Source organism: Rhinopithecus roxellana, chromosome 13 (genome assembly GCF_007565055.1).
Source record: "Rhinopithecus roxellana isolate Shanxi Qingling chromosome 13, ASM756505v1, whole genome shotgun sequence".
Taxonomy (NCBI): domain Eukaryota; kingdom Metazoa; phylum Chordata; class Mammalia; order Primates; family Cercopithecidae; genus Rhinopithecus; species Rhinopithecus roxellana.
In genome coordinates, this window is record NC_044561.1 from 84660434 (window position 1) to 84937503 (window position 277070).

Sequence of the window (277070 nt, forward strand, 5' to 3'; positions counted from 1 at the left end):
AGATCCATTATAAGATGGCAAAGGAAACAGCAAAGAAAAATGTATGCGAAGCAGAACTAGAGTGATCAGTCCAGATTGTAGCAAGATGACAAAGAGCTCCAAGATTTAAAAAGAGAAAAGAGAAACTGGAAAGGTTTGTGTGGAAAATTATATTGTGAGGTTAGAGGATGTGGAAAGAATGAGAGAGAAACATCAAGTAAACAAAGCAAATGAAAAAAAGAATGCAGTTAACTCCAGAAAGAAAAGTTATATGAGAAACAATTATAGCTTACTTACTTGGCTTATCAACAAACTATGTTTGCATGGTTTAAACAGGGTAACTATCAATTATTGATTCATCAAAAATATGCAATAGTTTTATTGGTTAGTCAGTTGGAAAGGAGGATCAAATCCTGATTAATAAATCCCATATATGATTGATAAATTAAAGATATTAGTAAAAGCTTATTATTTAGAAATGTGGACGTAAATACCAAAAATATATATATATACCTAATAGTTGAAAGCGAGGAGGGATAAGCAAGAACTGTTTTTTCGGTTACAAACTTTTGATCACTATTTAACTTTTTAATGCATTTGCTGCTTTGTTAAAAATATAAAAATTAATTTCAAAAAAGTCATGCTGGCTAATACTATAGAAACCAATTGGAGGGGACTCCAAGTAGAGACAGAGACAACAGGAAGTTGAGGCTACATAAGCAACGAGGACGGAGGATTTAAGTAAGGTAGGGTTAAAGGAAATGGGGAGGTGGGAATGGAGTGGAATATCTGCAGTAGAAATGATGGGACCTGGTGGCTGGAGGAAGAAGGAACAAGAAGAGGGAGAAGTCTAGAATGATATGTTCCTAATTTGAGGAACTGAGCACTCTCTGAGAAAGAGAACGGAAGGAAGAGCAGGATTGTGGGTGATGGCAGCAATTTAAGTTATGAACGAAGCTGAGGTAGCTAAACACCCAAGCAGCAATGCTAGATGGACATGGATCTTAAGTTCAGGAGAATGCTAGGCTGAAATAAGAGAATAAATTAGAGCTAGCAAAGAAACCCAGCCAGGTCCCAAGGAAAGCTAGCCCAAATGTCCCCTTAAGCCCCACAAGTGTACGGATCCTGGGTACAGACTGCCAGGTGAGAGTAGAAGTTCAGCTGTTTATCCTAGGTGTGCTCTATTAACAACCCTCACCTGCCAAGTGCCACAGCCCCTCAGCCCTTGCCCTTCGTTTCTCTGGAAGTCCCTCATGTTAGGAAATGTCTTCCAAAAGTTTCATGCTACAGTTCCCATCTCTCCCATATTTCTGATTCACTTGCTTCTCACCTTCCCCGTCTTACTGTCGCACACTGCTTCTCATTCATCAGTTTGATGCCAACCAAGATGGTCCACTGGAATACACAGCCAATTGGCACGAATCCATGCTTGACCTGATATCCCTTCGGAAGTTGAGTCTGCTGCCAGCATCTGGAGCTGTTGTGATTTTGGAATCCTTGTCACTAAGGCTGACTGCACCACAGCACTCCTCAGGCCACCCATATGGTGGAACTGACACCAGTGAGAAATCAAGATAAGGATCTGAAGGTCATAGCACTGTAGAGGAACCCTGAAATGTCCAATTCCTGTCCCACCACACATCTCTACTCACAGTGTCCTGATAGCTATGAACAGGAAAACATTACCTAAATGAGAAACAAATGCCACTTTATTCTTAACTGAGGCAGTCTCTATAATCCATAGGCAGGGGTCTGATAAAAACTGAACCGAGTCTCTTGCAAGGGTGGAAGCCAAACACTGGGTTGAGGAGAGGCTGGTCAGACTTTGGCACTGCACATGGGAGGTAGTATCTTCTTGGGATACTTGTATTACGCCAGAAAGGTGGGAAAAGCAGCTGGTGTGCAATAAGAAAAGCAAGGCCGAGAGCCCAGGCAGGCTCAGTGAGTGGCTGCCTGCATTTCGGTCCCAGTGTCAGGTCTTCTGAAGACCTCAACATACTCTCTGCATTTTTTTTTTAAGATGGACTCTTGCTGTCACCAGGCTGGAGTGCAGTGATGTGATCTCGGCTCACTGCAACCTCCACTTCCTAGGTTCAACCGATTCTCCTGCCTCAGCCGCCCAAGTAGCTGGGACTATAGGCACATGGTGCCATGCCCAGCTAATTTTTGTATTTTTAATAGAGACAGGGTTTCACCATGCTGGTCAAGATGGCCTTATCTCTTGACCTCGTGATGCGCCCACCTCGGCCTTGCAAAGTGTGGGGATTACAGATGTGAGCCACCGCTCCTGGCCCATACTCTCTGCTTTAATTTTGAGCTACCAATACACATTTTTTGTAAACACCCCCTTTTGATTTAAGTTTGCTTATGTTTGTTGCCTGCAACCAAGAGATCACTGAGGAAACTGGTTCAGCATCAACCATGTCGTTCTGACTGCATTCTCAGCATTAGAATAGCACTGGCCACAGCTGGTGAGTAATCCACACCTGCCGAAGGAATGACGGATATGTGCACCAGTCCTAAATAATAGGTCCAGTCTATTTAATTCAGAAGTTACAATCTAATTTATATCATACTTAGCTAGTATGCAGTGGTACCCAAAGGGCTACTGTGAATCCCAAACTGAATGTGGGGATTGCTGAAACTAACCTCAAAGTGGCCAGTAAAGCTGTGCCTAATAGCAACATGAAATACAAATCTACCTTAACTAGTTTCGAGAAATCAAGCTTATGGAAGCTTTATGTGAAATTTCACATCAGTCTTTCACTCATGCAAATACAGAGGAACACCTCTTGAAAATGCAGATAGTAGGCCAGGTATGGTGGCTCACGCCTGTAATCCCAGCACTTCGGGAGGCCGAGGCGGGTGGATCACGAGGTCAGGAGATTAAGACCATCCTGGCTAACTCGGTGAAACCCTGTCTCTACTAAAAATACAAAAAATTAGCTGGGCGTGGTGGCGGATGCCTGTAGTCCCAGCTACTCAGGAGACTGGGGCAAAAGAATAGCGTGAACCCGGGAGGCAGAGCTTGCAGTGAGCCGAGATGGCACCACTGCACTCCAGCCTGGTTGACAGAGGGAGACTCCCTCTCAAAAAGAAAAAGAAAATGCAGATAGATTCCTTCAAGAAAATATTTATTGCATATTACTAGTGATTATGTTTTACAGCAGTTTTAAATACATACACTCTTCACAAACACAAAAGGGGAATCGAGGCAACTATCAAATTTAAATGTTGAACCAAGTCCTGGTTTTCAGAATTCAGCAGCCAGTCATGGTTCTGCACCAGGGCCACCAGTCCACGATTTCCAATAGTTGAGGATCTTTTCTCTAATTGGAACAAAATCTTCTTTATATGTGACAACTGTTTCCACATAAAATCCTTTTGGGCGTTCAGATAGTTCACTGGGTGTTTCAGTTGTTAAGCCATCCTTTTGGTTTACTTTATCACCATTAAGAGAAAAAAAAAAAGAACACCTGAATTATTGACTTAGAAAGCAGTCACTAAAGTCTTAGAAATTAAGATAAGAATTATGTCCACTCCCTCCAACCCCAATAATGAAGAAAGGAATGAAAAGGAAGGGAAAGAAGGGAGGGAAGGGAAGGAAGGGAAGGGAGGAAGGAGGGAAGGAAGGAGGGAAGGAGGGAGGGAGGGAGGGAGGAAGGAAGGAAGGAAAAAGGAAAGGGAAGAGAAGGCAAAGGGAAAGGGGAAGGGGAGGGGAGGGGACAAGAGGGGAGGGGACAAGAGGGGAGGGAAGGGAAGGCCAGGTGCGGTGGCTCACGCCTGTAATCCCAACCCTTTGTGGTGGCCGAGGCGGGTGGACCACCTGAGGTCAGGAGTTTGAGACCAGCCTCGCCAACCTGGTGAAACCCCCTTCTCTACTAAAAATACGAAAATTAGCCAGGCGTGGTGGCATGTGCCTGTAATCCCAGCTACTGGGGAGGATGAGGCAGGAGGACTACTTGAGCTGGGAGGTGGAGGTTGCAGTGAGCGGAGATAGCACCACTGCACTCTAGCCTGGGCGACAGAGCTAGACTCCGTCTCAAAAAAAAAAAAAAAAATTCGCCGGGCAGTAGTGGCCTGCGCCTGTAACCCCAGCTACTCGGGAGGATGAAGCAGGAGAATCGCTTGAGCCTGGAGACGCAGGTTTTGGTGAGCTGAGATCATGTCACTGCACTCCAGCCTAGGCGACAGGGTGAGACCCTGTCAAAAAAAAAAAAAAAAAAACGAACGAAAGAAAACATAAACATGGACATTAAAATATTTTTACTTTATATATATATAAATATAAAATATTTTACCATGTATTATATATAAAGGAAATATAAAATATTATATATAAAATTTTTTGGGGGGTAGAGATGGGGGTCTCCCTATGTTGCCCAGACTGGTCCCCAACCCCTGGGCTCAAGCAATCTGCCACTTTGGCCTTCCAAAGTTATGGGATTACAGGTGAGAGCCACTGCACCTGGCCAAAATGTTTTTAAATGCCTAATGCTGGACACATGTACTTTCAGGCCACTGATAGCTTCATCACCAAATGTAATCTTCAGCATAGTTTTTACACAAGAACTTTACTGAGATATAATTAACATATCATACGATTAACCCACTTAAAAGATACAATTTAATGTTTTTTAGTACATTCGGATTTGTGCAACCAGCACCACAATCAATTTAAAAATATTTTCATCCACAAAAGGAATCCATACCTTTGGCAGTCATTCCCCATCTCCCCAACCCTTCAGCCCCTAGCAACCACACTGATCAACTTAATGTCTCTATACATTTCCAGCATATTTTTCAAAGCTGAGAAACTTTCCTCCCTTTGCCTAGTAACTGGAAGATTTTAATACGCCTTGACTGCCAAAAGTCCTGAAATTGCTCGCCATATATCATGAGGGACAGTAGTACTGAAGCATCATTCTTTAAAAATCACCGGACAGAGTCTGTGAAAATCCACCTTGCACTTTACACAGATTGCTCCAATTCTGAGTATAGTGACGGCCCTATCCAGTAAATGACTAAGATTTAGGTAACAATATTTACAAGGTATTAATAATTCCTGGCGTCTAGTTCTTTGCAGATTCTATTGTAACAAACGGCTGTTAGCACCCGTTTCAATTAGTTTTGGAGAATAAACCTGGGGTTTACAGAACAGGGAGGTTGTTTCCACGACCCCCGGGGAACTCTCCACTGAAGGCCGTGTGTCCCGGGACAGGCCCCGCCGAAGAGACCTACCTGACGACTTCGCCATTGTCCGGCTGTAGTAAAGCAGTGAGCCCAACACAGACCAGACGCCGATCCCGTAGACCACCGACATCCGCCGGTACCAGGCCGTGAACTCACTTCCATACATTCCTACGCCGGCGAGTGCCTCGACTCTCGCAGGCCCACGGCGGAGGCGGGACTTCCGGCGAGGGAATCGCTGCCGTCCCTGCCGCCGGAACCATCAAGGAGCCGCCAGTTTTCCGCGTCCGCTTCCGGCTCTGCCCCGATGCATCTTGGGGCCTGTGGTCCGGAGAGTTGCTCCGGTGTCCGGACTTTCGGGTGCAGAGCTGTGGGCGTGCGATACTTCTTACCACGTGACGAGGTCTAAGTGACAACTTCTTAGAGGAGAAGCTTCTCACTTGCAAAATTGTAATGCCTTCGTGGGCTCCAGACGATATCTGAAAAGGTTACTTCCAATTCCTCTTCCAGTTTTCAGATTTGCAGGGATACCGCTTGTCTCTCTCTCCCCGCAACTCTTCTTTTCCCCCATTTTCCTTTCCGGAACTCTGGGTGAACTTTAAATACCTCCAGGCCAAAGCTAACCCCTGCGCTAGGCTCTGGGTCTTATTTTTTCCTGCCTTAGGGGCCTTTCGCCTCATTGACACCCTAAGCCCTCCCCCATCTTCATTACTGACGTTTGTCATTCATACAAACGTGCCCATGTCTCAAAAAATCTCCTTCGACTCCGTCCAGCTCCAGCTTTTGTCTTATTCATACATTTTTTAAAGGCAAGATGCCCTCAATAGACTGAACAACTTTTTTTTTTTTTTTTTGAGACAGTCTCGCTCTGTCGCCCAGGCTGGAGTGCAGTGACCGGATCTCAGCTCACTGCAAGCTCCGCCTTCTGGGTTTACGCCATTCTCCTGCCTCAGCCTCCCGAGTAGCTGGGACTATAGGCGCCCGCTACCACGCCGGCTAGCTTTTTTTTTTGTATTTTTTAGTAGAGACGGGGTTTCACCATGATAGCCAGGATGGTCTCGATCTCCTGACCTCGTGATCCGCCCATCTCGGCCTCCCAAAGTGCTGGGATTACAGGCTTGAGCCACCGCGCCTGGCCCTGAACAACTTAAGAGCAAGTGTGATGTGCTTGGCACAAGGCAGGCTCGGTAAATTGACATTAAGTACTTTTCAGCCATACTCAAACTTGGTTTCGGAAGCATTTGCCACCACTGACCCCACCTGCACCTTTCATGGCTTCAAAAACATCCTTTTCCTGGTATCCTTCAGGGTTCTTTTCATCTTGCCCACCCTTTAAAAACTGATGTTCTGCCCTACAGTAATATATATCCACAAAACTTAACTCTGAATGGATCGCTCACTTAAATGTAAAAGCTAAAATAATTTAATATAAGCCTAGAAGAAAAAAAAAGAATATGTTTGCCATCTTGGAATAAGCACAGATTTCTTAGAATAAAAAAGGCATCCCAGGCCGGGTGGCTCATACCTGTAACCCCAGCACTTTGGGAGGTAGAGCAGGGAGGATTGCTTGAACCCAGGAGTTCCAGACCAGCAAGGCCATCATAGTGAGACCCCATCTCAGTTTATATATATATACATAAAGCAAAAATGGATAAATAGGACTTTTTTAAAAAATGACATTTTTGTTCTTTGAAGGTCACAGATGAGAAAATGAAAAGCCAAGCCACAGAATAAAATATTCACAATAACATATCTAACGAAGGACTTGGATCCAGAATATATGAGGACCCTTTACAATTCAGTTATAAAAATACAACCCATCTAAAAACCAGGCAATAAATTTGAATAGAACAAAAGAAGATATACAAATGACCAATAAGCACAGGAGCATCATTAGTCATCAGAGAAATGGACATTAAAACAATACAATAAGAGACTATTACACACCTACTAGAGTGGCTAAAATCAGACTGAGAATGCCAAGAGCTGTAAGGATTTGGAACAATTGGAACTCTTATTGATGGGAACATAAAATGTTACAATCTCTTTGCAAAACTTAGTTTTTAAAAAGTTGAACATATGCCTACCATATAACGGAGGCATTCCATTTCTAGTTATCCATGAGAAATGAAAACCTTTGTCTACACACAGCCATGTACATGAATGTTCATAGTTTTATTCTTAACAGGAAAAAATGGAAACCACCCCAATATCCATCGACTTAATGGCTAAACAAAACGTGGGATACCACTTGGCGATAAAAAGGAACTACCGGCTGGGTGCAGTGGCTCACGCCTGTAATCCCAGCACTTTGGGAGGCCGAGGTGGGTGGATCACCTGAAGTCAGGAGTTCGAGACTAACCTGGCCAACATGGTGAAACCTCGTCTCCACTAAAAATACCAAAATTAGCCCGGTGTGGTGGCGGGCGCCAGTAATCCCAGCTATTCGGGAGCAAACTATAGTGGGAGAAAGCTGATCAGTAGTTGTCTGAAGTAAGGGTGTGGAGAAAGAGAAGGACTAAAAGGGGTCTGAGGAGACTTGGAGAGGTGATGGCAATGTTCTGTATGTTGATTAGTGTGGTGGTTTGTCAAGATTTATCCAATTGTATGGTTTAAATGGGTGCAGTTTATTATATGTGAACTATAGCTCAGTAATTGTAGACAAAACAGAAAAATTGGTATTGTTTCAAGCTTGCATCTCTTCTCATCCTTCTCATCAGCCTTACTCATGATACCTGTTTTATTTGTTAATAACTCTCAAATCTACTCCAGATTCTCTGAAAGCAAATTCATGTTACTGCCAACCTGCTATGCATCCTTGGCTGCATATTCCACAAGCTCCTGAAGCTAAAAAAAATGTTCAGAATTGAATTTATCAGTGCCACTCCCAACAGGAAACAAACCTTCCCTTTCTCTTCCCTAATTCAGAGAGTGATTGAGAAATTTCCCAAGCCAGAAACTTGGAATCATCTCACCTGACATCCTATCTGTCACCTCTGTCTAAATACCGTCTCTGTTTAGGCCTCATTTCTCGCCTGGATTAGTCTCCTCTCATCCTTCCCCCTCTGGAGTGTGTTTCAAACCTTAAATTATCATTTCACCCTCTGCCTAAGATAAGTCAGAGGCTTGCCTTACCTTCAAGATGGAGTTCAATACCCACAAAAAGTAACAATTAATAAAAAGATGGAGTTCAGAGTCCTCACTGGGCATACTGGGCTCAGTGACCCCTTCTCACGATGGGTGTTTTCCACACAGCACTATCACCCCACCACTCCCTACATTCTGTGGAAAAAGTCACTGGTACCCCAAGGTGGGACCTGCATGGCCATGTCATATCATGCTGTTCCCTCAGTTCCTTACCTCACTGACACTTGAGAGAACCCCAGAGTTAGCTGGGTCCATCATACACTCTTTTTTGTGTTCATTTGAAACAGAAAAGCTGAAGAAGGATGTTTTGGCCTCAATCTGTACAGACAGCTTTATGTATTCTTCTATATGATGTGTTAAAAATTACATCTAAAACTAAAAATATTCTTGGAAAAAGCACAGAAAATAAAAGCTCTAGGAATTTAAAATGTAAATGTTCAACTTTTTTTTTCTTTTTTTTTTTAAATGGAGTCTCCCTCTGTCACCCAGGCTGGAGTACAGTGGTGTGCTCACTGCAACCTCCACCTCCCTGGTTCAAGCGATTCTCCTGCCTCAGCCTCCCAAGTAGCTGGGATTACAGGCGCCCATCACCACTCATGGCTAATTTTTCTGTATTTTCAGTAGAGATGGGGTTTCACCATGTTGGCCAGGCTGGTTTTGAACTCCTGACCTCAAGTGATCCGCCTGCCTTGGCCTCCCAAAGTGCTGGGATTACAGGCGTGAGCCACCATGCCTGGCCAATGTTCAACATTTTAAGATAGGAAACTCTGCTAGAATTCTGCTAGAATATAGGGCAGAGACAAAAAGAAATACAATAACTTGTATTCGAATACAAATTCAAAAGATAGAATATTGGAATAAATCCAGCTGGTCCAACATCCAATTAATAGGAACTTCCAGCTTCATTTTCTACATAGCACTCATTACCTTCTAATGTATCATTTACTTCATTTTTTTTGTTTGGTTTTTTTGGTTTTTTGAGACGTGAAGGGGTGGCCTGCCCCTCCACACCTGTGGGCGTTTCTCATTAGGTGGAACAAGAGACTTGAGAAAAGAAATGAGATGCAGAGACAAAGTATAGAGAAAGAAAAAGTGGGCCCAGGGGACCTGCGCTCAGCATACAGAGGACCCACGCCAGCACCAGTCTCTGAGTTCCCTCAGTATTTATTGATCATTATCTTTACCATCTTAGAAAAAGGGAAGTGGCAGGATAATTGGATCATCATAGGGAGAAGGTCAGCAGAAAGACATATGAATAAAGATCTCTGTGACATAAGTTTAAGGAAAAGTGCTGTGCCTTGATATGCATATGCAAACATCTCCATAAACCTTTTTAGTGCATAAAGAGCAGCATTGCGCTAGCAAGTCCTACCTTTCGCCCTAAGGCGGGTTTCTCCTTTCTCAGTAAACAGAACACACAATTGGGTTTTACACCGAGATGTTCCATTGCCCAGGGACGGGCAGGAGACAGATGCTTTTCTCTATCTCAACTGCCAAGAGGCCTTCTTTCCTTTTACACTAGTCCTCCTCAGCACAGACCCTTCACGGGTGTCAGGCTGGGGGATGATCAGGTCTTTCCCTTCCCACGAGGCCATATTTCAGACTATCACATGGGGAGAAACCTTGGACAATACCTAGCTTTCCTAGGCAGAGGTCCCTGCGACCTTTGGCAGTGTACGTGTCCCTAGGTACTTGAGATTAAGAGAATGGTGATGACTTTTAACCAGCAAGCTGCCTTCAGGCACTTGTTTAACAAAGCACACCCTGCACAGCCCAAAATCCGTTAAACCTTGAGTCACCACAGCACGTCTCTTGCAAGGACAAGGTTGGGGGTAGGGTCACAGATTAACAGCATCTCAAATACAGAACAAAATGGAGTCTCTTATGTCTACTTTCTATATAGACACAGTAACAGTCTGATCTTTCTTTTCCTTCCCCACAGAGACGGAGTCTCATTCTGTTGCCCAGGCTGGAGTGCAGTGGCGCAATCTCACTGCAACCTCTGCCTCCTAGGTTCAAACAACTGTCCCTGCCTCAACCTCCCAAGTAGCTGGGATTACAGGTGTGCACCACCACGCCCAGCTAATTTTTGTATTTTTAATAAAGGGTTTCACCATGTTGGCCAGGCTGGTCTGCACGCCGTTGCGCCCAGCCATATCATTTACTTCTCATATTGTTACTGTTGGTCTTCCCTAACTAATGCATAAGCCCTATGAAAACAGGAATTTTTGTTTTATTGGCAATATTCCCAATGCCTAGAAGACTACTCCATGGACAACAAGTACTGGATAGTTATTTGTTGAATTAATGAAAGAATGGCTCCAAAGATCTGAGATTATCTTGGGCCTATACTTTTAGAGCCAGTGGGTTAGTCTGTTTTTGCATCTCTGTAACAGAACACCCGAGACTGGGTAATTTATTTTAAAAAGAGGTTTACGGTTTATGTTTATGGCTCATGGTTCTGTAGGCTGTACAGGAAGCATGGTGCCAGCATCTGCTTCTGGTGAAGCCCTCAGGAAGCTTACAATCAGGGCAAAAGGTGAAGAGGTAGCCCAATGTATCACATGGCAAGAACGAGAGGAAGAGGTGGGGGAGGTAACAGGTTTTAAATTTTTGAGAAAGTCTTTGTCCCCCAGGGAGTGCGGTGGCATGATCTCGGCTCATTGCAACCTCTGCTTCCTGGGTTCAAGCCATTCTCATGAGTCGGCCTCCTGAGTAGCTGGGATTATAGGCACCCGCCACCACGCCCGGCTGATTTTTGTATTTTTTAGTAGAGACAGGGTTTCACCATGTTGGCCAGGCTGGTCTCGATCTCCTGACCTCAGGTAATCCACCCGCCTTGGCCTCCCTAAGTGCTGGGATTACAGGCATGAGCCACCATGCCCAGCCAAGACACTTTTAAACAATCGTACCTCGTTTGAACTCAGGACAAGAACTCTCTCATTTCTGTGAGGATGGCACCAAGCCATTCATGAAGGATCCACTGGTATGACCCAAACTCCTCCCACCAGGCCCCACCTCCAATCCTGAGGATTACATTTCAATGACAGACTTGGAGGGGACAAATATCCAAACCATATTACCTGGCAAAGCTGTAAAGTATGAAGACAGAATAGATTTGCAGATATGCTGAGAGCCAGTGAATTCTCCCCAAGTACTCCTTTTAGTAAAAGTCATCTGAAATTGCAAAATGCCTTATGGAATAAAGGGAAGAGTGGAACTAACCCAAGATTCCAAACAGAAGAAATTCCTGGATGACAGTTGAGCAGCAGGTCAAAGTGATTGGCCCCCGTTAAAAGGGGACATCAGTGGCCTCCAAAGAAGAAAAAAATGGACTTCATTCAGTAGAATAAGCTAGAGTTTCTTAGTAAATAGACAATATTTCTTCTCTCAAAAAGCAAACAAAATTTAGAAATTCTGAGGAAAACCACAGCTAATCTAAGAAATCATAATCCAAATAGGGAGCAAGCCAACATATGGCACGATGGAATGTAAGAAAGTAACTCTGATTCTGTCCTTCGGAATGTTTTCCTCCAAGTGGCATAGGGACTGACTGGGACACTAGCACCCTAGAGAAAAATGGCATCCTACCTGGCTTGGACTTGAACAATATTTACATCATCATGACTGTGTAAATGCTTCTTAGGAGCTTTCAGCTTTCACAATCAACTTAGTGACAAAAGATATGATAATAGGCCAGAATATAATTTCTTTTTTTTCTGAAACAGGGTCTTGCTCTCCCACCCAGGCTGGAGTGCAGTGGCATAATCAGAGCTCCCTGCAACCTTGAACTCCTGGGCTCAAGCGATCTTCCTGCCTTAGCCTCCCAAGTAGCTAGGACTACAGTTACACACCACCATGGCCCAGTAACTTTTAAAATTTTTTGTAGAGACAGTCTTGCTATGTTGCCCAGGCTGGTCTCAAACTCTTGGCCTCAAGTAAGTCTCCTGCGTTGGCCTCCTAAAGCATTGGGATTACAGGTGTGATAGCTGGAGGGTAGAGAGAAAGGTCTTAATATCTTGATTCTTTGAAAATGGGAATTGAGATATGGGCTAAAATTAAATACATCAACAACAAAAATCTTGTAAGGAGAGGTTAAAAGCAGTTATCTTCAAAAAGTAGGTCTGAGTTTATAGAGTGGAGGTAACTTATTTGTTATGAGCTCTTTAGGATAAGGTATTTGTTTCATTTTGATCCTGCATATGTATTCCTTTAATTATAAGGATTAAGTTCAGGAAACACCTCTTAAGGAAGTCACTTAAAACACATACACACTCACACAGAGACCTCAGGAAATCACATTTGTATTAGCAATATTTTAGCCAGTACTTTCTGCATCTAGATTTATTTCCTTTATGATCATTAAGATTCTCACCTAAACAAGTTGCCAAAATACATTACCTCTGATTTTATTTAGATTCTAAAAGTTAGGATACAAAAAGCACATAAACATCTACAAGTACCAAAACATTTATGACCTTATAGTTTTATAGTGCAAGAAAAAGGACAAAGACAGGAATACAAATAAATTATAATCTAAAGAGTTACATACAAAATTTCCTTGATTATTTGTTAAAATCTGCTAGAAAAGTAACAGGAATGTTATTAAGCCCTTCTAGACATTTTGAACACGATCTGACACCGTTCTCTTCAATTTCCTGGTTGCATCCTCAGCTTAACAGGCACTGGAGACAGCCAGCTTCTTCAAATGGTCCATGAACACCTGCAGGCTAACATCATCAGTTAGGATGGGTGCTCCAGTTTCCTGAAATGTAATGATAAAGATTAGGTTGGCAGATATCTTAGAAGCTGGTTAGAATTCATGAGCTGTCAAGCACCTGCCCTCAGAGCATTCACAGGTGTTGTCCCCTCTGCTACGAGTACTCCCATCACCCCATCCTCCGCCTCACTAATGACTTCTTTTGACTAAAGCACAGTTTCCTCACAAAATCCTTTCCTGGTATGCCGAGATCAGGCCGCCACCACCTGCTAGTTTTGAGCATCAGGACTTCTACTTTACCCTCTTCTCCACAGTCCTGATAAAGTACCCAGGGTCTAGCTCCCCACCAATGTGAGCTCACGGAGGCCCACATGCCTGCCCTTCCTCTTAAATGCTCTGCTTATCCACAGAAGCTGGATAATGGTGTACCCATGAACAAGTGAACCGGCATCTCCACTGAACAGATGGATACTTCGAATATCAGAAAAAGCTTATAATTTTATTAATGTTATGGGAAAAAATTGAATAGAAACCTCAATTTGTAGTAAGATTCCAATTTTGTAAAGACATTAGAAAATATATATATATATACACACACACACACACAATAATACACTTTATATTATGTAGAAAAAAGCTGGAAATAATAACTCTTTAGAAAATGATTCTAGGTAATTTAAATTTTCTTATTTTTTAAAACGTAATTGATTTTTTAAAATGAAACCGTACTGTTCTAATTAGAAAAGTGTAAGCATAATCAAAATGTTTTCAGAGGATTTCGAGGAAGAAGGAGTAGAAGATATACTTTTCTCTATTCCTCCCACTAAGTACAACTGAAAACCTTGGGCATCTTATATAAACCAAGCCTAAGAAGATGTTTAAAGGTGGAGAGAAGACAGAAGACACACTGAAGACCTCGGGACACAAGCAACAACACGGCAGCGAGTCCCGGGCTTTCTTATGCCTCATACACTCCGAGTTTGGAGTTGAGGAAGCTGGCAAATTGTCACTGAGCGCAGACTCAAACAAAACAAAACAAAACAAAAAGCACCCAATTTCTCTAGCCAAAGGACTAAAGCAGCCTAGCAAGACAGAACAATCTTAGATAATAACCCCTGTACTCTGGGCAAAACTGAGAGGAAAAACCGTGGCCCTGACCCACCTGAACCAGCAAAGGCTGGGTGGGCAGCTAAAATTTCTACCCTCACAAGGCAGTAACAAGGCGCCCCAACACTCCCACCAAGATGGTGGCAGAGAAGGCTAAGTATGGAACCAGGAAGTTCATCCCCAATGGCCAACTAAGAAATTATCCTACCCCTGTGGTGTCAGTAGAGGTCATGTGGGGAGCCTGGACTTCCACCCCAACCTGGCAAAAATACATGTCCCTCCCCCTGCCTACTGGGGTGGCATCAGAGGCCTGGTGGAGGGTCAGGACTTTTACCATCACCCAAGTGTAACAAGGCCATCTCCACAGCGGTGTCATTGGAGGCTATGGTGGAGCTGGAACTCCCATTCCCACTAAGCAGTAACAAGATATCACTAGGCGCCCCCAGGTGTCAACAGAGGCCAATGGAAAACCTGGACTTCTCCACCTCCACCTGGCAGTAATGGAGCCCACCAGCACCCCCCACACCCCCACCACCACCTTCCCTGTCAGAGTAGTGTAAGAAAAAATCAGTGAAAAGTAGCAGGTTTAAATAAGATCCAGGGTCTCATACAAACACTCAAGTGTCCAAGTTTCAATTAAAAAAATCACTTACACAAAGTGATTACCAAGACCTCCAAATGTAATAAAAAGACAATTGACAGGTGTTAACACTAAGTTGACAACAATGTTAAAATCACCTGACAAAGATTTTAAAATAGCCATGATAAAAATGCTTCATAAGCAATTACAAACACACTTGAAACAAATGAAAAAATTGGAAGCCTTAGCAAGGAAACAACAAGGTCCCAGGAAAGAAGTGGAAGACATGGAGAACCAAAAGAAAATTTTCTAAGTGAAAAATACAGTGACAAACAAAGAGCTCAGCACATAGGTTCAATGCAGAAAAGGAACAGAAAAAAGAATCAACAAACTGGAAGACAAAATAATAGAAGTTACCCAAATGAACAAAAGAAAGAAAATACATGGAATGTAGTACCTGGGGTACTGCAACAGATCTAACATTCATGTCACCGGATGTCAAAAAAAGAAAGAAAAGAGAGCAGGTGAAAAGACATTCAAAGAAATAATGACCGGCCGGGCGCGGTGGCTCAAGCCTGTAATCCCAGCACTTTGGGAGGCCCAGATGGGCGGATCATGAGGTCAGGAGATCAAGACCATCCTGGCTAACACGGTGAAACCCCGTCTCTACTAAAAAAAACGAAAAACTAGCCGGGCGACATGGCGGGCGCCTGTAGTCCCAGCTACTCCGGAGGCTGAGGCAGGAGAATGGCGTAAACCTGGGAGGCGGAGCTTGCAGTGAGCTGAGATCGGCCACTGCACTCCAGCCCTGGCAACAGAGCGAGACTCCGTCTCAAAAAAAAAAAAAAGAAATAATGACCGAAAAGTTTCCTATTTGGCAAGAGATACAAACCTACAGAAGCAAAAAGCTGAGTAAACCAAAACAGGATAAACCCACAGAAATCCATGCCAAGACATGTAATTACACTTTCTTCTCTGCCCCTGCCCATCCACCCTGAAAACTAACAACAGAAAAAGACTACTGGAAGCAGCCAGAGGAAAATGACACCTTCTCTACCGGGGAAAACACTGAGACTGACAGTGAACTTTTCATAAGAAACCATAAAGGCCAGAGGAAGCGGCATAATATTTTTCAGCTGCTTAAAGAGCTGTTAGAATCCTATACGCAGAGAAAATATTCTTCAGAAATGAAAGGGGTATCAAGATATTCTAAAATAAAAGAAAACTAAAAATCTATCACCAGCAGACCTATGCTAAAAAGAATGGCTAAAGGTAGGCTGGGCGTGGTGGCTCACGCCTGTAATCCCAGCACTTTGGGAGGCTGAGGCAGGCGGATCACCTGAGGTCAGGAGTTCGAGACCAGCCTGACCAACAAGGAGAAACCCTGTCTCTACTAAAAATACAAAATTAGCCAGGCGTGGTGGTGCACGCCTGTAATCCCAGCTACTCGGGAGGCTGAGGCAGGAGAATTGCTTGAACCCGGAGGCGGAGGTTGCGGTGAGCTGAGATCCCATCACTCCAGCCTGGGCAACAAGTACAAAACTCCGTCTCAAAAAAACAAACAAAAAAAAAAAGAAAAAAGAAAAAATAATGGCTAAAAGATCTTTAAAAATAAAGAAAACAATAAAAGCAACCATAGAGAGAAATATAATAGGTTTTCCTTTTTAAGACTTATCAATTACGTTTGATGCTTGAAACAAAAATTATAACATTGTCTGATGTGATACTAAATGTATGCAGAGGAAATATTTAACATAATTATATTACTGATGGGGGAGAGGAAAGTGATGGAAGAGGGAGGTAAGGTCTCTAGACTTCACTTGAACTGATAAAAAACACCAATAGACTGTGATAAGTTATGCATATATGATGTAATACCTAGGGTCTGACCAGGTGTGGTGGCTCATGCCTATAATCCCAGCACTTTGGGAGGCTGAGGTGGGAGGATCGCTTGACCTCAGGAGTTTAGGACCAGCCTAGGCAACATAGCAAGACCTCATCTTAATTAAAATAAAAAAAACCTAGGGCACTCAGGAGCAACCACTTAAAAAAGCTAAATAATGAGATACACTCAAAAACATTACAAACAAGTCAGAAGGGAATCCTAAAACATGTTCAAGTAACTCATGGGAAGACAGGAAAAAAGTACACACAAGGAAGGCAGGAAAAAAGTATACAAAACGGAATGAAAAAAGAAAAGCAGAAAACAAAAAATAAAATGGCACACTTAAGCCCTATCATTAATTACATTTTATATATAAATGGTCTAAATATACCAAGTAAGAGAGCTCAGCAGACTGCATTAAAAACCATGACCCAACTATACACTGTCTATAATAAATTCACTTCTTTTGTTTTTCAAGATAGAGTCTTGCTCTGTCGCCCAGGCTGGAGTGCAGTGGCACGATCTCGGCTTACTGCAACCTCCGCCTCCTGGGTTCAGGCAATTCTCCTGCCTCAGCCACCCGAGTAGCTGGGACTACAGGCACGTGCCAGCATGCCAGCTAATTTTTGTATTTTCAGTAGAGACAGGGTTTCACTGTGTTGGCTAGGCTGGTCTCGAACTCCTGACCTTGTGATCTGCCTACCTTCGCCTCCCAAAGTGCTGGGATTATAGGTGTGAGCCACCACACCCAGCCGGAAGAGTTTTTAAAAACCTATTGCAAACAGGAGAGAGGAAATAATAATGACTAGAGCAGTAACCAATGAAATTGAAAATAAAAAAATAATAAAGTCAATGAAATGAAGAGCTGATTCCTTGAGAAGATCAATAAAATTACCAAACTCTAGCAAGACTGACAAAGAAAAGAAAAAACAGAGATGACATAAATTTATCAATATCAGGTATAAAACGGGTATCACTGCAGACTCTACGGACATCTAAAGGATAATCAGGGAATCCTACAAGCAACTTTATACGTGTAAGTTTGATAGTGTAAACAAAATGGAAAAATTCCTCAAAAAACACAACTGCCATAACTCATCCAATATGAAATCAATAATTTGAAGAGCCCTATAACTATTAAGGAAGTTGAATTAGTAATCTAAAAACTCTCAGAAAAGAAATCTCTAGGCCCAGATGGCTTCATAGAGAAATCAACCAAATGTTCGAAGAATCCCCAATTCGACACAATATTCCCCAGAAATTGGAGAGAAGGAAATACTTCCCAATTCATTTTATAAAGCTAGTATTATCCTGATACCAAACCAAACAAAAACAGGAGAAAAAAATGAAAACTACAGACCAATATTCCTCATAAATATAGATGCAAAAATTCTCGAAAAAATATTAACCAATAGAATTCAGCCATATATACAAATAATTATACACTAGGAGTGAGGTTTATTCCAGGAATGGAAGTCTGGTTTAATATTCAAAGAATCAACGCAATTCACCATATTAAAAGGCTTACGAAAAAAATCCCATGATTGGCCGGGTGCAGTGGCTCACGCCTGTAATCCCAGCACTTTGGGAGGCTGAGGCGGGTGAATCACAACATCAGGAGATCGAGACCATCCTGGCTAACATGGTGAAACCCCATCTCTACTAAAAATACAAAAGAATTAGCCAGGTGTGGTGGCAAGTGCCTGTAGTCCCAGCTACTTGGGAGGCTAAGGCAGGAGAATTGCTTGAACCCGGGAGACAGAGGTTGCAGTAAGCCGAGATCCCACCACTTCACTCCAGCCTGGGCAATGGAGCGAGACACGCCTTCTCAAAAAAAAAACAAAAACAAAACAAACAAACAAACAAAAAAAACACATGATTATACCAATGGGTACATAAAAAACATGACAACATTAAAAACTTACTCATGATTTTAAAACTCTCAGAAAAATAGCAGTAGTGGGGATCTTCCTCAACTTGATAAAAGAGCTACAAAAAGCCCACAACTCCTATTGTCCTTAATGGTGGAAGACTGAATGCTTTTCCCCAAAGCAGGGAACTAGGCAAGGGTGTCCAGTCTCGCCATTCTTATGCAATGTAGTGCTAGAAGTAACCATCAGTGCAGTAGGCCAAGAAAATAAAGTAAAAGTAATTCAGATTGAAAAGGAGAAATAAAACTGTCCCTGGCTTGCAGATGACATGATTGTCTAAGTACAAATTTCCGGATGGGCGCGGTGGCTCAAGCCTGTAATCCCAGCACTTTGGGAGGCCGAGACAGGCAGATCACGAGGTCAGGAGATCGAGACCATCCTGGCTAACACGGTGAAACCCCGTCTCTACTAAAAAATGCAAAAAACTAGCCGGGCGAGGTGGCGGGTGCCTGTAGTCCCAGCTACTCGGGAGGCTGAGGCAGGAGAATGGCGTAAACCCGGGAGGCGGAGCTTGCAGTGAGCTGAGATCCAGCCACTGCACTCCAGCCTGGGCAACAGAGCCAGACTCCATCTCAAAAAAAAAAAGAAATTTCCGAGAAATTTACAAAAAAACTCCTAAGAGTTCTAAGTGACTCAGGAAGGTCACGGAATACAAGCTAAACATACCAAAGTCAATTGTATTTCTATATACAGCCATCCCTCAGTCTGTGGGGGGTATGGTTCTGTGACCTCCTGTGGATCCCCAAATCCACAAATGCTCAAGTCCCTAATATAAAATGGTGTAGCATTTGCATATAACCTATGCATACCCTCCCATATACTTTAAATCGGGGTCCCCAACTGCAGGCCACGGACAGTACTGGTCCATGGCCTTTTAGGAACCAGACCACACACCAGGTAAGCAGCAGGTGAGTGAAGCTTCATTTGTATGTACAGCTGCTCCCCATCACTCGCATTACCACCTAAGTTCCACCTCCCATCAGATCAGTAGCAGTATAGATTCTAATATGAGTGCAAACCCTATTGTGAACAACGCATGTGAGGGATCTAGGTTGCGTGCTCCTTATGAGAATCTAATGCCTGATGATCTGTCATTGTCTCTCGTCACCCCCAGCTGGGACCATCTAGCTGCAGGAAAACAAGCTCAGGGCTCCCACTGATTCTACATTATGGTGAGTTGTATAATTATTTCATTATATGTTACAATGTAACATTCATAGAAATAAAGTGCATAATAAATGTGGTGATGGAAATGCCTCACATCTTGACCTTATCAATCTCAGTATCCTGGTTGTGATACTGTATTACAGTTTTTGCAAGATGTTAACACTAAGGGAAAATGGGTAAAAGATACAGGTGATCTCTCTGTATTATTTCTTGTAACTATATGTAAATTTACAATGATCACAAAAAAGTTTAATTTTAAAAATGTTATAAGAAAACAGAATGAAAGGAAAGACTCATCTGAGAGAGACATAAATGCTGGGAACAGTTAGAGAAAGTAGTAATTGGTGGGGGGCGGGGGGAGTAGGAGAAAAGGGAAGGAATTAGGCTGGAAAGTGAGGAGGCGGCAAAATCGATGGTGACAAGTTGCCCTGTGTTCTTGGCAGAGAGAGGACTAGGGGCCACGCTGCTGTGTGACGAAGGAGACCCCCATGGAGGCCACAGTACAGTGCTCTGTCCCTTGGCCTGAACCTGGTATGTTATGCTGTATATTGTGGAAGGGGACCCGCCCAGGGAGCCCCCTCAAGCTCCGGCCCAGCCATGTTATTCAAGTTGATTCGCTGCCTGCTACTCCCCAGCAAAATACCCACGTTATGCAGTTATTCTGTCTCTAGGCCAAAAGAGATCCAATTTGTAGAATTTTAAAACAAGTTTTAAAAAAAACTAGCTTGGCATCCTCCCCAAATACCTGAAAATTTCTTACCTGGCCCCAGGCATAGAGGTTATTGTGTGTCTGAGATGGGTTCACTTTGGACAAAAGGAATCGAGCCTTTAACAACAACAAAAAGGTTTAAAGATTAAAAAGTGACATTAATATTAATGTAACAGAAAAAAGATAATTTTTTACAATATTTCTTTGGTTAAATTAGAATTGTTGTTTTTTTTTTTTTTTTTTTTTTTGAGACGGAGTCTCACTCTGTCGCCGGGGCTGGAGCGCAGTGGCCGGATCTCAGCTCACTGCAAGCTCCGCCTCCCGGGTTCACGCCATTCTCCTGCCTCAGCCTCCCGATTAGCTGGGACTACAGGCGCCCGCCACCTCGCCTGGCTAGTTTTTTGTATTTTTTAGTAGAGACGGGGTTTCACAGTGTTAGCCAGGATGGTCTCGATCTCCTGACCTCATGATCCGCCCGTCTCGGCCTCCCAAAGTGCTGGGATTACAGGCTTGAGCCACCGCGCCCGGCCGTTAGAATTGTTTTACTGCACAGTAATCTATTTCTTTAGCTTAAGCCCACTGGCTCTCCATTTAAGGATCCTAAAACATAAAATGTGTATTTTATCTTGGCAATCCCTTTACATAAGTGTATTTTGACCATTTATTTAAAAAGAAGTCATATTTGGAAGATTACCTGTGTGTCAACTTATGTCATCGCATAAAATATTAACCATCCTGTTTGGATGTATAGCAATAACAATCTATCATAAAACGAACAAACCACTGGAGCTAGAACTCAGCTCGCTCACCTGACTGCCTCCATGCTCCGTGTTAATGTAACGTGGCATCGGGAAGCGCGCTTGCAGAATTTCTTGAGCATCATCCAGTGGTGCCTGCAGAAGGTGCTTGAAGTTTTCGTACTCGGGCATGTCCTGGTAGCCAGCTTTACACCACTGGGCTATGGTCTACACAGAAACAAACCAACCAAAACTATTGTGGAAACTGTAACAACAGCCTTCACTGACACTGACATTCTACCATCGCCACCCAGAGCTTGTTTCCAGTGAAGAAGTCTAATGTCAAAAATGACAAGTTTCATAGGGAGAGCAAAGCAGAGGTACCTGCAGGAGGAGAAGCAGGAGTAAGCAAAATGGGTGCATCCAGGATACCCCCGCCTGCACATTCCCCCAGGAATGTCAGGCACCACTCATGCCTCCTCTCTTCTATATCAACTGCTTAACAAAGCCCGTGGATTACTCATCCCAAGGAGCGGCGGCCTCCCTTCTTTTCCACTTCCACTGTTATCACTCAGTCTAGCCTCTCATCTCCACACATCTGGTAAGGAAAGGGCTTTGTTGGCTGCCCACACAGACTCCACTCCCCCATCTCCTTTCCTAATGGCACACATATTACACTCCTCCTCCAGTAAGCAGTAGTCATACAGACTTGGGTGCAATTGACTCATCCCTATCCCCTGCTCCCCCTGGGCCCTGAATTGGGGTACCCTTGGCAAAGGAGACAAGAGCTGTAAGAATCAAAGTATGAGTGTTGATCAGGCAGTGAAGAGAAGCCATATGCTAAACTGTGGAAAGCAGACGATCTGTCTCCCCGACTAAGCTACACATTTTATCACCCTTCCTTCTTTTATACTCATCAGCAACTGGTCTAGAAAATATCTTGTATACACAGGAAATCAAGAAACATTCATTAACTGATTCATATACCTTTATAAACAAAGTGAAGTGCTTTTGCATGTTATTTAGGGGAACAAGAAGACAATGGACAGGAAAAATGGAGAAAGAGACTACAGCAAGTGTGCAATGTGTCTTAACAGAGCCATTAACATGGCTCCAGGCAGAGGATTCTCATCAGATGCCTCCTTCTGTAGCCTGCTCGCTTCCTCTCAGAGTGGCAGTTACCTTTTTCCAGGTCTAAATGCTGTGATTGACAGTTGGCCTATGGGAAATGCCCACAAGCTCACCAGGGGCCAGGAGTTCCTAAGAACACTTGCATTCAGCACACTCGGGGCTTTGGGAAGGTGACAGCAGTGTCACTGTCTTTATCCTTAGAACCCCTCACTTGCACAAGAAGGTGCTCAATAAACAAGTGAATGAACAGCATCAGGGGTTACAAAAGAAATGTCAATAAGGGGTGAGCTTAGAGCAAAGAATGCTTTATCGTCAGTACAGTCGGCCCTCAGTATCCACAAGATTGGTTCCAGGACCACTCCTCCCAATACCAAATTCCATAGATCCTCAAGTCCCTCATACAAAATGGCACAGTATTTGCATATAACCGACGTACATCTTCCCATATACTTTAAATCATCTTTAGATTACTTATAATACCTACAATGTAAAGAGTATATAAATAGTTCTTGTGTGTTTCTTTTTTCTTTTCTTTTTTTTTTTTTGAGACAGAGCCTCACTCTATTGTCCAGGCTGGAGTGCAGTGGTGCAGTCTCGGCTCACTGAAACTTCACTTCCCGAGTTCAAGCGATTCTCCTGCCTCAGCCTCCCAAGCAGCTGGGATTACAGGCGTCTGCCACCACGCTTGGCTAATTTTTGTATTTTTAGTAGAGACAGGGTTTCGCTATGTTAGCCAGGCTAGTCTTGAACTCCTGACCTCAGATGATCCGTCTGCCTCGGCCTCCCAAAGTGCTGGGATTACAGGCGTGAGCTACCACACCCGGCCTGTGCTATACATTTTATTTGTATTATTTTTTATCATTATTTCAAAATTATTTTTAACCTGGCATTGGCTGAATCTGCAGAGGTGGAACCTGTGGATACGGAGGGCCAACTGTACTGATACCAAAGGACCCAGTGGGAAGAGCAGCTGGTCATCTGGCTCTCAGTCTAGGACTATTACTGACAGCCTAGCACTTGTGTGCAAGTGGCTAGCAGACTAGGTGTTAATATGCTGAAAAAAGTTTAAAGTTATAAAATACTTAGGAGTATTAGAAAACAAATACTTCCTAAGTTACTAAAGGAATCCCGAAACACAATTTATATCTTTTCACAATCTCAGAAATCATTTCTAATGGTTGGCCACTAGGAAACCAAATCAATAGACAATATAATGAAGGTAGAGAACATACAATAGAAGAAAAAGCATCACTGAATATAAATATCACCATCATCTCCATTAAAGGATTTTTCCATGAAGATGCAAATAATTCAGAGAAGCTATTCCCTTTCTCAGGGCATAAGCCCCACTGAGAAACCCCAGAGTCTCAGAATTTCTTTCTGAGAAAGAAATGGACTGAAAGCTATCCACAGCCATCCTAGGGATCCACAGACATAGTGTGAAGTTCCCTGGGCCATGTTATTTCATCAAAGCACAACTTTAGCTTTAAACGCTAACTCTGAAAGAACAGTAGTATGTATAAAATATTTATTGAGGAGAATAAACTAGTTTTGCCTAACTTTGAAGGTAATGATTTACAGTGATTTAAAAGAACCAGCCATGCGCAGTGGCTCACGCCTGTGATCCCAGCACTTTGGGAGGCTGAGGCAGGTGGATCACGAGGTCAAGAGATTGAGACCATCCTGGCTAACATGGTGAAACCCCGTCTCTACAAAAAATACAAAAAAATTAGCTGGGCGTGGTGGCGGGCACCTGTGGTCCCAGCTACTCAGGAGGCTGAGGCAGGAGAATGGTGTGAACCTGGGAGGTGGAGCTTGCAGTGAGCCGAGATCCATATCCATGCCACTGCACTCCAGCCTGGGCGACAGAGCAAGACTCCGTCTCAAAATAAATAAATAAATAAAAATAAAAGAAGAACCACCTGAGATTTTTTTACAGCATATATTATTTATTATTTTTTGAGACGGAGTTTCACTCTGTTGACCAGGCTGGAGTGCAGTGGCATGATCTCAGCTAACTACAACCTCCACCTCCCGGGTTTAAGTGATTCTCCCACCTCAGCCCCCCAAGTAGCTGGGACTATAAGTGTGTGCCACCATGCCCGGCTAACTTTTGTATTTTTAGTAGAGATGGGGTTTTGCCTGTGGTCAGGCTGGTTTTGAACTCCTGACCTACGGTGATCTGTCCACCTCAGTTTCCCAAAGTGCTGGGATCACAGGCATGAGCCACTGTGCCCGGCCCATATTTAAGGCAAATATGATTAAAATTAATAAATATACAAATACTCCAGGGACATAAGAAAAGTTTCTATCCACTAGAATAAAAGCCACTGCACTTTCTAAGCTCAAATTGTTGTTACAAATGTCATTAAAAACCTAAATTAATAAATAAGCAGAAAACAGGGCCGGGTGCGGTGGCTCAAGCCTGTAATTCCAGCACTTTGGGAGGCCAAGACAGGCGGATCACAAGGTCAGGAGATCGAGACCATCCTGGCTAACACGGTGAAACCCCGTCTCTACTAAAAAATACAAAAAACTAGCCGGGCAAGGTGGCGGGCGTCTGTAGTCCCAGCTACTCGGGAGGCTGAGGCAGGAGAATGGCGTAAACCCAGGAGGCGGAGCTTGCAGTGAGCTGAGATCCGGCCATTGCACTCCAGCCTGGGTGACAGAGCGAGACTCCGTCTCAAAATAAATAAATAAATAAATACATAAATACATAAATAAGCAGAAAACAAAAACCACAGTTAAGGACAATAATTCTCCTTGTGTGCACAATTAAATAAATGTGTATGCCTTTTCCCCAATTTAAAAACGAAAATTAATTAATAATATCATCTTACCTCACCAAGATAAATGACAATTTGAAAGAAAGTATCCATCAGCAAAATTCTGTCAGCTAGAATGCTGCTGCTATCCAAGAGTACTGGCTGAAGAAAAAGAGAGAGAAAGATGGCATTGGTTTTCCCTCCTCCCCACACAGCAACCACTTCCACCCAACCCTGACCCCCTGCCTGGTATCCACAGCAAAGGCTATTTACAAATGGTGCCCAGCACAGTGGCTCCCCCCTTTTCTTCCTGACATACTTGCACTCTCTGCTCCTGACTCATTCTCAGCTTTGTAGGAAAAAGAGGCTCCAAATAATTCCTCATCAATTGAGAAGGGAAATTAATGATACCTTTTTGTTTTAAATTAAGAGTCAGGGTGTTGCTCTGTTGCCCAGGCTAGAGTCAAGTGATGTGACCCTGGCTCACTGCAGCTTCGACCTCCTGGGCTCAAGTGACCCTCCCACCTCAGCCTCCAGAGTAGCTGAGGCATGCCACCATGCCCAACTAATTTTTTATTTTTTATAAAGACAGGTTCTGACACTATGTTGACCAGGCTTAGTAATATCTTTTGATCTTAGAACGAAAAATAATTCTGAATATTCTCAGTTTTGTATGTATTTTAGCAATCAGAGACACTCTCTGTAGATGAGACAGAATACAGATGCCTATATGAAAAATAGCATTTAACCCAAATTTTGAAGTTTACTACAAAATATATATTATGGCTGGGTGCGGTGGCTCACGCCTGTAAACCTAGCACTTTGGGAGGCCAAGGCAGGCAGATCACTTGAGCCCAGGAGTTCAAGACCAGCCTGGGCAACATGGCAAAACCCTGTCTCTACCAAAAACACAAGAAATTGGCTGGGCTGTGGTGGCACGTGCCTGTGGTCCCAGCTATTCAGGAGGCTGAAGTGGGACGATCACCTGAACCTGGGAGGTGGAGGTTGCCGTGAGCAAAGATCGCACCACTGTACTCCAGCCTGGGTGACAGAGTGAGACTCCATCTCAAAATATATGTATCTTTATTATTTATTTATAAGTAATATTTTATATATTATATAAATAACTATATAATTTTTATATCAGTAATTATTATCATTATTTTTTTTTTTGAGAGGGAGTCTTGCTCTGTTCCCAGGCTGGAATGCAGTGGTGCAATCTCAACTCATTGCAACCTCTGCCTCCTGAGTTCAGGCGATTCTCCAGCCTCAGCCTCCTGAGTAGCTGGGATTACTGGTGCCATGCCCAGCTAATTTTTGTATTTTTAGTAGAGACAGGGTTTCACCATGCTGACCAGGCTGGTCTCAAACTCCTGATGTCAGGTGATCCGCCTGCTATTTTAGTAATTATTTTTTTCTTTTTTTTTGAGACGGAGTCTTGCTCTGTCGCCCAGGCTGGAGTGCAGTGGCTGGATCTCGGCTCACTGCAAGCTCCGCCTCCCGGGTGCACGTCATTCTCCTGCCTCAGCCTCCTGAGTAGCTGGGACTACAGGCGCCCACCACCTCGCCCGGCTAGTTTTTTTTGTATTTTTTTTAGTAGACACGGGGTTTCACCGTGTTAGCCAGGATGGTCTCGATCTCCTGACCTCGTGATCCGCCCGTCTCAGCCTCCCAAAGTGCTGGGATTACAGGCTTGAGCCACCGCGCCCAGCCAGTAATTATTTCAATAATGAAAGTAAATTGTACTCAACAAAGAAAATTTTAAAATATGTACCCAAGTATAACAAATATTGATATTTTGGTTTTTTTCCATATAGTTCTTTATTTTTGCAGGGAATATTTAGAAAAGTTTCTGTTTTGACTTTTTTCATGTAACATTTTTACATAAGGACTTTCTATTTTATTATGTTACATACATTTTGTGAATACTGTTGGCCCTCCATATCGGTCGGTTCAACATCTGAAAATTCAACCACCCTTGGATTGAAAATATTTGAAAAAAATATGCATCTGTACTGCACATGTACAGACTTGTTTTCTTGTCATTATTCCCTAAACCATACAGTATGACAATTATTTACATAGCACTTACATAATAGGTATTATAACTAATCTAGAGATGACTTAAAGTATATAGGAGAATGTGTCCAGGTTACATGCAAATATTACACAATTTTATATTAGTAACTTGAGTATCTAAGAATTCCAGTATCTGAGAGAGGTCCTGGAACCAATCCTCCATGAATACTGAGGGTCAACTGCATTTCTCAGGTTACTTATTTATTTTCCTATATTAAACATTCGGACTGTTATTTGATTCTCTATTATAGTAGTTCCTTTACTATTTTTTTTTTTTTTTTTTTTTTGCACAAAGTCTATTCTATATCTAGGAGTCTTTCCTACAGATACAAAACACGGAATTGCTGGATGTAAGTATATGAGCACAAGGAAAAAGAAAGCAACCATGTTATTTCTTAGAGTTTTTTACCTTTATTCCTGCCTTCCACAAATAATAGCTTTATATGTCTTTGGAATTTTCCTAAAGGTATTTTTTAATAGAAATTTAAATTAAATTTAATTTAATAATTTAAATTACTATAAAAACTCAAAGTTTTATTTTTTTACAGTTCTGCTCTCTAAGTAAATTTGCTTAAAAAAGAATATATAAGTTAGGTGATTCCAATTCTCAGGAAAGCACTCAGGTAGAGCCTTACCTCTGGTGGCCCATGAAAGGAGTAAGAGTAGAGAATGGGCTGGATCATGATGAGGGACTGGGTCAGGTCCTGCCGGGCAAAATGATGTCTGTAATATGACGACTCATCAGGACTATTGTTAAACACTTGAAGAAATGGAGATCTTCTCAGATGGAACATGAACTGCATTCACAAAGAATGAGAGAGAAATGCATATAGTTGTAACTTTCTTAGACACCCACAGAGTAGATCTACCTCAGGGGTCTGAAATAGGAGAACCCAGAAAAGGGCTCTCTGGGTTCACAGAAGAGAAAGCATAAGGTGGTAGCAGGGGCTGGGGAAAGAGGAAAACTGGGAGCTGTTGCTTAATGAGCACAGAGTTTCAGCTCTGCAAAGTGAAAAACTCTAGACATCAGTTGCTCAATAATGTGAATACACCTAACACTACTCAACTGTATGCTTAAAAATGGTTAAGATGGTAAATTCTGTTATGTGTGTTTTACCACAATTAAAAATTAAATTATTGGCCGGGCGCGGTGGCTCAAGCCTGTAATCCCAGCACTTTGGGAGGCCGAGACGGGCGGATCACGAGGTCAGGAGATCGAGACCATCCTGGCTAACACGGTGAAACCCCATCTCTACTAAAAAATACAAAAAACTAGCCGGGCGAGGTGGCGGGCGCCTGTAGTCCCAGCTACTCGGGAGGCTGAGGCAGGAGAATGGTGTGAACCTGGGAGGCGGAGCTTGCAGTGAGCGGAGATCCGGCCACTGCACTCCAGCCTGGGCGACAGAGCGAGACTCCGTCTCAAAAAATAAATAAATAAATAAATAAATAAATAAATAAATAAATAAATTTATTTATTTATTTATTTTTAAAAGGGGCCTCTGGCTGGGCGTGGTGGCTCATGCCTATAATCCCAGCACTTTGGGAAGCCAAGGCAGGCAGACCACCTGAGGTCGGGAGTTCGAGACCAGCCTGACCAACATGGAGAAACCCCATGTCTACTAAAAATACAAAATTAGCCGGGCGTGGTGGCAGGCACCTGTAGTCCCAGCTACTCAGGAGGCTGAGGCAGGAGAATCGCTTGAACCCAGGAGGCGGAGGTTATGGTGAGTCGAGATCGTGCCATTGCACTCCAGCCTGGGCAACAAGAGCAAAACTCTGTCTCAAAAAAAAAAAAATTAAAAATTAAAAAAATAAAAATCATTTTTTTTGTTTGTTTTTAAAAAGGGCCTCTGGGTATGTCAGAGCTTCCACAGTTAAGAGAAACGCCAAAGAAACATTTCCAGAGTCACTGTGCCAGGCAGTGGAGACAGAATATCTGCTCTCAGAGAAGTCAGACCCAGTGAGAAAGGCACGCTTGGGGCTACGAGTTATGAGCCAGAGTATAGGATAGCACTGGGGAGGTGGGGGTGGAGGGCCAGGAGGAGACTTCCTAGAGCTCTGGGGACTGACGGTGCACCCTGAGAGACGTGGCTGAGGAGGCCACAGCGCCAGGGGGAAGGGGATTCCAGGCACAGGAACAGCAGATGACAGCTCAGGACACAAGCTGGGATGGTGCAGGGGAGAAAGGGACAAGGATGACACTGCAGCCATAGGTTCTCACCCTCGAGGATGAGAAGAAGGGGTGGGGACAGACTTTCAGCTCACGTTAAAGAGTTGCCAGAACATGAAAATGAGCTGCCTTGTGAAGTATAAAGCTTCCTGAGACTCCAAATATTGAATCATAGGTTCCTAAATAATAATCAAGGCTGACATTCAATACATCCTACGTGCAAGGCACAAAGCACTTGACAAGAACTACTTAATCCTTCCAATAAGCCCATGAGGTAAGTTCTCTTACCATCCCTAGTTTACAGGTGAGGAAACTAAGGCACAGAGGGGCAAGCAACTTGTCCAAGGTCACCCCACTACCGAGTGTCACAGCTGGATTCTCTCTACACCAGGCCGCCTGGCTCTAGAGACAGGGCTCTTGGCCTCTCTCCTAGAATGCCTTGACAGAAGGATCTGAGAAAGCATTCCCACTGGTTTTCAAGCTGTGCTCTTAGAGTCATCAAGTCCTCAGGGGCCCAGGGATGAGGGCTCTGGTGGGACCTACTATGGGGGTGGTACATGGGCACAACCAGAGAAGCACCAACTTGATCTGCTTTATGTGCTGGCTTTTCAGGGCAGCTCCTCTCAAATAAAGGATTCCATGACTTAAAAAAGAAAACCCTGCAAACCACTTCACCAGAGCAACTCCCCACTGCTAGAGGTGGGAAACCAAACTCTACAGGGCTCCGGAACTTCCTCTAAGGTCAGCCCAGCGCGGCCAGCACTGAAACCTCACCCTGACTCTGGCCAGTCCAGGGCTCTTCCCACAACACAACACAACTTTTAATCTCTCACACATGGGCACCTCAGAGTCCCAGGCACCTGCTGTGGAGCTAGGTCACATTGAGTGCTGAACAGGTGACTGGCATTGTGCTAAATATTTAATACTCGATTGGCCTCAGCTCCTGTAATCCTTATAGACACCCATGAGTTACACTCTATTTGCTAAATTACAATGGAGATAGAAATTCATCTACTTTTCCCGCTCCTCTCTCTTGTCCAGTGGCTTCCAAAGGCTTTGTTCATGCAGAGTGCAGTTACTTTCAGGAGCTGCTTATTGCTCACTCCTGGTTTTCATGCACATAATAACCACAGACATGTTATTAAATATTTGTTGCACTAACTGTGGTTTTGTTTTGTTGTATTCATCTCCATGTGTGCTCATTTTCTTGGTTTGTTGCTGAGGTAGCTGACTGTTTCCCCAGAACTTCTACACATCAGAGATACTTTTTATGGCCGTATATCAATGATCCTATTTTGCCTGTTTGTGAAAATGTATGCATGAGTTTCCTCCCCTCTGCATGTCATCTTTATCTTCTATAGGGCTTAGGGTGCTGTCTTGCCTCGACACACATTCGACTCGGGTTGAACAATCTCTGTCACCTATAGACTGAGTCTCAAGACATTAAAAAACCTTCACTTTACCCTGAGAATAAAGTTAATTTCTATCAAAATTTACTGTTCTGTAGTTATTTTAGAAACATATATTACTTACCTGAGGATACAGAGAAAAGGAATCTGATAACCTAAAAGAAGTGGGGTCTTCTTTGTTATATTGTCCAAACTTTTGACACTATGGAAAGAAAATACCAAAAAACAAACACACACAAAGAGAGAGAGAAAAATCTAAGTTAGCATTAGCTGGAAATATTCTTGGACTAAGCTACATCCAGTCTCAACTCTGCCACTTACTCTAAGTCCTAGACTAGCACTTCTCAAGCAGGCAAATGTCCAGGGTGGGTCTTGTTAAAATGCAGGCTCTGGCCGGGCATGGTGGCTCACACCTGTAATCCCAGCACTTTGGGAGGCTGAGGCGGGTGGATCACGAGATCAGGAGATCGAGACCATCGTGGCTAACACGGTGACACCCCGTCTCTACTAAAAATACAAAAAAAATTAGCCGGGCATGGTGGCGGGCACCTGTAGTCCCAGCTACTCAGGAAGCTAAGGCAGGAGAATGGCGTGAACCTGGAAGGCAGAGCTTGCAGTAAGCCGAGACTGCACCACTGCACTACAGCCTGGGCAACAGAGCGAGCCTCCTTCTCAAAAATCATAATAATAAATTTTTTTTAAAATGCAGGCTCTCGGAGGAGCTGAAGATTCTGCATCTCTAATCAGCTCCCAGGCAGTGCTGGCCTGAGGACCGCCCTGACCAGAGAAGCTAGGTGAGCTCTTCCAGGCACCTGTTCCACATGAAAACCCTCTAACACCATGAAAACTAACAATTATAGTTATGCTTTGATGTTCTCTCACACTAAAACTCAAATTTATTTCTCCCAATGGCAGATTTCTGAACCACAATGTTTTCTCTTCCTGCCTTTATTTCTGCTCACACATTTCTGGTCACTAAAGAATTGGGCTATTCACCATTTAAAGAAACCCCATTTCTAACAATAACTTTCTTCCCACAAAATCTGGTGCCCTTCCACAGTTCTCATCTTCCTGAACTTCCTAGCAGCGTGAGCCAGGTGACTGCCCAAACGTCTTGAAACTTTCTCCTTCAGCTGCTAATACATCACTTTCCTACTTCTCATCATCTCTCCAGCCAACCCTTTTCTGCCTTCTTCAATGGTTTTGTTTTCCTCCTCCCCCTAACTGTGCACTCCTTGGGGGTTAGTTCTTGGCCCCCTCCTCCTATCCTCACTGCTTTGGGTACAAATAAACACTAGAGCCAGATGGGTGTCATCCAAATCCACCCTCCAGTGTCCAGTGCTGACCTCTAGCCTGAGCCCCAGTCAGGACATCCACCCAAATATGGGAGTTTTCGTGAGACATACTTTTGCAAGTTCACATTCAATTATCAAAAATAAACTATTACATTAAAAAAAAAGATTCATCTTCTCTCACCCTAAAATTGCACTCCTTTCCCATCTTCTACCTCACCATCACTCATGCAGTTACCCACGTGTGAAATGTCACTCAATGCTGACTTTTTGGTTTTTGACTTTACAAAGAATCATTTCATCAAGTTTTATCCATTCTTTCAGTTTACATCCTGATTTCAAACCTGCTTCCTCCATCTCTACTGCCACTACGCTGGTCTCAGCACCATTGAGCCTGAAAAATCCTCCATTCACAACAATAGCCTTTTCTCCTTGCAATGTGCCTCACATGGTGATATTAAAAGTAAACACAAGCATCATGCTGACGTCACACCCCCGCTTAACAATCACACCCAAGTCTCCCTTGCTCCCTAAAGTTAAGGAGCTCCCCAATCAAGGTGTACCTTCCCTGACTCTGTGTCCCACTGCACAACCTGGCCTCATGTGACACTGGTTTCTTCAAAGTCCTCAGCATAAGCTAAAAGACCCAGCTAGCTCCCACGGGCTCGTTCCTGCTAGCCCTCCACTCAGCAAGCCTTGCCTTCTCCTATCCAATTAAGCTATTCTTTAATAACCTGACTCAAGGCTCATTTCCACAGGAAGTCTTTGTTAACCACCTGGGCCCTCTGCCCTTTGAAATTTTAAAGCAGCACTTTTCAAATTATGTTTGAAATGTTGACACTTCCTGAAAAATGGTTCCATGAGACCTGAAAAATGGATCCATGAGATACCAAGGGCAAATAGAGGGCTGAACAAAATGAAACAGTTTCCTTACTGGGTCTTTCCATGGTGCCTTTGATCACAAACACATGCTGTTACTCTCCAGGAAGGTAAGATTATTGTGTGCCAATTATTGATTTATTGCCTTGTGCCTGGCTCCACACTCACCCCCTTTGCCTGCTGTGAAATGGACATGGGCCCTTTCACTACCTCTCGTTTGCCAGCTGGCACAACATCAAGCTTTGTCAGTAGAATGCGCTGGAGGTGTCAGCTTCGGGCGCCTGAGTGCTCACTCAGCAGCTTCCTGGGTGCCGGGTTCTGCTGCACCGTGGCTTCCCCAGTGCCGAGTTCCTGAAGAACATGGCAGCCAGAAGCTAAAGCAGCATCCCTGCATGCCTCCAATGGGACATTTTCCAGTACACAGCTTTCCCTGGCACCCTGGAGGGTGGATTTTCTTCAAATTCTAGAGAGTGAATTTCTAGCAAGTTCCCCTGGCACAGCACCATGGCAACCTCTCTGCAAAAGACTCACCAAGCCATGGCCATGCCGTCCCAACTAGATCTGGAACAGCCCTGGGGAGAGGGAGCACTTCCTTGGGTGCTCTATCTCAGCCCCAGAAGTAGTGGCTGCCCAATTCTCTATACTTCCTTCTAGTCAGTCTCTCTTCTACTCCCTTATTGTATTCTTTATAAAAGACTTTCCCTGTTTAAATTACAGTGTTACTTCCCTCACTTATTAAACCCAGATTGATACAAGATATCTCCCTAAACTCACCAGGCCTGGATCCCTATTTCTAAAACTACTTTCCAGATTTAGAAGAAAAATACAAGACCAGAGCATTCGCAAAATGACTCATCTAAGTCAACTCAACCCACACAGATTTGTATCACTCCCCAAATGCTCCGTGCGTGTTGTTTCTTCCCCAACTATAATGTAAATCTCTGAGGGGAAAATGCACATTTAACACATCTTTACCAGAATGTCCAGTGTGTGGCATAAGGTAGGCAACTGATAAATTCTTGCTGATTCACCTTAAAGTAATAATTAAGTGACAATTTTCTTCTCTTGAAAGTAAAGCAGAAACCAAGACTGAATGAACCTAATGCCACTGTCCCCAATTTACCAGTCGGATGAGTTGTCGGTCCAGCCACCGGAGCACATCAGGTCCCTCCTCTGACTCCGCTCGGAACACCCCAAGCCGTGCCATCAAGACTGCTGCAGCCTCCTGGTCAAATGCTGCTTCTATGTGCCTGAGCTGACTCTGTACATCTGCCCAACTGACAGTTCCAGAGTTAGTGCCATGCTTATGTTTAGGAGAGAACAGAAAGCCAGACATCCGTTCAGATAAAGAAACACAGGCTAGGTGCAGTGGCTCATTCCTGAAATCCCAACACTTTGGGAGGGCGAGGTGGCAGGAATGCTTGAGCCTAGAAGTTCAAGACCAGCCTGGGCAACACTGTGAGATCCCCATCTCGCTACAAAAAGTAAAAAAATTAGCCAGTTTTGGTGGCAGGTGCCTGGGGTCCCAGCTACTTGGGAGGCTGAAGTGGGAGGATCACTTGAGCACGGGAGGTTGAGGCTGCAGTGAGTTGATTGTGCCACTGTACTCCAGCTTAGGCAACAGAGCGAGACTGTCTCCAAATGATAATAATAATAAAGTTTTAATGAACTCTATTTCCTACAGAAAGATGATTCTTCTAGGCAAGTATTCATAGGCCCAACTGGGTTAGCCAAAAATGTCTCCTCTTCTCATCAAATAAGCCAATGAGGTCTGGTGAGAACCATTCAATGGAATCAAAAAGACAGACTAACAAATGTTAAAGTATCTCTTCAAGGGAAAAATGTCAGGCAGTTCCTCAACAGAAAGGAAACCGGGGCTGCTTACTTTCGGGCGATGGTGGTCACGCGGATGCGTCTCTGGGTGCTGGAGTGCTGATAATGCGTGACAAACTGGATGGCTCCTCTGCCTCCTTGGGGGATAGGGGCATTGTGCTGCAGGATGAGAGGCCATAACCTTGTCTGTTATAGGCACGACGCAAACACAGTGACAGAGTCCACTGTACTCTTCTAAAATGACTGACACAGCAATGATGGGAAGGTTCTTGACACATTTTGAAGGGCACACTTAGGATTTGCACATTTCACTGCATATAACCTTTATCTCCAAAAAAGATGAAGACCTACATTCAATACTGAACTTAAGTTAATGATATACCTGCTGAAGGGTTTAGGCACGAAATACGTGGATGACTGTGGCTTGTTTTGAAATGCATCAAAAGGAAGATGGATTAATGGATCACAAACTGGACAAGTTATTGCTGATGAATTGTCCAGTTTGTGATGGACTGTTAATCATTAAACAAACACAGGCATCCCTCACTTATTTGCAGATTTTTTAACAAATTGAAGATTCGTGGCAATCATGCATCAAGCAAGTCTATCAGTGCCAGTTTTCCAACATGTGCTCACTTCATGTCTCTGTGTCGCAGTTCAGTAATTCTCACAATATTTCAAACTTTTTCATTATTATTATATATCTGCTATGGTGATCTATGATCAGTGATCTTTGATGTTACCATTTTAATTGTTTTGGGGTGCTACAAACTGCACCCATATAAGATGGCAAACTTAACTGATAAATGTCATATGTATTCTGGTTGCTCCACTGACTGACCTTTCCCTCATCTCTCTCCTCCTCCTTGGGCCTCCCCTATTTCCTGAGATACAACAATATTGAAATGTGGCCAACTAATAACCCTACAATGCCCTCTTAAGTGTTCAAGTGAAAGGAAGAGTCACACGTCTCTCACTTTAAATCAAAAGCTAAAAATCATTAATCTTAGTAGGAAAGGTACGTTGAAAGCCAAGATAGCTGAAAGCTAGGCCTCTTGCCCCAAACTGCCAAGCTGTGAATGCAAAGAAAAAGTTGGAAATTAAAAGTGAACACGTGAATGATGAGAAAGTGAAACAGCCTTACTGCTGATATGGAGAACGTTTTAGAAGTCTGAATAGAAAATTAAACCAGGCACTACATTCCCTTAAGCCAGGGCTTAATCCAGAGCAAGGTGCTAACTCTCTTCAATTTATGAAGGCGGAGAGAGGTAAGGAAGCTGCAGGAGAAAAGTTGGAAGCTGGCAGAGGTTGGTTCCTGAGGTTTAGGGAAAGAAGCCATCTTCATAGCATAATGGCACAAGGTGAAGCAGCATGTGCTGATGTAGAAACTGCTGCAAGTTATTCAGATTAGCTAAGATCACTGATGAAGGTGGCTACACTAAACAACAGATTTTCAATGTAAAGGAAATAACTCTTCTGTTGGAAGAAGATGTCATCTAGGATTTTCACAGCTAGAGAGAAGTCAATGCCTGGCTTTAAAGCTTCAAAGGGCAGGTTGACTCTCTTGTTAGGAATTAATGCAACTGGTGACTTTATTTTGTTTTTCTAAGATGGGGTCTTGCTCTGTCACCTAGGCTGGAGTGGAGTGGCATGATCTCAGCTCACAGCAACCTCGGCCTCACAGGTTTAAGAGATTCTCCCACCTCAGCCTCCCAAGTAGTTGGGACTACAGGCTTACACCACCACGTCTGGCTATTTTTTGTATTTCTGATAGAAGTGAGGCCTCACCACATTGCCCAGTCTGGTCTTGAACTCCTGAGCTCAAGCAATCCACCCACCTGGCCTCCCAAAGTGCTGGGATTACAGGTGTGAGTCACCACACCCAGCCAGCTGGTGACTTTAAGTTGAAGCCAATGTTCATTTACCATTCCAAGTATCCTAGGACTCTTAAGAATCGTGCTCAATCTGCGCTTCCTGTGCTCTACAAAAGGAACAACAAAGCCTGGATGACAGCACATCTGTTTACAGCATGGCTTACTAAATATTTAAAGCCCACTCTTGAGACCTGCTGCTTAGAAAAAAAAGACTCCTTTCAAAATATTACTGCTCATTGACAATGCACCTGGTCACTCAAGAGCTCTGAGGGAGATATAAAGGAGATCAACGTTTTCATGCCTGCTAACACAACATCCATCCTGCATCCCATGAATCAAGGAGAAATGTCAACTTTCAAGTCTTATTACTCAAGGAACACATTTTATAAGACTATAGCTGCCATACATAGTGATTCCTGGGATGGATCCGGGCAAAGAAAATGAAGAATCTTCTGAAAAGGATTCACCATTCTAGATGTCATTGAAACACTCATCATTCATGGGAAGAGGTCAAAATATCAACTTTCACGGGAGTTTGGAATTTTACTCCAATTCTCATAGACAATTTTGAGGGGTTTGAGACTTCAGTGGAGGAAGTCACTGAAGATGTGGTGGAGGCAGCAAGATAACTAGAATTAGAAGTGGATCCTCAGCTGGGCACGGTGGCTTACACCTGTAATCCCAGCACCTTGGAGGCCGAGGCAGGTGGATCACCGAGGCCAGGAGTTCGAGACCAGCTGGGACAATATTGTGAAACCCCGTCTCTAATAAAAATACAAAAATTAGGTGGCTTTGGTAGCAGGCACCTGTAATCCCAGCTACTCGGGAGGCTGAGGCAGCAGAATTGCTTGACCCTGGGATGCAGAGGTTGCAGTGAGCTGAGATGGCGCCACTGCACTCCAGTCGGAGCAACACAGCAAGACTCTGTCTCAAAAAAAAAAAAAAAAAAAAAAAAAAGTGGATCCTGGCCAGGTGTGGTGGCTCACACCTGTAATCCCAGCACTTTGAGAGACTGAGGTGGGAGGATCACTTGAGCCCAGGAGTTCGAGACCAGTCTGGGCAACAGAGAGAGACCCCATCTCTTTTTTTTTTTTTTTTTTTTGAGACGGAGTCTCACTCTGTTGCCCAGGCTGGAGTACAGTGGCACAATCTTGGCTCACAGCAAGCTCCGCCTCCTGGGTTCACACCATTCTCCTGCCTCAGCCTCCCAAGTGGCTGGGACTACAGGCACCCGCCACCATGCCTGGCTAATTTTGCTTTGTATTTTTAGTAGAGATGGGGTTTCACTGTGTTAGCCAGGATGGTCTCGATCTTCTGACCTCATGATCTGCCCGCCTTCGCCTCCCAACGTGTTGAGATTACAGGCATGAGCCACCGCACCCAGCCTTTTTTTTTTAGACAGAATCTCCCTCTGTCTCCCAGGCTGGAGTGCAGTGGCACAATCTTGGCTCACTGCAACCTCCACCTCTCGAGTTAAGCAATTCTCCTGTCTCAGCCTCCTGAGTAGCTGGGATTACAGGTGCGCGCCACCATGCCCAGCTAATTTTTCTCGTATTTTTAGTAGAGACAGGGTTTCACCATTGTTGTTTAGGCTGGTCTAGAATTCCTGACTTCATGATCCGCCCGCCTCAGCCTCCCAAAGTGCTGGGATTACAGGCCTGAGCCACCACGCCTGGCCTATTTTTTTTTATTAAAAAGATAAAGAAGTGGATCCTGAAGATGGGCCTGAATTGCTACAATTTCATGATAAAATTTTAACAGATTCAGAGTTGTTTCTTATGGATAAGCAAAGAAAGTGGTTTGTTGAGATGTAATCTACTCCTCATGAAGATGCTGTGACATTGTTGAGATGACAAGAAAAGACTTACAATATTAGATACATTTAGTTGATAAAGCAGCAGCAAGGTTTAAGAGCATTGATTACATTTTTGAAAGAAGTTCTACTGTGGGTAAAAACTATCAAACAACACTGCATGCTACAAAGAAATCTTTCCTGGAAGAGTCTACCAAAAATTTCATAGTTGCCTTATTTTAAGAAATTCCCAGGCCGGGCACAGTGGCTCACACCTGTAATTCCAACACTTTGGGAGGCTGAGGCAAGTGGATCACTTGAGGTCAGGAGTTCAAGACCAGCCTGGCCAATGTGGCAAAACCCTGTCTCTACTAAAAATACAAAAACTAGCCAGGCATGGTGGCAGACACCTGTAATCCTAGCTACTCGGGAGGCCGGGGTGGGAGAATGGCTTGAACCTGGGAGGTGGAGGTTGCAGTGAGCCAGGATCACACCACTGCACTCCAGCCTGGGATGATAGAACAAGACTTCGTCTTAATTAAAAAAAAAAAAAAAAAAGAAGAAAAGAAACTGCCACAGCCACTCACCCTACAGAACTACCAACGTGATCAGTCAGCAACCAACAACATCAATGTAAAACCTTCCACCAGCAAAAGATTATGACTCGCTGAAGGATCAGATGATCATTAACGTTTTTCAGCGATACAGTTGACCCTTGAGCAACACAGGTCTGAACTGTATGGGTCCACTTGCATGTGGATTTTCTTCTGCCTCTGCCACCTGAGACTACAAGACCAAGCCCTCCTCTTCCTCCTCCTCTTCAGCCTACTGAACATGAAGACGAGTATGAAGACTTCGCGACGTCCATGTCCACTTAACAAACAGTAAATGCATTTTCCCTCCCTTATGATTTTTTGAATAACATTCTCTTTTCTCTAGCTTACTTTATCGTAAGAATATAGGATATAATATATATTACTTACAAAATATGTGTTAATCAATGGTTATCGGTCAGGTTTCCAGTCAACAGTGGACTACCAGTAGTTAAGTTTTGGGGGAGTTACGTTTGTATGTGGATTTTTAACTGTGCAGTGTCGGCACCCCAACACTACTCAAGGGTCAACTGTAAAGTAGTTTTTTAATTAAAGAACGAACAGGCCGGGCGTGATGGCTCACGCCTGTAATCCCAGCACTTTGGGAGGCCGAGGCGGGCGGATCACGAGGTCAGGAGATTGAGACCATCCTGGCTAACATTGTGAAACCCCGTCTCTACTAAAAATACAAAAAAAATTAGCCAGGCGTGGTGGCGGGCACCTGTAGTCCCAGCTACTCGGGAGGCTGAGGCAGGAGAATGGAGTGAACCTGGCAGGCGGAGCTTGCAGTGAGCTGAGATGCACCACTGCACTCCAGCCTGGGAAACAGAGCGAGACTCCGTCTCAAAAAAAAAGAAAAGCAGAATGAAAAATGTTTTCAAAGACATAACACTATTTAACACTTAACACACTATAGTGTAAACATTACTTTTATATGCAGTAGGAAACAAAAATATTCACGTGACTTGCTTTATTGCAATATTCACTTTATTGTGGTAGTGTGGAATTGAACCCACAATATTTCCAAGGTATGCCAGTACAGTAAAATGTTAATTACAGAATCAAGTTGATGGGTGCACCTAGGTACTACGTGTTCACTATACATTTCTTTCAATTTTTCTGTATGTTTGGCATTTTTCATAATAAAATATTAGAGAAAGAATCAATGTACTCAAAAATTCACTGACATGATGATGACTAGTAAAATCCATTACACTTCTAATGACCTTATCAGTTCAAAATAAAGGGACAAAAGTAATTTGCTGCCTGACTCCGACTAAACCCTTGAAGGAAGAAATAAGAGGAGGTCATGCCAGACTATCATCAGGCCTAATACAATACCCAAGGAATATTGGTTTGTAAAGAAAGTAACCAGAGACCACTGGTTTGAGATAAATCACAGAACAGGACACTAAGACATGAAGACATGTGAAGAAATCCAACTCACCTGATTGACAACTTCAAAATAGATGCCAAATGTAGATGTAGGATCTAGGCCACAGATTTTCCACTGACTCGTGCCACCAACACCAAGTTCCTAGGGGTGGGAAGAGGAATTTAAAAAACAAAACCAGAAAACCATCCCTATGGTTAATCGCTAATGAAAAGTACTGACTGAGTAGGGCAGGCTACTTAGAGTATCTTCTTTTAGGACAACATTTAAGTTGAAATGAAATCTTCTACTGAAAAGAGAACAACTGCAGACCAGATGAAGGCTGAATATTTACATTTATACTTTAAAATTAAGCTTTTTATATTGACATTCTGACTAATTTTTATTATATCACATATACTACACATATATGTTGTTTATATTTATTTATTTTGAGATGGTCTCTCCCTCTGTTGCCCAGACTGGAGTGCCGTAATACAATCACAGCTCACTGTAGCCTCGACCTCCTGGGTTCAAGCAATCCTCCTGCCTCAGCCTCCCAAAGTGTTGGGATTACAGGTGTGACCCATCGTTCCGGGTTTACACATACATTGTGTGTGTGTGTGTGTGTGTGTGTGTGTGTGTGTTGGGGGGGGTGTCTCCGCATGATACATAACACTGAAATCCACAAATAATCAAGTCAGACTCTTAAGAAAGACTCTTAAAGTGAAATCACACAGCAGCTCTAAGGTGGAGAGCGGAGAGGGTGCGCTCTGTTCTGTCAGTACTTCCTAAGCTAGATAATGAGCTAGATGGATTCACGGGAGTTCACCTTCCTTGTAGTGGCCTTTTCTAAAGGAAGCAGGTGTTTATTATCTGCCGGAAAGTAAAGAGCTGTGCTCAGGAAAAAGGCAAAGAAGTCAAAGGAGCATTCAGGCCTCCCCTTCTTGCCTTGCTAACCCCATTCTAAGCACCAGACCGATGACGGCCCCTCCAGAGCTCCAAAATATCCTTTTCTTACTGATACACAAATTCCTTACTTAAACGTTTGCTCTTTAGATGCCTTTATTGGAGAAACAATAAAGACAATTAGGAAACGACCATTTTATAACCCTCAAAGAAATAAACTGATTTGTGTGAAGATCAATGGATGCTAAAAACCATTAGGCTGTTGGCAAACAAGATTTTCATATTGTGCTACACACTCTCATTCAAAAGACTGCCCGCTCATGGCAAAGGGGGAAAGTCTTCCCTTCCGGTAGAAAGGCAGTGGGGCAGTCACTACCATCACCATGCGATCTAACTCAGCACATCTAACATGGGACAGCAGACACAGTGCCTCTGGAGGTGACACAGCATGAAGTATACACTGCTCAGGAAGAATGTTTGGCAAAAAGGCTTCACCTGAATCTAAACACACCTTTAACCATAGCTCTCACTTTACAAAGGCTATCGTATCAAATGCAATGCTGGTTGGGGGAAAAACAGCTACAAAGGGCATTTGGGGGGAAATTAGGGAAAAAATATGAATTAGATATTAGGAAATTATTATTTTCTTTTTTTTTTTTTTTTTTGAGACGGAGTCTCGCTCTGTCGCCCAGGCTGGAGTGCAGTGGCCGGCTCTCAGCTCACTGCAAGCTCCGCCTCCCGGGTTTAGGCCATTCTCCTGCCTCAGCCTCCCGAGTAGCTGGGACTACAGGCGCCCGCCACCTCGCCCGGCTAGTTTTTTTTGTATTTTTTAGTAGAGATGGGGTTTCACCGTGTTAGCCAGGATGGTCTCGATCTCCTGACCTCGTGATCCGCCCGTCTCGGCCTCCCAAAGTGCTGGGATTACAGGCTTGAGCCACCGCGCCCGGCCGGAAATTATTATTTTCTTAAGTTTGATAATGACATCGTGGTAGGAGAACATCCTTGTTTTTAGAAGATGCATACTGAAGTGCTTAAGGACTGTCATGATATCTGCAAATTATTTTCAAAGGTCAGCAAAAAAAAAGTTGATAAGTCAAATGTGGCAAATAAATGATAATCAGATAAAGCAAATGTGGCAAACAAGACAATAGAGCAATTATGGCAAAATGTTAACCATCAATGACTAAATGGTAGGTATAAAGAAATTCATCATACTCTTCTTCAAACTTCTCAGTATGTCTGAAAATTGTATTTTCCTATTCTCTGCATCCTCATTCCCCAAACAAAACTTTCATGGCTGAATTCTACTAGAAAAATTAATTAGCTTATACTAATTCATAAAAATGCCTTCTGAAACTATTTCAGGAAGCCTTCAGCAGGCAGATTTTAAGTCCATGAAAAATATTTTATAACAAGGCAGTCTTCCAAAGCCTTGCCAGGAAATAGGGGTACAAGCCCCTTAGTACTCTGGGAGTAACGAATGACTCATCAGATGGGCTTTAGGGCAGCAATCTGCCTCACTCAGAAGACTACAGGAATATGCTCTCAAATCGCCTTGCCTCTGCCAAGCTCAACAAAAGTTGAATCTCTGTGGTCACTCAGGAATGTTTGTTGCTGACAACATGAAAGAAGACCCACACTTCCAGTGTGCCAGGCACGAACTGCTTCATCTGAACCAACTCATTTAAACTTCCTAACAATGATGTAGAGTAGGCACTGTTATTATCCCCATTTGCCACATATGGATACTGAATCACACAGCAAATAAGTCCTTTGCTTGGGCCAGGTGTGGGGTGTAAACCTGCACCCTGGATCCACATCTGGTTCTATGGTCTACCCTCCCACCGACGATGACAGTGAGGGAAGACCATGACTGTGTAACCCCAGCCCAGGACCACCCTAGAGAGGCCTTGCCAAACCAAATGGTTTGCTTCCTAGAAGTAAAGTATAATCAGAGGAAGTGGACAATAAGCAAAGTCGCTCATCCCAAAAGATAACTGAACTGTTCTCAAAATCTATTACAAGAGAAAACAGATGTCTGCACACACAGCAGTGTCACCCACTTCCACACCAACTCATGGTGGTCTCTGTTATAAAAGGCTTGTTATTAGCTGAGTGAGACAAAGGTATCACCTCTAAGGGCAATGAGTAATAGGCTTACTCTGGAAGGACTGTGCTCAATGTTTGCCTTGTGCTGAACAGCATGGCAAGGCATGGCTTTGGCACAATGACCATGGGCAGTGGAGTCACGGACACTTGGGCTCTAGCTCCTGCATGTCAGTTCTGACCCTGAGCAAGATACTGAACGTTTCTGAGCCTCAGTTTCCTTCTCTCTAACCCTTTAGATGAACAGATGGAATAACACCACCTCTCCGAGTAAAGTCATCAATGAGGGTTAGCCCTTCTGTCACTGCAGACACATCCGACAGGTGACACATGTGAGATCACCATGCTCTGACACTTCTGACGGGTTAAATCCAGGGCAGGAGGTGAGGGTGATGGAGCTGTTTTCCTTACATTTTCTGACACACACGGTCCTTTCACATTCAGAGATACGCATGGACCAATGGCTCCTGCAATCTTCAGTTCCCGAGAGGTCTATAACAAATACATGATAGTGTAAAGTTAAAGATCACTTCAATCCACCCTGCTCTCATCATGGCCACAATGAAAGCTTAGGAAAAATATAACACTACTATTCTGCCAAGAGAAAACCCCACATGGATCATAACTGCTTAGACCTACAAATTTCTCCTCAGCCACTGAGATTAGAACTTGAATAAAATCCGCCCTTAGAAACACGTGAAACATGAGCATTTTCAACTCTCACAACTTACTTTTTAAACTTTGAAATTACTGTACATGTAGATAACAATTCTAACAATACTACATTCTTTTCCAATCCCTTGTATGAATATATTCACATTCATGTATATCCATAATTATTTGCGTATTCCTAATCAAAGAACATACTATTTTGTGTTGCTTTAAAAATACTTAATTCATGAACTCCAATATAAGGACAAGGCCAACATACTTAGATTTTTAAAATGTGAATTCATTTCAAAAGTCCATCTTTAGGCCGGGCGCGGTGGCTCAAGCCTGTAATCCCAACACTTTGGGAGGCCGAGACGGGCGGATCACGAGGTCAGGAGATCGAGACCATCCTGGCTAACATGGTGAAACCCTGTCTCTACTAAAAATACAAAAGCTAGCCGGGCGAGGTGGCGGGCGCCTGTAGTCCCAGCTACTCGGGAGGCTGAGGCAGGAGAATGGCGTAAACCCGGGAGGCGGAGCTTGCAGTGAGCTGAGATCCGGCCACTGCACTCCAGTCCGGGCGACAGAGCGAGACTCCGCCTCAAAAAAAAAAAAAAAAAAAAAGTCCATCTTTAAAACAAAACCCTCAAACATTTAAGATTATGGTTTAAAGTTTAACCTAGATGATTTAATAATTATCTCTAATTCTCCAAGTAATAATTCCAATTATATCTTCTAATGACGGCCCCCTAGCTGCCCACCAACCTGCGACTCTGCTGCCCAGGCTCAGTGCAGTGGCATGATCATAGCTCACTGCAGCCTCAAACTCCTGGGCACATGTGATTTTCCCACCTCAGCCTCCTGAGTAGCTGGAACCACAGGTGTGCACCACCGCATGTGGTTAATTTTTTTTTTTTTTTTTCAATCATTTGTAGAGACAGGGTCTTTCTATGTTGCCCAGGCTGGTCTGTAATTCCAGAGCTCATGCAGTCACCCCACCTTGGCCTCCCAAAGTGCTGGAATTACAGACATGAGCCACCGACATGAGGCCTAACACCCTCTTTTAATGTTTTCTCAATGACTTAGAATCAGCTGTATCAGGGCCAGGAGTCCCTACGTGGGGAAAAAAAAAAATCTCGCTATGTTGTCTTTTTTTTTTTTTCTGAGACAAAGTTTCACTCTTGTTGTCCAGGTTGGAGTGCAATGGCATGATCTTGGCTCACCGTAATCTCTGCCTCCTGCATAAGAGCAATTCTCCTGCCTCAGCCTCCCAAGTAGCTGGGACTACAGGCACGCACCACCACGCCGACTAGTTTTGTATTTTTAGTAGAGATGGGGTTTCTCCCTGTTGGTCAGACTGGTCTCGAACTCCCAACCTCAGGTGATCCGCCCGCCTCAGCCTCCCAAAGTGCTGTGATTACAGGCATGAGCCACTGTGCCCAGCCCAATGCTGTCTATTTTAGGGCACTCTGGCTATTCTTCAGGAAGGCATTAAACATAACCACGGCTCTGTGCAACGCAGTGAGCCATGCTGATGGCTGGGTGGATGCAGACCACTGTGTGGCTGCCCTGTCCTCAGGCCACAGTGCTGCTCATAACACCCACCCTACTTCCTCTTCTATCTCCTACTGCCTTGAAGCAGGGTGGAGCAGAGCCTGCAGGGGAACCAGGCAGCTCGTTACTTAGAACATAAATAAATATATAGGTCATACTCAAGAAGAAAAGTGATAAAGTGAATGACATGCTTTGTAACAGCCATTTGGTTGAGATCCTCTTAATTGGCTTTTACACACCTGTGTCCAGCAGGTGGGGGTTGCCAGAAGTCTGGATATTGATTGAAAATGTAAGAACACTATAATTCCATTGAAGTTTTAAAAGGATGGCCAGGTACAGTGGCTCATGCCTGTAATCCCAGCACTTTGGGACACTGAGGCAGGAAAATTGCCTGAAGCCAGGAGTTTGAGACCAGCCTGGGCAGTACAGTGAGTCTACATCAAAAAAAAAAAAAAAAAAAAAAAGTCTACTGTACCTTTACGTCCAAAGTAGCACCAAATGCCATTCGGAAATCTCCATTAAAATCTTTAGTAAAGATTCTTTGGAATGTCTGCTTGAAGAGAGAAGTGTTGAAAGAATCTCCCATTACCATGTAGCCTCTAGGTAAAAAGAAAAAAATCAAGTGAACATTAGGAAGATTGAAAGCCATTCAGATGCTCCCTCAGTATTTACAAAAATAATTTAAAGAAAAAAAGAAACCAGGTCCCCAAAGGTGCTACTGATTCATTTAAATATAAAAAACAGGCCAGGCACAGTGGCTCACGCCTGTAATCCCAGCACTTTGGAAGGCCGAGGAGGGCGGATCACTTGCGGTCAGGAATTCAAGACCAGCCTAGCCAACATGTGAAACCCCATCTCTACTAAAAACACAAAAATCAGTAGCCATAATCCCAGCTACGCAGGAGGCTGAGGCAGGAGAATCACTTGAACCCAGGAGGCAGCGGTTGCAGTGAGCCAAGATCGCACCACTGCACTCCAGCCTGGGTGACAGAGCAAGACTGCTTCTTAAAAAAATAATAATAATAAGTAAGTAAATAAATAATAAAATAAAATAAATTAAAAAAATAAAAACAGCATGTTCAATACATACTTAGGAAAGAAACTACTTCTAAACATTAAACAGAATAAGAACAAGTCTAATTCCTCTCACAGTTCTTTGGTATGGGAAAATGCCCAGGCCTGTGGGAAATCCTTTTCAGGTTAATTTACTGCCTAAAAACACTGAATTCTTGACTTGCAAGAATTATTTTTTCCAACTCATGAGTATTAACACTAATCCCTTACTGAAGTTAGAGGAAAACATTGTGCAAAATGTCAGCATTTCATGCATTTGGACAGAGAAGCACAGCTTGATGCAAGTTATGCCTCCAAACGTCATTCATAAAACAAGATCTCAGAATCTGGAAGAACACAAGAAAGATCATCTGGCCCGGCCATCTCAGAGTGTCTGAACCTCTAGTGAGGAGTCAGCTATTTGGCACCAAATATCTACCTCTTCCTTAGTTTCCTGGAACAATGACATTTTCCAGCCTGCCTTGCCTGTGGTCATGTGCCTCTGTTGGCATGTGAGTTCTGCCTGTTACTGTGTCCTTTACGTGTGGAGTGTGTTCCTCCAGGAAGAGCAATCCTTCTCTGACCTTTCCTCCTTCCTGCTGCTGTAAATGGCTAGAGCTCCAGCAACTGTCTTGAGCCACTGATGGCATATGAATGCGGCAAAGCAGCTGAGTAGGAGCCTCAGTCCCTAATGACGATGAAAGCAACATACTAGCCCTGGGCTGCCCACCTCCAGAGAAATAAACTTATTTTGGGTTTTCTGTGACATTCACACAATTCTAATACTAACTCTCAACCAACCCCTCTACAAAATACCTGCCAAGTTACATCCAGACTAGGCTTGAACTCCTCCAGCATCGGGAGCTTCCTCCCTGAGCTGTCCATTCTGTGTTTGAACAGCTCTGTTAAGAAAGGCCCTTCTTGATATTGAGTGAAATTTCATTTGCCAGCAGCTTCCACCCACTGGTTTGGTTCTAGTTCCACCCTTTGGTCACATACAGAACAAATCAGATTCCTTCACAGGAAAGTCCCTCAACTGTTGAATACAGTTCTCACACCCCACGTGTCTTCAGCTTAATCTTTTCCAGCTCCTTCAATCATTCCTCACATGACAGTTTCCAGGACTCTCCACCACTGCTCTTCTTTGAACATCTCCAGTTCATCTCCTATCGCCCCTTGAAATTGCAATGCTCAGAAAAGAAAACAATATATTTGGATAAGGTGTGACTAGCACCAAAGAAACCAAGAATATGGTCTTCCCTGAAGATAATCTCCTCCTATAGGGCAGCCTAGGATCACCTTGCCTTTGCTGGAAGTCATCCCACACTGTTGGCTCACCTTGAGCTGTACTAACACATGTGTGCACCAGATAGTAATTCTTCACAGAAAAAGTTCACACAAACTCTAGTACACAATCTAAGGATGTTCACAAATACACTAAAGCTTTTCTTTTTTTTTTTTTTTTTTTTTTTGAGACGGAGTCTCGCTCTGTCGCCCAGGCTGGAGTGCAGTGGCCGGATCTCAGCTCACTGCAAGCTCCGCCTCCCAGGTTTACGCCATTCTCCTGCCTCAGCCTCCCGAGTAGCTGGGACTACAGGCGTCCGCCACCTCGCCCGGCTAGTTTTTTGTATTTTTTAGTAGAGACGGGGTTTCACCGTGTTAGCCAGGATGGTCTCGATCTCCTGACCTCGTGATCCGCCCGTCTCGGCCTCCCAAAGTGCTGGGATTACAGGCTTGAGCCACCGCGCCCGGCCTACACTAAAGCTTTTCTATGGACATTCTGAGTCAGAACTCCTGGAAGGCCCTGGTTCCAGGAGTTCATACTATTAAATGTGGATTACTGAGATAGCTATATCACTATCATTTGGGACCCTAACACCTAACTCATCTGCTGCGCTCCAGGACAACTCCAGTTGATTCTGGTTCTACCTTCTATTCCCTTTACTCACTGGGGACCAGCAGCATCACCTGGGAGCTTGTTAGAAATGCAGAATCTCAGGCCCTTTCCACAGCTCTATGATGCTTCTCAAACTTCTGTGCATGCAAATCACCTGGGATATTGTTCAAATGCAGGTTCTGATTCAGGTCTAGAGTAAGGCTCAAGATGCTGCATGGTTCTCAAACTCGGCTCTATGTTAGAATCATGGGAGAAACTTTCAAAATGCTGATGCCCAGGCTATACCTCATGCTAACTAAATCAGAATCTCTGAAGACAAGACCTAAAGAAAGAGTAGTTTTTAAAGCTTCCCTGAAGATAACAATAAGTAGCCAGCTTCAGACCAGTGCTCATCAGTGGTTCCTACACTTTCATGTGCCCCAGAATCTCCTAGAGAGCTGTATTCCTGGGGTTTCCGGTTCAGGAGGTCCGGGTATGGCCTAGAAATATACAATTCCAATCAGTTCCCAGGAGCCCCTAAGGCTGCAGGTCTGGACACCACCACATGTTGAGAACTACTGCTCCACACTCTGGCCTGTGAATTTAATACTAAATTAGGCTCTGCGTCAGTACAGCCTCTAGGTTGAGTGCACTTGGAATTAGCTACAAAGTATGGCCACTTAGCCAGGTCAAGTTTCTCCTAATTGCTTCAGCATTCAGATCCTGTTTTCCTCACTTCTCAAAAGGAAGTGCCCTGCTGAGGGCCAGATAGTCCATACTGCTTGCTTTCCTGGCCTGGTCTCTGTAAAAGTGTTAACAACTCTAAGGAAGAAATGAAGTTACTCTGAAATGACTTGTTTGTAGTGAATCCTTAAGCCCTCCTACTAATCACTGCTTCCTTCTCCAAGGAGCCCTCCCCAGTCACTGAAACCACAGCCCAGAGCTACCTGAAAGCTTCTCTAAGTTGGCCATGCCCATTCCTATGGCTCCATCACTGATTTCTCTTTCCTTAAAATAACACTCTTACTCTGCCCAGGTTTTTGCTGTCAACATACCCAGTAAGATTTGCACAACATTTCATCTCCAAAAGTCCAGTTTGATCAAGGGCACAAGCATAAATATCAATGCAGTGACCATTTGCAGCTGTTCGATTAGCAAGCATCTCATAGTGCTGTGAAGAGAGGAAAGCTATCATTAGGAAACAGTGACATTATTCCCAAGGTATACCTGAATACACCAAAGGAGGTAATCAAATATAAAAATACGTAAATCAGGCCGGGCGCGGTGGCTCAAGCCTGTAATCCCAGCACTTTGGGAGGCCGAGACGGGCGGATCACGAGGTCAGGGGATCGAGACCATCCTGGCTAACACAGTGAAACCCCGTCTCTACTAAAAATACAAAAACTAGCCGGGCGAGGTGGCGGGCGCTTGTAGTCCCAGCTACTCGGGAGGCTGAGGCAGGAGAATGGCATAAACCCGGGAGGTGGAGCTTGCAGTGAGCTGAGATCCGGCCACTGCACTCCAGCCTGGGCGACAGAGCGAGACTCCGTCTCAAAAAAAAAAAAAAAAAAAAAAAAAATACGTAAATCATTTTCTTTTCTCTTTTTGTGACAGAGTCTCTCTCTGTTGCCCAGGCTGGAGTGCAGTGGTGAGATCTCCACCTCATGGGTTCAAGTGATCCTCCTGCCTCAGCCTCCCAAGTAGCTGGGATTAAGAGCATGCGCCACCATCCCCAGCAAATTTTCATAATTTTATTTTTATTAGTGTATTTTTTGAGACAGAGTCTCACTCCATCACCCAGGCTGGAGTACAGTGGCGCGATCTCAGCTCTTTGCAACCTCTGCCTCCCAGGTTCAATGGATTCTCGTGCCTCAGCCTCCTGAGTAGCTGAAATTACAGGCACATGCCACCACACCCAGCTAATTTTTGTATTTTTAGTACAGACGGGGGTTTCGCCATGTTGGCAAGACTGGTCTCAAACTCCTGACCTCAAGTGATCCGCCCGCCTTGGCATCCCAAAGTGCTGGGACTACAGGCATGAGCCACCACGCCTGGTTTAATTTTTGTATTTTTAGTAGAGACATGGTTTCACCATGTTGGTTAGGCTGGTCTTGAACTCCTGACCTGAAGTGATCCACTCCCCTTCCAAAGTGCTGGGATTACAGCTGTGAGCCACCAGGCCCAGCCTGGAAATCATTTTCAAAAATATCTGAATAAAATAAAAATATAGTTTTCAATCTCAAAACTCTTTGAGTAGTTTTAAGACTACTCACTTTAATTAAGGTCTGAAAGTAGGAGCCGTAATTTAATAGCAGCTAGGATCAGAAAACTGTCTCTGAAATAGCGTCTTGCTGACCATGACACATGACAGCAAAGTAGTTGTCACTCCAGAGCAGCCCAAACCTGACAATGGGCTTTCAGAACCCGTACCCAAGAGCACCTACCTTGGTTGCCTTTTTCATGAATCGTGCATTATCTTTCTCAATATCATGCCAAGAACGAATAGGAATCTTTAATTCATCTCCAACCACCATGCCAGGCCCTTGGGTAGGGGGACCTCCAGTAAACAGCATGATCCTCGCTCCCGTGTTTGGAAAAGTGCCCTAAAATCGCGAATGGCAGCATGTTAGAAGTATACAGCCCCACCTCTGAGTATGGTTTCAATTTCCCAATAGAAATACTCCGAAGATGCATTCTCTCCAGCTCTTCTAAAAAGTGTTGATACTGCAGAATGATACAGATGATACTGCAGAAAAGCAGCACTTACCTTCTTCCAACCTGATGGGTTTGCACAACTTTTATTAATTCCCTGAGTGCTCCCCATTGCTCTAATTCTCAGTTTTTCATGAAAACTTTTGGCATTTTCAAAATGTTAAGGGGCTCCCTCAACGTGAATGATAATGATGCCTGAAATGCTTTCTGATACATTAACACACATGGTTGACTTAGATCACAAGTGATTTTCAAACAAAGCCAACAAATATATTTTCTGAGAGCAAGTTTGTATGATCTGAGAGGTCCTGGTAAATTCCAAATTACCTCCAGCAAGCCAACAGCAATGGACAAAGCAACACCAGTGGATCGCAAAGGTCTCTTCCCCTGAGTTACTGGCCATGGGTCCCTCTGTAGCTCCCCAAGAAGATCAGTGAGGTTCATATCAATCTTGTGAACAGGCTGCAGAAATCTGCAAGATTTTGAACAGACACATCAACCCAGATTAAATAAAGTACTATGGTCTTCAACACTAGATGCCACACAATTATTGCTCTCCAAGATAATTATTCGGAGTAGTAAATGACTGGTAATTTTTTTCTTCAGAGCTATCTCTCTACTAACACAAAACAATTTAAAGGAGTTTTATTGAGGGATATAAAGCCCCATACTTAGCAATTTAATTATGTTGCATGGAAAAAAAAATTGTCTTGAAAAGGAGCAATTCAGTTTAATTAATTTTTAGGCAGCAAAGAAATCCTAAGGAAGTGCCTAACACAAGTTCAGTCTATGTGAGGTCCATTTCCATGGACCATCGTCATCATTCCTCATCGTTCTAATCTGTGCTTCTCTTAAGCCTTGAGAGTAAGAGGTTGTCTTCAGCATGTCGGGCAATGCATTTTATCGAGCTTGTTAGCCCAGTCTAGGGCAGCCCCAGGCACCCAATGGGCTGAGTGAAGTGAATACCCGGTCTTAAGTATGTTTGAGGACACATGAAAGAAGGCTTTTCAGTTTTTCCAGTTTTACTTAAGCATCAAAAAGGACATCAGATGTGGAATGTCTAAGCACAGCAATTGAGCACAGTGGTCTCAAAACCTTTTTGACAAAACACTGAATACGGATTAGGCTTCATCATTTATCTTTTTCTCTCATAATAAGAAAATAAAAGTTCTAATATTTTTCTTTCCTTACTTGCATGGATCATCTGCCTGTCCATCACAGTACATGTGACACTTCACGTTGGGATCTCACCTGGTTGAAGCAAAAGGGTGCTCCTGCGGTTGCACAGGTCGTGCTTGCTGCATGGGCATGGCTGGCTTGGTCAGGCCCAACATATCCTTAAAAAAAAAAAGGCCAAAAAGATTCATTTCCAATGACACTAAAAGTGAATGACTAATTTTTAAGAAACGTCCTCAACTGAGTGTGGTGGCACGTGCCTCTAGTCCCACCTACTCAGGAGGCTGAGGTGGGCCAATGGCTTGAGCCCAGGAATTCAAGGCTACAGTGAGCCATGATCACACCACTGAACTCCAGCCTGAGCTACAGGCTCTTTTAAAGAGACCCTAGTCTCTTTAAAAGAAAAGGAAAGAAAAAAGTCCTTGTTCCCGCTCCTGTAAAAGTAAGGTACAAACCTGTATTTGCTTTGCAGTTAAATCCTTGGTCCCTCGGAAGACATAACTTTTGGAGATTCCTTCACAGCTTAGTTCATGAACCTGCACCATCCTTCCAAATGTGATCAGACCCACCAGAGCATCTGGAGGAAGAAGACTCAGGGACATCTGCAGGGACTCTTTGAGTGCTTGAAGGTCATCTTCCTCCAGGCATGTGTCAACCACATAGAGAAAGATCAGAGGGGACTGAGCACCTCGCTTTGGGCAAAGAAAAACAGCATAATGATCAATATACAAATAGACTTAACCAGCACTTTTTAAGGCAAATTAGGTATGAAAATCGTAAATCTTCATCTATATTTAGTTTTAGGAGATAAGGACATCTACACAAAGCTCTAACTAACTCATTAAATGACTTAGATTCTATTAAATCAAATTAAACAGAAAAACTATTTGTATCCAACAACTTACTCAACATTTTTTCATACTTCCTACATGCCAGACATTGTTCCAGGTCCTGGGACACACAGTGAACAGAAAGAACAAAGATTTCTACTTGCCTCAAGGAGCAAGCTTTCTGGAATGGAGAGGTTAAGGGAGACTGCAAACACCAGGAGGACAGGCAGAGGGCAGAGTCAACTGTTAAACACAGAAGTCAGGGCAGACTCATTTAGAAAGTAGCATGTGAGCCGGGTTCATGCCTGTAATCCCAGCACTTTGGGAGGCTAAGATGGGAGGATTGCTTAAGCCCAGGAGTTCAAGACCAGCCTGGCGACATGGCAAGACCCTGTCTCTAACAACAAAAAAAAGCATAAAAATTTAAAAGTTAGTTGGGCATGATGGCACATGCCTGTGGTCCCAGCTACTTGGGAGGCGGAGGCAGGAGGATCCCTTGAGCCCAGGAATTTGAGGCTGCAGTAAACTATGGTTGCACCACTACATACCAGCCTGGGCAACAGAGCAAGACCCCATTATAAAAAAAAGAAAAAGAGTGCCAGGTGCAGTGGCTCATGCCTGTAATCCCAGCACTTTGGGAGGCCAAGGTGGGTAGATCACGAGGTCAGGAGTTCAAGACTAGCCTGGCCAACATGGTGAAACCTCGCCTCTACTAAAAATACAAAAATTAGCCAGGCATAGTGGGGCTCACCTTGTAATCCCAGCAATTTGGGAGGCTGAGGCAGGAGAACTGTTTGAACCCAGGAGGCAAAGGTTGCAGTGAGCTGAGATCATGCCACTGCACTCCAGCCTGGGCTACCGCACGAGACTGTCTTAAAAAAAAAAAAAAAAAAGAAAAAAGAAAAAAACGTTTGAGCAAAGCCTGAGGGAGGAGAGGGAAGGAGCACTACAGATACAGGGGAGAGCTCCAGCCTCAGGGAAAAGCGAGAGCAGAGGTCCTCAAGCAGGAGTGTTAGCACATTTGAGGAGAGTCAAGGAGGCCCACTGGGCTGAACAAGGACACTAGCAGATACTGGGGTTGGAGTGGTAACACGCAGGGCTTTGAAAACTGTCTTTTACCCTGGGTAAAGGAAAGCCATTTTCACCACTGAGGTTTTCTGAACAGAGAAGTAACATGATTTGTTTTTAAAGAGTTACTCTGGCTGCTGGGTGAAGAATAATGTGTAAATAGGCAATGGTAACATTAGGGAGAACAATTAGGAGATTCAAGTAAGAAGCAGTGGCTGGCCCAGGGCAGTTGGTAGTAGGGAGGGGGGAGTGGGTGGATTCTGGATAAATTCTAAGACAGAACCAATGGGATTTTCCAGTGAATTAGATATGGAACATGAAAGAGAGAGGTCAAGGATAAGTCTAAGGTTTTGAAGCTAAACAACTAGATGATGGGGTACCCATCAACTGAGATGGAGAAGGCTACAGAGGACGGGTTTGGAATTTAGTCAGTTCTAACTTTTTAGTAGCCTTCTATAATATTAGGACTTGAAAACAATGCCAGTAAATGCACACACATCAAACCTAAGGGTTAGGATCCTGCTGTCCTCACAGCTTTAAGTCCTTGGCCAGGTAAGAGACATGGTAGACAAAGGATTTCAAGAGAAATTCAATATTTAACATTGCTCATTAAACGCACAACAAAGAAATTACCTGTATCATGTACTCAATTGTAGAAAATTGGGGCATCAATTCAGCAGGCTGATTCACCTCAGATATGCCTCCATAAGCTGGAGGAAACTGAAAAGAAGGAAACAATTTTATTAGGGCTGGCATATCTATATTACACTTTTTATTTTCCACGTGTAAAAATGATGATGCCAAGACAAGGGGAACACTTGAGCCCAGGAGCTTGAGACTAGCTTGGGCAACATTGTGAGACCCTGTCTCTATACAAGAAATAAAATAATTAGTTAGGCATGGTGGCTCGTGCCTGTAGTCCAAGCTACTTGGAAGGCTGAGGTGGGAAAATCACTTGGGCCCAGGAGGTTTAGGCTGCAGTGAGTCATGATTGCACTATTGCACTCCAGCCTAGGAAAGAGAGCGAGACCCTGTCTCAAAAAAGAAGAAAAAAACGGTAATGACCACATATTTATTCTGAAAGCACAAAATACAGGACATGTTACAAAAATATAAAAATCAGCATTTAAAACTTCTAACTCTGCCTTATATTTATGTCACTTTCTATCTTCTTTTAAAAATATTTTTTAGAGCAGTTTTAAGTCATTGTTATAACTTCCAAATGTTTAAAAACACACTTTATGTTGCCCAAGCTGGTCTTGAACTCATGGCTTCAAGTGATTTTCTCGTCTCAGCCTCCCAAAGGGCTGGGATCACAGGCATGAGCCACCATGCCTAGTCAAAAACACACAACTGAAAACCATTTCTTAAGTTTTGCCCTGCAAATTAAAGATTGAGATTTCACCTATTTCATCAATAGTCAATAGTCTAAATAAAGCCAAAGACTTTATTTAGGTTTACTATTTTGGCTATTATCAATAAAGTAATACATATGCAATGTAGAAAAATTGGCAAGTCCAGGAAAATAGAAGCAAACAAGGGAGGAAACCTCCCAAAATCCTATCGCCTAGAGGCAGCTACTGTCAATCTCTTGGCATACTTCCTTCCAGACTTAAGCACAGTTGAGAACATCCCATATATACAATGTGGAACTTGTTTTATCCAGTCAACATAATGCCACAGGCATTTTCTTTTGTTTTTAAAACTCTCTGCAAATGTTTTCAATTCACAGCTTGTGGGTTGGTTTATAATCCAAATAGTCTTTAGCTTTACATTAAAAACACAAGTTTAGGTCCATCTCCCCAAGTTGAGCAGATGATCACGCCAGGCCAGTGACCTCAGAGTGACCAAATGTAAGTGCTGCTGAGGAGCTGACAGGCAGCTTTAAGGGGCCTCTGGTTGGGAGAGAGGGGTACAACTGGGCATGCAAGCCCCAGCAGGAATCTCAGTCAGAGCCCCAGAAGACTCTAGCCCCATCCTGGCCATGACTGCCCACTGGCTGCAGCTCCCAGCAGGGTAAAGCTCGATCGATGACTACAGACACACCAGCCACCTTCCAGCAACCTGGAGAGGCCCTATTCACCCACCCAGTCAGCCAGCTGCACAAAAGGGAGCAAAGGAGACCAAGATCACCCTGATCCCTCCATCTCCCAGCTCTATATTCATTTAGAGCTAGAAAACCCCCACACTGTCCAGCTAGGAAGGTTACAAAAGATTATTTCCACTTAGGACACATAGATCTGCAGATCATACTTGTAAACTGGCAGGGGATGATCTCAGGTAAGCATAATAATATCAAATACTTATATGGCACTTAACCATGTGTCAAGCACTGTTCTAAGTCCTTTATACTCACTAACTCAGTTTAATTCTCACAATAATCTCATGAAGTGACTATAGGTATACTATACTACCATCCTAATTTTAAAGACAAGGAAGTGAAGGCACAGGCAGTTAAGTGACCTGCCTAAAGTTACACAGGAAATAAGTGGGAGATCTGAGAGTCAAACCCAGGCAGTCTAGCTATAAATCTCTGGCTCTTTAGCCACTATGCTACCCTGCCTTAGAATTTTTATGATAAATTATATTAAACAGAGACATTAATCCCGAATGTAATAGGGAGCAGATATGCTTTTCAGATTTGTATAACTTCTTTTTTTTTACTTTTTTTGAGACGGAGTCTAGCTCTGTCAGCAGGCCAGAGTGCAGTGGCGCGATGTCGGCTCACTGCAAGTTCTGCCTCTTGGGTTCACGCCATTCTCCTGCCTCAGCCTCCCAAGTAGCTGGGACTACAGGTGCCCGCCAGCATGCCCGGCTAATTTTTTGTATTTTTAGTAGAGACGGGGTTTCACCGTGTTAGCCAGGATGGTCTCGATCTCCTGACCTCGTGATCCGCCCGCCTCGGCCTCCCAAAGTGCTAAGATTACAGGCATGAGCCACCACACCCGGCCAAGATTTGTATATACTTCTGAATCTCTCATTAAGATACATTTTGAATGACATTTGCTTATAGTTTCTGAACCTATAGTCAGTCATCAATTGCACACTGTTCTCTTCATCACTAGACTTATGTGCTGTATCTGAGAATGAGTAATTGTAATGATGATCAAATATATGAACAAATGCATGTGAGGAGCTTAAGATCTGTTAGAACAGTGTACACTACACTAGACACAATTTTTTTCTAACAACTTTATTAAGGTATAGTTTACATAAAATTTAACTCGTTTTAAGTGCACAAGTCAAGGATTTTTAGGAAATGTACAGTTGTGCAATAATTACCACAATCCAGTCTTAGAACACTTCCACTACAGGCGGTTACTTTTTTTTTTCTTTTTTTGAGACAGAGTCTCACCCCGTCGCCAGGCTGGAGTGCAGTGGCGCAATCTTGGCTGACTGCAACCTCCACCTCCCAGGTTCAAGCAATTCTCCTGCCTCAGCCTCCCAAGCAGCTGGGATTACAGGGATGTGCCACCATGCCCAGCTAATTTTCTTTTCTTTTTTTTTTTTTGAGACGGAGTCTTGCTCTGTCACCAGGCTGGAGTGCAGCGGATCTCGGCTCACTGCAACCTCTGCCTCCCAGGTTCAAGTGATTCTCCTGCCTCGGCCTCCCGAGTAGCTTGGACTATAGGTGCCCACCAGGCCAGGCTAATTTTTGTATTTTTAGTAGAGAGGGGGTTTCACCATGTTGGCCGGGATGGTCTCGATCTCTTGACCTCGTGATCCACCTGCCTCAGCCTCCCAAAATGCTGGGATTACAGGCACGAGACACCGCGCCTGGCTGCACAGTTATTTTTATAGAGAAGTCTCGGCCGGGCGCGGTGGCTCAAGCCTGTAATCCCAGCACTTTGGGAGGCCGAGACGGGCGGATCACAAGGTCAGGAGATCGAGACCATCATGGCTAACGTGGTGAAACCCCGTCTCTACTAAAAAATACAAAAAACTAGCTGGGCGTGGTGGCGGCGCCTGTGGTCCCAGCTACTCGGGAGGCTGAGGCAGGAGAATGGTGGGAACCCGGGGGGCGGAGCTTGCAGTGAGCTGAGATCGGGCCACTGCACTCCAGCCTGGGCGACAGAGCGAGACTCCGTCTCAAAAAAAAAAAAAAAAAAAAAGAGAAGTCTCTCTTGTGACTTGTGAGCTCCTTCTAGTTTGGTACTTTAAAATTTTTTAAATCAAAAGAAGCTCAGCACTGATACCTGAACCCTAAAAGTTAGAAAGATCAGAAAATGAAAATTTAGTAATGTACACTATCCAATTAGAATATCCTGAAGTCAAGAGAAATATCAACAACAGGTGCTTTCTTAGGGTCACAGATTCACTGCCTACAGAAAATGTGTAAAGGGGAATTCAGTGAACACCCTGCCCCCAGTCCCAAGCAAATGACAAGGACTCAAGAAAACCATTCAACAGAATAAACCACAAATGTTCAAATTCAGTATTGTGCTTACCAAAAGCTATCACCCTGAGTTCAGCAGAAACTGCTCACTGCCAGTGTAAACACAAATTCAACCTAACAACTTTTTTCATAATACAACTAAAATAAAACATGCAACACATTTTGTTAAATAATTCACATACCTGATTTCTTTGAAAACAGAAATTACAGGCCCAAAGTTTTGCTCGATAATCAACCTGACTGTGAGAAAGATAAATATTATAAGTAGGTACCACTTTTATTTTTAAGGTAGAAAGCGTTTATTTATAAATTTCAAGTTCAGTAAATCACACAAATAAGTGTTTCTATGTGTATGCATAAGTAAGCACAAGTACGCAAAATGTTCACTGCAGTTAGAATTCTGGCTAAGTACACCAAAATTTCCATCAAACAGCCACAGTGAAGAAATACTAAATCTCGTTTTCTGTTTCTCAATTTCTTAATTTTTTAAATGGCACGATTTATATAAATTATAGGTTATTTCCCTTTTGCCTTTTATCTTAACATACTCTTCATGATTTTTTTCTAACATCTTTATTGTCCAGCTATGTGAAACTACTAAATCCCAACATTAAGAGCACATTTCACACACAGGAAAATGTTTCTAGATTTTAACCTGACTTAGACCACTTGAAGAAAAGTTGGGCAAGCACATTTCACTTCCTCAAACTGGTTCAAGATAACGCTTCAGTTACTTTTCCCCTACTTGCTACATGGAGAAAATTAATAACCAGTGGCTACGATTTTACATCAGAGCAGGAACACTCATATATGGGCACATTAAATAAAAGCAATGGGAATGAAGTAAAAAATCTTCCCTCATATAAAAATGTTACGACACTCTCCACCTGTTTAAAAATCATTTCAAATAATGTCCACATTTAAAAGAAATAGGTCACTATCTCAGGCACACACACACACAAAAATTACACTTAACAAATTGTTAAAAGCTAAAATTTCTTCTGCCTGCTACTTGTCCCTGCCCTACGGCATCACTGTACCAGGGAAGCATGACCAGACAGTCTAAGCTTTCGAATTCTTTTGGGAAATTAAGAGGAATCAATAGTCTATAGTTAAGCCAAAAGCAAACTGATTATCAGCGAAAAAAAAAAAAAAAAAAGTGAATTACAAATCCTCTCCCTCTACCTCTACCTCATTCCTGTAAGATTCCAATTTTATCTGGAATTATCAGGCCAGGGAGATTTCTAATTACTACTTACTACTCACCACAAGAATCATTAAGAGTTTCACAGGCCGGGCGCGGTGGCTCGAGCCTGTAATCCCAGCACTTTGGGAGGCCAAGACGGGCGGATCACGAGGTCAGGAGATGGAGACCATCCTGGCTAATACGGTGAAACCCCGTCTTTACTAAAAAAATACAAAAAACTAGCCAGGCGAGGTGGCGGGCGCCTGTAGTCCCAGCTACTTGGGAGGCTGAGGCAGGAGAATGGTGTAAACCCGGGGGGCAGAGCTTGCAGTGAGCTATCTGGCCACTGCAGTCCAGCCTGGGTGACAGAGAGAGACTCCGTCTCAAAGAGTTTCACTACTGCTCATCACAAATTTGATGACTTGCCCAAATTTAATGACTTTTATGAGCATCACATAAAAGTCATAATATATTGTATTTATCATTTTTACCAGTTTCAAAAGAATCCATACCAAAGTGGGTTGAGAACAGCTTTACAAGTTGGCCTGCTGCAAAGCACAGGTTCATATTGTACAGGAGGTAGGTCTGGACGTTCTTTCAAAGGAGTAAGGAGACAAGCCAGGGGTACAACCATTCTTGTAGCCTCCAGCCGGCTGGAAGGCCACACATTCCAACTAAAACGCACACCGTCCCGTTCTTCATTCTGCTGGATGAACTCCAGGTATGTCGCCATAGTCTAAAAGGGAACTGAAGATAAAACGTTAATAACCTTAATGGTATGTGGAATTCTGAACTAAACGTCAAAACAAGAAGATGGGCCACGTAACACAGTGTTACAGTGCTTCTTTTTTTTTAATCCCAGCTCGGCTCACTGCAGCCTCCACCTCCCGGGTTCAACCAATTCTCCTGCCTCAGCCTCCCAATTAGCTGGCATGTGTCAGGGATTACAAGCATGTGTCACCATGGCCGGCTAATTTTTTGTATTTTTAATAGAGGCGGGGTTTCACCATGTTGGCCAGACTGGTCTCAAACTCCTGACCTCAGGTGATCCACCCGCCTCAGTCTTCCAAAGTGCTGGGATTACAGGCATGAGCCACTGTGCCTGGCCCATGTAACACAGTGTTTCTTAAATACTCTGGAAGAAACTGTTGCTGTAGAGTGACAGTATTTTTTTTCCTTCTGATACCCAAAAGTTGGTTAACCACACAGTCATCACTGACCACTGCTCCTTTCTCAACTCTCAAGCACTTAAAAATAAATCAGTGGGAGGTTTACAATCACCTGATCATCTCCAAACTACATGTAGTTAAATACTAGGACTTCAAACCTCCTCACAAATCACACGTCCTATCAGTGAAGCCAATTTTAGCCCCTCGCTCAAGGTAACTCTTGAACCCTGTTCAGCATCCAACTATCTTCCTTTCTAATCTCCTTCCTTTCCTTCTCTATTAAATTTTACATTCCATGGCCGGGCGCGGTGGCTCAAGCCTGTAATCCCAGCACTTTGGGAGGCCGAGACGGGCGGATCACGAGGTCAGGAGTTCGAGACCATCCTGGCTAACACGGTGAAACCCCGTCTCTACTAAAAAATACAAAAAACTAGCTGGGCGAGGTGGCTGGCGCCTGTAGTCCCAGCTACTCGGGAGGCTGAGGCAGGAGAATGGCGTAAACCTGGGAGGCGGAGCTTGCAGTGAGCTGAGATCCGGCCACTGCACTCCAGTCCGGGTGACAGAGCGAGACTCCGTCTCAAAAATAAATAAATAAATAAATAAATAAATAAATAAATAAATAAATTTTACATTCCAAGGGATTTTTTTTTCGGTAGCGGGGCAGAGTGCTCGTTGCCTTCCGTACTTGGATAACTTTGGAGAAAAGAGCTGGATACTGATCTTCAAGTTTGGTTCATAAAGGGAACCAGTTTTGAGCTAAATTATTTCTACTTGGTATTACCAAAATTACTATTATGCTGAGTCTCACCAGAACCTCTTTCCTCGCCACGGTTGCTTATGTTCATGCCTCGAAAGGCTGTGGTCAAGGCCAGGCGCCGTAGCTCATGCCTATAATCACAGCACTTTGGGAGGCCAAGACAGGTGGATCACGAGGTCAGGTGTTCAAGACCAGCCTGGCCAACACAGTGAAACCCCATCTCTACTAAAAATACAAAAATTAGCCAGGTGTGGTAGCACGTGCCTGCAGTCCCAGCTACTCGGGAGGCTGAGGCAGGAGAATTGTCTGAACTCCGGAGGCGGAGGTAGCAGTGAGGCGAGACGGTGCCATTGCACAGCCTGGGCGACAGAGCCAGACTCTGTTTCAAAAAAATAAAAATAAAAAAGACTGTGGTCAATAAAACTGTCTTACAGGCTGAACTCTCAAACCCAGATGATCCCAACTTCATTGAGTGCTTATACATCCTGTTCATATCCTAAAATCTAGGGTAACACACAACTCAGCTATTGGGGTTCAAGGGAACAAGCCCCTCAAGAAAAGCAGTAAAAAGGCAAAATAAAGAGTTTATCATATTAAAGTGGCCTCTCGCACCCACTTCCTTCAATATGGATAACAACCATCTGTTATTTTGGGAAGTGCCAAACTGTAAATAATTTTGATCAAGGCAATAATATTGCATGGCTAGAAAAGCAAATGAATTAGTCTACTACATGGAGCCCAGAACACAAGAATTCCAGTGTTTGCTCCAACTGAAACTCTAAGAAATCTATTTGCTATTTCTAGCAACGGCAAGAACCTGAAGAACTGTGTGCATAGGAAGCACTCTGGAGCTTCATGGGAGGCAAAGGGATAACTAAAGTCGGAATGAAAGCAAGTTCTCATATCACAACTCTCAGCAAGTATGTCAGCAGATCTCATTAAATAACCGTCTCTCTCTCAAAACGTTCTTTATTAAAAGGTACTAGGCGGCCAGGCGCAGTGGCTCATGTCTGTAATCCCAGCACTTTGGGAGACCGAGGCCTGTGGATCACCTGAGGTCAGGAATTCAAGACCAGCCTGGCCAACACGGCAAAACCCCGTCTCTATTAAAAATACAAAACTTAGTTGGGCGTGGTGGCAGGCGCCTGTAATCCCAGCTACTCGGGAGGCTGCGGCAGGGAAGATTGTTGACCTCGGGAGGCAGAGAGGTTGCAGTGAGCCAAGATCGCGCCACTGCACTCCAGCCTCGGCGAATAAAAGAAACTACTGGCTCCATCTAATGGTTTCCAAGTATGTACAGCCTAAGACCTGCTGGTCCCTCCTTTTCCCACTGCCTGGTTCCCTCAACCTTCCAGGGTCTGGATTCTTAGCACTGGACACACAATCCAAGGGGACTACAGAAGGTCCACGAATCCTCCCTCTGAAGTAATGCGCATGACGGAATGTGCCTTTCTTCTAGGGAGATGGGTCCACAGCTTTTAACAAAGTATCAACGGGGAAGGTATCTGAAGAGGTAAATAACTTTAAGTATGAATTAGTGAATGAATGAAAGGCCTGGAAAGATAACAGGAGAATACGCCAAAAAATCTGAATCACCCTTATCTCGCCAACTGGTATCTTCTCAGGACACAGTGACCATGTGTACACAAGAATAAGTGAGGTTTAATCCTTGCAGGGAGTCCAAGGACCTGGGTTCCAGTTCCAGCTGTCATGAAGCAAAAGTCGTTTCACTTGTCTAAGTCTTGAGTTTCTCAACTATAAAACGGGGGTTGGGTCCTTCCAGCTGTGCGCACCCCGCAATTCCGGGGAACCTGGAGCCAGAAATCGGTGCCAGCCTGGGGCGGGATGACACCCTCAGGGGACTCCTGGATCATCGATTCCCCCCGCTACCCCAAACTGTCAAGAAAAGGCCTCATCCCAGAAGCCGCCCACCTTCGCCCCCGGCAGAAACTCATACCCGTGCCCTCGGACCTCAGTCACCTATGCCCCGCGCTCACCTATGCCCCGCGCTCACCTGGCCGGAACCGCTCACCTAGCTAGAGCCGTCCTCACCCACAGCTGCAACAGCCAGGCCCCGGCTCCCACCGCCAAGTCCAGCTCAGCTCTCAACCGATTGGCCAGGGCCCCAGCGCGTCATGCCACGACGCTGTCCACTGGCCAATCAAAGAGCGCTTCTCCGACGGACTGGCGGAAGACAGAGACTCAGAGAAGCCCTGTCACCATCTTGGAACAGGGCAAGACAGGTGTGTATCGCACTTCAAAACCACAGTTCCTCGGAACACGTTTCCACACCCCTAAACGTTTCTGTTTCAGAAAACCCCGGCGCCTGCCGCACCGCCGCATGAGCGCAGCCAGAGCTCCTCAGAGGTTCGCCCTGATACAATATAACATCCGCCCGTCTCAGTGGGAAGTCCCGCTGATCGCCTTAGCTACCGGAAAGCGAGAACGATGACGTATGCTCGCGGAACAGAGAGCTGCACGGGTTGGAAGAAACTAAGGCTGCCGGAAGAAGGCGTCAGCGGGCGGAAGAGGCGGGCGGAGGGGGCGTGGCGGGTGGTGAGTGTGGCGGCACTTAGGCACTTGCTGGTTTTGGGTGTCGGTCTCTGTGGCCAGTTGAATTTGAAGTACAGCAGTGTGGTGGTGCTTCACGTTACAAACTGTCCTCCCCTCGCTGGCTGCAATGTCTTGGCGCTCTCAGCGGAGGGTGGCAGTAGCGCACAGTCCATGTCATTCTTCTACATGGAGATGAAAAATTGAGATATGTAATATTCAAGCATTTTAAGAGAGTAAGCTTATAACTACATAGAACATAACTTTCTTTTTTAAAATAATTCCAACTGGCCGGGCGCGGTGGCTCAAGCCTGTAATCCCAGCACTTTGGGAGGCCGAGACGGGTGGATCACGAGGTCAGGAGATCGAGACCATCCTGACGAAGGTGAAACCCTGTCTCTACTAAAAATACAAAAATTAGCCGGGCGCGGTGGCGGGTGCCTATAGTCCCAGCTACACGGGAGGCTGAGGCAGGAGAATGGCGTGAACCCAGGAGGCGGAGCTTGCAGTGAGTGGAAATCGCGCCACCGCACTCCAGCCTGGGCGACTGGAGCAAGACTCCGTCTCAAAAAAAAAAAAAAAAAAAAATTCCAACTTTTAGATTCAGGGGGTACACTGCATATTTGTTACCTGGCTATGAGGTTTCGGATTCGAATGGTCACCCAGATACTGAGCATAGCCCCTCTCTGCCTCCCTCCCCACTCTAGTAGTCCCCAGCGTCTATTAATGTCACCTTTGTGTCCATGTGTGCCCAATACTTAGCTCCCACTTGCAATTGAGAACATGTATTTGGTTTTTGGCATGCGCATCCGTGTGAAGAGACCACCAAACAGGCTTTGTGTGACCAACATGGCTGTTTATTTCACCTGGGTGCAGGCAGGCTGAGTCCGAAAAGAGAGTCAGCGAAGGGAGATAAGGGTGAGGCCGTTTTATAGGATTTGGGTAGGTAAGGGAAAATTACAGTCAAAGGGGGGTTGTTCTCTGGCTGGCAGGCATGGGGGTCACAAGGTGCTCAGTGGGGGAGCTTCTTGAGCGAGGGTGAGCCAGGAAAAGGAATTTCACAAGATAATGTCATCACTTAAGGCAAGGACCGGCCATTTTCACTTCTTTTGTGGCGGAATGTCATCAGTTAAGGTGGGGCAGGGCATTTGCACTTCTTTTGTGATTCTTCAGTTACTTCAGGCCATCTGGGCTTATACGTGCAAGTCACAGGGGATACGATGGCTTGGCTTGGGCTCAGAGGCCTGACAGTTTTCTGTTTCTGCATTCTTTTAGGATTATGGCCTCCAGGTATCCATGTTGCATCCAAGTTGCTGCAGGCATCCATGTTGCATCCATGTTGCTGCAAACGGCAGGACAGAACACAACTTTATACAGCCACCACAACCGTTTTTACACACTGCCAAGTAGCAAACATGAAGACATTCATTACTGTGACTCAAAGTTGTAGTCTCTGGAGCATATAAAAATAAGCAAAACGATGTAGACATAAAATTATGCAAGAACATATCTAGGCATCCAAGAAGTATCCATTAATTAGCTCAATTTAATACTAAGTTTTAAGTTATCTACAGATCATAGAAATTATTAATAGTTTAAGGCACACAGAAACAATTACTGTTAAATGGAGAATGATTCAGTTTTGTTGAACATATTTACATTTTTCAGGATCTTAAACATGTAATGTTAATATTAGCTTATCAATAGGAAACTTTTATACACTTAGGAAGTTCAGATTAATTATTCTTTCTGTAAGGAAACAAACTCAAGTAAAATGTACACATGTATAATGCTAAACACTGAGAAAAGACGTAGCTGGGATTTTTTTTTTTTTTTTTTTGAGACGGAGTCTTGCTCTGTCGCCCGGGCTGGAGTGCAGTGGCCGGATCTCAGCTCACTGCAAGCTCCGCCTCCCGGGTTCACACCATTCTCCTGCCTCAGCCTCCCAAGTAGCTGGGACTACAGGCGCCCGCCACCTCGCCCGGCTAGTTTTTTGTATTTTTAGTAGAAACGGGGTTTCACCGTGTTAGCCAGGATGGTCTCGATCTCCTGACCTCGTGATCCGCCCGTCTCGGCCTCCCAAAGTGCTGGGATTACAGGCTTGAGCCACCGCGCCCGTAGCTGGGATTTTTTTAACCAAAAATTAAAATAATATTATTTGCTAAAGATTTGCCTTGATTATTTGAACCTGGATTCTTTCTGTACTAGCAATTTCTGTAAGGATTGTTATAGGACCATCAGGTTCGATTGTCCATTGTGCGGTAACAGAAAGAATAGGAGTTGCAGCAGATAAAGAGTTCCGTAATCAAGTGGCAGCCAAATGAGGAGACAAGAGGAATCCTCATATCTACCTCCCCAAGAGATTAGAGATGGCATTTTTAAGAATTCTGGAGGGTCAATGGGCTAAAGTGTGGGGATTTCTGATTGTTCAGGAAGTGAGAGGTGAAGTCATGGGACAGGGAGATGAAGAAACTTCATTCCAGTATTGTTCGTTGGTGGAGGCCTTTATTTATTTAAAAAAATTGTTTTTGTAATGCCGGGTCTCACTTTGTTGCCCAGGCTAGTCTCAAACTTCTGGCTTCAGGCGATCCTCCCGCCTTGGCCTCCCAAAGTGCTGAGATTACAGGTGTGAGCCACTGTGCCCTTCCTGGTGGGGATCCCTAAACAGTTTGGCATCAGCTGTTCTGTGGGAATTCAGGATCTGAAAAACACCTTAAGCAATTCCTGGGTACAAAGATCTAGTGTCAGAGATTCTGTAGATAGGAGCAATCAAGGAGCAGGTGATCAGTGTGCTGCAAGGCTTTTGGTTAGTTAGCAGCTGCAGGGAAGTGAATTGAAGTGCACCAATGCACCCTGGTCAGTGCCTAACTAACCTGCCTAAAGCCTGACTTGTAATCTTGTTAACCCTGTGAGGATGGTTATTTTGCATGCATAAAGTATTAGAAGTTTAATTTACTTATTTTCTGGAATTTTAGGAATAGTTGATTTACATGTGTTTATTTCCATAAGCGAATTATAACAGAGCTCCTTTAAGACGAAATAATCTAACTTACTAAAACTTTACAAAGGTAGCAAGATATTTTTTACTCCCATAAGAGGGGAAGGCCCTTGTTGATTACAGCCGTGAAAACACATAGACACATAGCATATAGCTTTGGTTCTACAACTTTGGCCACAGGTCAAAATAAATTCAGAAACATAAAAATTCAGTGGGCTAGATAACAAAAAGCTGTTCTCCTTCCCAGTGGGCATGGAAGTCTTAACTGATTTGAACTCATAAATAGACAAAAAGGCAAACAAACGAAGAGACTAACAAACCAGATTTTTCGTCATCTCTTATCCAAAAGAGAATAGATCTCTAAAAACTATTAATTCACTTGAAGAGATCACCAGATGTTCAGAATGTAAAACCTAGTTTCTATTTTTTTTTTTTTCCCGAATGAGGCAATATATTAACCCAGCATGAATTGTTCTAATGCTTCTTGTTGGCAGCTGCCACCTGTCCGGCAATTCTGTCCAGATCTCTCTGTCCCTGAGGTGTCAGTTTGCGGTCCCCATCTTGGTCCTTTTCCACCATTTTCAGCCCCTCCAGGGCTTGGAGGACCTGGGGGAGGACGCTGTTGAAGCCTCGGCTGAAGTGGCTGGGCATGATGCGGTTTCTCTGACGTCCCGCATAGATCTTGGTCATGGAGCCAACCCCAGCACCACCACGGAGGTACAGGTGCCACGCTGTGGAACCAGCTCCTGTGTAGAACCAGTTCTCAACGTAGGGAGCAAGCTCTTTGTGCTTGGCCAACTTGACAGTGTCCACACATTCAGGGACTTTCAGCTTCCCGGACTTTTTGAGAAAGGTTGCCAGAGCTCTGACAAGTCCCGCTGGTTCACGTCTTTTAGAGGAACTCCAGGCATCATGCGGCTTCCGCTCTGCCAGCCAGAGGAAAGGGGGCGACAGGGTTTCCCACAAGTTCCTAACTGTTGTTGCCATTCATGGGGAAAAATCCACCAGCTGTGGGCGAATCGCAAACAAAACCCAAAATCAGTAAGGAGGAGAAAGAAACCTAGGGAGAAAGTCAGTGATGCTGTAGTACTATTGCTACTTGGTGTTCACTCTGGGAGCCAGGAACAAGTGTGCCCCATGGGGTGTTCTTCAGTAATGTAGTTTACCTGGTTCTGTCAGGTGAATCCATTGGGATGTTGGTGAAAGCTTCAAAACTGTTAAAGTGTTTCAAAAGGTAAAATTATGGTCTTCATGCAAATATAAAATGAACATGTTCCAAAGATCTTACTTAACTCATTCATTGACTTTAATTAATCCCTACAACCGGGAGGGATGTTCAAACTGGTTCCAAGACGAATTTGGTTTATAGTGACATATTTTCTATCACACAAAATAATGATTCGTATTGCTGTGGACAGGAATAGTTTACATTGTTGGGCAGGGAACATTTGCATTACTACCTTCTGTAAGTTAATTTCTATCTCTACAGAGTTGTAAACTAGTATACTCAAAGGCAGAGGTACATGGCCCCTACAGCAAATGACCCAGGGTTGTTTTGTTTTTTTGTTTTTGAGACGGAGTCTCGCTCTGTCGCCAGGCTGGAGTGCAGTGGTGCGATCTCAGTTCACTGCAACCTCCACATCCCGGCTTCAAGCAATTCTCCTGCCTCAGCCTCCCGAGTAGCTGGGACTATAGGCGTGCCACCATGCCCAGCTAATTTTTGTAATTTTAGTAGAGACAGGGTTTCATCATGTTGGCCAGGATAGTCTTGATCTCTTGACCTCGTGATCCGCCTGCCTCAGTCTCCCAAAGTGCTGGGATTACAGGCAAGAGCCACCATGCCCGGCCCCCAGAGAGTCTTTTAAAAATGCACAGCATTCCATGGAAAGTTCACCCAGTAACCTCTTTTGACTATTTCAAAATCTTTCATAATTTTTCTGACATATTATCATCATCTATAGCCTGACTCTAAATTCTTTATTTATTGTTATTATTATTATTATTTTTAGATGGAGTCTCACTCTGTCGCCCAGGCTGGAGTGCACTGGTGCGATCTTGGCTCACTGCAACCTTCGCCTCCTGGGTTCAAGCGATTCTCCCACCTCAGTCTCCTGAGTGGCTGGGATTACAGGTGCCCGCCACCACACCCGGCTAATTTTTGTGTTTTTAGTAGGGGTTTCGCCATGTTGGCCAGGCTGGTGTCGAACTCCTGACCTCAAGTGATCCGCCCACCTTGGCCTCCCAAAGTGCTGGCATTACAGGTGTTAGCCACCATGCTCGGCCTAAATTTTGTATTTCTGGGTCAGATTTTTCTACCTAACATTCAGATTCATACATTCAGCAACCTGCTGGGTTCTGCAAAGCGTGTTTAGTGTGTACTGGCTACCAATTAAGTTCACTGCATCTTGGACTGTACTTTTACTCCCTGCCCGAGCCTGGTGAGCCAGAACACTCACATACACAAGTTACATGAAGTGGATTTATTACTCACAGAGAAGCAGCAAGGGACAGCAGAAGCCTAGGATTTATGATGAGCTGGTCTCTCAAGACTTAGGAAAACCGCACAGTGCAGATCGAGCCTTGTCTGTGCATGTCCACTTGTACTCCAGCTGGGAAAAACCGTAAAAGCATTGAAGGACATCTTGTTTTTGGGGAGGCTAGAACAGAGCCTGGGCTGTTCTGGCTATTTCCTCCTTATCTCAGAATATTATATTCCCAGTACGTCGGAATTATTCTTCAGAACTACAAGCAAGAAAGTGGGGAGAACTGGGCCAGTCCAAGAGCGTCTGGAGAAATATCCTGCAGGCATCACTGGGTATTCTTGCACATCTCGATCTTAGTATGTCCTAAACTGAATCCATCATTTCCCTGGCTCCCAGTGAATCTTCTGCCTCTTGTACTTTGTTTCACTTGAAGATGCCATTCTTTTCCCAGTTACTGAGTCTAGAAAGTAGGAAGTTATCCTTGGCTCTTCCTTATTTCTAACCCCTCCACCTCGAAGGTGACACTGAATCACTTGGTCTTATTAATCTGTTACTCTAAATATTTCTCAATTTCATCTACTTGCTTAGTTCAGGGACTCATCCTCTGGATTACTGCAACAGTCTCTCAAATGATTGCTTTGCCCAAATTTGCCAGATCCAAAAATCACATTGGTTGCTGGATAGATTTCTCTAAATCACACATCTGACCCTACTATTCTCTTGCTTAAAACCCTACATAGTTTTTCCATCACTCACAGTAATGAACCACTGTCCTTCCCAGCCCACACGTACTGTTCGTTGTTTCGGTGCCCATTTGCATGCCTTCCTCTCTGCCAAGAACAGCCACTTCACCCCCGCTTTCTTTCCCAGGAGCTCCCATCTGTTCTTCAAGACTTTGAAGAAGGCTTCCATTGACCTCCTTTCTCCTCAAGGTGGCAAAACCAAAAATCAAACAAACAAGTAAACAAAAGCAGTGGCAGAAAGGAAAAGTAACCACAGAAGAAAGGAGAATAGGTTTAGACCGTGAGTTTGAAGACTTAGAGACAAACTTCCCGCAGAGAAGATCCTGACCTGAAAAGAAAAATCCAGGCAGAGGAAGATTATTCAGCAGGAGTGCCTTAGTGGAGGATGAATGATCCCTTTAGAAAGAGTGAAACTGTCGGCCGGGCGTGGTGGCTCAATCCTGTAATCCCAGCACTTTGGGAGGCCGAGGCGGGTGGATCACGAGGTCAGGAGATCGAGACCATCCTGGCTAACATGGTGAAACCTACTAAAAAAAAAAAACAAAAAAAACAAAAAACTAGCCGGGCGTGGTGGCGGGCGCCTGTAGTCCCAGCTACTCGGAGGCTGAGGCAGGAGAATGGCGTGAACCCGGGAGGCGGAGCTTGCAGGGAGCCGAGATCCCGCCACTGCACTCCAGCCTGGGCGACACAGTGAGACTCTGTCTCAAAAAAAAAAAAAAGGAAAGAAAGAGTGAAACTGTCTCAGCAAGTTCTTGAGAATAACTTCTTCAATATTAGCAAGTGAGGTACCAAATATAAAGGTGCATTTTCAGATTTTTAAAAATTCACAAAAATATTGGCTTTCAGCTTTGAAACCAAAGCTATTTCTTCTGTGATAATGATAAGCTCAGAAATTGTTTGTACAAGAGATAAAAAGTAGAAAACAAAACGGATGTATGTAATTATAATCTTCTCAATTATTATTGGCATAAACAACCTAAGATGAGAGTTAATGTCACTGCCTTTTTTCTCCTTCTAGAAGAAAGAGGTAATAAATCTTCAGGAAAGCTAGATTGCTAGATCCTTTTTCAGCCCCCAGTTCCTGATTAGGGAGTATCATTGCTTCTCAAACTAAAAACTACTAAGCAAACAATTAGTTGGTTACAGGAATGTCTCTGCTTGTTTTATGTTGAAATTGTATTCCTTTTTTTTTCTTTTTGAGGCATAGTCTCACTGTGTCACCCATGCTAGAGTGCAGTGGCATGATCATAGCTCACTGCAGCCTCCCATGCTCAAGCGATCATTCTACCTTAGCCTGCCGAGTAGCTGGGACTATGGGTGCACACCACCATGCCTGGCTAATTTTTAAAATTTCTGAAGACATGAGTTTTGCCATGTTGCCCAGGCTAGTCTCAAACTCCTGGGCTCAAGGAGTCCTCCTGCTTTAGCCCTCCAGAGTTCTGGGATTACTATTTTTAATTTGAAAGAGCTATATTAAGGTATAATTGATGTACCTTAAGCTGCACATATTTAAAATGTACAATTTGTTAAGTTTTGACACCCATCACCACAATCGAGATAATTAACATATATATCACCCCCAAAAATTTCCTCATGACCCTTTGTTAATGGTGGAGGGTGTCCAGTTTCTTGGCGTCTTGAACAAACAATTGGACAAAATGCACAAAGAAAGGAAGGAATGAAGGGTTTCATTGAAAATGAAAGTACAGTCTACATTATGGGAGCAGGCCTGAGCATAAGGGCTCAAAGTCCCCATTATAGAATTTTTGGGCCTTTAAATACCCTCTACTTGGGGTACACCCTATGTAAATGAAGAGGATGAAGTAAAGTTAAGTCATTTACTTGGCCTATGCCATGTGGAGAGGATATTTCCTGTCATAACTGAAGTGTGAATTGGCCTTCTGTTCCCTGCCTCCAGACCCTATTGTCCTGCCTCATCTCCCCCTTGAGAGATGTGATCCCCATAAATCTCCACAGGAGGCAGAGGGACTGATGGTCTTTTTTCTGTAACTGCTTCATGCTGGCTTGCGGTGTAGCCCCTACCTATTGGTGATCACGGAACTCGCCCTGCTCTATCTAGTGGAGGCAGGGTAGTTTCTTGACGGCTAGGGGTGGTGTCTTCACCTGGAACTGGATGGAACCTTTGTTGCATGATCATCTGAAGCTTGATGGTTTCTAGACAAGAGGAAATGAATTTGGTTAAAAGATTTAATGGGGACTTTACGGGGTGGATACTTACGCTGTCGGAGATGTTTTGTTATAGAGACTTGCAGAAGAAAAAACAAAACCTAGTCTGTTCTAGAATCTATGTTTCCTTGAAGTCTTAGCACAAGCAACTCCATTTTGGTTTGGTTTGGTTTGTTGGGGCCTAGTGCATGAGCTTAGTCCAAAACAATGGCCTCCCAAAATTTTGTGGAAAAAATTCCCCCTTTTTGGTCAGGTTCTCACTTAGGTGAGAGTGTGACCAAAACTTAGGACCTTAGCACCACTCTCAGTTACCATCATTTTGGGTTTCTGGTCTCAGCACATCATTTATAGGTTTTGGTGTTCTCATGGTTGCACATTTCTTTCAGCTTTTGTCATTCCAGTTGAAGAAAGAACATCTGATGTTCTAGAGATGGCTGCATGCACACATTTAAAACCTTTGAGAGAATACAGCGCACCAGGGAGACTATTATTACAACTGTTGGGAGGATAACACCAAGAGTTCGGCGTATGCTCCTAAACCCAAGGCCCCCATAAACCAAACCTCCTAAAATCAAATGAGCTAAAGAGTTTACTCACTTGACTACGCAATTTCTTCATTAATCCCCTACCACTGAATTTTTTTTTTCTTTTTTCCTTTTTTTTTTTTTTTTGAGATGGAATCTCGCTCTGTCGCCCAGGTTGGAGTGCAATGGGACGGTCTCGGTTCACTGCAACCTCTGCCTCCTGGTTCAAGTGATTCTCCTGCCTCAGCTTCCTGAGTAGCTGGGATTACAGGCACCTGCCACCATGCCCAGCTAGTTTTTGTATTTTTAGTAGAGACGGGGTTTCGCCATGTTGGCCAGGCTGGTGTCAAACTCCTGACCTCAGGTGATCTGCCTGCCTCGGACTCCTAAAGTGCTGGGATTACAAGCGTGAGCCACGGCGCCCAGCCAATGTGGGATACATTTCTAATCATTGCTTCTTTTACTTCAAACCATGGTAAAAGGACCTAACAAATGATGCCTTTCTAGAAGAGTGAAGGCCTCCTGGCAATGTTTTCTTTAACCCATGATGTGGGTTAGAGGAGTGAACCAATGTTTTGTTTTTGACTGATTATGAAGCAATGCATGTACCATTAAAGTTTCTTACCTACATTGGGCCTTCATATTTTATCTATCAAAGCATAAGGTTATCCATTGCAAACTCCTTCACAAATAAAACTATATCCCATAAGTGCACATAACAGACCCCTTTTCCACTTCTATTGTTTGTAGAGGCATAAGAAAAAAAAAATCAAAGATGAGAGTTTTATGATAGTAGAAGTCTTTTTTTTTTTTGAGACGGAGTCTTGCTCTGCCACCCAGGCTGGAGTGCAGTGGCCGGATCTCAGCTCACTGGAAGCTCCGCCTCCTGGGTTTACGCCATTCTCCTGCCTCAGCCTCCCGAGTAGCTGGGACTACAGGCGCCCGCCTCAGTCGCCCGGCTAGTTTTTTGTATTTTTAAGTAGAGACAGGGTTTCACCGTATTAGCCAGGATGGTCTCGATCTGCCTGACCTCGTGATCCGCCCATCTCGGCCTCCCAAAGTGCTGGGATTACAGGCTTGAGCCACCGCACCCGGCCCATAGTAGAAGTCTTAAGCTGTGAACTTGCGAAAAGCTGTTCACATCAAGCATGCCATTTTCTTCTTGGGAGAAATTTCCCAGGGTAGCTTTACCTCAAAAGTTCCAATGCATGCACAGTTCCAAAAGTGTGGAGGGACCCTTCTCAGTTGTGAGACCATGAACCCAAAGCCCAAGGTCCTGAAGTTTTGTTGTAGTGTGGATGACAAGGACAGTCTTCTCCATGTTTCCAGAAAATTCAAATCATACAAAGCTTTCTTTACCTGGTTAAAATACACTGTACATAATGATCTACTGTTGTAACATCAGCCCCTTGCATGGGAAAGCTTTTATACAACCAGAATGACAAATTGGAATTCAAATAACAATTAAATAAAATCCTTTACAAAATGTTTAAATGGCCCACCAGGTTACCAAATGTACATGAAGCTTTAATTGTCTTCCCAGGAATATGGGACTAAACATTGGTTATAAACTATTTTAAACAATTTTAGTATCAGCTGGTTTAATATGAAAATCTGACGAAGTATTTTCTTGGTATTTAATTAAAATTTTTTTTTGTTTTACTTGGGTTAGTAGCTTTACACAAGGGAACTTCATTCAAAGCAATGAAAAACAACAACCAGGGCTGATACTGACTACTAAAAATTGTTTTAAAATCAGAAGGAAAAATAATATGGATTTCAGGTGTTCCCAAGTTATAAATGGGTTTTCTGCATGTTTGAAACCAAAAACAAACTTTCCTATAGAAATATCAGTAAATCTAGCAAAGAAATAACACAACTCAAGCATGTCATAGCCTGTCTTAAATAAGGGGAAAACATGAGAGCACTAGTAAGAGGCAAGTAAAGGGTGCTTTGCTTTACAATTGAGGGAAGCTCGCAGGCTCTGTTCTTGGCTGCCCCACGCAGGCAGGGCCCCTTTTGTCGGGGGGGGGGGGGCCAACAGACCTCTCCCTACCCACCTTCTTCCCTTGAAGCTAGGTGACCAAAATAAACTTGCAGTTTTGCTCCTACCCTTGCCTAGTCGCTGGTTCTTTTGTACCCGCTCTGGTGGTCTTAGAAAAACAAAACAGTTGGTGCCGAAGACCCGGGAGGAGACCCCTCCTCAGGCCTCTAAGGGTTGAGGAACCTCCTCCTGCTCCCACGCAGCAGACGGACCAGGACCTGAGACCCGCTTCCCTCACTCCCACGGCCTCTCCGGGGTAAGTGCCCTTGTCTCCTCTTTACCTCCCTCGGCCAGAAATCCTGCGCAGGTCCGGGGTCCATTTGGAGCCACCACGTGGCTCGGGAGACCCGTTCAGGACGGAGACGTCCGCCTGAAGGTAATCTCCACTTAGGCTTCAAGAGCCTCTCGTCTGTCTCTCCTGGTTCCAAAGGACGCTTTGAAGCCAGGCAGGGATCCATTCCCATGTCCATTGGGTCCATTGTGTTGGTAAAGAGGAAACAAATGGGAAACCCCCAGTCCAAATTTCCAAAGAGCACCCCCTTAGGGTACCTCCTAGCCAATTTAAAAACCTTACAGCTTGAACAAGACCTTAGGAGGAAGCGGTTAATTTTCCTTTCCACTGTGGCGTGATCGACCTCAGCAATTTCTGCCAGCGGCTAGGCAAGTGGTCTGAAATTACGTACATACAAGGCTTTTGGGCCTTACGCTCTCGTCCCGACCTGTGTAGCCGATGCTCTTTGGCCCAAGTTATGCTAGCCAAGGACGCCGGCTCACAGGAACCCGAAAAAGAGGAGTCCTCATTCCTTTCTGTTCAGCCGGAGGATCTAGGGTTTCCCTCACTTCCGCCCTATACTTCTCCTCCCTCCGCTTGGACTCCTCCTTCCTTTTCCTTACCTACTAGTAATCCACTCAGTCCCGTGCTTCCTTCGGGGCCCCCAACTGGCTGTCTTGAGTCTCCTGTCTATGCACACACCCGCTCTAAGTGCCCTGCTGATGCCTCCACTCCTGCCCCACACCCTCCTACAGTGTTAGCACCTTTGCGAGAGGTGGCTGGGGCGGAGGGGGTAGTCAGAGTACATGTCCCTTTTTCATTGGCCGATCTTTCCAAAATTGAAAAGCGTTTAGGGGATTTCTCAGCTAATCCCACCGTCTACATAAAGGAATTTAGATACCTTTGTCAGGCCTATGACTTAACTTGGCATGACCTCCAGGTTATCCTAACCTCCACCCTAAACCCTGAGGAGCAAGAGCGCATCCTAGCGGCCGCCAGGCAGCACGCCAACCAACTACATTTAACTGACGCCACCATCCCACTAGGGGAGCAAGCAGTCCCCTCGGCAGACCCGGACTGGAACTATCAAGCAAAGCAGCCTGGGCGCCGTAGGCGAGACATAATGGTTCAGTGTTTGTTGGCTGGTATGCAAACAGCCTCAAACAAAACTGTAAATTTTAACAAATTAAAAGAAATTATTCAAAATCCAGAAGAAAATCCAGCCGCATTCTTAAATAGGCTGACTGAGGTTCTAACCCAATATACCCGGTTAGATCCAGCCTCCCCTACAGGGGCCACCATTTTGGCGTCTTATTTCATTTCTCAATCAGCTCCTGACATTCGCAGAAAACTTCAAAAGGTAAGGATGGTCCTCAGGCACCAATACAAGACCTGGTTAAATTAGCCTTTAAGGTCTATAACTCCAGAGAGGAGACGGCTGAGGCAGTGCGACAGGCACGCCTCAAACAGAAGGCCCAGCTCCTAGCAGCGGCTTTACGGCCCAGTTGTAACCCCAGACCAGAGAGCACATACTCCGCAGACTCCAAGGCTACGAAAGGAGCCTGCTATAAGTGCGGCAAGGCGGGACACTATGCCAACAGGTGTCCGCAAGGTCCCCGAGTCCCAACGCAGCCTTGCCATAAGTGCAAGGCGTCAGGACATTGGGCCAATGAATGTCCTAAGCCTCGTCCACCAGCAACCCCCTGCCCTGCTTGCCAGCAGGGAGGACACTGGAAGTCTGATTGCCCCACCCTGAGAACAGGTGCTGCGTCTCCACGTGACCCCCTTTCCCAGGATCCTAGGAGCTCCTTCCAGCTCCTACATCTGGACGACGACGACAACTGAAGGTGCCGAGACTCGGGGACCCCCATCACCCTCGCCGAGCCGCGGGTAACTCTCCTGGTAGCGGGTAAGACAATTAATTTTTTAATAGATAGCGGGGCTACCTATTCTGTTTTGCCGTCCTTCTCTGGACCTAGCCTTCCATCCGATATCTCTGTAGTAGGAGTAGACAGAAAGCCATCCACCCCACGAAAAACTCCACTCCTTAATTGCTGCCTGGCCAACAACTACTTTGCGCACTCGTTCCTCATTATACCCTCATGCCCTACCCCCTTACTAGGCCGAGACATCCTGAGCACCTTAAAGGCCTCCATATACATTCCCACCAACTCATCCACTCCCCTTCAACCCCCTCATGACCTGTTGCTCATGCTTTGTGCAAGTGCACAGCCTCCTCCTATGTCGCCCCCACCCCCCATCTTCCCTATTTCTGTACACCCTCAAGTGTGGAACACTTCCACCCCGGTCATAGCTGCTCACCACCCACCAGTTCTCGTCAAGCTCAAAGATCCCACTCGTTTCCCAAACCGCCCCCAATTCTCTCTCTCTCCGACACATCTACAAGGTTTAAAGCCAATTATCACGCGACTACTTAGCCAACATATTCTTGTCCGCACACATTCCCCCTGTAACACTCCAATACTTCCAGTTAAAAAGGCAGATGGAACGTATAGGTTAGTACAGGATCTTCGGCTAGTCAATGAAGCCACCCGTCCCACGCACCCTGTAGTTCCCAACCCTTACACCCTTCTGTCCCATATCCCCACCAATTCTACTTATTTTACTGTGCTAGACCTTAAGGATGCTTTCTTTACCATACCCCTACACACAGACTGCCAGTTCCTTTTTGCTTTCACATGGGAGGACCCAGACACATCTCCAGTGGCAAGGGACACTCCGTGACTACACTGAAAATGAAGTCTCATTTTATACTTATATTGCTGTTTCACTCATACACTCAGACCTTTGCTAGTCCGCCTACTGTATGGCAATTTTTTTCTCATCACTGAAACTTGGCCATAAGACAGCCGAACACACTCAGTAGTACATAGTTCTGCCAGTTGTCTTCCTTAAGGCTATTTCTCCTGCTACTGCCCAATCCTTCCTTTCCGTTATTCAGCTCCAAATTCATCCTGAGGTAATCATACTCAGGCACCCAATGGAGGCCAAAACGGCCCCCATTGAAGGCTGTTTCTCGTGCAACTGCCCAATCCTTCCTTTCCGTTATTCAACTCCAAATTCATCCTGAGGTAATCATACTCAGGCACCCAATGGAGGCCAAAACGGCCCCCATTGAAGGCTATTTCTCGTGCAACTGATCTCTCTCTCTAAAACTCTTAACCATACAGCCACTAACTGATCCCTCTATGTCCCCGTGTCCTTGGTCCCCAGTCTAACTCTATACAGCCAGGCAGAAGTAGCAGAGCTTTTCCAGCAACTTTCCATGCCACTACGCCACTCCCGTCAAAACGGGCTGTTTTTCCTCCCTCTAGTTATTGGAATCAGCTGAAAGCCTGGCCTCCCTGCAGCGCCGAACTACCTCAATAGCCTAAGTAGCTGCCCAAAACAGGCAAGCCCTAGGCTTGTTTACAGCTGAAAAAGGAGGCACTTGTCTCTTCCTTAGAGAAGAGTGCTGCTATTATGTTAGCAAGTCAGGCCTAGCAGACGCTAACATTCAAACCCTCAAATGCTTCCATACCTCGTTCCTATACTAATACTGTGCTTTATTTTATTCTTCATCCGTACGTCCAAATGCCAACCATGGGCCCCGACCTTAACAGCGCCCCTTAACAGCAGGAAGTAGCCAGACAGACCACGGCGCCCCTTTATCACTATTATCAATAAAAGGTTGGACTGTTTGGATGAACGGAGGCAAGATGGCGCACTTCCGGGTTCTTCATCCCCCAACTTTTCCCGCGCGCGCGAAAATCCAGCCGGCGACCCGGGAAGGTGCAGACCAACTAGGCATGCGCCAGGTGATGTCAATCTGAAGAGACCAAGATTTACCTGGTCGCACCTGTGGAACGCCCCCTGACACGCCCGTGCCCCGCCTGTTGCCCTCCCACTCCTAGAAAAGCCGCTCCGGAGGCACGCCACGCGCGGCCTTCTTCAGTCCTCCACTCCTGTCGGGATGTCAGGACTGTGGGAACTCCGTCCGAGAGCTGTACGGGTGACTCTGGGGGCCCCTTTTGTCGGGGGGGGGGGGCCAACAGACCTCTCCCTACCCACCTTCTTCCCTTGAAGCTAGGTGACCAAAATAAACTTACAGTTTTGCTCCTACCCTTGCCTAGTCGCTGGTTCTTTTGTACCCGCTCTGGTGGTCTTAGAAAAACAAAACATAAACATTGGTTATAAACTATTTTAAACAATTTTAGTATCAGCTGGTTTAATATGAAAATCTGACGAAGTATTTTCTTGGTATTTAATTAAATTTTTTTTTTGTTTTACTTGGGTTAGTAGCTTTACACAAGGGAACTTCATTCAAAGCAATGAAAAACAACAACCAGGGCTGATACTGACTACTAAAAATTGTTTTAAAATCAGAAGGAAAAATAATATGGATTTCAGGTGTTCCCAAGTTATAAATGGGTTTTCTGCATGTTTGAAACCAAAAACAAACTTTCCTATAGAAATATCAGTAAATCTAGCAAAGAAATAACACAACTCAAGCATGTCATAGCCTGTCTTAAATAAGGGGAAAACATGAGAGCTCTAGTAAGAGGCAAGTAAACGGTGCTTTGCTTTACAATTGAGGGAAGCTCGCAGGCTCTGTTCTTGGCTGCCCCACGCAGGCAGCGGAAGGCAGGCCAAGGAGGAAAGAGCCCGGCCTCCCGGGACCCCGCAACTACAACTCCCAGGATGCCGCGGCGCAGGCTCCCGGCCGGTGCAGGCTGGGCTCAGCGCTGGTGGACCCGCGCTGAGGGGACTCTGGCCTCGCTGCACTCATGGCTTCTCCTAGCAAGGCAGTGATTGTTCCCGGGAACGGAGGCGGGGATGTGACCACCCACGGCTGGTATGGCTGGGTGAAAAAGGAGCTGGAGAAGGTAAGCGCCCAATGCCTCCCTGCTCGGTGAAGTCAGCCTGCAGGGAGGGACGGCGGGAGGGGACTGAGAGCTGACGTTTCAACATGCGTCTAATCCCCTCCAGGAAAGCCCTGTGTGTTTTCCTTCCTCTCCACCGCTGCCTTCTCTTAAACTCTAGAGCTAGTGGTCGAATTTTGGTTGGTAAAACTGCCTGGAAGACTTCTCTGAGGGCTCAGCCGTTAGAGTTGAAGGAACCCCCCTTCTTTGAACTACCCAGGCTGAGCCCCCGAGCCCCGCCCCCCGTATCTGCTGCTGGTTCAGATTTGGGACTTCCCAGATAATTTTACATCTTCACTGCTCCTCGCTTCAGCTTAAAAAAAATTAAATATGCTATACTTAATATATACAAAGGATATACGTAACATGCGTCTACATTATGAGGCATAATGTAATGAATTACTAAACTAAAATCTGGGACATTGCCTATACATCGTCTTCCAAACGACCCATACGCCTACCCATCTCAGTCCCGTGCCATCCTGAAGTTTTTTCATCTGCTTCTCTTTTTAAAATTGAAGTACTTTTCAACCTATGAATATACCCTTTAAACAATAGAGCGTTCAATTTGGCTTCTTGGTGAGCTTTAAAAAATGGCATCTTACGCCTGTAATCCCAGCATTTTGGGAGGCCGAGACGGGTGGATCACGAGGTCAGGAGATCGAGACCATCCTGGCTAACACGGTGAAACCCCGTCTCTACTAAAAAATACAAAAAACTAGCCGGGCGAGGTGGCAGGCGCCTGTAGTCCCAGCTACTCAGGAGGCTGAGGCAGGAGAATGGTGTAAACCCGGGAGGCGGAGCTTGCAGTGAGCTGAGATCCGGCCACTGCACTCCAGCCTGGGCGACAGAGCAAGACTCCGTCTCAAAAAAAAAAAAAAAAAAAAAGACATCTTACTGTAGGCTGCCCTGTGCCGTTTGATTTTTATGTTTTAACTGTCTTCTGTAACCAGGGGGTAGGTCGGCTCCCTGGGTTGCCATCCTCTAGAGCTGGTCTCCAGAATAGATTGCAGGGCTGTGGCTGAAAACCCTGGTCAGAGCTACAACCCCAAAGTTCAGGGCTGGAGCTTCTGAGGGGATGCTATCTCCAACTTTCTGTATCACGTTCCTGTGCCACGTTTTACCTACTCCCTGGCCCACGGTCTATTTGGCTCCAGGTCAGTCTGTCTAGAACATATTTGTTAATGCCTCTCTATAGATGGAGGGCTGTAGAGGCAAATATGGGTGTACAAATGCAGATATAGGTCTCTCTATAGAGGTCAGCAGAGCTGCCTAGATACAGAACTACAGATGGAGTTCATGCGAAAGGATGGTCACTTAACCTACTTCATTTCATAACACAAGTTAATACTGAATTGCTAACGATCATATCAGGTGCCTCATTTCTTATTAGCAAAGTATTAGTTGTAATTAAGCTCTTTATTATAGCTTTTTCTCCCCCCTCATATCATAGATACCTGGTTTCCAGTGTTTGGCTAAAAACATGCCCGACCCAAGTAAGTTTTAAACTTGTTTTTAAACAGCCTCATCTTGTTGGGTTTTGATATTACCATGTTTGTAGTAGAGAACAAGAATATCGTAGTGGAGAAACCAAAGATGCCTATATAGTTAAGAAAGAATAAGGCAAGCAGCTTGGGGAGGAGGGTGTGAACCAAAAGCCATAGAAAATTCTAGTAAGGATCAGGAAAGCACCTGGGCATGGTAAAATTTAATTTTCAACTTTGCACCAACTTGATCTTTCCCTTCTGTAAGTCTACAAATATTTTCAGGCAGAATTTGTGGGGATTACATTTGAGGCATAGGTATAAAACTTTACAGCATGTATTTGAGATCCTAATGTTTAAAAATGTCATATTGCTACTTTTGTTCTGGGTATGCCTATGACTTGTCTCAGGAATCCCCTTTTTGGAAAGAATGAATAAATGTGTGTGAATTTTAGAATGTTGCAAGAGTTTTTTTGCTTTTTTTTTTTTTTTCCTGAGATGGAGTCTCGCTCTGTTGCCCAGGCTGGAATGCTGTGGTGTGATCTCAACTCACTGCAACCTCTGCTTCCTGGGTTCAAGTGACTCTTCCTGCGTCAGCCTACCGAGTAGCTGGGATTACAGGCACACGCCACCATGCTTGGCTAATTTTTTTTTTTGTATTTTTAGCAGAAATGGGGTTTCATCATTTGGTCAGGCTGGTCTTGAACTACTGACCTCAACTGATCTGTCCACCTCGGTCTCCCAAAGTGTTGGGATTACAGGTGTGAGCCATTACACCTGACCAATCAATAGCTTTTTTTTTTTAAGTTTGAAAGTTTACATTAAAATTTCAGAGTTATATTTTATTATTTCCTTAGTATTTTCTTACAAGAACATGGTAAACAAAAAGAAAAAAAAAAAAGAAAACTGTTTATCAGAACTGTGGACTTGGGTCTTTCAAGTAGTAATACATAAGCCTTTGGCTCTGTTAACACAGTCCTGTCTCCTGCTGTGGTCCTGCAGTTTTAAAAGTTGTGAATTGCTGAATAGTCGTCTGTTAGAAAGGTGGGGCAGCATTGGATTCAGACTGCCACTATCAAATGACAGACTTTTTCTTTACCCTGAACCTTAAGTTACAGCACGAGAGAGCATCTGGCTGCCCTTCATGGAGAAAGAGCTGCACTGTGATGAGAAGACCATCATTATCGGCCACAGTTCTGGGGCCATCGCAGCCATGAGGTGCGATCTTTGTTAAACTGTATCCCCTTTGTGGGCTCCAGCCATGCTTGCTTTTGATATACCTTGTGTATATCTTAAGTTTCTGTTGCAGAGGAAACAGTGCTGACCTCTAAAGTGGTAACGTAATCTGTCCTAATTCCTTCCTGGTTTTGCTACTGGATTGAAAAAAAAAAATCTGCTCTTATTGGGATGCAGTGATCCTTTTAAAGCATAAGTGGCTGCAAACCCCAGTGGCTTCCCATCAGTCAGCTCTGATTCTGTCCCTACAGACTCTCCTTCTCTCCTCCCAGCCAGGTTTACTGACCTCATTGCAGTTCCTGGAACATGCTAAGTACACACACATCTTAGCCTGCTCTCATCCTTCTACCTGGGACACTCTGTCCCTAGACATCTGCATGGCTTTCTTTTTTTTTTTTTTTTTTTTTTTTTTGAGACGGAGTCTTGCTCTGTCGCCCGGGCTGGAGTGCAGTGGCCGGATCTCAGCTCACTGCAGGCTCCGCCTCCCAGGTTCACACCATTCTCCTGCCTCAGCCTCCTGAGTAGCTGGGACTACAGGCACCCGCCACCTCGCCCGGCTAGTTTTTTGTATTTTTTAGTAGAGACAGGGTTTCACCGTGTTAGCCAGGATGGTCTCGATCTCCTGACCTCGTGATCCGCCCATCTCGGCCTCCCAAAGTGCTGGGATTACAGGCTTGAGCCACCGTGCCTGGCCTGCATGGCTTTCTATTTCCCTTGAAGTCTCTGCTCAAATGTCCCCTTTAGGTAAGGCCTTCTCTAATCACTCCATGTGAAACGGCTTCCTCAATCTACTGGCTCCCATCCCTTTTATATCTTATTATCTGCAGCACTTTTTTTTTTTTTTTTTTTTTTTTTGAGACGGAGTTTCGCTCTTGTAGCCCAGGCTGGCAATCTTGACTCACCGCAACCTCCGCCTCCCAGGTTCAAGCAATTCTCCTGCCTCAGCCTCCCAAGTAGCTGGGATTACAGGCATTCACCACTATGCCTGGCTAATTTTGCATTTTTAGTAGAGACGGGGTTTCTCCATGTTGAGGCTGGTCTCGAACTCCTGACCTCAGATGATCCACCTGCCTTGGCCTCCCAAAGTGCTGGGATTATAGGCGTGAGCCACTGCGCCTGGTCTATCTGCAGCACTTTTTACCATCTGACATCCTGTTTGTTTCTTGTCTGCCTCCTGCCAATAGAATGTAGACTCCAGGAAGGCAGGGCTTTGTTCAGTCTGGCACTGAAACCCCATTGCCTAGAAGAGAGCCTGGCATATGGTAGATTGTGTCTGCAGTGTCACTCACCTGTGAATCCCCAGTCCTTAGGTTCATGGGCATATCCCTACTGCTCATTAAGAATATTATATCTCCCCTTTTAGCCTTATAAGGCCTAGTGGGTAGGGACTTAGCTGGCTGACTAAGCTAAGTTTAGCCTATAAGGGTTGAGTTTCTTTCATATTTGCTAGGCAAAATGACAAAGGATAATAGTTTTTATTTGTCCCAAGCAGTCACTTAGGATGTCACATGAATTGCATGTCAGAGAATCTTGCCAAATTTCATAAACTTTCAGCCACACTGATTAAAGTTACAAGAGTATTTCAGGATGGAGCTACAAAATTATGGTACACTCCTAGTGTAAGGATGTTTATATGCTGCCAGGGGTTGTCTGGAAAACGAAGAGCTCCTTGTATTATTGAATTCTGTCCCAACTCAAGGCCAACTGCATTTTTCTCAAGCCATTGATTAGTAAAGATGTGTCTGCTTTTAAAGATCCTTGAACTCACTGCGGGATTATTAGCAACCTTCTAAGAATTGACTTCTAAAGTTAAGGGAGACAAGGAGAAAAATGGATGCCAAAATGATTGGGTTAAGGTTGTAGAATTTCCTATTGACATAATCATAGAGGACTACCCTACAGATGACTCTAGTCATGAAAGGGAAGTTGTACCTTTACAATGGAGAGATCACATGGTGTCACCTTAAGCAAATGATCAAACTTAATCTCACCAATAATAGACTGGCATCATTTGTGCCCTGTTGTGATGGTGTGGGAAAGACATAGCATCACCTATGTAGTATCCTTGCCAGAAATGTTTACCTCAGTCTAGTTAGGAGGAAGCAGACAATCCCATTTAGAGGATAATGTACAAGACAACTGGCCTAAACTTTTAAACAATGTTAATGTCATTTAAAAGAAAAAATTTAAAAGTGACTGAAGAGCCATGAAAATAAAATGCAATGCATAATCCTTGACTAGATCTAGGATTGTAGAATGTTTTAAAGGACGTTTTTGGTTCAGTTGGGGAAAAATGAATACAGATAATATTGCTGTATCAATGTGAAATGTATTGGGTGTAATAGTGGTACCATGGTTAAGGGAGTGACCTTCTCAAGAGATGCATGCTAAACTAAGGGTGAAATGTGACAAAATTAATGAATCTAGGTGGTGCTTGTTCTTTTTTTTTTTTCTTTTTTTTGGAGACAGAGCCTCGCTCTGTTGTCCAGGCTGGAGTACAGTGGCACAATGTCGGCTCACTGCAACCTCCGCCTCCCAGGTTCAAGCAATTCTCCTGTCTCAGCCTCCCGAGTAGCTGAGACTACAAGTGCCTGCCACCATACCTGGCTAATTTTTGTATTTTTAGTAGAGAGGGGCTTCACCATATTGGTCGGGGTGGTCTTGAACTCCTGACCTCGGGTGATCTGCCTGCCTTGGCTTCCCAAAGTGCTGGGACTACAGGCGTGAGCCACCACGCCCAGCGTAGGTGCTTGTTCTTTAAATGTTTCTGTAGGTCTGATATTTTTCAAAGTAAATGGGGAAAAAAGTTTAGGCCCAAGAACAAAATACCAATGCTAACTCTTTCTTGGCACAAAGGCCTCTCGAAATTATTACTATGTGTCTTTCCTTATCCCAGCCTTTGCTGAGGGATACTGCTGTCTGCAAATATTATAATTCTGGTTTTTACCAATAAAGGAGCCTCACTCTACTTGCTCCTATCCTCTTTATATCTTATTATCTGTAGTACTTTTCACCTAGACCTAATCAATCCTAGATCTAGTCAAGGATTATGCATGGCATCTGACATCCTGTTTATTTCTTGTCTGTCTCCTGCTTACTTTTAATGGCAAAAACTGCAATGACTTTTGTACCAACCTAATAGTTAGCTGGGTGTCTACTTGCCAGGCACTGTAATGGGCATCAGGAATGCAAAGATCAATAGGACTCATACCTGCCCTTAAGGAGCTGACAGTTTATTGAGAGAAATTTACCTAAGACGACACAAATGAATAATACAAGGCAATGTGGAATGTGTGGTACCAAAGGTACATTTCTGGTATTGTACAGTGTTTCTAAAAATACAGTTCACAGACCACTTGCATTAGAGTCATCTGGGTTGAAGGAGGGATCATGCCTTAAAATGCAGATTCTAGGCCTTAATCCCAACTTTCTGAATCAGAGGCTCTGGGTCTGAGCCTGAGAATCTGCATGTTCACCGACCAAGTGACACTGAAGCATACTAAACATGGGTGGATTACACTTTTTGTTTATTGGGAAAGGTTTGCACAAGTTTGAACTACCTTGAAAAATGAGTAGGGGCTGGGCGCGGTGGCTCACACCTGTAATCCCAGCACTTTAGGAGGCCGGGGTGGGCAGATTATTTGAGGTCAGGAGTTCAAGACCAGCCTGGCCAACATGGTGAAACCCTGTCTCTACTAAAAATACAAATTTAGCTGGGCACGGTGGTGCATGCCTGTAATCCCAGCTACTCAGGAGGCTAAAACAGGAGAATCGTTTGAACCCAGGAGGTGGAGGTTGCAGTGAGTCAAGATTGTGCCACTGCACTCCAGCCTGGGTGACAGAGTGAGACTCTCTCTCAGAAAAAAAAAAAAAAAGGAAAGAAAAATGAGTAGAAGCTCATCTAGTAGCCAGGGTTGGGCTTGTAGTTCTGCAGTTTCCTTGCTATTTTTCACATCAACCTCAACAGCAGATAGCACATGCTTTCTGTAGGCTACCACAAATGAGTTTTTAAGTAGTTTATTTACTTTTTTTTTTTTTTTGAGACAGTCTCGCTCTGTCGCCCAGGCTGGAGTGCAGTGGCCGGATCTCAGCTCACTGCAAGCTCCGCCTCCCGGGTTTACGCCATTCTCCTGCCACAGCCTCCCAAGTAGCTGGGACTACAGGCGCCCACCACCTCGCCCAGCTAGTTTTTTTTGTATTTTTTAGTAGAGACGGGGTTTCACCGTGTTAGCCAGGATGGTCTCGATCTCCTGACCTCATGATCCGCCTGTCTTGGCCTCCCAAAGTGCTGGGATTACAGGCTTGAGCCACCGCGCCCAGCCAGTTTATTGACTTTTTGGTGATCAGAGGTAACATTTATATTAGCTGACATCATTTTTCTTTCTCCAGGTATGCAGAAACACATCGAGTATATGCTATTGTATTAGTGTCTGCGTACACATCAGACTTGGGGGATGAAAATGAGCGTGCAAGTGGTAAGTCCAAAGGTGGAAATCTGAGCAAAGCCCTCTCTAGACATGGGGCTGTCTGTTCAGGTTGTAAAAACAGTGCTGTCTTTCAGATATGCTAAAACATTCTAATAGCATATGAGAAAGATTTACCACCTATATTTGGATATAAGTTCACACTTTGATTTCTTCCCAAGCCGTAAGTCTAGAATTGAACCGCAGAGGCCTGGTTTTAGTTGAACCATGTACCACCTCTTCATGAGTAACTGTGGTATCAAGCCCTACAGATTTGAAAACAAAAGAATTGCTTCTAACTCACACGTAGGCTCTGCTCCTTTGTGTCTCTATGTGGGTCGCCAGTAGCTATTTTAGAATATCTAGAGGGAGATTATCCATGGGCACTGAAAGATTGTTTTTTTTTCCCCATAGGATACTTCACCCGCCCCTGGCAGTGGGAGAAAATCAAGGCCAACTGCCCTTACATTGTGCAGTTTGGCTCCACTGACGATCCATTCCTTCCCTGGAAGGAACAACAAGAAGTGGCCGATAGATTGGAAACCAAATTGCACAAATTCACTGACCGTGGCCACTTTCAGAACACAGAGTTTCATGAACTGATTACTGTGGTAAAGTCTTTGCTGAAAGTACCCGCATAGACTGTATGATTTCTGCTATTTCGCATACCAATATAGAGGTAGAATAATATCTACTATCAGCTGATTACTAGACACATAAAACATCCAGTTAAGTTCCAAAAGTGCCTGAAAAACAAATACAAGTTTCAACGTTCAATCTAAGTTACCAATAGCGTTTCCATTTTCCATAGACTCTAAAACTCCCCAAATTGCTATGAGCTACCGCAGTATTTTCCCCATTTCATAAGAAACGTAAGGACAGCTTAACTGCCCTTCTCTAACCAAAGTAAGTCAGAAACAGCACCCAGGTTTCCTGATTCCCACTCCTGAGTAAAACTAAACAGGTTTTATGTATGTTGTAGGTGTCACTTTGCCTCTTTGAAATCAAACTTTTCTGTTTCACTGGGGAAAGAAAACATGACTGAAAGTCCAGAGTGTTAGCTTAGAGCTCACTCTAGCTAGCTACTAGCTGCTGTTTCAAGCTGGCCCCGAACATTAAACCCAGACTAGGGCCTACACCTCTGACATTTGCCCCTGAGTCCTTCAGACATGTTGAGAGAGATTGAGATGGGAGTCTTCCAGAGTCAGGAAAGAAGGAGAAGCACAGCAATATACATACATAATATACGTACAACTGACTAGATTTGTTTGAGACTAGAGTGGTGGGATCAGGGCCATGTGGAGAGCTCATGGCCTGTCTAAATTGTTGCCATGTGGAAATGGGGCAGAGTGTTACCCATTTTCTGATTTTTTGTGTGGAAAAAAATGTCCAAATTATGGTTTTTAAATTTGGGGACTATATATATATACACACACACACATACACATACAATCCATATACATATGAGTATGTAAGTTGGCAATAAGAGTATACATCAAAAAATTTACAAACACTGCAAGACAAATAAAATCCAAGCCATCCATTTGTGACCACAGTCATAAGCATTAACTTAGCCAGGGGCTTTTACTTAATTATCTGTGAAGTCTGAGAAAAGACTAAGATAACCAAAATGAACATAATGTCAAAGGACGAAATCATGGGGACAATTTGGGTTTTGTTCCAAAGTCAAGTGCTTTTAAAAATAACCTGTCCATACTTCTGTGGCCCTTTAGAGCTCTTTCAAGCACATTCCATTTCCTTCTGATCATACTTCCTCAAAAAGCCTTTCTTTGGCTGGGTGTGGTGGCTCATGCCTGTAATCCCAGCACTATGGGAGGCTGAGGTGGGTGTATTGCTTGAGGCCAGATGTTTGAGGCCAGCCAGGGCACATAGCAAGACCCCATCTCTACAAAATATTAAAAAATTAGCTGGTCATGGTGGTGCACACCTATAGTCCTAGCTACTTGGGAGGCTGAGGCAGGATTGCTTGAGCCCAGGAGTTTGAGCCTTCAGTGAGCTACGATCCCGTCACTGTACTCCATCCTGGGTGATGGAGCAAAGAACCTGTCTCTAAAAAAAAAAAAAAAAAAAAAAAAAAAAATTTAAATAAACCTACCCTTTTTCATTTCCCAACATTTTTTGGCTATTATGATCTCTAAGTGTTACTTCAAATAATTTCCAGTGAATCCACACTTGATGTTGCAGAGCTTAAGTTTGCTGCAGAAATATAATTGCCTATACTTCATGCCTAAAGAAGATTCAGAGCTATCACTTAAAACCAAAAGTCTTGGTTTTTAAATGTGCTTAGACAAAAAAAAAAAAATTCAGGAAAGGTACCCTAATCATTTAACGGCAGTCGTCTTTGGGGAATGGACATTTTGGTAGGTACAGTGTGGTGGACGTCCTCCTTCTTCTTTGTTTTTTTTGAGACAGTGTCTTGCTCTGTCGCCCAGGCTGGAGTTCAGTGGCACAAATCTCAGCTCACTCTAACCTCCACCTCCTGGGTTCAAGTGATTCTCATGTCTCAGCCTCCCAAGTAGCATGAACTAAAGGCATGCGCCACCACGCCTGGCTAATTTTTATATTTTTAGTAGAGATGGGGTTCACCATGTTGGCTAGGCTGGTCTCGAACTCCTGGCCTCAGGTTATCCACCCACCTTGGCCGCCCAAAGTGCTGGGATCACAGGCATGAGCCACCATGCCTGGGCCCTTATTTTACTTTATCCTCCTAAGAGATTATTTGAATTTGTTACACTAAACATGTATTTTATAATAAAAAATAATTAAGATTTAAAACAATGTATTAGACTACTAAAAAGCAAATTATACAAGTCAGTGGAATAATAATGTTGTTAAAGAGGCTGTTTAGCACGAATTTGACCAAATCTGTAGTCAAAGTTTGATTCTACTTGAATTTTTTAGAAATTTGCTGTTGTGTTTCTTACTCTTTGCCTTGTTCTCTGTGAAGTCCTTTCGTAAAAAAACAAACTTACACGATTTAGTTCACAAAACTTTGTTGACCTCTCTGTAGAAATGAAAACTAAATATATGTAATTGAGAAATAATTCTGATACTCTTCATTCCTATAAAAGTAATCTTAAGATAGACCTATAGGATTGTTGATCTTTGCTGCCAAATATAACCAGTAACCACAGCTAGCTGTAAAATTGAACATTCAGTTCAGTCAGAATAGCCATATTTCAAGTACTCAGCAGCTACTGGGGGCTATTGGTTACCTTACTGACCAGCTGATATAGGCTATTTCTGTCATTATAGAAAGCTCTATTGGACAGCATTGGTCTAGGACACATATTTTGTATTTTCCCCTCATCTGCCATCCAGTACTGAGTAATAGTTCAAAGTACAAGTGACTTAATTTGAAATGACTTCTGTTTGGCTATTTCTGTTTTGCTTAGCTGATCACCACCAACATCATAGGTCTATACAATTTACTAAATCGCCCAACTAAGATCGAGGGTGTTTCATGGGAAAATCCACACAAACTATTCATTAAAAACCATAGAGTCATGGACTGGCATGATTTCTGTTTGATTCTTTGTGGTCACCATTGAATATACAGGGGCCTCTGTACACTCTGGGGAGTATCTATTCTCAGGTGAGCAAAATACCGAATACTGAATGGAAATCAACTGTAAGTATTAGGACTTCATATGCAACTTGAGTTTTTGGTGCTGTCAGGAGTCTAGAGCCCCACAATTAGTTTCGGTTACAGTTTATCCCTGTAGGATAAATTATCCATTTAACTATTCATCAGAGGTGCTGTATTTTTAAATAGTCTCTTATCTCCTAATTTTCAGAATTAAAAACATGCCGTGGGAAAAGTTTGAAGGTTCTCTTTATTGGTGAGGTAAGGAATACTTGTTTTACCCATTGAATGTTAAGCTCTAAAAACCAATCTTTAGCTATAGAGACATAAGACAAAGCCTATAGTTAAAACATAAGCTGGGGCCGGGCGCGGTGACTCAAGCCTGTAATCCCAGCACTTTGGGAGGCCGAGACGGGCGGATCACGAGGTCAAGAGATCGAGACCATCCTGGCTAACACGGTGAAACCCCGTCTCTACTAAAAAATACAAAAAAACTAGCCAGGCGAGGTGGCGGGCGCCTGTAGTCCCAGCTACTCGGGAGGCTGAGGCAGGAGAATGGCGTAAACCCGGGAGGCGGAGCTTGCAGTGAGCTGAGATCCGGCCACTGCACTCCTGCCTGGGCGACAGAGCGAGACTCCGTCTCAAAAAAAAATAAATAAATAAAACTTAAGCTGGTGTCGGCCGGGCGCGGTGGCTCAAGCCTGTAATCCCAGCACTTTGGGAGGCCGAGACGGGCGGATCACGAGGTCAGGAGATCGAGACCATCCTGGCTAACACGGTGAAACCCCGTCTCTACTAAAAAATACAAAAAAATTAGCCGGGCGAGGTGGTGGGCGCCTGTAGTCCCAGCTACTCGGGAGGCTGAGGCAGGAGAATGGCGTGAACCCGGGAGGCGGAGCTTGCAGTGAGCTGAGATCCGGCCACAGCACTCCAGCCTGGGCGGCAGAGCGAGACTCCGTCTCAAAACAAAACAAAACAAAAAAAAAGTGTGCTTCTCTGGGTGGAGCAGGCTGGCGCTTCAGTTGAACCCAGGTAACTTTCTATTTTTTTCTGGAGACGGAGTCTAGCTCTGTCACCAGGCTGGAGTGCAGGGGTGTGATCTCAGCTTACTGCAACCTCTGCCTCTCAGGTTCAAGCGATTCTCCTGCCTCAGCCTCCTGAGTAGTTGGGATTACAGGCGCGTGCCACCATGCCCAGATAATTTTTGTATTTTTAGTAGAGACAGGTTTTCACCATGTTGGCCAGGATGGTCTCCATCTCCTGACCTCATGATCTGCCTGCCTCAGCCTCCCAAAGTGCTGGGACTACAGGCGTGAGCCACCATGCCCGGCGAACCCAGGTATCTTTCTCTTGGGCTTCTTTCTTTTTCTGATCATTTTCCTTCACACACTATCTCGGTTCTTAGAGTGCTTAATGTGCTCAATATGCACATTAATTCTCTTGGCAAGAATCTTGCCCTTGTTTGTTTACAATAGTGCAAACAGCATCCTGGCGAACCTTGTAGACTCTTCCAGTTTTGCCATGGTAACACCTGTGGGGCATTCCTTTTTGAACAGTACCCATTCCTTTGATGTCTTCAATATCACCTTTCTTATAGATTCGCATATACATGGCCAAAGGAGCAACTGCATGTTTTCTAAAAGTCCTAGAGAACATACATCGGGTGCCACTCCTCTTTCCCTTTGTGTTCGTCATTTTGGCGAATTACTGGAAGATGGGAGTTCTGGCCAAAAGGCTATATATCTTATATAGGTATATATATCCAATACTTGAAATAATTTTTGTTACAAAGAGCTAGTGTCATCAAATGCTAATTTGTACAGCTGGCCAAAGAATGTATTGGACAAAAATTGGTTAGTGAGCTCAATTTTATTTTACTGATACCATTTATCTTAAAATAACTCTTCTGATGTCCACTTAGAGCATCTCCAAACTGGTGTTAGAACCCAATCGTCAGTACTAGCAGAGCTTGAATTCCTTTCCATTGGGTACCATGTTTTTGGCTTGGATACAGAAACTTCTAACTGGAGCTACAAAGTGAAAATATGAAGCTAAAATTCTAAAAAGCCCTACAGTCAACTTCTGTGCAACAATACATCAAATAACCTAGTGTTTTCTATGTGGCTGATGATAAGAACTGAAAGTGCTATTAGAACTGAGGACAGGCCGGGCGCGGTGGCTCAAGCCTGTAATCCCAGCACTTTGGGAGGCCGAGGCGGGCGGATCACGAGGTCAGGAGATCGAGACCATCCTGGCTAACATGGTGAAACCCCGTCTCTACTAAAAAATACAAAAAAAAAAAAAAAAACTAGCCGGGCGAGGTGGCGGGCGCCTGTAGTCCCAGCTACTCGGGAGGCTGAGGCAGGAGAATGGCGTGAACCCGGGAGGCGGAGCTTGCAGTGAGCTGATATCCGGCCACTGCACTCCAGCCCGGGCCACAGAGCGAGACTCCGTCTCAAAAAAAAAAAAGAACTGAGGACAATTATGGCTTTCTGCTTCGACATATCTCACCATGATTTTTAGAACAGAGTAAGGAAGGGAAATAAATCTAAAACAGAATAAGAAAAGAATGTTATCCCCTCCCTCAAAATAAAGTGTGAATGGAGGGCATGGAGTATTTTTAGTTTTAGTTAATGCTAGAACAGAATACCATAGACTGGTTTATCAACAATAGAAATTTATTTCTCACAATTCTGGAGGCTGGGAAGTCCAAGATCAAGGTGCTTACAGATTTGTTTTCTGGTGAGGACCCACTTCCTCATTTGTAGATGGCTGTCTTCTCCCTTTCACATGGCAGAAGGGGTGATGGAGCTCTCTGGGACTCTTTTTATAAGGGCACTAATCCCATTCATGAGGGCTCTTACTCTCCTGACCTATCACTTCCCAAAGGCCTCACCTCCAAATACTATCACATTGGAAATGAGATTTCAACATTAGAATTTTGGGGGCACACACAACATTCATTCTACTGCAGACATTAAATAAGAATCTAGGGTAAATTCTAAGAAAGAATACATTTGAGTTACAGAGTGAAACACAAGACTTTAAGAAAGAAGGAACAGTGAAAATATTCTCTTTTGGATGAAAATGATAATATTTATGTACTGAAAATATATCCTTGACAGTAGTCATTGGGTTTGAAGTAAGTATGGTAGCATAGTCTCCTAAAAGATCATTTCTAATATAAAAGGAATAGTGTGTGGAACAGGCATGTTCCACTCTCCCCCAGTCATACCCCAAGTTTACATACACTCCTTTGCTCTTCCTGCCTTTAACCACTTCTAATTTCTTTTCAATGAAACCACTGAGAAAGCAGAAAACAGAAATGGTGGTAGTGAACCAGATATGAAAAAAACTTCCAATGAAGAATTAATAAATAACTTTAAAAAGAACATTTTTATACTCTAGCCCTTATCATAGTACTTGGTAAATATGTTAGCATCTTTTTCCTTGGCCCATCAGGAGTCTTGAAAGATGTGGTCCTCTGGAGTTTCAAAGTGTTTTATTTCTTGAAGAATGAATTTCACTACTAACCTTATTTCTTTCATATTCTACTGGCTATTTTACTAATATAAATTTAGTCTTCATAAATAAAAAAATATGTTTTCATAGCAGCAAGTCTATATCCATTATTATGAAGTTTGCTTTCAAGGAGATTTGATGTTCCATCATGAATTAAATCTGCTCCCAAAGTAACTTCATTTGCAAAATGTCCATTAAGTTCATAGCTCTCTATTAAAATTCGAGCCACTCTGTCATGTAAATACAGTTAGATGGTGAAATCTCACCACCTTCATGGCAGTCATCAAAAACCTTTAAAAAAGAAAAAAATTATATTCAAATTAAAGTTTTAAAATATCTAAGACCCAACCACTTATTTAAACCAAGATTAAAAACAAAACTTTCTTTCTTTTTTTGGAGACGAAGTCTCGCTCTGTCGCCCAGGCTGGAGTGCAGTGGCCGGATCTCAGCTCACTGCAAGCTCCGCCTCCTGGGTTTATGGCATTCTCCTGTCTCAGCCTCCCGAGTAGCTGGGACTACAGGCCGCCTAGGTTTTTTTTGTATTTTTTAGTAGAGATGAGGTTTCACTGTGTTAGTCAGGATGGTCTCAGTCTCCTGACCTCGTGATCCGCCCGTCTCAGCCTCCCAAAGTGCTAGGATTATAGGCTTGAGCCACCGCGCCCGGCAAAAACAAAACTTTCAAACTAAAAGGGATTAGGACTGTATTTAAGAACATACTATGGCCGGGCATGGGGCCTCACGCCTGTAATCCCAGTACATTGGGAGGCCAAGGTGGGCAGATCACAAGGTCAAGAGATCGAGACCATCCTGGCCAACATGGTGAAACCCCATCAGTATCTACTAAGAATACAAAAATTAGCCAAGTGTGGTGGCAGGCGCCTGTAATCCCAGCTAGTCGGGAGGGTGAGGCAGGAGAACTGCTTGAACCCGGGAGGTGGAGGTTGTAGTGAGCCAAGATCACGCCACTGCACTCCAGCTTGGGTGACAGAGCAAGACTCCATCTCTGCAAAAAAAAAAAACAAAAACAACAACAACAAAAAAGAACATACTATAATAGGGCCCGCTTTGTGATCATCAAGTTAGGAGTAGTAGAGAGGCCTTTTACTGTGGCATTAAGATGACCATGCTCACCTGTCTGCTGGGCAAAAGGCCATCGCCAGGTAACACAGGAAAACAGGCAGGGAGACCTATACATATGAATGACTTGATTTTGATTAACCGAATGTTTCATGTTTAGCTAACTTTTTGTGAAGGGTGCAAAATAGAATTCCTTATATGTTAGCCTTTTGTCTACAGATTGAAACCAGGGCATAGAGAGCTTAGGCATATAGACAAAGGCTGATATAATGAAATAAAACACACACAGGCTCATGACTATAAATGTCATTAGGACTGGGACAGTGTCTCGTACTTTCTCTTGTATCCTTAGTGACTAGAGCATAGAGTTGGCACTTATAAAATTTGGGAACGAATGAAGGAGGAGTGCTGGGGCATGCTGCAGGGGAAAGACATGATCTCTGGGTTTGAATCCCGGTTACTTCTAAGCTATAGGCCCCTAAGTCTTCCTAAGCCTAAGCTCCCTCACTTTTAAGGGGAAATAACACCACGAGCTTCAAGAATGTAAGGAGGATTAAATGAGACCACCTATGGAAATCATCAAGGACACACCTGGCCCAAGGAAGGTTCTCCACAAATCTCATTTTCCGCCCTATTTAGGTGAAATGATTAGCCCTCATCAAAAAGTGTCCATTTCAAGGCCAAGAGCAGAAAACGCAAATATCCTTAATGTGTTTATTCCAAGAAAGAATGTAAAGCAGGAGGCCGGATGTGGTAGCACATGCCTGTAATCTCAGCACTTTGGGAGGCCGAGGGGATCACCTGAGGTCAGGAGTTCAAGACCAGTCTGGCCAATATGGGGAAACCCCATCTTCGCTAAAAATACAAAAAATTAGTTGGGCATGGTGGCGGGCGCCTGTAATCCCAGGTGCTCGGGAGGCTGAGGCAAGAGAGTTGCTTGAACCTGGGAGGTGGAGGTTGCAGTGAGTCAAGATCGTGTCACTGCACTCCAGCCTAGGCGATAGAGTGAGACTCCATCCCAAAAAAAAAAAAAAAAAAAAAAAAAGAATGTAAAGCAATGATTTGTTCATTAAAGGTCTGTTCATGGAGGTTTGAATAGCTCTTGGTCAACCCTAAGAGTCTGAGAAAACTGGGGTGTGCTTGCTCTGTTTCTTAATGTGGCACTTGCACCCAGGGGCAGTCAAGTGTAAAGTGAAGCCACTGTAACTCACCGGGCAGAGTCCACAGGGTGCCCGGACCAAACCTGTGGGAGGGATGATTGGACTGACTGCCCTGTACAGTTTCATGTGTCCGTCTACACTGCCAACTGTGCCTTCTTTTGCAGCGATGATCGTCATCTCCACTTTTCCATCATAAATGAGTGTATTCAGGATGGTTTCAATGTCCTCCATGGATAACTCTACCTAAAAAAGGGATACATCAGAAAGGACACAAACAGGACAGGGAGATATCCACTTGGAGGGTGTTAAAACAGTAAACGGTTGCTGGGCGCGGTGGCTCACGCCTGTAATCCCAGCACTTTGGGAGGCTGAGGCAGGTGGATCACCTGAGGTCAGGAGTTCGAGACCAGCCTACCCAACATGGCAAAACCCCATCTTTACTAAAAATACAAAAATTAGCTAGGTTTGGTGGTGGGCATTTGTAATCCCACCTACTCGGGAGGCTGAGGCAAGAGAATGGCTTGAACATGGGAGGCAGAGGTTGCAATCTGATATTTTTACTTCCTAAGTAAAATCTAGAAATCTTATAAAAAAGTAGCATTTCTTTAGCAGGAATTTACTGGAGATTTATAAAATGCTTGAGCAGAAAGGCACTTTAAACATCAAATAGTCCAAGCTCCTAGTTTTTATAAATGAGAAATCTGAGGCCAAGGAAATTAAAATGAAATGTCCAAATGGCCACTTTGATTTCTTCACTGTGAAAAGCATCTGTGTCCTTAAAAAAAGAATTTCAAAAGGCTAGGGTACAGTGGCACTTTGGGAGTCCAACGGAGGAGGATCACTTGAATCCAGTAATTCAAAACCAGCCTGGGCAACAAAATGAGACCCTATTTCCAAAAAAAATTAAAAAAGCATCAGTGTCCCAGGTTTAGTGTCAGTTCAGACAATGCCCAATGGCAGTGACTGCCTTTGCTTAAGATACAGGACAGTATTTTCCCAAAGTGGATTCTGCAGAATGTTCGTAGCTATCATCACCCAAAAACCAGTCTGGGTCAAATACATGTTTGGAATACATTGTATGTGATGAAGAATAAGTTTTAAAAAATGAGATGAAATTCAGTTCTGACCTTACTGATTCCCAATTCACAGATATATTTCCACACTTCATGTGATGAGGCAAATGAACTATTTCTTTGTATCATTGGGTTCTGTTTGCTTTCTCGTGCAGTTTCTGCCTATAAGGATTGAAACATAAGAAATCTAAGCAAGAATATTGGTGTGTTTTCTGAATACACTTTATACTGAGTCAAACCAACAGCAGAACATATTTAGTTTAGTAAAAATTACCAATTTCAGGTTTTTAATTCCTATAAAGTATGATAGATTAAAATCCTCTACGAAAAACTTTTTACAAGAGGGTTTGTGGTGATGTTTCCTCAATCATACCTCACCTTGGATTGTAGGAATTTAAAACACTGTTGGTTCAGCACCTCGACAAACTCAGATTCAAAATCCTGGTCACTATACCAGGCTCCGCCAGTCACAGACCGGTCCGGCTGCAGGTTATACAGCATGTACACCTTCTTTTTTGAGGCCTAGGAAAGAACACGCACAGTTCATGTGTTTATAACAATTTCCAAAAACGAAAAGAAAAACACCTATATTTTGGAACAGTTTAAGACGTACAGAATTATTGCACAGAGCTCCTATATGCTCCACGCTGTCTCCCCTATTTTTTTTTTTTTTTTTTTTTTTTTTTTTTTTTTTTTTTTTTTTTTTGAGACGGAGTCTCGCTCTGTCGCCCGGGCTGGAGTGCAGTGGCCGGATCTCAGCTCACTGCAAGCTCCGCCTCCCGGGTTTACGCCATTCTCCTGCCTCAGCCTCCCGAGTAGCTGGGACTACAGGCGCCCGCCACCTCACCCGGCTAGTTTTTTGTATTTTTTAGTAGAGACGGGGTTTCACCATGTTAGCCAGGATGGTCTCGATCTTCTGACCTCGTGATCCGCCCGTCTCGGCCTCCCAAAGCGCTGGGATTACAGGCTTGAGCCACCGCGCCCGGCCGTCTCCCCTATTTTTAATGTCTTGGATTAGTGTGGTACACTTGTGACAATTAATGAACTAATATTGATAAATCATTACTAACTAAATGCCGTACTTTATTCAGATTTCATTAGTCCTAATGTTCCTTTTCTGCTCCAGGATTCCATCCAGGACATCATACTACATTTAGTCATCTCTCCCAGGCTTCTTTTAGTTGTGACAATTTCTCAAACACCATATTTCTATCACTATGGACTCATGAGTATTTATCTTATACTTTGAGTTACATTCAAATACTTCATTGTTATTCCCATATTGGAAGCTTTGGAATGCTTTGGGCATTGGAAGCTTTTCACTTGGTTCCTGTATCCCTTTGATATGCTCCCATCATTGTGTGTGTATGTGTGTGTGTGTGTGTGTATTTTAGCACTTTCTTTCTTTTTTTTTTTTTTGAGACAGGGTCTTGCTCTGTCGCCCAGGCTGGAGTGCAGTAGTGCAATCTCCATTCACTGCAACCTCTGCTTCCTGGGTTCGAGTGATTCTCCTGCCTTAGCCTCCCAAGTAGCTGGGATTACATGCATGCGCCACCACGCCCAGCTGATTTTTGTATTTTTAGTAGAGACGGGGTTTTACCATGTTGGCCAGGATGGTCTCGATCTCTTGACCTCGTGATCCTCCTGCCTCGGCCTCCCAAAGTGCTGGGATTACAGGCGTGAGCCACCGTGTCCAGCTATTTTAGCACTTTCTTACTTTCTAGCACTACAAGATGTCAAGAGCATTTCCTTTTTTTTTTTTTTTTTTTTGAGACAGAGCTTTGCTCTCATTGCCCAGGCTGCAGCCAGGTTCAAGCGATTCTCCTGTCTCAGCCTCCCGAGTAGCTGGGATTACAGGTGCTCGTCACCATGCCCAGCCAATTTTTTGTATTTTTAGTAGAAATGGGGTTTCACCATGTTAGCCAAGCTGGTCTCATTCCTGACTTCAGGTGATCCACCTGCGTTGGCCTCCCAAAGTGCTGGCATTACAGGCATGAACCACTGTGCCCAGCGTCAGGAGCATTTTCAGTATGTTCATTTTATTGCATGATAGTATTAGAAACCAAGACTTGGGCACTAGATGTGTTCATTGCCATTGGGATGTCATCACTTCTAGGCCTTCTCAGTTGGCAGCACAAGATTTATGTGTGCATATTAACCCTTGTATATATACATATAGCTATACTCAATATTTCTAAATTAACCATCTATATTATTTATATTAAATTACACAAGAGTCCATACTGATGTTTTCAAGTCTAATCCATTGCTACATGGATCATTCTAACTTCCCTTGTTTGTCTGTAACTGCTCACTCCAACACTGAGTAACCCAAATTTCACTGGGTTGTAAACATGAAGAATTTGGGCCAGGCATGGTGGCTTATGCCTGTAATCCCAGCGCTTTGGGAGTCTGAGGTGAGTAGATATTTAAGTCTAGGAGTTCAAGATAGGCCTGGACAACATAGTAAAACGCTGTCTCTACAAAAATACAAAAATTAGCTGAGCATGGTGGCATGTGCCTACAGTCCCAGCTACTTGGAAGGCTGTGGTGGGAGGATGGCTTAAGCCCAGAAAGTTGATGCTGCAGTGACCTATGATCGTGCTGCTGCACTCCAGTCTGGGTGACAGAGCCAGACCATGTCTAATAAAAAAAAAAAAAAAAAAAAAAAAAAAAAAATTTGGCTAGACGATGTCTTTTTTTCTAGGAAGTAACTTCTACATCTTTGGAATTTCCCAATAGGCCTTGTTATTCATGGTGAATCCCTTAGATCACACCTGGGTTTATGCTAACAAAGTGACTCCTGATAGGACCCTAAATCGTTTCAGGATAGGAGGTGTCCATGCTGGAAAGACCAACCACATGATTAGAGGGTTGGGGCTTTGGGCCATGTGACATCAGTCCAATCTCTTGGGAGGGGAGAGGAGCTGGAGATTGAATTCACTCACATGACCAAGGATTCAATCAATCATGCCTGTTTAATGAAACCCTAATAAAAACTTTGGACAGCAAAGCTTGGGTTAATTTGGTTAATGCTTCTGTCATACAAAATAATTTCACCACCCTAAAAATATTTCTCATGCTTCACCTATTCAGCTTTCCCTACCATCCCTGCCCTCACCCCTGATCTTTTTAGTCTGTATAGTTTTGCTTTTCCAGTATGTCATATAGTTGTAATCATACGGTATGTAGCCTTTTTGGACTGGCTTCTTTTACTTAGCAATATGCATTTAAGATTTACTCATCTCTTTTCATGATAGCTTATTTCTTTTTATAACTAAATAATATTCTGGTTTGTTTATCCATTCACCTATTGAACAATACCTTGGTTGCTTTTGATTATGAATAAAGCTGCTGACTGCAAATAAAGCTGCTATAAATATTCATGTAGTTTGTGGACATAAGTTTTCAAATCAGTTGGGTAAATACTTAAGAGCTTGACCTTTGGACGATGTGGTAAAACTGTGTTTAGTTTTGTAAAAAACTGCCCAGCTTTTTTACAAAGGGGCTGTACCATTTTGCATTCTTAGCAATGTATGAGTGTTCATCTTGGTTTGTATCTTGTCAGCATATGGTATTACCAATTTTTAGGTTTTAGCTATTCTAATAGGTGTGTAGGGGCATCTTACTACACTAAATTTTATTTTAATTTGGAGTTCTCTAATGAAAAATAATGTAGAGCATCTTTTCATATGCTTATCTGCCATCTATGTATCTTCTTTGGTGAGGTTCAGATCTTTTGCTCATTTTTAGTTAGATTATTTGTTTTCTTTGTTTTTTGTGTGTTTGTTTGTTTTGAGAAGGAGTTTCGCTTTTGTTGCCCAGGCTGGAGTGCAGTGGTGCAATCTCGGCTCACTGCAACCTCTGCCTCCCAGGTTCAAGCAATTCTCCTGCCTCAGCCTCCCAAGTAGCTGGGATTACAGACATGTGCCACCACGCCTGGATAATTTTGTATTTTTAGTAGAGACAGGGTTTCACCATGTTGGTCAGGCTGGTCTTGAACTCCTGACCTCAGCTGATCCACCTGCCTTGGGCTCCCAAAGTGTTGTTTTCTTATTGTTGAATTTTGGGAGTTCTTTGTATATTTTGGAGACAAGTGCTTTATCAAATATGTGATTTGCAAATATCTTTTAGTATGTAACTTGTCTTTTCATTCTCTTAGCAATGTCTTGCAAAGCCGAGGTTTTCAAAAAATTTTGATAAACTCCAACTTATCAACATTTTCTTTCATAGACTACTATTGGAGTTGTAGTCCAACAATTCATTAATAAAGCCAAGGTCATGTAGATTTTCTGTGTTTTCTTCTAAAAGTTTTATAGTTTTGCACTTTACACTTAGATCTAAGATTATTTTAACTCTTAAAAGGACACGGAAGTTAAGCAAGGGATGAATGAACAAAAGGTGATATACATCTGTACAATGGAATTTTAATTGGCAATAAGAAGGAATGAAGTACAATATGGATAAACCTTGAAAACATCATGCTAAGTCAAAGTAGTCATACATAAAAGACTACATATTCTATTATTCCATTTATAGGAACTGTCCAGAATAGGCAAATCTATAATAAAGACAGAAAATAAACTATTCGTTGTTAGGGACTGTGGAAAGAGAGGCCGGGAAATAAATACTAGTGGTCACATTTGGGGATGACGAAAATGTTCTAAAATTAGGACAGCGGTGATAGTTGCACAACTCTAAGATTATAGTAAAAACCAGTGACTGTAAATCCAAAGATTTTACACTTTAAAAGGATGAATGGACTCTGTGGTATGAATGATGAATTATATTTCAGCAAAGCTGTTATTGAACATAAAGATGTAGAAGGAAGACTGGCAAAATGAGGCTAGGTGATGGATACACAGGGATTTATTATATGATTTTTTCTACCTTTATATATATTTGAAATTATCCATTAAACAACGTGGAAGGGAAATTTTTTTTTTTTTTTTTTGAGACGGAGTCTCGCTCTGTCACCCAGGCTGGAGTGCAGTGGCTGGATCTCGGCTCACTGCAAGCTCCGCCTCCCGGGTTCACGCCATTCTCCTGTCTCAGCCTCCCGGGTAGCTGGGACTACAGGCGCCGCCATGTCGCCCGGCTAGTTTTTTTTGTAGTTTTTAGTAGAGACGGGGTTTCACCGTGTTAGCCAGGATGGTCCCGATCTCCTGACCTCGTGATCCGCCCGTCTCGGCCTCCCAAAGTGCTGGGATTACAGGCTTGAGCCACCGCGCCCTGGCCGGGAAATGTTATTCTAAATGAGAGAAGTGGTACAGCATAAATATTTGATAAATAAAATCACTAATAAGCATCAAATTCTTATAACTGATGTTACAGTTCTTATAATTCTTGTTTTATTCAAAAATAAAAACTTGAAGCAACATATGTAAGTGGATATTTGAGGAAAGGTCTACTCACTGCCACAGACTTAACAGCTTGGAAATTACAAAATTTGAATTATAGCTTTAATTCTTATGAAATGTGTATTGAAGCAAACTTTATTCTAGGGGAATCTCAGCTCCTCTGATGTCTAAATCAGTGAGATTAGGGGCAGATGTCCCTGAGGGAGCCAGCTCTGGAGCAGGGGTGGGACAGGATGAGGAGCAGGAAAAACACACGTGTTACCAGAAGAGAAGCTCCCCCAAGGCAGGGATCTTTCTACGACTTGTTCATTAACGTATCCCAAGCACTCAGAACAGTATCTGGCACACAGAAAATACTCTTTGTTGAATGAGAAAGTTAATATGTTGGGATAAAGTAAATTATCTTTTTTTTTTTTTTTTTTGGGACGGAGTCTGGCTCTGTCGCCCGGGCTGGAGTACAGTGGCCAGATCTCAGCTCACTGCAAGCTCTGCCTCCCGGGTTCACGCCATTCTCCTGCCTCAGCCTCCCGAGTAGCTGGGACTACAGGCGCCCGCCACCTCGCCTGGCTAGTTTTTTGTATTTTTAGTAGAGACGAGGTTTCACTGTGTTAGCCAGGATGGTCTCGATCTCCTGAACTCGTGATCCGCCCGTCTCGGCCTCCCAAAGGGCTGGGATTACAGGCTTGAGCCACCGCGCCCGGCCAAAGTAAATTATCTTACACACCACAAAATCTAGGAAAAATGTTCACAGTTCCAAAGATTTTTCACTGAAGACAGTAAAGTAGTTTTAGATCTTTGAGTGGGTGAGACACCAAGAACTAACTCTGTAGGGACAAGTGTAAGCAGTATCTCCAAACCAATCCAACATGAGCTAAATTTTTAAGTCTTTTTGTACCAGCTGTTCTAAATCATGACATAACTTCAAGAATTAAAGCTTGAAGCAACATATATAAGTGGATATTTGAGGAAATGACTACTCACTGCCACAGACTTAACAGCTTTGATAAGCTTTTTACTTTCCAAATTCTTCAGGATTTTGTTGATTTCTGTTAATGGCAAATTACTTTTATAGCGGATATCTCTGCTCCATATTCCTATGAGAAAGTAAAGTAAAATAAGTTGAGCTATGTTTTCATGGATTTTTAATTTTATTCCTCTAACTCGTGTCTCATTCCAAAGCTAGCAGTATAAAGCTAACAGTAAAAATGAAATGACTTAGAGGTAAGAACCTTGGCTAAAGTAGCAAAAGTATGCCAAACAATAAATAAGTCTAATGCTTTATAAGATTTATTATAATGATTTATAATTTCTAACCAGAAATTTCTTGGAATCCCAGTGTGGCACACTTTTAAAAATTTTATGGAAAGGGCCGGGCACGCTGGCTCATGCCTGTAATCCCAGCAATTAGGGAGGCCGAGGCAGGTGTATCACTTGAGCTCAGGAGTTTGAGACCAGCCTGGCCAACATGGTGAAACTCTGTCCCTATTAAAAATACAAAAATAGCCGGGCGTGGTGGCTCAAGCCTGTAATCCCAGCACTTTGGGAGGCCGAGACGGGTGGATCACGAGGTCAGGAGATCGAGACCATCCTGGCTAACACGGTGAAACCCCGTCTCTACTAAAAAAATACAAAAAAACTAGCCGGGCGACGTGGCGGCGCCTGTAGTCCCAGTTACTCGGGAGGCTAAGGCAGGAGAATGGTGTAAACCCGGGGGGCGGAGCTTGCAGTGAGCCGAGATCCGGCCACTGCACTCCAGCCTGGGCGACAGAGCCAGACTCTGTCTCAAAAAAAAAAAAATAAAATAAAATAATAATAATAATAATAATAATAATTAGTCGGGCCTGGTGGTGTGCACCTGTACTCCTAGCTACTTGGGAGGCTGAGGCACGAGAATTGTTTGAACCCGGGAGGCGGAGGTTGCAGTGAGCCAAGGTCATGCCGTTGCACTCCAGTCTGGGCAACAGAGCGAGACTCCGTCTCAAAAAACAAACAAACAAAAATTATGAAAAGGACATTTTTATAATGGAAGGAAAAATCATGGATGCAACAGAACTAACTTATATCATCCATACCCTTAATTCTGTTTTCTGATATTTTCATTTTAGATTGTAAATGTGAAATACAAACTTAAATTTGGGTCAAGGTCAACTGCCATCCTCAAGTGGGCCAAAAACACTCTTTTTTTTTTTTTTTTTTTTGAGACGGAGTCTCGCTCTGTCACCCAGGCTGCAGTGCAGTGGCCGGATCTCAGCTCACTGCAAGCTCCGCCTCCTGGGTTCACGCCATTCTCCTGCCTCAGCCTCCCGAGTAGCTGGGACTACAGGCGCCGCCACCTCGCCCGGCTGGTTTTTTGTATTTTTAGTAGAGACGGGGTTTCACTGTGTTAGCCAGGATGGTTTCGATCTCCTGACCTCGTGATCCGCCCGTCTCGGCCTCCCAAAGTGCTGGGATTACAGGCTTGAGCCACCGCGCCCGGCCTAAAAACACTCTTTAGATGAGTGTCTGCATGCATGTAATCCATTATTTATACAACATTGTATTTGTGAGATGGAAAAAGGAAGCCTAGGGTTCTTATGGCTGCTAAAAGCCCTGTGTGAGAAGCAATGATTTCTTTTTCAAAGAAGGAAATAAGTGTTATATATGGAAAGGGAATGTATGTAACCATTTTGCTTTATTTTCTTCCCAATGTAGTGGCATAATGAGACAGGAAGATTAAAAAAATATGCAGAATGGCCTTCTCATAGGACTATTTTAAAAAATGTTAATTTTAATAAATATAAGAATTAGTTATATAATTTCAGATTACATCTCAATTTTTCAAGCTACTATCAATGACTCAAATAGATCCTAAATTATTGTAATTGAGGATTGCAATCTAGATACAGTTCTTCAAGGGGGGTAGAAGAGGAACTATAGCGCAGAGGGACATCCATTAAGACACTGCTACATGACACCGGCTTTCCTTTTGGTCCTTGCAAAAACGAGAGGTGTCAGCATCCACAATTTATAGGTAAGATGAAGAAACTGAAGCTTACAAAGTTTAAGTAAGTTGTCCATGGTCATAGAGCTAGAAGGTACAGATTTAAAAAAAAAAAAAAACTTAAATTTGATTTATTTTGAATAGATAATACATTCATGTGACTCAGAATTCAGAAGTCTTTATCCATCCCTGGCCACAGCCCTCTAGTTCTTATCTCTTTCAAGGCAGCAATGGCCTTACTCTTGGGTGTCCTTCAAGCACATGCATGTTATATTTGTATGTTCTGTTCCCTTCCTCAACATACTCTGTTCACCGAGCTTTACCCTGGGAAGCCGAGATCTGGGTCCCTATATTTAGCTCCAAAGACAATGTTTTTTTCTGCTTCATCCTTCACATGCTTACCTTTATTTCCTGCATCCTCTATGATTTGATATACTAGTTTTTCTTGGTTATCTGACCCCTTCATTTTACTGCAGGGGAATAAAGTAAAATTAATAAGGTAAAGACTATAGGATAATCTAATAATCTACATCGCTACTTAAAATTAACAGACAAGGTCACCATAGTGACATATTTACCAAAAGAAAGGCTTACCTTAAAAAGAATGAGACAGAGCTGTGTGTACCAACATGAAAAGATGTCCAAGATACAGTAAGTGAAAAAAACAAGTTGCAAAACAGAATGGATAGCATGATTCCATTTTTGTTAAAAAAAAAAAAAAAAAGAGGCCGGGCGCGGTGGCTCAAGCCTGTAATCCCAGCACTTTGGGAGGCTGAGACGGGCGGATCACAAGGTCAGGAGATCGAGACCATCCTGGCTAACATGGTGAAACCCCGTCTCTACTAAAAAATACAAAAAAACTGGCTGGGCGCGGTGGCAGGCACCTGTGGTCCCGGCTACTTGGGAGGCTGAGGCGGGAGAATGGTGTGAACCCGGGAGGCGGAGCTTGCAGTGAGCTGAGATCCGGCCACTGCACTCCAGCCTGGGCGGCAGAGCGAGACTCCGTCTCAAACAAAAAAAAAAAAAAAGATTATATATAAATATATAATCATCTATGTGTATTTATATATAGCTAGAAGAAAGGATATATACTAAATTATTAAGAGTAGTTACCTCTGGGAAATGGAATATATCATAGGAGGTGGGGATGATACACAGGACAGGTTTATGTAATTTTGTATTAGTTTTATTCCCAACACATACATTACTTTTGCAATAATAAAAATTTTCTTAAAATTAAAAAAACTAGTACTTACCCAGCATTCTGAGAGTCCTTTATTCTATATAAAAGGCCTGTATTGCTTCTTAAGAGATCCAACTGACCCTAGTTTTTAAGACAGTAGTAAACAGGAATCAATTATTTTGGAGATATGTCAAATGACAAATGTTGATACACTATTTAGCATTCTTAATTTTTCTTTTTTTTTTTTTTTGAGACGGAGTCTGGCTCTGTCACCCAGGCTGGGGTGCAGTGGCCAGATCTCAGCTCACTGCAAGCTCCGCCTCCTGGGTTTACGCCATTCTCCTGCCTCAGCCTCCCGAGTAGCTGGAACTACAAGCGCCCACCACCTCACCCGGCTAGTTTTTTGTATTTTTTAGTAGAGACGGGGTTTCACCGTGTTAGCCAGGATGGTCTCGATCTCCTGACCTCAAGATCCGCCCGTCTTGGCCTCCCAAAGTGCTGGGATTACAGGCTTGGGCCACCGCACCCGGCAACATTCTTAATTTTTCAAAACCTGCTCTTTAATCTCAAAATCTTTCAAAATATCAATACTAACAATTTCCTGTATGCTAGATCTTGGCTTGGTTATATGACCAATGCATAAAGAATTTTTAAAAAGCAGCTTGAGAATAAAAATCTATATTTAAAATCAAATAAATCCAAATTACATATATAAAATACAGTAAAAATATAATTTATATAAATAAAAAGTTTAAATAAAGACTAAGTAGGCATATTCTGTTGCACAGTGAAAAATAAAACTTATAAAGTTAATGGCTGGGCATGGTGGCTCACACCTGTAATCCCAGCACTTTGGGAGACTGAGGCGGGTGGATCATTTGAGGTCAGGAGTTTGAGATCAGCCTGGCTAACATGGTGAAACCCTGTCTCTACTAAAAATACAAAAATTAGCCCGGTGCAGCCGCAAGTGCCTGTAATCCCAGCTACTTGGGATTACAGTGGTGCTGAGACCGCACCACTACACTCCAGCCTGGGTGACACAGCAAGACTCCACACTGAAAAAAAAAAAAATCCAAAAAAGCTAATAGTGACATTTACTGATGTCAGCCAATGAATAAAAGGACTAAAGTAGTATTGTTTTTATATAGCAAATCAGAAGTAAAATAAAGTATGTCTGTCATGCTCCTGAATTTCCTTGGGTCCGAACTTAAGAGAACCCAGATAGTTATAGCACTAGGCTCTGGAAGCACTGGAAAGCCATAGTTGAGAGAAAGGCCATTCCCTTGTTTTATTTATTTATTTATTTAGAGACAGAGTCTTACTCTGTCACCCAGGCTGGTGTGCCGTGGCACGATCTTGGCTCACTGCAACCTCCACCTCCTGGGTTCATGCGATTCTCGTGCCTCAGCCTCCCAAGTAGCTAGGATTACAGGTGTATGCCACCAGGCCAGGCTGATTTTTGTCTTTTAGTAGATAAAGGATTATGCCATGTTGGCCAGGCTGGTCTCGAACTCCTGGCCTCAAGTGATCTGCCTGCCTCAGCCTCCCACAGTGCTGTGATTACTGGTATGAGCCACTGTGCCCGGCCCATTCCCTTGTTTTAAAACAGACACTCGTGACTTGGAAATGGATTTATATACTGAATGAACGGTGACACACTCCCTCTGTTCCCTGACCCCATGAAGTGGCAAAGTAGGACTACAAGGCCCAATCCAGAGGCTCTATTTGGTCATTTATCCAGCTTATGAAAATTTACTGAACACTTGTACTGTGCCAGGTGTTATGATAGGTGTTTGGGGGAACAACATGAATTCTAAAAGAGAAACACACAGCTGACTTCAGTACCCATCTGGTTGGCATTAAGATAGAGGTAAGTAAAGCCACCCTGAACTCTCAGGTTGGGTGCTTGGAGAACAGGCTGTGGTCCATCCTGGGGGTAGGGGGGAGTTCAGTGACTTCCTGGAGACAATGGCAGAGCTGAGTCTTAAAGAATTAAGAGTACATCCTGGCTAACACGGTGAAACCCCGTCTCTACTAAAAAATACAAAAAAATTAGCCGGGCGAGGTGGCGGGCGCCTGTAGTCGCAGCTACTCGGGAGGCTGAGGCAGGAGAATGGCGTGAACCCGGGAGGCGGAGCTTGCAGTGAGCTGAGATCCGGCCACAGCACTCCAGCCTGGGCGGCAGAGCGAGACTCTGTCTCAAAAAAAAAAAAAAAAAAGAATTAAGAGTAGGCATCTGTAAAGAGTAAGAAGAACCATCTAAGCAGGGGGAACAACATGAGTCCCGAGGCGTGAAACAGCATGATGTGGCAGGAAACCAAAAACAGTCTGCTCCTCCTGAAACCTAACTTGTGAGGTACAGTGGTGGAGATGAGGCTGGTGAGCAATGCAGGGACTCAGTGTGGTAAACCCAGGAGTCTGAATCTCCAGTATAAACAAATTGTAGGCGGTAGAGTGCCTTGGTCAGACCTGCATTTAAGACGGATCAGGGGCAAGGGGCAGTGGCTCACAACTGTTATCCCAAATCAGGCTGGCTTCTCTGAGACTGATGGAGTCATGGAAGCCAGTTAAGATGCTACTGCAACTGTTGAGGTAAAAGCCATGAGCCTGAACATAGGGCGGTACCAGGGACAGAAATGGAGGGAGTGTGAAGAGCAAATTTAAGAACTGTTTTTAAGAGCTAAAATCAGAAACACTACATGATTTATTAATTATCACTTCCTTTCTTAATATCCTTTGATAGCTCTACTACTGCCTACATACAACCTATAGCCAATAGGACTCGCAGTGGGTGGGTGGTGGCAGAGGTGGTAAAACAGAGGTGCTGAAGATGATTTTCAGTCAGAAGGAAAGAGCTGAAATGAAAGGGCGATCAGAGGAAAAAAAGGAATTTTTCCACTGCTACAACCTCCCAGAATCCCTTCCTCTATGCTTCCTAAAGCTGAAGACCTTCACCACAGTGAAATAACTAGAAATCAGCAACATTCCTTTGTCCTTGGGCTAGAACAGGGGTCAGCAATCTGCCCCACAGCTTGTTTTCATAACTAAAGTTTTGCTGGAACATGGCTGTAGCCATTTGTTTACATATCATCATCCACGGCTGCTTCTTGCTAAAATGACATAGTTGTGAAAGAAAATATATGGCTCACAAAGCCTACAACATATACTCTCTGGCACTTTATAGAAAAAGTTTGCAAACTCCTGAGCTAGAAAATTGATGGGAAAGGTTTAAGAAAAGATTCATCTGACCCCAAATCTCCACATCCAGAGCCCTTGGAAATCCAACAAGGCTAGGGGACTTAAAAAACAAATCAGTCAGGCCGGGCGCGGTGGCTCATGCCTGTAATCCCAGCACTTTAGGAGGCCGAGACGGGCGGATCACAAGGTCAGGAGATCGAGACCATCCTGGCTAACACGGTGAAACCCCGTCTCTACTAAAAAATACAAAAAACTAGCCGGGCGAGATGGCGGGCGCCTATAGTCCCAGCTACTTGGGAGGCTGAGGCAGGAGAATGGCGTAAACCCGGGAGGCGGAGCTTGCAGTGAGCTGAGATCCGGCCACTGCACTCCAGCCTGGGCGACAGAGTGAGACTCCGTCTCAAAAAAAAAAAAAAAAAAAAAAATCAGTCATTCAGATGATGCCTTGGCGTAGAACTCTTTAACCTAACTGCTACTAAAGCCAAACTGAAATGCTCTCAGGAAAAGTATGTTTTAATGATGAGGGAAAGTAAGGAGAGATTTAGAGCATCGGGCACCACTAGGGGGTTTTTAGACAGTCTTGCTTGTTGTTTGTTTCTGGACAGTTAGAGAATGGCTTCAACGATATAGTCCATTGCGATGTCACCGGGGGCTAAGGCTGCACTTCCTCCCCAAGGCCCAGCATTCTTCATTCAACTGGACTCATTCTTGCTTCCTGAAATGCTCAGTGACAATGTGGAGAATGAAACCCTGATGACTGGGCTCTGTGACAACTCATAGAAAAATCGGGGATTGGAAGGGGGTGGTATATTTTATAAGAAATGGCCCAACACCAGTAGTAGGAAGTGAACAGAAGGTGAGAACAGACTAGACCTATGTGCGGCAGTGGCAATTAATAATACAACAGTTATAACATAATACATTTATTTCATTTGTCTTATAACGCATAATTATTTCTTTTTTCAATTCAGGCAGTTTGAGCTATTTCCTTGTTTAGAGTCTTATCAGTCAAACCTAACATACTTTCTCGTTTTATGACTGCTGTATTAGGGTTCTCCAGAGAAACAGAACTAATAGGATACATCTCTCTCTTGAAAGATTCCTCAGAAGGTATTTGCTCTGTGATTATGGAGGCTGAGGAGTCCCATAATCTGCCCTCTGCTAGCTGGAGACCCAGGAAAGTTAGTGTTGGAGATCAAAGGGCTTAGAGCAGGGAGCTCAGGGTGTAGATGCCAGTCCAAGTCTGAAGGTCTGAGAACCAGGAGTGCTGAGGGCACAAGATCCATAGCCCAGATCAAGATTGAATTCAAAGAGTGAATTCAGTCTTCTTCTGCCACTTTGTTCTATTTAGGCCCTGAATGGATTGGATGATGCTCAACCACACTGGACCCACATCTACTTTACTGGGTTCACCAATTCAAAATGCTAACCTCTTCCAGAAACACCCTCACAGACACCAATAAAATGTTTAACTAGATATCTAGGAATCCTGTATCTTAGTCAAGTTGACACGAAATTAACCATCACAACTACATAATAAAAACCAATGATAATCAGCATATCAGTAATTATGCAAAATAGTTAAATTCACCTTACCATAGACAACAACCTATTGATGGCTACTGCCCGCTGCTGGGCCTCTATATGAGGCATTTCATTCTGAATTACTTGGTCTGTGATTCCATGAGGGAACTGGTGACATAATTCTATAATCCTAGAAACAAGGGTATTAATGTTATCCTTCATGGTTACCTGTTTCAAGAGACAGTAGGGGTAAAAACACAAGTAGAAGAGTTTGAAATTGTGCCTTTTTCACATTTGGAAGACAAACTGGGTTTCTGCGATGGTTTTGGATCAAAGCATTTTAGACACTGAAGAAGATGATTTCTAAATACATGATTACAGTATTATTGTTATTTAAGAAGAATATTTCTTTTCCTCACTAATAACTTTAAATTAGAGCAAAAGTCTAATGAAATCACAGAAATAATATTAAAGCTGAGACTTCAATTTTCTCAGGTGTAATAAGTATGACAAAGTTAAGCCATAAATCTGCAAGCAGGAGGCAAATGCAGACGTTTCTGGTGGGAAGCCAAAATTTATGACAATTCACCAAAATGGGGCCTGTTTTGGGAATTATATCTACCAAACAAAGTAGGTCAAAATCTTCACCTAGTCAACATCAACAAATGTATTATTCCTAACAGTTTGAGAAGGTTAGGTCTTTTAAAAGTACATGATAATCTAAGAGTGGCAGTGCCTCGGTAAAAAATAAAAAAGGTGGTGGCTCACGTCTGTAAGCCCAGCACTTTGGGAGGCCGAGGCGGGCGGATCACGAGGTAAGGAGATCGAGACCATCCTGGACAACATGGTGAAACCCCGTCTCTACTAAACTACAAACAATTAGCTGGGCGTGGTGGCGCGCGCCTGTAGTCCCAGCTACTCGGGAGGCTGAGGCAGGGGAATCGCTTGAACCCAGGAGGCGGAGGTTGCAGGGAGGCGGAGCTTACAGTGAGCCGAGATCCTGCCACTGCACTCCAGCCTGGCGACAGAGCGAGACTCCGTCTCAAAAACAAACAAACAAATAAACAAATAAAAATAAAACTGGCAGAGGCTTTGGGTATCCTAAAAGTCTTGAGTTCAATACTGTACTGAAACTACCTGACTTAATGTTGCTTCGTAATCACCAACTGCGCCCTAACTCCGCCTAAACGTTTTGACATAGACGTTCCCTTCGTGACAAGAGCGATCCTAGATCTGAACATGCATTCACAAGTGTTCTAAAGGGAAGGAAAGCCGAGGGTCTCCTCTCAAAGCACTGATCACGTCAAGGTAGGAAGGCAGCGCATCATCACAACTTCCCCAAAAGTATCAGGGCAAAGCCAGTCAGCGACACAAAGTTGCAAGCTGTCAAGCCCATTTTGAACTTCTTGAGTTCTGCCCTCCCAGGATGGGAGGGAATAAGTGGATCCAGAACCTCGCAGTCGTTTTCCCACGTGCCTACCCAACCTGCTCCGGCCACTCCCGAGGGATCCGGGAGAACGGGTCCGACTGCCCAAATGCTGGCCGCCTGATGGAGTCCCAAGCCGGAGCCTCACTGGTTTACCTGTTTTCTATTTCGACCGGATCCGCGTCCGGCGGCTGCACCTTCACCTTCACCTCCGCCATGAGGAAGCAGTTCCTGACGCCTAGGGAGAAAGATGCACGGAGCGGCCGGGTAGCAAGCGGGAGAACCCTGGGAACCAGTGGAGGATAGCGCTTAGCGGAGGACGAGGGACTTTCTTCCTCGTGTCGCAGCGGTCCTTCCTTGCCTTTCGGCGGGAGGTGGCCAAGTCGCGCCTGCTCCGGCCCACTTACAGGCGCCACTACAGCTTCTTATCCTTGTTTTTCAGAATGTCAATGCCCATCGGACGCACAAGCTTGGTTCCTTCATTCTGAATTGGGAAGCCAACTTTTAGCACTTTGCAACTCTGTAAAGGGATATTCTTAGATGCCCATGGGAAAGCCCTGGGAAAGGAGCTCAAGGCCCGTACCAGGCTCCCTGCGGCGCGGCGGGGGCGGGGCTAGTTACTAAGAAGCTGCGTTTCCGCCAATCATCTGTCCAGCTCCCAGTGGGCGGGGCGCGGCTCGCAGCGTCTGTGGTAACCCGGGCGGCTGCGAAGGAGGAGGCAAGAGGCGGTGAGAGGCCGGCGATTGGGTTGGGAGCGGCAGAGATGCATTAGGGGTCCCGATCCCGGGTCCCCCGGTTAGAGGAAGAGGAGGGCGGCTAGAGGAGGGGAATAGCTTTCCTTACTCCAGCCGAAAGATGCAGGTGTCCTTGGCAGCACCTGATGGGCGGGGACAACCAAACGGGGTTCCGGATCCGGGTTGCGAGGGTATGGTCCACTTTGGGAGAGTTGAGGGTTCTGGGGATCCTGTTGACTGCACGTTGCCATTTGGGCCTGGCGGATCCGCCTTTTTCTTGATTCCCTTTGCGTGGGGCCCACTGGCCACCCCAGCTTCGTAAGGGCAGCTGCTAGTTGATGCTCGCGAATTACCTCCTCTCTTACATATTTTTTATTTAGAATTAATTTTTCAACTATTTTTATTTTATCTGCTTTTCACTTGAATGGAAATGCGACTATAGGCAAGTCTCAAGTCCAGCTACACTCCTGTAGGAGCTATTGCTGTGTTGTCAGTATCTGCAGTTTATATTCTTGGCCCTCGATCCGGAACTATCCAACGAGGCATTAAGTTCACCCCTTAAATTTAGTTACCCCAGTTTTGAGAATACAGTCTGTGACAAAGCTCAAACTGCAGAGATGTTCAGATCAGCATTATTAGAACTGCAACAGGCGGCCAGGCACGGTGGCTCACGCCTGTAATCCCAACACTTCGGGAAGCCGAGGCGGGTGGATCACGAGGTCAGGAGATCGAGACCATCCTGGCTAGCACGGTGAAACCTCGCCTATACTAAAAATACACACACACACAAAAATTAACCGGGCGTGGTGGCGGGCGCCTGTAGTCCCAGCTACTCGTGAGGCGGAGGCAGGAGAATGGCGTGAACCCGGGAGGCGGAGCTTGCAGTGAGTCGAGATCGCGCCCCTGCACTCCAGCCTGGACGACAGAGAGAGACTCCGTCTCAAAAAAAAACAAAAAAAGAACAGCAACAGGCAAAACTAAAAAGAAACTAGAAATAGCCTAAGGCCAGCCCCAAATGGATAAATAAGTACATGGAAAACTAATACAGTGAGAATGCAAGAATGCAAGAAGTAGACTCTAAAAATGGAATGAATATGTAGATTATAATTGAGCAAAATCTGTGGATTCTTAATGAAATTTGAAAAGGCAATACAGAGATGTAAATGGTTGCTGTGTTAAGGTGAGCTTTTTTCCCCCCTGAAACCTTCCGTGCATTAAAAATTATGACAACCTTCTTCCCCACCCTCACCTCCAAAAAGACCAGTAAGGCTTTCATACTGGTAGTTAATTATTAATACCAGGATTTATAAATGCAGTAGATGGAATGGGAGGCTTGTGTTTATTAGTCACTGTTTATATTCTTGCAAACTTCCTTTTCACTAACAACTAATACTCTGCAGTCCTTCTAAAGTGTCTTTGCAGCTTTCAAATACTAGAACTGCTCTGGTGACGGTGGCAAGGCTGTGAACCTGGAGCTTTCCCAAAAAAGTTAGCTCTAACTAACATTTTGTGGTACACACACAGTTACTTCGGTTCCTCTTGTATGACGACTTGCCCTGAAGCCAAGAGAGGTGACACACACCAAAGGCAGGAAAAGGCGAGAATGATTTGGAGGGAACTCAAGTAAGAGCATTAGTGATAGTCTCTGTTTTCCTTACTCATTTAATTTACCCTTTTAAAGTAACTTCTTTCCCCCGTCTCATTCATTCATGCTCCTTTCTCGGAAGTGAGGTAATATTTAGATAATCAAAACCCCACACGAGACTTCAACAGCAAATACAGCCGAAATGTAATTATTATTTCAATTAAAAAGGGAATAATATTTGTAGTGCCTTTTTAACAGTATTCTCTTTCGTTTTAACTAGTTTTGCTGCATTTAAAATAAGTGCTTTTCTTCAACTTTTGTGTACAGCTCTAAGTGCACAGTGGAATTTATTTTTTTCTGTATGTAAGGAGAGAAAATGACGGCTGGTTCAGTGTGTGTCCCTCAGATCATACCACTACGAGTGCCTCAGCCTGGAAAAGCTAACCATGAAATTGATAACAATACACTTTTGGAAATGAAATCAGGTAAGAATCACATATGTTTGAAATTGTTTAAAATAACATTGTCATATTTCTTGTGTTTATCTGGTTGCTGGTTTATCTCGTTGCATGCTTTCTCACTCTTTGCTCAACTCTTTGGGAAATTTGTAAAACTTCTAAAATTTGAAACAGTGCTGTACATTGATGGTTTATAGAGTGGTATACATTTAGATTAAAATGGTTAGCTTTGACCAACTTTTCATTTGTATGGTTTCAGCAATGTCTTGACTTACCTTAGCCAAAGTAAGATGTCCTGGTAGTGGCCAGGCACAGTGGTTCACGCCTATAATCCCAGCACTTTGGCAGGCCGAGGCAGGCGGGTCACCTAAGGTCGGGAGTTCAAGACCAGCCTGGCCAACATGGCAAAACTCTGTCTTACTAAAAATACAAAAATTAGCTGGATATGGTGGTAGGCACCTGTAATCCCAGCAACTCAGGAGGCTGAGGCAGGAGAATCACTTGAATCCAGGAGGCAGAGGTTGCAGTGAGCCGAGATTGTGCCACTATACTCCAGCCTGGGTGACAGAGCAAGACTCCGTCTGAAAGAAGAAAGAAAGAGAGAAAGAGAAAAGAGAGAAAGAAAGAAGTGAATGTATATCCTGCCAATATTTATTCTTCAAATTCTTAAATATGTGTGTATATGTACACCTATACATATATACACATACACATATATAATTATCATAAGGAAGGAAAGTTTTATAGGTAAAACATATGAACAAATATTTGTGTAAAAAAGACTTTGAAATTACAATTTTTGCCTTTTAACCAATTATGTATTTTAATAACTGAAATATATAGACACTATCTGCATTTATGGTATGGCCCCTATGCTGCTTAGACCAAGAGTTCTGACTAAGAATATGTATTATTTTCTGTGTTCTCCTTTAGCTTAAAAGCTGATACAATTTTTTAAACTGTCAAACCAAATGAAACATTTTAATATATGTGCCCATAATTATTAGGAGAAGTTGGGTGATTATTGACAAAAGATGATATGAATGACAGGGTATCAAAATCCCCTGATACGTAAATATCAAATAAATAATTTTCACAATTCAGTAACAAAAAGAACAATAACCCAAAAGAAAAATGGGCAAAGGACATGAAAAGACCTTGTTTTGTTTTTTCTTTTACAACTTTTATTTTAGTACCGGGGGGACATGTGCAGGTTTCCTACCTGGGTATATTGTGTGGTGCTGAGGTTTGGGGTATGACTGAGCCCATGACCCAGGCAGCGAGCATTGTTGTAGGTTTTCACCCCTCCCCACCCTCTAGTAGTCCCCAATGTCTATTGTTACCATCTTTATGTCCATTTGTACCTAATGTTTAGCTCTCATTTATAAGTGAGAACACATGGTATTTGATTTTCTGTTCCTATGTTAATTCACTTAAGATCATGACCTCCAACTGCATCCATGTTGCTGCAAACGACATGATTTCATTCTTTTTTTTTTTTTTTTTTTTTGAGACGGAGTCTTGCTCTGTCACCCAGGCTGGAGTGCAGTGGCCGGATCTCAGCTCACTGCAAGCTCCGCCTCCCAGGTTTACGCCATTCTCCTGCCTCAGCCTCCCGAGTAGCTGGGACTACAGGCGCCCGCCACCTCGCCCGGCTAGTTTTTTGTATTTTTTAGTAGAGACGGGGTTTCACGGTGTTAGCCAGGATGGTCTCGATCTCCTGACCTCGTGATCCGCCCGTCTCGGCCTCCCAAAGTGCTGGGATTACAGGCTTGAGCCACCGCGCCCGGCCCGATTTCATTCTTTTTTATCACTACATAGCATTCTATGGTGTGTATGTACCACATTTTCTTTCTCCATTTCACCATTCGTGGACACCTAAGTTGGTTTCATGTCTTTGCTATTGTGAATAGTGCTGTGATGAACATATGGGTGCATGTGTCCTTTTGGTAGAACAATTTATTTTCCTTTGGGTACATACCCAGTAATGGGATTGCTAGGTTGAATGGTATTTCAACTCTTCTTTTTTTATTTTTATTTTTATTTTTGAGACCGAGTCTTACTCTGCCACCCAGGCTGGAGTACAGTGATGCAATCTTGGGTCACTGAAACCTCTGCCTCCCGGGTTCAAGTGATTTTCATACCTCATCTTCAGAGTAGCTGGGATTACAGTCGTGTGCTACTACGCCCAGCTAATTTGTGTATTTTTAATCTGCCTGCCTGGGCCTCCCAAAGTGCTGAGATTACAGGTGTGAGCCACAGCACCCAGCCTCAACTCTTATTTCTTTGAGAAATTTCCAAGCTGCTTTCCACAGTTGCTGAATTAATTTACATTCCCACAAACAGTATATAAGTGTCTGTTTTCTCTGCAGCCTCACCAACATCTGTTAGTTTTTGACTTTTTAACAAAAGTCATTGTGACCGGTGTGAGATAGTGTCTCATGGTGGTTTTGATTTGCATCTCTTTGAGGATTAGTGATGATGAGCATTTTTTCATGAGTGTGTTGGCCACTTGTGTATCTTCTTTTGAGTAATGATGAAAAGACGTTTTGTAGGAAAGGAAATATAAAGATCTCTTAAACATAGGAAAATGTTTCTTCTCCTCACCCTTCTCCCTACCCCTTCAGCTGCTTGCTGAGCAGACCTTATCCCTGCTTCACCTATTCCAAGCTCTTGATCACCACCAGACAAACTGTATTTCCTTGTTTGTTTACTGTTCCAGTGTCCTTCCTGAAATGTAATCTCCATGAGAGCAGGGACCATTCTAGGTACAGGGGATATGCAAGGAGACCCTCGGATATACTTTTGCATATCCCCTATACCTAGCATGATGTCTGGTACATAATAGGTACTCAGCAAACATTTGTTGCAATGAATTAGTGAGTTTTACTCAAAATGCAAGAAAGATGAGTTACAGGATAGTATTTTTTTAACCTAGGAAATTAGGAAAACTAAAAGAAAACTGGGTAACACACTCTATGAGGAAGATTGTGGTCAAATAAGTACTTTCATGCATTGCTGGTGGCAGTGTAATTGCTTAACCATCCACGGAGGGCAGTTTGGAAATATTAATCAAGATTACAAATGCGACCAGGCATGATGGCTCATGCCTGTAATCCCAGCACTTTAGGAGGCTGAGACAGGCGGATCATGAGGTCAGGAGATTGAGACCATCCTGGCTAACATGGTGAAACCCCGTCTCTACTAAAAATACAAAAAATTAGCTGGGCGTGTTGGCGGGCACCTGTAGTCCCAGCTACTTGGGAGACTGAGGCAGGAGAATGGGGTGAAACTGGGAGGCAGAGCTTGCAGTGAGCCGAGATCACACCACTGCACTCCAGCCTGGGCGACAGAGCGAGACTCCATCTCAAAAAAAAAAAAAAAAAAAAAAGATTACAAATGCTGGCAGAGCACAGTGGCTGATGCCTGTAATCCCAGCACTTTGGGAGGCTGAGGCAGACAGATCACCTGAAGTCAAGAGTTCGAGACCACCCTGGCTAACATGGCGAAACCCTGTCTCTACTAAAAATACAAAAATTAGCTGGGCATGGTGGTGGGCACCTGTAATCCCAGCTACTCAGAAGGCTCAGGCAGGACAATCGCTTGAACTCAGGAGGCAGAGGTTGCAGTGAGCTGAGATCGCACCACTGCACTCCAGCCTGGGCAACAAGAGTGAAACTCTGTCAAAAAAAAAAAAAAAAAAGATTACAAATGCATGTATTTTTGACTCAACAGTATTAGTTCTACATATTTGTCTTACCCATATATTTACAGAAATAATTCTTTACAAAATTATTCTTACAGTGGTTATAACTGCAAAAGAAACAAAGAAAAAAAAAGAAGACAGCATAAAGATCCATCTGTAGGGAATTGGTTAAATTATTGTTCATCTATATAAGAGAATGTGGTGCAGCCATAACAAAGAATGCAGAAGCTCTTTTTTCAAAAAAATTGCAGGGCTGGGCGCGGTGGCTCAAGCCTGTAATCCCAGCACTTTGGGAGGCCGAGACGGGCGGATCACGAGGTCAGGAGATCGAGACCATCCTGACTAATACGGTGAAACCATGTCTCTACTAAAAAATACAAAAGACTAGCCGGGCGAGTTGGCGGGCGCCTGTAGTCCCAGCTACTCGGGAGGCTGAGGCAGGAGAATGGCGTAAACCCGGGAGGTGGAGCTTGCAGTGAGCTGAGATCCGGCCACTGCACTCCAGCCTGGGCGACGGAGCAGGACTCCGTCTCAAAAAAAAAAAAAAATTGCTATTTATTTCCTAGGAAGCTCTTTATGTACCAATATAAGACATATTGATAAATGAAAAAAGAACTATGTAGAACGGGGTATAGTATGCCATCATTTATGGCAAAAGAGGGGAAAATAAGAATATGTACATAAATGCTTGTATGAATATAAAATATTTTTGAAGGTTACTCAAGATACCATTGATAGTCTCTGGGAAGCTGGTGTCACGGGTCAGGCGAGACTTTTCACTGTATACCCTTTTTGACCTGTTGAATCTTGAATCATTGTTTGTATTAGTGCCCTGTTGGAGAGGCAAAAGAGCACAGTGGTTCAAAAGCATGGGCTGTGTATCTAACCTAGCAGAAGTCAAATCACAACTCCTCTATTATTTAGCAACTTTATTAATCTTTCTGGGACTCAGTTACCTCATCTATAAAATGGGTGTAAAATAGGATCTACCTCATAGGGTTGTACAGATGAAATGAGCTAATTCATGTAAAGCACAGTGCTGGTACAGAGAAAGAACTGCATTATTGCTATTACTATTCATTTCCATTATGTGTATATAATAACCTATAGGTCAGTTATTTAAGTTGATTAACACAATCTTAAATCACAACTTTAAATCTGAACTTAAATCACAACTTTAAATCTTAAATCACACACTTAAATTTTTTTTTTTTTTTTTTTTTTTTTTTTTGAGACGGAGTCTCACTCTGTCCCCCGGGCTGGAGTGCAGTAGCAGGTTCTTGGCTCACTACAAGCTCCAACCCCCGGGTTCACCCCATTCTCCTGCCTCAGTCTCCCCAGTAGCTGGGACTACAGACGCCCGCCAGCATGCCTGGCTAAGTTTTTGTATTTTTAGTAGAGATGGGGTTTCACCATGTTAGCCAGGATGGTTTTGATCTCCTGACCTCGTGATCTGCTCGCCTCGGCCTCCCAAAGTGCTGGGGTTATGGGTGTGAGCCACCACACCCGGCAAATTTCAAATCTTAAACTGACCTATAGGCATTATTCAGGGACTTGCTACTTTGATGTTAATTATAGTTATCCTGGTTTGGATTTTTCAGACACTCCAGATGTCAACATATATTATACTCTGGATGGCAGCAAACCTGAATTTCTAAAGAGAACTGGCTATGGGGAAAATAACACATTGAAGTATACAAAACCTATTACTCTGCCTGATGGAAAAATACAAATTAAAGCTATTGCTGTCTCTAAGTAAGTTAAGAGCATGGTGACTACATTAATTTATGATATGATAACGTTATGTTCTAATTTTATTCATTTTTTCCTATCAGAATCAGTGCTCCATTAGAAGGACACTACTGAAATGTTATTTTAATTTCGGCTTACATACGTAACATTTGTGTTTTACTTGCCTTTCCTTGAGGCATACTGTAGATGCAGAAATCTTAAGTAGACAGCTCAGTGAAGTGTTATGTATATTAATACTGTTTTTATTTTAAATTCCACATTGGGGTTTCAGGAAGGAAGATCCTTTCCAGGACTGGGGGCCTCTGAAGAGCTCCATGTAGCTCTGAAGAAAATACTGTGTTCACGGAGTGGCTCTTTCATTCCCCAGGATGCAGCCTACAACCACCGCCATCATTCTCAATTTCATTTTGTATCGACTTAATTGGCCTTCAAAGCTACTGTCATTTCAACTTGTTGGATATTAGCTACTATACTTTTTTCTTTATCCTTTTTTTTCTTAATGACTTTTTCCCGTTTTCAAATATAGAAACACTATTTAATTTGGAAACCTTCACCATGTGTTGTAGGAAAAAAAAAAAAAAAAACTCAAATGCTTGGCAATTCTGTGTGGCTGTGATATAGGAATTATTTTTCTAGCAAAGCAGGTTTGGCCATATTTTGGGAACATTTAAAAGCCCCAAACCGGCCGGGCACAGTGGCTCACGCCTATAATCCCAGCACTTTGGGAGGCCGAGGCGGGCAGATCACGAGGTCAGGAGATCGAGACCATCCTGGCTAACACGTTGAAACCCTGTCTCTACTAAAAATACAAAAAAATTAGCTGGGCGTGGTGGCGGGCGCCTGTAGTCCCAGCTACTTGGGAGGCTGAGGCAGGAGAATGGCGTGAACCCAGGAGGCAGAGGTTGCAGTGAGCTGAGATCACACCACTGCACTCCAGCCTGGGTGACAGAGCGACACTCTGTCTCAAAAAAAGGCCCCAAACCAAATACAGTACCAGGCTGGCCCAGGTACTTTGAAAGGACCCTAGCCCCAGCCCCCACTGACTGAATTACTGCATGACTTTTTGAGGAGAGCTACACATTCCACAGCAAACATGATTGCTTTGGCATCTGAAAATTAAAACAAATACAATGAAACAAAACAACCCCTTTATGCACATTATTATTGTTTTTAAGTGGGTTCTGCAAATGGAGTATATGCACGTTATTATTCTTTATAAAATGTTGGAACATGTAGCCTTTTCTCACTTGCCAAGCCACTTCTATCAAGGTAAGTCATCTCAATTATTAAAAATTAAGAAGCTTTTTAATGATTGCCATTCTAAGTAGTGTGAGATGGTATCTCATTGTGGTTTTGATTTGCATTTCTCTGATGATGAGCGTGAAACAACAGGTGCTGGAGTGGATGTGGAGAAATAGGAACACTTTTACACTGTTGGTGGGAATGTAAACTAGTTCAACCATTGTGGAAAACAGTGTGGCGATTCCTCAAGGATCTAGAACTAGAAATACCATTTGACCCAGCCATCCCATTACTGGGGATATACTCAAAGGATTATAAATCATGCTGCTATAAAGACACATGCACACGTATGTTTATTGCAGCACTATTCACAATAGCAAAGACTTGGAATCAACCCAAATGTCCATCAGTGCAGACTGGATTAAGAAAATGTGGCACATATACACCATGGAGTACTATGCAGCCATAAAAAAGGATGAGTTCGTGTCCTTTGTAGGGACATGGATGCAGCTGGAAACCATCATTCTCAGCAAACTATCACGAGAACAGAAAACCAAACACTGCATGTTCTCACTCGTAGGTGGAAACTGAACAATGAGATCACTTGGACGCGGGAAGGGGAGCATCACACACCGGGGCCTATTGTGGGGAGGGGGGAGGGGGCAGAGATAGCATTAGAAGGTATACCTAATGTAAATGACGAGTTAATGGGTGCAGCACACCAACATGGCACATATATACGTATGTAACAAACCTGCACGTTGTGCACATATACCCTAGAACTTAAAGTATAATAATAATAAAAAAAAAATTAAGAAGCTAAATACTCTAGTGGCCAAATGCTGTAAAGCAGGCCTCCTTAGAAGCTGCAAGTAGTAGTAAAATGAAGAAGCAATTTAATGCCTGACTATGCAGTTTGAAGGAGTTAATAAGGCTTTCGAGAGAGAGTAAAAAATAAGGTCATTCTTTATGCCTCTCACCGTTCTGCTCTTTGCCCACTAAGGTCTATTCTGAAAGGTACTTAACAGTACTAACATATTTCAGATGTGCTCAGCTTAGGGAAAATATTTATATATTTATATAAAAAATTTATACATTTATATAAAAAACATTTGAATTTTCAGCTCAAAAGGTGAATGCCTTCTGGTTCCCCAAAGAAGGGCCAGCTGGGGTGGGGGAAACAACCTGGATCTTAGGGGGTGGAATAAGTGGATAAGAGCCAGGCCTCTACTCATGTGACCTCATGTGGGGTTGTAAGTGTGCATTCCGGGAGCCTCACGACCATCCAAGATTCAAGTGATCCCTGGATGGAGAGGCTTGTGATGTCTGGGAAGTGTGTGCTAACAGGAAGGACAATTGGATCTTGGATGACAGGCCTGGGGCCAAAGGTGAACATGCAGACGAGATGGATGCTGAGGTGAATGAGTTAAGCAAGTGGTTCATCTAAAAGATCATCTATATCTGTAACCAGATTGTGAATCTGTTTAACATTAAACAACATAGAAGTTTTAAGCTACCTTTCTAGAAGATGGAGAAAAAAATTCTAAGAAATAGACAAATTCATCTAAATAGTCACTACCTATCTGTGAGTGACAGTATTTAGAAATAACGTCTCAGCTTTCTGTGATCAGAAGACACTCGCATGTTCACCGGCTGGAGTGACTCATAGGTGGCTAAATTTCCCTGTTTAAATCTCTTCTTTAAAAAAAATAATAACAAAACCAGATTTACAGATTCATAAATCTTCCCCTCTAAGATCCAGGGATACTTATTTACTTAAAGGTTCAAAAATTTTAAGAAATATAAAAATTGAGCATGTAAGAAATCTGAGCAGTTGCTGAAGAAATGCTAATGAAACAGACAATATGTATTAAAGATCAGTATGGGCCGGGCGCGGTGGCTCAAGCCTGTAATCCCAGCACTTTGGTAGGCCGAGACGGGCGGATCACGAGGTCAGGAGATCGAGACCATCCTGGCTAACACGGTGAAACCCTGTCTCTACTAAAAATACAAAAAAACTAGCTGGGCGAGGTGGCGGGCGCGAGGTGGCGGGCGCCTGTAGTCCCAGCTACTCGGGAGGCTGAGGCAGGAGAATGGCGTAAACCTGGGAGGCGGAGCTTGCAGTGAGCTGAGATCTGGCCACTGCACTCCAGTCCGGACGACAGAGCGAGACTCCGCCTCAAAAAAAAAAAAAAAAAAAAAAAGATCAGTATGAAAATGAGTAAGGACAAAGCAGACAAAGAACCCTGAAGAAAAAAGATAATTGGAAATACAAAAAGTATCAAGAGTCTGGCCAGAGCAAATAGAAACACGGGCTGTGGTAACCAGTGAGCCATAATCACATAGAAAGGATAACACGGGAAAGGTGAGCTTTCAATGCAAATGAGGAGGGGTGAGAGTTAAACACATCAAATAAATATGCCAAGCGTGGTCATGATGATGTGGGAGAGGCTGCTGGATGTCCCCCAATATCTGTTTTTCCCTTTAATAATAGGGCCCATGATTTTTAGCCAGGCACGTGGTTGCCTCGAAGATACTTCCCAATCCCTGTTGCCCTAGTTAGAGATGTGTACCGGGCTGTGGCCAGTGGATACACGTAGAAGTGATGTGTTCAACTTTAAGATTGTACCTTGAAAGAGAAAGGGTGGGCTTTGCTTGCAATTGACTGGAATGTAGATGTGGTTGGCCAGTCAGGTTGGGCCATGAGGATAAGTGCAATGTCATAGAAATGATGGAGTAACAAGGTAGAAACTTGATATCGTGCTCCTGTCACCATGACACCCCTATACCAGCTCTAGACTGCTTATACCCTATGACTCCTGTCTTGTTCAAACTTCTATTGGTTAGTTTGTTTGTTTGTTCGTTTATTTTTTGAGACAGGGTCTTGCTGTGTCACCCAGACTGGAGTGGAGTGGTGTGGTCTTAGGTCACTGCAACCTCTGCCTCCTGGGTTCAAGCAATTCTTTTGCCTCAGTCTCCTGAGTAGCTGGGATTACAGGTGTGTGCCACCACAGCCAGCTAAATTTTTGTACTTTTGGTAGAGACAGGGTTTTGCTATGTTGGCCAGGCTGGTCCTGAACTCCTGGCCTCAAGTGATTCACCTGCCTTGGCCTCCCAAAGTGCTGGGATTACAGGAGTGAGCCACTGTGTCCTGCCTTAAAGACACTATTGTTTTGATTCTGTGTTACAACAGCCAACCTATATCTTGATAGACAAGGGACACATATCAAGCAAATACCTACAGAGAACATGATCGAGTATACAGGTCATCAACAAGGCTGACAGTATCAAGTGTCAGCAAGTATGTGGAGAAGCTGGAACCCTCAGCTAATGCTGGTGGGAATGTAAAATGGAACAGCCACAGTTTGGCAGTTTCTGAAAATTAAACACATACCTGCCATGTGACCCAGCAATTCCACTCCTCGGTATCTACTGAAGAGAAATGAGAACATGTCCACATAAAGACTTATGTGTGAATGTTCATAGCAGCATTATCTATAATAACCCAAACCCAGAAATAATCCAAATGACCGTCAACTGGGGAATGGACATAAAAATCATGATATATCCATAAAATGGAATACTACTCAACAATAACAATGAATGAGTTACAACAACATGGATGAGCCTCCAAAAAAAGAGATAAATAAAAAATCCAGACACGTAAGATGACTGCATATGTATGATTACATTTATGTTAAATTTCTAGAAAAGACAAAACTATAGAGATAGGAAACAGATCAGTGGTTGCCTAAGATAGGCGGTGGTAGCGAGGAGTGACTGCACACAGGCACAAGGGAATTATTTTGGATAATGGAAATGTCCTAAACATTTCCACTGTGCTGATATTCGCACAGTTGTCTACACTGACTGAGTCCCATTGAACCGGTTGCTTAAAATAGATGAATTTTGTGTCGTGTAAATTATACCTCAATAAAGTAGAGTATAGGTGAGCTACTGGTGCTGAAATAAAATCACCACTAGTTTTTAGTCATGGGCACTGCTACATTGTCTTCTCATGAAATTCTTATTGCATCAGAGAACAAGATGAATTGTGAAATATTATGAATGAATGGAAAACATGATAGTATTTGAGTTACAGAATCTACCAGCACAGCATATATTACACTGCCTACAGCTGAGACAGGGAAAATGCTCTTGATTCATGTGGAATGACCTAGGTAACACATTTTTTGTTTTAGAATAGTTTGAGGCTTATGGTCTGATATCTTTATGATGAATGTGGTAGATAGTCTTCAAAAATGTCCCATGATGAACTATGCCTCCCAGTGTTTATGCCCTTTTGTAGCCTTCCTGCTGGCATTGTGACTTGCTTTTGACCAATAGAATATTTCAGAAATGATGCCAAGCACTTCTGAGATCACAAGAAGTATTGTAGTTTCTGCTTTGGTTTCTTGGGACAAAAACACTAGCAGGAGATTGGAGTAGCCAGGTACTATGGCGGAAATCTGACTATGCGAGTCTTCCATACTGTGAGGAAGCCCAAGCTAACCACATGGGAGAGAGAGGGAGGGACAGAGAGATGGAGATTGAGTGAGAGCAATGAGTGGTGAGCCCCTAGCTGTTCCAGTTACCCCAGCCCAGGCTTTGCATATTTGAGAGAAGTCATTTTGGACACCCAGCCCAGTTGAGCCTTCAGTTGACTCCAGCCCTTGCTGATGTCTGATGGCAGCCACATGAAAGAGCTCAGATGAGACCTACTCAGTGGAGACCGTGAATCCATAGATCCATGTTTTAAGGCACTACCTTTGGGGTGGTTTGTTACACCGCAGTAAATAACCCAAAAGGAAGGAAGTAAGGAAAGACTATAGAAATTACATTTGATTTCTTCAATTTGAAATACAATAAATATAGTAGCTAGACTAAGGTACTTTAATAAAATCATCTTAATTGTTAGCCACTTTTTTTTGAATCTTTGTGTAACACAGACTTTTTCCTTTTTTAATAATAATTTTCAGAGACTGCAGACAGAGTGGCATTGTGACAAAGGTGTTTCAGGTAGGCTACGAACCACCGAATGTAGTCTCTCCTGAAGATGATATTGAAAATGTTCTCAAAGATTCTTCAAGGCAGGCAAGTAATGAAACTATAATCCATTCAGATTGTCACTGTATTTTGGTTCCTTCTTTCTCAGTGAGCAGATCTTGCCTTTTATTACCTTACCTCTGCTGATAGTCAGGTCCTTATAGTGGAAGTCATTATCAACCATTGTAAAGCATCTTCACTGATTTCTCAGCCTTTCATCAGTCTCCTATCTACCCTGAAGATGAGAATACCTGCTGAGCACTGAGGTCCATGCTCCAGTGTCTTCAGTGGCTCTCTCTTACCTACTGAAAAAACCAGAAACCTTTAGCCTTCCATCCAAGTCATCAGTTTCTGCCCTTGGTCAGCCTTTCCTGCTTTGTCTGTGAACACCCTACATATACTCCAACCAAACTGAACTGTGTATGCTATGCCCTATCACTGCTATCCTGGCACCCAGGCCTTCTTTTATAAACTGCTTTGAGCATGTGATTACTTTGTTCCTTGTTTATCTTGCCTATGCATTACAAGCGCCAAGGTGGCATGATTGCTATACTCATTGCCTTGCACAGGGGCAGGCAGGAGAGGGTGGTGATTGTGTAGCTGTTGAATAGATGCATTGGGTAAGTAGAAGTCCTCAGTGGGCACAGAATTCTTTTATGTTGAAATCTTTATTCCCAAATATCTGCAAAGCCTCCCCACTGTGAAGAGTCAATTAGATCCATCTGAGAAGGATGTGTGAAGCTTCAGGCACTGGGTGTGAGTATCAATGAGAAACATTCAAGGAGCTAGGCCAGAGGATAGGCTAGCCTACAGTATGGCGGCCAAGCCAGAGGTCTTGGTCACAGGGATGTTGTTGGGATTGACAGAGGAAGTTTATAAGGGTTTCGCTTAAGCTTGACTATGAACCTGAGGCTGGAGAGGAGGTTGTAGGACCAAAGCAGTGGATGCAGGCATGGGTGGGGCTCAAGTGTGATCAAGGCAAGGATCTACACTGGGCAGGGGCCGCCTGCGGGGGCTGAGCCCACATGTATCAACAGGTGCTTAGGCTTGAATCAGGTGTGAGGGACCAAGTCCATGGAGAAAGTCCAGAGGGAAGAGTGTTTAAGGACTGTGTGTATGCAGGTCGTGTACAGAAGTCTGATTTTGGTCTGACCCTACCCTGCCTTTGCCACCCTGGACTTGGCGGTCCCTCTGTTGTTACCCAGACTCCTACAGTTGTAGCATCCTGCCTGCATGTGCTGCTCCCTACCTCCTGCCTTGGCCACTTCACCTGGTGAGGCCTACATCCAGATGTGCTGCCAACTGAGCAGCCCCGCCTGGATGCAAAGCTGCATGTTTCCAGAATAAAGTGAAACAGGGATTACTTCGTGAAAACAACCGTAAACTCTTTCAAATAAGAAATGCACACCATGACCCTGTCTCTATCGTGCAGCTTTAATTCTCACATGGGAATAACCAAGTGAGTGATATGCAATCTCTTCATTCCTAGGAATTCAAAAATGGATTTATTGGATCAAAACTAAAGAAGAAATATCAGAACTCTGAAAATCAACGCAGCTGGAATGTTAACCTCAGAAAGTTTCCAGGTATGATGTGACAGAACAAAAACAAGGTTTTGTATTCTGAATCCACCAAAGAGGTTCATGGCATGTTCATTGCATGTTTTCTTGTCTGGAGAAGTGTTGGAATAAGAAACACTGGGGCAGGAAAGTATGCTGTACTTTGAGTTTTTATACTGTCCTTGCTAACAGCTTAAGATCATGAAGGAGGATCAAGCAGTCCAACCAAGTCAGATTTCTTGACCCACCACAGGGAGCCATGGGGGCATCTCACCAAACAGAGGAAACACTGGAGTTGTAGAGTTTGGGGGAAGGGTGGAATTTGGGTGAAATATAAATGAAAGCAGAGTTTTGATAGGCTCAAAGCGAAGCGGGTCTGGGTGTGAAGGAATCAGCATCAGGTATCGACTGGGAAGGGGACCCAGGGTTCTGTTGCCTTGGAAATTACAAAGATACACGGGGAATACTATGTTCAGAAATGATTGTCTTTGCACCAGGGTTGGACATTGAGGCTGCTTCTCTATGTCAAAGTGGCCTAGATTCCTCAGGCAAGAGTTACATGTTTCGTTCTTACTGAGAATTTCAAACAGCGCAGTTTCTGATAATCTGTGATTTTAGAGAACAGGGTTTCTCAGTGAGTAAGAAAGACTAGTCATGCAAAGGGGGGCTGTTAATGACATTTTACAGCTGCAGTGTGTTCTGGGGAGATATAATATTTCCTGCTAACTTTGCAACTGGATTGATCTGTCTGTTTTCCAAGGCTGATGTGGAATATTGTAGAATGCAGCGGAGAAGACGATCTTCTCAGCCTGGGCTTGTTTTTTCTTTCTCACTTCTAATACATTGAGTGTGTGGTGGGAGCTCTTTACATAATTATTAGTTCTAGGAAAGCAATGTGGTAACAGTGGTTCCTTATTAAAAGGTTTCCCACTGTGAAGACATCTTTGCATGATTATGTATAATTACAGATGCTCAAAGAGTGATGTTTTTAATATCATTGTAGACCTCCAGGTAGGTGAAAGAACTGACCCTAAAACTTTGAAAGATCTTCGCTTTTCAGAAAGTCCACTGGAAATCCCAGCTCACAGTGGAGGATCAGGTTCTAGACCACCCACCCGCCAGTCCCAGGTAACTTCCAAGGACAATCTTTAGGGTACTCAAATACCTCCTATATTTTTAATGCTTTCCATGAAATACTTTAAGACTGCACCTCCCCCTCTTTTGACCATGTGCTAGGCACTGTTATAGTGCTGAGAATACTGTGTTCAGCAAGAAAAGTCCCTGTATTCATGGAGCTTACCTTTTATTGGGCTTGGGGGCAGACAGATAATAAGTGAATAAACAGAAAATTTTAAATGGTGGTAAGTGTCATGAAGAAGATAAAATGGTAATGAGATACAGCAATGGTTCTTAGAGGCGATCCCCAGACCTGCAGCATCAGCATCACATGGGAACTTATTTGAAATGCACATTCTCAGGCCTGATGAGCAAAGTGGGAGATGAGGCAGAAGGTGGCTGGGGCCAGAGTGTCTAGAGCTGTGGTTCTCAAACATGGCGGCACGTTAGAATCACCTGAGGAGCTTCAAACCAATCTCCAAGGTTTAGCGTCAGAAATTCTGATTTAATTGGTCTGAAGTGGAGTTTGAGCATCATTAAAAAAAGAACAAAAACACCCCTAAATGATTCTAATGGTCAGGCATGGTTGGGAGTCATAGACACTAGTCTGACCGTAAGAAGTTTGAATTATATTCTAATTGTAAAGGGAATCTGTTTGGTAGACAAGACACAGTCTCATTTACATTTAAAAGTTTTCTCTTTGGCCACAGTGTGGCGATTAGGCCATGGAAGAGGAAAGAGAGAACATTATTTAGGGGGCTTTTGTTCTAGGTGAGAAATGACGGTGCTTGGACCAAGGTTGTAGAGGTAGTCAGGATAGGAGGTAGGCTTGGCTGAGGGATCCAATAGCTGGAAGGGAAGGCGAGGAGCCAAGGATGCCTCTCAGGGTTTGTCCTGAGTATCTGGAGATGATGGTGCCATTGACAAAGCTGGAAAAGATGAGAGAGGAGCAGGTGTCCAAGGACGCATTAGACATCCAAGTAGAGGTGTTAAGTAGACCGTTGGATGTGCAAGTTCACACTCAGGAAAGGTCAGGGCTGGAGACAGGTACTTAGAAATATGGAAATATTCAATATGTTGATGCTATTTGAAGCTTAGGTCTGAATGAGATCACTAGTCAAGGCTGTACAGAAAATGGGAGAGAAGGAAAATGAAGAAAGTCCTCTGCTTAGAGGTTGAGCAGGGGAGGAGGAGCCTGAAAGTAGAAAGAAAGCCAAAAGAATATGTTGCCATGGAAACCAAGAAATGGAAGAATTTCAAGGAGAAGGTCATCTATGTCATATGTTACTGAAGGTTCTAATTAGATAAAGACAGACAATTGGAAATTCCCATTGGCTTTGACAAGATAGAGGTGACTTATGACCTTAATAAAAGACATATCAGCTGGGTGCAGTGGTGCACACCTGTAATCCCAGCACTTTGGGAGGCCAAGGTGGGTGGATCATGAGGTCAGGATCGAGACCAGCCTGGCCAATATGGTGAAACCCCGTCTCTACTAAAAGTACAAAAATTAGCTGGGCCTAGTGGTGCATGCCTGTAGTCCCAGCTACTCAGGAGGCTGAGGCAGAAGAATCGCTTGACCCAGGGAGGTGGAGGTTGCAGTGAACTGAGATCGTGCCGTTGCACTCCAGCCTTGGCAACAAAGTGAGACTTCATCTCAAAAATAAATAAATAAATAAATGGCATATCAATGCATTCTTACTACTATAACACAAGAAAGATGCCCTTACACTAGTTGCCTACTATTATAGTGCTTTGATTTTTCAATGTTTATAAAATCCAATTTGGACTTTTGGCATCTAAGGGCAACCCAGGAGCTCTTGTTCTCTTCCTCCTATTTGAGCGCCAAGTTTAATGTACCTGGAGTCACATTTTCTGTGTAACCACAACTGCTTCTTGTGTGCCTATGATTCCATGGCTGCTCACACTTACTATCAAGTATAAAGGAGGCGAAAAGCATGGTTTCCAAACCCAGTTGCATATCACAGTCACTCGGGAAACTTTAAATATGTATCAAGTCCCAGCTATGCTCCCTGCAATCCTTCTAGATAGTCAGAGTCCATAAGCCTGGGATGGAGTCCACAGATGACTTTGCTGATCAGCCCAGACTGAGAATCACTGGCCTAGAGGACCAGTTATCCCAAGGTCAAGCTCTTTCCTTCACTTCTAGACTCTAATGCCAAGGTGTAACTCAGCCTGACCGCCTAGGTTCTTTCATCTGCCCATTCACTATATTTTTTGGAGAACCACAAAGCCCAGGCCAGAGGACCAGACCTGGAAAGGCCTGCTTGCAAGGCCCACTAAACAAAAGGGCAGCCCCCCTGCATGGAAGATTGCCTCTCCCAATCTTCTGGAAAGAAGGGTTCTCTGGTTATCAGATGGGCTGATGAGCACACTCAGAATCCGTGGGAAGTGCACACTGGCATGACCCAGGTAAGAATACTGCTTCTGAGGTAAAACATAGCATTTTGAAGAATGAATGACCATATATGATAAAACACAGAAGCTATTTTAGAAAAGCAGTCTCACGTGGCCATAATTATTTGTAATGTGCCTAGAAATATTTTCTTTGTGCATAAATATTTGGATTACCTTGCCCACTTAGTTGTTTGAGTTGTTTACAAGGTAAAGATAAAATAATATTTAAATATTCCAAAATTTAGAATCCCCAAAAACTAGGAACAGCAGGACAAAGACAAAGTTTAGGGAATTTGACTAGAGTTCAGAAAGCCAGGAAGGCCAGGAGAAGACCACAAAACCTTTTTCTTCCACTCTTTTCCTTCATATTGGTAAGAGTCTTCTCAGTATTTCAGCTGAATCCCATCTGAAGCATACTTTAGCATATATCCAAATTAATGACACTGGTGGGTATCACCACATTTCAACAACCCCAGGGAGACAAGATGTCTCTGAGCTCAGCATCTGGCCTGAGGGAACCTGCAGGGGTCAGGCAGCAGAGTGAACGCATGATGCAGCCTGGGTAGAGGATAAATGACAGCTGACACCTAGCCATCGTGTAGGAGCATTAGAGCTGCAGGTTCTCTGACAATGTGAAGTGCACCAGCCAGGTAAAGGAATCACTTTACCCAGCCTCAGGCAACCATTAGCAAGAAGGACTGAAGGCTCAGTGTTGCTACATCCAATGAATTTGCATGAGAAGCCAGAAAACTACATCTTTATGTGTAATAACGTAATTTAAAGTTTTGACAATTAGTTCAAATTTTGAAACACTATGGGAGCCAATGCCAAATAAAACTCAATGGCAGGCCACATTTGGCTAATGGACCACCACTTTGAGACTCAGGGTCTAGGTCATGTTATGTTTTTATTTATTTCTTTTTCTTTTTGTAGTGATGGGGATTTACTATGTTGCCCAGACTGTATTTGAACTCCTGGCCTCAAGCGATCCTCCTGCCTCAGCCTCCCAAAGTATTGGGATTACAAACATGAGCCACTACACCCAGCCTAGGCCATGTTAGATGTAGCACAAAAGCAATGAGAAACCTCTGACTGCTCCCCATTGCCTACAGGATAAAGCCTGAAGTCTTAAGTTCAGTCCTTTGAGTTTCCTAGAGATATAATTTTTGAGAAAAATAGAGACTAAAGTTTATTTATTTATTTGTTTGGGATGGAGTTTCACTCTATTGCCCAGGCTAGAGTGCAATGGTGTAAGCTTGGCTCACTGCAACCTCTGCTTCCCGGGTTCAAGCGATTCTCCTGCCTCAACCTCCTGAGTAGCTGGGATTACAGGCATGCGCCACCACGCCCGGCTAATTTTGTGTTTTTAGTGGAAATGGGGTTTCTCCATGTTGGTCAGGCTGGTCTCGAACTCCTGACCTCAGTTGATCTGCCTGCCTCTGCCTCCCAAAGTGCTGGGATTACAGGCGTGAGGCACTGCGCCTGGCAGAGTTTATTTACTTATTTGTTTTTCCTTTTTATTTTTTGTGTGTGACAGGGTCTCACTCTCACCCAGGCTGGAGTGCAATGGTGCAGTCTTGGCTCACCATAACTTCTGCCTCCTGGGTTCAAGCAATTCTCCTGCTTCAGCCTCCCTAGTAGCTGGGATTACAGACACCCGCCACCACAACCGTCTAATTTTGTTTGTTTGTTTTTTTAGTAGACATGGTGTTTCGCCATGTTGGCCAGCCTGGGATACTAAAGTTTTTAAATCCTAAAATCTGGTCTGATGGTAAATTCAGGTATCTTTTATTGTAAACTCTCATTTTTAATGAAATATACATATATGATTGTGAACAGCACTTTAAATAATTTAGAAATGTTAGATACTAGAGTAATAATTACTTTACTCCTCATAATGATTTTTTATTTTTATAATTTTTTATTTTTATAGATTCAAGGGGTACAGGTTCGTTACATGTATTGTGTAATGGTGAGGTCTGGGCTTCTAGGGTACCCTTCACCCGAATAATGAACACTGCACCCAATAGGTAATTTTTCAGCCCTCACCTTTTCCCACCCTTCCTACTTTTGGAGTCTATCGTGTCTATTATTCCTCTTTGTATGTCTATGTGTATTCACCCATAATGATTTTTAATGGAATTTTACTATACCATAGCCTTTACCATGTTATTTTGACTATATGACTCTATATATAACTATATTCTTAATTTTAGTCTCCCGGTTTTGCACACATAAGTGGCCAGAAGTGTTTGACAAGCACGGAGATAATGAGAATTCAAAGGGAGACAGACTTTCTCAAGTAAGTATCACATTCTCTTTACTCTGTCTTAAATCCTACGAAGATACATCATGGTCAAAGAGAATTTAAAGATAGGACATTTTTGCCCACCTCCAACTTTTATTTATTTATTTTTTTTGAGACAGAGTCTTGCTCCATCACCCAGGCTGGAGTGCAGTGGTGCGATCTCGGCTCACTGCAGTCTCTGCCTCCCAGGTTCAGGCGATTCTCCTGCTGCAGCCTCCCAAGTAGCTGAGATTACAGGTGTGTGCCACCACATCCAGCTAATTTTTGTATTTTTTTTTTTTTTTTTTGAGACGGAGTCTTGCTCTGCCCCCAGGCTGGAGTGCAGTGGCACCGTCTCGGCTCACTGCAAGCTCCGCCTCCCAGGTTCACGCCATTCTCCTGCCTCAGCCTCCCGAGTAGCTGGGACTACAGGCGCCCGCCGCTACGCCCGGCTAATTTTTTTGTATTTTTAGTAGAGATGGGGTTTCACTGTGTTAGCCAGGATGGTCTCGATCTCCTGACCTCGTGATCCGCCCGTCTCGGCCTCCCAAAGTGCTGGGATTACAGGCTTGAGCCACCGCACCCGGCCAATTTTTGTATTTTTAGTAGAGACGGGGTTTCACCGTGTTGGCCAGGGTGGTCTTGATCTCTTGACCTCGTGATCTGCCTGCCTCGGCCTCCCAAAGTGCTGGTATTACAAGTGTGAGCCACCGCACCTGGCCCCAACTTTTTAAATTAAATATTTACAGTCTATTAAAAAGTATAATTGACATACAATAAACATATGTATTTAGAGTTCATTTGACTCTGTATGTATGTATGTAACCATGACACTATCACAATCAAGAAAATGAATACGTTCATCCTCGCCAAAAATTTCCTACGTTGTACCCTATTTGGTAACCCCTTCCTTTCACCCCCCCATCACAGGCAATTATCGATCTGTTTTTTGTCACTATAGCTTAACTTGCATGTGATTCCATATGTCAACGACGTGATTTAGTCTCTACTCTTTTCTGGGGGGCTTCTTTCACTCAGCATAACTATTTTGAGATTCATCCATGTTGTTCCTTGTAACAAGCATCCATGTCTCTTTATTGCTTAAAAACAGTTCATTTTATGGATATACCACAGTTTGTTCATCCATTCACTTATTGATGGGAATTTGTGTTATTTCCAATTTTGAGCTATTACAGATAAAGTTGCTATGAACATTTGTACAAAAGTTATTGTATATACAAAAGTGAGCCAGTCTCATACCTGGTCTCTAAATAAATAAATAAATTGATAAAAATTAACAAGTACAATAAAATAATTTTTTTTTTTTTTTTGAGACGGAGTTTCACTCTGTCGCCCAGGCTGGAGTGCAGTGGCCGGATCTCAGCTCACTGCAAGCTCCGCCTCCCGGGTTTACGCCATTCTCCTGCCTCAGCCTCCTGAGTAGCTGGGACTACAGGCGCCCGCCACCTCGCCTGGCTAGTTTTTTGTATTTTTTAGTAGAGACGGGGTTTCACCGGGTTAGCCAGGATGAATAAAATAATTTTTAAAACCCCAAAGTCATTATGTATACACATGTTTTCATTTCCCTTGGGGCAAATACCTTGAAGAGGAATATAATTGGTATATGTTTTTTTAAGAAACTGCCAAACTGCTTTCCAAAGTGATTGTTCCATTTTACATTCTCACCATCAGTGGATGAGAATTCTCTCTATCCTTACTAACATTTATTTTTATTTTGGTCATTTTAATGAGATTGTAACAGTATCTCATTGTGGTTTTTATTTGCATTTCCCTAGTGACTAATGATGTTGAGCGTCTTTTCATGTGCTTATTTCCATCCATGCATCTTCTTTGGTAAAGTGTCTGTTCAAACATTTTGCCTTTAAAAAAATGCATTATAGGTCAGGCGCAGTGGCTCACACCTGTAATTCCAGCACTTTGGGAGGCCGAGGCGTGCGGATCACCTGAGGTCAGGAGTTCAAGACCAGCCTGGCCAACATGGTGAAACCCCGTCTCTACTAAAAATACAAAAAATTAGTTGTGCATGGTGGTGGGCGCCTGTAATCCCAGCTACTCAGGAGGCTGAGGCAGGAGAATTGCTTGAACCCAGGAGGTGGAGGTTGCAGTGAGCCAAGATCATGCCACTGCACTCCAGTCTGGGTGACAGAGCAAGACTCTGTCTCAAAAAAAAAAACAAAACAAAAATTAAAAATGTGTTATATATCTTCTTCTTATAGAGTTTTTTTTTTTTTTTTAAAGGATAGCTGTTTGTCCTGATGTAGAGCTGTACATGTTCTCCTTTGTTAGATGTTTCATGGGTACAGTTTTGCAAATATTTTCTCCCAGTCTTTGGCTTTTGATTTTCTTAACAGTGTTTTCAAAGAGCTAAAGTTTTTAATTTTGATGAAGTCCAATTTATTTGTTTTTCTTTTACATTTTATTTTTAGTTTGTCATACTTCAGAAATCTTTCCCAAACCCAAGATGTATTCTATTTACTCAGATTTCCTCCTATGTTCTCTTTTAGAAGTTTTTCAGTTTCATCTCTTATACTTAGGTATACGATCCATTTTTAGTTATTTTTTTCCTATGGCATAAGGTAAGGGTTGAGGTTCATATTTTTACATATGGATATTCAATTATTGCAGTGCAAATTTTTGAAAAAATTATCTTTCCTCATTGATTACTTTTGGAATATTTGAACATTAATTGATGGTATTTGTGTGGATCTAGTTGTGGACTTTGTATTCTATTCCATCAATGTTTCTCTATATTTATTCACTACCGTACTGCCTTGATTATTGCAACTTTATAATAAGTTTTAAAACCAAGTAAGTTGTAAATTCCTCAGCTTAGTTGCTCCTATCAAAGGTATTTTGGCTATTCTAGGTCCTTGACGTTTTCAGATTTAAAAATCAGCTTCTCAGCTTTTACAAAATACTTGCTGTGGTTTTAATTGAGATTGTATTGAATCTATATATCAATTTAGGGAATATTGACATATTAACAATATTGAGCTTTACAATCCATAAAGATACTATATCTCAACATTTATGTAGGTCTTCTTTAATTTCTTTCATTAATGTTTGTAGTTTTCAGTTCACAAGCTTTACACATCTTTTTTCAAGTTTATCCCGTTGTAAATGCTTTTAAAATTTCACTTTCTCACAAAAAGATAAATACTGCATGATTCCATTTAAAGAAAGCATCTAAAGTAATGAAACTCACAGAAAGTAGAAGGGTACTTGCCAGGGGCTGATGGCAGGAGGAAACAGGCAGTTGTTGGATTGGTATAGAGTTACATTCATGCACAGGCAGTTGTTGGATTGGTATAGGGTTACATTCATGCAAGGTGAAAAAGTTACAGAGATCTTTTTACGACAATGTGTATGTAGTTAACAATACTGTAATGTACAATTAAAAATTGTTGAGAGGAATTTATATTATATATTGTAACATTATAGATATGTTTTTTGCTACAATAAAACATCTCAATTTCTGATTATTCATTACTAAAATATGAAACACAATTGATTTTTGTTTAGTGGCCTTATATCTTCAAGTCTTATGAAATTCACTTATTCCACTAGCTTTTTATAGATTCCATAGGATGATCTCTGTAGGAGACTGGGCAGCCTGCAAATGAAGAGTTACCTTTCTTCCTTTCCAATTTGGGTCCCTTTTCCTTCTTTTCCTTGACTTGTCACCTTGGCTACAATTTTGAATGTAATAGTTTCGAATAGAAATGGTGAAAGTAGACACCCTTGTCTTACTCTTCTTTAAAATTAGTTTTATTTAAAAATTTTTTTTGTAGAGGTGGGGATCTCACTGTGTTGCCCAGGCTAGTCTTGAACTCTTGTCTTGAAATGATCCCCCTACCTCAGCCTCCCACAGCGCTGGGATTACAGGCATGAGCCATTGCACATGGGCCCTTGTCTTATTTTTGACCCCAGTGTGACAGCATTTATCTTTCAGCATTACATATGGTATCAGCTGTAGGTTTTCCACTGATGAGTTTTGTCAGGTTGAGGGCATTTTCTTTTTCTTTTTTTGAGATGGAGTCTTGCTCTATTGCCTGGGCTGGAGTGCAGTAGCGCAATCTTGGCTCACTACAACCTCCACCTCCCAGGTTCAAGTGATTCTCCTGCCTCAGGCTCCCAAAAGCTGGCACTACAGACATGCGCCACCACGCATGGCTAATTTTTGGGTGTTTTTTTTTTTTTTTTAGTAGAGACGGGGTTTACCATGTTGGCCAGGCTGGTCTCGAACTTCTGACCTCAGGTGATCCACCCGCCTCAGCCTCCCAAAGTGGTGGGATTATAGGGGTGAGCCACCATGCCCAGCCAAATTGAGGAAATTTTTACCTGTTTCTAATTTGTTGAGAGTTTCTTTTTTAAAATCAGGAATAGATGTTAGATTTTGTCCAAAACATTTTTTCTATTTATTGAGAGGATAATTTAGGTTTTTTTTTTTTTTTTTCTGTTCATGTGGTGAATTACAATGATTGGTTTTCAAATGTTAAATCATACTTACATTCCTGAAATATATCCACTTGAAGTGTCATCTATTTTATATAATGTTGAATTTGATTTGCTAAAAGGGTTTAAAGAATTTTTTTTGCCAGTTTTTGCATAAGGGATGTTGGGGGATTTTCTTTTCTTGTTAAATGTCTTTGTCTGGTTTTAGTATCGGCATAATTCTAGATTCACAGAGTAAGTTGGGAAGTATTCTCACTCCTTCGACTTCTGAAAAAGTTTATGTGAAATTGGTGTTATTTCTTCCTTACATTTTACACAAGTGAAATGATTAGGTCTGGATTGTTCCTTCAGGAAGATATTTTTTTCAGGAATTTTTTTTTTTTTTCTTTTGAGACGGAGACTTGCTCTGTCTCCAGGCTGGAGTGCAGTGGCGCAATCTTGGCTCACTGCAACCTCCACCTCCCGGATTCAAGCAATTCTCCTACCTCAGCCTCCCAAGTAGGCGTGCACCACCACGCCCAGCTAATTTTTTTGTACTTTAATAGAGACGAGGTTTCACCATGTTGACTAGGATGGTCTTGATCTACTGACCTCGTGATCCACCCACCTCAGCCTCCCAAAGTGCTGGGATTACAGGCATGAGCCACCATGCCCGGCTCAGGGAGATTTTTAACTACATGTTAGATTTCTTTAATAGATATACATTTATATTTATATTTATATTTATTTTTATTTTTATTTATATTAATATTTCTTTTGGAGTAAATTTTAGGTTTCATTTGTTCTGTTTTTAGTTCCTTTAATGGGAACATGAAGTTACTGATTTGAAGCCTTTCTTCTTTTCTAGCATAGGCGTTTAGAACTATACATTTCCCCCAAATACTGTTTTACTTGCAGTCTCAGAATTTTGATATGCTGTGCTTTCATTTTCATTCAGTTCAAACAGTTTCTAATTATCCTTGTTATTTTGTGGGGAGGACAATGAGTTAGTTAGAAGTGTTTAATTTCCAAATACTGGAGGATTTTCCTTGTATCTTTTGGGCCTGTCTGCCTTCTTTCTTTCCTTCCTTCCTGCCCTCCCGCCCTCTCCCTTCCTTCCTTCCTTTCCTCCTTTCTTCTTTCTTTCTTTCTTAGAGTCTTACACTGTCACCCAGGCTGAAGTGCAGAGGCCCAATCATAGCTCACTGCAGCCTCAAACTCCTGGGTTCAAGGCATCCTCCGGCCTCAGCCTCAGCTCAGTTCCTACAGCTGGGACTATAGGCATGTGCCACTATACCGGCTAATTAAAAAACATTTTTTTTGGGGGGGGGGGGGCGCTGGGCGTGGTGGCTCATGCCTGTAATCCCAGCACTTTGGGAAGCCGAGATGGGAGGATCACTTGAGGCCAGGAGTTTGAGACCAGCCTGGCCAACATGGCAAAATCCTGTCTCTACTAAAAATATACACACAGAAAAAAAAATTAGGCATGGTGGTGCACTCCTGTAATCCCAGCTACTCGGGAGGCTGAGACACAATAATACCTTGAACCCAGGAGGTGGAGGCTGCAATGAGCCGAGATCATGCCACTGCACTCCAGTCTGGGCGACAGAGCAAGACTCTGTCTCAAAACAAAACAAAAAACCTTACTTTTTTTTTTTTTGGTGAGGGTGGGGGAGAGTTCTCACAAATTTGCCCAGGCTGATCTTGAACTCCTGGCCTCAAGTGATCCTCCCACCTCAGTCTCCCAAATTGTTGGGATTACAGGTATGAGCCAGTGCGCCTGGCCTGATGCTTATGTCATATTTATTTACTTTTGGTCAGAAAAGGTATATGATTTGATTGGTAAATGTTCTATGTGCACTTTAAAAGAATGTGTATTCTGCCAGAATGAGTGTACTATAAATATCAATTAGGTTAAGTTAGTTGATTATATTATTTAAGTCTTCTCTATCTTTACTGATTTTCTCTTTATCATGTAATCAATTATCGAAAAAGTAATATTGAAATATATGACTGTAATTATGAATTTGCCTATTTATTCCTGCATTTCATTTCTATCAGTTTTTCTTCATGTACTTTGACACTCTGCTATTAAGTACATAAACATTTTGGATTCTTATGTCCTCTTGCTGAGTTGACCCTTTTATCATTATGAAATAAACCTCTTTAACTCTGGTAATATTCTTTGCTCAGAAACCTACTTGTTCTGATGTTAATGTTGTCACTCCTGCTTTCTTTTGATGTGTGTGTACCTCCCTTTATTGAATCTATTTATGTCTCTATTTAAAGTTGGTTTCTTTTGAGCAGCATAATTAGGTCTAGCTTTTTAAAACAACATACCTGACAACTCCTATGTTCTAATTGGAGTATTTAGAGTATATATATTCTAACTGATACCTCAGTAAATATGATTTTTTTCCACTTTGGCTGGTGTAAGCATGAGCTTCCCAGCCCTGTGTGAATCCTGAAGATTGTTTTCTGTGTTCCCCTTTGGTGTTTACTTTCTAACCTTGAGTGATTTCTTCCATTACATGCACTTACCAGTATACCCAGGTGAAGACTTGAGGGTGACCCTCTGCAAAATTCTGAAGCTCTCCCTGCAGCTCTTCTCTGGTATTCTTTCCTAAAAGCTCCAGTTACTTTGACCTTCTGAGATCCCAGCTCTATGCTCTCAATTCAAATCAGAAGAATGAGATAGTCATATTACACTTCATGAGCTTTGGGTATAGAAAAGAGGGAACTGTTGTTGCCCTGGCGGGTGAGCACATGGTGAAAACTTGGTGTCATGGTACAGTAATTAAGGACTACATAGGATAAGAGTGTGGGAATGAGCTCAGCTCCAACATGGAGACTAGTGCGGGCAACCAGGCAGTCCAGTGCACAGTATCCAAGCCTTCTAGTTGCTGAGGAACTGTTCAGATCGATAGGTTACAGGATCAGGAGCCAACTTGTCTGGAAAGGCATGGTAGTAGCAGGAAAGGAATTCGGGCAGCCTAATTCCAAGAATGCTCTCACTTTGGCAGATAGCCAGAACCCATTTAGATGAGTGGGAGCTAAATGATGGGTCCAGCTGAGCTGCCTAAGAAATGGGGCAAGATGCTGCTGGGGCAGGGCCTGAGGACTCTAAGCTAAAGTGGGCAAAGAGAAAGGATAGGTCTGATGCACAGGCAAGAAGTCCTGTCCCTGAGACTGGGCTCAATGGCAGAAAGTCAGAAAAGCATAATGTAAAAATTACTGGAATACCCAGGGCTCACCCTCATACACATCAAATCCAATGTGACAGGACAAGCCAGAGCCTGAGCAAGAAGTGGGGTCAAGGCTGCCGATAGACTTCTTGCTACAATCATGAAGTTAAATGGACTTGGCCTACACGGAAAGGGCACCAGAGGGTCCAGCTGCAAGGCCACTATTCAAGTAAAATGACCTAGAGAAGTATTTCCTGTCTTGAACTTGTTCCATAGCCATTGAGAGCAGTCTGCTTTTGTTTTGTGTTTAGAAGTGTTTGAACACTTTTAGATTTTTGTCAGTCTTCCTAATGTGGACCCAGCAGAACATGGCCAATCGGGAACCTGTTTTGTTGTAGGTGTGCCCACTGCCTTGCCCCCCGCCCATCAGATCCCTTTGCTCGCTTCTGTCAAGAATGTGGCTCTCCTGTCCCACCCATATTTGGCTGTCGTCTCCCACCCCCGGAAGGAGCTCAGGTGAGCAGCAGAATTATCAAAAACATCTTTCATTGGCTGATCTGATCTTTATTTGCAGTAGTAACACAGTGCTTAGTACACATGAACCGCACATATAAATACTTGTTGAAGAATTACTGGCTGATTGAACTCTTACACGCTCCTACTTACGCATGGAAAAACTTATTTGCAATGCTGTGTCTTTTGTGTGACCTGCCAGAAGCACAGGCTCAAAAAAGATTAGAATCTTATTGTTTTAATGAGGCATGCATGGATAAATAAATATTTCCTACTCATTTGATAGCTCTGCTCATATTCTGGGTATAATGAGGAAATATATTCTAGAAATAAATGAAGAGAAGTACCAATTTGTGTCTCTATATATCTATATATCCATAAGATGCATCATTCTGTCCAAAGAATCTATAGATTGATCTATGTATTGAAATGTAAAAGCTTTGGCTGGTTAAGGGTAGAAAATAATTGATATTATCTCACTACTAATTTTGTAGATAGTTAAAAAACATACTTGGCTTGCTAAAAATTAAATCCTTCACCAAAATGTGTTCATCTTTTAAGCACTTGATATTTTGGGGATTTTTTTTTTTTTTTTTTTTTGGACTCGGAATAAAGGGATGACAATGAAATAAAGAGATCTGTGATATTGAGTGAAAAATTACAATTTTTAAAAAGATAGTTACTAAGAAAAAGTTACTAATTGAGTGAGTTCCAAGTCCAGAGTTTTAGATTCGAGTTATGCCTCAAGCAAGGGGTCAGGTATTAAATGGCTATTTTAATATTCTTCTAATATATTGCTCAAGATTTTTGTAGAAGTTAATTTAATTTACTTCAGTGATACATTTTAAACTCCTTAAAGATTTTGCTAATATATAATGGCAGAATCTTAGGGAATAAGCGTGGGAGTTGATTTTAAATAAAAACAGACTCTAACACCAAATTGGGCCAGATTCATTGATATGTGTGCAGCTTGTAGAGATTCTGGACTAAATGTGTTAGTGAAATAAGATGATACAGAAAACAAAATATGAACAAGTCCCATTGGTTTGATTTTTTCTCTGTTTGTACTAATTGGTGTAATACCAAAATTATTTTCTACTTGCCTGGAAAGGGATTTTCACAACTAACTTCATTTTTACAGGGAGGAAAGGTTATTGGTGATTATAAATGTTTAACATGATGAACTTTAAAACACCTAGATTGCCCCCCCATTATATTTCTATTAGTGCAACAATAGGCCATAATGTATAACAGCTTTGTAATTTAAACTAACAACCATTTATCGAGTACTTACTGTATCCTGCTCTGAGCTGCGCTTCTAGGATTCAAAGGGGCAGGATCCTACCTAGACCCAAGACTCTCAGAGAGTCTCAGTAAAGAGATGCAGAGGTGCGTGCTTTCCCCTCTTTTTGCCCTTGTGATGTGAGCTAACCTGTAGGACACGCTGAACCCTGTGAATTTCAGTGTTGTCCGGTGGATGCTTCTCAGTGAGTTCCACTGGCACCCCAACCAACTTCCCAGATAGTCTCTGGGGCATCCCAGTAGCAACTTTCCAGCAAGTTCCAGCAGCATCTCTGTATCTGACTTCCCAACATGTTCTGCCAGTTTCCTGGATGGGGAGTTCCTAATGAGTTTCACTGGATCCCAGCGGATGGCTTTTTCCTTGCGGGCTCTGATCTGTGTCACCTCAGTGAACTTCTCTGCCATCCAGTGGGTGACAACCACACTCAATTCAATGAAGTCTGATTTCGGCCTTGGGTATGGGGCAAAGTAAGTGCCTCTTCCAAATTTGTTCCTCCTTAGGCTGTCTGTCTCAGCCACAGAGGTAGGGGATCCTTCCTATGTTTGGAATTTCTGTATATGTAGAATCTGCTTTACCCATTAGTATTTAATCCCTGGCTACCAGTTAAAAATTATATGAATTCTTCCTGTTCAAATTACTTGTGGTTTCTATCTCCTGATTGGACTGTGATACAGAATTGGTACCAGGATTGGTCCCAGGAAATAAACCTGCAAATGGGATTGTGGAAGTGGTTTGGTCTTGTCCTTTGCCTGGGAACAGTGCCGAGCTCCTTGCCAATGGGAAATGGGACACTGGTGATCCATAGCATGCGGGGGCATCACAGTTAATCAGGCTGTCACCTGTGGCTGATTGTGATGAAGTGCCAACTGAAGCAAGTGTCTTGAGTGGCCAAGTAGCTGCTTCACTTGACTCTATGACAGTGACAATGACTACAAAAACTGTAGCGGAGGATGTATTCTCCTGAGTCCATGGGAGCTTTCCAGAAAGAAAACGACAAGCTCAGGACTGTTAAGTCATGGTGCAGGAACCAGAGAGCTCCTATGACAGCCTAAAATAATATATTTCTTGTAGCTCTGGGGTTATATCGATGAAAATCAAACAAAAATTAGATTGTATATGTTGGGGACTTATAATGTCTGTTAAATTCACATGATCACCAGATTTCTTATGTGAAAGTTAGGCCATTAATTGGGAAAGGATGGGATCCTGAAGCTCAGAGATGGCAGGTGGGACCCAGATGAAACTGACAGTGTGGTACCCTTGTCATCTGTGCCTCTTGGCCAATGGATGTAGTTTGCCCTTATGTCTGAGGATGCCCTTCTGTCTGAGGATACCAGCCTTCATTTGCTTGAAATGTTTGTGATAACCTCACCTGGGCAGATGGCTTGAAAAGGGATGTTTATTCTCCTCACAGGTGGTTGTGGGTGGTGTAAACCCATCACAACCACCTGTAGCATTCTAGGGACTCAACCCATCATGCTACAGGAGGACAGGTGCACGCTGTGATCCAGGAGGAAATAACTTACACAAACAAAGAAGAGGAAGGTTGTACTAATATATAGTGGCAGAGTCTTGGGGAATAAGTGTGGGACTAGATTTTAAATGAAGACAATATGACTTGAAATTGATATAAATTCATTGTGCATACCTTATAGAGATTCTGGGTTTAATGTGTTAGGTAATGCAGCTGCGGTGGCTCTAACAGCTTGCCTGGTTGACTGCCTAAAGCTTGACCTCAGTAGTGGCCTGTGTTTAATGAGATTGGGATACCAGAACTTTCCCAGGTATATTAGTTTGCTAAGGTTGCCACAGCAAAACCCCACAGACTGTGTGGCTTAAAGAACAGAAATTTATTTCCTCACGGTTCTGCAGGCTGGAAGTTTAAGATCAAGGTGCCAGCAGGTTTGGTTTCTGGTGAGGCCTCTCTCCTCGGCTTTCAGATGGCTGCCTTCCTGATGTGTCCTTACTTGGCCTTTCCTCTGGGCACACATCCCTGGTGTCTCTTCCTCTTCTTATAAAGACATCAGTTGTATTGGATCAAAGTCCCACTATAATGACCTCGTTTAACCTTAATTACCTCCTTAAAGGACCTGTCTCAAATTCAATCACATTGGGAGCTGGGGCTTCAATATAATGAATTCTGGGGGGCACAGTTTAGTCCCTAACACCCAGCATCATGTGGAGCAGGGAATACAGAGACCTGGGCAAATAGGAAAGTTGGAGTGGGGTTGATACGTGTGTCCTGCATCCCTGACTCTTACCTACGTTTCACAAGAAGGCCCAGAAGACACTTCCATCACTAAGATATCAAGGAATACCTTAGTGACAGGAGCAGTTGCATCCTTAAAAAGTTCTGTGACTGCTTTCCTTCCTAGGCCAGATATGATCATGGGGGATGCTATTTGGATGGGCTCCCTGATCTCACTGGAGTTAGTGAGATCCCAGAGTGGCAGAAGTCAAGTGGCAGCACTTAACTGCCAAAGACAAGGACAGCAATGATGTTTTAGCAAGAGGAATCTGACATGGCATTCCTAGGAATGATAGATGGGCAGCCTCCTAGTGTATTGCCTGGTCTATATAATTGAAAAATACTAGGTCATTTAGCTAAAAACTGACTTGAGCCACTGCATTGGAGCAACCAAATTTCTCACCCAATTTCCAGACATAAGTCAGTTCACAAATTCAGTCTCTTGATTGAAGGGGAGACTGGGTCTCCTTAGGGAAGGACCCTGGAGCTTTGCAAGTACATATCATAAGTCTTCCTTGAATGTTTCTCCAAGGGGACTTGTTGCTTTCAATTGAGTGACTGTGCATTAGGGAAAAAGAAATGCCCAAATCTTTGGGGAATTTCTAGATATTGGCTCTAAATTCACGCTAATTCTTGGAGATTCAAAACACCACTGTGGTCCCCCAGTAAAGCTGGGAGTTTAGGTGCTCAGGTGATAGATGGAGTCTTAACCTCAACTCTGACTTGTAGTTTTTGCTTCATGTATTTTGGGGGTTTGTTGTTATGTCCATGCTATGGATTGAATCTTTGTGCCTTGCCCAAAATTCATATGTTGAAATCCTGACCCCCAAGGTGATGGTGTTAGAAGGTTGGGTTTTTGGGAGGTAGTTAGGTCGTGATGATGAACGCCTTATGAATGGGATTAGTGCCCTCATAAGAGAGGCCCAAAGGAGCTTGTTTGCCTTCCACCGTGTGAAGACACAGCTAGAAGGCACCATCTACGAAGCAGAGGGCAAGCCCTCACCTGATACTGAATTTGCTGGTACCCTGATCTTGGACTTCCCAGCCTCCAAAACTCTGATAAATAAATTTCTGTTGTTTACAAGCCACCCACTTTATGGTATTTTGTTACTGCAGCCTGAACAGACTAATACATTCATGTATACTTACAATTGCTCTATCTTCCTGACTATTGATCTTATCATCATCAAGAAATGTCTCTCTTTGTCTATGCTAATATTTCTTGTCTTAAAGTCCTTTATTCTCTGATATTTATGTAGCTACTCTAACTCTTTTATGGTTACTATTTGCATTGTAAAGCCTTTTCTATGCTTTTACTTTCAATCTATTTGTGTCTTTGAATTTAAGGTGTGTTTCTAGTAGACAGCATGTAACTGGGCCTTGCTTTTTTATCCATTCTGAGTAACCTTGCCTTTTGAATGTGATGTTTAGTCAATTCCTATTTAATATCATTACTCATGTGGTTAAATTTACATATGCCATTTTGCTATTTGCTATTTGTATCATGTCTTTTTTGTTCCCTTTTCCCTCCTTTACTACTTTCTTTTGTGTTATTTCTTTCTTTCTTTTTTTTTTTTTCTTTTGAGACAGAGTCTTGCTCTGTTTCCCAGGCTGGAGTGCAGTGGCAGGATCTCAGCTCACTGCAAGCTCCGCCTCCCAGGTTCACGCCATTCTCCTGCCTCAGCCTCCCGAGTAGCTGGGACTAGAAGCACCTGCCACCACGCCCAGCCAATTTTTTTGTATTTTCAGTAGAGACGGGGTTTCACTGTGTTAGCCAGGATGGTCTCGATCTCCTGACTTCATGATCCACCCGCTTCGGCCTCCCAAAGTGCTGGGATTACAGGCTTGAGCCACCGCGCCCGACCTTTTGTGTTTTCTTTTGTGTTGCTTTTAGTGTACCATTTTAATGCTTCTGTTGACTTTTTTGTTATTTTTAAAGTTATCTTAAGCTCTACAAATTACAATATGGACCTCAGTTTATCACATTCTATTTTATTTAATTTTGATTTTTAATTTTTGTGGATACATCGTCGGTGTATATATTTATGGGTACATGAGGTGTTTGATATAGGCATGTAATACATAATAACCACGTCATGGGAGATGGGGTGTATCACAGTCCAGTTTACAATAATTTAACTCAATTCTACTAAAATATAGAAATTTCACTCCTTTCCCCTTTCTTCCTTTCTTTCTTATTCTTTTCTTTTCTTTTCTTTTTTTTTTCAGACAGAGTCTCCCTCTGTCATCCAGGCTGGAGTGAGTGCAGTGGCACAATCTCGGTTCACTGCAACCTCTGCCTCCTGGGTTCAAGTGATTCTCCTATCTCAGCCTCCTGAGTTGCTGGGATTACAGGTGTGCACCACTATGCCCAGCTACTTTTTTTATTTTTCATAGAGATGGGGTTTCGCCATATTGGCCAGGCTGGTCTTGAACTCCTGACCTCAAGTGATCCGCCTGCCTCGGCCTCTGAAAGTGCTGGGATTACAAGTGTGAGCCATCGCGCCTGGCCCCTTTCTTTCTTAACATTGCTTAAGTATCCTCTTCCTTTCTTTATCTTTTATGTAATAACCATAAATATTGCAGTCTATATTTGTTATGAACTGAAAAATGCAATGTTACACAATCTTATGTCATTTAAAGAAGATGAGATAAAAGGTGTATGGAGTCATTTATATCTGCCCTCATATTTATTATATCTGGTCTCCTCACTTCTTCCTGGGAACTCAAGTGATCATCTTGTGTCATTTCCTTTCAGCCTGAAGAACTTCTTTCAGCTTTTCTTGTAAGGCATGTCTGCTAGCCATTTCCCTCTGCTAGCCATTTCTCTCTGTCTTTGCGTACGTCAGAATGTTTATTTTGCCTTCATTTTTGAAGGATGGTTTGCTACAGATGTAATTCTGGTTTAGCAATTATTTTCTCTTTCAGCTCTTTGAATTTGTCATTCTACTGCCTTGTGCCCGCCATTGTTTTTGATGCAGTTTTTTTCTCTTGCTACTTTCAATATTTTCTCTGTCTTTGACCTTCAACAGTCTGATTATAATGTGTTTAGGTGTGGGTCTCTTTGTGTTTGTCTTTCTTGGGATTGATTGAGCTTATTGGATCTGCTGAATATTGGTTTTCCTCCAATATGGGAAATATTGGCCATTGTTTCTTCCATTCTTTTTCTGTTCCTTTCTCTCTCTCTCTCTTTTTTTTTTATAGTTTAATGTATTTTAATAGCAAACTTACAGGAACAGCACAGAAGACAGACAACATTAAAAACATGTACTTGCATGTAGGACAACTCAGTTAGAAAAGTATAGTGAATGGATGGAATCTACTGTATGATAAAAATGCTACAAACACCATTTAGTTGCCGTCAATAAGAAATTTACTTGTTTTTTTTTTTTTTTTTTTTTTTTTTTTTTTTTTTGAGACGGAGTCTTGCTCTGTCGCCCGGGCTGGAGTGCAGTGGCCGGATGCCAGCTCACCGCAAGCTCCGCCTCCCGGGTTCACGCCATTCTCCTGCCTCAGCCTCCGGAGTAGCTGGGACTACAGGCGCCCGCCACCTCGCCCGGCTAGTTTTTTTTTTTTTGTATTTTTTTAGTAGAGACGGGGTTTCACCATGTTAGCCAGGTCTCGATCTGCTGACCTCGTGATCCGCCCGTCTCGGCCTCCCAAAGTGCTGGGATTACAGGCTTGAGCCACCGCGCCCGGCCAAAATTTACTTGTTTTAAAAAAATCCAAATGCTGGCATTGTCCAGAAAAATTTAACAGGTTTATTTATAATTATTATAAAGTTGAACCGCTGAAACTTGTTCACTGAAACATTTTAACTTGCATTAATGCTTTACGCCTCTGCATTTATATTAAAAATTCACACACAAATGAAAATGGAAAAACTGCCAATACCTGATTTCTGTCCCCTATTTTTCCACTCGCAATCATATACTTAGGTACCTTTTGACCCCATGGAAAAAAAATATCTAACGTTCAGAACTACCAGTAACAGGAAGACGAGAATTTTTTTTTTTTTTTTTTTTTTTGAGAATGAAATGTTTCCCATCATAGTGGATTCTTAAGCACGTTCTCCACGTATGCGGCGTGCTAGCTGGATGTCTTTTGGCATAATTGTTACACGTTTGGCATGGATAGCACACAAGTTGGTGTCTTCAAAAAGGCCAACCAGATAGGCCTCACTTGCCTCCTGCAAAGCACCGATAGCTGCGCTCTGGAAGCGCAGATCTGTTTTAAAGTCCTGAGCAATTTCTCGCACCAGACGCTGGAAGGGAAGTTTGCGAATCAGAAGTTCAGTGGACTTCTGATAACGTCTAATTTCACGAAGCGCCACAGTACCAGGCCTGTAGCGATGAGGTTTCTTCACCCCTCCAGTAGAGGGCGCACTCTTGCGAGCGGCATTTGTAGCCAGTTGCTTCCTGGGTGCTTTACCACCGGTCGATTTGCGGACAGTCTGCTTTGTACGAGCCATGATACAGAGACCTCCTCACTTACCCCCCTTCTCCTTCGGCTGGAGCTCGGCGAGCGAAAGGCGGCGCTGGCGTTGGAGAGCGACGGCGGCGCGGCGGCGGCTGCGAACACCCTTTCTCTCTCTCTCTTATACATATGTTGCTGTGCTTGATTTTGTCCCATAGGTTTTTGATGTTCTGCTTATTTTCTTCAGTCTTTTTTCTCTGTTCTTCAGATTAGATAATTTCTGTTGAGCTATTTGTTCAAGTTCACTGATTCTTTCTTCTGTTTTCCAATCTGCTGTTGAGTCCCTCTGGCAATTTTTAAAATTTCAGTTACTTTACTTTTCAACCCTAGGCTTTGACTTAATTCTTTAAAAAAAAAAAAAAAAAAAAATTTCTGTCTCTCTATTGAGCTTCCCTACCAGTCAGATCATTGTCATCATACTTTAATTTTTATCAAGTGCAGTTTCCTTTAGTTCTTTGAAGATTTTTAAAAAATAGCTGTTTTGAAATCTTTGGCTACTAAATCCAGCATCTAAAGGCACTCAGAGATCATTTCTGTGGACTATTGACTGTTTTCCCCTGAGTGTAGGTCACTTAATTTTTTGCATGTCTCATAATTTTTTTCTTGACTACTTCAGGTAGTATATTCTAGCAACTCTGGATTCTGACTTTTTTCCCCGAGGGTTGTTGTTTTATTTACTTGGATTAAATCTTTAATGTCTGTCTCTCCTGCAATGCATGGCCACTAGTGTCAGGCTTTTTGTTTGTTTGTTAGTTTGTTTGAGACGGAGTCTCGCTCTGTCACCCAGGCTGGAGTGCAGTGGCCGGATCTCAGCTCACTGCAAGCTCCACCTCCCGGGTTCACGCCATTCTCCTGCCTCAGCCTCCCGAGTAGCTGGGACTACAAGTGCCCGCCACCTCGCCCGGCTAGTTTTTTGTATTTATTTTTATTAGAGACGGAGTTTCACCGTGTTAGCCAGGATGGTCTCCATCTCCTGACCTCGTGATCCGCCCGTCTCGGCCTCCCAAAGTGCTGGGATTACAGGCTTGAGCCACCACGCCCGGCCATTTGTTTGTTTAATTAGAGAAGTAAAGAAACAAAAGAATGGCTACTCCATAGACAGAGCAACAGCTTTTTTTTTTTTTTTTTTTAATGGGATACATGTACAGAACATGCAGGTTTGTTACATAGGTGTACATGTGCCATGGTGGTTTGCTGCACCTATCAACCCATCATCTAGGTTTTAAGCCCCATATGCATTAGATATCTGTCCTAATGCTCTTCCTCCTCCTGCCCCCCACCCCCCGACAGACCCCAGTGTGTGATGTTCCCCTCCCTGTGTCCATGTGTTCTCATTGTTCAACTCCCACTTATGAGTGAAAACATGCAGTGTTTGGTTTTCTGTTCCTGTGTTAGTTTGATGAGAATGATGGCTTCCAGCTTCATCCATGCCCTGCAATGGACATGAACTCATTCTTTTTTTATGGCTGCATAGTATTCCATGGTGCACTATGTGCCACATTTTCTTTATCCAGTCTGTCATTGATGGGCATTTGGGTTGGCTCCAAGACTTTGCTATTGTAAATAGTAGAGCAGCAGCTTTTTCTTTCTCTTATAGTTAAGCCTGATGTTACCTTTGGGTCAGCATATCTTAGTGTTCAATTGACCAGAGATTGTGTGTGAAATAGTAGAGCAGCAGCTTTTTCTTTCTCTTATATTTAAGCCTGATGTTGCCTTTGGGTCAGATATCTTAGTGTTCAATTGGCCAGAGATTGTGCACAGGCAGCTCCAGCCAGGAAGGCCTCCACTCTCTGCTGATGGATCTGTGTGTTGGATGGGTAACATTCAAACTTAAGGCTGTTTTCCAGCCCCAGCTTTTACTCTATGCTGAGCTCCCTTGCAGTTCTCTATGTGCACTTCCCATCAGCCAGGGCTGTGTGGGTGGCTTGGGCCTACTCTGGTTTATACTGCTTATGTGCATAGCCTCCAGTCAGCTAAGGCTATATGGAGAGCTATCAAGCCCCTATCATTGAATTACATCCTGGAACTCCATGTTAAATCCTTGGCCAGTTTGCCACTCAGTGCATCGATTACCCCAAACAGGCTCATTATCTCAGACTAGGGCACCACTCGTCTTCCTTGTTTGCTTGCCACCAAAATCGTCACCTTAACAGTGCTCCAAATCAAGCAGTGATCCCTGCCCATCAGCAGCCACAAAACTCCTGGTTTTCACAGCCTGCCCTGCCCTGGTGGAGCTACCACACTGACAGAGTTGGGGGTTGGGGGGCAGCCCAGGGAACAACCAACCAGAGCTTAGTGTTCTTTTCTGCAGTTCAGTCATTTTCAGGAACTTCTCAGTTTGTTATCTGCCTTTCAATGACTTTCAGGGTGCTGAAGTGGTTACTTTTTGACAGCATTGACTGACTGTGTGATTGCTTTTTTTTTTTTGAGCAGGAGCCTCACTCTTGTCACCCAGGCTGGAGTGCAGTGACGCGATCTCGCCTCACTGCAACATCTGCCTCCTGGCTTCAAGCGATTCTCTTGCCTCAGCTTCCCAAGTAGCTGGGATTATAAGCGCCCACCACTACACCTGGCTAATTTTTGTATTTTTAGTAGAGCTGGGGTTTCACTATGTTGGCCAGGCTGGTCTCGAACTCCTGACCTCAGATGATCCACCCACCTCGGCCTCCCAAAGTGTTGGGATTACAGGCGTGAGCCACCGTGCCCGGCCTGTGAATCCTTTTGGGGAAGAGTATTTATAGACCTCCTTATTCCATCATGCTACAAATTAATTTCCTGTGGATATTTTTCTTTTTTTTTAACATCTCTCTTTTCTACACTGAACATGTTTTTACTCTTAATAGGAATAAAATAATAAGAAATGTAATTGTTGTTATTTTACTTTCTATTATTTACTTTTTAATTGGCACATAATAATTGTACATATTTATGGGGTACATAGTGTTATTTGATACAAATCATGTGTAGTGGTCAAATCAGAGTAATTGGCATATCCATCATAAAGGTAATTATTTAAAAATTGTTTTACAAAAGCAAATCAAACTTTACATTCTTCCACCAAGTACTAACCAAGGCTGACCTGCCTAGGTTTTGAGATCAGATGAGATCGGGAATGTTCAGGGTGGTATGGCCGTAGACAAACTTTACATTCTAAGATCTATTCATACCTTCAGTTTTTACATGCAAGATAAACTGGACCTTTTCCTTGTGCAGATGGGCTTATGTACAGAATGCAGAAGCTTGGTGCCCATGAACACTCCCATCTGTGTGGTGTGTGAGGCCCCTCTTGCTCTACAGCTGCAGCCACAGGCAAGCCTCCACTTGAAGGTAATGAAGTGTGATTCTGTAAAAACAAGAATGAAATACATAGTAATGTTTGAACAGGTATATGTCCTTTTTCAGCTGGTGGGATGGGGTAACAATTTTTTTTTTTTTTGAGACAGAGTCTTGCTCTGTCACCCAGGCTGGAGTGCAGTAGCATGATCTCAGCTCACTGCAACCTCTGCCTCCTCAGTTCAAGTAATTCTCCTGCCTTAGCCTCCCGAGTACCTGGGACTATAGGCATGCACCACCATGCCTGGCTAATTTTTATATTTTTAGTAGACACAGGGTTTCTTCATCTTGGCCAGGCTGGTCTCAAACTCCTGACCTCAGGTGATCCGCCCACCTCAGCCTCCCAAAGTGCTAGATTATAGGCATGAGCCACCGTGCCCGCCAGGATGGGGTAACAATTGGTAAGCTAATATACATGAACAAAATCCATTCTCATTTTTGGTAAGGTATGCTGTCCAGGAGTTTACCTTGCCAATAGGATCTATAATATTAAGAGAGATATGTAGGACTGTATTCCCTGAATAAGGATTTGGAGGGCAAATTGCACTACAGCTAATGTAGATAATTTTTTACTTCATATATTTAAACTCCAACATTGCAATTAGCATTGATTTATAGTTTTGTCCTTAAAGTGACTTCAGACTTTTGTTTGCTTTATTTGATTATAGATTCTTATTATGGAGACAAAGAATGACTAGAACTAGTCACATGGAAGAAAAAGTTATGTATCATCACTTATATCCAAAAAACTTTGCTAGAAAAATGATATCATACTGTGAAAAATTTTTTCATGTAATCATTAAACATACAACTAAACCTTTTCTCCATCCTTCAATTTACAGTCCCATTTACCTCCTCTTTAATCCCAAGTAAAGGTCACTAGAGGATAAAATAGGTTTAATAGAGGGAATCTGGGGGATTAAAAAACCAAGAATTTTTAGCAATAAGGGAAATGCATGACGTTATGTACAGGCCATAACACTCCTAAAATGGCCTGTGGGTTGTATATGGGCAAAATGTATTCAGAGAAAAGATAAGTCCACTTTTTCTTCCACCTTAAGCTCCCTTTAGCATGAAGAGTTCACAAGTGTCCAAGACTGTGTGAGCCTTCAGAAATGAGATTTTTGAAAAACTGGCCAGGCCAAAGTCAGGTAGAGGAAAATTTACCAATCTTTTAGTTCAATGACTATTTTCAATCTTAAGATGCTTTAAGATGCTGCAGGAAGCCACTACACAGCCCTAGAAGTCTGTCTCCAGACTTCTTATATATGGGAGAGAGAAATCTATTTTTCTCTTGTTTATTTAAGCCTTTGTTATTTTGGGTGTTCTGTCAATCACAGCGAATCTATTCTTATTAATACATTTATTTGGGATGTTTGAAGATAATATCACTGCAAACTCTTTGGACTATTCAGAACAGGAAGAATAGGGGTAAGTGTTAGTTGTGACCCAAACTCAATATATGTAATATCATCTTCAGTATTTGAAATCTAGAGTTCTTCCCATTTTATGGGAAGGCGGAGAGGCACAAAGGTACATGTAAGTAATTTTTCCCTTCAATTTGTTGTAAATCCTATACTGAGAATAAAGACAGGACTTCTGCAGTGATAGGTAGCATTAAATCCAGGAATGGCCTCTTTCTTGCAGGGCAATTTTTATAAGAGAGATTTTTATAACTTATAAGTTATATATTTTTATAACTTATAAGAAATAACTTATAAAATTATAGGAATAATTTTATAACTTATTTCTACTCCATAGGTGGGCCAAAGTTAGAACATATAATGAGGAAATCAATAATGAATTCAAAGATGAGATTTAGAAAATGTGCCTCAAAACTTTGCAAGGAGTTTGGTTTTGCTGGGCTGCAACAATGCTGGGGTGCTGTGGGTTATGGGAGATGGCACCTTCTCTACCAGACTTAGTAGCTCAGATTTCTCCTTGTGGGCCCTGAAGGTTGAAAGTGGGGACAGGTTTTAACCAGACTTGATTTGTAGAGAGACTTTCATCACTGTAACCTCTGATCCTGGAGAGAAGTGTGTGACTTTTTTTTTTTTTTTTGTTTTGTTTTGTTTTTTGAGGTGGAGTCTCGCTCTGTCGCCCAGGCTGGAGTGCAGTGGCCGGATCTCAGCTCACTGCAAGCTCCGCCTCCTGGGTTTACGCCATTCTCCTGCCTCAGCCTCCCGAGTAGCTGGGACTACAGGCGCCTGCCACCTCGCCCGGCTAGTTTTTTGTATTTTTTTTAGTAGAAACGGGGTTTCACCATGTTAGCCAGGATGGTCTCGATCTCCTGACCTCGTGATCCGCCCGTCTTGGCCTCCCAAAGTGCTGGGATTACAGGCTTGAGCCACCGCGCCCGGCCAGTGTGTGACTTTTTATGCCAATCACTATTACTGCTTCTACTCTCAGAAGGACATCTGTTTGGAAACCCCGGCCTGACGATCTTCATTCCAGTGCCTCTCCCAGATGTCATAAAGGTGACAGGTTTTGAGATAACATTCTCACCCAGACAGCCACCTCTGAAGTTGGTGGGAATACTCATGTGAACTGCTCAGGGAAGCCAGCAAGCCTTACCTCCCGGCAGGCGGCAGCATGCCATTGACAGCTCCCGTCCCCTTTCTTCGTTGGTCTCTAGCTCACTCCACTGAGCACAAAAACACAATCGGCACTCTTCCTTCTATGATGAAGACAGATTCCATGGCAGTTGCAGGCTTGTCTTGTGTGCATTTAAGGCACTGTCAATGCTGAAGAATTTTGCTCTATCAGATTTTTTTTTTTTTTTCTGCCAGGATTACAACATACAGTAGCAGAAGTTTCTGTATTTGACCTCTGGCAAAGACACCTATTTCAGAATAAGAGAGGATTTTACAACTTACTTCTTTAAAATAATTAATACCTAATTTTTGGTAACAAATAATCCAAAGATACACCAAAAAGTGTATAATTTCTTCACTCTACCTCCATTTCTATTTCTCTGAAATAACCAGCGTTAGCAGCGTAGAGTGTCCTTTTAGGTATTTTTCTAGATTCACAGAAACAGTGTTTATGTATACATTTAGATTTGGTTTGGTTTGGTTTCTTAAACAAAATGAAATCATGTTATATACTTTTCCTCGCAACTTATATATTTCACTTAACAAATGCATCTATTGGCCATTTTATTTTTTTATTTTTATTATTAATTTTTTTTGAGACAAGGTCTCACTCTGTTGTCTAGGCTGGAGTGCAGTGGCACGATCATGGCTCGTTGCAGCCTGACCTCCCGGGATCAAGTGATCCTCTTACCTCAGGCCCCCAAGTAGCTGGGACCACAGGCATATGCCACCACGCCAGGCTAATTTTTCTATTTTTTTGTAGAGATGGGGTTTCACCTTGTTGCCCAGGCTGGTCTGGAACTCCTGGGCTCACATGATCCTCCCACCTTGGCCTCCCAAGGTTCTGGGATTACAGGCGTGAGTCACCGCACCTGGCCTCCATGGGCCGTTTTCTAAAGTTGAAACTAATTTTAGCATCCCTGTTCACCAGAAGATGTTAACTCAGGGCATTTATCAAGAAGAGCTACTACAGTTTCCTTTGGGATTTTACGAACAACATGCAATGTACCTCCAGGACTTCAGTCATGTTTGTGGTTCTTAGAATTTGTGAGGCTTAGGTCTGGGATCATCCTGAAAAGATCTGATGATTCCTGTGCCTGAGGCACAGGTGCCTTCAGTGAGTGCCAGCCTCTCACACTGTGATTTGGGGTTAAGGCCAGTGTAACCACAGCTCCACATGAAGCAGAACTTTAGCGTAGTCAGTTTTGAGATTAAGTTTGCAATGACCTACTAGTTTGTTTTCAATATTCTTCCTTTTTAATTGTATCAATTAAAGCTTATCACTTGGGAGTGTGAAAATTTTTCTCCTCTTCCAACTACTTTAAAAGGAAAAGTTTTATTCCAGTGACTAAGTGGCTCTGTTAAATAGCTTAGAATCTTTCAACTAGACAGTATGTTGCAAAGTCTGTGGATGAAATGGCAAATGAGGATATTGACTTTTTAAAAGTTCTCATCATAGATGTTTGCCATCCCCATTAAGGCCATCTGATGGTGGCCTCAATTCCAAATCACCTCCACAGACATCTGTGAATTTATGAGTGTAGTGGATTGTGATATAAAATGATTTCTTTTTTTTTTTTTTTTTTTTTTTTGAGACGGAGTCTCGCTCTGTCACCCAGGCTGGAGTGCTGTGGCCGGATCTCAGCTCACTGCAAGCTCCGCCTCCCGGGTTCATGCCATTCTCCTGCCTCAGCCTCCCGGGTAGCTGGGACTACAGGCAGCCGCCACCTCACCCGGCTAGTTTTTTGTAGTTTTTAGTAGAGACGAGGTTCCACCGTGTTAGCCAGGATGGTCTCGATCTCCTGACCTCGTGATCCGCCCGTCTCGGCCTCCCAAAGTGCTGGGATTACAGGCTTGAGCCACCGCGCCCGGCCTTATAAAATGATTTCTAACTGTGGGTCGTGGTCACTGCTCTAGAAAGAAGTGAGCCACGGCACAGTGTCAAAAGTCTCCACAAAAAAAAAAAAAAAAAAAAAAAAAAAAAAAACCCAACACGTAGAAAAAAACCCGTCAACCAAGAAAGCTATGTTTAATAGGCCTGATGCAGTAAAGTAGACCATCACTTAGACAAGTTCGTAGTAGTATCTCAGAAGAAGGAAGGCAGGACAAGGTATTTAAAGGGAGTTAGTGCTGGACCCTAATGTAAACCATGGGCTGTGGGTGATAATGATGTGTCAATGATGTTCGCTGATTGTGACAAATGTACCACTTGGGTGTGGGATGTCCATAGTGTGGGGGAGACTGTGTCTGTGGGATGGGACAGGGTATACGAGAATCTTCTGTAATTTCCAGTCAATTTTGCTGTGAACCTTAAACTGCTCTAAAAATAAAGTTTATTAAAATTTAAAATAACAGAATTTTGCAAGGCAGGGCGGGGACTGGGCAGAGTATGCACTGGGCCAAGTTATGAGAAGCAGTTTTGGATTATGAGCCCTGCAAGGTGAGGTCTTGAAGGAAGCTGTTGCACTTGAGAAGTAAGCAGTTTTAGTTGTTCTCCAGTTTTCTCTTCCTAGAGGAAGTATTTTCTGCAGCACACAGCAAGATTACTTTTATTTGATCTCAGTGTTTTTTAACATGAAGACAGGAAATTTGTCTCATTTCTCAATGGGTTTCACCAGATCTTTTCTGAGGCAACATCTTCAGGAAAGTCACAGCACTAAATCTCATAGATAAATGCTGGCCAATTGCTGATTAGGCTGTGGCAACTTTAAGTAACTTTGAAGAATGTTGGCCCCCAGGGAGTGTCAGGAACCATTGAGAGCAAGACTGTGATTCTCTGCCATTTCGAATAGCAGTCAGTTGGCCTCTGTCCTTTAGGAGTCGTTTAGATTGGCAACTGTGGTATGTTGGCTCAGTTCCTAGGAAAGCTTTGGAATCTTCCACTAAAATGGAGTTAACCAGACTTTGAAAGGCTGGGACTCCATAGAGCTACCTGGTGATATTGGAAATAAAACCCGTGGAGTTAGGCTTTCTTTTTCTTGATCATCCACTTTACCTGTGCCAGCTTCTGAACACACCGTTGGATATATTAGTTTCGGGACACCTAGGGACCACAGTGCTGGACTAGAAAGGAACACTTGAGCACCGCTGGTCATTGACAATGGAAAAAGATTGTATCCTGAGAGAATAGAGTGGTCAGTAATGTGTTAGAAAACCTCTGAGAGCTGAGCTATAGACTATTTTTACCATCATTTCTTTATCTTTTGTTTTTCTCTGTGTTGCAACTTAACCCCAAGGTCCTGTCTTAGAAAGCTGTACTTACGGCCAGGCACGGTGGCTCACGCCTGTAATCCCAGCGCTTTGGGAGGCTGAGGTGGGCAGATCACGAGGTCAGGAGTTCGAGACCAGCCTGACCAATATGGTGAAACCTCGTCTCTACTAAAAATACAAAAATTAGCCAGGCGTGGTGGCACACGCCTGTAGTCCCAGCTACTAGCGAGGCTGAGGCAGAAGAATCACTTGAACCTGGGAGGTAGAGGTTTTAGTGAGCTGAGATTGTGCCACTGCTCGCCAGCCTGGGTGACAGAGTGAGACTCTGTCTCAAAAAAAAAAAAAAAAAAAAAGGAAGTCATACTTACCACTCTCTTTCTTTGGCAGTCTTTTCACTTCTTCCATCTCTAAGTAAAAACTACAGAGCAAACCTAAATTCATATTTAACATGAAGCCCCAGAGGGTAAACCTCAGTCCAAGAACCAGATTACTTGCAAATGCACAGATGAATCCCTTGCTGGTCTAGGGTCTTCTTTCTGTTTACTGTTGAAGCCATGAAATGGAACATCTACTCAGTGTCACAGTTTTCACACTAGAGAAACACAGACACACACACCCCCAACCTTACACATAACCAGTGCAGAATTTCCAGCTTACCTTTTGAAGACCAAATGAATACTCTTTTTTTTTTTTTTTTTTTTTTTTTGAGGAGGAGTCTCGCTCTGTCGCCCAGGCTGGAGTGCAGTGGCTTGATCTCGGCTCACTGCAAGCTTCGCCTCCCGGGTTCCCGCCATTCTCCCGCCTCAGCCTCCGAGTAGCTGGGACTACAGGCGCCCGCCACCTCGCCCGGCTAGTTTTTTGTATTTTTAGTAGAGACGGGGTTTCACCGTGTTAGCCAGGAGGGTCTCGATCTCCTGACCTCGTGATCCACCCGCCTCGGCCTCCCAAAGTGCTGGGATTACAGGCTTGAGCCACCGCGCCCGGCCATGAATACTCTTTTCAGTGTGTTTGTTTGTTTGTGGTTTTGTTTCTTTTAAAACTACATTCAGGCTGGGCATGGTGGCTCACACCTATAATTCCAGCACTTTAGGGGGCTGAAGTGGGAAGATCACTTGAGGCCAGGAGCTGGACACCAGACTGGGCAACACAGTCAGATCCCATCTCTACAAAAACAAATGAAAGAAAACAAAAAACAAAACCCTACAGATATTTGTCTGACACTATTTACAGTAACTCCTAAACCAATCCAATATTCAGGGCCTGGGTGCAATAATAGGGCCTGCAGCTGAATGACTGACAGAAAAGGCTGCTTGATGATTTCTTTGCACAGTTGTTTGCTCAGAGGAACATGTATTTCTTATTTTTTGTTCTTAAGGAGAAGGTAATTTGCCAGGCCTGTGGTACAGGAAATCCTGCTCACCTGAGATACTGTGTCACCTGTGAGGGGGCCCTGCCTTCATCACAAGAGGTAGGTTGATTGCATGTGCCCATCCTATATTTAGTGGCTACTATGTCAATGTTAATGATAATAGAGAAACAGAATCTGCCAAGGGGGTTGGGGAGAGAGAGCAAAAAAGCTTCTCATGGTAAACTGAAAGCAAGATTTCCATATGTGGGGAGAACTTTATATCAACACAAAATTATTTTCAAAGTCTTAACTTCAAGAGGATTGAGTGAAATCAATATTTTTGTATGATTTTGTTTAATAACTTTGCATGGGAGGCTGGCATTAGCCTGTGGGGAAGTGAACTCATTCATATTTCATTACAGACAGGTATGTCTTTGTCATCCCCTCCACCTTCCCACACCCCATAGGCCATTGTCTCTCATTGACTGTGTGCACACTGCTTTTTGAAATTGAGAACATTGTAGCCACCTATTTCTTGGGTTTCCTGCCAGCCTATTTTGATTGTTGGAGTGAAGGAATAGGAGTATATGCACTTTAAATATAGTGATGATCTATTTTATGTTTATAAAATGTTTCTGATGAAAATTAAAATGACTTCCAGGTGACTCTTGCTTTGTACCAGGAAGAAGCTGGCATTTACTAGCCAACTTAGAAGAAAAAACTTGCTTCTTCTGGGTTGCTGTGTATGTTTTTGATTGTTTGTAGGATTTGTTCTCATCTCAGAGAGATTCCTCATGAAACTGGACAATGTGGTTAGTATGGTCTACAGCAGCGGTCCCCAACCTTTTTGGCATCAGGGACTGGTTTTGTAGAAGACAGTTTTTCCATGGACCTGGTTGGGGGATGGATTCAGGATGAAACTGCTCCTCCTCAGATCATCAGTCATGAGTTAGATTCTTATAACCTAGATCCATCACGTGCATGGTTCACATTTGGGTTCGCGCTCCTGTGAGAATGGAATGCTGCCACTGATCTGATAGGAGGTGGGGCACTCACCTCCTGCTCTGCAGCCCAGTTCCTAACAAGCCATGGATCCATACAGGTCCATGGTCCGGGGGTTGGGGACCCCTGGTCTGCCTGATTAGTATCAAATGGGTGTGTACTAGTTTCCTAAGCACCATCAACTAGGTGGCTAACAACGACAGAAATCTATTGTCTTACAGCTCTGGAGGCTAGAAGTCTAAAGTCAAGGTGTTGGCAGGGCCACACTCCCTCTGAAGGTGCTGGGGAATGAACCGTTCCATCTCCTCCCCCAGCTTCTGATAGCCTCAAGCTTCCCTTGGCTTCTAGATGCAGCACTCCATGTCTCTGCCTTTGCCATCCCGTGGAGCTCTCCCTCTGTGTCTGCCTGTGTGTATATGCCATTGTGTCCAGGTTTCCCTTTTTCATAAGGACACCAGTCACACTGGATTAGGGCATCCCCTAATGACCACATTTTAACTTGATTACTTCTGTACAGACCTTTTTCCAAGTAACGTCTCATTTTGAGGTACTGGGAGTTAGGACTTCAACTTATCTTTTTCTGGGCAGACAGAATTTGACCTATAACAGTGGAGTTGGACAAGATACCTTTTTTTTCTTTTGAGATGGAGTCTCGCTCTCACCCAGGCTGGAGTGCAGTGGTGCAGTCTCAGCTCACTGCAACCTCTGCCTCCCGGGTTCAAGCGATTCTCCTGCCGCAGCCTCCTGAGTAGCTGGGATTACAGGTGCATGCCACCATGCCTGGCTAATTTTTGTATTTTTAGTAGAGACGGGGTTTCACCATGTTGGCCAGGCTGATCTCAAACGCGTGACCTCAGTGATCCGCCCACCTCGGCCCCCCAAAGTGCTGGGAATTACAGGCTTGAGTCACTGTGCCCTCTGACAAGATACCTTTTAATGTCGTCTAATCACAGACAGTCTAAGAGTAGTTGATTTGAAGGAACTTCTTTTGTTTCCAGCTTTATTGAGATATAATGTATATGCAATAAAATTCATCTATTTTAATTGTACAGTTTGATGAATTTTGGTAATTATATATAGCCATTTTAACCACCACCACAGTGAAGATATTTAACAGTTCCATTTACCCTGAAAAGTTTTCTCATTCTTCTTTCTAGTTGAGCCACTTCCCTGGTCACCAGACCCAAAAAATACAGATCTGTTTTGACACTGTGATTTTGTCTTTTATAGAAGTATGTAGTTTTTTGTGAGTGCTTCATTTCCTTCACTTAGCAGAATGTTTTTGAGGCTCATTCATGTTGTTGCATGTATTAATTTTTTTTTCATTTTGATTGTTGAGTAGTATTCCTCAGTATGGATATACTGGTTGATTTATCCACAGGTACTCATGCTGTTTCCAGTGCTGGCACATTATGAATAATGCTGCGTTACATGCAAATCTCTGTGTGGGCATAGTTTTCATTTTCCTTAGGTAAATACCTAGGAGTAGGATTGCTGGGTCCTATTTAAGCGCATGTTTAATTTTATAAGGTACTGCCCTGTATGAAACTGGAACCTTCATATATGGCTGGTAGGAACACAAGTGGTATACCTTCATATATAGCTGGCATATCACTTGTGTTTCTACTAGCAATATATAAAGGTTCCAGTATCTCTACATCATCTCCAACACTTACTATCACCTGTCTTTTATTTTTTCTCCTTCCTTCCTTCCTTCCTTCCTTCCTTCCTTCCTTCCTTCCTTCCTTCCTTCCTTCCTTCCTTCCTTCCTTCTTTCCTTTCTTTTTTTTGTCGTTGTTGAGACGGAGTCTCACTGTCGCCCAGGCTGGAGTGCAGTGGCACAATCTTGGGTTACTGCAACCTCCACCTTCCGGGTTCAAGCCATTCTCCTGCCTCAGCCTCCCAAGTAGCTGGGACTACAGGCACCCGCCACCATGCCTGGCTAATTTTTTTGTTGTATTTTTAGTAGAGATGGGGTTTCACCATATTGGCCAGGCTGGTTTCGAACTCCTGACCTCAGGCGATCCGCCCGCCTCGGCCTCCCAAAGTGCTGGGATTACAGGTGCCCAGCTGGCGCCTGGCTGGTATCACCAATCATTTTAATCATGATATTCCCTTTTTACCATTTTAATGTATGTAGGATCTGTAGTGATATTATTCCCCTCTTTCATGCCTGATACTTATAATATGTGTGTCCTTTCTTGTTTTCGTTTTGTTTTTTTTTTTTTTTTTTGAGATGGAGTCTCGCTCTGCCACCCAGGCTGAAGTGCAGTGGCTGGATCTCAGCTCACTGCAAGCTCTGCCTCCCGGGTTTACGCCATTCTCCTGCCTCAGCCTCCCGAATAGCTGGGACTACAGGCGCCCGCCTCGTCGCCCGGCTAGTTTTTTTTGTATTTTTAAGTAGAGACAGGGTTTCACCGTATTAGCCAGGATGGTCTCGATCTCCTGACCTCGTGATCCGCCCGTCTCGGCCTCCCAAAGTGCTGGGATTACAGGCTTGAGCCACCGCGCCCGGCCTGTGTGTTCTTTCTTTATCATTCCCTCTCTCTCTGTCTGGCTTGTAAATTTTATTGATCTTTTCAAAGAACTAGCTTCTGGTTCATTCATTTGCTCTATTTTTTTGAATCCTATTTTTTTTCATTTTGCTCTTTATTATTTTATTATTTTTTCTTTGGGTTTAATCTGATTATCTTTTTCCAATTTTTAAGGTGAGAACTCAAATTATTAATTTCAAATTTTTCTTATTTTCTAACACAAGCTATAAATTTCTAAGAACTTATTTAGCAACATCCCTATGTATTTTCATTATAATTCAGTTTAAAATGTTTTCTCATTTATCAATGATTTCTTTTTTGACCTATGACTTATTTATTTAATTCCAAAACATATGAGCTTTCTCTGTTTATCTTATTCTTATTGAGGTCAAATTTAATTCCATTAATGGTCAGAGAGCACACTCTGTATAATTTCAGTTGTTTTAAATTGATGAGGTTTATTTTATGTTCCAGCATCTAACTTGGAAAACATACCAGGTGCATTTGAAAAGAATGTGTGAGTGGAGTATTCTATAAATATCAAATCAATGTGGAGTGTTGCACAGATATTACATATATTTGCTTATTTTTGTCTAGTTTTTCTAGCAAATAATGAAAAAGGGGTATTGGAAAGCTCCGACTATAGGAGGTGAAAGACTTGTACATTAAAAACTAAAAAACATTGATGGAGGGAACTGAAGAAGACACAAATACAGTCATGCATCACTTAATGACAGGGAAACATTCTGAGAAATGCATTGTTAGGTTGTTTCATTGTTGTGTGAACATCGTGGCATGTACAGTATTTCACAAGCCTAGATGGTGTAGCCTACTACATACGTAGGCTATCTGGTATACCCTATTGCTCCTAGGTTGCAAACTTTACTCAATACTCTAGGCAATTGTAATACAAATCACAAGGTGTTAGAGGTTTTTGGCTTCTATAAAATGTGATGGGGCCCACTGTCTATGTGCAGTTTTTTGTTGACCAAAATGTCATTATGTGATGCATGACTGTAAATGGAAAGATATCCCATGTTCATGGACTGGATGAATTAATACTGTTAAAATGTCCATACTACCTAAAGAGATCTACAGATTGAATGCAATCTCTATCAAAATTTTGCTGACATTTTTCACAGAAATAGAAAAAAATCTTAAAATTTGTTTGGAACCACAAAAGACCCTGAATAGCCAAAGCAATTTTGAGGGAAAAAAAAAAAAAAAATGAACAAAACCAGAGATATCACACTTCCTGAGCTACTATAAAGCTATACAGGCTAAATATCTTTTATCTGAAATGGCTGGGACCAGAAGTATTTGGATTTTAGGTTTTCTGGACTTTGAAATATTTGTGTATTTATAATGAGATATCTTGTTGATGGGACCCAAGTCTAAACATGAAATTCTTTGTTTCTTATACATGTTATACAAATGGCCTGAAGATAATTTTATATAATATTTTAAATAATATTTATATAATATTTTAAATAATAATAATAATGAAACAAAGTTTTGACTGCATTTCAACTGTGACCCATCACATAGGTCAGTTTGGGTTTAGGAGTATTTTAGATTTTAGATGTTCAGATTAGAGATGTCCAGCATATAGTAATCAAAACAGACATGTAGACCAATGGACCAGAATAGAGAGCCCAGAAATAAATTCATGCAGCTACCATCAACTGATTTTTCAACTAAGGTGCCAAGAACACACAATGGGGAAAGGATAGTCTCTTCAGTAAGTGGTGTTGGGAAAACTGGATATTTACACACAGAAGAATGAAATTAGATCCTTATCTTACACCATATACTAAAATCAGCACAAAATGGATTAAACTGAAAAACTTCTACCAGAAAACAAAGGGGAAAAGCTCATGACATTAGTCTGGGCAATGATTTTTTTGGATATGACCCCCAAAACACTGGCAACAAAAGCAAAAAATAGACAAATAGAATTACAACAAACTAAAAAGCTTCTGCACGGCAAAGGAAGCAATCAACAGTTACAAGACAACCTACAGAATGGAAGAAAATATGTTCCAACTATACGTCTGTTAAGGGATTAATATCCAATACATATAAGGAACTCAAACAACTCAATAGTAAGTAAACAATCAACCTTATTTAAAAATGGGCAAAGGGCGCAGTCCTGCATGGCTTCTGCTAGCAGAAGCTGCATGGTAGGGCAACCTCCTGTGCTCTGGGGTCAGATGACACTCCAAGGTGGATGAGGCACCTGTAAATCCAGCTGAGCATTGCAGGCCACCCAGGGAGAGATTTTTTAAAAGCCTATTATTCCTGGATGCCTGGTACATTTAAGATGCCTGACAGCATGAACAGTACTTGGAATAAGTGCAGGATGTCACCTGGAATCAGAGCCGTAAGTGATCTGGACTTTCCTTAATTCTAAATGCGGCATTCTTCATTTCAAGATGCCTTTGCGCTTCTGATAAATGCAAACTGACAACCCTCAAGGCCACAACGGAGGGGAAATAGTTGGTGCTTAACGCCTAGAAGACTGCCCTTAACAAAGCAAAGTCCCTGATTGGCATTTGAAATGCTGAGGCAGTTGCTGTGGAGGAGACATTTTTCTTATCCCACTAAGTACGACTTTGTGGTTCTTATTTTTTCTCTAGTCACCACTGTTTTAAGGATTCATCAAAAGTCCAAATCTGTAAGTGTCACATACATGGAGCTTGTTGGAGAGAATCCTAGTAGTCAGTATTAATTGTACCAAAATTTTATAGGAGGAGGTAGATGAAATCCAAAAGGTAAAACTTGAGATGCTAACAGTGAAATTTACAAAGTGCCCTCGGTATATACCTGACGACTGTATCAATATGACCGGTTATGTACTTCTTGTACTTCTTTCATCAAGAGATGCAGATATATTGTAGAACCCCTTAAGAAGGAAGAGGTGAGGTTTCCAATAGCATATTCTATACTGGTTCATTACAAAATTGAAATGCTTGATAGGCTCTGGAGAGCCATGTATATGCCTAGGAATTTCTATTGCATTCATGTGGACAAAAAAATCAGAGGATTGCTTTTTAGCTCCAGTGACGGGCATTGTGTCATTTCAGTAACATCTTTGTGGTCTGTCAGTTGAAGAGTCTGGTTTATGCCTTGTGGAGTTGGGTTCTGGCTGACCTCAACTGCATGAGGGACCTCTGCACAGTGAGTGCAGACTGGAAGTACTTAATACATCTTTGTAGTATGGATTTTCCTGTTAAAATCAACCTAAAATCGTTAGGAAGCTCAGGTTGTTAATGGGTGAAGACAATCTCAAAGCCAAGAGGATGCCATCCAATAAAGAAAGGTGGAAAAAGTGGTATGCAGATGTTAATGGAAAGCTGACACACATGGCGACTGTCAAAGGGCATCCTCCACTTGAAGCACCCTTTTTTTCAGGCAGTGTCTATTTTGTGGTCAGTAGGGAGTATGTGGGGCATGTGCTAGAGGATGAAATAACCCAAAAGTTTATGGAGTGGGTGTGAGGCACAGACAGCCCAGATAAGTATCTCTAGGCCATCATCCAAAGGATCGCTGAAGTCCCTGGCTCATTCACTTTAAACCGTAAGTATGAGTTGTCTGGCGTGCATGTGGTTGCTAGGTTTGTCAACTGGCAGTACTCAGAGGATGATGTTTCCAAGGGTGCTCCTTACCCACCTGCATTGGGGTCTCCATGTACTCAGCATGCATTTTCAGAGCCAGCAACTTGAATTGGATGCTGTATAAGCACCTATGGGTGCAAGCCCATACGTTTGATATGGATGTTGACCTCCTTGCCACTCAGTGTTTGGATAAGCATCTGAGGCATAAAGCTTTGGAGACTTCAAAACACTGACCATTATTAGCAACTTTGGGAATAAGAAGAAGGATGCACAAAATGCCCACTATCTCATTCCTCTTCCTTGTCAATAAGCATTAGTTGTTTGGGGTCCTGTTTGGGCCAGGGACTCTAAGTCTTCATGTCAGAGAAGCTGCATGTTTTCTGCAGAGCACAGTTAGCTAGAAAGGTGTTATAATTTCTACTTTAAACAATTATAAGGGTTTGTAAGGGAATTAAGAGGAAAAAACCAAAAAGATAAAGCTTTTTTTTTTTTTTTTTTGTATTTACACCAATATTTATTTTTACCGTTTCTGATGTTCTTTTCTCTGTGGACCTGAGTTTCTCTCTGGTATCGTATCCCTTCACACAGAGGAACTCCCTTTGTCACTTCTTAGAGTGCAGGTCTGCAGGCAGTGATTTCTCTTGGTTCTCTTTTACCTGAAAATGTCTTTATTTCAACTTCATTCTCAAAGAGTATTTTTGATGGATATATAATTCTGGCCTGACAGTTATTTTCTTTCCGAACTTCAAAGGTGTTCCACACTCTTCTGGTCTCCATGCTTTTTGCTCAAAAGTCAGATGTAAATCAAATTGACATTTTCACGTATGGGATGTGGGATGTGTCATTTTTCTCTTGCTGCTTTTTTTTTTCTTTTTTTTTTTGAGATGGAGTCTCGCTCTGTCGCCCAGGCTGGAGTGCAGTGGCCGGATCTCAGCTCACTGCAAGCTCCGTCCCCCCGGGTCTAAGCCATTCTCCTGCCTCAGCCTCCCGAGTACCTGGGACTACAGGCGCCCGCCACCACGCCCGGCTAGTTTTTTGTGTTTTTTAGTAGAGACGGGGATTCACCGTGTTAGCCAGGATGGTCTCAATTTCCTGACCTCGTGATCCGCCCATCTCGGCCTCCTAAAGTGCTAGGATTACAGGCATGAGCCACCGCGCCCGGCTCTTGCTGCTTTTAAGGTTTGCTTTTTATTGTTGGTTTTCAGCAGTTTGGCTTTAATGTGCTTTAGTGTGAACTTATTCTGGTTGGTGTTCATTTAGAATCTTGTAGCTATAAATTTCTGTCTTTCATCAGATTTGGGAATTGTTCGGCCATGATTTCTTTAGTTTTCCACTCCACTCATTTTCTACTCCCCATCTGGAAGTCCATGTACACACCTGTTGAATTGTCTGATATTATCTAATAGGTCCCCAAGGTTCTGTTCTTTTTTTGTTGTTGTTCTTTTCTTTTTTTGAGATGGAGTCTCACTCTGTCATCCAGGCTGGAGTGCAGTGGCGCAATCTCAGCTCACTGCAACCTCCGCCTGCATAAAATTCCTCAACATACTAAATACCAAGAAAAAAATTTGAGGGGAGGAGGGACAGAAAGTTTGGTCTCCATTCAGATATTTTGCCTTTAGCTGAGCTGCTTCAAGCCTATTCTGTACATATGTTGTTCAGGGATTGGTAAGAGATCTGAATACACAGAGAAGATCTCCTCTCTGTCTTGTTTCTTTCTGGGAACTCCCTGCCTTTTTAGCTGTCAAATATTCCCCAGCTTCAGTTTTCTGGTTCTCCTGGCCAGAAATACTGCCTTGTGCCCACCACTTCACATGCGCTATGTAGACTACCCTTAGCTCCAGGCTGAAAACCGTGACGATGTGACTGACTTTGTATAACTCCCCTCCTGCTTACATGTACTTGCTGCAACTTTACCTGCTTCTGTTCATTCTCCGCTGCCTTCATGTATTATCAACAGATTTTTTTTTTTTTTTTTTTGAGACAGAGTCATGCTCTGTCGCCCAGGCTGGAGTACAGTGGTGTGATCTCGGCTCACTGCAACCTCTGCCTCCTGGGTTCAAGTGATTCTCCTGCCTCAGCCTCCCAAGTAGCTGGGATTACAGGCATGTGCCACCACGCCCAGCTAATGTTTTTATTTTTAGTAGAGACGGTGTTTCACCATGTTGGCCAGACTGGTCTCAAACTCCTGACCTCCAGTGATCCCCTCACTTCGGCCTCCCAAAGTGCTGGGATTGCAGGTGTGAGCCACCGCACCCGGCCTATTATCAGCAGATTTTATAGTTATTTTCTGTATTTTCATTTGTTATGGTCTTATGCTATCATTACCAGAAGGAAAAATCTGTAGTTTTTTTTTTTTTTTAAGACGATTTGTATTACATACGATGTGTCTCTTCTTCAGAACTGAGACTAAAAACAAACTAATGAGATGGTGAATTTCATCAGAAAACACATCCATTTCCAAATCAAAGCTGGTGTAATTTTAGGGTTGTCTTTTGTTGAGAGTTGTTTGTCTGTTAATGTGGTCTTAGACTTGATGTCACTCTCTCATCGTACAATGACACTCTAATTTTTTCCAAGGCACCAGAAGAAATAGTGAGATTGGGACAGCATAAAAATGGGAAACAGTGGAACTTCTGGAATTCTTGGAATATTCTTACGGATAGATTTCAGTAAATTGCAAGCAAAAGATTTTCTCAGATATCCTTTCCTCAGGCATTCAGGACTTCTTATGTAAATAATAAAACCATTTAAATTGATTTTATTAACTGTCAGTGATGTAACTGTTTCTGGGTCTCATCTATCAACAAAACTATTTTCAGAACAATCCCAAAATTGAATTTGTTCTAAAAATTGTATTTCTATCTGAATGGTATATCAGAGCTTAGATGTCACAGGATAGTACTTATCTCTGTAGTCCGTAGAAGTCACAATGCATGTTCATTCTGATAGCTTTATGTCTTTTCTTTGTTTAGCAGCATTAATATGATGGGGTAAGGTAACTTTCCTTTCTCTTCATTTTTTTGTTTTGTTTTTTGATCAGTAAGACTACCAGAAAGATAACTTTTCTTTCTTTAAAGCGATGTTGTATTTAAAAGCCACTAGAACAGTCAGTACATTTCCATGAAAAGTCTGAAGGCTTTGTATTTAGAAATCCAGGCCAGCAAGCTTTATGCCAAAATCCTGTCTTAAGGATAGGACAATTGAAATGTAAGTTCTGAAGCAAAAGTTTGCAGAGCATTTCTCTTTGATTTACCTGAAGGAGTTTCCCTCTAACTGCACAGAAATGAAGGCAAGTGCACACAAAGAGGGCCTCTGTTCTCGGGTGTCTGCGGATGCTGGGGGCTGATGTGGCCTCTCTTGGATAGGTTTCTATTCTAGATAACAGAGCAGTCCCTGAAGCAAAACAGGATATAGCTGGGCGGATAGCGTGAACTAAAATGTTTGTCTTTAGGGAAAAGTGCCCTTAGCAAATATTTTCCCTGGTGTGCGCATTCTTAGTATTGTGGCAATACACACACCCAGTTACCAATTGAATCAATCATTCATTGACTCAGTAAAACCATTTGAATGACTCCCATGTGCCAAGATATCAGGACTGTCCTAGTGGGGGGAATAAAAGTGAAATTATAGTCCTTTCTCCTGAAGAAACCAAGTTCTAGTGGAAAGCAAGGTGGGACAGGAAGGAAGCTGGCTGGTGGAACTTGGCCCAGTGCTAAGCATTCCTATCCACTTAACTGTGGGTAATCGTCTGAAACTCCCTACAGACCTGGGAAGAAGCTATTGTATTGAAGGGGCTGTATGGAGTTAGGGAGAGAAGCCAGGCTTTAGAGTCAGATGACCCTAATCGTGCATCTCACCCTCTCTGAGTCCCCGTGCTCTCCCGCCGTAAGATGGGGACAGTGACGGCTCCACCTCCCAGGTCTGCCGTGGGCCTGCCGGGACTGCTGTGAGGGTGCAGGGCAGTGTGGGAACAGAGCCTGCACATGGTGGGTGGTCAGGTAGCAGCCACTGTGCTGTCACTCCCATTTGGGAAGTGAGCAAGTCTCTTACCAGGCAATAGTGAGGAAGCAGCAGGAACAGATTCAAATCTAGGTTTACCTAACATAGGTCCAGGAATTCTCACGAAACAATTCTGCCTCTGTCCCCAATATAAAATAATTGTTCTCAGGTGTCAAGAGTGGGAAATCAAGTCACACTTTTCTGTGGAAACCAAAACTTCAAAGGATAGAAGATAAGCCTCAATCGTGGCCCCTCGGGTAGTTTAGCTCTCTTCTTCCTTCATTAATATTGTTCTGTTAAATCAACAGTAGGGCTTGCTATCCTTGATATTGAGAAATATTAAGATATGCAAGGCACCAGTTTCATTGACTTTCTGTGATCTCCATGAAGGAATGTGTGCTCTGTGTACTAATTTATTAACTGGTGAAACCTATCATAGCTGTACTCCTTTGGGCAAAAAAAAAAAAAAAAAAAAAATTGTATTTCCAGGGCTCATATTGTCTGGGGGCTTTTCATCTTTTTTGAATTGCGAGGAGGATTAGAGAATATAGTACTGATCCTGCCTTTAAATGCCATTTCATTCACCAGTCGATATGCAGTGGGGATAAAGCCCCTCCTCCACCCACTCAGAGAGGGGGGACCATCTCCTGCTCCAGATGTGGTCGTTGGAATCTCTGGGAGGCGTCCTTCTGCGGCTGGTGTGGAGCCATGGTGGGTATTTTAAAACAGATTCTGTATACTGAGCACCTGGAGAGAACCAGGCACTTCTTCCATGGCCTTGCAGAAATCACTTCTTGTGATTTTGCCACTGGTACCTATAACCTAAGAATCTGGAGATAGGGATAATTAATTTTCTTACATTGAGAGCCATCTCTGGTGATGGTTTTGATTTCCTTTTCTTTGAGGTTAAACCTTTTCACTAATTTATTGACTGCTGGCATTTTTAAAAATGAATTGTGTCTGCCTGCCTCTCTAATAAAACACTCAAGACTATGTATTTATTCATTTATCTAAGTATCACATGCAAATAATAAAGTTTTAGAGTGAAGGGTTAATCTCCTTTCTTTTTTTTTTTTTTTTGAGACGGAGTCCCGCTCTGTCGCCCAGGCTGGAGTGCAGTGGCCGGATCTCAGCTCACTGCAAGCTCCGCCTCCCGGGTTTACGCCATTCTCCTGCCTCAGCCTCCGGAGTAGCTGGGACTACAGGCGCCGCCACCTAACTCGGCTAGTTTTTTGTATTTTTTAGTAGAGACGGCGTTTCACCGTGTTAGCCAGGATGGTCTCGATCTCCTGACTTCGTGAGCCGCCGCCCGTCTCGGCCTCCCAAAGTGCTGGAATTACAGGCTTGAGCCACCGCGCCCGGCCTCGGTTAATCTCCTTTCTAAGTCCCACAGTTCTCCTCTCAGAAGCAGTTGCTCATATCCAGTTCTTGAGATGTTCTTTCAGCTTTTCAATGCATGTATAAGTAAACTGGTGCTATGAACACTGATCCAATTATTTTCATCTAGCAATATGTCTTGTTAGTAACCTCCTCATTCTTTTCAGTGGCTTCATAATCCATTGTTTGTATGTATGGACTGTAATATATTTAGAGCATCCCTATTGCTGGACATGCCTGTTGTTTTCAGTGATTTCTTTTAAAACCACAGTGCTTTAGGGGTTGACCTGAAGTACACTTCTTTCTGTACTTGACCATCTGCAGGATAAATTCTGGAAGGTAGAATGGCTGGGTCAGAGAGTGTGGGCATATGTTAATTGGTATGGTATGACAATAATTTACATGGGGAAATTAAAACTCTAATATTCATCAAGATATTTTCTATCCTCTAGCTTGGCATTCCTGCTGGCTGCTCTGTTTGCCCTAAATGTGGGGCCAGCAATCACCTGTCTGCCCGATTCTGTGGCTCCTGTGGTATTTGTGTGAAGTCCTTGGTGAAACTTAGCTTGGATAGAAGCCTGGCTCTGGCTGCTCAGGAACCTGGCTCTTTTTCTGAGGTGAGGCCTCCCCTGTAGTAAGAACTGGTACCCGGGAAGAGGCTGTAACTCTGAATGTGTGTGCTCTACCCTGTGAATCAACCCGGGGAAGAGACCCAAAACTTTTAGAACTTTCACATGGAATTTCAACTAGGTGTGTAAATAAATGCAGTCAATTTAGATTTTAAACACTTGAATGATTTCTTCAGAAATCAAAGATCTAAATGGGCATATTTGCGTGTAGTAAATTGAGGTCTATGCCATTGCATTTGCAAGGCCGTGGACATAATGCCACTTTAGTGGCTTTAAAATACATGAGATAGAATGCACTTCTCTGGAATTTCTTATGTAGCATTCTGAGAACTTTTCCTTCCCCTTGTTTATATTTTAGAAAACTTAGGTATATAAGATTGCTTTTGTAATTTATAACAGCTGGGCATAGTTTGAGGAAAATGTCACCAGGTTATTTTTAGAAGTATTTAAGCTCTAACAATTGGCTTTGTGTTAGATTTTTATAATTATTTTATAAATTTCTCTAAGCTGGATAAAGACTTTTCATGTTTCCTCTTATCTCTTTATTATAAGAAGTTAAAGATTCATAATTATTAGAGGATGCACTCAGCACTTTGTATGCAGTTTTAGGGAGTTCATGACCTTCTTTTGTGAGACGGAGTCTTGCTCTGTTGCTCAGGCTGGAGTGCAGTGGTACAATTTTGGCTCACTGCAACCTCCGCCTCCCAGGTTCAAGCGATTCTGCTGCCTCAGTCTCCTGAGTAGCTAGGATTACAGGCAGCATGCCACCATGCCCGACTAATTTTTGCATTTTTAGTAGAGATGGGGTTTCACCATGTTGGTCAGGGCTGATCTCGAACTCCTGACCTCGTGATCCACCCACCTCGGCCTCCCAAAGTGCTGAGATTACAGGTATGAGCCACTGCACCCAGCCGTTCATGGCTTTCTTAACCTAGTTTGAAAGATTTAAATCCTAGACTGCCACTAGCCCTTACTCCTTTGTGCAAATGAAACAAAGGTGTTCTTTTCTCAAGACACTTGACTGCCATCTATTGGAAATTGCTTGTAATATACTGGTTTTTCTACTAGAAAAATTATCCTACTATGCAAATATATGATGTTCACCATGTGAATGGTGCTACTTTGAATGCAGTGACGTTGTGCAGTGCACAACCTTTCATGGTAGACCTCTCAGGTCCCCAGGAGAGTATGTTAGAGAAAATGTTGGTGACCAGTGGCCGAGTGTGGATGAGTAGTGAAGTCTATGCTCTATTGCATTATAGAGCTGAAAAGGATATCAAGCAGGCCAGCAAACACCCCTGGATTTGTTGAATTTTAGGTAATAAATGGCTAATCATGGATCATGGCTGGAAGTTGCTGGGAAAGACAGGAGCAAGGAAGATGAGCCAAAGACTGGAAAACCCTTTTAGTTCAAAGTACGGTTTTTTTTGAGATACTTTTTATTCTGATTAAAATTGTTTTCTGTAAGTAAATGCAAGATTGATTAAATCATATTCTAATTTAAAAAATGTTTTCTGCCTCACTTATAGCCCCAATGTGCCTGGCAGTCCCTGAATATTCCTTTGCCCAGATCTGATGCTGGGACTAAGAGGGACATAGGCACACAGACTGTTGGCCTGTTCTACCCATCCGGCAAGCTGCTAGCAAAAAAGGAACTGGAAATAGCCTCTCAAAAGCAGAGGCAGGAGAAAATGAGTGACCATAAACCACTCCTCACAGCCATCAGCCCAGGAAGAGGTAAGGGGGAGATGCCCTTTCTTCTGGTCAGGAGGGAATTCACTCTTTCTCTGAAAGAACATTTCATTTTCTCTTCCTTTTAATTTATTTGTATATGTAAGAAGTAAGTTTCTTTCTTTTCCTCTTTTTCAAGGAATTTTCTTTGTATGGGAAAAAAGAAGCTCTTCTGTCAGCTCTTCCTTAAACTTGCAGTACTCTGATGTTTTAGCTCATAGCCCTGTTGTCTAGCTCCTTAGTTACGTGGCGCATGTGGGTTTCTTTTGTCGTGGTAGGCGTGGTTGTTAGTGTGCAGTGCTATTGCTATCTGCCATTATCCCTTTTTTTTATTGTGGTAAAATTTATGTAACATAAACTTTACCATTTTGACTATTTTTAAGTCTATAATTTGGGCCAGTTGTGGTGACTCATGCCTGCAATTCCAGCACTTTGGGAGGCCAAGGCTGGAGGATCTCTTGAGTCTAGGAGTTTGAAAGCAGTCTGGGCAACAAAGTGAGACCCTGTCTCTACAAATTTTTCTTTTCTTTTTTTTTTTAAAGCAGTCATTTGTGGTGGTGCATGCCTGTGGTCCCAGCTAGGTGCTTCAAATTTCATTCTGAAACTTAATCTCCATTGTGGTGGTATTAAGTGGTGGGACCTTTTGGAAACTGATCATGAGGATGGAGCCCTCATGAATAGATCAGTACCTTATGAAAGGGCTGGAGGGAATGAGCTAACGCCCCTTTTTGTCCTTTGGCCCTTCCTCCATGTGAGGACACAGTGTTCCCCTCCTTTGGAGGATGCAGCAATGAAGCACCATCTTGCAAGCAGAGAGACCAGGCCCTCCCCAGACACCTAACCTGCAGGGACCTTTATTTTGGACTTCTAGCCTCCAGAACTGTGAGAAATAAATTCCTGTTCTTTATAAATTACCCAGTCTCAAGTATTTTGTTTATAGCAGCGCAAATGGCCTAAGACATTTTGCTAGTATTTTGTTGAAGACTTTTGTGTCTGTATTTATGAGATATTTGTCTGCAGTTTTCTTCTTTCCTTCTGCTGTCTGTCTGATTTTGGTATCAGGATAATGGTAGTCTTACAGAAACACTTCTTTCTTTTTGAAGTGGTTATGAAGAATTGATATTAACTCTTATTTAAATTTTGGTAAATTACCTGTAAAGCTATCTGGATCTGATGTTTGTCTAGTGGGCAATTCTGATTACTCTTTACTTTTTATAGGTCTGTTCAGATTTTCTGTTTCTTGTTGAGTCAGTTTTGGTAGTCTGTGGTTTTCTAGATATTTGTCTTTTTCATCTGATTAATTTATTAGCATACAGTTGTTTGTGATACTCTTTTATAATCTTTTTTATTTCAATAAAGTTGGTGATAACATCTCCTATTTCATTTCTAATTCTAGTAACTTGAGATGTCACTTTTTTGGTCAATCTTACTAAAGGTTTGTCAATTTCATTGATCTTTTCCAAGAACTAACTTTTGGTTTTATTGATTTTCTATTATTTTTATATTCTGCATTTCATTAAATTCCACTCTAATCATGATTTCCTTCTTTCTTCTTACTTTAAGTTGACTTTACTCTTCTTTTCCTGGTTTAAGGCCAAAGATTAGGGCAATGATTTTGAGATCTTTCTTCAGAATGTGAGCATTTGCTGCTATAAATTTCTGTTTGAGCTTTGCTTTCACTGCGTCCCATAAGTTTGGTGTACCTTCATTTTCTTTCTTTCTTTTTTTTGAGATAGGGTCTCGCTTTGTCACCCAGGCTGAAGTGCAGTGGCACAATCATGGCACACTGCAGCCTTGACCTCCTGGGCTCAAGTGATCCTCCTCCCTCAATCTCCTGAGTAGCTGGGAGCACAGGCACAAGCCACCACACCTGGATAATTTTTAAACGTTTTTGTAGAGATGGGGGTCTCACTGTGTTGCCGGTGTTGGCCAGTCTCAAACTCCTGGGGTCGAGTAAGCCTCCCACCTGAGCCTCCCAGAGTGCTAGGATTACAGGCATAAGCCACTGTGTCCAGCACCATGAATCCAGGTTTTTTGTCCATTCTGACAATCCCTATTTTTTTTTATTGGATTGTTTCATCCATCTACATTTAGTGTTATTATTGATAAAGTTGGACTTACCATTTTCTTTTTGTTTTCCAAATGTTTCTAAATGCCTTTTTTGTTCCTCTATTGCTCCTTTACTGCTTTCTTTTGCATTGCATGTTTTCCAGTGTAACGTTTTGATTTCTTTAATGACTTTTTCACTACATACTTTGAGTTATTTCCTTAGTGACTACTATAGGGTTTTCCTCATACATCTTAACAGACTATACTTCAAGTTTATACTAACTTAATTCCAGTGAAATATAGAAATTCTACCCCTATAATTCAATTCCCTCCTCCCAACTTTTGTGGCATTGTTTTCTAGTATAACATTATGTTTATGTTTACATATATGTTATAAGCTTTCAAAACACTGTTATTAGTTACAACATGATGTCTTTTAAAGATGCTTAAAGAAAAAAGAACTATTATATATTTATGGCTTTTGTTACATTCGCCTTCTTTTCCCCCATTTATAGTTCTCTTAATTTATTCCTTTGGATTCATTTCCTAAGCCCAATGAAGCTTTGCTCTTACCCACCTCCTTTTCTTTTTTTTTTTTTTTTTTTTTTGAGATAGAGTCTCGCGCTGTTTTGTTTTGTTTTGTTTTGTTTTGTTTTGTTTTTTTGAGATGGAGTCTGGCTCTGTTGCCCAGGCTGGAGTGCGGTGGCATGATCTCAACTCACGGCAAGCTCTGCCTCTTGGGTTCACACCATTCTCCTGCCTCAGCCTCCCAAGTAGCTGGGAGTACAGGTTCCCGCCACCTCGCCCAGATACTTTTTTGTGTTTTTGGTAGAGACAGGGTTTCACAGTGTTAGCCAGGATAGTCTTGATCTCCTGACCTCGTGATCCACCCACCTTGGCCTCCCGAAGTGTTGGGATTACAGACGTGAGCCACTGTGCCTGGCCTCGCCCCTCACCCACTTTCTTTGTGTTGTTATTGGTCAATATATTTTATTTCTATATGCTATAGGCCAAACATTATAATTCTATTCATATTGTTTTACATAATCTCTTTTTGAATCTGTTGAGAAGAAGGGAAAATAAATATGCATTTATAATGTCTTTTATAATTACATCATTACCTTTACTGGTGGTGGTGGGCTCTGTGTGTGTGTGGGTGTGTGTGTGTATTCATATTACTCTCTAGGGTTATTTGCTTTCAGTCTAAAGAACTTCGTAAGTATTCGTATAAGGTGGGTTTGCTAGCAATGAATTCTGTTTTTGTTAAACTCTACTAGCTGTAAGATTCTTGCTTTACAGTTGCTTTCTCTGAACACTTTGAATACGTCAATCTACTGTCTTCTGGCCTGCATTATTTCTGATGAGAGTTCTGCTGTTAATATATTGGGGATCCCTTGAACCTTAGGAATCACTTCTCTCTTACTTCTTTCAAGATTCTCTTCTTGTCATATTCTTTCAACAGTTTGATAATGTGTCTCGCTATGGATCTCTTTTAAGTTTATCCTACTTGAAACTTATTGAGCTTCTTTTAAAAATTTTTTAAAACTTTTTATTAAAAAAATTTTTGTGGCCAGGCGCGATGGCTCAAGCCTGTAATCCTAGCACTTTGGGAGGCCGAGACGGGCGGATCACAAGGTCAGGAGATTGAGACCATTCCTGGCTAACACAGTGAAACCCCGTCTCTACTAAAAAAAAATACAAAAAACTAGCCGGGCGAGGTGGTGGGCACCTGTAGTCCCAGCTACTCGGGAGGCTGAGGCAGGAGAATGGCGTAAACCTGGGAGACGGAGCTTGCAGTGAGCTGAGATCCGGCCACTGCACTCCAGCCTGGGCGACAGAGCGAGACTTCGTCTCAAAAAAAAAAAAAAAAAAAAAAAAAAAAAAAAAAAAATTTGTGGGTACAAAGTAGGTGTATATATTTATGGGGTATGTGAGATATTTTGGTAGAGCCATGCAATGCGTAATAGTAACACTGATTGCATAAACAAACTTGCAAAATGAAAACTAATAAAAACTCTAGATGTAATCCCTCCCGCTTTTTAACTTTTTGTTTTTTCTCTTTAGTCTTATTGTACTGTCTTAAAAAGTTGTTGTAGTTATTATTTTTGATTGGTTCATAATGTAGTCTTTCTATTTAAGTCAAGAGAAGTCCACACACCACGATGACAGTGTTATGCTATTCTGTTTCTCTGTGTGCTTACTATTACTCATGAATTTTGTACTTTTGGATAATTTCTTCTTGCTCATTAACATCCTTTTCTTTCAGATTGGATAACTCCCTTTAGCATTTCTTGTAGGACAGTCTGGTATTGATGAAATTCCTTAGTTTTTGTTTGGGAAGATCTTTGTTTCTCCTTCACGTTTAAAAGATATTTTTTGCCAGACATACTATTCTAGAGTAAAACTTTTTTTTTTTTTCAGCATTTTAAATATGTCATGCCACTCTCTCCTGGCCTATAAGATTTCTGCTGAAAAGCCTGCTGCTGAACGTATTGGAGCTCCATTGGATGTTATTTGTTTCTCTTCTCTTGCTGCTTTTAGGATACTTTCTTTATCCTTGACCTTTTAGAGTTTAATTATGAAATGTCTTGGGGTAGTCTTCTTTGGATTAAATCTGCTTGGTGTTCTATAACCTTATTATACTTGAATGTTGATAGTTTTCTCTAGGTTTGGGAAGTTCTCTGTTACTATCCGTTTGTTTGTTTGTTTGTTTTTTTAAGATGGAGTCTCACTGTGTCGCCCAGGCTGGAGTGCAGTGGTGTGATCTCAGCTCACTGCAACCTCCACCTCCTGGGTTCAAGTGATTCTCCTGCCACAGCCTCCCAAGTAGCTGGGATTAGCAGGTATGAGCCACCATGCCTGCCTAATTTTTATATTTATAGTAGAGATGGGGTTTCACCATGCTGGCCAGGCTGGTCTTGAACTCCTGACCTCAAATGATCCACCCCCCCCCAGTTGGCCTCCCAAAGTGCTGGGATTACAGGTGTGAGCCGCTGCTCCTGGCCTGATACTATCCCTTTGAAGAAACTTTCTACTGTTGTTTCTTTCTCTACCTCCTCTTTAAGGCCAAATACTCTTAGATTTGCCCTTCTGAGGCTATTCTCTAGATCTTTTAGGTGTGCTTTATTGTTTTTTATTATGTTTTCTTTTTTGTCTCCTCTGACTGTATTTTTGAATAGCCTGTCTTCAAGCTCACTTTAATTCTTTCTTTTGCTTAATCAGTTCTGCTGTTAAGAGACTCTGATGCATATTTCAGCATGTCAGTTCTATATTTCAACTCTAGAATTTCTACTTGATTCTTTTTAATTATTTCAAACTATCTTAAATTTATCTGATATTTTTCTGAATTTATTTTCTGTGTTATCTTGAATTTCTTTAAGTTTCCTCAAAACAGCTATTTTGAATTCTCTGTCTGAAATGTCACATATCTCTGTTTCTCCAGGATTGGTCCATGGTGTCTTATTTAATTCATTTGGTGAGGTCATGTTCTCCTGGATGGTGATGATGCTTATAGATGCTCTTCAGTGTCTGGGCCTTGAAAATTGGGTATTTATTGAGGTCTTCACAGTCTGGACTTGTTTGTGCCTATCGTTTTTGGGAAGGCTTTCCAGGTATTTGAAGGGATGTGGACCCCAAGCCACATAACGCTGTGATTTTTGCAGACTTGTAGAGGTACTGCTTTGGTGGTTTTAGATAAGATCCAGAAGAATTATCTGGACTACCAGGAAGAGATTCTTGTTCTTTTCCCTTACTTTTTCCCAGACATACAAAGTCTCTCTTTATGTGCTGAGCCACCCGGAACTAGGGGTATGGCGATGCAAGCACTCCTGTGGCCACTACTGTTGGGACTGAGTTAGGTCACACCTGAAGCCAGTGTAGCACTAGGCCTTGCCCAAGGTCCTTCCCTTCCAGGTAGTGAGTTCTACCAGGCCTTGAGCATGTCCAGAGATGCTGTCGGGAGCCAAGGGTTGAAGTGAAAAAACATAATTATTTACTTGATGTTCTATTATATTGCGGCTAAGCTGGCACTCAAATCATGATAGAAAGTCTTTCCTGATTTTCCCTCCCCTTTCCACATGCAGAGGAGCCTCTCCCTGTGGCTACCACCACTACTGGTCCACAGGTCCACAGGGGATTCTGCCAGGCCACCGCCAATGTTCACTTGAAGCCCAAGGGCTCTTCTGTTAGCTTGTGGCGAATGCTGCCAGGCCTGGGATTCACTCTTCAGGGCAGTGGGCTCCTCTCTGGCCCAGGGAAGATCCAGAAATCCTGTCCAAGGCTCTAGGCCTAGACTTGGGGACCCCAAGAGCCTGCTTATTGCTCTACCCCACTGTGTTCAAGCTGGTACCTAGGGTGCAAGATGAAGTCCCCTTTACTTTTCCCTCTGCTTTTCTTAAACAGAATGAGTCTTGCACCATAGCCACTACAACTTGGAATGTGCTGGGTCTCCCCTGAAGTTAGCACATATCAGAGCACAAGGCCCACAGCATACTCCCTGGGTATTGCTGGTGGTTATTTGGGCCCAGGGGCCCTTTAGTCAGCAGATGATGAATCCTGCCAGGACTGGGGCCTTCCCTTCAAGGCAGTAAGTTCCCATCTGGCCCAGGGCATGTTTAGAAATGTCAGCTGGGAGCTAGGGCCTAGAAGGGGGGCCTCACAACTCTGCCTTGTGCTCTATCCTACTGTGGCTGAGCTGGTATCCAAGATACAAGACAACGTCCTCTTTACTCTTGCTCTCCTCTCCTCAAGTAGAAAGGAGTTGCTTTTGTTGCCATGAGCTGCACTGCCTGGAGTTGGAAAACGGATATTATAAGCCCTCCTTAAACCATCCCAACTGATGTCTCCCTAGGTCACGTGCCACCCTAGTTTACTGCCTCTAAGCCTAGCCTAGTGCTAGGAGTTGCCTAGGAATTTCAGTCTTTGTGTTGTAGACTGGCTTTCAAGTTTACCCATGATGCCAGAGCACCTCGGCCCGCAGTGGTGAGGCTTGCCGAGAAATTCAAGTTCAGACCACTAGGATGAGCAATTTCCCTCTGGCTAGGGTTGGTCCAAATGTTCCCTCCATGTGTGGGCCCTGGCTGAGCTTTATTCTCAGCTGTGACAGGGCAGTACTGAGTTCAATGTAAAGTCCTCCCCATCACTGTGCTCTCCCTCCCCAAAGTGCACACATTTTCTTTCCATGCTCTATAGCTGCTGCTGGGGGATGGGGAAGGATGGTATCAGTGATTCAAGATCATCTCTCCTGCCCTTCTTGATGCCTCTTTCCACAATATGATGTTAAAACCAGGTATTGTGATTGCTTACCTGATTTTTGGTTCATGTAATGGTGCTTTTCTGTGTGCAGATAGTTGTTAAAATTTGGTGTTCCAGCAGGGGGGATGAATGATGTAGGCTTTTTCTGCCATCTTGCCTCACCTCTAGCTTGTTGAGCTTCTTGGATGTATACATTCATGTCTTTTATCAAATTTGGGAACAGTTTGGCAATCATCTCTTCAAGTATTTTTTTCTGCCCCATTTCTCTGTCTCCTCTCCTTCTGGGATTCTCATGTAGATGTTGGCATGCTCGATAGCTTCCCATGGGTCTCTTAGGCTCTGTTCATTTTTCTTCATTCCTTTTTCTTTTTTTACATTGTATAATATCTATGGACCTATTTTTCAGTTTGCTAATTCTTTTTAATCCTACTTCACATTTACTGTTGAGCCCTTCTTGTGAATTATCTATTTTAGTTATTGTACTTTTCTGCTACATATTCTTATTTGGTTTTCCTTTGATGTGTTTATTTATATTCTCTTATTTTAAGAAGAATTCTTCCTTATTTTTTATTTTTATTTTTTATAGGCAGAGTCTTGCTGTTACCCAGGCTGGAGTGCAATGATACAAATCACAGCTCCCTGCAATCTCAAACTCCTGGACTTGAGCAATGCTCCAACCTCAGCTTCCCAAACAAGTGGGACTAGAGGTGCACACCATCATGCTTGGCTAATTAAAAAAATTTTTTTGTAGAGATGAGGTCTCACTATGTTGCCCACGCTGGTCTCAAACTCCTGGCCTCAAGCAATCCTCCCACCTGAGCCTCCCGAAATGCATCATAATTTCTTCTATTTTTTTTTTTTTTTTTACTAAGAATCAGAGTCTTGCTCTGTCACCCAGGCTGGAGTGTAGTGGCACAATTATAGCTAACTGCAGCCTCCAAATCTTGGGCTCAAGAGATCTTTTCACCTCAGCCTCTCAAGTTGCAGGGACTACATGTACATTCCACTACTCCTGGCTCTTCTTTTGCTCCTTTTAAGCATGATTTCCTTTACTTCCTTGAGCATATTTATCATGGCTGCTTTGAAGTCTTAAATCTTCAACATCTAGTTGCTATCACAGGCAATTTCTGTTGCATGTTTTTTCCCCTGTGTTTGGGTCAGAGTTTTCTGTTTCTTTGCATGTCTCATGATTTTTTTGTTGGAAACTGGATGTGTTAGATAATATATTGTATCAACTCTGGGTATTGACCTATCTTCCAGGCTTCTTGTTGTTGTTTGTTTGTCTATTTATTTAATGACTAACTGGATCATTTTAGTGAACTGTATTTCACCCCCACAGTATGAAGCTTCTGATGTGACTCCATGGAGAGTATAGCCTTGACATGCACCCTGTCACCACAGGATGATGGTGCTTTGGTAGGGCTCTCTTTGTCTCTTTCCTGACCACACCTAGCCATTAAGCTCTACTTATTGCTGGATGATTCATCTATTGTTTTCAACCATGACCTGGGGCATAAATTGCTTCACGGACTGATTTAATTAAATTTGGCATCCTTTACAGCAGGGGTGTCCAATCTTTTGGTTTCCCTGGGCCACACTAGAAGAATTGTCTTGGGCCACACATAAAATACACTAATGCTAATGAAAGCTGATGAACTGAAAAAAAAAAAAAATCTCATAATGTTCTAAGAAAGTTTACGAATCTGTGGCCCGGTGTGGTGGCACACGCCTGTAATCCCAGCACTTTAGGAGGCTGAGGTGGGCGGATCACCTGAGGTCGGGAGTACGAGACCAGCCTCGCCAACATGGCAAAAACCCATCTCTACTAAAAATACAAAAATTAGCTAGGCATGGTGGCAGGCAACTATAATCCCAGCTACTCAGGAGTCTGAGGCAAAGGAATCATTTGAACCCGGGAGGCAGAGGTGGCAGTGAGCTGAGATCGTGCCACTGCACTCCTGCCTGGGCAACAGGGTGAGAATCCATCTAAAAAAGAAAAAAAAAAAGGAAGTAAGTTTATGAATCTGTGTTGGGCTCCATTCAAAGTCATCCTGGGCCGCATGTGGCCCGTGGGTTGGACAACCTGGCTTTACAGGGATAGTTTTTTAGGTCAGTGTTTGAATATTTTTCTTACCTCAGGAGGGCTCTTCTTAGCTGTTTATTTCCCTGATCCTCTGCGGTAAACTGGCTGGCCTATTTAGCTCATATCTCTAATGAATCTTCTAGTCTTCTTTTAACTGCTTTTTAACACACCCTCCATTGTTTTGAAAGCAGCCTTAGGCTTGAACTTTCCCACACTTTGTTGCAAATGAAGTCTGTTTCTTTGGGGAGAGATTCGGAACTCTGTTTTTTGACCTGCCTCTTCTCCTGGGCAAAATCTCTGAGCCAATGCTCTGGATGGAGACAATGGCATGTTTTTTTCAGTGTGGCACCATTGCTTTAGGGGCTGGGTAAGCAGCAGAGCAGGTGCAGCCGTAGCCTTTGTACTTCATGACTTGCTTCTCCCAACATTGGACTTGTGCCGAATGAGCCAGGAATAGGTGGTCTGGACCCCAGTATTCTCAGTGTCCCAGATCAAAGGTAGAACATCCATCCCATGAGTGGTAACTGGGCAGAGAAAGGGAGCCTCCATCTCTTGATCACACTTGGCCAGAACTTAGCCTGTGCAAAGGGCAATTGGGACAGAATGAGAAATACGGAAGTCCCTGACCTTCCTCGGAAGATACTACACTGCTTTGGGAACTCTGAGGAGAGGGAGCCCTGTGTACTCAGCTGCACCAAATGGAGTGGAGTTTCCATTGTGCTCAGCTGAGGAGTAGAAGGGAATGGCCCATGGTTCAAACACCACAGATTCTCATGATTCTGAGTTTTTGTATATTTTCATTAAATGTTTATTTTCTGTATGACTTTAGAACCATTTCTAGATACTTAAAATACTTGTGATGGATTTTGCTGTTTTTAAAAGCAGTTTGTTAGCAGTGACGAATTCGTACAGGTCTGTAGCAACCTCAGTTGTTGCTTCCAAGGAGGAAAGAATTTGGCCGAGAGGCATAAGGCAGAGTGAGAGACTGAGGCAAGTTTTAGAGCAGGAGTGAAAGTTCATTGAAAAGTTTTAGAGCAGGAACGAAAGGAAGTACACTTTGAAGAAGGCCAAACGGGTGACTTGAGAGATTCAAGTGTGCTCTTCAGCCCTTGACGTGAGACTTATACATTGGCATGGTTCCAGAGTTTGCATTACTTCTCCCCTGATTCTTCTTGGTGGGCAGTCCCCACGCACAGTGGCCTGCCAGTACTTGGGAGGGACCACATGCGCCGTATGTTTAGTGAAGTTGTGTGCATGCTCACTTGAGGCATTCCCTTATCCATTGAGTGTTCCTGGAGAAAGGTCATGTGCCAGTTAAGCTCTGCCATTTTTCTTCTTAGTGCACATGCCTGAGCCCACTCGCCCAACTCCTGCGATCTCGTCAGGAAGCTGCTGATCACTAGCTTCAGGTGTTTTCTATATATTGGGAGACTGCTGTCCCCTGGCACCAACTGCAGCCAATTGTTATTTTAGAGAAAGTTTAACAACTGCCTGACCATCATCTGATGGTCACCTGACATTTCTGGGGGTCGGGGGAGCCTTTCCTGCCCTGCTCATGTCTCCCTAGCTAACTACTCTTAACAATTTTACTGGAGAGTAGGTCTACTCAAATCCCTAGGCTGCCATGCCAGAAGCTGGTCATTCCCAGTTCTTCCTTTGCCTTCTGGATATGCTTAGTGGGAGTCAAAACCCAGCCCACAGTCTGATTGAACTCTTCCAGATATAAATGTCATATCAGACCTATGGTAGATTGTCTGCAGAGATGACCAGAATCACTCCTCACATCCCCAGTGTCCTTAGGAGGAAGAGGCTGTTTCTCTTCCTTTGGAATCTGGACTGACCTTGTGACTTGCTTTGATATAGAGAGTGGTAAAAGAGACATGATAGTTCTGGGTCTAGGCCTTACGAGAGCTGAGAGCTTCCACTTAACTCTCTAGGAAGTCAGCACTTGTGTAAAGAAGTTCAGTATAGATTACTGAATTAGAAGAGATGCCACATGAAGGAGAACAGAGCACCTGAGCCAGCACCCAACCCAAAGACTCCAGACATTTGAATGAGTGCAGATGAAGGCTGAGCCATCCCAGACAGCTCGCAGTGGTTTGTGCCATCTTCACTGAGGCCTTAGCCTTGTGGATGAGATAATCTTGGATCCCACAGCCCTATTTGAAATGGCTCAACTGACACCATGTGGAGCAGAGATGAACCATCCCTGCAGAGCACTGACCATATTCTTGACCCACAGAAGTATGGGCAGTAAAGTGGTTGATGTTTTAAACCACTAAGTTCTGGGGTGTTTTGTTTGGTAGCAGTGGATAATAGAAATAGGTTTTCAGTTTCCTGTAGCAGAAGCCAGTCCCTTCGAATCCCCTCGTTCAGCCTGAGCTGGAAGGGCACAGATCTCACCTCTCCATGGGGACTCACAGTCTTACAATGACCCTTTCCAAAGGAATTCCTCACAAGGTCCTTGCTCAGTGCTTTTTTGAGAGTTGAGATTTGATTTTAGAAATATACATCTAGGCCAGGCATGGTGGCTCATGCCTGTAATCAGAACACTTTGGGAGGCTGAGGCAGGCAGCCTCACATGAGGTCAGGAGTTTGAGACCAGCCTGGCCAACACAGCAAAACCCCATCTCTACTAAAAGTACAGAAGTTAGCCAGGTGTGGTGATGGGTGCCTGTAATCCCAGCTACTCAGGAGGCTGAGGCAGGAGAATGGCTTGAACCCGGGAGGTGGAGGTTGTGGTGAGCTAAGATCATGCCACTGCACTCCAGCCTGGGCGACAAGAACAAGACTCCGTCTAAAAAAAAAAGAAATATAGATCTATTGTATTGTAGCTTCTCAGTCAGGACCTCATTTTTAACATACTCCTGCATACGTATTTATTTTCATATTATCTGTGTCCACTAAGAATGTAAGCTCCTTGAGGGCAAGAACTCTGTTCACTTCTGTATCCTAGCCCTAGAATAGCACATGACCAATAGTAGGTGCCCAGTAAATATTTGTGGGATAAATGGCTACTTTGTGTCAAACAGTGCGCTAGGCTCAGTATGATCTCTAGTGTTGTCTCAATTACTCATAGCAGACTCTCCAGATGCCCCAAGCCAGATCTCAGCCTGCCTGTTCTCAATGCAGCTGTGGTAGATGGTTTCATCCATCATTGCCAGCATGTCTCATCAATTGTGCCCCATTCTCTCTCTTGCTGTTTTATTTAAGTAGTTTTATGTCTTTTGACTTTGCTGCCTCCAGCTTCAGAACAGGAGAAGGCTGCCTATCTGCGCACAGGTGCAACCCTGAGGCACTGGGAGTTAACATTACTTGGGCTGCCCTCACTCATGGGCAAGGGAGCCGGGGAGCAGATCCCCTAGCTTCTCTGTCCTTCAGCGGACAACTGTGAGACATGTTCTCCATGGTCCCTCATATCCCCAGCAAAATTGGGCCCCAGTTGCCCAAGGTATTAACCAGTTTTTAACACATTTGTTCTTGCTTCCCTTCCCTGTCTTGCTCTTTATACTCCATCACTTGCATGTCCCACGGTCACCTTCCAAAGAAACCACCTGTCCTAAGTCTTTATCTCAGGTTCTGCTTTCAGGGGAACACAACTAAGAACACTTAGGTTCTCTTGTTTAATATCACAATAACACAGGAGGTAGGGGGTATTAGTTCCATTTTATTAGACAAGAAAAGTTAAGGCTTAGGAAGATTTAAGTGTCTGGCTCAACATCACTAAGCTAATAAATGGTAGATTTAGGATTTAAGCGCAGACTTGTCTGAACTCCAAATTATGTGCTCTTTCCACTAAACTGTGCTGCATGACCTTGGAAAATCCCTCTGATTGCTTTCAGCTTAGTGTCTTCATTTGATAGGTGGGATCCGATGTGGGTTTGCAGAGTCAAGTGGCCACAGGGCACAGCAGGGGCTGTAGCCGGCTGGAGAGCCTGTGCCCTGTCCAAAGCAGCCAGCTGCTCCTTGGCCTCAGGTGGTCAGCCTGTGTGGGAAGGTGAGCCCATCACCCCTGCATCTTCCACCTGCATATCAGAAACCAGGCATCATACTCACATGAAATCTGTCAAGTTTTAAATGGTGGCAACTAATTCAAATGTGTCTTAAACCCTATGCAGACTGGAAAGGGGCCTAAAAGAACTTTTTAGAGTGATGGAAATGTTTCATATATTGATTGGGGTGTACACATTTGGCAAGCACCAAATGGTATATTTAAAATATTGTGTAAGGGCTTGGTGCAGTGGCTCACACCTATAATCCTAGCACTTTGGGAGGCTGAGGCAAGCAGATCACTTGAGCCTAGGAGTTTGTGACCAGCCTGGGCAACGTGGTGAAACTCCATCTCTATAAAAAATACAAACAGTAGCCAGGCATTGTGGCGCATGCTTGAATTCCCAGCTGCTTGGGCGACTGAGGTGGGAGGATCATCTGAGCCCAGGGAGGTCAAAGCTGTGGTAAGCCATGATCGCACCACTGTACTCTAGCCTGGGCAACAGAGTGAGATCCCATCTCAAAATAAATAAAATAAAATATTAGGTAAGTTATTATAGGTGGGATAGAATCATAGAAAAAGAAAAGACCCCATGTGTGGCAATCAAAATATGTTCTTTTGAGATTTTTTTTTTTTTTTTTGAGATGTAGTCTTGCTCTGTTGCCCAGGCTGGAGTACAATGGTGCAATCTCAGCTCTTTTCAACGTCTGCCTCCCAGATTCAAGTGATTCTCCTGACCCAGCCTCCTGAGTAGCTGGGGCTACAGGTGCATGCCACCATTTTTTGTATTATTTTGTATCAGCTAATTTTTGTATTATTAGTAGGGGCAGGGTTTCACCACATTGGCCAGGCTAGTCTCGAACTTTTGACCTCAAGTGATCCACCTGCCTCAGCCTCCCAAAGTGTTGGATTACAGGCGTGAGCCGCCACGCCCAGCCTCTTTTGAGGTTCTGTAATAGTCTATTATTAATCACATGTAGCAAGCAGTTATGGGGGAAAATGGAACTTGTTCCAGGACATAGTTGAGGTTCACTAAGGAGAGTCCATCACAAAGTTTGACAAAGGAAATCAACCTCTCTGAGAACATATGTTCCATGCTAGCATTTTTCTTTCTTAGCCTCAGGAGAATCATCCAGATGGCTGGATTTCTCTTCTTTCTTAGGGTACTGGAGAAGACAGCTGGATCACATCTCTGCTCACCTCAGGTGTTATGCTCAGAACAACCCTGAATTCCGGGCCTTGATTGCAGAACCCAGGATGGGAAAGGTGGGTGAGATGAAATTTCTACTCCACAAGTGTCTATGGGATCAGGCTGAAGGAACCCTCCATGGACTTCTCCTGAAACTGCATCTTGCCTGGGTCCTTTCCCTTCCTGTTCTGCTTTCTACACTTTCTTACTCTTCTGCCTTGTGAACTCTGCTCTAATAAATCATTTGCACATGAAGATTGTCTCAGAGTCCGCTTCTGGGACGTCTGACCTAAGACCTAAGACAACAAGATTCTGAACATCTCGTGCTCAGATGCCACATTGGAAATTCTAAGAGTCAGAATGAAAGGTCCTAGAACAATTTAATCCAGCCAGATTGTGCACTTAAATCATGCACTGTTAATATATAGCCATAGTAACATAACAGCTGCCATTTTACAGTGCACCCAGCATCAGCATTGTATTCATCATTCTCGTCTTCACAGCAAACCTGCAAGACAGGAGGATTACCTTTGTGATCACTTTTTAAAAAAAATAACCACAACTTTCTTGACTGTCTTCCCCTCAAACGGTAGAATCTGTGTTCCCTCACCTTGAATCTGGGCGTGTCTGTGACTTTTTGACTAACAGACTATGGTGGAAGGGATGCCATGAGACTTACAGGGCTTGGCCACAGAAGGTCATGTGTCTTTCTCTTGCTTGGCACACTAACTTCCAACACTCCTTCTTGGAGCTCAGCCACCCTGCTATGAGAAGCCCAAGCAACATGGAGCGGCCACATGTAGGTGCGCCAGCTGAACCCAGTCCTCGAGTTACCTCTGCTCATGAGCCACATGAGTGACCAGACTCTAGATGATTCCAGCCCCCAAACATCCAACCACCTCTAGCCATTTGACTCTTCTAGCTGAGGCCTCAGACATGTGGAGCAAAGACAAGCTTCTCTCCTGTGCCCTCTCTGAATCCATAGCATAATAAAGTGGTGGTGGTTTAATGCCACTAAGTTTGGGGTGGTTTTTCACACCACAGTTGATAATCAGAAGAAGCCTTATGTGACACCCAGGAATATTGAAGCTCAGAGAGGTTTGGTGACCTGCTCAGGACTACGCTGCTGGGTCTCATGGGGTTCAAGATTTGAAGCAGATCTGTCAGACCCTGCCAGAGTCCCATGTCCTTTCTTTGATACTACATTGCCATTATAAAAAGACAGCTCTGTGAGAAGACCTTTCCTCTGTTTGTCGCAAGACTAGAAGGAACTTTATGAAATAGACTGTGTACTCTTCTGCTGCCAAATTGGCCAATATCGAGATGATCTCATTTTCAAGTATTGCCCAATTTCCTTTGATAATCTATTTTGGTAGTTTATGAATTCTTCAGCCTAATCCAGAGATCTGAAAACTAGGGCGGTTGGGACAAATCTGGCCCACTGCCCAGTTTTATAAATAAAATTTTATTGTATCACAGCTGCACCCGTTCCTTTACTTATGTGGCTGCTTTGTGCTATGACAGTAAAGTATTCATGGTACAGAACATATGGTCCACAAGACTTAAAATATTTACTATCTGACCCTTCATGAAAACATTTCTTGCCCCTTGGCTGAATCTAATTCCTATTGCTACTTACAGAGAAAGCTGCTCAACTGTGATACTTGTCCCTTAATTGCCAAGCCCTGTCCCCACCCCCTACCAGGATACATTTTCCAAGGTGATGACATCTAGTCATGTGGTTTGATTAAAGTTCATCTCTTGAAGAGTGTATGTATAGATTTGCATCTTGCCTTTTTATTCAGTTTGGCAGTCTCTTCTCTTTAATTATCTAGCTTATTTATAATTAGTAGAATTTAGATATGGTTGGATTTGGATCACCATTTTCTTCTTTGTTTTCTGTTTATCTCATCTAGTTTTTGTTGCTCTGTTTTTCTTTTTACTTTCTTCTGTGTTATTTAAATATTTGGTTAAATTTAGAGTTTAACATCTCAGAATTTCTACGCTGTTACTTAAGGCAATGAGTCCTACACCCACGGTTATGAATTCTCTCTACAACTCTTTTAAAAGCTTATCTCTGCTACTGTCCATGAAGATGGTTGTGAAGTTAGCATCAGACTGAATTACAGTCAAGTCTCAAACAAGGTGAGTAAGCCTCCAGAAGTTATTCATTTGAGAATTGACTGATGTAGTAAATTGAGACTTAGAATTTATAGAAATGCTTCTGTGTAATCCATAGAAAGGAAAAGTTTCAAATATTATGAAATGCTACTAGAACAACCATTAAAATATTATGAAATGCTACTAGAAGCAATTTCATAGAATTGGATAAACAAGTTAAACCTCAGACAGACACATAAAGATATAGTGAGAACAGGAGTTGTTCTGTAGTTCTCAGGCTTATTCAGACTCATTGAAGTCTGATGGCATGTCTGTGATACAATTGATTTGGGGAAAGACTAACAAAAATATTTGCTGATATACACTTTGACATATTTTCTTCTATAAAATAAACCAAACTTTGTGGCCATGTGTCCTTGATCTTCCCTTTTATATGGTGACTGAGGCATTGCCACAGAGGCTGTAAATGTGTTTCGAACATTAATTGATTGACATTAGTAGCTTTAGTTTCATTGGACAAGAAGTCAGAATAATTAATCAATCAATTAAGAAACCAAGGAAAAGGAGGGAAATTAACATTTATTAGGCCCTGGCAAGGTGCTGATGGTGTTGCTGAAATTGGGATAGAAACATGGGCCCTGTCTAACTCACGGGGAGGCTGCGAGTATCTAATGGGCTAATGCACATGAATGTGCTTTGAAACCAAATAAAGCGCTAACTGCTGTTTTTAATTGTGTGGCTAGAGCAGAGCTTGGGTCAGAGAGGAACTTCGGGGAAGGGAAGTGAGAAAAAGCAGGTCAAGGCAGGGGAAGGGGCTGAATGAGCAGGTAGACAAAAGCAAAGCTGAGCTTCACTCTGATCCAAGGGAACCTCTGGAGGATGAATTACACCACAAAGTTGCCCCCAATTGAGTCAGGGAGGAGAGGGAGTATAACCTCTAGGGCAAGGCAGCATCCACCTCCTGAGGGCACTTTGCTGGAGAATGAGGTCCAGCAGTGAACTCTTAGCAGCTACACAACAGCTGGGGTAAGTAACCTGGCCAGCTAGTGGGAACAGGGTGGGCCGCCAGAATTGGAATAACTGTTCCCAGGTGATTTTTTTTTTTTTTTTTTTTTTTTTTTTTTTTTTTTTTTTTACAAATTCTTGCTCTGTCAACCAGGCTGGAGTACAGTGGCATAATCTTGGCTCACTGCAACCTCCACCTGGTGGGTTCAAGCAATTCTTGTTCCTCGGCTGCCTGTGTAGCTGGGATTACAGGTTCACGCCACCACACCCAGCTAAGTTTTGTATTTTTAGTAGAGATGGGGTTTCACCATGTTGGCCACGCTGGTCTCGAACCCCTGGCCTCAAGTGATCCACCTGTCTCAGCCTTCCAAAGTGCTGGGATTATAGGCATGAGCCACCGCACCTGGCTCTTAGGTTTAATAAATCTTTTCTTAGCCTGTGTGTTCTAGTGTTCAGGAAGTAGCAGGCTATTGCCTGGGACAAGAACAGGCAGCCACATGAGGGTGCAGGGGGATTAGTCCGGGTGCACATAGACTTCTGTGTCTGGCCTCATTATATAGATGCCCCTTTTACCGCATTTTGCTTTTACAACATGCCATTGAGGTAACTCATAGTATTTCCACTTTCCAGGTGAGGAAACTGAGGCTCAGAGAAGTTAAGCAACCTGCTTCTTCCAAGGGCACTAAGTTAGTAAGTGGCAGACCCAGGATTCACACTTGGCAGCCTGGGACCTTCATCATGACACCCTAATTCCAAGACTCTGAAGGACTTTAAGCAGAGAATTGACACAATTACTTATAAAGGGTATAAAAGGTGACTGGGACAGCCACATGCAGGGAGGCTGGCAGACCCCTGTGGAGAGACTATTGTGATGGTCCCAATGTGAGCTGAGGGGGCCAGGGCTGCAGTGAGGGAGAGGAGGAGGTGCCAGACTAAGCCGCTGGGTAAGCAGCAGAATGGACAAAGCATCCTGGGAGGTAAGGAGGAGTCAGGAAGGACACCCAGGCCTCAGGCTGGACTGTCTGGGTAGGTAGAGCTGTCCTTAATAAGGAGGAGCAGGTTAGCAGAGAGATCCTTCTTTCTAGTGGGATAAAGCAGCCTCATCATTCCTGGTGTTTGATTGTTTTCGTTGGCCAGAACCTCTACCCGAACAAGGCGGTGAATTTCAGCGACCACCTTCTGAGCAGTGCTGCCGAGGGTGATGGGGGGCTGTGCGGCAGCAGGTCCAGCTGGGGTGAGTTATTCCGTTCTGGCAATTTTAAAACAACTAACCAGGAACACATGGACTTGGCAGGGATAGCAGAGCATTGCTAAGAGTTTGACAGCCCAGTCACAGATCTTGCAACTATGCTCCAGTCATTTGATTTCTCTGGCTTCTCTGAAGTCAGCGGTGAGACCTTTGAATTCCTTTACAGGGCTTGGGGAAATTCATCTGTGGGGTGCACTTTTGGACCTAAAAACTGAAGTCCCTTCTTTTCCTCTGCTTCCCACCCTTCCTCTGGTTCCTGGACAGGGGAGTGGCTCCAGGAGTCTCTCCTGCCAGGTTTAATCAAATAGAAATTTCCATGAAAGCCATTTTGTCCTCTGACTTTTGAGGGACATGGGAGTAAGAAATAACTCTTTGTGTGGGGAGTTGGGGGAGGGGCATCATTTTTTTCCCCAACTGTGTCATTTCAGTGAGTGACTACAGCCAGAGTACCTCAGATACTATTGAAAAAATCAAAAGGATAAGGAATTTCAAGACCAAAACTTTTCAAGAAAAGAAGGAGCAGCTTTTAGTAAGTGTCTTTTTTGGTCCTTATGGATATTGTCTTCAGCCTGTGATTTTCAGGTTTTATTTGACTTTTTTAAAATGGAAGAATAATTTCTCATTTTCTGTTCCTTTTTTTTATAAGGGCTTCTATTTTGTAGAGGTAGACTTCTTTAAAATAGCTCAAGATTATGAATTAGAGTTATTTCAAAGTTCCCATCAGTTCCCTGAATCATCTCTGTGCTTCCTCTGGGGTCAGTTCTGTCTGCCTATCTTTCTCTTTCTTGTCTTTGGTTTGCCTCAAATATGGATCCTTGGTTGTCTGGTCATTTGACAAATGAAAACTAGTTGGGTAGCGCAGATGGTGGCATGGTGCCCAGCATGAGGATGGGCCCTGAAGTCCCTGTGTGAGTGGATGGGCATGTTGTGGACAGACGTCCCTGGAGGGTGTGTGGGCAGGGAGCAGGAGAAAGCCTTCAGATCCTCTATGTTGCTGGTGGAAAAGGTCTTCCTCTGATGGTGAGGGTGTTGGCGGTGTGAAGCGTTCTCACAGGTTTCAGTTTGTGATGAAGCTTTTTTCCTTTCCCTCTACACCCTCCCCTATGTCTGTCATGGAAGTCTAGGCTCTGCCCTTCTCCCTTCTTGGGCCCCATTGCACCAAATAGAATCCTTTGTTGGGCAAATCTTATACTTTCTGCAAAATAGTTATCAGGGCAAAGACCACAAACCTCCTGCCCTTCTTACATGGGGGAGAAGGGGTAAGGCACCAGAGATCTCAGCTATTCACCATAGAGCCCTTAGTAATCTACTCATGCATTCAGGCTGGACCCAACACCTAACCTCCATATTGATTAATTTAAACTTTTGCAGGGCTTCCCTGTAGAGAAAACACTCCTACCTCTGGTGTCTTCAGCTGGATTTTTGTTTGTTTGTTTTGGTTTGGTTTCCCTGTCAGTCAGATTTCATCTACTTTCAGTCTTCTTGGAATTTCTCAAAATTACTAATTCACCGATGGTTAGTACCCTTTCAGAGTTTCCCATATCTTTTAGAGTTTTGTGTTTTAAAAATATATGCCAAGAATAATTCTAAAAGGGGCTTTGGAGAAAAGAGCAGTGGATGCCACCTGCTCCATCCCCAACCTTGCCTTTTAATTGGTCCTCTTTGACTGCAATGCAAAGAACAGATATGATTAGCAGCAAGCCCCAAGGCCCGGGCCCAGGCCCGAGCTAGACACTTGCGTGATGCCGGTGGTTCCAAGTCCAGGCCCTCAACGGGGCCTTGTCAGTGCAGGCACCAGCTCCCCAGCTTGCATCCTGATTCCTCTGGAGGCGGGGACTCTAGTTCTTTATCTTATTTTTTTTTTCACACCACATGCTTTGTATGTAACAAACACCAGTAAATTTGGAAAGAATACATTAGAATTGTTTAACCTTTTCTTGTTTAGGACTTCTTGTACTCACCACATTCTCCCAGTTTGAAATATTGTTAATGAGTATAAAAGAAGCACAGTTCCATAAACTGAACAGCTTACAATTTGGGAGACTCTACCTATTTACTCTGTGTATAACCTGAATCTCCCACTGTGTATGCCTTTTTTTTTTTCTCATTTGCATTTAGGGGGTACGTATCAGAAGCTGTAACTTTTGTTCACTCATTCAGTGATGATTTTTGAGCACACATGTACCGGGCACTGTTGTACGTGTTGAAAATAAAACCTGAACAAAAGACGTAAACCCTCACACCTCCTGAAGCTGACACGCCAGTGCATTCTAGTACACTTTTCCATGAGGAATGGAAATCGGTGTAAACAAGTGCTCCCCAAGACCCCTGCTAGGGGTTTACTAATTAGAGCACTTGGTTCCAAGCTATTCATTGGTAAGATAGGGACAGCGAGAAAGGAGGTGGCACCGCCTGGACCAGGCATCATCTTCAAAGGCTCAGAGGCCTTGACCAGTGTCCTCATGGCCATGGCTTCACAGGAGCAAGGACAGGGAAGGTTTTATTTCCACTTTACAAATGGAAATGGTGGTCCTGTGACCACCCCACAGCCATGTCCGGGATCCAGAGGCAACATACTAAAAGCAATGTCTCTTGCTTTCTAAACAGCTTCCTTCAGTCTTCTAGCATTTGAAATTCTTTATATATAAAGATGAATATATGGCATTTAAAAACATAAAAAGATAAGTTCTTCAGCCAGGCCCAGTGGCTCATGCCTGTAATCCCAGCACTTTAGGAGGCTGAGGAGGGCGGATCATGAAGTCAGGAGATCGAGACCATCCTGGCTAACACGGTGAAACCCCATCTCTATTAAAAATACAAAAAATTAGCCAGGAGTGGTGGCACGTGCCTGTAGTCCTAGCTACTCGGGAGGCTGAGGCAGGAGAATCACTTAAACCTGAGAGGCGGAGGTTGCAGTGAGCCAAGATCAGGCCACTGGCACTCCAGCCTGGGCAACAGAGCGAAACTCCATCTCAGAAAAAAAAAAAAAAAAGAAAAGAACAAAAAGATACTGAGATTTCTGAGAGCTTTTCTTCTGTGTTTTGTTTTGTTTTGTTTTTTTGAGTCAGAGTCCCACTGTGTTGCCCAGGCTGAAGTGCAGTTGTGTGATCTCAGCCCACTCCAACCTCTGCCTCCTGGATTCAAGCGATTCTCCTGCCTCAGCCTCCCAAGTATCTGGGATTATAGGCATGCCAATACGCCTGGCTAATTTTTATATTTTTAGTAGAGACAGGGTTTCGCCATGTTGGCCAAGCTGGTCTCGAACTACTGACCTCAAGTGATCTGCCTGCCTCGGCCTCCCAAAGTGCTGGGATTACAGGCATGAGCTACTATGCCCAGCCTTTTTTTCTAAAGAAGTCAATGTATTGGCTCATTCATTCCTCAGGGGAGTACATTTTCTGAACTGTCATACTTCAACTGACCTTGAACACTTTATAAAGTATGCAAAATAAATTTTAGGACTCAGCTGGTTGCTTTTCCTAGAGCTAGTCATAATAAAATTAGTGTAGTTTCTGGGTTTTGCGAGGTTTCTCATGGCATCCTTGTTCTTAATATAAAACAGTGTCCGTGTGGTAACCTTGCCTGAAGCAAGGTTTTGGAGCAGCAAGACTGACATTAGATGTGGATATTTGTGCTATGGGCTATTGAAGACCACACACACACTCTTATGCACACACTCATAGTCTCCTGCCCTTGTGGCTTAGAATTCAACGCTGGAAAGAAAGTGTTTGCCTTGAGTGAATATTTTGAGGTGGGGGAAATGACCACATTCTGTAATCCTGCAGCCTGAAAACAGACTCCTGCTGAAGGAAGTCGGACCCACGGGGGAAGGAAGAGTCTCTGTGATTGAACAGCTGCTGGATGAGGTAAGTGTCGCCAAAGGAGCAGGTCTCTCTGAAGAGTTCAGCCTGGCATTCCACCTCTGTCTCCTTCAGAAGGAAGTTTTGTTCAATACTGTGAAAATTACACTGCCCTTTGATTACAAACTCAGGGTGCAGTGAATGGCTAGTCAAAAGCTTTATATTAATTGTTCCCCGTTGCTAGTTTTTATATCAGAGAAAATAGGCAGAGAAGCACAGATGAGACCAAGGAACATGCATGAAGCTGGATAGAATCTCTGGCCTGTGACCGCATATTACCTTTATCCTGGGTTTCCTGAAGAAGCAATTTGTCAGGGTGCTGCCCTCCCCTCCCGGCCCGTGCTGGGAACAGAAGTTTTGTCACCTGGGTCACTTTGTAGCTCTGTTAATTGTAGATCTGGTCTTGAGGTTCCTGATTCTCCTCTCCTTTGCTCTGAGAGCACTTTCGTTCCATGAGCTCTGTAAAGCACATCTGTTATACTTCATACGGTGGCGACTGGATGCTGTTGAGTGCAGGGTTTTTTGGCAAGTTCGTCCTTTTCCATTTGCTGCAGGGAGCAGACCCCAACTGCTGTGATGAAGACAATCGACCCGTCATAACTGTGGCTGTTATGAATAAGCACCATGAAGCGATTCCAGTTCTTGTGCAGAGAGGAGCAGACATCGACCAGCAGTGGGGGCCGTAAGTGAAACACATTGACAGGAGAGCTAAGGTAGCAGCAGGCTAACTGCTTGGAGCTCCACTGCGGCAGAAGCGGTCTACACACACACCCTGTTCAGTTTCAGCCACTTGAACCATTTTAACCTATTTCAGCTTTAATAAGAGGCTTAATGCCTTCTGTTTTCCATAGCTGGGTAAAGCGAAATTTTAAAAATGGACTATTGGGTTGCCTAATTTAGTGGCTTTTATAAATGATGATACATTTTGTTAATTCATAAGCTTATACTGTGTGGGGCCAGTAAATCCTTAGCCCTTGGGGTGTTAATCAGTGTTTTCCTCATGAGTCATGATAACACCAAGGGAAGACACACCTCAGTGTATTCCCCATGAAGTTAATGCAGAAAGAAAATGTCATACGGTTGTCTCCAGATCTCACACACTGCGGAGGAGACTGGCACATCTGAGGCCACCACGTGGTCTCCTGCTGCCTTGCTTCCCCACCCGTGACACAAGACGGAAAGGTACCAAGTCCTGTTACTTACTGTCCTAGTCTTGGTCCACTCCTGTCCCATAACCTTCTCTTCTAGCTGTATGCTTCTATTGTTCTCTTGAAAATTACTTTGAAAATGTGAGGTGAAAATTTCCTTGAACATGAGTCATTCATGTTAACTGCTCATATCTTGCCGACCACGTTGTTGACGTAAGTCTTCTAGGGACATCACAGGCACCTAACACTCCTGCCTCCTGAAGTCTTACTAAGGCAAGGTCAAGGTCCGTGTCAGTGGAACATTCTGCTGTGTACTTCATGCCACCACAGAGGCTAAAATTTCAGTGGCTTTGCTTCTGTTATTCTCTGTTTCAAAATTGTCTCTAGTGTTAGTGTTCAAAATATAATCCTGTTAATTTTTCTATGTGCATTTTACTAATGTCTGCATTTTAATAGTTTCTACCCCTTCTTTTTAGTTTTATTTTACAGCAGAATATTTGGTGTGTTGGTATAAAGCTTTGATGGTTGGAATTTATTTTCTCAAGTTTGCTTAGGGTTTACTGTGTCAACTTCTTTATTTATCCTACACTGTTGTATTATTGTCATTATCAATAAAATGGTGCTATCTTGTTTTGTGTTAAGGCATATTTTGTATTTTTATAATTCAGAAAAGCTTTTTAAATAGCATTTAAGTATGTTTGTGGTTGATACAGAAATTACTTGGGCACATTTTGAATTGAAGTGTAAGCAGCATGAGTCCTGGCTTTATGAAGAGTCCAGCTAAAGGAGGAAAGTGCCCTGGGCATTGAACAGATTGCCTTTTTATTTTGCTGTGCCTCAGCTTCCACGTTTGCTTCATCACCATTCTACAAATTGGCACTTATCCACATGTGATCTCATTGCATGTCTGTAAAGTCTGACGCTGCGGTTATACCTGTCTATCTGAATGGTGTGTAGTAGCCTTTGTCACCCCCCTGCAGGATCATGGTGACTGTGGCCAGTATGTAGCTCACATGGTTGTGGGGAGGAAAGCTAGAGGGTTGGCCCTCTCTTAAATAGAGCACAGGGATCTCTTCCTTTCCAGTGCATGCCAGTAGAGGAAAGTAGCATTTCCCACTGACAGCCACATTCTGCCAAGTCTGGTTTATATCTGTTAGTTTCAAGAGTTTGGGCCTGGAGCTGGACCTCTGTAGACCCAGGAACATGACCTTGAAGTTCCATCCATCCTATTGCTTTTAGGCATAAATCATCCAGAGATCTGGTTTTACTGTAAAAGAGGCTCAGAGAGTTGTTCCTTAGCAAACAATTAAAATGCTCTCTCCCATCCAAGCATGTTTTTCTAGTGGAGCCTAAGTGGTCTGTATACCAGATAACTTCCATTAAGTAGCTTGGCAGGTGGCAGAAAGCTCTTTCCTCATTTCCTAGTTCCATGTTTGTATCATTCCTACCAGAATGAAATCATATTCAACACAAGGGAATGGCTAGGAGAAATTGACATCCTCCACCAAAGCTCATTCCTCTTACTAGCAGATTTCAGAAACACAGATTCAAGATCTCACTAGGTGAGAGGCCCAGAGAAATGCTGTTTGCTTTTGGACAAGAGCTGCCCTTCCTCACTGCACTGGCGATTCCAAACGTGCCATCCCCGCTCTGCCCCAGTAGCCAGGTGAGGAAGATGCAAGCAATAGTGTACTACTTAGAGGTTCAGCTGTGGACACTTATTCCATTAGGTAATTTAAGGAGAGAATGTACATTAATCTACCATGATACTTAGATTTGAGTAAATAGTTTGAATTGTTTGTATATTAAAAGTAAAGTTTCTTTAAAGTACAAATTCCGTGGCAGAGTCACCATTCAGCATTTTCCAAAACTGAACTGTGGATACACAGGAAATAGCCAGCCCAGAAAATCTAACCACCAGCAAACCCCTCCCCATGCAATACATAGAGTGAACCCTCTGCTCTCAATTTGGAGAGAATTGTGAAGAAAGAAGATCATAAGTCTACAGAGGAGATGTGGCAACCCTATGAATATATCCCAGTTCAAATGGTAAATGCCTTATAAAGGCCCAAGGAACCATAGGGGTGAAGTAACAGACAGTTAAGCTCTATGCCACCAGTGAGGAAGAAAGAATGAAAGATAAGGAGGAAATGGAGTCTTTTCCAGACTAATTCCAGTTAAACCTCTTTCTTTTGTGAACTGCCCAGTCTTGGGTATGTCTTTATCAGCAGTGTGAAAATGGGCTCATACACTAGCCCACAGCATAGCCCATGAACATTCTATGGCAAATTCTTCATTTGTGACCTGTTTGTTCTTTCTGAAAGCATTTATCCTTGATGTTCTGAAATTTCACAAGGGTATTTTTAGATGTGCTGTTTTTGATTCACCCAGTTGGCCTCTTCAATGTAAAAAGTCTTATCTTTCTTTAGGTTAGGAAAAATTTGTTCTGTTATCTCTTTGGCATTTTCTCCCCTCCGTTTTTCTCTTCTCTTTCTAGAGCTGTTAGTTGGATGGTGGACTACTTGAATTGATTCCCTCTGTCTGGCTGGCTTTGTGTTTCTCCGTAGTTTCATCTATATCTTTCTCTTCCATCTTTCGAGAGATTTTCTTAACTTTGTTGTTCGTTTTTCCTATTGAATAATTGTTATTTCAAGAATCGTATTTATTCTTTCTAGGAGCTACTTTTGTTCTGATTATTTCTTTCTCATAGTTTCATATTTTTGTGCAGCGTTGTCTTGAATCATTCTGCAGATAGCAGTTAGATTTTTGTCTTGTTTTAAATTCCTCGTGTTTGTGTATCTTGGTTTTCTCTCTGATTCTGCAGGATTTCCTCAGATGTCTATGAGCCCTGGTTGTCCACTCACATTTGAGAATGGAGTTTGGGCTAGATGACTGGTAACTTTGTATATAAGAGAAGGGCTTTGTCAACCAAGAGGCTTTCTGGGTAGGTGGAGCTACTCCCAGGCTGGGACCCCTGGGTGCCAGAAAGTGAAAGGCTTCCCTCTGATTCTCACCAGAGGCTCTCTTTATCTTCCTCAGAGAAGAAGCCACTATCCTTTTTCTTCATAGGGATAAATGCATGGCTGCAGGCACATCCGCAGGTGTAGGGGATGAGGGTGTTGGCATCAAAGGGAGGAGCAGGGGCAGAGAGAGTTCAGACATTCAATGCCTATCTCATTTCTACTTTCAGTCATGACTCTTGCCCTCCTTCACTCCTGCCACCTCTGCATAGGAGCCTTTCAGGAGTCCTGGTACCACCCTGACTTCCATTTCAGTTGCCCACTCCTCCCTCACTAGGTCAAACCTGACCAGGAAATATGAAGAGAAACCCTGGCATTGCAGCAAAATATGCTGTGTCTGACCTCTCAGGCCTGCCCCCTGGCTTCTAAGATTGGTGTTTATTTTCATGTCATGTAAGCCCAACTCGCTGGAGCCAAGGTCATTTTCCCTACACAAAAATAGGAGCCTCAGCCCTGAGAAGCTACTATCATGCCCAAGAGGTCCAAGCCAAAGTTAAGACTAGTGTCCAATACGTTGCATAAACTCTTGCAGGCAGTTTAGAACAATGGTATTTATTAGCATTTATTAAATCAACTACCAACCATATCCTTGTGGGTTTCTCGCATTAAAAAATGAATGTGTGTATAACCTTTTCACTGCCTAGTATCAAAGCTTACCCTCCATCACAGTATTCCCCCAAGAGAAGGGCAGAGAGAGGAGACTCAAGAGGTTTCCCAGGTTAGTTAAGTAGATCGATGAAAAAAACCAGGACCTTGGGTCCCATGCATCCTCTCCGGTTTCCTGATGATGCTAACTAAGGATTTATCCAGGATTTTTTTTTCCCCCTAATTAGGCTCAGAAATACAGCTCTTCACGAAGCTACTCTGCTTGGCCTTGCAGGAAAAGAGAGCATCGCCACTTTACTGGGGTATGTCCCCTGGCCTCTGATGGATACTTTGAGGGCCACAGGGATCTCCCTAATGGCTTGTGATGATTTTAAGAGGGGCCTTGGTTCCTGAATTGCTGTCCCTGTCCGTGGGGACCACCATCCCACCATGGCTCCCTGGGCACTAAGGGCTTTTCAAAGCACAGTGAAAATGTTGCCCCCATTAAACATACTTGGTTGCAGGACTTTAATGCAATGGGAACCAATGGCCAGGGTTAGCAACTGGACATTTTGAAATCACAGGCCTCTTTAAATGTTTCAGGGTAGAGCCACCTCTGAGAACTGAAGTCACTGTGACCTCTTGAGGACAGGTTTGGGGAGGTGGGACCAGGAGGGGCCCAGACTGGCCTCCGTGGCAGGGAAGAGTCAAGCTCTTAGGGGCACATGCTAAAGTCCTTCAGTGCACCTCCATGTCTCCATTTCCTTTGCAGATGCAATGCAAGCATCCGAAAGAAGAATGCAGGAGGCCAGACAGCACTACGACCTGGCTCTGAACACTGGAGATGACCTCATCACCTCACTCTTTGCTGCCAAGTTTGGCCAAGGGCTCAAGGACCAACTCGCCCAAACTAGGAGCCTCAGCCTGGATGACTGTTAGACCTGAGGCCTCCCCGGGACTTCATTTAAGAATATGTGCAGTGGCTGGCATGGTGGCTCATGCCTGTAATCCCAGCACTTTGGGAAGCTGAGGCTGGCAGATCACCTGAGGTCAGGAGTTCAAGAGTAGCCTGACCAACATGGAGAAACCCCATCTCTACTAAAAGTACAAAATTAGTCAGGTGTGGTGGCAGTGTGCCTGTAATGCCAGTTACTTGGGAGGCTGAGGCAGGAGAATCACTTGAACCCGGCAGGTGGAGGTTGTGGTGAGCCAAGATTGTGCCCTTGCACTCCAGCCTGGGCAACAAGAGCACAACTCCATCTCAAAAAAAAAAAAAGAATATGTGCAGCTCTGGCTATTCTTTAATCATGTCTTTTTAAAATGTGTATTTGAGATTAGAAATTAAGGTTGAGAGGAACTCAGGAGATTTTTTTTTAAAAATCATATGACAGTATAAGCCATCAGTACTAAGTGGACAGCTCCCAGTATACTGTGGGCTGTGATAAACTGAATGTATGTTTTTTAATGGTTTATTGCTGCAGTTTTTTTGTGTATTTGATTTTTAGTTTTTGACTTATTTTTCAATAGGTAATAATTGCACATGGTTCAAAGCTAAAAGGTATGAAGTATTATGTAGGGATGTGTCCCTCCCATCCTGTCCCACAGCCACCACCTCCCTCCTCAGCCACCAATGACACCAGCGTCGACTTGTCTTTCCAGGGGTTGTGCAAAGTTAGATATGCACATACATATGGTATAAGCACATGTACATAAAAGTACACATAGAATATAAACATGTCTGTAGCACATATATATTCTTTCCCCTCTTCTAAAACAAATGGGAGCAAACTAGCCACACACTGTTCTGCATCTTGTTCTTTTTGCCCGATACGTCTTGTAGGTGGCTTCTAATTAGTATGTAAAGATTGACCTTATTTAAATTTTTTTATGTTGAAATCATCAATATTCCGTCATTATGGTTTGTTCTTTGACTGACAAATCAGCTCTCAATAAACCACTTTGCAGGAATGTGTAATTTTGACTCATTCTTTTCTTCAGGTCATTATTTTAATCTTTGGGTGGTAATGCTGCAGTTGTGAAGTCCCTAACTAGTTTGTGTTAATGTAGGTAAATAGAATATGTATTAATTTACCATAATTAATTCAGAACAATAAGGGCCTTGGGGTGGTTACTGTTATCACTACCTGCACTTTACTCCCCCAGACTGGGCGGCTGTCTGTGGGAGGACAGAGGGTGCAAAGTCGTGGGAACACAGGCCCCTGGGCAGGCACTGGCACTGCTCCTGCCCCATCAGCCCCTCAGCCACCAGTGTAAGGGAGGCTGCTGCGTGGTGGCCAGTGTCTAGGGAGACTGGGGAGTGCGATCATCTGGTTTGGGGGTGGTGGTTTGCCCTGTGTCAGCTTGACTGGGACTACTTTCCCAGAATTTTCTTCCCTTATGGTTCTCTTCAGGGTTGGCCCCAAGAAAAACTGCATGATATTCAGAAGATAGAAGAAAAGCAACAGCAGTCATGCTTGGATGGTGGGTATAGGGCACCAGGTGCCTCTGCCACTCACATCCTGTGTGAAGGAAGGGGTGGAGGTGCCACAACCGAGCAGCAAGCCCTGCCTTTGGGATGGAAGAGGATGGATGTTTATTGGGATCAACACTTGCGAAAAGATGGTGCAGAGGGAGAAGTCGAGTGGGGGAGTAATGGGGTTCAAGGCCATTTTTCCCAGACCTCAGGGAGCGAGGAGGGCCTCATGGACCCGTGGGTTCTAGAAACAATCGCCTTGGGGTTCCTGGGGGGAACTTTTGTGTCCTGAGTGCAGGAACAATGCTTTTAACACCTCTTGGGTTTTCCACACTCCCTCTTGGAGGATCCTACCTTCTGAAACCAAGAGGCCCTTCCAGTGCCAGCTGGCCAGACTCAGGAATCGGTAAAGCACGCATCTGACGTCTCATGCTAGGGTCCTTCCCTTTCTCTAAAGCTCACAGCCTACACTCAGCACCCTTGAATTTCACTCTATCAGAATCAAACCTCAGTTAAAATAGGACTAAAAACTGAAAAGGTAGCCTAATATTTAACACTTTCTGATGAAATCCTATAGGGTCACATAAAATGTTCTATTGGTATTAAAGTATATGTTTTCAGGAAAATTAAACACATTTTAAGGTAGAACATTTCTGATGTCAAAAATCATGTTTTTTTTTTTTGTTTTTTTTTTTTTTTTTTTTTTGGTCCTTTCTAAAGCTTTCTTCTTCTTTTCCCAATGACAGGGCTTATTGAGGGAGCAGAGCCACTTGAAGTGAAATGCAATGAGATTTTTAAAACTTTTTATTTTTTAGAGACAGGGTATCTCTCTGTCACCCAGGCTGGAATGTAATGGTGCGATCATAGCTCACTGCAGCATCAAACTCCTGGGCTCACGCGATACTCTCGCCTCAGCCTCTGGAGTATCTGGGATTACAGACACACACCACTGCCCTCAGCTAATTTATTTTATTAATTTTTTTTTTTTTTTTGGTAGAGACAGGGTCTCCCTGTGTTGCCTACAGGCTGATCTTGAGCTCCTGGGCTCAGGTGATCCTCCCACCTCAGCCTCCCAAAGTGCTGGGATTACAGGTGTGAGCCACCATGCCCAGCCTGGAACGAGGGATTTATTAAAGGAGTTAGACCCTCTGCAGTGCTTGAGCTGGTAAGTTGGATGGTGGGCCTGAAGTTGCTGTACCTCAGTTACATTCAGGAAGCACAGGTGAGCGTGAAGGGGACGAGCGAGGACAAACTGGAACCCATGGGGACACATCTCCCTCCTCCATCTTCCTGGTCACAGGCACCTTGCAGGAGACGTGCCCTTTCCCATGAAACTTGCCCCAGGCTGGGCTCTCCAGAAGCAGATGCCAAGACAGTTTGGGATGGAAGAGGATGGATGTTTATTGGGATCAACTCTTGTGAAAAGAAGGTGGACAGAGCAAAGTCAACTGCTATGTGGCCCAACAGTGCCTCAGCCACCAGTGGTGCTCCCATGAGCCACATTTGCCCATCATGGTGTCCACTGTGCTTTTGTAGCCCCTCTGGCAGATGGGAGCTTCTCCAGAAGGGACGGGACCTCAGGCAAGGCAGCTCTCTGAAGTTGCTGATAGCTGGAGGCCATCTGCTGCCACACTCGCTACAGCCAGGGCAGCAAGCCCTACCTGGAAAGGGGATGTGGGTGGTGCATCTCTGCCTGCCATAAAGCTGCATAGGTGCCCGACCCAGGTTGTAGGACAGCTGAAGGCAGAGATCAGGGGGAGCTGGTGAAGCCACGGGCCTGGCTGCTGCCCACACCTGCCAGATGAGCCAGGGGTTAGTGACTGTGTCCTCCCTGGATCTGGTCCTGAGGCCATGTCCTCCCAAGGCCTGGCTGCTCTTCCTGGAGGGGCTGTCTCTGCTTTGCAGGCTTGTCCTATGTCGCCAGTGGGCTTCGGTGGGCTGGCTTGCCTTTCCCTCCTTTCCACTGAGGTGAGTTCCCATGCATTCATTGCCCATTTGGGTTTCTTCTATTTTTCTTATTGACTTAGAGAATTTATTTACATCCTCTTGAATCAGAATATCTTCTAGAGTCCAGACAGTGCTGTCTTTAATAGAAATACAATCTGAGCCACATACACAATCATAAATTTTGTAGTAGCCATACTTCTAAAAGTACAGAAAAACAAAGCAAAATTAATTTTACTGGGATACATTGCAAAAGAAGACATATATATGGCCAGAAAACATATATATATATATATATATATATATATAAAGCTCAGTATCACTGATCATTAGAGAAATGCAAATCAAAATCACAATGAGATACCATCTAACACCAATCAGAATGGCTATTTTTTAAAAGTCAAAAAATAACATACTGGTGAGATTGTGGAAAAAAGGGAATACTTATACACTTTTGGTGGGAGTGTAAGTTAGTTTAACCGTTGTGGGAAACAGTGTGGTGATTCCTCAAAGAGTTAAAAATAGAAACACCATTCAATCCAGCAATCTCATTATTGGGTATACACCCAAAGGAAAATAGATCATTCTACCATAAAGACCCATGCATGTGTATGTTCATTGCAGCGCTATTCACAATAGAAAAGACATGGAATCAACCTAAATGCCCATCAATGACAGATTGGATAAAGAAAGTGTGGTACATATACACCATGACATACACTATGCAGCCATAAGAAAGAACGAGAGCATGCCTGTTGTGGGAGCATGGATGGAGCTAGAGGCCATTATCCTTAGCAAACTAACACAGGTACAGAAAACCAAATATCACATGTTCTCACTTATACATGGGAGCTGGCTAGGCACGGTTGTTCACGCCTGTAATCCCAGCACTTTGGGAGGCCGAGGTAGGCAGATCACCTGAGGTCAGGAGTTAGAGACTAACCTGGCCAACAGAGTGAAACTTCGTTTCTACTAAAAATACAAAAATTAGCTGGGCCTGGTGGTGGGCGACTGTAGTCCCAGCTACTCAGGAGGCTGAGGCAGAATTGCTTGAACCCAGGAGGCAGAGGTTACAGTGAGTGGAGATCTTGCCATTGCACTCCAGCTTGGGTGACCACAGTGAAACTCCATGTCCCAAAAACAAACAAACAAACAAAAACAGGGGGAAGCTAAATGATGAGAACAAATGGACACAAAAAGAGGGACAACACCAGCTGGGTGCAGTGGCTCACACCTGTAATCCCAGCACTTTGGGAGGCCGAGGCAGGCGGATCACAAGGTCAGGAGATCGAGACCATCCTGGCTAACATGGTGAAACCCCATCTCTACTAAAAAATACAAAAAATTAGCTAGGCGTGGTGGTGGGCACTTGTAGTCTCAGCTATTCAGGAGGCTGAGGCAGGAGAATGGCATGAACCTGGGAAGCAGAGCTTGCAGTGACCTGAGATCGCGCCACTGCACTCCAGCCTGGGTGACAAAGGGAGACTCCATCAAAAAAAAAAAAAAAAAAAAAAGGGACGATACCCACTGGGGCCTCTCAGAAGGTAGAGGCTGGGAGGAGGGAGAGGATCAGAAAAAATAATGATTGGGTACTAGGCTTAGTACCTGGGTAACAAAATAGTCTGCACAATAAACCCCCGTGATATGAGTTTACCTATATAATAAGCCCTGAACCGAAAATAAAAGTTTTAAAAATGTTTTACTAGAATAAATATTATTTCAATTTATAATTCATCTAGATTGTTAATACAATAGTCTATATATTTTATGTTATTTTTTCACACCAAGTCATTGAAATCTGGTGTGCATTTTACCCTTACAGCACATCTTAATTCAATTCACCACATTTTAAATGCCCCCTACCTGCACATGGTGGTTGGCTACAGCATAGTTCTAGAAGCTTCTACCTGTGTAATAACACACATAGAGGTCACTGCATTCTGATTCCCATCCCGCTAGGATGCTAGCAGCACAGATACACTCATCTGAAGCTTGCATCTTTGTGGTTGGTGGGTTTTCCATGTCTAATCCAGGAAGAGTTTTTCCCCATCACCTGTGCTAGGCCACAACTCCAGGTGCTCTGGTCAAGGTGCCCAGTGGGATAAAGAAAATTTACAGGGTCATTTATTTCTGTTGTCTCCAAGACATCTCTTCAGAGGACCTCAAGAACGCACATCACTTGCTTCTTTTCCAGCTTCGATTTCTGACTGCTTCGGAGCCAGGTTTTTGCTTTTTCCTGGATAAATAGAAAATAAAGAGCATCTCTTGGATTCTCATCCACCTTCCCGCTCTTCAAGTAACTGCAAACCTAGCCTCCCTTTGTGGTTTTCTAAGGGTAGGGCCTTGTGGGAACATAGAACAGACAAGGTAAAGTGACCCATTCTCTGCTCTCCTCTCCTTTTTCATTGTAGATCCCAAAAAGAAAGCCAAAAGGCCACATATACCTTTGTCCCTCAATGAACTGGAAATGACGTGTGTTTACCTTCTCAGATGCACACGCGGATGCAGTTAACTGCCGTGTGTTTTTCTGAGTGGAAGGAAGAGGAGCCTGGGCCCACAGAGCCACCTGGGAGCCGCTTCTGCAATGGAGAGGAGAGAGGTGGCTGCTGCTTCTGCCTCTCCTCGGTGCTGCTTCTGGTCCTGCTGCTGGAGGCCAGATCTGGGTGAACTGAGTGCTGGGAATTCAACCCGGAGTCTAGATTTAGACTGCTAAGTATGTCCACAGAGTTCCCGAAGTAGATCAGCACCTGCTTCTGGAAGGCAGAGCATTTGGACATTCCTTGGGAACGCTCCTGAGATGTCTTGGTTCTTACTTGAATTGCCAACAAAAACACAGTTCCATCTCTCACCTCTTCCCTCTCTTTCCCGCATCTCTTTCTTCATCCCCTCTCCCTCAACTCTTTTCCGATCATTTCCCCCAAATCCTTACCTGACCCCCAAAACTCCCTCCATCTACAATCCCTTTCCTTCCCCCAGGCCCTACTTTCCTGTCCACATGGTCTCTTGGCCTTTCTTTCTCTCTTGGGAAGTGATGGAAATGCATGGTATTATTTACCTAAATTAATTGACTCAAAATTTCCTTCAATGAACCCTACTCTTTTAAGGAAGTAGTGACATTTTCTGTTTACCTAGACTACATAAATTTTACTTGTATTTTTGTTAGTAAGGATACAAATCTCCTAGCTTTAATAGAACGTTGTAATTATAAATATAATACTAGTTTGTGTGTGTGTGTGTGTGTGTGTGTTTTTTTGAGACGGAGTCTCGCTGTGACACCCAGGCTGGGGTGCTGTGGCGCAATCTCGGCTCACTTCAAGCTCCACCTCCCGGGTTCACGCCATTCTCCTGCCTCAGCCTCCTGAGTAGCTGGAACTACAGGTGCCTGACACCACGCCCAGATAATTTTTTTGTATTTTTAGTAGAGACGGGGTTTCACCATGTTAGCCAGCATGGTCTCCGATATCCTGACCTCGTGATCCACCCGCCTCGGCTTCCCAAAGTGCTGGGATTACAGGTGTGAGCTACCACGCCCGACCAATACTAGTTATTTTTAAATCTTTATTTTATGCACAAAACTGGAATACAATTTTATAGTGAAAATTAAGAATAACATTTTGAATATTGTACAGAAAAGGAAAGTCCCATTTCTGTGGCTCTCATCATCCCCAGCAGTAAACACTGTTAGCAGATGTGCACGCCGGGCGCCGTGGCTCACACCTGCAATCCTAGAACTTTGGGAGGCTGAGACGGGCAGATTGCATGAGCCCAGGAGTTCAAGATCAGCCTGGGCAACATGTCAAAACCCCGTCTCTAAAATAAAAATAAAAATAAAAATAAAAATAAAATAAAAAACAGCATATGTGCAGCCTTTGGAAACCTTTATCTTTCTCTGCAATTTAACCTCATACAAAATATAGAGTTTTCTTAAAGTTTGAATAAAATACAATTATTCTGTAATTGACTTTATTCATTTATACGTCTGGGGGACTTTTCCATTATTTGTGAATTGACTTAATTCTTTTTTAAGTGTTTTTTTTTTCTAAATATAAAACATAGACATACACCATTATTGTTTTAACAGATTAACAGAGCTAATCAACATGTGTCAATATTTTGTGAAGATAATATTTTGTGAAAGCAGAAGAAAGTAAAATCACTGGGTTTAAGACTGTGCATATTTGGAGTTTTGAAAGATATTGCCAAAATTTCCCTCCTAAGAGCTGACAATCCCACCAAAGTATACCTTTCTCCACACCGCCCCAATTTCGCAGATCAAACACACGTCATTGCCGTTAGTTTGTTTATTTATTTATTTATTATTTTTTGTCTGTTCCTGATTTCTTATTAAGACTATCTCTTCCTGGATTAAGCATTGGTAGGTACTTCATGACTCACTCATCCATGTGTTTTGCCATTTTTTTTTTGGATAATTTCTCACAGGATAATTTCCATTGGATAGTTTCTCATTGCTGTAATGTCAGATTTCTTTACATATTCCTTACATATTCTGGATAATACAGGTATCTTGTCTTGCTTGCCTTTTCTTTATGTATATTGTCTACTGTCTAATAAATGCTTTATAGATTTGTTTTGTCAAATATATTAGTTTTTTTTAGGACTTCTGAGATATTTGACTTGCTGAAGTTCTTCACTATTCCAAAATCAAAACATTTTCTTCTTATATTGTCTTCTAATATGTAAATACTTGTCTGCTTTATTTAGCTTTTTAGTTTATTTGGCATTTATATTTCTAAATGGTAAACAGACTGAAGTTTACTTTTCCCAAGTGGGCAACCATCCCTTGTGCCAATACAGTTTTGGGGTCACTCATCTTTTCCACACTGGTTGAAAGGCCACCTTTCTTTAGCATACCCTGAAATCTCTTGTGTACAGAGGTCTGGCTTGATTATTGTAAGATGTTCTATAAATATCTTTAAAGTAGTCACTCCTATTGTCCTGCTTCAAAAAATTCTTTACTATTCACGGATTTTCTCCTCTCCACAAACTAGAATTAGTCTATGAAAACTCTTAAAATTCTTCTTTAGATTTAATTGGGAATATCATGGAATTTAGACATATATTTGAGGGAGAACTGACACTTTATTAATCGAAAACCATGGTAATCTTTCTATTTATTTTTGACTTCTTTTATATTCTCAGTAAAAATGTTAATTTTCTTCCTGTAAACACTATGTGTTTTTTTGTTCAGTTAACTTTTAGGCTCTTAACATTTTTGTTGTTTTAAATAGTATTTTCCTTAGTGATATTTTTTTTTTTTTTTAATTTTTCACTTAGCTTTTTAAATTTAACTTTTAAGTTCGGGGTACATGAGCATGTTTGTTGCATAGGTACACTTGTGTCTTGGAGGTTAGTGTACAATTATTTCATCACCCAGGTATTAAGCCTAGTATTCAACAGTTATTTTTCCTGATCCGCTCTCTCCTCCCATCCTTCACCCTCCAATAGGCCCCAGTGTGTGTTTTTCCCTTCTATATGTCCGTGTGTTCTCATCATTTAGCTCCCACTTGTAAGTGAGACATGTGGTATTTGGTTTTCTGTTCCTGCATTAGTCTGCTAAGGATAATGGCCTCCAACTCCATCCATGTCCTGCAAAGGACATGATCTCATACTTTTTTTATGGCTGCATGGTATTCTATTGTATGTAGCACATTTTCTTTATCCAGTGTACCATTGATTGGCATTGAGGTTGACTCCATGTCTTTGCTATTGTGAATAGTGCTGCAATGACGTATGCATACAGTGTGTCTTTATAATAGAACAATTTATATTCCTTTGGGTATGTGCCCAGTAATGGGATTGCTGAGTTGAATGTTTTTTGTTTTTGTTTTTTTTTTGAGAAGGAGTCTTGCTTGGACTGGAATGCAGTAGCACGATCTCAGCTCACTGCAACCTCCGCCACCTGGGTTCAAGTGATTCTCCTGCCTCAGCCTCCCAAGTAGCTGGAATTACAGGCATGTGCCACCACACCCAGCTAATTTTTGTATTTTTAATACAGATGGAGTTTCACCATGTTGGCCAGGCTGGCCTCGAACTCCTGGCCTCAGGTGATCCACCCACGGCCTCTCAAAGTGCTGGGATTACAGGCGTGAGCCACCGCACCCGGCCTGGTGATTCTGTTTTTAGGTCTTTGAGGAATTGTAACACTGTCTTCCACAATGGTTGAAGTAATTTACAGCTCCCACCAACGGTGTATAAGCATCACCTTTTTTCTGCAACCTTGCCAGCATGTTTTTTTTGTTTTGTTTTGTTTTTGACTTTTTAAAAGTAGCCATTCTGATTGGTGTTAGATGGTACCTCATTGTGGTTTTGATGTGCATTTCTCTAATGAACATTGATGTTGAGCTTTTTTTCACATGATTGTTGGCCGCATGTAGGAAAAGTGTCTGTCCCTGTCCTTTGCCCACATGGGGTTGTTTTTTCTTCTTGTAAATTTATTTAAGATCTTTACAGATGCTGGATTTTAGACTTTTGTCAGATGAGTAGTTTGCGAAAATTTACTCCCATTCTGTAGGTTGTCTGTTCACTTTGTTGGTAGTTTCCTTTGCTGTGCAGAAGCACTTTAGTTTAACTAGATCCCTTTGTCAACTTTTTCTTTTGTTGCAATTGCTTTTGATGTCTTCATCATAAAATCTTTGCCTATTCTATGTCCAGAATGGTATTGCCAAGGTTGTCTTCCAGAGTTTTTATAGTTTTGGGTTTTACATTTCAGTTTGTAATCCATCTTGAGTTCATTTTTGTATGTGGTGTAAGGAAGGGATCCAGTTTCAATCTTCTGCATGTGGCTAGCCCCTTAAGCACCATTTATTGACTAAGGAGTCCTTTCCCATTGTTTGTTTTTGTTAGCTTTGTCAAACTCAAAACATATCAAGTTTTGACTGTATTTTCTCATCTGGTTCCTTGCTGAAAACTCCTTTTTGGTGCTAACAATTTTCTGAAGTTTCATAATTACTGAGAAGGTAAAAATTAATTCAGGCTGAGAAAGTAAAAATCAGTCTCGACATTTGTCAAGCTGGGATAACAGACACAGATGAAGCTAGCTGCAAATTTAGAGGAGACAACTTGTCTTCTGTGAACAAACCACAGCTGTGAAATGCCATGAACAACCCCCTCTTTGAGTGAGTACTGCTTTCTTACTACGGAGGAACTTTGTTCTCGAAAATTATAGACTGCCAGGAGCTTTGCTATTTGAAATTAAATCAGTATGAATGAAACATCCCACTCTTGTCTCTTGTCTGGGGGATGGAAGTCACTTTGACACAGAGAAGCAGTCTCAATTTCCAACCCTGGTGCAGAGCTTCAGAACAGAGGTTTACAGACACAACATTTTACATCTCTTTTAACTTTGTAGTTTCCAAGGACATAAAACCCTGGGCCCACTTTCCAGTCCAAACATGGTGATGACCTTTTACACATAGCTCTGCTTTATTTTGAGCCCATCAAAAACCTGCTGTGTTTAAATTTTAACTAAATTTCACCCTTCTTCAGAGTCCTAGAATTATTATATCTTTTCCTTTGTTTTCCTGTGAATGGACTCCTTGTTGCAAAGAATCAAATAAACCTGACTTTGTGAGACTTCTGGTTAAGCTGGGACACTGCTTTGACTTTGTTCATAAATCATCTGAAAAAATGAAAAAAAAATACATATATGTTGACTCTTGTTCACTTGAATATCATGCCTCTCATTTATCTGTAATCCTGGAAGTACTAGTATAGCTTCTAGTACATCACTAAATAGAAATAACGGGCATCTTTTAACTAATTCTTAAATTGTATTATAAATATTTCTAAAGTTACTTTATTTAGTAGAATATTATTCAAAAATTCTGGTAAATACTTTTCTTTTTTTTTAAATTGAGATGGAGTCTTGCTCTGTTGCCCAGGCTGGAGTGCAGTGGCGTGATCTCGGCTCACTGCAACCTCCACTGCCTGTATTCAAGCAATTCTCATGCCTCAGCTTCCCAAGTAGCTGGGATTGCAGGTGCGTGCCACCACATCCAGCTAATGTTTTTGTATTTTTAGTAGAGATGGGTTTTCGCCATGTTGGCCAGGCTGGCCTTGAACTCCAGACCTCAGGTGATCTGCCTGCCTCGGCCTCCCAAAGTGCTGGGATTATACTTTCTATTAAATTTAATTTCCACTTATTCCAGACTTACTGTTGGGAATGAAAGCTGTATGTTAAAAATGATTTTCAGGATCTATTAAAATAATTTTTTTTTACCATTAGTGTGTTATACTAATAGTATATATGCTTTTGAATCAAGCTTCCATTGCCAGGATAAAAACAACTTGGTACAAAATATTCTTACTGAATTCTGCTGCTAAAATTTTTTTGTTAACAATCCATTGAAGCTTATTATGTCTTTTTAATAAAATTGATCTATACTTATATTTTTGATATTTTGTGGAACTAGAGTAATGCCAGATTCGTGATGTTAGAATGTTTTAGTTTTTCCAATATTCTGGAGTGCTTTAAAAACAGGAAGTTAAACATTTTGTGCAGATTTCATAGTAGATTTTCATTATAACTCAAAGCTTAATGATTTTTAGGCATGTTTGGCCTCTGTGTCAGTCAGGTTTCAACCAGTGATATAGGACTGCTGGGAGATGTCAAGAGACAAAATTGCAACAAATTTAGTTACACATCCAATGGCCTTTTATTCATGATTCATAAATATCTCCCACTGGGGCAACGGCAGAATCCACAGGGGAATGGCCAGTGGGTTTTATGAGGCGGGAACAAGGAAACAGCAATAGAAAAAGCGCTGCTTGGTTAACATTAGGTTACTTGTAAGTTAAAGCACAGGGTACCTCCTGATTACACTGACTGAGGTAGGCTGAGCTTTTTCTGATGGGTTGTGAATCTTTTTTTCAGGAAAACCTGGTTGGTTTGGGGATGTATCTGCTTCCTTAAAGTTTCCATTTGATTATGTGACACTTAGCATGAGTCGCTCCATTTTGGTTTGGTCTGGTCTGTTGAGCAGGAGCTCAATCCTCCCATATTTTTAGTTTAACAGATATATAGCAACAGATTTATTCCTAGGTGCAGGCTGGAACACCGTAGGCACAGGCTGAAGCTGCTACTCATGTGTGACATTTCTTGAGGGAAGTTTCAGTTCTGCATTTAAGGCCTTTCAACTGACTGAATCAGGCCCACCCAGATTACTTAGGATAATATGACTTGGTTAAAGTCAGCTGATTATGAACCATAATTACACTTACAAAATGCCTTCAAAGCAACACCAGAAAAGTGTTTGATGAAATAACTAGGGACTGTAGCCTACTCAAGTAGGCACATCAAAATACCATCACAATTTCTATTACAATACTACTGCTTGTTAATTTATTCCTTTTTCTATTACCACTTGAATAAAATTAGTACTGTGCACATATATGTATTTTTCCCTGATTTCTATGAGGCTATAACATTTTTTCTGCATGTAACTTTTGCCCAATGCAAAGGTTTTTGGTTTATATGTTTCTCATTATCTTCCTTTCATTGCATGATTAGATTTTGATTTTTTTTTTTTTTTTTTTTTTTTTGAAAAGGAGTTTTACTCTTGTTGCCCAGGCTGGAGTGCAATGGCATGCTCTTGGTTCACTGCAACCTCTGCCTCCCACGTTCAAGTGATTCTCCTGCCTCAGCCTCCTGAGTAGCTGGGATTACAGGCGTGCATCACCATACCTGACTAATTTTTGTATTTTTAGTAGAGATGGGGTTTCGCCATGTTGGCCAGGCTGGTCTTGAACTCCTGACCTCAGGTGATCCGCCTGCCTCAGCCTCCTAAAGTGCTGGGATTACAGGTGTGAGCCACCATGCCCAACCAGAATTTGAGTTTTAACCTCTCATGTGGCCACTACTTTTGATATGCTTGGAAGTGGAGCTGGAGTGTTGTAAGTCCCTCACCCCTGCAAGTGCCACAAGAATCTGGGTGGTAAAAATTTTATTGTTCTCTCAGGCAAAGCTGAATTCCTTCCAAAACATGACATTTCCACCCAAAACATGTCCTGTGAGGAGGACCAGAGTGATCTAAAATTCATCTCCGTGGCTGGGTGTGGTGGCTCACACCTGTAATCCCAGCACTTTGGGAGGCCGAGGCAGGCAGATCACAAGGTCAGGAGATCGAGACCATCCTGGCTAACACGGTGAAATCCCGTCTCTACTACAAATACGAAAAAAAAATTAGCCGGGCGTGGTGGTGGGTGCCTGTAGTCCCAGCTACTCGGGAGGCTGAGGCAGGAGAATGGCGTAAACCTGGGAGGCGGAGTTTGCAGTGAGCTGAGATCGCGCCACTGCACTTCAGCGTGGGTGACAGAGCGAGACTCCGTCTCAAAAAAAAAAAATTAATCTCGGTATCACTATCAGACTACTAACTCCCCAATAGGCCCCCTCCCAAGGTAGGAAGTTACTTTACATTTTGTTTTATTTTTAATTGACAAATAATAGTTGTGCATATTTATGGGACATAATGTAATGTATACATTGTGGAATGATCAAATCAGGTCGATTAACATTTATCATCTCAAGTACCTATCGCTTTGTTTGTTTTTGAGACGGAATCTTGCTTTGTTGCCCAGGCTGGAGTGCAGTTGTGGCATCTCAGCAAACAGCAAGCTGATTTTTGTATTTTTAGTAGAGATGGGGTTTTACCATGTTGGCCAGGCTGGTCTTGAATTCCTAACGTCAAGTGATCCACCCACCTAGGCCTCCCAAGGTGCTGGGATTACAGGCGTGAGCCACTGCACCTGGCCTCAAGTACCTACGATTTTGTTGTGGTAGGAACATCTAAAGTCCACTCCTCTAGCAATTTTGAAATATACAATACATGACTATTAACTATAGTTGCCATCTGTGCAATAAATCACCAGAACCTATTCCTCTTATCTACCTGAAACTCTGTAATCTTGGACCAAAGTCTCCCTTTTTCCCATCCACCTCTGCAACCTCACACCCTGGTAACCACCATTTTACTTTATTCTTCTATGAGTTTAACTTTCGTTTCCTTTTTTTTTTTTTTGAGACGGAGTTTTGCTCTTGCTGCCCAGGCTGGAGTGCAATGGCACAATCTTGGCTCACTGCAACCTCTGCCACCTGGGTTCAAGCGATTCTCCTGTCTCAGCCTCCCGAGTAGCTGGGATTACAAGTGTGTGCCACCATGCCCGGTGAGTTCAACTTTTTAAGATTCTACGTATAAGTGAGATCATGCAGTATTTGTCTTTCTGGGCCTTGCTTAAAGAAATTATTATTTTTTGTGTGTAAATTTAAGGGATACAATCAGTTTTGTTGAATGTTTATGTCATGGAGCAAGGAAGTCTGGACTTTTAGTGTAACCATCACCCAGATGTGTACATTATACCCACTAAGTAAGTTTTCATCCCTCATTCCTCTCCCATCCTCCCACCCTTCCAAGTCTCCAGTGTCTATTATTCCACTCTCTATGTCCACATGTACACATTATTCAGTGTCCACTTAGAAGTGAGAACGTGAGGTATTTGTCTTTCTGTGTCTGAGTTGTTTCACTTAAGCTAATGACCTCCAGTTCCATCCATGTTGTTGAAAAAATCATGATTTCATTCTTTTTTACGGCTGAAGACTATTCCATTGTGTCTATGTGTGTGTGTGTGTGTGTGTATTTTCCTTATCCAGTTATCCATTGATGAACACTTAGATTGATTCCGTATCTTTGGCAATTGTGAATAGTGCTATGATAAGCATACAAGTGCTGGTGTCTTTTTGATACAATGATTTATTTTCTTTCGGGTAGATACCCAGTAGTATGATCGCAGGATCAAGTGATAGCTCTATTTTTAGTTATTTGAGAAATCTCCATACTATTTTCCATAGAGGTTGTACTAATTTATGTTCCCACCAACAATGTTTAAGCGTTCCTTTTTCTCTGCATCCTTGCCAACATTAGTTATTGTTTGACTTTAACCAACAGCCATTCTAACTGGTGTAAGGTGATATCTCATTATGGTTTTAATTTGATGATTAGTGATGTTGAGCATTTGTCCATATGCTTTTTGGCTATTTGGATGTCTTCTTTTGAAAAATATCTATTCATATTCTTTTCCCACTTTTTAATAGAGTTGTGAGGTTTTTGTTGAGTTGTTTGAACCTCTTGTAAATTCTGGATATTACTACCCTATTGGATGTATAGTTTGCAAATATTTTCTCCTGTTCTGCAGGTGGTTTGTTCACTCTGTTGATTATTTCCTTTGCTGTGCAAAAGTTTCTTAGTTTACTTAAGTTTCGTTTGTCAATTTTTGTGTTTGTTTCCTGTGCTTTTGACGTCTTAGTCAGGAATTCTTTGCCTTGACCAGAAAAGATTTCCCTAGGAATTCTTACAATTTTTTTAGTTTCTGCTCTTATATTTAAGTCTTTAATCCATCTTGAGTTTTATTTTTTTATTTTTGAGGCAGGGTTTTTCTCTGTCACTCAGGCTGGAGTACAGTGGCAGGATCATGACTCACTGCTGTCTCAACCTCCTGCCTCAGACTCCTTATTAGCTGGGACTATATAGGCTTGAATTTATTTTTGTATATGGTGGGTATTAGGGAGTCCAGTTTCATTCTTCTGCATGTGACAATCCAGTTTCCCCAGCCTCATTTATTGAAAAGGGTGTCTTTCCTTGCAGTGTATGTTTTTGTCAACTTTATCAAAGATCAGTTGGCTTTAGATATGTGGCTTTATTTCTGGGCTCCTATTCTATTCCATTGATCTGTGTGTCTATTTTTATACCAGACCATGCTGTTTTGGTTAGTATAGCCTTGTAGTATAACTCAGGTAATGTGATGCCTCTAGCTTTGTTCTTTTTGCTTAGGTTTGCTTTGGCTATTCAGGCTCATTTTTGGTTCCATATGAATTTTTAAATTGTTTTTCTATGTTTGTGAAAAACGACATTGGCATTTTGATAGGGATTGCATTTAATCTATAGATTTCTGTGGGTAGTATGGTCATTTTAACAATATTAATTCTTCTGATCCATGAATATAGGATGTTTTTCCATTTGTTTGTGTCATCTACAATTTATTTCATCAGTATTTTGTAATTTTCCTTGTAGAGATCTTTCACCTCTTTGGTTAAATATATTTCTACATATCTTTTCTTGTAGCTATTATAAATGGGATTGACTTCTTGATTTGATTCTCAACTTGTTAGTGGTGTGTAGAAATACTACTGATTTTTATATTTGATTTTGTATCCTGAAACTTCCCTGAATACATTTATAAAATCCAAGAGGCTTTGTGGGGGGAATTTTTAGGGTTTTCTAGGTATAAAATTATATCATCAGTGAACAGAGATAATTTGACTTCCTCTTTTCCAATTTGGATGCCTTTTATTTTTTTCTCTTGTCTGATTGCTTTGGCTAGGACTATCAGTACTATGTTGAACAGGAGTGATGAAAATGGGCATTCCTGTCTTGTTCCTGTGCTTAGGGGGAGTGCTTTAGACTTTTCCCATTCAGTATGATGTTGGCTGTGGGACTGTCACATACGGCCTTTATTATTTTGAGGCAAGTTCCTTCTATGCCTAGAACATACCTAATTCATTGAGGGTTTTTATCTTGATAGGATGCTGAATTTTGTCAAATGCTTTTTCTGCGTCTATTGAGATGACTGTATGGTTTTTGCTTTTACTTCTATTTATGTGATGAATCACATTTGTTGATTTGTGTATCTTGAACCACCACTGCTTCCTGGAATAAAATTCACTTGATCATGGTAATAAAACTGGAAATCAATACCAAGAGGAGCTTGTGAAACTACACAAATACATGAAAATTAAACAACACACTTCTAAATGATCTTTGAATTAATAATTAAATTAAGATGGACATTTTAAAATGTTTTGAAACAAATGAAAATGGAGACACAACATAGTAAAACCTCTGGAATACAGCAAAAGCAGTGCTAAGAGGAAAATTTATAGCATTAAATGCCTACTTCAAAAAAATAGTTCACTCTGTAATCCCAGCACTTTGGGAGGTCAAGGCAGGAGGATTGCTTGAGCCCAGGAGTTTGAGATCAGCCTGGGCAACATAGCAAGGCCCTGTCTCAGAAAAAAAAAAAAAAAAACAAAAAAAAAAACGAATTAACAACCCTAGTGTCACATCTCAAGGAACTAAAAAAGCGAGAACAAAGCAATCCCAAAGCTAGCCGAAGAAACAAAATAACAAAGATCGAGCAGAACTAAATGAAACTGAACCAAGGAAATTACTCAGAAGTAGCGAGTTATTAGTTCATTCATTAATTACCTTGAATAAAAAAAGTTTAGCAGACATGAATTCAATATTTATTTAATTTTTATGAGTGTCAGTTCCCAGGCCCCTGATTTGATGGGTGGTGATAAATGGCTCAGTTTTTAAATTAAGCCTTCCCAATGTAGTGAGAGCCTCAGAAGTTTTACTACTGATGCAAACAATACTAGCAATTTTTTTCCTCTCCATCCTCAGCCTCCTCTTTCTCCCCTTCATCTTGCCTCTCCTCAGCAGAAACTTCCTCCCCACAACCCCATCAAACAGAGAAGAGAAAAAGAGGAAATTTGGGATTTGGGTAAACATTTCCCAAACATGATTAAATCTCCAGCAGGGAGAGGCATTCTCAAACTTAATTTTATATAAACCAAGCTTGATCCACACTCAAGCTTGATCCACAATCCCACTGCCAGCGGTTGTGGTGCTTTCACTATTTCTTCTCGCTAGTTCCATCCTCAAATTTTCTTTCCCTCTGTCTCAAAGCATGAAAAAAGAAACATGAAATCTGGGCACTTATTCTTTCCTTTTCTGAGTAATGACAAAAACTCTCTCCTTGACTAAACTTCAGTCAGGCTCATCTAAGCCCTCTAGGCCTCAACCTTGGCTTTCGTCGTCCTTCTTGGGCCTGCGTTGCTGAGTTTCAGTGAGAATCTCGCTAAGTCAGTTTAGAGAGATATTCTCCACCCCTCATACCTGATCACTCTTAATATCCAGTCAAATTCCTCCTCCTCCAGCATCCCCCAGGTAATATGTGATTATCCTGGCCTGCCTTCAGCAAGAATCCTGTTGAAACTGTTTAACCAGGAGGCCGCTTTCCTCTGATGTCTTCTTAGTAATTTCCCATCCACCGACCACCACCCTGCTCCTGGCTTTTTCGCACTTATCCTCACTGTGTTCAGAATTGAGCCCAGTTCTGTAGTGCGATCTCTCTTCCCCTGCTGCAGTCCTGAACAAAATCTGTTTTTACCGCTTTAACTACTGTCCAGCTTTGGTTTGCTTTGCCAGTGTGTAGTTGTTAAGGAGGAGTCACCATTACAGGGACATTCAAGTATTTTGTTTTGGCAAGTGTATCCCCTCCCTCAGTTGTTTTCCCTTCACATTTGGGAAAATATTAGAGATTTTTAGAATTTGACCTTTCACATTCTTCCCCTAGGCTGCTTTGATGAGGGAGGTGAGGTGTTAGCCTCATGGAGTATGAGACACATAATTTCTAGAAATGTCTGTTTGCCTCTGAACACCTCCTACTCTAACGTTTCAATAGAGTGGATTGTTTTAAAGAATAAAATTGTATTAGATTTAGTGGGGAGGGGGTTGGTCTGAGCTGGTTGGATGCCACCGTCTTACCCCAGCAGCCCTATACACTCAGAACATCTAGACTCTTCTCTCACTGCTCCAGCTGACATTTTCACCAGAGCCTCCACAGCTCACCCAATGACACTCCACTTCAGAGATGCTATACCAGCAGGGAAGTTGCCATCTCTGTTCTTTCTCTATCTAGACCCAGGCCTGGCAAACAATAGAAGGTCAGTATATATTTAGTATATTAGGTATTTATTGCTGCCTAACAAATTACTCTAAAAGTTCGTTGCATAAATTATAAAAAACTATTATCTCAGTGTCTGTGGATTAGAAATTCAGAAGCTGCTGAATTGAGTTGTTCTGGTGTGGAGTCTTTCGTAAGTTTCAGTCCAGATGTTGGCCAGGGCTTTGGTCATCTGAATGCTTGGCCAAGGCCAGATATATGTTTCCAAGAGGACTTGCTCACATGGTGCTGGTTACTGTCAGGAGGGCTCAGTCCCTCCCAATGTTGACCTCTGCATGGGCTGCTTGAGTGGCCTCACAACATGACGGCCTGCTTCCCCTCAAGTGAGCCATCCTAGAGACAGCAAGACAGAAGCCACTTGTGTTTTTTTTTTTTTTTTTCTTTTTTTGAGACGGAGTCTCGGTCTGTCGCCTGGGCTGGAGTGCAGTGGTGCGATCTTGGCTCGCTGCAAGCTCCGCCTCCCAGGTTTGCGCCATTCTCCTGCCTCAGCCTCCCCAGTAGCTGGGACTACAGGTGCCCGCCACCTCGCCCGGCTAGTTTTTGTATTTTTTTAAATAGAGACGAGGTTTCACCGTGTTCGCCAGGATGGTCTCGTTTTCCTGACCTCGTGATCCGCCCGTCTCGGCCTCCTAAAGTGCTGGGATTACAGGCGTGAGCCACCGCGCCCGGCTGCCACTTGTGTTTTATCACTTTACCTTGGAAATCATTAACCATCCTTTCTACCACATGCTATTGTGGTCAACTCCATTCAGCTGAGAGGCAACCACATGAGGACACAAATGCCAGGAAGTAAGGATCACTGGGAGCCATTTTGGAAGCTGGCTATCACAGTGAGTAAATAAATAGAATGAATAAATTGGAGTCAATTAGTAAATTATCTAGATAATAAAGGGTCTGCATTCCATGGTAATTATCAATAAGCTTTAGAAAACGTGGTTTTTACTTTTTCATAGTCGACTACCTGAAACAGAAAGTTATTATGTAGATAAACATAAAAATATAAAAAGCACATAACAGTAAAATGTGTAAGTCTGTGTCTCTCCCAGCACTTTCAAACTTCACACATGGCAGAGAGAGTGGAGTACGAATTAGATGAGATCTGAGAATATCGGCCAAGGCTCTATGGACATGCACAGAGAAACCAAGCTTCACATGCGATTTCCTATATTCCTCATCCTAGCCCGTCCGGCACCTCACCCCAGGCACCACACCCCTCTTTTGAGAATCGGCTTTAATTTCTTGTTTTTTCTTTGCATTCCAGCCATATGTGCCCTCTCTTATTTTTCCTTGAAACTGGGTATACAAAGTGGTAAAGTCCAGATGTGGTTGGCAGAATTCGAAGATGCCTCCCAATGAGTCATACTCATACATATCCCTCCTTCCATCCCTTCTTTTCCATCAGGGGCCTGTGAATATGAGATGTCATACCTGTGAGTAGGTTATGTTATATGGCAAAGGAGAAGGGATTTGGGATATAAAGCAAGTCCATAATCAATGTACTTTAAGTTAAAAAAAAAAAAGGGAGATTATCTTGGGTGGGTCTGACCTAATCAGGAGAGCCCTTTAAAAGGGCATCTAAGGATTGGAGACTCAAAATGGTGAGATTCTCTTCTGTTCATCTTGAGGAAGCAAACTACCATGTGTGCAGAGGACTACGTTGCAGCAACTGCCAGGCAGCCTCTAGGAGTTGGAGGCCTCCATTCTATAACTGCCAGGAACCGAATTCCACCAGCAACCGGTGAGCTTGGAAAAGAATCCGAAGCTCAAATGGGATCACAGCTCCAGTCAGCACCTTGATTGCAGCCCGGCCAAACCTTAAGCAGAGGACTCTGCTAAGCCATGCCAGACTCCTGACCCACAGAACCTATGAGATAATAAGTGTGGGCTGTTTTAAGCAGCTAAGTTTGTAGTAATATGTTATGCAACAGTAGGAAACCAATATACTATGGCTCTTCAAAAGGAGGTCTGTGTAATGTGTTTTGTCAATAAACTTAATTCCATGTCAAAAAGTTGAGAATCTTGTTTTAGAATGTGGAACAACCAAGTCACAAGTGCATGCTTTAGTCTTGTTCACTTTGCAACAAAACTTTCATGATCAAGGAAGTAGAGAGAAGGTTCTGCCAAGAGCAGGAGGTCCATATGGCCTCTCCTCTTGCAGGCCGTGGTGGAGACGGGGCTGTGGTTGGTGTATGTTCCCTTGGAACCCCTCCTGCCTGAGGGGTCTGGAGACACTGGATTCCTTTGCCTCCCACAGGTAAAAAGTCCTGCTCAAGCTGCCTTGACCAGTCACTAGCGTTCACTCCCTGCATGGTGAGATAAGCATCTCCCTCTCTGCAGCATCATTCTGCACCTCCAGGCTCAGGCCTGCCAGAAATCGCTGCATGCTTGCAACCTAGCTGAGGAGCCACTTCCTCTGCTGAAGTTATTCCTCTAGCCCTAAGTCCTGTCACCTTTCCTGTGGCCAGGGTTGCAGCACATAGAGTTATTGGGTTAGATCAGGGGTCCCCAGTCCTTGAGCCATGGAGTGGTCTGTGGCCTGTTAAGAGCCAGGCTGCACAGCAGGAGGTGAGCAGTGGGCAAGTGAGTGAAGCTTCATCGGTATTTAAAGCCGCTCTCCATTGCTTGCATTACCGCCAGAGCTCCGCCTCCTGTCAGATCAGTGGTGGCATTAGATTCTCATAGAAGCATGAATCCTATTGTGAACGGCGCATGTGAGGGATCTAGGTTGTGCATTCCTTATTAAAATCTAATCCCTGATGATTTGCCACTGTCTCCTCTCATCCTTAGAGGAGACCGTCTAGTTGCAGGAAAACAAGCTCAGGGCTCCCATTGATTCTACGTTAAGGTAAGTTTTGTAATTATTTCATTATATATTGCAATGTAGTTATAATAGAAATAAAATACACAATAAATGTACTGCACTTGAATCATCTCGAAACCACCCCCACCACACGCCCCTGCACCTGGTCAGTGGAAAAATGTCTTTCATGAAACCAGTTCCTGGTGCCCAAAAAATTGGGGACTGCTGAGTTAGATAACTTCCACCTCTAGGTGTGGATCAACACTGCACGGTTCCTATCCTTAGGGTGAGTTAGTGTATAAATCAGTGAACTTATCACTTTTACTTCTTATGCTGTATTCTCTTGCCTACTACCTTTTGCTCCTACCTTGGTAGGCTTTCATTTAACTTTGCTCTGCTCTCCATGAGCTCTGCTCTCGTTCAGATGCTGGCCTCAGGGACATCCAGCCCTTCTCTCTTGTGCCTCCAGCTGCCCCAGTGGACTTCCTCACCATGCCCCAGCTGAATGCCTGAGCTCTAGGAACCTGACCACTATCTTTGTAACTTCTGACCCTGTATCTGCTCAGGCTCCCATCTGCCCTCACCGGTCACAGACAGGCCCTGCGCTTGGTGAGCACGAGTCTCCTTCTTCATGTCCTCATGCCCTGTGTCCTGCCCTTCTCCGGGTGGCCCGCAATGTCTTCCTGAGAAATCCAAGCACCCTTCCCGACTTGACTGGCGACTCTGTGGTCACCCACGTCCCACCCATCACTCCCCATGGTTCCCGACTTGGCTGGTGACTGCGTGGTCACCCACGTCCCACCTGTCACTCCCCATGGTGACTGTACCTGGGTACAAAAAAGTTCCCCAGGGATGTGCTCTTTGTCCTGACTCATGTGAACATGGCTGCCTCTGCCTGTTTCTCTCCACCACCCTGCCTCAAAGACCAGATGAGGGCTTCCCCTCTGTGTGCCCCAAACCACCTCCAGTTCTCCCTCCAGCAGAAACCATCAGTCCGGGTAGTTCTTGCTTGGTCAGATGCCATCTTCCCAGGAGACTGAAAATATGCTGGTGTGGAGTTTTATGTCAAATTCTAGTTCCTGGCACAAAGTAGTTTGTCACGAAATAATTATTGAGAAAATACGCTGTGTTTTTGGTATGGGCAAAAGACTTTCTAGCCAAAAATCAGGCTTTGCAGCAGGGATGTCTTGGCTGTTAAGCATGAAAAACACCTAAAAACAAATCTGATAGTTGTGATGTAAGATTGTAGATAAAAATAAAAATGCTTATGCCAGTTAAGTTAGAAAATATTTGGATATCAACTGTTTATAACTTAAAATTTCAAAATAAATATTTAAAAATTCAAATCATATCTTGAATATGTGGGCTTTTGTGTTGTAAGATGGGTAACATTGCAGGATGTGTTGCCGCTTGGACACATTTGTAGTCAGGAAAACATTTAGGCTTCATCAAATTTTGACGGACTAAATGATTTACTACTTCTCCTATTGAAATAATTTGTGTAAAACATTATATGTTTATTGTAAGAAATTAAAACAGTGCAGAAAATTCAAATCGAGAAAAATTGCTGAAATATTGTCCATACATTCTCAGTTTACTAAAGGTCTCTGCAATCTATTTTATTGTAAAAAATAATATACTGATTTTAATCCATGTACCAAGAAACATGTTACCTGCTGTGAAAGTAGGAAGCTTATTTCACCTCCTTCTCCTACTCTCTTCTTAAATTCCTTAAAATCAGGACCAGCAGTAAATGGAAATGATGCAATCTAAAAGTAGCTGGTGTGTGTCTATTTCTTTGGAGGTAAAGGAATAAAATGTGACCTCTGTGCATGAGGATTTGCTGTGACGAGAGAGAGAAGGAATTAAGTGCACACACCTGTCAATCAGTGTTTGTCTTCTGCCCAGTGGATCATGAATTGGATCATCCCTAGGGGAAGGATGCCCAGATTAAAATGATATTTCAGATAAGGTACCCTTGTCCTTTCAGGCTTTTGTATTGAACGTGGCTTTGACCATCCCTCCCTTTGTTTGAATCCTTACGATATTCTTTCTTAGTCTGTTTTGGCTGCAAAATACTTTAGACTGCGTAATTTACAAACAACATTATTGTTCACAGTTCTGGAGGCCAGGAAGTCCGAGATCAAGGAAATAGCAGATTTGGTGTCTGGGGAAGGCCCATTCCTCGTAGTTGACACCTTCTACCTGTGTCCTCACCTGACGGAAGAGGCAAATAAGCTCCCTTAGGCCTCTTTTAGGAAGGCATTAACCCATCCATGAGGGTGGAGCGTTATGACTTAATCACCTCCTAAAGGCCCCACCTCTTAATGCCACCACATTAGGGATTAGGTTTCAACGTATTAATTTGGGAGGTTGTGATCACAAACATTCAGACCATAGTCAATATCTTTTTTAGTACAAGACCTGGGCAAATAGGCACCCAAATGCAAGATTATTTGCACAATGGACAGGCCTCTCTGTGAGGTCTAACAAAAGCTGGAAATTCTTAAGTTTCTTCCTATGTGTCTTATATTTTACACTTAAAAGTTCTGAAAGTGGCCGGGCGCCTTTTCGTGGAAAAGGCCCTGCTTCAGTTTTTAGACCTCCTGTCTTCTTCAGCTATACTCTCTCCTTGGTTCTCCCATTCATTCTCAAAGCTTTAAATGCTATCTGTTTGAGGCTCAGCCTAGAGCTCTGCCTGCAACTCCATATCCTGGTCCCCTACTGTCTCCACATTTCCACTTGGATTTTTTTTTTTTTCTTTTTGGTGAGACAGGAGTCTCACTCTATCGCCCAGGCTGGAGTGCAGTGGTGCAATCTCGGCTCACTGCAACCTCCGCTGCCTGGCTTCAAGTGGTTCTCATGCCTCAGCCTCCTGAGTATCCGGGACTACAGGTGTGCGCCACCCCACCTGGATATCTTACAGGCATCCCAAACCTAATGTGTGCAACAAGAAACTCTGATCACCTTCCCTGAACATGTTCCACCCCAGTGGTATATAGACCATTCTTTCAAGAGTTTATCTTGGAGCAGAGGCATTTCAGCATCTTCCTTCAGACTGCTTGGAGTCATCAGGGAGTCATCCTTGATCCTTTCTTGCTCTTACACCCTCATCCACACTACGGAAATCTGGACTCTGACCGTTTCCATGCCCTGCTGCTTCCATCATGGTCCAGGCCAGCGTTTCATCTGGATGATCACAGCCTTTGAGTGGTCTCTTTGTTTCTGCCTGTGTCCTGCTAAGGTACATTAACCAGTGGAGCAACTAGAAGGATATTTTAAATGAAAATCGAATCGTGTCATGTGTTTGCTCAAAACCTTCCAATGGCTTCTCATCCTAACCAAAGTCAAAACCAGTATCCTACAAAGCTAGGTCTGATCTCCCCACATTTACTCTTAGACTTCATCTGCACCACACTATTTCAGTCACTCCGCACCAGCCACAGTGAACTGTCCATCCCTTGACCATGCCAGCCTGACTCTTCCTTGCATCAGGGCCTTTGCACTGGCTGTTCTCTTGCCCTAGATGTTCTTTTCAAAGTCATTCCCTTGGCTCTTCACATCCTTGAGATTTTTACCCAGTCACTTCAGAGATGCCTTCCCAAATCACCCTGTTTAAAATTCTAAAATCTCACCCCACTTCTGTGACTATCCTTTCCCCTTCCCTGCTTTATTTCTCTTCATGTCATTCGTCACTTTCTGATACATCGTGTATTTTATTTATTCATGTAATTGGCCCATCTTCCTCCTCTAGACTTTCGTGTCAGTGAGGGTGTTTTTGCCTTGTTCACTTCTATATCGCCAGGATTTTAAAAGTGCCTATCACATAGTAGGAGCTTAATAAATACTTGCCAAAGGAAGGAATAATCCAACCTGTATATGTAAAGCTAATTCTGGGAGTAATGGATGAAGCAGACTAGGATGTTGGGAAATGGTCTACAGAGACTGTTAGGAGGCTTTTGCCATTGTCCTAGTGCTCCAGCTGGTGCAGGGGCAGGGAGGAATTGCGAGAGCTGGCAGAGGTGGAATCAATTAGCCTTGATAATTGGTTTGATATGGAAGGTAGGAAGAAGTAGTCATGGGACTGAGTAAGCGCCGTGGGTGACAGGAAGGTGCTTCTGTTATTAGGTAAGCTGAAAGAGAGAAGGGTTCTGGTTATTGACTGCTGCACAACAAACCACTCTAAAACCGAGTAGCTTAGGAGAGCAACTATGTTTTAGTCTTTCACAGTTCTTTGGGTTTACCCAAAGCGGATGTGATCAGTTGAGATGTGAGTGACGCATCTTGCTATGGCTGCAGTCATTGGGGACTCATTTGGATTGGAACATGCAAGATGGTTCCATCACATATTTGACATATTTTCATGGGTTTCATCACATATTTTCATGGGTTGGCTGGAAGGCTGGGGTCAGCTGGAAGGCTGGGGTCAGCTGGGACAGCAGGCCTCACTCTCTCCAGGTAGTGTAAGAGCTTCCAGCAGGGCTGAACTTGTTACATGGTATATTAGAGCTCCCAAGAGTGAAAGCTGTCTGGCCTTCTTAGGACTTAAGCCTGTAACTGGCACAGTGTCACTTGTGTCAAATGTATTGGTTAAAGCAGGAACAAGGCCAACGTGAAAGAGCTCCCAGTGTTTAAAGCTGGAATAATTATAACAGCAACATAAGCAGTGATAATATTGTATTATAACCCATAGGATAAGATATAAATCCATATTGATATAAATAAATAAATGAATACAAATAAATGGGGAGACAGAATAGCTCTGACAGAAGAATTCTAATTAATGGATTTAGAATGAAAGGGGGAAAAAGAACATTGTCATTTGATAAACAGCACAGTAATAACTATTGCAGATAGGTTCCACAGATATATGCTAAAATTAGTGGCTGAAAGTTTGAAGAGAAGTAGGATATTTGTATAATCTCAAAGTATCTCTCTCAAGATATTTATTAATTATAAAGGGAAATATAGTGACTTTACAATGGAGAAGCTCGGAAGACATCTCCTTAACCAAGTGATCAAGGTTAACATCGCCAGTAAAAGGACATAACAATATCATGAACTCATTGATATGCTGAAGGACACAGCATCACATCTGAGGTATTCTAACCAGAAATGAAAACCTCGTTCTAATCACGAGAAAACATCAGACAAACCAAAACTGAGGGATACTCTTCAAAAGCGCCAAGTTCGTGAAAGACGGGAAAAGACAGAGGATCTGTCACAGATTGGAGGAGGTTAAAGGTCCATGACAACTAAAGGCAATGTGAAAACCTCAGTTGGATCCTGGACCAGAAAAAGTACATTTGTGGAAAAACTGGCAAAATATAATTAAGGTCTGTAGTTTATAGTATTGCGTCAATGTTAATTTCCTGCTTTTGATGATTGTACTGTGGTTTTCTAAGATGTTAACATTAGAGAAAACTGGGTGGAGGGCATAGGAATTGATATTTGTGCAACTTCCTTGTAAGTCTAAAATTAATACAAAATAAAAAGTTTTAAAAATCCATCAACTCTATATTCTTGAGTTTTTGTTTTGTTTTTTGAAGAAGAGGTGTTGAGTTTTGGTAAAGAGTATCTTACCATGTAGAGAGGCAATCGTGACTTCTCCTTACATCTGTTATTATGATGTATTATAACAATAGATCCCCTAAAATTAAACCAGTCTTGCAATCCTGGGTAAATTTTTCTTTGCCATGGTGAAATATTTTGTTATTGCGATGTTGGAGTCTTTTTGCTAATATTTTAATTAGAATTTTGCTTCAATATTTGTAAGTGATAGTCTGTAATTTTTCTGTTTTTGAACTGTCATCAAGTTAAGGTCCTCATGGTATCTTTGCTTTGTAAAATGAATGAGGACTTTTCTCTTTAGTTTTCAGTGCTTTGGGACAGTATTTGGAGCATAAGGACTACCTGGTTTGAAGGTTTGATAGAATTTCCTTGTGACCATCTGGAGTTAATTTTGGGAGTTACTCACTTCATCTAGGTCTACACATTTATTTATATAGAGGTCTGCAAAGTAGTCTTACATGACTTTTAAAAGAAGATGTTTTTTGGTGACTTTCCCTTAGTTGTTTCTTATTTTGAGATCTTGTTGGGAGGTTCTAACAGGGGAGCACAGCTATTCGTATACCCTTGACCAAAGACTGGTCCTCCTCTCTGAGGGATGGTCGTCGTCCTTGACCAAGTGTGCAGCTTCCGGAGGGACGCACATGGAGCAGTGAGGGAGGAAGGGGACACACACCTAGCCAGCCAGATCAGCTGGATCGACCCTGGCGATCAATGTGGTGACAGATGTCGCAGTCAGATCGCCCTCACAGCCATGTTACTTCTTACTTTGAATATTTTGCTTTCTCCCTTTCAGTTGGCTAGTGTTTGTCTACTCTTTTTGACAAAGTAGGACTTGGCTCATTAGATCTACTGCTTTCTGTTCATTAATGTATGCTTTCATCTTTGTTATTTGTGCTTTCTTTTGGGTTACTTTATTTTATGAGCTTTTTGAGCTTGGAATTTAATTTTTTTTTTTTTTTTTTTTTTTTTGAGGCAGGGTCCAACTTTGTCACCTAGACTGGAGTGCAGTGATGCTATCAGGCTCACTGCAGCCTCAACCTCCCAGGTTCAAGTGATCCTCCCTCCTAGGTCTCCTGAGTAGCTGGGACCATAGGGGTGTGTGTATGCACCATGTCTGGCTATTTTTTTGAATTTTTTGTAGAGATGAGGTCTCACCATGTTGCCCAGGCTAGATTCTTTGCTTTCCTTTCTATTTGTAAAAGTATTTAAGGCTATAGTTTCCCTTACCTCACTGTTTTAAATAAATCCTGTATATATGTAGTGTATTTTATTACATTATTTTTAAGCAATTCTATAATTTCATTTCGTGTATTCCCTTTAATTCCCACCTATTGCCTACGATACGATCAGCAACCTTTTTCTGCTTCTTCTCCTGTGTCTTGTATTTGAGTGGCATTTCTACCTTATCAGGACACACTGCCCTATGCCATTAGCATATGTTTTCTTCCTCTCTCTTCTCACCTTTTCATGCTAAGTTTACAATTATGTATATTAAATGCTCATCATCAGTCTTTTTGCTAAGTTTCTCGTCATGTCTTGCTTTGAATGATGATTTTTGGCCAGACCTTTTTTTTGGTGGTAAATATACATAACATAAAATTTACCATTTTAACGTGTTCAAGTCAATGTCATGAAGTACATTCATATTGCTGTACAGCCATCACCACTATCTATCTCCAGAAATATTTTCATCTTCCCAAACTGAAACTCCATACCCGTTAAACAGTAACTCCCCATTCTCCCTTTCCCCAACCACCTCTCCTGAACCACAATTTGACTGTTCTGGTTACCTCATATAAATGGAATCTGACTGTCCTTTTACTTCTGGCTTATTTCACTTAGCACAATGTCTTCTAGGTTCATGCTGTAGCATGTGTCAATTTCCTTGCATTTTAAGTCTGAATAATATTCCATTGTATGTACGTATCACTTTGTTATTCATCCTGAATAATATTCCATTGTATGTATGTATCACTTTGTTACTCATTCATCCTGAATAATATTCCATTGTATGTACGTATCACTTTGTTACTCATTCATCCTGAATAATATTCCATTGTATGTACGTATCACTTTGTTACTCATTCATCCTGAATAATATTCCATTGTATGTACGTATCACTTTGTTACTCATTCATCCTGAATAATATTCCATTGTATGTACGTATCACTTTGTTACTCATTCATCCTGAATAATATTCCATTGTATGTACGTATCACTTTGTTACTCATTCATCCTGAATAATATTCCATTGTATGTACGTATCACTTTGTTACTCATTCATCCTGAATAATATTCCATTGTATGTACGTATCACTTTGTTACTCATTCATCCTGAATAATATTCCATTGTATGTACGTATCACTTTGTTACTCATTCATCCTGAATAATATTCCATTGTATGTACGTATCACTTTGTTACTCATTCATCCTGAATAATATTCCATTGTATGTATGTATCACTTTGTTATTCATTCATCCATTGGTGGACAATTGAGCTGCTTACACAGTTTGGCTGTTGTGAACAATGCTGGTATAAACATGAGCATACAAGTATCTGTTCGAGTCCTTGCCTTCAGTTATTTTGCGTGTATAGCCAGAAGTGGAATTGGATGAATCACATAATAATTGTATTTTAAGTGTTTTGAGAAACCACCATACTGGTTTGTGGGTATGCCATATTTTACATTCCCACCAGCAGTGAGCAGTGGTTGAATGATAATTTCAAAAAGTCTGGTAGAACTCATATTTTTTGCTTAGAGTCACTTTGGATTCCTGTTGTTGTTCTTTAAAGTCTAATAGTTTTTCTAGTGTCTTTGAGTTGGTGGTTATGAGTCAACTTTTCCCTCATAACCCATAGGCCCTTTCATATTTAGATTCAGGTAATCTATTTTTAAAATGTTTTCTTACATTATACTTTTAAATATTTCCATTGTTTTGGTATCTAGGAACAAATTATATGAATATTACTTCTTTGTCTGGTTTCCTATCCAGCTTCTTTCTTTCTGATCCTTTTTACTTCTTATTTCACTTCATTCTCTTGTTTTCTGGCTATTACTAAGTGCTCATTATGTTTTCATTTCAATCAATTCCTCCTTGAGTGTCTTGTAAGTTCATCTTCATTTCTCATATAATATTGTCTTTTTCTTTGGTTTCTTTCAAAAGTTTGTTGAAATCTTTTTTTTCTTTCCTTTTTTTGTCCATCTCTATTCTTAGTTTTTGAATTTTTAATTCATGATGATATCTCGTATCCCAAAATGTTTGTTTGAAGATATTTAATTTAGTTTAATGTTGCAGTTTTGTTAATTTTTTTTCTGTCTCATTTTTTTTCTTTTTTTTTTGGTGGAATTTTCTTTAGCTGAATTGTTTAGATTCTTATTTTCATTTTTTTAATAGACTACAACTGTTTGCATGTCTGCATTTCTGTAAACAGAACTGTCGGATTCTAGTGTTCTTGAGATTTCCCTAGTTCAGGAAAATGCTTCTGTCAGTGTAGCAAGGTACAGTTTCTTTACTGGATTGCAGGGGATGGAGAGGTGGTGCTTCCTTTGGGGTTTTGTTGTTGTTTTGTTTTTCTCTTTTGTTTTGCAAGACCCTGGATTACCCTCTCTTGCTTGTTTTTCTTTTCCTTTGCTGTTTCCAAGCAGTATCTTTTCCTTGCTTTATATGTTCCCCATTATGCCACTGCTCCCCCAGTTGTGGGGTTAAAGAGCAGGCCCTGCTTCACTCATGGGGGCAGCATTTCCACCTGACACCCTCTCATTTCTGTTTTCCTTACCCAGATCTACCTTCTGAGATATCATCCTTCTTTAGGGAGACAAGGAAAAAAGGCCACAGGGTTCCGGAGAGCCAGGGGAATGGTGAGTGTTTCCTGTCTCCATTACTGGCTGTAACAGGACGGACACATTCCCTTCTCTTACCCTGACTGCCTTATTGGTGCCTAGTAGAGTTCAGCTCCAATTCCTCTTACTGGCTTCCCTGCCTCAGCATCGCTTTCTGCACAACCCATGACACAGTTATTCACCCAGTAGTTAACTGAACAACACACAATTCTACAGTTTGAGATAGAGTCTGCATTTCTTTGTTCAGCTTCAAAAGTTCTACTGCCTGAGAGTATCTTCACAGTAATGGAATGGAAAGTACATACGATTATACTGGCAGAATGTGTCAGGTGTACCTATTTTGGAACTCCGGAGTCTAGTTGAAGGCCTCCAGTTCCCAGATGGAAGGAAGCATAGAGGGTAAGTCACAGCTAATTTTAGCTCTTAGTATAGTAGCAGCTACCTATCATCCACCCTGCCAGCCTTATGGCAGGTAGCCATCCTGTATTCCTGGATCAGCTTCTACATGGCTTGTGGGAGACATGGTGGACAATAAGGACCCTTTACTCCAAATATTGAGGATGTTTGTTCTAATTGTTAATTGCTGTTTCTGATCACAGAGGTGGTCCACTTAAATCCCCTGAAAGCGACTTCAGCCAATTGCAACCCCCACTGGCTAAAGTGGCTTTTAGGGGATTTAAGGAGCCAGAGTCTATTTTCCCCCACTTAAGTTCTCTTTTTCCCCTTTGAGAGCCAAATATTTGAGGACTAGTATATTGAAAAGCAACTGCTATCGGGGAATGTAGAAAGTATACCCATGGAAAGGCATGGGCTCAGAAAAGACCTGAGAAGACCTTAAGCTTACACCTCAGACTAATTCCTAGCATAGGGACACCCTACATCAATATTAAAAAAAAAAAAAATACAAACAGAAGGGAGACTCTGACTTACAGAGTTGCTGCTTTATAAGATTTAAATGTCTAGTTTTTGACAAAAATCATAAGGCATACAAAGAATGAGGAAAATATGACCCATTCAAAGGGGAAAAAAATGAAAAAATGGAAAACATCCCTGACAAAGGCCAGATAGTGGAGTTACTAAACAAAGACTTTAAAAGAGCCATCTTAAAGAGTTAAAGGAAGATGTGGAGAAAGTCAAGAAAACAATGTAAGAACAAACTAGAAATATCAATAAACAGACAGAAAACAAAAATAAACCAAAAATAAATTTTGGAGCTAAAAAGTACAACTAAAAATAAAAGTTCATTAGAGGGATTCAGAAATGGATTTGAGCAGACAGAAGAATCAGCAAACCAGGAGATAGGACAATTATCAAGTCTAAGGGACACAGACAAAAAGATTAAAGAAAAGTGAACAGAGCCTGAGGGAACTATGGGATACTATCAAGTGGATCAACTATGCCTTATGGGATTCCCAGAAGGAGAAGAGGAAAAGGGGACAGAGAGATTGCTTGAAGAAATAATGGCTGAGAACTTCCCAAGTCTGATGAAAGACTTGAATATAAACATCCAAGCAGCTCAATGAACTACAAGTGGGAAAACCTCAAAAAGACTCAGACTGAGAAACAATGTAATCAAAGCACCAAAATGGAAAGGTGACAGAGGGATTTTTGAAAGCAGCAAGAGAAAAGCAATGCTACGTACACGGGATCCTCAATAAGATTATTAGCAAATTTCTTACGAGAAACCTCTCGGGCCAGAAGGCAGTGGGTTGATATATTCAAAGTGCTAAAAGAAAACAAACAAACAAAAAAGCCTGCCAACCAAGAATTCTTTTTTTTTTTTTTTTTTTTTTTTTTTTGAGACAGAGTCTCGCTCTGTCGCCCGGGCTGGAGTGCAGTGGCCGGATCTCAGCTCACTGCAAGCTCCGCCTCCAGGGTTTACGCCATTCTCCTGCCTCAGCCTCCCGAGTAGCTGGGACTACAGGCGCCCACCACCTCTCCCGGCTAGTTTTTTGCATTTTTTAGTAGAGACGGGGTTTCACAGTGTTAGCCAGGATGGTCTTGATCTCCTGACCTCGTGATCCACCGGTCTCGGCCTCCCAAAGTGCTGGGATTACAGGCTTGAGCCACTGCGCCCGGCCTAGAATTCTATATCTGGGAAAACTGCCCTTCATTACTGAGGCAGAAATTAAGACATTCTCAGGTAAGTTGGTGGAGATTACAACCACTAGACCTGCCCTACAAGAAATATTAACAAGAGTCTTTCAGGTTGAAATGAAAGGACATTAGACAGTTACATGAAGCCATATGAAAAAATTAAGTTCTCCATTAAAAATTAATACACAGGCCAGGCGCGGTGGCTGAAGCCTGTAATCCCAGCACTTTGGGAGGCCAAGATGGGCGGATCACGAGGTCAGGAGATCGAGACCATCCTGGCTAACACGGTGAAACTCCTTCTCTACTAAAAAATACAAAAAACCTAGCCGGGCGAGGTGGCGGGCGCCTGCAGTCCCAGCTACTCGGGAGGCTGAGGCAGGAGAATGGCATAAACCCGGGAGGCGAAGCTTGCAGTGAGCTGAGATCCAGCCACTGCACTGCAGCCTGGATGGCAGAGCGAGACTCCATCCCCCCCAAAAAAACAAAAACAAAAAACAAAAAACAAAAAAATTAATACACAGGTAGTAATATAAACTTGTATTACTGTAACTGTGCTTTGTAACTTCACTTTTTGTTCTCTATATGAGACTTAGGAGACCACTGCATTTAAAAAAAATAATCTATGTTTTTGACCACACAGTGCATAAAGATGTAATTTTGTGACGTCAATAATGAGTTGGAGATGGAGCTGTATAGGAACACAGTTTTTATATGCTATTGAAGTTAAGCTGATGAGTTCAAATTTGAGTTTTTAAAGTTTAGGATGTTAAATGTAATCCCCTTGGTTACCACAAAGAAAATAGCTGTAGGATGTAGAGAAATGCAAATGAGATGGGAATTTAAAAGTTGCGTTAAAAAAACAACAAAGAAAAAAGGACAGTAATACAGGAAATGAAGAATAAAAGACTGTAGGACATGTAGAAAACAAAAAGCAAAATTGCAGAAATCAGTCCCTCCTTATCAGTAATTATTTTATGTGTAAATGCTTTAAACTCTAAAACAATTTGGCATAGTGGATTTTAAAAAAAATGATCTAACTGTATGCTGTCTACAAGAGACTCACTTTATATCCAAAGGCACAAATAGTTTCAAAGTAAAAGAATGGAAAAAGATGTTTCATGCACATAGTAACCAAAGAGAGTAGGAGTGGCTACATTAATACCAGAAAAAATAGACTTTAAATTGAAAAAGGTTACAAGAGATCAGGAAGACATTAATACAAAAGATTTAATACAGCAAGAAGATATAACAATTATACACATACACCTCATAACAGACCCATAAAATACATAAAGAAAATGGACAGCATTATAGGGAGAAGTAGAGTTTTATAATAATAATTGGAGATTTCATGTACCCCACTCTAAATAATAGATAGAACAATAAGAAAGACAATAAGTAAAGAAATAGAAGATTTGAACAAGGCATAAACCAAATAGATATAATAGACATATTCCAAACATTGTACCCAACAGAAAGAGGATACACGTTCTTCTCAAGTACACATGGGGCATTTTGCAGGATAGATGACATGTTAGGCCACAAATTAAGACTGATACCCTAAAAAGTGTCTTCTACCGCAACAAGGTGGAGCTTGAAACGAATAACTGAAAGAAAATTTAAAAATTCACAAACGTGAAAATTAAAGAACATACTCTTAAACCAGTAGGTAGAGGAAGAAACTATAAGGGAAATTAGACCTTACTTAGAGTCAAGTGAAAACAAAAACACAACATAGGAAAACTTATGAGATGAAGTAAAGTGCTAGGAGGGAAATTTTTAGCTGAAATAGATTAGAAAGCAAAATCTCCAAAGAACAACCTAATTTTACAACTTAGGGAACTAGAAAAAGAAGAACAAACTAAACCTAAAGCTAGCAGAAGGAAGGAAATAATAAACACTAGAGCAGAGTCAAATAAAATAGTGAATAGAAGGATAATCGCAGAAAGCAACAAAACTTAAACTTGGTTCTTCGAAAAGATTAAATAAATTGACAAACCTTTAGCTTTATTGACTAAGAAAATAAGAAAAATTACTAAAATCAGAAATGAAAGTGAGGACATTGCTATTGTTTCTACAGAAGTAAAAAGGACTGTACAAGAGTACTATGAATTGTGTGCCAACAAATCGATGACCTAGATGAAGTGGACAAATTATTAGAATGCAATACCTATCAAGACTGAACCATGAGGAAATCGAAATTTTGAGTAAGTGTATGATTAGTGAGGAGATTGAATCAGTAATTAAAACCATCCTGACAAAGAATCAGGGCCTCCTGGACCTGATGATTTTGCTGGTGAATTCTGCCAAACGTTTAGAGAACTAATACTAGTTCTTCTCAAAGTTCTCCAAAAATACTGAAGAGGAGGGAACACTGCCTGACTCATTCTGTGAGGCCAGCATTACTCTGATACCAAAACCAGACAGACACTACAAGAAAATTACATCCTTTATGAACATTGTTGCAAAAAAAATTCAGCAAAATACTAGCAAACTGAATTCAACAGCATTTGAAAAGAATTATACACCATGACCAAGTGGAATTTATTCCTGAAATGCAGGATTGTTCAACATACAGAAATCAATGGGTATATGGCTGGGCACGGTGGCTCACGCCTGTAATCCCAGCACTTTGGGGGACCGAGGTGGGTAGATCACCTGAGGTCAGGAGTTCGAGACCAGCCTGGCCAACATGGTGAAACCACATCGCTACTAAAAATACAAAAAAATTAGCCGGGAATGGTGGCACGTGCCTGTAATCTTAGCTACTCAGGAGGCTGAGGCAGGAGAATTGCTTGAACCCAGGAAGCAGAGGTTACAGTGAACTGACATCGTGCCACTGCACTCCAGCCTGGGCAACAAGAGCAAAAACTCTGTCCCCCCCCCCAAAAAAATCAATGCATATAAAATATCACGTTAACAGATGAAACAAACAAACAAAAAAACACATGGTCATCTCAATGCAGAAAAGTGTTTGACAGAATTTAGCACCCTTTTATAGAAAATAACTAGAAATAGAAGGAAACCACTATATAATAAGGCCATATATGAAAATCTCACAGCTAACATACTCCATGGTGAAAGACTCAAGGCTCCAACGTCAGCAATAAGGCAGCAAGGCCCACTTTTGCCACTTATAGCCAACAGAGTATTGGAAGTGTTAGCCAGAGAAAATAAGCAAGAAAAAGAAACAAATGCCATTTGAACGAGAAAAAGTGAAGTTATCTCAGTTTCAGGTGGTATGATCTTAAATGTAGAAGACCCTAAAGACTAAACACACACAAACCTATTAGAACTAATATATGAAGTCAACACACAGAAATCAGTAGCATATCTATGCACTAACGGTGAACAATCCTAACAGAAAATGAGGAAAACAGTTTCATTTAAAATAGCATCAAAAAGAAGAAAATGCTTAGGAATTAACCAAGGAGATGAAAGACATACACTGAAAACTACAAAATACTGCTGTAAGAAAGAAGATGTAAATAAATGGAAAGACATCACGTGTTTATAGACTGGAAAACAATTTTTTTTTTGAGACAGAGTTTGGTCTTTTGCCCAGGCTGGAGTGCAGTGGCACGATCTTGGGTTACTGCAACCTCCATCCCCCAGGTTCAAGCGATTATCCTGCCTCAGCCTCCCGAGTAGCTGGGATTATAGGCGCTGCCACTACACCTGGCTAATTTTTGTATTTTTAGTAGAAACGGGGTTTCACCACGTTGGCCAGGCTGGTCTTGAACTCCTGACCTCAGGTGATCCACCTGCCTCGGCCTCCCAAAGTGCTGGGGTTACAGGTGTGAGCCACTGCGCCCGGCCGTTAAAATGTTAAAATAATAATACTAGTCAAACCAATCTACAGAGTCAATGTAATCCCTATAAAAAAAATTTTTTTTTAAGAAATAGAAAAATTCATCTTAAACTTGATATGGAATCTCAGTGGACGCTGAATACTTAAAACAATCATGAAAAAGAACCAAGTTGGAGGATTTACAGTTCCTGATTTCAGAATTCACTACAAAACAACAGTAACCCAAACTGTGGTACTGCCATAAAAACAGACTTATAGACTAATAGAAGAGAATAGAGAGCCCAGAAATAAACCCTTGCATATATGGTCAAATGATTTTTGACAAGAGTGCCAAGACCATTCAATATGAAAAAGACTATACTCTAGAAACACTGTTGGGCAAACTGTATATTTATATGCTGAAGAATGAAGTTGAACCCTTACCTAACACCATATATGCAAATTAACTGAAAATGGATCGAAGACCTAAACATAAATGTGAAAACTATAAAATTTGTAGGTGAAAACATAGGCGAACATCTTTATAACATTGGATTTGGTGATGATTTCTTGGAAATGACACCAAAACATAGGCAATAAAAGAAAAGAATAGCGAACTTGGACTTCATCAAAATTTAAAACTTTCATTCATCAAAGGAAGGGAATATATTTGCAAGTCACATATCTGATAAGGGATTACTATTTAGAATATATAAACTCCTACAGCTTTACGACAATAAAAGAACACTCCAGCTTAAAAATGGACAAAGGATTTGAACAGTCATTTTTGCAAAGATATACATGTGGCTAATAAGCACCTGAAAAGATGTTCACTATCGCTCACATTAAGAAAATACAAATGAAGACCACAATGAGATACCACCTTATACCCATTTGTCTGGCTATTACTATAAAAAAAACCCCCAAAACTAGAAGGCAGTAAGTGTTGACAAGGATGTGGAGAAAATAGAACCCTTGTGCATTACTGGTGGGAATGCAAAATGGTGCAGCTGCTGTGGAAAACAGTATGGTGGTTTCTATAGAATTGCTGTTTGATCCAGTAATTCCACTTTTGAGTGTATGCCCAAAAGAACTGAAGGGACTCCAACAAATATTTATACAACCATGTGCATGGAAGAATAGCCAGAAGCTAGAAACAAACCAAATGTCTATTAACAGATGCATAAACAAAATGTAGTATATACACACAATGGAGTATTATTTAGTCTTAACAAGGAAGTAAATTCTATGTGCATGCTTCTACATGGCTAAATCTTGAAGACATGCTAAGTGAAATAAGTCAGACACAAAAGGACATATATGATTCCACTTATTGTAGCCACATAGAATAACCACATATATAATGGAGACAGAAAGCAAAATGGTCACTGCCAGGATCTAGGGGGAGGAAAGAATGGGAAGTTACTGTTTAATAGTTGGTGTTTCAGTGTGAGGTGATGAAGAAGTTCTGGATTCTACCAGTAGGTGGCTTTTATTCCTCCTAGGGAGCCCTCCCTGCCTACATTTTGGCTTTGTCTTCCTTTGCTCATAATGTTCTTGTCCCTGCTCCCCACATGCCTCATCTGTAGTTCCTAGCACTTTCTTCTTCCCTTGATTCCAACCCATTCTCCAAGACCAAGTTGCCAGACCCTGTCTTAGAAAACCCTTTCTAATCTCTATTCCCGTTTGTCCTCCATTTGGAAATAGTGCTAAGAAAATTAAAACAATAAAACTGGGCAGGGGCATGAGAATAGGGTGCAAAGATGAATTTTTGGACTGTGGCCAAGAAGCTCCATGGTGAGCACTCACAGTCTGTGTCTGGAAGTTTAATGAACTGTTCTCTACATTTCACAGGTAAGAAAACTGGGATACTAGTTGGTGGCGGAGGTGGGTCTGAAACCCAGGCACCATGATTCCAGTACTTCACTACTCTCTGCTTGTGACCATCAGGCCCGAGAAAGCCAAGCCATAGGATTTTGAGGAATTACTGAGTTAGAGTGGATTATTTGATCTTTTAAATTCTTCAAACTCAGAAAATCTGTTGTCCTTTATTGTTGCTTACATTTTATATGTTGCTTGCTCTTCTGTCTGCCTAGATTTAAAGTTCCCAAAATGTAGGGACTCCACTTTGTGCACATATACCCTGTATGGCCCCCCAGGACCTTGACTGTATGGGTTCACAAATGCCACTGGCTGGATAGAGATTTAAAAGTATTTAAAAGATAGGGATTTAAAAGTCTTGGAACACATGGCACCAGGGTCACTGTCAAAGGCAGGGATCTTGATATCTCACCTGCCTCCCCCATGGCAGCCTTCTTCCTGCCCCTCACCCAGCCATAGGCAAGGCTGGCTTCTGAGTGAGCAGAGCTCGGTTTTGTGTTACAGGCACACATGGCATTCAGGGATGTGGCTGTGGATTTCACCCAGGATGAGTGGAGGCTGCTGAGCCCTGCTCAAAGGACTCTGTACAGAGAGGTGATGCTGGAGAACTACAGCAACCTGGTCTCACTGGGTAAGCCTGATATCTGTCAGGATTCCCATTCTTATTGCTGGGAATTTTAGGCTATGCTTGAAGCAGCCATCTTGCTTTGTTACTTGACCTTTGGGTTGGACTAAAAAGCAACGACATTTTATTCCTGTTTTCCCGGGGAGGGTCTGATTTTGCAGAGTTGAAAATGAGTAGATTTGTTGTGTGTGTACATATGTGTGTTGTGTGTGCTGCTCTGCATTTCTAGCCCTTTTTTCTCAGACTGGGGTTCTCATCCTATGTTAACTTGTTTTAAATGAGAGGGGGTGTTCATCTACCTGGCATGGAATAGAATCAGTGTACTCTCATCTGAGTTCGCTGCCCACTCATCCCTTCCATTTCTGAGAGCCCCACCCACCCCTTCCAACTCAGGGCTTTGTACTACCTCTGAAGTTTCCTAGGCTATTTGGCTCTGAGTTCTTGAATGGGCTCTTGAGCCCATAACCTAGTTACCTTATTTTCTTTTCCTGTGAGCAGGAATTTCATTTTCTAAACCAGAACTCATCACCCAGCTGGAGCAAGGGAAAGAGACCTGGAGAGAGGAGAAAAACTGTTCAGCGGCTACCTGTCCAGGTGAGTGGGAAAACATTGGGTGAATGAGACATGAGCTCAGCAGCTCAGGACTGGGGGAGAGGGGGCATTGCTCAGGTGCTGGGGAGGAAAGTTGTTCCCCTGACCTCCTGGGCTGCTGTTTAGATTGCCTGACACGGCCTCCCTTCCAGATCTCCATCTTCATTCGAGTATGGATGGGGCTTTCCTGGTGTCTCTTGTCTCCTTCCTCCACTAGGAAGCTGTTTTTCCTCCCACTGCGTTTCTCCTCTCTGGCTCACTCAGTTCTCTTTCATAGTTATGGGCTTCTTTCTCTTGTTACTGTTTTTAAAAAAGATCATCAAGAATAGGGAAATAACTGTGGCCTAAAGAAAGAAGGCAAACCCAGTGGAAGGAAGAAATGTAAAAAGCCAATAGAGAAATTGAAATGGAATTCTAAAAAGACTGTGAGCTATTCAAGAATGGCTTTTACATTTTATAATGTTATATAACTATCTATATAATATCCTTAATTTTGGCTCTTAACCATCAAAGCCTGAACTATTTACTATCTTTAAGTTTGCTGGCCCGTGCTCTACGGGAGTATAATACATAGCCTTAACTTTTTAATTCTCGTAATACTTAATCTGGGTAAAATATAAAATGGAAGAGCATTGCAACTGCACAATTCCAATCACCCCCTCCTCCCAACATCCTTTGTGCTATAGTTGTCATTTGTATTATACACTCCTTATTACAATGTTAAAATGTTTGTTTTAAATACTCACATGGATTTGTTTTCTACCATGTATTTTTTTAATTAAGGGAAAAAATAGTCTTTAACTCATCCAGGTAATTTATCATTTTCTATTTTTTTTTGTTTGAAAATCTGAGTTCACCTTTCGTATTATTTCTCTTGAACCGTAAGGACTTCATCTGGCACTTCTCATGGTGCCGGTGGCGATGTATTCTCTATTGCTTTCTGAAAGTGTCTTTATTTTGCCTTCATTCTTGAAGTGTATCTTCACTAGATGTAGAATTCTACACTGGTTATTTTTTCAGCACTTTAAAGATAACATTCCATTGTTCTGCCTGCCACTGTTTCTAATGGAGAAGTCACCATGAACATAATTTACCTTTATTTCCTTGGCTACTTTTCGCCGGACTTTTGGTGTTCAGCAGTTTCACAGTGATGCGACTGCCTTAAGTACATTCTTCCTTTACATGTTTTTATCTTCCTGATTCTCTCTGTCCCCTTTTGGGACTATAGGCACATATATATTAGTCCTTTTTATATAATCCCACAGGTTATAGATCCTTTGCGTATTTTTAAATCTTTTTTTCTCTCTGTTCTTTAGACTGGATGATTTCTGTTCGTCGGTCTTCAGGTTTACTGTTTCATTTGTCATTTCCAATATGCTAAGCTCTGGCCAGTGAATCCTTCATTTCACTTATTTTTCAGTTCTGCAATTTCCATTCACTTTTACTACACTTTCCTTTGTGGTGAGATTTCCTATCTGTTCACTAAATATAATCAAATTTTACTGTATCTTCTTTAAATCAGACACTAAGTGGATACCTTATTAAGTGAAAAAATTATAGGACTTTGTATATTACGCAGTTGAGTTTGCTGTTAAACAGAGAAGTGTATGAAAGAGTATATATCCATGTGTTTATGTGAACATAGAAGTCTGTTGTTACTTATCATTACTAGTGGTTACACCATTACTAGTGGTTACCTCTGTGGGGATAGAATTGGGGAGGGTTGGACAAGGAGCTGCTGAGAATTTTTCATCCTACTTTGCATTATTTTTAAAAGACAGAGGCATAGATAACTTTAAGAAACTATATATGTGTTTTAATTTTTAAAATTCTTTTGACAATTTTATAAATGTTTGCACAGAAGTATATATTTTCTTTTTCTGGGTAAGAAATTTTCTCCTCTTGTTTTTATTAAATTGATTAATTCTGTCTTCGAGTTGAGGGACTGTAGCATACATAATATAAATTGTTGCTGTTTTTCAACTAGCTTGTATCCTTACCGTTCATCTGTTAGAAGGAATCCTAAAACTCTCCACAGTCCTTGTAATTTATATCAACTTCTCCATTTATTTCTAAGTTTTTGTGTTTTATTTTACTTTATTGTTCTATTAGGTATATAAAGGTTCAGGATATTTTTATCTTACTCATTAATGAAGTTTTTAATACTGAAATTCTCTTAGTTCCATGAGCTATTCTTTCCTTGAACTTCCTCTTTATTTCTTTTTAGTCTTAGCATTTCTCTTTAGTCTTTTTAGTCTTTCTTGTGCATACTTTTGGTGTTTTGTTGTTCATCCTTTTATTTTAAAATGAGAACAATATCATTTGGGTGTTTTGCTTTTAAGCAGCAGCATGTGGCTGGTGTTGCATTTGCTGTCAAACCAAGTGGTGCTAACTTTTAGTAGGGACTTTGGTCTCTCCTGTTTACTTAATAACTGATAAATTTCATGAGACTTGCTCAGGGGTTGACTGAGGCCGGTGAGTCGGTGTTTTACTACAGCGCTAGGAAAGAAGGAAGGTCAGGGCAAAGGAGTAAAACATCTGTTTTAGTCGCCTTGGGCCGCCATGACAAAATAACATGGACCAGGTGGCTTAAACAACAGAAATTCATTTAGTTATAGTTCTGGAAGCTAGAAGTTCAAGACCTAGTTGTCAGCAGGTTTGGTTGCTCTGAGGCCTCACTCCTGAACTTACAGATGGCTGCCTTCCCACTGTGTCCTCACATGGCCCTTTCTGTATGCTCACACATCTTGGTTGTCTCTTCCTCTTCTTAAAAGGACACCAGCCCCGTTGGATTAGGGCCCACCCTTACGACCTCATTTAACCTCAATTACCTCTTTAAAGGCCCTGTCTCCAAATACAGTCACATTAGCGGTTACAGCTTCAACATAAGAATTTGTGGGGAACACAACTCAGCCCGTAACAGCATCCTTGTGAGAGCACCATAGTGGTTTCATAGACTCTCCACTGAATCTATAGTTCCACAAAAGGTCAGTTGGATATATAAGTCCATTGGATCTCAGTTGTATGAAGGAGTAAAGTATGATGGTGTATAAGCTGAAAGGTCATGGATTGGAGCCCCAAATAAGGTCAGGAACCAATGTGCCCATGATGCTTGAGCAAAGTGAGTCAGAAGATAGAAGAAAAGGCTGTGTCAGAGAAGGGAATGTGCACAGGAGAGAATGTGAAGATTGTGCAGTGTCTGTGAACAGCATTCACAGTACAGGTGAGGTCAGTGTTGCTAAGAAGTTGGAGTCTTAGCCAGAGGCTCAGCCCTGTGGAGCACCCTGAGAGTGCTGACAGGTACTGGTGTGGAGAGGATGTGAGGCTGATGGGTGATGAAATATTCAAGGCAATATGTGAAACCAGGAGGCCTGTGGATGATCCTAAAAGGAGTATGGTAGGTACTGGTGTGGAAGCCACATTACAAAACAAGGACATTCATCCCACTCTGTAATGCTTGAGATATAAGAGGAAGAAGCTGTCTATCTACTTGAGGGAATCTTACAGAAATCTTCCTTTCAAGGGACAATGGAGATAGGTCTAGCCAAGGACATGGAGGGAATGTTGGACAGAGAAGGAGAGGATATAGGGGCATTATCTGACCTGTGTGTTCGTTTTAGAATTGGCAGGTGGAGGCTGGGAAAATGCTGTACACCCTAACCTTTGTACATTTACACAAATATGTGTTTTTCTCAACCTGAAAAGTATAGAATTACGGAAACATTTGTATTAATAACACGTAGCTTACCTATCATTGTCTTAAAGTAAAACCTGTCTTTTTTGTCTCTTGTTTTTAATCCTTGTTTTAATTTAAAGAAAAACAGCAGCTCTCACAACGATGTTGAGCACATTAAAAAAAATGCTATACAATCCAAGGAGCAAGTCATTGTGGTTGCCCAGGAAGCTGTCTTGGAAACCTAAAATATATGTGTAACGGGAAGAAGACTGTTCTAGATGTAAAATACATCTTAACAGTTTCATTATTCTATATTTGGGACTTGGATTTAAGACAGGCAATACCAGAATCCTCAAAATAGGCTAGTTACAAGAAAAGCATTGAATTTTCTTGGCTGTTTCATTGATCAGAATGCTAATTCAATAAATGTAACAGAGTCATTTGCAACAACATGGATGAACCTGGAGGATGTTATGTTAAGTGAAATAAGCCAGTCACAGACGACAAATACCACACAATCTTACTTATATGTGCAGTCTAAAAAGGTTGGACTCATAGAAGCAGAGAATAGAATGGTGGTTACGAGGGGATGGGAGTGGTTGGGGAAGATGTTGGTCAGAGGATTATCACATAGAAGGAATAAGTTTAAGAGATCTATTGTATAACATGATGACCACAGTTAATAACAATATATTGTGTTCTTGAAAATCACTAAGAGTAGATTTTAGGTGTTTTCACCACAAAAAATGATAGGTATGTGAGGTGATGCATATGTTAATTAGCTCAATTTAGCCATGTCACAATGTATATGTATTTCAAAATGTACACAATGAATATATACATTTTTTATTTGTCAATTTAAAAATTAATTAGTTTTTTAAAAGTAACAGGAGTTACTATAATTATGAAGAATTATATACCCTCCTGAAGTGAATAATCCTTGTTATTTAAATTGACCAAGAAGCCTGGTAAGAGGCAACACAGAAGCATAAGAATGAGAATTAAAGCCAGGAGCTGTGGCTTGCATCTGTATTCCTAGCTACTCAGGAGGCTGAGGGAGACCAAGGCAGGAGGATCACTTGAGGCCAGGAGTTCAAGACCAGCCTGGGCAATGTAACAAGACTCTGTCTCTAAAAATTTTTTTATTATTAGCCAGGATGAGATGGTTTGTGCTTGTAGTCCCAGCTACTCAGGAAGCTGAGGAAGGAGGATTGCTTGAGCCCAGGAGTTTGGGCTGCGTGATCTATGATTGTACTACTGCATTTCAGCCTGGGCCACAGAGTGAGATCCTATCTGTAAAAAATTTAAAAAATAAAGAATGAGAAATTGAAAATCTGGTGAAGTAAAAATAGAGCTTGTATTTCTAAGTTGAGTATACAGAAGACAAAAATTAGTTATTTTTCATATGGAGGACAGAAATATACCAAGTTATAATTCTTTTTTACTTACCAGTATTATTGTCAAGTTTAAGCTTTCTTTTCTGTTTATTGGCAAGCTAAATAATTGTACATGTTTTTAAGCATATATAGTGTTGATAGGTGGTATTTAAAGTTTTAAGTTTCGGTTTCAAATAATTAACATAAGGCTGATCTCATTAGTTTAGGCAAAAATACAAGTAAAATTATTGCATGGGAACACTTTATAGTTTTGTTTTTGAATTTTTTAACAAAAATATTTATTCTTATAATGATTTCCTAACAGAGATCTTAGAAATTGAAAAACAACATAATCAGTCTTAAGTTAAAAATTGCCTGAAAAATATGCCATTTCTGGTATTTACTTTGTGTAAAGTAATTATACATTCACATAATTTCTGGCACTGTCTGTAAATTATAAGATACTAGTTGGACACATATATCTACATTTGCCTAATCTTAAATATTTAGGAATGCAATATACTGATTTTTAAAATCAGTGTAGGTTGAGTATCCCTTATCCAAAATGCTTAGGACCATAAGTGTTTCAGATTTTGGGGGGTTTTTTTGTTTGTTTGGTGGGTTGGTTTGCATTTTGGAATATTACCAACTACATAATGAGATACCTTGGGTATAGGACCCTAGTCTAAACAGGAATTTCATTTATGTTTTGTGTACACCTCATACATATGGCCTGAAGGTAATTATATTTTTCCTTTAAGGATGCTGAATAAACTGAGTTTTATGTGCCTGTGTTTTGACTGCGGCCTGTCACATGAGATCAGCTGTGGAGTTTTCAACTTGTGGCTGCATGTTGGTGCTTAAAGGTTTTCAAATGTTTGAACTTTGCAGATTAGGGATGCTGAACCTATATATTAGTCTTGGAAGTTTAGATTAAACTTTCTTTGAGAAAGCCTACATATCAGAACTAAGTTTTATATCACTAGAATATTATGCTAATGTTATATTTACACTGATAAAGTAAGGGAAAAGAAATTGCATGTGTCTAATTTACAGGCTTCATCTTATTTTGAAATATTGATTCCACCCTTTACAGTTACATACCAGCTAGTAAGGTCGTTGACATACTGTGGTCTATAAGCCCTGAGTGCCTCACATTTCTTTCTTGTAGTGTGACCTAATAACCAAGGTGCCTGGCTTAATTCACAGCTAAACTTTTTTCTTCAGAGCCAGAGCTTCAGCTGCAGCAAGAAAGATTTCCTGCAGAAACTGGCATATTTAAATCATTAGGAGTTCAATTTTCAATTTTATTATTTATTTATTTATTTAATCTTGAGACAGACTCTTGCTCTGTTGCCCAGGCGGGAATGCGGTGGCACAATCTCAGCTCACTGCAACCTCCGCCACGCAGGTTCAAGCACCTGCCTCAGCCTCCTGGGTAGCTGGGATTACAGGTGTGCACCACCACACCCAGCTAGTTTTTATATTTTTAGTAGAGACAGGGTTTCACCATGTTGGCCAGGCTGGTCTCAAACTCCTGACCTCAAGTGATCCACTCGACTCAACCTCCCAAAGTGCTGGGATTACAGGCGTGAGCCACCACGCCTGGCCTGATTTTTTTTTAATTTTGTTATTCTCGAGTTTTTAAATTTTAAATTTGTGTCAGTACCCATTAGTCTCTACAAACCTATCAGTACAGGAGTACCTTAGATTTAAAATACTTTATAAGCAAATTAATTAACCTGGTAATATTTTGTGTTAAAATTTCTCCTCAGACTAAATATTCCTAGTGTATACACAGAATGGCAGATTTGGTGACCAACTGAAAAAATTGACTAATGGAGAATTAAAGTTTTGTTTTTCTTCTGTCACTCCATATAAATGTTAAAACCATGTTGAATTGAGATATATCTGAAGGCGCTTCTATAATTCTGAAATGCATTTTGTGTAAATAAAAGCCTGCCACTTTACAAATAGGCACAGCACTTAGGGCTGTAATAAGCCGACATACCAGAAGTGTTGGTTCTTATAAGGGTGGGTGGGAGGTATTACCTGTGTCAAAATCATAGTCACTGTGCTTAACTCAGGACAGACACAGGAGTTCCTTTTGCTGCTGAAAGACCTACTTACCCATGACTGTGCCCTAACATGTATGAAGGTAAGCCAAGGAGATATGAGCGGTTGCTTCCTTCTCCTGTCATATTCAAGAGAAACAAAACAGCCAATAAATCAAATTTGACAACAACCCAACTCAAGTTTCCATAATCTCAAGGAAGTTGCTGGCCAGAAATAGAAACACAAAATCAGTTATGAGTTGTGGAACCTCAGACAACCTAGATTAAACCAAAACACTTAGTGAGAACTCAGTGAAAGCAGCTAGGATTTACTGCTGAGAAAGGGACCTGACCACCGGGCACCTGTCCTGAGTACAAGGGCTGGAAGAGCAAGCTTTCTCTGCAGGAGCTCCTCAGCACTGGCGTGGGGAGAGGGTGGCATCAGGTTAGATTGTTGGTTCCCCCTTCTGTCATCAAAGCCTGAGGTAAAGGCCACCAGAGCTACTGAAAGGAGAAAAGTTGAGCTTATTTGCTGGCCAGGCAATGAAACACGGAAGGGAAGACATTCACTGAGGCAGTTTGCTGAGTAGGAAGAGTCAGGAATTTTTAAGTATTAGGAAAAGGTGGTTCTGCTCATTGTAATTAGGATTGAAAAGTAACGTTTTGTGTAGCATGGAATAATTCTGGAATGTGGTTGTGTACACAGTTTTAATAAGCTTGATTGTTCATTGGTCAAGAAAAAAGCATTCGGGTACATCCATTGAGGTCTCTACCTGGTTACTCTTATTGCCTGGTCATTGATTGCCTTCAGCTGACTAGACCCTGTTGTGATAAAACAATATAATCAATGTTGACATCTCCTACACAAGAGGTACTATAAGTAGAAATTTCTTCTTTTACACTGATTTTTGGGGAACCTTTTATTTATACTAATTATGGAAATGGGTTGGGGGTGCTAGGAGGGAGCATCCTTTAAGTCACTGGGGGCCTAGGCTCTGTGTTGTCTGTTGCTGAAAGCCTACTGCCTCCTAGAAATTCTGGCATAGAGTAATCTAACCAATCTTTTTTGAGTGGGGAGACAGCAGTTCGGATGTGTCACATACTGTTTCACCAGCCTCTCATGCTCCTCCCTGTACCAGGGCTTCTGTTCACTCCAAATAACTGCTTTCTCAATCCATCCCCCTGTCCTCATAGGGAAATAAGGAAGGATGTTTCCACATGGGTCCTAGTGTTAGACATCTTTCCGTCAAAGAAAAAAGTACTTGTGGACGTGATTTATCTCAGTGTGGGTGGTTGTGAGTTAGAAGATAATTCATTGTATTGAAGGTGAAGGGGAACTGTTCCATACTGGCCCTATTTACACACCCAAAAATGCCAGGGATGCTTGTATAGTCTGATAGGTAGAACAGGTCTTACCAGTGGGTTTTCTAGATTGCAATGGAAGACGTAAGAAGTAGTGGTAGGCTGGAGAGTAGGCCATGTAAAGGAAGTCCCAATTGGATGGCACTTAAGGCATAAGTGTTTTGAAAGCTAGGGGATCTGACTAAGCTGATTGCTCAGGCTGCCCACTGAGAACTCAGTTGTGACTCACACTTTTCTCTCTGCAGCAGATCCAGAGCCAGAACTCTACCTCGGTCCTTTCTGCCCTCCTGGTTTCTCCAGTCAGAAATTCCCCATGCAGCATGTGCTGTGTAATCATCCCCCCTGGATCTTCACATGCTTGTGTGCAGAAGGTGACGTCCAGCCTGGGGATCCGGGCCCAGGGGATGAGCAGAAGCAGCAACAAGCCTCTGAGGGGAGACCCTGGAATGATCAAGCAGAAGGTCCCGGGGGAGAAGGCGCCAGGCCTTTGTTTGGAAGAACAAAGAAAAGGACTCTGGGAGCGTTGTCCAGGCCACCCCAGAGGCAGCCAGTCACCTCTCGGAACAGCCTCAGAGGGGTGGAGTTAGAAGCCAGCCCAGCTCCGACGGGAAACCCTGAGGAAACAGACAAATTGCTGAAGAGGATAGAAGTCTTAGGATTTGGAACAGTCAACTGTGGAGAGTGTGGACTGAGCTTCAGCAAGATGACAAACCTGCTCAGTCACCAGCGGATACACTCAGGGGAGAAGCCCTACGTGTGCGGGGTATGTGAGAAGGGCTTCAGCCTAAAGAAGAGCCTCGCCAGACACCAGAAGGCGCACTCGGGGGAGAAGCCGATAGTGTGCAGCGAATGTGGACGAGGCTTTAACAGGAAGTCAACGCTAATCATACACGAGCGGACACACTCCGGCGAGAAACCTTACATGTGCAGTGAGTGTGGGCGAGGCTTCAGCCAGAAGTCAAACCTTATCATACACCAGAGGACACACTCCGGGGAAAAGCCTTACGTGTGCCGGGAGTGCGGCAAAGGTTTCAGCCAGAAGTCGGCTGTCGTGAGACACCAGAGGACACACTTGGAGGAGAAGACCATCGTGTGCAGTGACTGCGGTCTGGGCTTCAGCGACAGGTCAAACCTCATCTCCCACCAGAGGACGCACTCTGGGGAGAAGCCCTACGCCTGCAAGGAGTGTGGGCGATGCTTCAGGCAGAGGACCACCCTTGTCAATCACCAGAGGACACACTCAAAGGAGAAGCCCTACGTGTGCGGGGTGTGTGGGCACAGTTTCAGCCAGAATTCAACCCTCATCTCTCACAGGCGGACGCACACCGGGGAGAAGCCGTATGTGTGTGGGGTGTGCGGGCGAGGCTTTAGTCTCAAGTCACACCTCAACAGACACCAGAACATACACTCAGGGGAGAAGCCCATTGTGTGCAAGGACTGTGGCCGGGGCTTCAGCCAGCAATCCAACCTCATCAGACACCAGAGGACGCACTCAGGGGAGAAGCCCATGGTGTGTGGGGAGTGTGGGCGAGGCTTCAGCCAGAAGTCAAACCTTGTTGCACACCAGAGGACGCACTCAGGGGAGAGGCCGTATGTGTGCCGGGAGTGCGGGCGAGGCTTTAGCCACCAGGCCGGTCTCATCAGGCACAAGCGGAAGCACTCGAGGGAGAAGCCCTACATGTGCAGGCAGTGTGGACTGGGCTTTGGCAATAAGTCAGCTCTAATCACACACAAGCGGGCTCACTTGGAAGAGAAGCCTTGTGTGTGCAGAGAGTGTGGCCAAGGCTTTCTCCAAAAGTCACACCTCACCTTACATCAAATGGCACACAAGGGGGAGAAGCCGTATGTGTGCAAGACGTGTGGGCAGGCCTTCAGCTTCAAGTCTCACCTCAGCAGACACAGGAAGACCAAGTCTGTCCACCACAGACGGCCACTGCATCCTGACCCTGAGCCGTGTGCGGGGCAACCTTCCGATTCCTTATACTCTCTCTGAAGCAAAGATGGGGACAAGGACTAACAGTCAGAATGTTGACACTTTGATGAAATAGAGAAATGCATTCTGTAAGTGGTCAAAGGACATTTAACTGTTTACTTTCCCCACACTAAGTCTTCTCCATGTTTTGTGGCCTTCGGTTGTAATAAACGTGGCTTCTTTATACATCTGTCACTGTGCCTGTGTCCTTCATTCACTCATCTATAACAGGGATAAGGAATGATACAGACATCTGAAACCCTTAAGGCCACTATTCCACAGGAATTCATTTCCTCAGAAAACAAGAGCCAAATCATTTGTAGATTTATTGGAAAGACTGGTCCTTTGTATGGGGAGAGAATCTAGGAACTATGTAAAGAGATTTCACAGGAAGGGAGGGGATCTTCCAGAAAATGTGACTTCCTCTAGTCCTGCTCCATCTGCAGCTACCCCCATCCCTTGGCTCTGACAGACCCCTTTCCTGCTTCTCTCCTCCCAGCTTTTAAACATCTCTGTTGTTGCCTTTGCCCCTGACTACCTTTGTTGCATTTCTCAGACTTTTGTAGTCCCTGGTCCTTCCATCGGGGGCCCTCTCACCAGTACATTGTCCTCAGCACTCCAGTCCCAGGACCTGGTCTTGCAGCTGTGACCAAGCAGAGCCTTGGATCTCAGTTACACCCATATCACACCACCAAGAAAATGGATAATCTCCAACCCCCCCAGCTATACCACCACATCAGCACCTCCGTAACTACAGTCAGGCACTGCATAATGTTTGTCTGCGATGGACCTGCATATACGATGGCGGGCTGGTAAGATTATAATGGAGCTGAAAAATTCCTGTCACCTAGTGGCATTGTAGACCTCCCAATGGGACAAGATACAGAGGTGGGTAAGGCAGTGCTATGGATCCTGACCCTGTATAGACCTAGGCTAATGTGTGTGCTTGTGTCTTCGTTTTTAACAACAACAAAAAAAAAAATTAAAATTTTTAAAATAGGAAAAAGCGTATAGGATAAGGATAAAAGGAAAAATATTTTGTACAGCTGTACAATGTTTTTGTTTTAAGCTAAGTTACAAGAGAGTCAAAAAGTAAAAAATTTTACAGCTTATAAAGTTACAAGTTACAGTAGGCTAAGGCTAATGTATTATTGAAGAAGGAAATGTTTAAAAATAAATTGAGTGTAGCCTAAGGGTACAGTATGTACGTCTGGAGTAGTGTATAGTAATGTCCCAGGCCTTCATATTCACTCACCACTCACTGACTCACCCGGAGCAACTTCCAGTTCTGCAACTTGCCTTTTATGGTCAATGTCCTATACAGATGTACCTTTTTTTCTGTCATTTATGCTGTATTTTACCTTATTTTTTCTATGTTTAGATGCACAAAGTCACCCAGAGAAACTTCCAGTTCTGCAATTTACCATTTATGGTAAGTGTCCTGTACAGGTGTACCATATTTTTGTCTTTTATGCTGTATTTTACCATACTTTTTCTATGTTTAGATGCACAAATAACTTACCATTGTGTTACAACTGCCCACGGTACTCAGTGCCTACAGTACTCAGTGTCACCTGCTGCACCGGTTTGTAGCCTAGAAGCAATACCTATGCCATGTAGCCCAGGTGTATAGTAGGTTATGCCATCTAAGTTTGTGTACATGCACTCTACAGTGTTTGCAAAATGACTAAATCACCTAATGATTTCTCAGAACATATTCTTGTTAAGCAACACTTGACTGTGTATGACAGTCTTTAACCATGTGTCTTCCTCAGCCCTCCAGTAACAGGGATTAAACCCTTGAAGCCACATTCCTCAATCAGTCCTGTAATACCAGTGTTTAGAACTTTGAATCATGCTCCTCTATCCCAGGACCCAGTCCCCATGTCAGTCATCAGGTAACTGGTCTAAGGTCTTTCAGCCACAGTCTCAATAGTTATCCTATCTCAGGGCTTAAGGTGTTTAACCCTATGTAAATATTATTAACCATACCTCCTCCAGTGTGTGGTTTTGCTCAAAATAAGTGTCCTTCAAGATAAAGATCATCTCAAGGGTACAACTGTAAGACCCCTTTTTAAGACTTCAGAAATATTTAAGTGTATGGCTCCTAGACTGTACACAAATTGGTGCTAAATTTTAAGGGAATCATCCCCATAGCACCTTGACACTCAACCCAAATGAGGGGCTTGTCTTGAAGAGCTTTGTGGATATGGGTTTTATCTAATGGAATGAGCTTCAATAAGAGGCATAGGAAACCCATGACATTTGTAACAGAAACACCAGCTTGCTCTGAAAAGGACAGAAAAGCCCCTACCTCTTTTGTGGGCAGGAAGGCAAGGTGAGAAACCTACTAAGCTGCAAGCACAGGCCAGTTCTCATGGAAAAGGAGGAATAACTTGGACTGCAGACATCATGGAGAATCACTCTCAGGGACAGTACTGTGCTACAAAGGTAACTGGTGGCATGTGCCAGCTGAACTGCTGAATTTCTATGAACCAGTACCTGCTGTTTCCCCATTTTTTGATAGAAGCACTTTTTCAGGGATAGTTATCCCTGAATCTACACTGGGTGTTAGATATGCTTCTTTGGTTCCCAGGTCTTCGGATAAAGCATCATCTACACATTGACCTGAATCAAAGAATGAGATTCCGATCTTTGAGCCAATGCCATAGTGGGATAAGACTTTGGGGGCATCTTAGGAGGGATGAGTATATACTTCACATGGAATAGATGTGTGAAAATTGTCTCCAAGATGGACGTAATCAATTCCTTCCCTCCCTATATCTATATTATGAGATGGGGTGAAGAGGGGTGTCCTGTTACCTTCCCCATGTATCTGGGCTGGTCTTAGTGACTTGCTTCATCAAGAGGGTGTAGCAGAAATGATATTATGGGACTTCTGAGACTAGTTCATAAGAAGCCTTACAGCTTCTACACTTTGAACCCTGCTGCCACGCTGTGAAAACTTCTAGTCACATGGAGAGGACTTATAGAGGTGCTCTGGTAATCAGCCATAGCTGAGCTAGCCAACAGTGAGCCTCAAGTCCAGTCACATGGGAGAGCTATTTTGGAGGCCTGTCCTGTCAGACCTTTCAGATGACTGAAACCCTAGGTGACATCTGCAGCCAAGTGAGGGACCTCAGGTGAGAACCATTCAGCTGAGCTCAGTCAACCTATAGAACTGAGGCATGATGATAGTAGTTGTTTTAAGCCTCAAATTTTAGAATTGTCTGTTATACAGCAGTGGATCATTGGAACACATTTATGACCTAGGACTGACTTTCTGATTCAAAATCTCGAAGTCATAATGAAAAAGGTCAAATTTGTCTGTACAAAAATAAATTCTGCAAGAGAATTCACACTTACGGCCAAAACAAAAGACGAACTTCATGGAGATGCTGTCTTTCCTATCTGCATAATACCATTAGAAATGAAATTTTAAAAATCAAAAACACAATAGAAGATACTAAAAAACACAAGCACAGATAACAGCATAGGAAGAGAAGTCTTCTTTCATTTGAAGACATCCTTGACATCAGTAAAGATACGAATGAAAATCACACAGAGATATTTGCACCTGCCAGATTAGGAAAGACTACAAGATTCGAACATAGTATTGTAGATGGTGGAAACAGGCACACTTATACATCAGTCTTGGGAATACAAATTGCCACAGGTCTTCTGGTGGACAACTTGGTAATATCTCTCAAAATTTAAAATTCATACTCCCTTTGAGCCCGAAATCTCACTTAATGAATTTATCCAGTAGCTGTGTATGTTTATGTGCAGAATGATTTAGATAAGTTGTTCAATGCAGTCATGAGTAATTTCAAATTTTAGCAAAGAAAAACATGTTCAGTAGAACTGATTAAATAAAAATCGTGCACAAATAGAACAATACGCTGTCATAACAAAGAATGAGAAACATCACTATGTACTTATATGAAAGAATCACCAAGATTAATCAGTGGGAGGAGGGATGGGACAAAGTCTGAGAACACTGTGTCCAGGGTGCTAAGTTTTAGGTTAAAAAGAGGCAATCAAAGTACATATTTTTACAAGAACAAAGTTGGAGAACTTATACTTCCACATTTCAAAACTTACTATATAGCTCCAGTAGTCAAATAACCAGTGGAGTTTTTTTAAAAAAATATAAGCCCAACAGCAGAATTTTCTTCTAAAATGGCCCACAAAGACAATTTGCATTCAAATTTGCATAAGTAGGGTTTTCTGGATGTAATACCATACTATATTTTTCTTTCAAAATGGTCTTGAAAATAGGATTATTTTTCATCCAAATTCACTAAGTCTTATGGGTTTTTAGAAATAATTCTTATGCCAGGCTTTTCTAAAATGACCCAGAAATGTAACTTTTCATCTAAATTTGCTGAAGTTTTTAGGACATGCGGTAATAAATTCTATGCTACATTATTTTACAAAATTGCCCAGAAATAAATACATTTTTCATTCAAATTCATTCCAATCATGTGTTTTAGGGTACACAAATTCTTGGTCAAATTCCTCCCCAAATGAATAAGAAACATGAGTTTTAAAAATCCAAATTTATATAAATAGTAGGTTTTGGGGAATTAAGTCATATGCTGGATATTTCTCCCCAAATCCCCCGGAAATGTGATATTTTCATCCAAATCTGCTCAAATTTGGAGGCTTACTGGAAGTAAGTCCTACACCAGATTTCCCTTCTAAAATATGCAGAAAATGTCATTTCTTATCCAAGTTCACTGAAATCTTAGGATCTTTGGATGTAAATCATGTGTAAGACTTTTCTTTTAAATGGCCTGGAAATGTGATTTTTTCAATCAAATTGGCTCAAATAATGAAGTTTTTTGGAAATAATTTCTATGCCAGAATTTTCTTCCAGACTAACCTAAAAATGTGATATTTTATCCAAATATCCTTAATTGTGATTTTTGAGGTAAGCTCTATTCCAGATTGTTCTTTGTAAACAGCTGGGAAATATTACTTTTTCTTAAAATTTACTAATATTGTGAGGTTTATTAGACATAAGTCCTGTCCCAGACTTTCAAAATGGCCCCAAACGTGATTTTTTTTAAAAAGTCCAAATTTACTCCAATTTTTTGGCACATCAGCCCTAGGCCAGCTTTTTCTTCCAAAAAGTGGAAGGTTTTTGGATGTAAGTGCAATGCAAAAATTTTTTTCCAAAATGACTCGGAAAGATTTTTTTTTCATTCAGACTTGCCAGAAATGTAATTTTGGACATAATTACATACCATATTTTTCTTCTAAAATGGTGTAAAAAATATTTAATCCAAATCTGCTAAATCTTGGGGTGGGGCAGGCAGTAGACATGAAGTCCTCACCATAATTTTTTCCCAGTGTGACACAGACTGGGAAAAGAAAAACATGTTCAGTAGAACTGATTAAATAAAAATCGTGCACAAATAGAACAATATGCTGTCATAACAAAGGATGAGAAACATCACTATGTACTTATATGAAGTTATTTATCCATATTCATTCAAACTGTGGAGTTTTTTAGGGTTTTTGTTTGTTTGTTTTTGTTTTTGCATAAGCCTTAAAGCAGTTTTTCTCCCCGAAAATGGCCCAGAAACATGATCTTTCATTCAAATTGGCTTAGACTGTAGATTAGTTTGGAAATACATCCATGCCAGATTATTCTAAAATGGCCTGGAAATATGGGTTGGTTTTTTTTTTCACCCAAATCATAGATTTCTGCTGTTTCTGTTGTTGTTCACTTGTTTTCAAGTCCCAGCATAGTGAATTACTGTTTAGATCAGGATACTGTGTCACTAGTGAACACCTGTAAAATCTGTTCTTTGGTTTGGGGCTAGAGTTTCTTTTGTGAAAGGAAAATAATTCACTATGCCAAAAGGAAAAAAAATGAAACTGAAAGCTGGGTCATGCAAATAACTGTCTTTCCTTTTGTTCCTAAACAGATAGCTACAGATAAAAGGTTAATTATCTCCATGGGGCCAGGCGTGTTGGCTCACAGCTGTAATCCTAGCACTTTGGGAGGCCAAGGTGAGCGGATCACCTGAGGTCAGGAGTTCGAGACCAGCCTAGCCAACACGGTGAAACCCTGTCTCTACCAAAAAATACAAAAAAAAAAAAAAAATTAGCTAGGCATGGTGGCGCATGCCTGTAGTCCCAGCTACTGGGGAGGCTGAGGTGGGAAAATCGCTTGAACCCAGGAGGCAGAGTTTGCAGTGGACTGAGATCACTCCACTGCACTCCAGCCTGGGCAAAAGAGTGAGACCCTGTCAGAAACAAAGAAAGAAAGAGAGAGAGAGAAGGGGAGAGTGGGAGGGAGGGAGGAAGAGAGGGAGGAAGGGAGGGAGGGAACTCCACAGGTAGCTACTCTATTTCACCTTATGTAAAGTGCCGATTTACTGAGCACAAGACCAACACATAATTGACTATTCCCCTGCATGCTCCCTTTCTCTCGCAACATGTTGATTACCATACCCTCCCTCTTTCCCCTCTAGCCCACTTTCCCCTTTAAGTATTCCCCTTTAAAGCCATCTTTGGAGAAAGGCATAGGCCTATCTTCTGGGCATGTCCTTACCCTTGGCAAAATAAACTTCTAAATTGATTGAGACCTGTCTCAGATTCCTTTTGGTTTACAAATTGGTGACCACGAAGGGACTTTGAGTGGAGGTGGCCCTGACCTTTGACAAATCTCCTCTTGGTACTCAGTACCAGCTTGAGCTATCTTTACTACTCAAACCAACAGGACAATTTGCTGAGGCCTGGGAGCTCCTCCTTCCGAAGAATCCCTGATCTCCCAAACTTTGGTTAAGATCTAAGATTTATTGTGCTGTACAACTCCTTTTCTGGAATTTTACTCACTTCCAACAAGTGAGTTTTCCTGCTTCCATGATGATGGAGAGCAGGAAACTCTTTTCTGGAGTTTCAGCTCACTTCCAACCGGGAAGGCAAGTTTGAGTTTTTTTCCTGCTCCTTGGATGGTAGCGAGCAGTCTTCAGCCTGTGCCCTTTTCCTAGCTAAGTAGTTGAATTGGGGTTTTATCTTGGAACTTCTCCTTATGACTAAAAATTAAGATTAACAGTCAGCTGGTCTTCATTTCTTCTTACCATTAGAGCACTCAGTAATTGTATGAATTGTGTGATCATTTTTGTGTTTTGCTTAACTGGTTGTGTTTGTTTCTGTTTTTGTTGTTTCAGTCTTTTTCCCATTAGGTTTGATCGTCTCTACCCAACTTGGTCAAATCTGAAGGAAAGTTCCAAATTATGGGGAACAAATCCTCTGAATTGTCTACATTCCTGCAGCTGGGGAAAAAAAAAAAAAAGCCAGCAAAAGGAAGAAAAGAAAGATTTTGACTACCTGAGGGGCTTTATTTACATAACAAGGCCATCTTTTGCGAGCTAGGCCCAAACTGAAAGAACTATGGTGGCTGCCCCACCATGTAGTTCAGTAGCTAAGGTTCTGCCCGTTTTCACCACAGCAGCCTGAGTTTGGTTCCTAAATCACGTCTTTTCTGGTTTAAATTTTGTGTTATTAATACTTTTGAAATATCAGCAGGTTGTCCCGGATAAAATATAGTTAAAAGAGATTTAAAAGGATTTTTAAGAGCTCAGTGATTAAAAGTCAGCTTAATTAAAAGCTGATATCCAAGATGTGTGTATGCATATAAGGCCTTTAAGCTTTTTCTCTGTCCTAGGATCTCGTTTTTTGAGAAAAAGTTTTTTTCTTCTCAGTTGACTGAATTCTGTTTCCTCAAATTACTTTGGCCTGTCTCTCCTTCCTCCTGCCACCCTCTGCTGCATGAAGGATCTAAATAATTTCTAACAGCCTGGGATTCCTTCAAGAAAGGAGAGAAGGCCCCTCCTTTCTGGGGAGAAATCTCTGTTCTTCCATATGGATCCCCAAGAATATAAACAGACAAATTCCTCTCCAATCTTAAACTGCTTGCTTTTGTATTGTTACCTGATTTTTGAAAAATTATATTATAGCAAGCAAACATTTTTCTTTTAAAAGTGTTCTTATTAAAGGGAAATAATTTCTAATTCAAAGGTTATTTATGAAAAAAGGCGAAAGATAATAGAGGTTAAAAGGAAAATAATGGCCGGGCGCGGTGGCTCAAGCCTGTAATCCCAGCACTTTGGGAGGCCGAGACGGGCGGATCACGAGGTCAGGAGATCGAGACCATCCTGGCTAACATGGTGAAACCCCGTCTCTACTAAAAATAGAAAAAAAAACTAGCCGGGCGAGGTGGCGGGCGCCTGTAGTCCCAGCTACTCAGGAGGCTGAGGCAGGAGAATGGCGTGAACCCGGGAGGCGGAGCTTGCAGTGAGCCGAGATTGCGCCACTGCACTCCAGTCTGGGCGACAGAGCGAGACTCCGCCTCAAAAAAAAAAAAAAAAAAAAAAAAAAAAAAAAAAAAAAGGAAAATAATTTTATATGAGTAAGAATTTGTACGGTAAATTTTTTGTCTCAAAATAAAATGACTGGTTATTTAAGAAAGAGGGATATTTAAGATAAAACAGGAAGTCCAAGTGTGGCCGGCCAGGTCTTACTAATCCAGGCCTTCATAACAACTGTTTCAGCACTGACTGAGGGATTAAGTTAAATATAAAAGCTGAAAGGGCCAGTGACCTTGTGCAAAGGCTGGACTGTAACAAAAGCCCACCAAGAGTTTTGCCTAGGCCTTTCCTGGCCTTGAAACATGACAAGATAATGAAGGAATTCTTAACAGGATACGTTTAGGATTAAGCAAGTTTTATTGGGGATCTGAAAACTCCCCAGGCCTCCACAAATGAGTTTACTAGGGTCTGAAGGAACTTCCCAATCCTCCATGATTTAGCAGGAGACAAGATAAGGGTAATCACCCCAGAACCTGGACCCATTTAGATTAAGTAAATTTACTCAGGCTCCAGAGGAAGGTCTTCAGGACTCAGATCTTAGTTACAGATTAAAATAAGTTAATCACTTATGTCTTTAGATGAATACATACTTACCCATAGACATATAGCTTAGAAGGCATATAAGCTCTGGAAAACTTTGTAATTTTGAGTTGGTCTAGCAGTGTTTTCCAGGTCTTCTCCCTGTAACCGGTTACAGAAATAAAAACTCTCTTCTTCCCCAGTTCATCTGCATCTCATTATTGGGCCACGAGAAATAGCAGCCTGACCCTCAGTTTGGTCTGGAACATAGGCATATATCATAAATGGTCTGTGTAAGTCATAATAAACTTTGTAAAAGGAGAATTTATATTAAAAATATTTATGTGATCAAGTTGGCTATAGTTAAAATTATTTATAAAAGTCTCTCTAGAGACTAGGCTTTGATATTAAAATACCCTAATACACTAAAGAATTGGTTAGAACAACAAAATTTTCTTAAGGTATTGATTTACTCTTAATAAAAGTACAAGAGATTTTTGTTAACCCCAAAATTTAACTTTTATTGTGTCTTACTGTTTTCAGTTTTCTCTTCCCTTTGAGAAGGACTGAGATAATAATTCACTCCAACTTTTTTATCAGCTTCTCTAACTTTTTATCCCCAGTTTCTAAATGCTGTTGTGACCTAATGCTAAAAATGTTTTATCTTAAAGATTTAAAGGAAATGTTTTCTTCCAATCCAATATAACATGCTGTGCTCTTAGCTTTTCTTTTTTTTTTTTTGTTGAGACGGAGTCTCGCTCTGTCGCCCAGGCTGGGGTGCAGTGGCCGGATCTCAGCTCACTGCAAGCTCCGCCTCCTGTGTTCACGCCATTCTCCTGCCTCAGCCTCCCGAGTAGGTGGGACTACAGGCGCCCGCCACCTCACCCGGCTAGTTTTTTGTATTTTTTTAGTAGAGACGGGGTTTCACTGTGTTAGCCAGGATGGTCTCGATCTGACCTCGTGATCCACCCGTCTCGGCTTCCCAAAGTGCTGGGATTACAGGCTTGAGCCACCGCGCCTGGCCAGCTTTTCTTAATATGTCTAAATTGGTTTACAAAATTGAAAACCTGGCTGGGTGTCATGGCTCATGCCTGTAATCCCAGCACTTTGGGAGGCCGTGGTGGGCAGATCACCTGAGGCCAGGGATTCTAGACCAGCCTGGCCAACATGGCAAAACCGCATCTCTAATTAAAATACAAAAAATTAGCCAGGCATAGTGGTGTGCACCTGTAATCCCAGCTACTCGGGAGGCTGAGGCAGGAGAATCACTTGAACATAGGAGGCGGAGGCTGCAGTGAACCAAGATTGCACCACTGCACTCCAGCCTGAGTGACAGAATGAGACTCCATCTCAAAAAAAGAAAAAGACAAAGGAAACCTTCACTTAGGACACACTCTTCCTACGTCTAATTAATTCAAGTACCCTTTTTTCATTAGTCTTGACTTGCAGGTTATCTAAATGGACTCCCCATAGGGAACAGCAGTCACACTGCAAAAGGGTTTATTTTTGGGGTTTTTGCCATTTATTTGGTAATTGGACTAACAAACAGATTTTATGCTTTATTGAAATAATTCCTACATTATTATTAAGTTTTGATTTGCTTAGGAAAACTGAGATTAATTTTGTTTTTAATAAAGGCAATTACCTCCATGTAACTTTCTGTATTACTTTTAAAATCCTTGTGCTATTGAGTTACTGGGTTTTGACTCCTGGATGCAAAAAGGACCAAGTTCTGCTGAATCTTAAACACTGACAGCAGTTAAAGGCTCATCTTCAGACTCAGGAGGTGATAACAATAAAAATAAACTGCATTCATAAAACACAGAGCCAGAAATTAAAACTATTCAAACCCTCTAGGCTCAGGGACTATTGAAGAAAAGGTGGGTGTGTGAGATTGTAAGGGCTAATTTTGAGAGAGAAAATTATATCAGAGTTTCTCTATAGATTAAACATTAATAATCAAAGAAACACTGATGCAAGACCAGCATCTGGGCCCCTGTGTCAGATTAACAAGGTTTTTTTTGGAGTATTAACCTACTCTTTAAAAAATTAGAAAAGTTTATTAAAAGGTTTAGGGAAATTATATCTTCTGGTCAAGATGATTAAAATTTAATAGATTTGTTTATAAGACTTGAGGCAGATTTAACTGGCCTCATGCTGTCTTTGTTAGTACTTATTGCTCGGGAAATTAAGTCTCCTCTCTCAAAGAATAAGGCTTTTGCCTTTTAAAAAAACATTTGAATTATCACTTTGGCTGAATGAATGACTTATTTTACAATGTCCTGTGATCCCTTTTATGATATCAAGTGTTTTAAACTGTTTTTATATTTGACAAACTTTCCAAAATCAAGTTCTAAATTCCTTTTAATTTTTTGATATTAGGTCCCCTGAAGTCCAGAAGAGACATGTTTTGCTTTTTTGGTATCATAAAATCATACAAGAAGCGTCATCAAATATGAAATGGTGTTTAACCTTCTTTGGATTATATTTATATAAATGTGTTATTAGTATGTGTTCCAAAATTATATGAGATTCCTGTGATTCTGATATATCTTAGTATATGTTATCAGTAGTAATCATATTATGTCAAATTGTTGTATGCCACAGAAGTAACCAAATTTCCTTGTAAATTGTGTCTTTAACCATGACTGTTCTAAGACTTTCTTTATTCACAATTGTGGTTTTACTTTGGTCTGTTTATAGAGTGGTTTATAATCAGCTGTAGAACTGTAAGGAGTACTGTTAAATATGAGTTTCTGATAATATTAGAGATTGTGCCATTGGAATAAAGAGAAAAACTTCCAGAACTCTCATGGAAAGTTGATGTATTCATGAAGGTTGTTGATCAACTATTGAGAAGAACAGGAGTTAATTTCTTGGACTGAACTTATGAAAGATTGAAATAATTACCATAATCCTTTATGGCTTTTTATTTAAAAATTTGCCAATTCTTTTTGTTTTATTTTTCAGATTTAAGAAAAGTTTCTCTTCTTTTAAGCTATGTACAGCTTTTAACAATTGAGTAAATTATACTCTAGTGAGCAAAATTTAAAACATAATTTCTTTACCTCATTTCCCCAAAATTTGGAAATTGTTTGTAAGTATTCTTAATTTATGGCAATATAGTTATTTATATAAGCTCAATAAGAAACTGTTTTCTTTTATAACAGGATGTAATTGGAGATACTGGTTAGTTTACCAATACTTTGACTGGAATGACATATATTCAGACTGCCCTGAGAAAATAAGGCTAACTTTTAGAGCCACTAAAAACCCCTTGGAAACACTGGCCTTATACCTTGTTATTTACAGGGTCCTGTCCTGTGGTAAGTAAAGAGTGTCACTTTCTGACATACCTAGGAACCCCAAGGTTTTTTGGAGACCTCAAAAAGAGAGGAATTCATTCCATTTATACAGGTATCTACAGGCACAGATAAATCCTTGACTGGACTTATGCTTTAAAAAAAAAAGGCCTTATCTCAGATTCCTTATGGAAAAACTTCCAGCAAAGCCAAATTTTTTAAAAAGAGAGCCTATATGGCAAATGATTATTTTTGCTGCACTTTATGTAAATAATCAAGCCAATAATAAGACTAAAACTTACTTTACAAATAAATTGGTCCTACTATGATTTTGTCTTTAATTAAATGGGGGAATTGGAGAGAGAAAAATCATGTTTCAAAATAAACTCTAGTACAGTATCTAGTGCATTGGATTCTAACCTTGTCAAGTGTTTTTCAACTTTTATTATACTCTACAATTTGGACTGAATTCTAAAATATTTCCTGGCTACAAGCTTCCAAAATAATGTTTTCATTTTGTTCTTCTCTCCTTTCCTTTTTCTGCTCATTTTTCCTGATTTTAAATACTGAAGCTAGACAACATAAACTTCAGAAGAAAATCACAGCAACCTATCTCTATATAGAAACAAATTTTATGCCTACGTACTGATGTATGAACTTCAGAGTAATATGGCCAAATCAGTTTTCCAGGATTGTTCTCTCTTTTTAAAAATATTTGTTATTTCCTCATCTTTCCTCTGCTTCCTTTCTCTGTCCTTCACCTATTTTTTCTTTGTAGAATGTGAGACTTCATAACTGGCTAAAAATGAGTTTTCCTACAACATGGGGACCTACCTATCTAGGAATAGGCCATCCCAGTCGTGAGAGATCAGACAAAACCTGAGATCAGAGACTCATTTTCTTCTAAAATGCATTTTCTGAAAGAGTTTAAAAGAAAAAGTGGGGAGGTTGGTCCAATGGTAGTGGGTTATCAGAACTTATTAACATTAGTGTCACTAAAGTTGGTATATGACCCCGCCACTGCTAAATTTGACTGGCTTTTTAAAAAGTGGCGGTGAGAATTGTGAAAAGAAAATAAATTTACTATGCCAAAGGAAAAATATTAAGCTGAAAGCTGAGTCATGCAAGCAACTACCTTTCCCTTTGTTCCTAAGTAGATAGCTACAGGTAAAAGGTTAAATATTTGCACAGGTAGCCACTTTACGTTCATCTTATCTTATGTAATGTGTCAATTTACTTGCTGAGTGTGAGACCAATACATAATTGACTATTCCCTTGCCTTCTCCTTTTCTCTTACAATATGTGGATTACCATACTCTCCCTCTTTCCTCTCTAGCCCACTTTTCTCCTTTAAATATTGAAATCCTGAAAGTCATCTTTGGAGAAAGGCACAGACTTGTCTTCCAGGCTCATCTTTCACCTTGGCAAAATAAACTTCTAAGTTGATTGAGAGCTTTATCAGATATTTTTTTGTTCATACTTTCATTTTCTAGGACCTGATTCTTAAATTTCTTTGACAGTATTGAACACCTAGTTTATGCAAGGACTTATATACTAAAAATTACCCAAGAGTGTCTCTGATTCTGAACTTTTTTTTTTTATGACTTTTATTATTTTTTTCTTTTTTGAGATGGAGTTTTGCTCTTGTTGCCCAGGCTGGAGTGCAGAGGCGCGATCTCAGCTAACTGCAACCTCCACCTTCCAAGTTCAAGCAGTTCTTCTGCCTCAGCCTCCCAAGTAGCTGGGATTACAGGTGCCACCACGCCTAGCTAATTTTTGTATTTTTAGTAGGGACAGGGTTTCACCATGTTGTCCAGGCTGGTCTCTAACTCCTGACCTCAGGTGATCCACCCACCTCGGCCTGCTAAAGTGCTGGGATTGCAGGCGTGAGCCACTGCACCTGGCCAACATTTTTTTTAAAGGAAATGATACACTTCTAATAGCTGTAAACAAGTTAAACTTAGTCATCCCTCTAAAATCCTGTCTCTCCACAAAAGCAATGAACAACCTTGCAAAAACTGTTAAGAATCAAATTTTTTGGAACTCTAGGAATCTATTAAAAATCAGCAATAACAAGCAGGGGATGCTTACTGAAGAAAGACACTACTGAATTTTGGTAAAAGTGCTGTGGTATTATAACTTACCTGCTTACCATGCCCCATCATCAGCTTGGTAGCAGCTCAGACAGCAGCTCACATTCCAGATGCAGGTTGCTGGCATCAGAGGGAGAAATACGGACTTATTCTCAAGGAATCATGGTAGTGTGTTTTGATCGTCTGGGCTCCCTGAAGGGTTGGCACAAGGACTTGCTTTTCTTTTACCTGACTCAAACTTTCTCCAAGTCATAAGCAGTTTCTGGGTGGTGTTTGTTGAAAGCATGTAAGAGCAAACATATTAGCCTTAGCCACCTGAGACAAAGGATGACAGTTGGAGCAAGCAACAAGCAGCAAGAAAAGTCTGGGAAGAAAGAGATTACATGTGAAGATACTTGGGGAAATGATGACTTTGAAAAGCTTCTGTATATGTGAAGAAATCCAGAAGGTCACATACATGCCCAGGCTGGACACATGCCCAGAAACACCTGAAAAGACTCTAATCTCTAACATCTATGTAACTTTTAGGCTCCACACGAGGGAGTGAAGGTTAAGGCAGAGTTTTAAACAACCTGGCTAAGCATTGAAGGAGTTCCCCATGCAAAGCCAACCTGCAAAGCCTGGGAGAGTATTTTATACTTTTGGCTCTCAATATTTCAGGAAATATCTTCAAATCACTAGCTAACCACTAAGCTAAAATAACAAAATTTCAGTGGCCAACCACAAGGAATATAGCTTTAATAAAAATGGTTTAGAGAAGTGTCTAAACCATTGAAGTGTTAAACAACAACAAACTACAACAAGCAGCAACAACAAACTGGAGAGGGAGGAGAATCTGATTTCCAAAGTTGTCATATTATGCAAAATCTCCAGTTCTCCACAAAATGTTATGACACATGCAAAGAAGCAAGAAATGATGGCCTATTCACAGGAAAATAAGAAATGTATAGAAACAATCCCTGAAGAAGTCCAGACACTGGACTTACCAGACGAAGACTTTAAATCAACTGTCTTAACATATGTTCAAAGAGTTAAAAGGGAACCATGGACAAAGAACTAAAGGGAACCAGAAGAATGATGTGTCACCTTATAGAGAATATCAATAAAGCTATAGAAATTATAAGAAACAACCTAATAGAAATTCTGAAGCTGAAAAGTACAGTTACTGCAATGAAAAATTAATTAGAGTGGTTCAACAGCAGAATAAAGAATAAGCAAACTTGAAGGAAGGTTAATTGAGGTCTATTGTATGAAGTAAAAAGAAGAAGAATTAACAAAGATAAATAATTCCTGGAGATTCAATGTACAACATGGTAATGACAGTTAACAACGTCGTATTGTATAGTGATAATTTGTTAAGAGGATAAATTTTAAATCTAATTACATACATTTACAGTGGTAACTATGTAGAGGTACTGGATATGTTTATTAGTTTGGTTGTGATCATTTCACAATGTACACATATGAAAACATCCAATTATACACTTTAAATATATATAATATTTATATGTCAATGATGTCTCAAGCTGTTTAAAAAAAATAAACCAATCCTCAGAGAACTATGGGACAGCATCAAGCATACCAACATACATATAATGGGAGTCCCAGAAGGAGAAGAAAGAAAGGACTAGAAAATATATTTGAAGAAATCATGGTTAAAAATGCTGCCAATTTGATGAAAGACATGAATCTACACATTCAAGAAGCTAAGTGAACTATATAGGCTGGCGCAAAAGTAATTGCAGTTTTGCCATTACTTTCAATAACAAAAACCACAATTACTTTTGCACCAATCTTACACAAGTAGGGTAAATGCAAAGAGATTCACACTGAGATGCATTGTATTCAGAGTGTCAAAAGTCACAAAGAGAATCTTGAAAGCAAGAAGAGAGAAGAGGCTCATCACTTACAAAAGATTCTTAATAAGATTAGCAGTTGGTTTTTCTTTAGATACTGCGGATGCCAAAAAGACAGTAGAATAAATATTTAAGGTGCTGAAAGAGAAAAAACAAACAAAAAACTAGCTAGGTGTGGTGGCTCATGCCTGTAATCCCGACACTTTGGGAGACTGATGTGGGCAGATCACTTGAGCCCAGGCAACATGGCAAGACCCAAACTCTACAAAAAATAGAAAAATTAGCCAGACATGGTGGCTACATATATAAATATAAAGTATTATTGTATTTTTGGCTTGTAACTCCTGTTTTTTTCTACGTGATTTAAAAGACAAATGTGTAAATAATCATTATAAACCTATGTTAATTGCCACACAATATATGAAGATGTAATTTGTGGCAATAACAATATAAGGAGAGGACAAATCTACATAGGAGCAGAATTTTTGTACACTATTGAAAGTAAGTTGGTATAAATTTAAACTAGAGTGCTACAAATTTAAGATGACAATTGTAATTCCCAGAAAACAATGAAGAAAATAACTAAAAAGATAATGAGAAAAAGAAAAGAGAAGAAATCAAATTGATACACTTTTTTTTTGTTTTTGAGACAGAGTCTCACTCTGTTGCCCAGGTTGGAATGCAGTAGCCACAATCTCAGCTCACTGCAAACTCCACCTCCTGGATTCAAGGGATTCTCCTGCTTCAGCCTCCCAAGAAGCTGGGATTATAGGCATGTGCCACCATGCTTGGCTAATTTTTATACAAAATGATACACTTAAAAACATCAATTAAACACAAAAGAAGGCAGTATTGCAGGAATTGAAAAATGAAAAATATGTAATCTATATAGAAAACAAATCCCAAAATGGCAGAAGTAAATGCTTCCTTATCAGTAATTATTTTAAGTATAAATGTATTATTTAAAGGGAGAAATCAGTAGAATGAATTTTTAAAATATGAGCCAACTGTGTACTATCTACAAGAGACTCACTTTAGATCCAAAGGCACAAGAGATAGACAATGAATAGATAGGAAACATATATTACATGGAAATAGTAACCAAGACAGAGCTGGGGTGACTGTCCTAATATCTGACAAAAAAATCAAAAATTGTTACAAGGGACAAAGAATGATATTATGTTTATGTTATGTTATATGTTATGAAAAAGTCAATCCATCAAGAAGTTAGAATAATTATAAACATAGATGTGTAACAGTGTGAGCCCCATAATATATATGAAACAAAAATTACCAAAATTAAAAAGAGAAACGGGCAGTTTTATAATAATAGTTGAAAACTTCAGTACCCCATTTCCACTAATGGATTACTGAGCTATAGAGCAACTAGATAGAAGATTAATAAGGAAATAGAAGACTTAAGTATCACTGTAAACCAACTAGACCTAACAGACATATGTAGAACACTTCACCCAACAACAGCAGATTATGCATGCTTCTCAAGTGCACATGAAATATTCTTCAAGGTATGTTAGGCTGCAAAATAATCTTCAATAAGTATAAAAAGGCTGAAATAACACAAAGCATCTCTCTGGCCACAATGAAATGAAAGCAGAAGGCAATAACAGAAGGAAAACTGAAAATTTCACAAATATTTAGCAGAGACGAGGTTTCACTATATATTGGCCAGGCCGGTCTCCAATTCCTGACCTCAGGTGATCCACCTGCCTCAGCCTCCCAAAGTGCTGGGATTACAGGCCGGAGCCACTGTGCCCGGCCTGTTTGCCATCTTTTGAAAAATGTCTATTGATATCCTTAGCCCAGTTTTTGATGAGATTATTTTTGCTGCTGTTAGTAGTCTGAGTTCCTTATAAATTCTGGATATTCATTCCTTGTTGGATGCATAGTTTGCACATATTTTCTCCCATTCTGCAGGTTGTCATTTTACTCTGTTGATTATTTTTTTGGGGGGATACAGAAACTTTTTAGTTTAATTAAATTCCATTTGTCTATTTTTGCTTTTGTTGCCTGTACACAAATTTAATAATTTCTCATGATCTCTTGGGTTAATAATAAGTCACATCTGAAATTAGATTTCAGAATTAAAGATATTGGTAACACTATAAATTGGAAATACTTCTTAGCCAAAGTGTCCTCAAAAAATAATTCTTGGCCTTAAATGGGAACAAGGAAGGCTAAAATTTAAAAAGTATGTGTGCAAATCAAGAACCTAGGAAAAATTCAGCCAAATAAACCTAAGAAAAAAAGACAAAGGAAAGTATTACACAAATTGATGTGATAGAAATGTTGGCATAATCAGCAATGGCTAGTACTATATCCACAATATTGCTGAGGCAGACAATCATTTGTAGTTCAGATTAAGTTAAACGTCATTAATTTCAGGAAAAATAAATATTACACTGCAAAACATTTAAAAAACATATATTCCATGTTTACAAAAATGTATATACATACACAAACACAAATACATAAATATTTCAAGATTTGAAAGTCTAGATAAAATAGATGTTTAGGAAAATACAGCTTATCAAAATTTAAACAAAGCAAGTTAAAAAATAAAAAGAAACCAAAATTACAACAATTGAAAAGTTAGACAAAAAATTATCTCAAAGACACCATACCTTTGAGGTATTATTAAAATTTTTACCAAAATTAATTTGCTCCATAATCCCAGTGTTTAATCAATGGGTCCAGAAATAGATGAAAAGGTAGAAAGTTAGCAAAGCATTTGTTGAGTTAAAAACAACAAGAACAATTAAAACAACTAAACAACTAAATCCTACTTATTAGCCTAACGGTAAATATACTGAAATAGCAGAGAAACAAATCCTGCAATGTAAAAAAAGACTGACACAGCCAATTAGGGTTTACCAAGAAGCGTAAGGATAGTTCAACATTAGAAAAACCTATCACTGTAGTTTCCTAAAGGAATTGACTTTTAAAAAGAAAATAACATTTTAATAGATACTGTAAAATTATCCATTACAAAAGAATGCCATACCTGACCAGAGAAATTTTAGAAGTACTGGAAGAGAGAAGATATTTACCTGATGAATGAAATCAACCAAAATCCTGGAATAAACATTGTATTGGATAGGGAAATGCTAGAATAAATGAGAAAATTAAAAATTCTTCAAAAGATTTCCACTGTTATGGTCCCAACTCAGACCATTAGAACAAAGAAATAAGGTTTACAATTATGTTATAATGAAGTTATATAAAGTTATAAGTAAAACAAAACCCTCAGCAATTGCAAATGTTATATTCCAAAATATGTGATGAAAGAAACGGAAAACCTAGGGGAAAGAAGCCAATCTGAAAAGCGTGCATACATTGTGACTCCATCTACACAGCATTCCGGGAAAGGCAACACTGTAGAGACAATGAAATGATCAGTGGTTGCCAGAGACTCAGGAGGAGGAAGGGAAGGATGAATAGGAGGAGCACATGGGATTTTCAAGGCAGCAAAACTCTTCTGGATGGTACTGCAATGGCAGGTACATGACATGCATTTGTCAAAACCGATGGATTTTTCCTGGGTGTGATGGCTCACTCCTGTAATCCCAGCATTTTGGGAGGCCAAGGGGTGGTGTTGCTTGAGCCTAGGAGTTTGAGACCAGCCTGGGCAACCCAACTATACAAAAAAATATGAAAATTAGCCAGGTGTGGTGCCGCATGCCTGTAGTCCCAACTACTCAGGAGGCTGAGGCGGGAGGACCCCTTGAGCCTGGAAAGCTGAGGCTGCAGTGAGCTGTAATTGCATCACTTAACTCCAGCCTGGGTGACAAAGTGAGACCCTGTCTCAAAAACAAAACAAACAAAAACACATAGAACATTACAATACAAAGAAAGAACAGTAATGTAAACTATGAACTTTAGTTAATAATGTTTCAATAGTGGTTCATCAATTGTAACAAATGTTCCACATTAATATAAAATGTTAATAACAGGAGAAACTATATTGAAGGAAGAAGGGGTTATGGGAATTCCTTTTTTGCCCAAATTTTCTGTAAACCGAAAAATTGCTCTAAAAATAGTCATTTTTATAAAGAGAGTTTTGGTAAGAAAACCATGTAAGAAAGAAATAAAACATTCTTATATATCTGCAAATTCCAGTGACAAAACATCATTAAAACTACATCCTTTAGACATCAAGAAACACTTTAAGTACCTAGAAACTAACCTATGAAAAAATATCTAAGATTTAC

General features: G+C 42.3%; 8 protein-coding genes and 2 pseudogenes across 14 annotated transcripts; 4 read left to right on the top strand and 6 right to left on the bottom strand.

Annotated features, from left to right (window-relative positions):
• Nucleotides 1-3092: 3092 nt before the first annotated feature.
• SMIM26 (small integral membrane protein 26) lies at nucleotides 3093-5401 on the bottom strand. Its single transcript, XM_030913932.1, has 2 exons — nucleotides 5221-5401; nucleotides 3093-3420 (listed from the first exon to the last, which is right to left on the bottom strand). Exons 1-2 carry the CDS (start codon nucleotides 5336-5338, stop codon nucleotides 3251-3253), a joined length of 288 nt encoding a protein of 95 aa, XP_030769792.1. The 5' UTR covers nucleotides 5339-5401; the 3' UTR covers nucleotides 3093-3250.
• A 7202-nt stretch (nucleotides 5402-12603) lies between these two features.
• On the bottom strand, nucleotides 12604-64282 carry SEC23B (SEC23 homolog B, coat complex II component). 5 transcript variants are annotated; one of them, XM_030914964.1, is made up of 21 exons: nucleotides 63799-64282; nucleotides 63381-63489; nucleotides 60371-60605; nucleotides 58855-58912; nucleotides 54910-54996; nucleotides 52834-53070; nucleotides 52454-52539; nucleotides 51530-51674; nucleotides 50935-51093; nucleotides 49546-49661; nucleotides 46037-46160; nucleotides 43768-43848; nucleotides 40417-40506; nucleotides 34763-34869; nucleotides 34001-34154; nucleotides 30831-30908; nucleotides 27763-27924; nucleotides 25124-25210; nucleotides 21225-21380; nucleotides 20467-20532; nucleotides 12604-13081 (listed from the first exon to the last, which is right to left on the bottom strand). In XM_030914964.1, the coding sequence occupies exons 3-21, from the start codon at nucleotides 60589-60591 to the stop codon at nucleotides 12992-12994; spliced, it is 2304 nt and encodes a 767-aa protein (XP_030770824.1). In that variant the 5' UTR covers nucleotides 60592-60605; nucleotides 63381-63489; nucleotides 63799-64282; the 3' UTR covers nucleotides 12604-12991. The 5 variants fall into 5 exon arrangements, with proteins under 5 accessions (XP_030770824.1, XP_010368152.1, XP_030770826.1 ...); XM_030914965.1 differs by having other exon boundaries at nucleotides 12605-13081; nucleotides 63817-63939; XM_010369850.2 differs by lacking the exon at nucleotides 63381-63489.
• A 3518-nt stretch (nucleotides 64283-67800) lies between these two features.
• LOC104667434 lies at nucleotides 67801-68526 on the bottom strand (annotated as a pseudogene).
• Nucleotides 68527-80293: 11767 nt separating this feature from the next.
• RBBP9 (RB binding protein 9, serine hydrolase) lies at nucleotides 80294-91531 on the top strand. Its single transcript, XM_010369851.2, has 5 exons — nucleotides 80294-80470; nucleotides 81960-82002; nucleotides 83103-83208; nucleotides 87616-87701; nucleotides 88104-91531. The coding sequence occupies exons 1-5, from the start codon at nucleotides 80372-80374 to the stop codon at nucleotides 88328-88330; spliced, it is 561 nt and encodes a 186-aa protein (XP_010368153.2). The 5' UTR covers nucleotides 80294-80371; the 3' UTR covers nucleotides 88331-91531.
• A 2425-nt stretch (nucleotides 91532-93956) lies between these two features.
• POLR3F (RNA polymerase III subunit F) lies at nucleotides 93957-114325 on the bottom strand. Of its 2 annotated transcripts, none has more exons than XM_010369852.2 (9): nucleotides 113956-114325; nucleotides 112446-112563; nucleotides 107725-107792; nucleotides 106871-106938; nucleotides 104470-104582; nucleotides 98507-98650; nucleotides 98183-98290; nucleotides 97107-97298; nucleotides 93957-95109 (listed from the first exon to the last, which is right to left on the bottom strand). In XM_010369852.2, exons 1-9 carry the CDS (start codon nucleotides 114015-114017, stop codon nucleotides 95032-95034), a joined length of 951 nt encoding a protein of 316 aa, XP_010368154.1. In that variant the 5' UTR covers nucleotides 114018-114325; the 3' UTR covers nucleotides 93957-95031. The 2 variants fall into 2 exon arrangements, with proteins under 2 accessions (XP_010368154.1, XP_010368155.1); XM_010369853.2 differs by having other exon boundaries at nucleotides 112446-112601; nucleotides 113956-114324.
• A 217-nt stretch (nucleotides 114326-114542) lies between these two features.
• DZANK1 (double zinc ribbon and ankyrin repeat domains 1) lies at nucleotides 114543-206784 on the top strand. The gene is made up of 21 exons (XM_030915044.1): nucleotides 114543-114724; nucleotides 116487-116603; nucleotides 121884-122037; nucleotides 128256-128370; nucleotides 129812-129908; nucleotides 130885-131009; nucleotides 135632-135717; nucleotides 143741-143858; nucleotides 155096-155209; nucleotides 162395-162487; nucleotides 174108-174230; nucleotides 175349-175513; nucleotides 177055-177262; nucleotides 191795-191898; nucleotides 193892-193966; nucleotides 196085-196181; nucleotides 196625-196725; nucleotides 199982-200062; nucleotides 200611-200738; nucleotides 205058-205132; nucleotides 205582-206784. The coding sequence occupies exons 1-21, from the start codon at nucleotides 114655-114657 to the stop codon at nucleotides 205655-205657; spliced, it is 2322 nt and encodes a 773-aa protein (XP_030770904.1). The 5' UTR covers nucleotides 114543-114654; the 3' UTR covers nucleotides 205658-206784.
• LOC104667440 (histone H3.3-like) lies at nucleotides 151412-151964 on the bottom strand. Its single transcript, XM_010369854.2, has one exon. The coding sequence runs from the start codon at nucleotides 151875-151877 to the stop codon at nucleotides 151467-151469; it is 411 nt and encodes a 136-aa protein (XP_010368156.2). The 5' UTR covers nucleotides 151878-151964; the 3' UTR covers nucleotides 151412-151466.
• Nucleotides 168464-169753, top strand: LOC104667439 (annotated as a pseudogene).
• A 165-nt stretch (nucleotides 206785-206949) lies between the features above and the next one.
• On the bottom strand, nucleotides 206950-211104 carry LOC104667442. The gene is made up of 3 exons (XM_030915333.1): nucleotides 211090-211104; nucleotides 208659-209362; nucleotides 206950-207110 (listed from the first exon to the last, which is right to left on the bottom strand). The coding sequence occupies exons 1-3, from the start codon at nucleotides 211095-211097 to the stop codon at nucleotides 206950-206952; spliced, it is 873 nt and encodes a 290-aa protein (XP_030771193.1). The 5' UTR covers nucleotides 211098-211104.
• A 34409-nt stretch (nucleotides 211105-245513) lies between these two features.
• LOC104681000 (zinc finger protein 133) lies at nucleotides 245514-256877 on the top strand. 2 transcript variants are annotated; one of them, XM_030915806.1, is made up of 3 exons: nucleotides 245514-245659; nucleotides 246152-246247; nucleotides 254958-256877. In XM_030915806.1, exons 1-3 carry the CDS (start codon nucleotides 245539-245541, stop codon nucleotides 256703-256705), a joined length of 1965 nt encoding a protein of 654 aa, XP_030771666.1. In that variant the 5' UTR covers nucleotides 245514-245538; the 3' UTR covers nucleotides 256706-256877. The 2 variants fall into 2 exon arrangements, with proteins under 2 accessions (XP_030771666.1, XP_030771667.1); XM_030915807.1 differs by having other exon boundaries at nucleotides 245521-245659; nucleotides 254961-256877.
• Nucleotides 256878-277070: the final 20193 nt, after the last annotated feature.

What these genes read in the sequence shown, in the direction of transcription:
- SMIM26 (XM_030913932.1), bottom strand. Translation starts at nt 5,338, where the DNA reads ATGTATGGAAGTGAGTTCACGGCCTGGTACCGGCGGATGTCGGTGGTC. An exon ending in GACAATGGCGAAGTCGTCAG is followed by an intron (nt 3,421 to 5,220) that starts GTAGGTCTCTTC and finishes ATGGTGATAAAG; the next exon opens with TAAACCAAAAGGATGGCTTA.
- SEC23B (XM_010369850.2), bottom strand. Translation starts at nt 60,591, where the DNA reads ATGGCGACATACCTGGAGTTCATCCAGCAGAATGAAGAACGGGACGGT. An exon ending in TAACTGCAAAGCAAATACAG is followed by an intron (nt 52,540 to 52,833) that starts GTTTGTACCTTA and finishes TTTTTTTTTAAG; the next exon opens with GATATGTTGGGCCTGACCAA. An exon ending in GACCGTGTGTGTCAGAAAAT is followed by an intron (nt 40,507 to 43,767) that starts GTAAGGAAAACA and finishes TCCCACCCCTAG; the next exon opens with GAACTTGGTGTTGGTGGCAC.
- RBBP9 (XM_010369851.2), top strand. Translation starts at nt 80,372, where the DNA reads ATGGCTTCTCCTAGCAAGGCAGTGATTGTTCCCGGGAACGGAGGCGGG. An exon ending in TGAAAAAGGAGCTGGAGAAG is followed by an intron (nt 80,471 to 81,959) that starts GTAAGCGCCCAA and finishes CTCATATCATAG; the next exon opens with ATACCTGGTTTCCAGTGTTT. An exon ending in GGGGCCATCGCAGCCATGAG is followed by an intron (nt 83,209 to 87,615) that starts GTGCGATCTTTG and finishes TTCTTTCTCCAG; the next exon opens with GTATGCAGAAACACATCGAG.
- POLR3F (XM_010369852.2), bottom strand. Translation starts at nt 114,017, where the DNA reads ATGGCGGAGGTGAAGGTGAAGGTGCAGCCGCCGGACGCGGATCCGGTC. An exon ending in TCAATAGGTTGTTGTCTATG is followed by an intron (nt 107,793 to 112,445) that starts GTAAGGTGAATT and finishes CTTAAAAACTAG; the next exon opens with GGTCAGTTGGATCTCTTAAG. An exon ending in AAGCTGTTAAGTCTGTGGCA is followed by an intron (nt 98,651 to 104,469) that starts GTGAGTAGTCAT and finishes GTTCTTTCCTAG; the next exon opens with GCCTCAAAAAAGAAGGTGTA.
- DZANK1 (XM_030915044.1), top strand. Translation starts at nt 114,655, where the DNA reads ATGCAGGTGTCCTTGGCAGCACCTGATGGGCGGGGACAACCAAACGGG. An exon ending in TCAAAGATTCTTCAAGGCAG is followed by an intron (nt 128,371 to 129,811) that starts GCAAGTAATGAA and finishes CTTCATTCCTAG; the next exon opens with GAATTCAAAAATGGATTTAT. An exon ending in GCGGCTGGTGTGGAGCCATG is followed by an intron (nt 174,231 to 175,348) that starts GTGGGTATTTTA and finishes TCTATCCTCTAG; the next exon opens with CTTGGCATTCCTGCTGGCTG.
- LOC104667440 (XM_010369854.2), bottom strand. Translation starts at nt 151,877, where the DNA reads ATGGCTCGTACAAAGCAGACTGTCCGCAAATCGACCGGTGGTAAAGCA.
- LOC104667442 (XM_030915333.1), bottom strand. An exon ending in CCATCCTCTTCCATCCCAAA is followed by an intron (nt 207,111 to 208,658) that starts CTGTCTTGGCAT and finishes CAGTCTCCCTAG; the next exon opens with ACACTGGCCACCACGCAGCA.
- LOC104681000 (XM_030915806.1), top strand. Translation starts at nt 245,539, where the DNA reads ATGGCATTCAGGGATGTGGCTGTGGATTTCACCCAGGATGAGTGGAGG. An exon ending in CAGCAACCTGGTCTCACTGG is followed by an intron (nt 245,660 to 246,151) that starts GTAAGCCTGATA and finishes TCCTGTGAGCAG; the next exon opens with GAATTTCATTTTCTAAACCA. An exon ending in TTCAGCGGCTACCTGTCCAG is followed by an intron (nt 246,248 to 254,957) that starts GTGAGTGGGAAA and finishes TTCTCTCTGCAG; the next exon opens with CAGATCCAGAGCCAGAACTC.